Below are 288358 nucleotides of genomic sequence, written 5' to 3'. Positions count from 1 at the left end.
TGCACAATACACTTGTGAATTTCACTTTTCAAACTATTGAACTTTTTGTTGTAGATTGTGAAATGTGTGCTTGTCTTGCAGGTTACTTTAGGTCATTTTTAAAATCAAATCTAACCTGTGGCTTGACATGAAGAGTGTTTTTTATTTTTTCTTTACAGTATTTACAGTATTTGATTCCCAGTAAGATCCAATTCAAACAAGCCAGAATTCATGCTCCCACAGATTGGTTAGGTGCCCATCTCATACACTGATAAATCCGCCAATCAGTGAGAAGTTCTCTTGACCTCAACATATTTGAATACTGACAGACTAATTTTCATTCATTCCATCCTTTACTTCACTCAAGACAAAAAAGCAGTGAACTTACAACCAATTCAAAAATTCTGCTTATTTTTTAGATTGTCTTGTGCTTTTTTCCATGCTTTTGTAGAATTTGTATTATTTTGGTAATGGAAATAAGTATGAAAACAACAGCCTGACATAAGAAACACGAGGTGTGAAATTATTTAAACTATTAAAAGTATTTTGTGGATCAGAAACAGAATTAAAGGTGACCTAGTATGCTTCCTTGAACAGGTTAGGATATGTCTATGGGCTATTAAAAATATGCTCATTAATTTTTTGTCTTGAATAATGAGAATTCAGTCTGCTCAGTTCTATCTATTTAGATTTTTTTTTCAGAATGAGCTGTTTTAGGGCCTCTTGTGACTTTAAATGCAAATAAGCTGCTGCTGGCCACGCCCCCCACTTGCAAAAGAAAATGGCTGCGAACAGCATACAGTGGTAAAAAAAAGATGGAGCTGCTCGGTTGCTAGGTAACAGGTTTGGGCTCGGTTGCAAGGTAATGGTGCAGTGCTCATTGATTGTGAGTCAACAATTGGGAATTCTGGAAAAGGCTAATTTTCTAGACATGAATAAAACATTTAAGTTATTGCCAAAAACCAACTAGGTGTTTTTCTAACTGCTTGGGTTGTTTTTAGAAGCAGTTGAGACCCAAATGGAAGTATAAAAATGTGCAAATAGGTCACCTTTACAATGAAACACTTAAATTTTTTTAGTAAAAAAAAAAATCTTGATTTTTTTTTTCTTTTATTTTCACAAAAGAAGTGCACCACAAAGATGATTAGAAGTAGAGTAAATGATTATTTCCCTAATTGCTTCCCGACCCAGTTTGGAGACCCTGTGTGGGACCTGAACACCTCTGAATCCTGTCTTCATATGCATTTCATTAAAATCTTGGCATCGACGTCTGTAATGATGTTTCAACATTGCTGCTTTTTTACTGGTTTGACTCTCAGTGAGGGGAAACCATCTGTTTTCACCTGAACACAAGCACAAGCGACCCCTCATTGACTTCTCTCCTGAAAACACAAAGGATTTTTATTTTTTGTTTCTTTTTATTGTAATTTACAGTAAAAAACCAAACCACTGCCAAACTCATCAGACCAAGAGACTGTTGAGCTGTGAGGTTTAAGACTGGTGAGGATTGAAGAGGTGGCGCCTGATTTGTTTTTACCCCTTCACTACAACTACAACCAACTTCTTTAGACGATTGATTCTTATTTTTTAAAATCTACACATGTTCAACATTAAATAACTGATCCTGAAATGCTAATGCATAAGTGGCCTAACAGGAAGGAGATGTTCAGTTTAAAAAGTTTTGTTTTTCTCATTTATTTTGAATTTAGTCTGGCAACAAAACATGTGGTTAGATTGCTCTGGGAATGTGGCCAGTGTGGTTAAAGACGTAATGATTTTGTCTGTGCGCAGGGTTGGCATGTGCGGCTCGTAGGGATCAATCCATTTTACAGTTGATACGTTTCTGGCTGCAGAGCTTCAAGAGGAAATTTGTGACACAAGTTTTTAATTAGCTTGAGCTTAAATTCTTTTTTCTTTTAAGATGAAATGGTCACATCTGACCAGCGTTTTAGTGACTGAAGTTAAACTGACATAAAGCTTTAGTTGTCTTTGTTGTGAAATTCTTTTTTGCTGTTGTTGGCAGACTTGCTTAGTCACACTACTGCAGACAAAAACATGTCTGGGAAATTTATAAATGATCAGGACAAAGCCTCCAGCAGGGAGAAAGCAAGAGCGCTTATTCTGTAGTTTTGAAAGGAGAAAATAAACAAAGATCAGAAGGATAACAATAGTGTGAGTTATTTCCCCCCTGTCGGCCACTTTTAAGAATAACCTTGTTGCAGTTTGTTGATTTGTTGAACTGGCCCCTGGCTATGAAAATACATACTGCATCCCACACATAAAACAGAAATAGAGTAATTGAAAAAATAAATGAATCAAACATAACTTGCTCCAACTTTTCTTTTCTTCTTCGACTCGAGGTTGGACCAATATTTTCTTGAATAAAACCTTGTTTTATTCAAGGTTTAGTGACTAAACTTTTACTTTTCATAAACAAAAGTACACCACTTAGTGCAACATAATCAATGATTTATTTACACTTTTAACCATATTTAATACTGCAAACATTTCTGATGCTTATATTTTAATGTAACAAACTTTGTACAACAGATTTATACTAAAACATTTTACACTTCTTAAGCACTGTTTTGCATGAAATACTTTTTGAATATGAGAGTTTCTGGCTTGTGGGTTGACCTTTTATAATGAATTGACCTTTGACTATTTGAAAAGTGTCTGTGGACCTTCAAGATTTATATTTAAAGTGTATAAGGTATAACAGAAAACTTTCTTTGATAAGAATTTGAAGAAAAAAAATGATAAGCTTAAACTTCCTCTTCCTGATAAGAAATATATTATATTAGGTTTTTATTAAATCATACAATAATTTATGCACTTGAAGTTTAACATTAAAATGAGGTGAACTCAATTTAATTTGTATTAAATCTGAGCATGGACAAGACCTACATAGAAAATATTTCAGCTTTTAGCTACAGAGTAAACAAAGCCTACAGTAAGTGAGATCCCATCTCCTGGCGAGTACAGAAGCCTGAAATGACGGGAGGGATGAGATAGAAATAAAGAAATGTGATTGAAGAGAAAGAGACAGAGTGGTAGAGGTTGTGATGGTGGAGGATTTCCAGAAAAGCCACAACCTCCGGAGCAGATTTGAGCTGAGATGAAGCTGAGCAGAGGGAGTCATTTCAGCAAATGAAGGCTGATCTGCCGCCAAAATGCTGAGAGATGACTGAGGCAGGCATCTGAGCCCTCATTCAAAAAAACAAGTCTATATTACTCGTAATAATCCCCCTTTTGTTGAGCACACCATGTGAAATATGAATTATGGATGCTGCGACTCTGGTTTTACTACAAGTGATTTTTGTTGTTTGTGTTTGGCAGCTGGCCGCTTTAAAAAAAGCTCAATCTGGTAACGATGATGTCAAAACACCCCGGCGCCACATATTCATAAAAATTACGATATGTTTGCCCATATTACTGAAAGACTCGCATTGCAGTCACTCTTCCAGACAATGATTGCAGTCTTCAGAGAAAGCAAGTGATTATTCCGGTGGTCGTGGTCCTGAAAGTCTGAAATGTCAGAAGCCAGAGGCAGCCTCAGCGGTTGGTAAATTATATGAGGTACGAGCTCAACCCAAAAGCTGCGGACGCACAGCTGCGGCAGGATCTGACACCGTCTCACCCGGCCAGAGCACAGAGAAACAAGCCTGCGGGGAAGTGAAAAGCCCTTAAAGTTCTTGGAGCGGACTGAGGATCACAGTCCAGTGGGAGTCTGAATAACTCGGGGTTTCAGTTCCTACCGGTCTATATAACTGTTTATGATTCCAGTGCATCCATTTCTGTGCTGCCTGCTAGAAAAGTCTGAGTGAGAACATCTTGCGAATACCTCACAAGCCTCAGCAATGCCTAAAATGACGGCCACGCTTCTCAGAGCTTCAACTTTTTGTTGACTAACTGATGGAAAGCAGATTGAAACTCATGGATTGTTTAATGATTCTTGGCAGTTTTTTTATATCGATCTCCTGCATGCTGCTCTGTGATTACGCTCAACCAGCTCCACCCAGATTGTCTTCATGACTAATTGAGAGATTCAGCAGTTGTCACATTGACATGTTTGCGGTCAGCATCCGCCCTTGGCTAATGAGAAGAATCCTTCAGCATTTATTTTGTCCCCCTTGCACTCTTCCTCTGCTGCATGACAGGAATTTTGTGTTTCAGAGGAGGAAAACAGACTCAACTGTTTGTTTTCTTATCCATTCTGATTTATTCATTTCCACACAAGATACAAATCACTTGACCATTTTTTTTGTGCAACAAGCCCCCCATTTTATCCTAAGTTTAATTCTTAGTTTTTATTTTATCAGGCCTGCATCATTGACCCTCAGCAAATAAACAGTTTGAACCGACAATAAACATAAAAACTGAAAGAAAATAGCCATGCCAATTGACATGCAATTTTACATAATTTGTTTAAAAAGGAGCAGATATAGAAGAGAAAATGTGTTATGATTTCCTGCCCCTCTCCTATAATTATTTAAATGAAATTATTGAAATATACCTTCATTAAGTGACGCTAATTAAAAAGTCTCAATAAACTTTCACTTCAATATTTTTACCGTTTGATTTCTTGTCGGCTGTAAATGTTTTAGATTCAGTAGACAAAGATACCATCAGAAAATACAAAAAAACTGTTTTGAAATACTTATTTCATCCTTAAGGAACAAAAGCTGACCAATTTACCGTTTCTCTTTGTGAAAATGTAATCGGACCTCTTTGTTAAATCATGAACTAACTGTGATTATTTAAATTTTTTTGTAAAGATGAGTTCAGTATGGTATACCAAACTGAACAGAAACTATCTGACAACATAAAGTAGGCTGAACGGTTTTAAAATGGTAACTGATCATGCTCCAATCTAAGGAAATTCAAGAACAATTAGGAAATAAAGTAATCTATTTGTCAAGACAGTGTAGCAAAGAAATGTTTAAGGTTTTGGTACTCCAGTAAATCACAGAGAGAGCCAAAATTACTCAAAGATTCATTGCAAATGTGAGCAAAACGTTTTCTATATTCGGCTAATGTTGAAAAAACACAATTGTTCTATTATGGTATTCCCATTAAATAAGAAACTCAATTAAAATCACACATGCGATAAGTTATAAAAGAAACAAGACATTGTACTTCAAATACTTCCTGTTGTCTTCTTCTTTGTGGTTTGTGGCAACACATAATCACATGACTTGTATGATTCAAAAAAGTGTTTCCTTTGAACGACCAAAAACCGCCATGGGTTGAGGGATATGGGTTGCCAGCTGGGCTTGGCTGGGGTTGCTTTGGAAAGGTGCAGTGCGTCTCAACAACTGGGAGGTTTTTGAAACAGCTTGTTTTCCAGACACCAAAAAACATTAACTTATTGCCGAGAAATAGCTGGGTGGTTGTTGTTTTTTTTGTTTAAATGCTTGGGCTTTTTTAGAAGCAGTTGAGGCCTAAATGGAAATACCAAAACATGCTAAATGTGAATTTTTCATAATAGGCCCCCCTTTAAAATCAAATTGTAAGCTTTGGCATGTCTTTAAACAGAGTGTTCCTACTCAAAAACCCACCAATATGGCTGAATTTGAACAACTCTGCAAAGGTTGGGCCAAATTTCACCATTTATCGGGACGGCAGCTGTTGCTGCTAAGCATAGTAAAACCAGTTATTATTTTTACAGGGCAATTACTTTTTAACAAGGGATCAAGTTGGTTTGGATTCTTCTTCAAATTGCATTTTGAGTTCATTCCTGTCATCTTTGTGAAGGTGTACATACTTTTTGACAACTTAAAATAAATCCATATGCTAATCTGTTGTACCTATAGAAGGCATTTTGTTGCACTGCAGCAGACTTGTTGCACACAGCATGCAGCAGACACTTGAAAGACTTCTGTTTAAAACCAAACAATTTTATGGTGGTGGTAATAGGAAACCGAAATGAAACACTGCTTTTTACAGAAACTTGTAAAAAAAAAAAGAACAAAACAACTTTATTCAAGCAGAAAAAAACAATGTATTTATTGTAGATTACATTCACTTTTTGCCATTGGAGTACACATATTTATGTGACACAACAAAGGAATCGAAATATTTACTCTAACCTATCCAAAGACAACAACAATGCTGTGAAGAAACTGTCAGCGACATCTTGAGTATGAACCCACAACATTCCTGTTGAAATGTTAACCTTTTCCATCACAGGGTCGCGGTTTGTTCGGAGCAGATCACAAGGAATGTCACGTTGGAAAGCAGAAATGCTGAATTCTTACACAGTCAGTTTTTTAAAAAGTACAAGCAGAGCGTGCGATGGTAATGTCATCACGTCAGTGAAGTAATTTTTTCTGAAACCAAGAAAAGACACAACTTGGTAACCTGAGATTTAAATATTTTAGTTTCAGTGTTGTTGAGAAAAAATGTCCTAACTGGACTCAATCAATACAGCAGGGACTTTACAAATCGAAGCATATGCAAAGAGCTAACAAAAACAAAAGAAATCCTAAAAATGTTTTACTGTTATTCTGAATCTATTAGGTTCAGTTTGTGGCAGATTTAACTTTTGTATGATGTCTGCCAAGATATAAATTAGGGGAGTACAGAAAAGAAAATATATTTCTGCATGAAAAGTCAGTTTTTTTTATCCTAATTATGTAATATTCTCTGAAAAACTGAGTTTTGGTTTCTACAAGCCAGAATAATCAAATCAATAAGAAATAAAAGTTTGAGTTTTCAATTGTATCCTGATTTCTTCAGATTATTGCTTTGTGAGAAACTGTTTTTGTTTTTTTTTGCTTTTTCGTTTAGCAGCTCACTTGTTTAAAAAGAAAACCAGATTGTTCCAAACTTTTGGTTAAGAATAATTTGTTTTTCTCTACACATAACTTAAAAAAACTGTCGGCTCTGGTCAGCAGCCCATGTGGCTTATTGGTTCTGGTGGAACGCTGATAGGCTTCATTATAAAAAAGATGATGGTTATGAAGTCACATTGGAAAGTCCAGAAATCTCCCTATAAAGTGGCATAATTAGAGGGGTGTAGAAAAGCCGTCATATCCCATCAGTTGGTGGTAGTTTGTAAACAGCGCTGAGATCTGAAATAAATGTTTGTGCTGAGCGCTCGTACCGTGGGTGTAGGTTCTGGCTGAAAACCACGATGTGGAGAAAATCAAAAGATCTACTGTACTTCAGTGTCAGCAGTCAGACAAGTTGGGTTATTTGTAAACCACTCTGGTTGGAAAATTAAGTCTCTGTTTTCTGTCCCAACAATCAGGACTCTGAAAAGATAATTTGTTATTCAGCATTTTTATTTCTGCCAGCAAAGCTGAAAAAGTAGTTTGAAATTTCCTCTTCAAATCCCTTGGGAATCTCGTCTTCTGAACAACAAAAGACTAAAAAAAGACAACCAAAGATCTTTTCCAGCATCTTAAAGTTGGGATGGTTCAGCCTGAAGAAGCCATTAAAGAGAACTCTCATCACATTGTCTCACATGGGTTTTCTTTGGACTTTACTGGTCACAAATCCAGACATGTTAATTTAGAGTTTGGTGTGAAAACTACGAGTTGGCACATTGTCTGCTTTATTAAATGCTACTTCAGTGCTAGACTCTGTAATTAAGCCTTGGTGAAGACTTTGTGACAGACGGATGGAAGCACGAGTTGTGTATTTGTGCTTGAATGTCGTCAAAGCTTTCAGTGACTTGTCAGCATCTCCATTTTCTTTAAGCAGCTCTGGCTCTGTTCACTTGTTTATTCGTTTCAAGGCAGGGAAATTCTCTTTTCATTTCTAACTTTCCCTTTTAACTAAAGTCAGTAGAAGTTCACAGTTGTGGGCTATCAAATATTGATGACTGGATACTTTGGATTTGGAGGAGAAGAGCATACGATTAGCTTTTCTTGTTGCCTGGACTTTATTCTTATGCTTAAAAACAATAATATTTCTGTATAAGCTTGTGGTCCTAACACTAATACCAGTTGATTGTTATTACTATTAAAACAAGAAACTGCAGAATCAGTTTTCACAGTGGTCATCCTTGATGTTTGTATGCGTTTTCCAAGCAGTTTTTCCTTCCTCTCAACATTTTGTTTGTAGTATATGCATGGGGTTTAGAAGTTTGAAGATATAACCTTTAAAGATATAAAACTGATATATTGAAAGAGGCATCTGCATAATCTACTATATACTGGTAATTACTCCCATTATTTCCACTCTGCACTTGATTTACAAAGAAAATAGCTCCAGTGATATCCATAAATACATCTGCCAAGAGCTGTATGTTTTCAAGTTGTTATAACTTCACACTTTGCAAAAACATATATCAGAGACGGAATGAATTGCCTCTGCTAAGACTGTAACATTTAACCCATTGGATTAGAAGGGAATCACATTCAGGATGGCATTTCTAAGTCAAAAAGGAATGTGTATCTTTTTAATTAAATAAAAAGTAAAGCTTATTATGACATAATGATACATTCTCAGCCTGAAAAACAAACTTCTGTGCATTCCTGATCACAGCACCATGTTATTTTCAATCAATAAATGAAAAAATAATTTATTTTATCAAGAAATTAATAATTAAACCAACCAAATTACTATAAGATTTATGCCATAATAATTGTATGTAAACTTTGTAATGAAATTTTACCAAACGCCTGTTGGTATAACTTCTCTTCTGTTGGCTAAAATAGGTTGGCACAACATGACCCCAAAAGGATTAAGCAAGGACTGGAAGTTGGATGTTTATACAGCACAAAACAGCCAAAAAATAACCGTTGAATTGTTTTGAAACAATGCCATGTTTTTAAGAGCCCCCAAGCTCATGCATTCCTTATTTTACTTTCTGAAAATTGACAACCGTAAACTGATCTAACAAATTCAACATATTTTTTTTTATAAGAAATGGAAGTGACCTTAGTGAATATTAGACATCAGCAGCTATACAAACTACATGTCTTTATGTGGTTCACTGAATGTTTTTCAGTAGGTTCAGCCTGATCTTCTCCATCCCTTATTGATTTTGTTGATCTTAGGTTTCCTCTAGCTGCTTTTGAAACCCAATCAGAGCTTCCTGTTGAACTTGGAATTCAAAGATGGAGCTTATCACACCACTGATTAGCAGAAAAAAGAAAAACAAAACCCTTTGCGGTCAACGGCTGATCTGATTCATGACATTCTGAAGTAACTGCTGGCCTCTCGCTTCCTTTGTGCTTTGGCATGTTGGAGTGCTGCTTCAAACACATTAAGTGTTTGTCCTTCAATACCACGCTGATGACAGGAAGCCTTAAAAACATGGCTTGTAGTGAGTTGAAATAACAGTAAATGATTAAACAATAACATCTATAAACACATGCAGCATGCAGAGATGTTGTTGGTCTTGGATGTTTCCGCTGTAAGTTGACTTTTGAGGAATTTAGATAAGACGTCTTGCTGACTTGGCAGCATTGTTCTCTGTTTATAAAACATCTCAATGGGTCTTGGATCGGTTTGTAGTTTCATGACTTCCACACAAAGACTCTTTACACTTGCTTGACTCATTTAAGTTAATATTTTATGTTTATGTCCCCACCTCTGCATATGCAAAACACAGACCATAAACTTCACCTTAAACAAAGTATGTTTTTTCCTTATGTTGGGCCGGATTATTGTGACTCCATCAAAAGGTTCTTCAAGCCTCACAAGATTAATGTTTTTGGGAGGAAGTAAAACTGAGCCTAAGAATGATAATAAATCAGCCTGCTGAAGATTAAGTGAAGACTGCTGCCTAAAATAAAGTTCATATTTGTACAATCAGTTGTAATACTATGAACATTTACAGTGAATATTTATGAAAATTTCTTAATTTTTAGATCTCAATAGTTGATGTATATGAAGCTAATTAACATCTTATCCTCAAAGTTTGTTACAAGAAAGAAAAACAGGAAGAAACTTCTTTCAGCAGAACAACAAACGCTGTTAGAATGCAAAACTAGCTAGCTAGCCAAATGACAACAAATGTCATCTCAAAACACTAATCTGTTAATGTGCTACCAGCGTATTAGGTAGGTCCCCAAGCAGCTATAGAACAAGATATAAACATAAATACAATATTTAAGGGCATTATAGAACATGTAAATTATAAAATCGAAAATAAACTGGCGCTTGAAGGTTGTGTCTGACATAATTTGAATTGAAGTTAGGACGATCGCATTAGCTTAATATCACGTGGTAGTGCTTTAGCGTTAGCAGGACTAATCTTTATGGATGGTGTTTTAGGGTTAGCACACCTAACCTTCTAGTTAGCGGTGCCCACCACTGATTCCAACTGATTCTATTTATCAAACAGTGCTTTAAGTGTAGCTCATTATTCAAATTAGTTTAAAAAGTTGCATTGAGTCAATGACTTACAACATTCACCCCTCCTGGATGAGCATGCAGAGACAGACAATCGCTTGTAATTCATCCATGTAGCAAGGAAAAAAGTCCCACCTTCCCTCATTTCTTTTTAACCAAAAAGTTGCTCAGCATTGGGGTTTCTCCCAAGTCAATAACCATTGCAATTATTTGTCAAATGCCACCATATTCCTGTCACATGGGAAGGATTACTGCAAGTCATTAACTTGATGCAATTGAAAGGTTCTCCTTACATAAAGAAATCATACTGGACCATGTGTCGCTGAATCTAATCTGCTTATTGGCGTGAATTTGATTTCTTCTCACTTTTGCTTAATTGGAAATGAAATTGCCTTAAAAGGACATTTATGGCAAAATATGCCATAAAACAAATTTAATAAAATTAATGAACGGAATGTGTCCCTGTTGAGGTTTTCTGTGTTCTTCCAACTAGGAGGAGAGCCTAAACAAGATCCAAAACCTCCTGCAAGGACTATGAACACCTTCTAGCCAAGATGGAGCTGGAAAGCTTTGCTAGGAAGAGCGATGTCTAAGTTTTCATCCTGGAGCTGTTACTCCTGTGACTCAGTAGATGGATGGAAAACTTTATTCTACCTTTCCAACCACAATATCTTCAGTCAACCCGATAAATCCTGACAAAGTAGTTTATTCAAAGCAGGTTTTTAGCATCAGTCTGCGATCTGAAGTAGTGAATTAAGACAGGTGGCTTGCAGCTGATGGAAACTTTATCTGAATGTCTGCTGGAGAGCTGCTTTGCACCACCATCTTGTCCATGTCAAGGTGAATTCCCCATGGTGGCAGTGGGATACAGTAGCAGGGCAGTGAATGCTTGTCTCTGGTGAACCAGCAAGTTCTCTAAGGCATAAAGTTTCATATCATTGCGACAGCTGATTCGGATTATTACCATATGAGTCATTTTTGTCTCTAAACATTGGGGGAGCCATTCTCTGTTCAGCTTCTCGTCCTTGATTGTCCATAGCAAGTGTGTTTTACTTTCATGGTGTTCCTCCAATCTGGCTGCAAATGGAAAAAATATGTAAAATTTTATTTTTAATAAGGCTCATTTTTCCTGTTTCGACAAGTGTTTGGCTTTATAAAAACAGTCTTGTGCTGAGTTTGAGACGATAAAAAATGAGTTTATATCTTTTTTCAGCCTCCCTTCATTCTCTCTCGCATAACAGTAACAACCCAGATGAGAATTTGATCAGATTGGACTTTCTAACACAAGACATCCTGTTGAGTCGCTACAAATACACACAAACCAACACAACCTTCAAACTGAGTCAATGTGCTTCACATGGCGCATAAATTGAGAGTTGTTTGGACAGAAGGTCCATGTTAGAGGGAAGATTTAAGGGTACCTTGTGCAGCTGGCAGGTATGTAGCCGTTGATCTAGTTGGGCCACACACATACTCAAAGACTCTCATCATTTTTATCCTCTCTAAGAGGCAGAGAGAAGTGAAAAAATAACGCCCAGCCACATGAGAGAGGCACAGACTATAGAAATTAAGAAAGAACATTTAATGCAAACATAATTTCAACAGTGTAAACAACAAAAGATCAAACAAGTTATTTATTTTTCTCAAGCCTGACAGAGATAGACACATTCAGCAGAAGCAGATTAGCTTATTTGGAGCTCATGTTGAAGGTTTGCCATGATTGAATCCTGGATAAGAGCATGAAATAACAATCCATACATCAACAGAAACAATAGAAACTGCAGTGTGGTCTCACTCACAAAGCTACATCTACACTCTAAAATTAGCCTGTTTTTCAGCTCTTTCTGCATACCTTAATGCAAATTAAATGTTAAAACCAAAGTACTTTTACTTGAACTCTATAAATCATAATATATATCATAAGAGAAAAACTCTTTGGGGTTCATTTTTCAAAATCAGATTTTCACCATGTTATTATTCAGTTTCAAACTAAATAATTAGGAAAGTAAATATTTACTTTACAAACTTAAATATGAAGTTAGCAAGCAAATAAGGTGAATATTTAGTTTTGCAACTATTTAGCTAAATATTTAGTTTACAGAATATTTGTCTCCAAACTAAATATTTGTTAATTAAATAATTAATTTGAAGCTGGCTGTTTATAAATTGTATACTTACCTTGTTAACTAAATATTTAGTTTTGAGCTAAATATTCAGCTTCTAAAACTAAATAATTAGCTTGCTAATTAAATATTTAATTTGAAACTGTGACATTTGTAAGTATGACAGTAAAAGTATGACTTTAAAAAAATTAACTGCCATTTTTTTCTCTTAAGACAGACTAAATGAGACAAATTATTATTTTTGACTGTAATTTTACAGTCAAAATTACCATCAGTATTATTTATTTCAATTATTGACATCCTGGTGCAGAATGTTTTGGAGTTTTAAGTAACAAAGAGGGGACATTAAAGTCCCTAAATGCAGCAATTTGTTTTTGATGATGTTCAAGTTCTAAGATTTAAAGACGTTTCAAGCGATTTCACTCTTTAAGCAAGAAACATTCTAGTTTTATAATAAAAGCAGTAAATATTGTGTGGGGTTTATTTCCCTTGATAGACAGCACAGACAAAGAATGTTTCAAGCAACCAATGTTGAGGAAATTTATTAAAAATTCCTGCTGGATTCTGCTGTCTGGGTGGCTTGTGCCATAATCTCCAACATGAGGTGATGTGGAGCACGTCCAACACAAATGAACTCTCAGACAATAGCTCGCCTTGGTAGGTAATGTTCTGACTCCGTTCACCAACACATTGCTTTTCTCCCTCCACAATAATCATTGCATGAAGTATGTGAGAAAATACCACCAGTAATCTGGTAGTGAGCTGCATTATAAAGAGAAATGGAGGCTATTTTCTTTCAGGTCACAACCTTGCATGATGGGCTACACAGACTTTTACTTTGCCAAGCGAAATTGGGCTGCCACTAAATGGTAGAAATGTTAGAATAAACTTTTATTTGCACATACAAACAGTACAAAAACCAGAAGACGGATAAAAAAGCAGCTGACTCCATAGTTTTATCAGGCCGTCTCTACCAGGACATTACAAAGTTGATAGCAAGTCAGAATAAAAAAAGGTCAAATACAACACACATTTACAATCAAAATCACGTACTATTTGAAATTAATTTTTAAATGTCTTCTCAAAGCATGAATACCGCTCTTGGATGGAAGGTGTGGTAGGTTCTACCAAAGTAAGGTATAACCTACCCTCTACTTTGTTTAACTGCCTCTCTACCTAATGGACAAAAGCTGCATATCCATTACAAATGTGTACAAATCTTTGTCTATATTCTGCTAATGTCAAAACACGCAGTGTTTCTATTAAAGAAATGGAAGTAAAATCATACCTGAATTAGCTTGTTCACATGAAAAGTCATTAAAAATATTGGCAGTTACATAAGATTTATTCATAATTCAGCCATGGTGGCGCTAGAGCTCATCTATCATTCATCAGAGGAGACGTCTGCGTCTCATTCAGGTGCCTTGCGCTACAAACCCCGCCTACTTGGGAGCGGCTACATATGCGCCGTTTTGGGGAACTGTAGTCTGTAATTTTACAAAAGTGCTGTGGATTGAACAGTTTCGAATGACACACAACATTTATAAACTATTCAATGCTATAAGGGCTCTGGTAGAGCCAGCTGCACGTTATCTAAAAAAACTAAAACAAACCATCATCCTCCTACAACTTCCTTTTGTTGTCGTTGTAATTTTCGCCAGTAGCAACGTCAAGGTGTTGTTGATTCGTGTGATGTGATAAGTGTTTCCACTGCAGTTTTGCAAAATTATGTCTGAAAAGTCACGTCATCATAGCGCAAAAACGTAATTTAAAAACATGAGTTTTTTTTAAAAATGGGAATATTTCCATTAAATACATTTATTTTTTAATTTCAATTTCTGCAATTTTATGGTTAGTGGAAATGCTGCTGGTGTCTCGTTGAATAAGTGTAAATATCACACTTAGAATTTTTTTTTTAGAAAACCTATTGGTAAATCATTAGCTAAATGTACAAACTTGTACGTAAGAGATATGCAATGAAAAGTTCACATTAAACAGTCAAATTAAATGGATATTTCCCGACTATCTTGAAGAAATTACAAAGAGTCATTTTAAAAGGAGTGCAGTCTAAGCTGAAGGTGGACACTCGCTAAGTCTCCATCTACGATGTAATTGCGCAGTTTGACATTTCAAAAATGAATAAACTTAATTAATGGAAACATGCTCACTCCAAAAAAAAAAAGAAAAATCTTGTTAAGTTTTGCTATTGGATGAGGTGAATTTTTGGGCGTATTGGAATTGGTTTATCTCACAAAACTGCAATGGAAATACTTTTTTTCTTGCATCCCATGACTTACATGATCAACAGCCAGATGTTTCCACTGGCCCAATCCACAAAGAAGAATACAACAGGAAGTGGTAGGAAAATGATGGAGCATTTTTCTTTTGGTGACTTATCATGTGAGCAAACTTCTTTACATGTGATTTTCATTGTGAGTCTTATTTATTTGAAACACCACAAATTGCAAAGTTGTGTTTTTTCCAACATTAACGGAATATGGACAAAGTTTTGTGCACGTTTGTAATGGAAACGTTCCCTTGGTTTATATGTTGGTACCATCCTGCTCTCCCAGGCTGGCTAAAAGTCGTGTTTTGAGGTAAATGTGTGCGCCTGATCAGGGATGTGTTGGTGGCCTGGGCGGCCTCCCAGAGAACCTGCATGTGAGCCCAATAAAGCGTGCTTAGTCCTAATTCGGCCTGACAGCTCATGGCTGCGGCTCGGCTGCTGGCATTTATGAAGGGGGGTCTCGGCTTACCTCTGGGGTTGGCAGGGTGGCAGAGATGGAGTGTTGGGGTTCAAAGGAACCTCCAACAGTAGCAGAGATAAAGCGGGGCTACGCTATGAACTCAACCAATCCTTTCACAATGCCTTGGGACAAAGAGGAAAGCTGAGGTGTAGCATTTCACCACCTAATTAGACTGCTAATGTAGTGTGAAATGAACTAAAAAGTCAATGTTTCCATTGAAATCCAGGCATTCTTTACTATATTTTTCAACGTGCCACTGAGAAACAACATTTTCCTTCACACAAGGTATGACAATGATGTTGTGTGGTGCCTCTAAGGTTCCCTTCTTCTGCCAGTAAAAACAAGTGCTATATAATTACTCACTTTCAACTCCCAAATCATCTCTATAGTGTTTAACACACTGACTCCAAGGCTGCTTCAGAAGAAAACAACTGCACACATTCTGGATGTCATCCCCTTGTGAACTCTCATGCACTTACAATAGCTTCCAGCTGTCTCTTTGGGACTCCAAAGGGGATAGTTTTCAAACCCGAAACCTCTCTGGCAAAAGCCTTTCTGTTGATTAGCAAGGTCTGATTCCAGAGGGAATCTAAACCAAAGTATTCGGACAGGAAATAAGCATTAATAGGATGATAGCGGTTATACAACAGCTATAATCATAGCTAAACCTTTGTTTGTTGTAATTTTATTTTTGTTTTACCGTCTCCCATAGTTCCTAAGGGAAAGAATTAAGTACATTGAATTTGTAAATTCAGTTCATATATTCCATTTTTACATATTTATAGTTGGACCTTAAGGTTAGTTGAATTATTTAGAGTTATAAACAAAGGCTATGAAGGCATTCTGTTATTCATGTAAACTGAGAGGCTTTTTTCCAAGAACTTTTAAACAAGTGTGGTTTTAGATAACCAAAACTAAAGTAAAGGGGTTTGTTTTGATCTTCTGTGACCTTCAGAATGACTAAATTATAACTCTTCCTCTCACTATCAAGCAGAGAAAAATTATACTCAAGTAAGAGTAGCACTACTTCAACATATCTTTCAAAGTAAAAAGTAGCCGTCCTAGAAATTAATCAAGAGCAAAAAAACGTATTTGGTAAAAAGTCTACTCAAGTATTGAGTAACTGATCAAATTATCATTTAATATGTAAAAAATGCATTATCAAATGGATCACAATATAAGGGCAAGTGGAAGTTTTGGTATCTTAAGGATGACAATGTCATGAGGTGCGGTGTAGAGGTGGTGAGGCAGAACGCTGTAGACCCAGGATGCGATAAATGAATGATTTTAATGATGAATGTCCAGAAAAACACAGTCCAACATGGTCCAAAACAACGGGCAGCACGGCCGAGTGGAAGCCAGGTCCAAAACAACGGGCAGTACGGCCGAGCGGAAGCCAGGGCTCGACACCGGTAGCAACCGTTACACAAATGGACGAGACAACAGACTGGGTACAAAGACGACAGACTAGAAGTCAAATGAGACGAGGACCCGACACACAGGTGACACTAAATACACAGGAGGTAATCAGGGAATGAGAAACACCTGGGAGTAATCGAGGGGAGGCAGGACAACGAAGAGACTCAAGGACACAGAAACTCGAAATAAATACACAGATCATGACAGACAATGACAATGATTCATATAAGTAACAAAAATGAACAAAATCAGGCAAAAGAAAATTTTTCCAAATCAGTATCTTTCATTAAAACCTCATGAAACTTTAACACAAAACTCCAGGTGTGTCTTTTTATTGTGAATTTTGGGTTAAAACATGTTTGTTCTTCATTCAAAGGGTAGGTAATCCAGAAATGTTAAAAGTAGACATGATTAATAATAAAATTACTCAAGTAAAAGTAAAAAGTGCAGTGTAGTAAAAATACTCAAAAGTATTTTTTTTTTGAAAAAGTTACTCAAGTAAACATAGTTGAGTAAATGTAATTAGTTACTACCCAACTCTGCCCTTAAGATAGATCTGTGGACAAGTGTAAACATTAAAATATCTACTTAGTGCAAAACTATATTTTTGCACTAAGTAGAATTACTTTGGTGTTGTTTACTAAGTATGACTAAAGGTAATAAAGGCAGAGTCATGGCGTACCACAGGTCCCCATTCCTGGGCTACTTCTGTCAACATTTGCATGATTCTGTAGCTCATATTTTGGATTACTGCAACTTCTTCTCCATTGTGTATGCTGACGATAGAGTTTTATATTACTGTATAACCACTGGACAGTAGTTCACAGTTGCTGAGATATTATACATCCAAATGATCCATCAGTGGATGAGTCTGAAATTCCTCTGACCCGATCCAGAAAAGACAGAAGTTATTGTTTTTGGTCCCAAACAAATTCTATGTTAGACAGCAAATTAAACTAGACTCCATGGGGATAAAGTGGTAGCAGTTTTCATGGACTCAAAGCTGAACTTTAACAACCAAATAAAGACTTTTAGTAAATCTGCCAGAATAAAGAGTTTCTTCAAAGGCATGAACTGGCACAGGGAACTTAACGTGGAACACGGAAATGAAAACAAAGAATCTGGCAGAGAATGACAGAACATGAGAGGCTTAAATACTGGTGATTTCTGACAAGATGCAGGTGGTTGATTACAAACAGGGAGAAAAGACAAACAAGAATACTGTGGAAAGATGAATAATAAACAGGAACCTAATCCTTTCAAGAAGCTAAACTAACATACACATTTTATTGCAATGCACTCAGAAGTATATATTGCAGAAGTATGCGACTGCCATTTTCAGGAAAGAAAAATAAACATTGATGTTATTTTTAATCAAAGCAGGTACAAAATGTCTCCCTGGCAGGTACAGATTGACAGCTCCATTTTCTACTTGAACAGAATGGTACAGAATAACCAAGCTAAAAAAATAGATGAAAAAAACAAAAGACCGAAATGTGCATTAAGAGGAGGCTACATAGATCTGAAGGATGTTCTGCGGTATATTGAATATGGTGGCAGATCTGTGTAAAAAAGTTGCTGCATCCACCACTTAACCATCGCAGATTTCACCTTAGTTTAATTTTAACCACTGAGAAAACATTTGCCATGCAGAAATTTGAGCTAAGCCAAATACGACCATTACTTTAATACTGGAAATTACATGTGGACAGGAAACACTGAGTGACATTTTGAAAAATTCCCAAGCTAACGTAAAACTCTTCTCTGGTTTGAAAGTGTTGATTGGTCCATTTAAAAATATTAGCGCATGCTCTGAGCATACAGCTGGGCTTCATAAAGAAAAAAAAATACTGATATTAATAGCAAGTGAACCACAAGAAAATATCACTGGAAGGGAAGGGTATGGTCAGGCAGGTCTGTGGGCATGAGGTCTGGGTTTCTGATTGTGGCTGAAAAAATGATAGAGCTAGGCCTTTGGTTGTGTGAGATATAATAATAATAATAATAATAATAATAATAATAATAATAATAATAATAATAATAAAAGAGCAAAGTTTTATTCAGAATGAGGCCATGGTTCTCCACCTGAAGAGGTGAATTCAGTCATTTTTTAATGAGAAGTTGATGCTGCTCCATCATGCAGCTGTTAATGTGAAACTTAAGGAGCTTGTTGATTGTTTATACACATTTTGAATCCCACACTGAACTCTATTCTGACCATTTTTCTATCCAGTTCTGGTATGACTCCGCCATCTTTATTTCTGTAGCAGCTGACTTTGCTTAATGATGACCAGTAGCGCCCTCCTCTGGATGGCAGCCAAACTGCAACACGAAAAGAATGTCTAGGCCAGTGTTTCTCAAACTGTGGTCCCTGGACCACTGAAGGTCCGTGGGCGCCCCCTAGTTGTCCACAAGGTACTGCATGTAAACAACCGTTTATTTACCATGACGACGCTACAGTCAGATTACAAAGCATTGTGCTTAAAGATAATAATGGCTAAATGGCTTAAAACTGTGTCACTGAAAACAGTGGAAAGTTTGTCAGGATGAGTTGCAGAACTTTTATTTTGAACTCTATTACAATACAAAAGGTTTGTTTTTGCCAAAGCAACTCAAGTCTATATATTTTTTACTCTGCTTCTAAATTACAAACAGCTCTAAAACATTATTAGAGGACAACAAGAGTTGTAGCAGAGGTTTTTTTATTTCATGTTGTAGATTAAAATGTGTTATTGTGTGGGCAATTTCAAATTAGGTGGTCTATGAGTGTTTGTTAAATGAAGTAAGTGGTCCTCGGGCTTAAAGCAGACATTATTAATTAATTGATTGGAACTAATTTTAATCAAAGTAACCATTAATTGACAACCGAAGTTGTAAATTGCGTAAGTTGCATTGTACAAGTTAATAGTAATAGAAAATCTCCCAAATGTTATAATTCTTACAGGTGTTTTCAGAGTGGCCATTTAATGACCTGCTCTGCCACATCAAACCCTCTAAACATTCACATATTTCATGTTTTTCTTTAGCAACAAAATGCAATTTTTATTGGCATCCTGTTTATTAGCTATATGGTGTACATATGGAGTACATCATATTGTGCTGATCTGCATGTTTGTTTTACCAAAGGTTTCAAGTCCTAGTGCTACCCTCATTATGTGTCCTAGCCTTGGAGCTGCTTAAGGAGGGCAGTGGGTTGTTTCATTGCAGAACAAAATGTGCAAAAAAGAACGTCTGAGTGGCACAAACAAACTCTGAGACACAAACTCTTCAGTGTGTTGCAAAATAACGACCAATAAATGATAAATTCTAACGAGGCGTGCTCCAAACACAAATCCTAAAATCTTAATCAAAGAGGGATAATGAGTTCTCCACATTTACAGCCTGAAGCTGTTGCGTAATTTCTAAAATGAGCAATGAGTTCAACAGGGCTCGAAAATCATTTTAAGGTTTTTCTAGAAACACTTCAAACCACTTGGTATTCATCTGTGAGTGAATCACATCGCCTTCAAACTAATTGGGTCTAATTGCTTTTGGATCCAGAATCAGGGGACTGCTTTACAATTTCCCCCTGCATTATTTTAGGAGAGAGGTTGCAGCAGGATATCTGATTCCCAGCCCGGACTTCCAGAGAGGGACGCTATCCAGTGAGTTCACTTCTCTTAACCTTTCATTCAATACAGCTGAGAATTTTGGTAATTAATCAAACTGTCATTTCTCTTCCAACACACAAAAACCACAGAGCCAAAACAATAGAGCTGAGCAGTTCAAACATTTGCTGAACTCTTGAGTAATAATGCAAGTCCTGATTTTTGCCTCAGGCCTGTTTACAGTCAAAATAATGATACTTTTTGTAGTTTAATTTTAATTTACCAATGGGGGAAAACATGAAATTTGCCAAAGCCTGTTTCTCTCCACCCAATAAATGTACAGTAGCATTTTAGTTACAGAGATGCTAAAAATTCAGAAGGACAATTTAGCTGCATTTTGCCTTTACGTCAACTAATAATAATGTCAGATTAATATTCAAATCGATGTATGAAGGATGTCTGTTTGCATTTGATGTGTAACCTCACATACCTGCCATCTGATTGTGTTAAAGTGGCTTAGGTCGTCATATAGCAGCTCTCTTCAGACGTTTTTCTTTACTTTGCATTAATGCAGTTATTTTGTCCCTCGTGTTTTCATAAAAATTATTTGTCTCCCAGAATACCAGTGTTCTGTGTTCTCTATTTAGTTTTATTTTCATCAGAAAATACTTATGACTCAGTTCTTCTGTGTCTCTGTCTCTTCCCATTTATGACTCCTCAATTTATGCCTTATCTGTAGTAACTGGTGCCATTAACTTTGCTTTCTGTCTTTGTTTTATGACCGGTTCAGCAGTTTAACTGTTCAACTTTCCTGAATAAAGTAATTAACTTTGCTATTAACTTTGTGCTATGGGATTCAAGATAATTCTCCATTTATGCATCATTTGCCATTAATGGAGCATTAACATGTTTTTCTTTTGTTTTTTGTATCTTTATTGATTGGTTCTATTGTTGCTATGAACTTTGTACATTACACTCTCTCTGTTTTATTTCCAATCAAAAGCATTTTTGGGTTAGTGCTTGAGTAATTCTTCTACATCTCCTAAAACACATATAGCTTTGTTGTTCATTTCTTACAGGGGATTTATTATGCAAAATCCATATTTTGATTCTCTTCTGCTTCTAAAAACAGTCAAAGAGCTTAAAAAAGCATCCATCTGTTATTTTTTTGTCAATAAGTTAATGTTTTTTGGTGTTTGAAAAATGAGCTCTTTAAAAAACCTGATTGCATTCTTGTTGGTTGTGCATACTTCTACTTTTCAAAGATGAACGGTTGTATAATTGTGCATGTGTTTAAATCTTTTTTCATGTCTACATGTAAATGTTGGGGGTTTTGGCCAGTAGCAACTTATTTAGGCCCTAAAGCAATTTATTCTGAAAGAAGCTCAAAATATGCTGAACTGAGCAGACTGAAATGTCATTTCAAAGAATGATTATGTTCAAAAAAATTGTAATAAACATGTTTTGTATAGTCCATTCACCTATTCTAACCTCTTATAGGACGCATAATTGGTCACTTTTAAGGACTTTCTCATTTTAGACATGCATCTAGTAGAAGTTTTCAGGAAATCCAGCCCTAGCTCTACTAGATAAGAGATGAGTTTGCAGAAATGACAGCTAACATTAGCACTCATTCTGTCTGTGTTTATTAGACTTGTTGACAATTTGTCTCTGCAAAATTTACAGAAACAGTTGTTCTGCTTCATTAACTAAAAGCTTTTGAATGTTGTTATTATTAATGACTGGGGTATGAGATCCAAGCTTTGAATCTGGGACCCTGTTATTTTGGTGACAACCCATATTTCAAGTCCATAGTTGAGAATCGGATCATAATGAAGTGGTAAATCAAGACATTGGCTTTTGGCTGAGTTTTTTCTTCACGATGACAGACTGGAGCTACGTTGTATACTCCAAACATTTCCATTCATGTAACCATCTCACATTCCATCTCCTGAAAACTCATGAACCAAAACTTTAAAAGTCCTCCAGGTGCTCCGATTTGTTGTGTACCGTCGCCTCTGCCCAAAGGGTTATGAAGTTCATTACAAATTGCTGTTGGTTTAAATTTTGGAGCTGTTGCAAAATTAACCTCAGAAGTCATTTTTCATATGGAAGGTTTATAAAAGAGTGCACAGTGCAAAAGGATAATCTGTCATCCAAATCTAACTGTATATGTGCTTACTGTCTGACTTTCACTCACAGCTCTACAGCCCTGATTAATATCCATGCGTCGCCGGCATGAATCTAAAACTGCCCCGATGAACAAACACATTCATCTGGATTTACAGAGTGAGGGAAGCTCATTTGCAGGCTCACAATCTGGGAAGCATTAAGTCCTGAATGTTTGACTTGCAGTCAGAATTTAAGATGCTTTCGGCTGCTTGCTGACAGTGAGACTGACCATGGCATCTCTTTAAATTACCACTTAAAGTCTGCCCCTTCCACAGAGAATATTGGCCACAATACAAGAATTAAGAACTCCTTAGACATGAGGATTTTGACATTGTTGTCATTACCAATACTTACCAATGGAGCTAAGAAGAGCAGGATGAACCAGACACTGCATGAAGACATGAGCCAACCTCATAATGCAGGCAAGGTGATGTTCTTTTTCCAAACATTTCTTCACTGACAGCAGTTTAGGGAGTTTTTTGATAATTTGAGTTGAAAACCTCTGGAACCTATAAGCAAACAACTAAAAAGGCCTACAGAGATTGGCACCATTATAAAACCTTTTGGTATTCTGAGTCACAGTGACAGTCCAAGTGTCAGGACATCATTGTCTGTGTCAACGCTGTAGCTATGTAGGAAAAAGAGCATGCTTCTTGTTCAAATTAAATGCAAATGCGAACGATCTGTAAAAGCAATGTGCGTGATCGGCATTAAACTGTAAACTATGTTCTTGGTTTCTTGACAGCAAAACAATAATGGTGCCGTGACAGTGCCTCAAAGCTCTTGGATTGGCTTTCGACCGCGGTCCTCGTGATCGTGTGGCTGCGCTTGGCTTGCTGGGAGACCCGAGCGAACTGGCTGAACTGAGACGCTGGACGAAAACTTGTTTTTTTCCTCTCACATTGTGTCATAAGACAGATGAAGCTTAATGTACATAGATGCCGTCTCGAGAAAAAAAAAAAGGACAATTTAAAATCACTACGCAGTAAACATGGACACATTTATGCAACACAAATTTTAGAAGACAAAAGCCACAATGTAATGTATCCTAAAAGCAGAGAAAGTGGTGAAATGCTATGGTAATGTTTTTTTTTTTTGAAAACACCATTCACGTGCTTGCGTTTGTGCAACAAATGTTTAAAGCTTCAATTTCTGGACGCCACCATCTACTGACAGCTCCAAATAAATGAGGTGCTGAGTTGCGGTGGCCATTTGTTTTTTAACCGCTACTCTTCCAACATACCTCATCACTACATAGCTAAAAATAAATTAGTGTCGTTTGATTTATTTTGTCCAGTTGGATTCTTGCTTTACTGCTAATACTAAAATGTTTCCAGAAAAACTAAACATGGACTCTATTCTTTGTATAATTTTGTTCATTCTGCACCAGATTCACAAAGATTCACAAGCTACTGGATTCATGCAGGAGAAAACGGTGGTCAAGTGCAGCAGATTTAAACAACTTGTAGCTTTTTTTGGTCATTGTAGCAGCACAAAATGCAAAAATATCAGGCACACATCACTGAAAGTGAGGCCTGATTCTACACTTTGTCATGTCTATTTAATTTTCGCAGATTGCTTCTTTTTCTTCTTTGTTGAAATTACTACCAGCTTTCTGCAACATCTGCAAGCAGCTCTGGTTTTTTAGAATGCTTAGTCATTTTCTCTAGCTGTAATTTACATAAATACAAATAACTATGATCCAACTTTCACTTATATATATATATATATATATATATATATATATATATATATATACATAATACATCATTTAAATGTGATCAACCTGGTCAAACTGCTTGCATTTTTGATGTGCAAACAACTCTGTGAAAACAGCTGGTTTCTTAAGCCTGTGAAGTGTTATGCGACATAAATTAATTTTACTCATAAAATACAACTATATAAAAGCTACTTGAAAGTCCAGAAACAGGTCACAAAAATGAATGAATGGTTATTAAGGATTTTAAATTTTTACACAAAAATCAGGTAAATCAGTTTCTACATCCTAAAACTTTCATCATAGTACGTTTTTAGATGTCAGAAAAAATTACATCGCAGACATGAGTTATATAAGGGATTCATTCAGGACAAAGACGTCCCTTAATATATTTAAACTTCCAATTTCACGCCAGAATGTCATTGGGTGTTTTTAGTGAAAAAATAAGGTTAGCAAACTACAGTAATCTATGTTCAAATACAATAGAGAGTGTCAATCTGAGAGGCTTCAAACCAGTGGAAATTGGTGTGGGAGAAATTGGCAGTAATATTAGATAACATAAATACAGGTAATTAGTCTAAATATGCAAATCAATTGGTGTAATTTTGTGACGGAAACAGTGAGGCTGACCTCTGACTCGTGCTGAAAGAGCACTATGTTTTCAAGCTGTCTGGTGTTTTTTATTATCCCTGCCTGCAGCAACCACATTTACAGTAACAATCCGTGAATGTGTTCCTGAAAAGTCAACACGCCTACGAGTAAAAATCGCAAGTAATTACGCCACATTTAGCATTTAAACTCCAATTGCTGCTTAAAATACACACAGGAACCTTCAATCTCCAGTGAGTTTGGACTTTAAAGTTGATTGGATTAAGTCCTGAAAATAGTTGTTTTTCAAGCAGTTTGACTCGTAATAATCCGCTGCTGCAGGTCGAGCCGTGTTAGCTTGTCCCCCAGGATCCTCCTCATCAGCGTCAGCCTGCACTCAGGAACCAAGTCCCTGAATGTTCCCATTCACTGTGAAACACAATCCTTGGATATACGCACAGTAAGGTGGTTTCCGCCTCTTATTAACGTCCTTGTAAATCAAGCCAATTGGGTGTCCCGTCGTGCAGGAGGCCTCCTTGTCTGCAGAGTTGTTGCTGGTGAAGAAGTCTGGTAGATAATGGGGTTCGAGCCAACACCGAGGCACTGTGGGGGTGATGTTTTCTGGGAAATCTCATGGTTGAAACGTACAGGAAATTCCAGTTTGGGACAAACTTTTCAGCACGTCTTAACTCCATAACTACATGTTTTTGTACCTCTGGAAGTAATGGTAAAAATAGATCTCCAGAAAATAAAAAAAATACTTCAAAAAAATTGACACGGTTAAAGGCAATATTAGTGCAAATAATAAAATCTGCCTGTGTATTTTGTATCTTTTTTTAAAATTATTGTAGGTTCAGTACTTTTTTCATTTTCAGTACGAAGGAAATTTGATTTGATTGATTTGTACGGGTGTGTGTACTCCAGTGATTAAGTCTGTATGCGTGTGTCTATGTAGTGTGACTAAAAAGTAACTTGTAGTATATTTTCTGTTTTATCTTGTTGAATCCATTTTTGTAACTCGTTAAGGGACTTCAGATACAAATTAGCTTATGCTATAATCTGGTGCAGCTCATCACACATGACATTCATGTTTGAGCTTATCCATTTTTAAAAAGTTTTACAAGTTGACATTACATTCTCCAAGTTTTTGAAACGGGTAATTTTCCAGACACCAAAAAACATTTACTTATTGGCAAAAACCAGCCAGATGTTGTTTTTTTAAAGCTGTAGAAACACAAATGGAAGTGTAAAAATATGCAAAATGTGAATTTTGCATAATATGTCCCCTTTTACCTCTCTGAAACTTTCAACCCAGGATTGATCAAACAGCACCCGTGATGTTAATGAATCATCTCCTGCCAGTCAAGAATCTGAACTCCAGCACAGACACTTAGCATCCTGCTGCGTCCATGTGTTGTTCTCAGATTATCTCGGCCTCAAACCGACCGTAAACTAAAACCGATCCACTGATCCTCATCAGTCAAGAGCCTCGTTGTGACTGAGACACCCTATCATCTCACAGAGGGAGATAATCTAACGCTGCAAAGTGCTCTGACTTTAGCAGAGTCTGACACCTTCACGGCAGATCGGGATGAATCTTCTTCAGCAACAAGACTACTAATGATGATGTGAGCACAGAGGGCAGCGGCGGTGCATCCATCACCACAACGCGTGGAGAATTTTATTGATTATGTGCATTTGTTATAATCCGTCACACATGTTGGGCTAGTTGTTAGAGGCCAGAGGATCACAGATTCAGAAGTAGCTACTGTGACTTAATGTCTTTAGCTCTTAGAGGAACTCTGTTTCTTTCGTGGGCCAGCTCATACATCACCTTGAGGAGAAATGCAGAAAGTGAGGAAACAGCTGCCCTTTCAGACAGTGGATGCTTTATCCTCTGATGTTTAAACAAAGCGGAGAGAAGCTGGTGAAAGCTGCAGCAGTACGTTTATCCTCCCTTTACTATGACGACATGGAGATTTAGCCTCTTATGGTGTTACTTCAGGCTTGTCGCACAACACTAAGTGGAACACAAACCAGCATTTTCAGTGGAGGGGAAAACGGTTTGAGTAGCAAGGACGATGACGTCAAGACAGAAAAACACGCTTTCGCTTCCCTGGAGCTCAGCGACGTCTGTAACACTGTGTTTTGGAAAATTTCACAGATAAGTGTTTATCACCTTGATTAGGTCTCATAATAAAGATGGATAAATCACAGTTTTACAGGTTTTTATACATAAAGAAAGCCCAGAGCATAGTATATAGGACCATTTCTTTATGCTTTGGTTATTTCAAACTTTATGGTTATTTATAAAGTTTTTTCTCTCCACTGTCGCTACATGCATGCTCAGGATGAAAGACTGCTGTAAAGGCGATTGTCTACTGTCACTACATCCATAAAGAGTGAATACTGCAAGGTTTCCTTTGATAGAAACATTTTAAACTGCTTGGAATAAATAACTGAGCGTACTGTACATTTTGATGACTAGGATCAGTCAAAATGTATGTGATTGAATTGAAATGACTTCTTATATAAAGAACCTTGATATTTACTTGACATTCGTTGTGAAGTTGTGCTATATAAATAAATTTAGTTGAGTATTTACATAAATCGACTCTGTTTTGTGGTTAAAGTCAAATTACTGAGAATAAAGTGGAAATAATTTCCTAAACAAAAGGGAAAATGATAAAGCTTCTGTGTTTTTCTCGTCCAGGTTTGACATGTGTTGCATATCAAGCATGGAATACTTATATGTTAAATTATTTCTTTCTTATCATATCTCATTCTAAAGAATACAATTTTAGCTCATTTACATCAGGTGCTCCAACTCATTTCATTTTTAATCCTGATAAGCAACAAGAACTAAAATATTTAATCTTCTTTGTGCTCAAAAAAACAGAAGATCTCCAAATTTGTGTGGGGCATAATTACATCAGATTCATATATCATATATCTGATAGTCCCAACAAAAGTCACATTGTTACCATCTTTAGGATTCTTCTATTTTAAATCCTTAATGATAGATGGTTCATTAAATCAATGCAAAGATTGCAGCATCCATAATGCTGTGAGGCTGCAACACATGGATCAGCATCCAAGAGAAGTGACGCTGAAAAACAACTGAAGCAACATTGAGCAGTCATTTCCATTAAACTTATTTCTATGTCAGATTTTGCTGCTCTTGATTTTGTGTGTACTTTTATCTTGTTTGTAAAGAACTAGGGATAAACTCTGCATGTGCAGAAGCTGACAAGAAGGAAAATTTTCTTGGACTCTGAACTTATCCAGTTTTCCAAGATTTGGAGTTGGTTTGGCACTTCATCAGAAACATCAGCAACATTTGCGTTGTTGTCTTTTGCTTCTCTGCATCATTCATAGTACCAGTTTGTCAGAATATGTGCATGTATCTTCAAACCTTCAAAAAAAAGAAAGTTGATCACAGCGTGGGAAAGAAGTTGTATTCCTAGAATATTGCAGCCAGAGATTCAGTCTGAAATTCCTACGTCTTCAAGCTACATGAGGCACGCCGACCTGAGTTTCCATGGAGACATGCTACCAAACAAACAAACAGCTAGCTGCGGTAGCGCCATTAGACAGGGTAGCTATTCATGCACGCTTACTCTCTTTGAGAGAACATCTAAAACACATCGCTGCGGTGATGTGAGTGGGCACCGGCGACCCGCTTCATGGTGGTTTGTCGTCACTGACATCCTGCACCTCCCGGCACGCTGCCTCGGACAAGACTTACAGCTTTACAGCACACTGTAAAAGTCACATCATATGGACAGAGCTGCTCCCCCTGACAGCGGCTATTAGATTATAGCTTTATGAGCAGGAACACTGATGGCTTTTAAAGACTTGATGTACTGACCCTGTTGTGAAATAATTTGATGGGAAACGGAAACCTCAGGACCTTTTGGCTCCAACTCTCCCAGCAGGCTGGCAGCTCTCATGATTCAAGAGGACACCGCTTCAAATTTCCAGCACTCCCATCTCACTTTGGACATAAATTTTAATGAGCTGGGGTCACTCGATCTATCGTAGTTATTTTAATGATTTTGCATCCAGGGAAGTAAACAAAAGACAAACTTAACCCTTAAAAACCCGAATGGGAGGTGAGATTTATTAGTGCAGAGCTGCAGCTGGTGACTGATCGACAGGAATGCTCTCTGTTGGCCTGCATCATAAACGCATTTTAATGAAGTTAGCATTAGTTTGCGTCCGGATTCTGGTTTGTAAACTGAAGAGGGATGAATTAGGTCCAGATGTATTTAAAATGACTGTTTTATGCTTCATGACTGAGTGGATTTTCTTCCATTTACACTGTAAACAAAAAATGATTCAAATGAAACATTGACAAAGGAACACATGCTTAGAAACACTTTAATTGCACCTTTAAAACAGCTAAAATATTTCAATAAACAAACTTTATTTTACTATTTAATAAACTGTTTACAATTTAATTTGCCAACTTTTAAAATTTGACATAAATAATTAATCTGTAAATTATACACATATTGTTTTTATATGCACTGCTCTCCATCCGCCTGTGGGAAAACAGGCTCTGAACGCTTCAAAATCTCTCGAAGATTCAGGAAACTCCTTGGCTCTATAGTCTTTTCTTACCATAGGTTGTCTGCTGAATCTAATCTGAGCCTCTGCATGTTTTCCTACAGCAGTGGAGTCTTGTGCAGTGAGTGTGCACACAGAAACCATGGTAAATTTTTAAATTACCTAAACTAACTACTAATTCCATATCTTCCTTTCGCCCTCTATGGGCGGTCCTTGGTTTGTGGACAGTGCCACCTAATACAGTTTTACTTCTGTTAGAAATCTTACTGGGATCATGGCCGATTTGAGGTGAAATAATGTTCTTTCTACTTCATTAAGAAGTTTTTAAATGCATCTGTAACCAAATACATCAGTATGTTTGGCCTCAATAAGATTGCATAGGTGTTGATTTTTCTTGTGAGATACCTTGGAAATGAGAAAATTTTCCAGAAGCTATGATTAAACCAGCTGACATTAAAATAATGGGGGGTTTTTTATAACTGGAAAGTCCAAAGATACACTGAAGTATTTGGTAATCTGTGAAAATGTTCATGGTGTAGGAACAATACTTTAATAAAGCACTGCAATTAGCTTTGTTTTCATTATAAATGTGAACAAAACTTTGTCCCTTTTCCACCAAATATTTGATGTTTCTAATAGATGAAAAACACAATTAAAATCACAGGTGAATAAGTTTGTTGTCATGAAAAAACATGCCGCATCATCATCCTCCAACCACCTCAAGTCGTCTTCTTCTTCTCGGTTTGCGCCATGGCAACATCCGGTTGTTGATCATGTGACTCGTGTGATGTGAAAAATGTTTCCATCGCAGTTTTGCAAATAAACCAATTGGATACGGCCAGAAAAACCTCTTATCGTACCACCAAAGCTTTTTATTAAAAAATGAGTTTTTTCAAAATTGCCGTGTTTCCATTAAGCAAATTTATTTTTGAAATGTCAAATTACCCAATTATATGGTCAATAGAAATGCAGCTAGTGATAGTTAGAAGCTAGTTACCAGTTCCTATGATTAATGCCAATGGTACTGTTTATGTTCCTTTCTCTTTCAGTAAAAGACTCAAAAGCTAAAATAATGCAAAGTAAGAAACTTGTTTTCTTGTTTATGTGGTTTCAACATGCAGTCAGACAGATCAGGAAACCAGCGCTGGACAGTTTGCCTTGCTAACATCTCTGCATCCTGTGTCTGCAAATGACTCCCAGGTGGTTTTTTCTCCAATGCTGCCCGGAGTTGGATTTACAACGAGATTATGAAGCTCCCCTTTGACCCTGGAGGCTGTGTTCAGCAAGAGTAAGACCATTTCTCCCTCCTTTCTATTTATCCACCAAGTGCACCAAGAACAATGCCTTATTCTCCTGCACAAGCGCTCCATTACAGGGCCTGTGGCTTGGCAGCAGAGCAGGCCTCAGATTTCAACCACATGTAGTGCACTCAAATCAAAAGAGTCAGCTCTGGCAGTGTGGCTGCATAGCTGAGGGAGACACAGAGAAAAACTGTGAGCGAGCACACAGAGAGGGGAGAAAACAGGGAGGACGACTGCAAAAATAAGAGGAGGTGATGTAAAGAGTAAATAGTTGAGGGGACAAGGAGAATGGAGGAACAGCATAGAAGAAATATGGAGACAGTAGGAGTTAGAGGGAAACTTGACAGAGATTATAGCTTTCAAGCCCAAAGGTCAGGACACAGAGAGGTCGTCTCTCTGGGGAGTCCTTTCGGAAGGCAGAGAGGGGATGACCTCTTCTTCACCCCCACGCTGGATGTTCACATTGTAATTTCCAACTCCCATGGACAGTATCTTTTCAGCAGAGTCTAAACATGTCCACACAGCTCACACAGCCAGATTTGTGCTTGTTCGGAGAGGTTATTCGTCACACTCTGAATGTGCTTGCAGTCATCTGGGACCCTGAGAGACTCGCTGAAAGTTTGCGAAGAGGTTAAAAAGTGAACCGAAAATGAAAACAACGGGTGCTGCCAGTGTTTTCCAAACGATTGCTCACTCGTCTGGCACTGAAGCCGGCGTCTGCTTGGGCCCGAGCCGATGCATCTGCGCCTCGGAAGTTAACTGTCAAATGCAATATGAGCTTCAGAGGTAATTGTGTCAGTAATGTGACTACCAAAGTTGGATAGTTTTACCTTTCTGCCGTCAGTGGAAACAAAGAGTAGACAAACAGCTAATTATATGTTTAAACATCCACATCCATCTGTGGGGTTCCAACACATTTACCATTGTCAAAACTGTATTTTTCCAGAATCAAATTTCCAAACCTCTGTGTCCTTTATGGAATGAATGGATGGATGGACATATCTGGAAGAATTAATTTATCCAAACCTGGAAAATATTGCAACATCTAATTTCAGCGTTTTCCAAACTGGGGGAATCCTGCACCCAAAGCAAATGAAGCTGCTCATGGACCCCAGACCTTCAGGTGCCCCCCATCAGTGCTTGAATTTTAACACAGACCTCAGATCTAGAATTTTAACATTTATTTATTGAGATTTATAACTCTATTAAATTTGATTTAACAGTTTCAGCAAAGATTTATTTTATTCAACAATTAAATGTCTGTGCTTCTATGCACCACAACTCTGAAAAAAACTTAAAAAAAATTGCAAAACAGCTGAAACACTGAATTCCTTTAAATCTAGACTAAAAATAATCTTCATAGTTTGATTGTTGTGTTTCCATGGCTACAAGTTGATGCTATGAGTTCACAAGTGTATCCCAGTAAATAATAAGCAATTATCAGCTTTTAATTATCAGCAAGTTAATTGTCCATCTTTCCCAGAGTCCACCAATTCTGTATTGAAACATTTTTAGTGATAGTGATGTTCTTAAAGGGAAGTTTAAGGCTCCGTTCAACCTTGGGCTCGCCGTGTCGGCATCATATGATGTTTAAAATGAACTACTGCCTCCAGTGCATTCTAGTGTGAGGTAGCTTTCATTGTTCATATTTCATAGAGGAAACACAAAGAGGTTATCACCCCGTGAACTGCAGAGCAGCAGCAGCTTTCCTGTGGGAAAGCAGCCTGGATTATCACAGCACTTAATCTCACCAATTTGAGCTCACAAATGGCAACGGCAGAAGTCCCACTGCCATCAGTCATCCACTGTGAGACCCCTTCTGTGGGAAAAAAAGAGAAAAGTACATTCAGGGACAGTAAATGCTGCCTGTAAGGTACATGTGAAGACATTGACCTCAGTTTTGAGGATTTTTGTTAAATCACGTCAGTGCCTGGAAGAAGCACAAGTGCATTTGGAAACTGTCTTGTGAAGAGAACTGTAGCCCTAACTACAGATAAAGCCAGCTGACACCAAAACAGATGTTCCACACTATCAAAAGACCCTGTTTTCAATTTCGCCTCATTTACTCACACCCCTCTGAAATACTGTTTAATCTTAATTTCTTGTTCCAGCAAGTAGAAACCAGCACTGTTGCTTTCCTGTTGCAGGATCAGAACCAACCTGTTTCAAATAGATTTTAAATGCAACCATGAAGATGAAGGTGAGAAACGGACATAAAGATGTGTGTGGAGTCAGTATCTTTTCCTCGGTCAGTTTCCTGTAATGGTTCACATCTGCAGTATTGTAACTCCCTGAAAGTCATGATTGTTTGATGTGAAGCTGTTTGATGTCAGATTGGATTTATTTGGATAAAATGTGTCAGAAAAACAGATTGTGCTCTACATTCGTCCTCTCCAAGTTGAGGTTTTTTTTGCCCTATAAATCTAGTTGAAGCTGTCCGCAGATGAGGCAGAGTCCCATCTGCTGCGGCTGAATCCAGAACAAATGTTGACTCGCAGGCAAGATGATTTAGAGAAAAGAAGTTCTTTCAGTTGTTCCACCAAACCATTCATTTTTATTCCTCCAAGATAATATCATGGGAATGGCAAGGAACTTAAAAACATTGAAGTTTCTTATTGGCTGGTCAGTGTAGAAGACATTTTTGTAGATTTCTGATGGTCTGATCTTGTTTTTTTTCTAATAAATATTTCTAATAATATAAATAATAATATAAATTAATCAAAAAGTTATAACCCATCTCCAGGAGAGGGCTGGGCTGTTTGCTACTCTGGCGTTACAGATTTGAATTCTGTTATTGTTTCTTTCATGTCCAAAGGGAGGTTGGACTTTCATTGCATATCAGGTCTTGAGATTTTGTAAACCCATTAGTTGAGTTTGGTTTAGCTTGGTATCTTCCATTCTGTGATAGAAGCCGATTCGACCTTGAAGACCCTGGTGCTGCATGCATAACCATGGCAATCTTATCAAGAAGTTGCAGTAAATAGTCCATGTTATATAGGTCATTAAGTACTTCACCACAAATATAGAAAATATACCTAACGATGAAGAGAAAGGATCAAGAGTATGGAAATGTGCTGGTACTGGTTATAAGGGTTCATAACATTTTATAATAACCACAGCATAAAGACCATAATAACACCTCAGAGGACCGAAATTATACGAATGCCTTCTGCATTTTCATACTCTTCTTATAAGAAATGGATGAGTTCATTGGTTGGTTTCCAACACACTTTCATGTCAGGATCATTCCAGAAGCTTTATGTTGGCCTGCTTTATCCATTCCAGCTTTGATGTGTGTTTTTGATTATTGTCCTGCTAGAATAAACAGATATATGTCCATGATTCAAGCATCCTGTAGATCTCAGCCGACCATAAAACTTTTTTCCAGAGGGGATTTGGCTTGTTGTTGTGGACAGCTGTAAATTTTTGCCAGATAAACTTTCCAAAGAGTTTTCACTTCTGTCTCATCAGTCCATGGAATATCTTTGAGCTCATTAACATCTTCAGATGTTGTTTAATGTTGTTTAATGACCTATTGGCCAGTTTGCCGAAACACTCTTGGAGTAATTTAGGTAGTTTGTTTTCATCAATTATGGCTTCTTACTGATTTTGTTGAGATTTTTCAGTTGTCTTTGATGTTCTATTTAAATTATTTCATATATCTACAGGTCAAGTAACAACCAGACTAAAGAAATGCTGGGCCTGAGTATTTCTTTGTGAAGTTTGCAACTTTTCCCAATGCATATACTGTTCTCACAGGATAATAAGGTACTTTCCCACTGTCCAGAGACAGATATATTAGGTTATTTAGTTTAAAATGTGCTTCTATGTGAGTGTGTTCTTGTTTGTGTAGTTGTGTGTATCTATGTTTTGTCCCTGGGTTTCTGTCCAGCTTGGACCTCTTGCTGGTCCCTCTTGGCCTCCAGACAGACATAGGTGGAAAAGTCTTTTTTACTGTCAGATGTCTGAAAAAAGATAAAGGTTTCCATATTCTTTCAGAAAGAAACTTAGAAGCTGAGACACCGGAGTGGAGAGGGAAATTTTATCCAAATTAGGTCTTATTCTGCCACAATTTAGAAGCTAAAAGCAATTACTATCTTAGATACAAACCTACTAATACAAAATAATCTCCACGCAATAACTTGTTAAACACTTTTTATTTTGCATTTCAAAGCGTTCTAGAACCAACACTCCTACATAAAGGTGTTTTAAACAGAGACCACCCCAGCATGTCCATGTTAATGAGGAGCATCTACTTGTTTTAGCATGATACAATGAAACATTTTGACTTGAGGCTGTGAACTTCAAGATGCAACATTTTCAGTAGGGACATTATGAACATGAATTAATTCATTATATCCTGGCTGAACTGAATGTAGAACAACTTTTTAATGGTGGACTGGCATAACGTGCTCATTACTGCTGCTTGTTAAATCCACTACACCAAGGCCAACTGTTAACGGTGGAAATGGCTTCCATGTACGATAAAGATTGACATGGCATAAATAACTATCACCATATTGTGATAGTTATTTAATAATACACAGAAACCTGTGGTTGTGCATATGTAGCCCTTCTTTGTTTGTGTGACTGTGTCTGTTGACTTTCCAACAAACACAGTCAGGTTAACTGTATTTATTTTAACAAGAGAAATAATCAAATTGGTGGGTAAGGTCAATGCAGCAGTTTCTGCTACTATTCATTAAAACACATTAACAAATCACAGAGCAAAAGCTCCCAGTGGACAGTCAACACAAGTCAAACACAGCGAACATTAATTATAAGAATTTAAAATATAAAAACATGGCAAATTTACACATAGAACCCTGAATTTAATTAAATTAGTCTAAAATATATGTTAGAATACTTGTACTTGTAAAGAAAACAAAGAGCTGATCCTAACATAGTTACAGATGACAAAAGAAAAGGGGGAGGAGCTGACAGTCATGGTTGCTATGGTAACAACCAACTATCAAGAGCAGCATAACAGACCTTGCACCAATAAAAGTGAGGAGAAAATAACGTTTTTGACTAAACAAAATGAATTTAAAGAATTAATAAACTAATTTTGACAAATTCACAGCTATAGCATTGTTAAAATAAAAATGTGTTACACATGTAAGTATATTATGTTTAAAACATGTTTATTTTGCTCTGGTTCACAGTTTTTAAATGAGAGAAACCATGTATTTTTAGTCCTAGCTGTCATAGCTCTCTGTGATTTTGTGATTTCATGATCTTGTTTGCATAGTTTTGTTTACTAATATGAAATTTGGTTCTGTGCTTTTTAGCATTGTTAATTTTTGATATCTTAGGCTTAAAAACAATCAACAACTTGTGTAAGTCATAATAACTAAAGATTCATTTCTAAACATTTTAAAGAAAAATGTCCACATATTACAACAGAGTAAGGCTAAAAAGCAGCCATATGCACAAGCAACATTTTAAATATTCTCTTGAAAGTCCTATATGTAAATAATCCAACTGATTTCTGCTTATTCCAGTCAGTGAAACACAATCCACCCAACATTTCATCAGCTGAAGCAGACAGCAGTTGGTCCGCCGGGCGTGTCGGCATGCAGGCGACAGAAAAGTCTTGCTGAGCTGCTTTTCTTCAGCGGTAATATGTTATGTCTTCAGCAAGTGGCTGGGGATAGTCCACCCCGAAATTCTGTGAAAGGACTCGACTGGCAAATCTCCCTCTTAGCCCTTGACTTTGCCCCTTATTTTTTCAAGCTGGTCGCATAATTTAGGACTGTAAAAGTGGCTACAGTTTAACATTCCTGGTAAATCTCCATGTCGGACTGCTGAGTCCTGATGCTGACTATACCTGAGCTGTTAATGCTGCAGTAATTTACTGTTCTGCAGATGTTTTCAGTCGGTGTAAGAGATTCATAAAATATTAATAAAACACCTTGTGTTTCAGTGGTGTTCATGACCTCTGACAGTGCGCTAAAAAGCAAATATTTATGTCATCAGCCTACATTTTACTCTGTGCAAGCAGTTACCTGTGGGCTCAGACCAGAGGAGGGCATTCTCACTGATTCAATCAAAAAGCTATTTTAAGCTTGTGCAATATTCAGTGTTTCTCACAATCCTCCCACCCTCTCCTGACTGACTTAATAATTTGAGTTATGTCTTTTTGCACGCCAGAACCAAATGGAGTGCTAGCACAGCTTGAATTCCTGTTAGACGTCTGGCCTGACCAAAAACTAACAAGAGCAGTGTTTACATTTTAATCTCCAGAGGAGCACTTCTCCGTGTGGCACACAGGCCTGGTGGTGGGAGAAGTGACCTTGTGGTCTGAAAGTGGCCAGTTTGAATAAATGAAGCAGCTGCAGGAAAGAAATTGGAGCAAAAAACAAAGAACTGACATCCAGCATGAAGTTCTCTTGAGCAAGGCACTCAGATTACAACTGCAATCACTGGTGCGAGAAATAACGGAGCAGCTGCTTTTTTCATTTAATATAAAGCTAATTCTTATAATAAACTTGATTCGCTGATATTGAAATATTGGAACTGAATACTGAAAGAAAATCGTAAAAGAATTAATTAACGTATATAAAAAAAAGAAAACAAGGGGCCAAGACTAAATTATTTCACTGTGTTGCATTATGAAAAGTAAGGTTTAAATAAATTTTCATGCAGATTGATGTTAATGAAGAACACTGCAACAGGAGTAACGTTTAAGTACATATTAAATTAGAATTTCAACAATAAAGTTGATGTATTTCAGTGAATAAATTCAAGAAGTGAAATTCATTTAAGGATTCATTATTCACAGAAATATTTTTCAGCATTTATTTTTCTCTGATTATTATGGCTTACATGAAATGAAAAGCAAAATAAATTACTGTCTTGGAAAAATTCAATTTTTCAGAAAACCAAGAAATGTTTGTGACCTAAACAATCAGAGGGACCTTACAATTGTCCGGCAGTTATTGACATCCTCCAGACGTACAGTAAGCCACAAAGGGAAGCTGCTATAGAATGAGTGCTGTGCAGAGAGCTGTACCCATGTATGTTGATAGTTGAAAGTTGAATGGAAGGAAAAACGTTTGTTAGAAAAAGGTGCAACTGGGAGAACTGTTAATTCAAAGTGAGTTTAAGCATTTGGGGGAGATTCACAAGATGTTGACTGTGGCTTGAGTCAAAGCTTCACAAAACACAACAGATGTTATTAGACACGAGGTTGTCTAATAAACCTAATAAGCCTTCAGAGAATAGTTGTATTTATACTGACTTCAGAAAGCAATTGATTTTATTTAGGTGTATCAGTGACTAAATACAAATGAACACCATGACTTCAGTTCACAATCATGCAATTCACAGATGAATACACAAATGTGTACAGGGATATGAATATTTTTCCAGAAAAATTACATCACGGAGAAGAAAGGTCAGCATTTGAAATAAATTAGTTTCATTATTTATTTGCAAATAAAAGAGATCAGCAATGAAGCAGCAGACTGATGTGTTCTGGATTTCTGTTCTGTAGTGTTTAGCTGCACTCTGCTTACTCCTGTTGCTTTTTGTTGATTCTTCATACAGAGCTGTTTGCTTTGAGACATCTGTGCAGAAAACATCTAATTTTGAAACAGTATGGGTGACTTTACTCCAAAAACTCTGTTTCATTAGGGGAGCTTAGACAAACTCACCACACATGGCAGTGTGCCGAATGAGAAGGAACAATGTTGGAGACTCAGGTTTCAGATCCAGACCACTTGTTCTGAATCCCACAGCTAAAGTCCCTCGTGAACAAAAAGTGTGATGACAAAATGTCCATAAATACACCAGCAGGCTAATGAGAGCATTTAGGTTAAATGATCTGGAGAACACACATGCATAAACAAACACTGCGTTATGTTAACTACTCCCCTGATAACGTGTAAGAAAATAATAATAATTGACTTTATTTGTTCAGCAGGTTTAAAAAATAATTCAACACACAACAAAAACATGTACAAATTGCACATATTTGCTATAGAAAATAAATACAAACATTATTAACTTGAAATTTGGCAGGATAAAAAGCTTTTTATGTTTTGTGTGTGTGGTCATGTATTAAATTTGATTATCTTCAGAACAATCTGGATTTTACATCATTATGTTACTCATGTGTCTTTCTGCCTGATGACTAATTGCTTGGTGACATTTGATCAAAAACAGCAGAACCAACATCTTGCTGATGATTGAAGCTCAGGAGGAGTTACAGCGTCTGAATGCAGGTCCTGAATCAGTGGGCCACCAACGCTGCTCTTTAATGGTGTTATTTTCAAATTAAGCAAGCTTAGAATGAGTGCAGATTATTAAAATGCTGGAGAGCCATTTGCAGCTTTGGCAGGCATTGGGCAGTGCAGAAACAGTCCACAGGGCAATTTAGTCAGGCCTCATCATTAAAAAACGTTACAGATGTGTTTTATACTAATCACTGTGGTTGTGTTACCCTCTATTTTCTCCTCTACTCTTTTCTGTTAATGAGCAACATGAAATTACCAGGGCAGAAACTGCAACCTGGTAGCTCTCCAGGATCATTTACTGCAGTTTATTCCAGCACTTTGAGTAATCTACTAGATATTTACATCTACAGATTTATGCTTCTCTTTGTTTTGTATTTTAGCACAGACCCTCCTTTGGGACAAATGAAGCTCTGCCTTGAACTGTTAGACGCTATAAATGACCCAGCAGGGTCCTGTACAGTGAATAATGGTCAGAAAATAAAGGTAAATCAGGTTTTTACTCGTATTTGTAGTGCCTCTGAAACCTCTGATTAAGACTCCTGGTGTGATTGAGTGCAAAGCTCTAATTAATTACTACAAAAGCCTAATCCAAAGTTGAATTTCTGTATTTATTCAGTGAGTGGAAAATTTTTGCATTACGAAAAAAATATATTTTTACAAACCTTCCAGCTTCTCACAATTCCAACAAAAAAATAAATGCAAAAACTGTAAAATCAGCATTTTGAATAGATCAGATAGTTTATAAACTTTTCTTTGGTAATGTAGTACTTCCTCGGTGTTGTGTATTGCTAACTAAAACATTAGTTGCATTAATATTATTCATCAATAATGCTAAAGCACAATCCAACCATCCATCCATTTTCTAACACCCTTGTCCCTAGTGGGGTCAGGAGGTGCTGGTGCCTCTCCAGCTAACGTTCCGGGCGAGAGGCGGGGTCACCCTGGACAGGTCGGCAGTCTGTCGCAGGGCAACACAGAGACAGACAGGACAAACAACCATGCACTCACACACTCACACCTAGGGAGAATTAAGAAAGACCAATTAACCTAACAGTCATGTTTTTGGATTCTGGCTTAAATACTTTTCAAAGCACTGTTATTATAAGTAAAGCTGCCCAGTGTATTATAAGCCTGGCTGGCCACCAGGCTTTACTTTCCTCCCCACCAGGATGAGTGTTGCTTGTTCACGTTTGAGAGTTTTTTATACACCAGTGACAGTAAATACAAAGTAAGCTAGGTCTATAGTTGAACTGAACTGAGAGTGACGAGGTGCTCAACAATTGCACCATCCCTGCACCTGCCTGTTGACCTCACATGCTATTATTTGCAAATTATGATGCCTGCTTATGCACATCCAAATTTTTGTAACCTTTAATATTATTTTAAACAAAAACACACAATGGGTCGCTGGTGAACTACCCCTACCAACGGGGCTTAGCAGGTTTTCGGGGGGAACTCTGAAAAAAGGACATTTTATTATTAACTGTTACTATTTTTATTAAAATAGGAATTATATTATCCATCCGTCTATCCATTGACACCTACAATATTTTCCACCTCGGTTTCCACTGTTTCCAAGTCAGACATAATCAGGACTACTTTTCTTTTTTCTTGGGACATAGCTGTCTGAGAGAGATCCCTCCTGTGTGTTTGCCTTGGACAGCTGTGTCGTCTCTCATGAATTTGATGTGCTTGATTGATGAACTTCTAGGGATATTGAATGTCTATAATTAGAGGGTTGAGTTGAGACACAGGAAACTGGTCTGTGTTATCTTTGGTCTCTGTCCTCTGTTCTTATGATAAATCTTTTGATCATTTACACATCATTCTCTTCTCATTTGTGACTCATTTTAAAGTTTTCCATCAATCAAATAAACTAAAATCAATGTTCACTCTAAATCATAGATAAATAGTTTAGTGGGATTTAATTTCAAGCCTGCCATTATTGTCAGAGACCATCTACAATGCATATCTTTACACTTAACTTGATAGATTTAAGCTTGTAGTTTCGCTTTACTACTAAAAGATCTTGTTTGACAGCACTCAGTTTGATCATTACTCAGAGCAATGGAGAAAACCAATGAACTCCATGAAGAGACAAAAAAAACAAAACAAAAAAAACACAGACACAAAAAAAAGATTTGTTGTTGTTATAAAATTGTTAGGAATACACAAATATAAAAACTTAGTCCGATATTGATATACGAGTTTACACACACCCCCACACCCCCACACCCCCACACACACATATACAGTATATATATATATATATATATATATATATATATATATATATATATATATATATATGATTACTTGATTAATCATCAGAATAATGAAAAGAAACTCGATTACTAAAATAATTGTCTATAACAGCCCTGATGGACAGCGATGTAACAGTTAAGAAAAGTTAATGCTCAAAATCAGCATGTCTTCTGGAGAAAGGTCTTATTGTCAGATGAGATGATAATGACAATAAGTGTGTTTGGAGTCATCATGATGAAGCTTTAAAAGATGAAACCACTGCTCTTGTTGTCACACATGGCGGTGGGAGCAGCATTCTTGGGAGCTACTTTGATTTCAATGGTACTGACTGGCATGTTGGAGAAAGTGGACAGAAAAATTAAGATGGCGGACTAAATCTAAACTCACCATCTAAAATTAACAACTAGATTATCAATGATCCTAAAACACATCCATAAGTTTTGAAATGGATTAAGCAGGATAAAATGTTTTTGAAAAGGCCTACTCACCTCAAAACTAAAGTTCATTATTGTTTTTAAAACTCACATATTTATAAAATAAATTTATTGCATGCATGATATTTCACCCTATTTCAATGTTTCAAATAAATCTTTAAAAGCCTCATTCACATGAACATAATGTGAGAGATGAAAACCTCTGGCTACAACTGTAGCTACTGTGGACCATATATTGGTGGACTTTCCATTCTTTCAGAAAAAAAACCCAAAACCCAAAAGTGATATATATTTGGTTTTTATATCGAACATTAAAAACCTTAAAACATAACAAAAACATTTAATTGTTTCTTTGTTTAGTTGTTGCTGGGAAGATGATAGAAAAGTACAACATATTTTACATATTTCTCTGACATCTGTTACTCTCTGTGAGATTAGTGACGACAGACAGCTGGAACCCTGTTGGAAGTGTGTCCCCTTAACTTGATATTGTGTTTGCAAACCTTCATCCCTCGACTGAAGGATTTATGAAATGAGGCCACCTGAGAAGGGTGCTTTTAAAACTGACCTACTTATTTCAACAACAGGGTTACTCAACTCAGGATACACAGGGACAGGAGTCATAAAAAGATATGTTTTACTTACTTTTTCAGCCAGGTGCATTGCTGGTTTATTTATTTTACAGTAGTGTCGTCTTTGATTGGTTTTGTAAGTACTGAAGATTAAGATTTAAAGCTGACCTCTTATGCTTCCATGAACAGATCAGGGTAGATTTATGTTCATTACATTGTTTGCACAAAACCATTAGATAATATTTTGCCTATTTTGAGCCCATTTCAGTATGAGCCATTTTAGGGCCTCTTGTCACTTTAAATCCAAATAAGCAGCAGCTGGCCACGCCCCCCAACTCAAAGTTTACACTCTAACGCAAAAATGGCTTCAAACAAATGTGTAATTATGAAGCCGTACATCTTTGAGAAGCAGAAGTGGAGCCTCCTGCACAACCAACAAGAATGCAGCAAGTGGTTTTTGAATATTAAGTCAGTAACAGAATACTTCTCTATTAGCAGCCATTGTACAGCAATAAAACCAGCTGATCAAATGTGCTGGAGCTCTGCTTGGGTTGCCAGGTGACGATGCAATGCCCATTGAATGTGACTTAACAATTGGAAAGTTTTTAAAACGGCTAATTTTCCAGACACCAAAAACATTAACTTATTGCCAAAAAATTATTAAACGTTTTTTGTTGTAAGTGCTTGGGCTGATTTTAGAAGCACTTGAGACTCATAGAAGTACAATAATGTGCAAAATGCGAATTTTTCCACCTGAAAAATCTCTATCCGTAGTAGTGCTTTTTTCTAAAATGGCCCTTAAACTCTCCAATTGGCTCAAAGTATGAACTTTGGCCTCCTAAATGTTTTAAATGTTGAATGAATTGTTTCAAAATAGCTTTTCTGTGAAGAGAGTCCTGAAGTGCATAAAACTGCAACATGGTGTAACTGAAGCTCCAGAGATATTTTACTGATCCCTTTGCCTCCATTGGCAGAAGTAGTCCAAATATTTCAGGCATGTGTGAGTAATCAAATGGAAATAGCTATTTGATTAACTCTTGAGGAGGTGATTAGGAATCCATTAAAAAAAACAAAAAAAAACTGTGGCTCAATTATTTCCTTTCCTTATTTTCTTTCCATATTAAAATTCACAGATTTGTCATCTTCTGTTTTATATTACTCAATTTTAATGCATCAAAGACTCTGAAGCCTCTGCTTCTTCTGTGAAAACACTTCTTGCATGCAGATTTCCACCAATTAATGCATCCCACACTGAGTTTCAGCCAGTAAAGACAGACTAAGAATGGGAACCTGGAGAGATCACAGCTTAGAGCCATAACGGGAATAAAGTCAGGACCTCCTGAAGCTGAGCGTCACTCACGCTATGTGTTTGTAATCGCCTCCCCGAAGTGACGAGCACACAATTAACAGTATGGTGACTATCATGCTCATAATGTGACCGCTACTCACGCCCTCTCATCAGTTTCTCATTTCCAACTTTCTACTCACTGGTGCACCATAAAACCAAAAAAACAGAGAGAAACAATTTGTCTGGTTGACAACAGGAAGTGGTTGGACTGAGGGGGGCCTCCCTGGTCTGAGAGCTGCCAGATTGGAGTGGTTGTAAAATCCACCAGGAAAACTTCACCAGGATGGGGAAGGAATGAATTATGTCTAACTGGGTCAAACTGGGAATCAGTCATTGGGAGGATTTCTTTCACATAAGCTTTCAAAACTCTAAACTTCGAATTCTCACCAGTGTATGAAATTTGTCCCCGTCTCTAAAATCATAAACACATCGTTTCCAGTCATGAATTCAACTTCTCCAAACTTTACCAACAGTGATGTCTAATACAATAAAAACCTTGGAGATGTCTTTAGATTTTATATTGTCACCTTCCTAAATTTTTGCTGTAAGTCATTTTGAGCCAAAAAATCACCACCTCTGTTTTGTCAAAATCATATATAATGATCAAATTACACAAAAACCAAGTCAGACAACCGTAAAATACTACTAATTTAACAAATATCAAAATAGATTTTAACCCCTCCTGACCCCTCTAAGGGACAAAGGTGTACAGAAAATGGATGGATGGATGGAAAATAGATATTAAATTAAAAAGGTAGAAGTACTGCAAGATGCAAACATTGAAGTCTGGCACCAATCTGGAAAACATTTTTATATCCTTGAAGTTTGGGTGTTTACATTTTTTATCTGATGAGAAAGTTCTCACAGGCACAGACTGATTTATTGAGACCATATAGGTCCAAATTAGATACTTAATAATCCATCAACACATCTGTTAATCCATATTGTAAAGCCAGTGATTGTTTCCACTATTTCTCTGTCATTTACTGCTCATCTGCCTCTGTCATACCTTAATCAGGCTGGCATTCCCTGGAATGTTTGAGCTTCCCACCCATTACAGATATAATGCATAGCAAACTATTGGGGGATGTGGAATGGAAATACTGAATATTATTCTCTGATACATGTAAGTATCTTTGCAAATTAGGAAAGATGTATCTACTCTGCAAAGGTTTGACGACGCTAGAAAGTCAATAACCCTAATAAGTAATCACTTCGACCTTTAACCTCAGAAAACCTCCAATTATTTTCTTTGGAGTTTGACTGAGAGCCAAAATATGCAAGATTTATGATTCAGTGAAAGGAAGACAAGAGGATTAAATCTTTAGCAGTGTGTGTTATTGTCTGCTGTAGAAAGCTTGTGGAGTAATAAAAAAATAAAATCAGCAGTTCAGAGAAAAAAAAAAAACAGGAGGCTTGTTGTTGGCGGCAGCTAATGTTTTCATTATTGATAATCTGGAAGTGGGAAATAATTACTATTGACCGCAGAATTCACTGTTACACAGCCGGGGTTTGGCACAATGGATGGAGAAGTGGATGGATCAACATCTTTAGAAGTTGACAACCTAAAGAGCCTTGAGAAAGTGTGTATATTCATATTTTTCTCATTTTGTTACACAAACTGCCTGAAATTTATATAGCCATTTTGAAAATGTGTATATTTTGTAAAGCCCCTTTTCTTGCAGAAACATCTGCAAGTGTTTTGTACCCGACCAGCTTTGCAAATTTAGTGGCCAAAATTTTACCTCATTCTTCTCTGATTTCTTTTGCAAGGCATTCAAAGTAAAATAGGAATCAGAGGAAACTGACATCCCAATCGGATGTCATCCTATCTGATTCAGAGCTGAATCATGAATTAAAAACTGTCCTGATTGGCCACATGTCTGAGTTGGCTCGTTATTGGGTCAGTATAGTAACTTTCCCTGTTTTTAGCTTTAACTTAACACCTTCCAGCTAAACTACTGTATGTTGCTTGTTGTAACTGCAGGGTGAGTCAGGTCCAAAGTCCAAATCTTCCGGGATGTGTGACTGATAAGAGCGGAGGAGAGTGGAGTTACTGTAGATGTGCATGCAGTGAGCTGCGGTTGTCTTCTTTCTTTCCTCAAGAGGATAAACTAACCCCTTTATTTAGACTAGAATAAGCAGATTAACTCGTCTTTATATTCTGCATTGGACGTATCAACGGCTTAATAAAAATGAGCCAGAGAAACTCACGCCAACCCAACCACCAACCATATCATTTTGGTTCAATCAAGTACAAATTTTGGGTCGGGGTAGACCATAGATCTATACACAAACCCTACACACAGTCAGCTGCAAACCTTTCCAGTTTGTGATGAAGGTCATCAGTCAAAGACATCCTCTTCAAAAAGTTTATCTCTGAAGAGGAGATTCCCAAACGAGAGACTCTGTTTTACTAAACATTGAGATTATGTCCATAAAAATCAAAAGCAACATTATTGAAGCAAGTATTCATACAACAGCCTGTATAAATTTTCTATAATTTGCTTATTTTCTCAGACTTTTGTTAAAAATAGATCCAGCTAAAGGAATCTGACTCTCACCCAACAACCTTGTTTCTAACTTTTTAACCCGTGATGTCTAAATCTAGATTATCATACGCTGATTGGTCTGATTCAAACTCTGCTATTTATGGCATCACAAATGAGGTGTGACAGATCGTAAGCAAGATCGTAGCTTGATACCTTGTGTTATTTTGTCAAACATGCAACTTTTGTGTGAGCCTCAGATGCATTGAACAAAGTGGCACAGAAAGTTACAGACAAAATGGTTGGCTTTTAAACAGAAAAAGGGGAAAAATTGAATAATTTCCCATAATTGCAACATTTCAGCAAAAACTAATTCAAAACTCAACACAGGTTTGACTCCAGGCTGCAGTACTCCTACATAACCAGCAGGAAATGACTGACATCAAGTCTAGACTTTGCACAGTGATAACATCATTTCCATTGGGATAAACTTTTATAAACAATCACTTACTGTGATGTTTTATGCTTAGATTGTAATGATAAAATGCAATGTGATTCTGGGTTTTCCCCTTACTTGTATTATTACTTAGCTTTTTACATATGGAAAACTGTAAAATTATGAAGAAAAAGGGAGCTAGTGTCTCACCATGAAGGCCTTTCCTGGGAAAATGTTACCATTGTATTCTATTAGGAAAACACTGATGTAATGTGTTCTTAGAGCTTATTGGGTGGGTTTCTAACTTTTTATTTAAACACGTGTTTATCAAGACACAAATAAGAGTTATCTGGGAGCAGGTGGGCTAAGAAATCATCTTAAAGCCTGGGAAACGTTTTACACCATTACAGGCTTAGATATTCTTGGTGGTCTATAATTAATAAGCCTTGGACTTTAACTGCTTTTTAAACATTCTCAGTCTAATCCTATATCTGACAATGGCAGAACTGGAAAGTGTTTGCTGAAAAATGATGAGAGTGGACATTTACAGGTCAGGACAAAATGGCTCAGCACTAAAAATAACTATTTCTAGCAGATGAGCAACATCTGAAACTCATGGGGTTTTTTTTTTTTTTTAAGAAATAGGAAAGTTAGCCAACAAAGACCTCACACTGGATGCATCATCCTTCAGTTTTCAGCCAATTGTTGTTTGGGAATCACCTTGGTGTTGGTAAATGTTATTTAATCTGCAGATGTAGGATGTTAATGACTAATCAACTGACCTGTTTTAGCAGAATTGACCTTTAAGTGGAGGAGCTTGCTGGCACAGGAAACAGAAAATAAATATTATTTTTTTATTAGGGAACAGAAGATAAATATTATTTTTTAGTAGGAAACAGAAGATAAATATTATTTTTTAGTAGGAAACAGAAGATAAATATTATTTTATAGTAGTAAGAAGCGAATTAATTGATTCCACTGTTGCTATTTAGTAATGGAGAAGCCAAGATGGAAAAGCAGACAGTGAAAAAATATTTACACAAAGAAGTACAAAAGACCGGAGAACAAACTTTTAGCAGCAATAACACTCTGTAGTTGTTTTCCATCTGACTTTATCAATAATTCACGTTACTATGGATGAATTTTGACCTTCTTTTCTCTACATTCTTCATTTCATCAGACAGTGTTAGTCAAGCTTCAGCTCTTAAACAGATGGCCACGCATTTGACTCTTTCGACTCAATGTCAAGAGATACTGAGAGGAATTCACAGTTGATTCAGCACAAGGTGTCGAGGTCCAAATCATCACCCCTCCACTGCTTTGGAGAAGATTTTACATGTTTGTCCTAATTTCCTGTGTTTAGTTTGCTCCAAACTTGGTGATGTGCATCGTGGCGAAACATTTCTATTATGCTGGTGTCCTCTATTTAAGGGCATTGGTTCATTCAGATCCTGACAGAAGTATTGCAATGTGACTTTTTGACAAGTTATCCTTTTTTCTGTGCAATTTAAATTTTCTAAACATTTAATATGCTGACTGAAGTCTGTAGCGTGTCCTAAAAAGATGAAACCCACGAGCGCAACATTTCTCTGAGTATCTCACCATCTGAATTTCTTAAATCCGGTGAAGATGAGCAACTGTTTTAATTGCATCCAAAGTTGTCTATTTTTTATTTATTTATTCATTTATTTTATATATGATCTGCAAATAATTTAAAAACTGCATTATGACACTTTTGGATAGATAGACAGCAGTAGTTTCTTCTCTAAAGTCATCGCTGATGTCTTTCCGTTTCTGAATTGTATGAAAACACACCTCGGTGCTGCAGTCCATCACACTGGAGCATTTAGTTGAGTTTTCACTTCTGCTCTTCTAAACTAAAGAGGTTCAGACAATGAAAAATATTTGTTCATTTTCTGAAAAATAATTAAAATCCCAGAACTGGAAGAAAATAACTATTTTCCGAAGAGGTTGAGCTCAACTATTCCCTTAGCACTGATGTGAAGGTAGTTCTCATCCAGTGCACTTCTAAGGAAGATTAAATTCCACATTTTCTTTCTTTCATAAAGATAATTTTTAAACAGCAATATGTTTTTATATATATATTTACAGCAATCTTCTTTGGTAACTATAAAAAGACACATGGAATCGTCATTATAAATGGGAGTGTAGGAAGAAAAAGATTGAATCTATGAAACAAAAGAAAAAGAAAATACTTTTAATAATTCACCAACAACTGATTTGTTCAACAGATGCTCCCGTCATCATGTCTGTAAAACAGAACATGTACCACAGGAAGCCACAAACAGAAACCCTAACCCTGAAGAAACAACAATCTGTCCTTCTGAATTCTGGAGCTCAGCCTAAGTTTCAACAGGAAGAGTTTACACTCACAGAGTTTAGTTGCTAAGGATGTTTCAGCTCTGTGTATGTTGCAGCAACACCCTGGCACTGTGTGAACGTTCGACTTTAAGGATATATATCACCTCAGCATAAATCAGACCTCGACTGTGTTTATTTTGGCTGCAACATACTTGTGTGCATATTGCTGCCATGCAATGTGGTAACACCTATACAAAATGTCGTGTGAAGTGTTCTGGAAGCCATGTGTGAAATCTGCACAACATCACAGAGTGATTTAGTAAACGGCTTGAAAATTAATTTTCATCAAATGTGATGAATGTCTTCTTTGGCAAATATCATTTCTGATAATAAACCACTACATCTGCACATTTGATCAGACAGCTTTTGAATGTGATCCATGAGTTTGCACGCAAGTTTCTCTCCAACAGGTGCAGCAGTAATGCATGCACAAAGGCTGTTTTGTGCATGATGGTTTTGTTATTGCATTACCACAACTTGAGGTCAGATGAGAGCGTTTCTGTGATTAGGAGCTGAGACCACAAAGGGAGTCTAATGTGACTTTTTAAGATATTATCTGTGCAGTTCAGATATGTAAAAAATATCCCAGTAAAATTTATATTCTGTAATCAAAAATGCTCTGCTTTATGTGATTTGGGAGAATTGAAATTATGGTCTAATTTCAAATATACATTCCCTTTTCACAGCCTCATGTTTGATTCTTGTTGACCACTGTATGAAACCTTTGCTTAGTGTAAGTGTCTTAAATAAAATACAAGGAATACCAAGATGAAGAGTTATGAAGGATGAACCATACCCCTTCCCACATTTCATCATTTTAACACTACAGCTAAAAACTGGAAAATAAGGATAAGAGAAACAGTAAGAGGCAAATTTAAAACACAGGAAAATAATATTGTACAGTTATTAAAAACAGAATACCCTAAACAAAGCGGACGTGCAACTGAGCAGGAAAAAAATAAAATTAAATACACAATGTGCATGTGTATTTGGTATAAAAGTTCACACAAATAAGTTTTTAAATGTTAAAAACTAAATATAAACAGCCAGATTAAAGATTGTAATTATTATAAGTAATAGCAATATCATACTGTACAAGACTATAACAGAAAACTCTTTGTAGTTATTAGAAATCGGAATATTGGACTGATGATCAAAAAGATGTACAACCAAGTCAAATCTTTTTCTAAAAATCTACATGTGCATGTGCACTGAACGTTAAAAGAGAGACTATTTACAACACAGACTGAAAAACTTCAGTTAGGTGAGAGCAGTGATGGTTATAAAGTCCATCAGAGTTGGGAGGAAGGATCTGCGTTAATGCTCCTTTGTGCATTTAAGATGCAGCAGTCTGTCACCAAAGAAGCTCTCCAGTTCAGATCCAATTTCATACATGGACATTATATTTTAGCCAGATTTGTTCTGTCTCCTGCACTTGGTCAGAGGTCATCCTCAGACAGAGCTGGCCTTCCTGATGAGCTTTTCTAACCATTTCCTGTCAGCTGTAAGTGGCTCTTCCAACATAGTTCATCATAGACGATGGCTGATGCTACCTAAAGTAAAAAAAAAAAACTTGATTCCTGTTATATTATCGTTCAGGTGAACTCATGTTTATTATTTTCATGTAGGTTTAAAGTAAAATTAATACATGCTTCTTTAAAAATATTGTAAGAATTCCAGAGTTGATTTTTGAACTTAGTGTTATTAAAAAGAGTCCAACCTCTGTTTTTCCAAAGGCACTAAAGCAGAGCCATCTGTCACATACTCCTCACCCCCCCATGCTGTGCTTGGCTGCATCTACACAGTATCCCAGCTGGGCCCAGCTGCTTCTGGTTAGTGATGTGTTCAGCTACCATCACTGGAACACCAGGGGGTAACGAGGTAGTAATTATCCACGTTTAACAACAATACAGGGACACCAGTTCAAACTGTAAAGTGTAATAATATTTACATGTTTTTTTCCATCATTCCAACATTTTGGAAAATGTTACCCTGGTCTATCTTTTTAAAACTCTTGACCACCTTCGGGAGGCCTTGTTATTTCTGTAGTCTCTGCCCCTTTGATTTTAGCACTGTGCGACCCTGACCTTTGACCCTGTGCAGTAAAACCTCTGCTCGATCATGTGCCCCGGCGCCACACTCCTGTGGGACCTGAGCTGCAGCTTTAAATGCTTATCCTCGTGTCTTCGTGGGCGCTCGTGGCGTTGAGATGGGGATGTCAAATAAATTTCTGCTCAGCGGAGGTCCAAGACCAATAAATATCAGAGCCTCTCTGTTAAAGCAGCAGTATTTAACGTTTACTAAAAAACAATATGCTTTTTTTCTTTTTTTTTTACATATTTCTCAAAACTATCACTATGTTGTGACAGTATGGTATGAGACAAATAATCTGTGAAGAACATCAAGCTCCTCTGCCTGCTCCCTACGGACCTTATGTCATCTGAACAAATCTTTAGTTGTTTCCGATGCTGCTCATCAAAACAACCAATCAGAGCCAATCGTATGCGCTGCTCACAATCTTCCCCTTTTTCTCTGCTATGCTACAGCTGGTTCGCCACAACAAGCCTGCCACAAATGCTAAGTCTGGTTAGCATGGCCACCAATAACGGTGGATCAAAGGTTTTTCTGGAACCATATGTTGTTTCTCCGCCATTAGCATATTTAGCAGCACATACACAAGGATGATTGTGTATGTGCTGCCAATCACTCCTCCTGGCTGTGATTTGTTGTTTTTGAGTAGGAGCGGTGCTTTTCTTCAGATGGCAGTAGTAGCTCAGGGAGGAGATGGAGAAGCTCGATCTTTCATCAGATTATGTGTCTCATATTATACCATCACGACATTGTGACAGTTTCAACAAATATGTAAAAAATAAATAAATACATAGTTACATATTGTAGCGATCACAATATGAAGACTGTAAGCATTTTTTGCTTTTACTCTTGTAAAATCTAAGAGAAAATTATCTCATGTTGATTTTATGACATCATTTACTAGGTGAAACTAGCCAGCATTTTTACAATTTACCATAAAAACAGTGACTTCTATCCACAAATAGAAATGCCAACTCTTGATCAGAAGTTTGTTTCAGTTGCGTGTCTTCAGAGGTCCAGCTTAAAGCCCCAGACTGCCTGCTCTGATCCTGGAAGTCCTTTAAACCGAATGTTGTTCAATCCCTCCAGCAGCTCTGGAGCCAGGGCGTCATCATGGCCCTTGTTCCCTCTTCTGTTCTGCCTCTCTGCCACCAAACCTCTGGAGCCGACATCCAGTCCAGCCATCGTGTAAAAAGAAAAACTACAAGCTGAAAGCAACAGCAGTTAAACATCGATGGTGTGAGTAAACTGTTGCCTTCTTCTGGTGATTATTTTAGACATTTATGCTGTTAGGATCCTGAAACACTGGAGTTTTCAGTCTGGTTTATGAAGAATGTAAATCTGAGGATTCCGAGATGAAAGTCAGAATTGTTTTTTCAGTGGCCCTAATCCTTTTCCCTACTACAGCCACTAATTTTAATGTATTTTTCTGGGATAGATCAAAACAAAGCAGGACAAGAATCAGAATTGGAAGATGACTTATGAATTCAAACCTAAATATTTACAAATAAATAGTTAAAAAGCATAGTCACATTTGCGTTCAATCAATAGTAGAACCATTTTTAACTGTGGCTCCAGGTTTTTGTCAGGTTTGCATATCATACTTTTAGTTTGATTTGCTCAGTTGTAGTTTGAGGTACAAGAAAGGATCAGAACATGACTGGAAAATTAAACTCTAAAGAAAACCTTAAAAGAATATCATTTTAAAAGATCACAAAAAAATCTGTCTCAAGAAGACAGTGGTAAAAGTTCTACTTTTTCATTTGTTTCCTTTTTTACTTTGACAGAAGAAAATATTTCTTAATAGATTTTATTCAAATTATAATATTTTTCTTTTTCTTTCATGAGTTAATCAAAAACCCTCTAAATGTTTACTCCTAATGACACCAGTTTTCATGTTTTCTTGGTCTTTCCTGCTGCACCATGAAGTCGTCTCTTTCCACATTCGGAGACAGATTTGTTTCCCTTTTGGAAGGAGCCATGTTGCTCTGTTGGTCTCGGGCGTATTATCGTAATCTCTGCCAACATGCCACAGGCTGAGAGGGCAGCATGATGATTTACGCCAAGCTCAACAGATTTAAAAGTTCTTTAAAATGTTTTACTGAGCCAGCTTCTGTCAGGTTAGAAATCTATGCATGGAAGAAGAAGGGTGTGGATATGCATCATTTATTTATGTTTTAAAGAATACTACTTATAGTGGGCGAGGTGCTATACCCAACTGAAGGATTTAAGATGATGTATTTTAAAAAGTGCAGATATAGAAGTCGTACTTTTTAAGGTAGAAATGTAATCATTTTCTTGGCTCTACACTGAGAAAAAGTGGCAGCAGAAGCTGAATCTGGTTTTGCTGAGCTGACATTGATGAAGTCTCTAAAGAAGTTGTAACCTTGTACGGAAAATCCTGCAGGCTAAACACACACAAAAACACATACTGTGTTGGTTGAAGTTTATTTTAGGAGGTGGCTGCAAATCTCTTTTCCACACCTCTGCTCCTGATGTCCTTTAAGATGCTGAAATGAAAAATGACTCCCAAAGTCAGTCAGGTTTATAGCCTTCACTGGTGACTGAACATACTACAGTGCTGTGTTGGGCAACCTTATTGTTACAAGTACAAAACATCCAGAGAGTCAGGTATTGTAGACTTGATAAATCAGGTCTTTTTTCTCTATGGTGGACCTCAGTGTAAAATATCAACTTTCCGTTGAACTTAATCAGCATGTTGCACAGACATTACACTGCAGTTTGGCCAGAGTCCTGAGACCTTTAGAGTGTTTTCACACCTGATAGTCCGGTAGATCAAAATTATTACATTTTCAGCTGATCTGGTTCACTTTCATACTGCACTGTGTCAAGCAATCCCATCGCTCTGAAAACTCTGTGTCCTCCCCCTCATTGTGGTGGCGCTGTACCAAGAACAACTGAAGTAAAAGACACAAAAACCACTGAAGAAGACAATGTTCTTCACAAACTGTAAAAAATGGAGTGGTATTAGATTTTAGTGGTGGTAAGATTTCTTTTCTGTCTTTGTAGTTATGTAATATTAAACTTTAGAGATTTCTTTGCCATCCTCCCCATTGTTTGTGTTGATGGGTCCTCATTCAGTCCAGTGGCTAAGAGACGTAGGGATTTTTCCAAATCATTTTTATACCACAGGGAAACAGAGACACAATGACCACTGAATGGATTCCTAGAAATTCAGATCAGCTGGCATAGTGTAGATCTGTGTCATCAGTGATTTTGTTGAAAAACTTGGGACATTTTCCACTGAATAAATGTTCTCACAGTAAAACTTGGATGTTTCTATGTTTTACAGTGTTGGATTATAGTACAACAATAAATTATGAGTTTGTTTTTAAACTTTTTATACATGTTTAGCAGGGGTGCCCAGAACTGTACATGCCAACTCAGGAGATCTGCTTACACAAAATCCACAAGTGTTGGCTTGTAGAGGGTTTCAGTCTGTAACAGCCATTTTTGCTCCATATGTTAAACTTGAAGCCTCAGTAAATTTTACAACTGTAGTGGAAATGTTTGCCTCGGTTCAGATCAAACATGTCCAAAGATACAAACTCACCAGCTGTGTTGTTTGTCTGTTGGTACATCCAGAATTTAGAAACATAAACATCATAAATTAAAGAGCCACATTGATTCATAGTAATAATCTTTTTTATTTTATTTAACCTTTAGCTACTACCTACAAATAAAATGTGTAACAATGTTACGAGCTTGATTTAAGTGCCATAAAAATAAGCATTAAGCTTCAGTGTATTTGAAAGATTATTCCATGTACGAGAAGCATAAGAAGAGAACACTGTTCTAGTTCAGAAAAGATTCAGGGTACTCTAAAGTAAAGCCAACTGGAGGGAAGTAAATCAACAAGTGTTTCATAGTGTTAAGTATGCACTTAAAAAAGGGGGAGGTTACAGAGTAGAGCTTTGCACATAAAAATATAGCAGAGACACTGTTTTTCTAGGCTTAACAAGGGCTAAGAGACCACATTACAATGTACAGGATGACACATTCTCTATGAATTTGCTGTAAAATGTAAAAAGCAGTGACACACAGAGTCTAAACAGAATGTTGTGGGGAAGCAACAGGCATATCAATATTTTTATTTTACTTTACTTAGTCAAGAAGGTTAAATAAAGCAGATAAAAAGTCCCTACTTTACTTTTAACTAAGAGAGAGTAATCATCACCATAAAAGTGCACTTTACCTGTAAAGTGCTCTTTACAGGTATAAAGTGCACTTTACCTGTCCCAAACTAAGCTTTGAGAAAATCTTTTTAAAATTCCCATAACATTTTACTCTTCTCAATTTGCAAAAACACATTTATGTCTAACTTAAGGGTAATGCTAAACCGGTCTAAAGTCCATTCACTGAATCAAATCCACAGCATCATTCAAACATCTTAGAGTAAAACACAGGTCAGCACAAAGATTCTTCCCAATAGAAACATTAGTTCTCTTATATTTTCACTTAATATGTTATTGTCAACAATGTTTCAGTTGAGATTTTATTTCATATTGAAGAATATTGACAAGAGGAGAAAGTTTTGAAATTGTACCACAACTCACTATTTGCAATAAAAGAGCAATGCTATTGACATTTTATGATATTCATTTTCAGAATTTAAAATTGTAAGTCTAGTTTTACTACAAAGTTATTTAAATTCTAGTCCAAAAGAATGTTTTGAGTCAGGAAATTTTATTGATTGGTGGACTATCGCAGTAAAAGCAGGACTAATTAACCCTTGATAAATTGCAAAAACACTAAATGTTATCAATTACTTTTGTCTAGTTTTTAGAGCATATATCTTAGTACATTTGAAATAAGACAAAACTGCCTTACAAGTAACTTTTCAGTAAGACATAGGAGCTTGTTTTAAATCAATAATTGTTTAATATTGATTTTAAAAAGTACTAATTCCACTGGAAAATCATTTTGTTTATTACAAAACATTTGCTGCAAGTTATAAATCAAATACTCTGGCAGTGGAAATAGTACTTTTGGATCAATATTAAGCAAATTATAAACTGATTATAAAAGGCTCATATTTTGCTGGAAAGTTACATGTAAGTTCGCTTTGTCTTATTTCAAGAGTACTAAGACATTTGCACTAGAAATTAGACCAGAAATACTTGGTAAGATTGTGTTTTGGAGCATATCAGGTGAAAAAGTTTTTTCATATAAAAATTAAATCAGCTGATGAAGAAAAAAAATATTTTACCTCTATTTTTAAATAACCCTATTTACAGAGGAGATTACTTTAATTAGGACCTTTGCCAGGATGTTCCAAAGCTGCCACTAGATGACAGCAGCACACATGTATCCCTTTGCATTCTTCTGGCTGAAAACTGAGCAACACTATAAGGAAGGTGAAGCTTTAAAATTTGCAGCTTGAATTCATAAACAGAGTTAAAATGCTCCTAATGAGTGCTCAGCTGTGAAAACGAGGCGACCTTTACTTGTACCTGCCATGAAACTTCTGAGATGCATTCTGCAAGAACAAACAAAAGGGTGAGCTCTAGGAATCCAATGAAAGGAAGGAAAGCAGGGAGGAGGAGGAAAAGGGGTGCAGGAATGGTGTTTAGCTTCAGTCTTTTTACACACTGTTGGACTCGTGTTTGGAGTGGAAACACCCAGGAGAGATAAGGTGGGGACGTCACGTCTGGCTTTCATCATGACACTGCCTCCTGCCCGTTGTTGCCGAGAGACTGGGAGTCACTCCAGTTCAGCCAAACTCCCAGTTACACAAACACTGCAGGAATCTGAGGTCACTCCTTGGAGAATGGCAGAAAGTATTGCACATTTTACATCCAAGGCTGTTTGATTCTCCTGAGGAGAAAACGCTTACCAGCTCTTTATTTTTAATCTTACAGCATCATCCTAAGTCCCACATGTTCCTTTACTCCGATGGGAGGGTTTGATTTATAACCGAATCTTCAAACTGGGTCCCCAGATGCACAACTCATCCTGACCACTTTTTATGACTTTCCATAAAACACATTTTAAAAGTTGTCTCTTCTCTTTGTCTTCAGTTTTGATTTGATCAGCAGGACTTCTCAAACATGATCACATTCACAGTGGCATTCCCATCTCGCCACTTCCTATTTAATTTATTCTCTAAAATAACCATTCAATTTTTTAAAAATGCTATTAAAAATTACACATAACACATGAGCATCAGCTGGAGAAGCCTTGGAGTTATGTGCTGTGTCATGACTTCACTAATTTATGGCTGCATAGCCTTAACCAGCCCTCCCGCATTGTTGTTTTGTTGTTTTAATGAGGCAAACTGAGAGATGGGTGCTTTGTTTCTCCGGAGGCCTGGACGTATTTCAAGCTACAGTTGACCTCTGACCCCTGAGAGCAGGTCAGGGCCCGTAGATCAAGCAGAATATTTTGAGGAGAGCGCCACATGGGCTGCGAAGAGAAACTGCTGAAGGTTTGCTCGTTAATCTTAGCTTCAGCTTTGACAGAGAGAACCAAGACAGTCAAATTTCCAAACCAGTGATAAAAGATGGTAATCGTCACCGTACAACAAATAGCTCTGGTGATTAAGGATGTAAATGTGTATTGGTTGAGTTTTTGGATGCAGTTCAGAGAGTCACTTTTTTTGTCCATCTTAGACTCACAGTGGAGCAAAACCAATTATCTAAGCGGAGACCATTCACCCCACTTGTATAATAGAGGTTTAGAGGTTTTTGCTGGATTTATTTTCCATCATGACTCATGTATTGTTAAAAAAAACAAATTGATGACATGACAATGAAGTAAAACTGAAAACATCTCAGATGGGAGGTGTAACATCTGCAGCAGCAGAAGAAGAAGACTTGAGGAAATGATTGTGTGTGTTTCTATTCTAGTGGAACTGCTAATGTAATCTCAAAGGAGGATACATGTTGAAAAAATAAACCCAGTAGTAATATTCCATTAAAATCAGAAAAGAAATTGGAGAAAATGTGGATTTTTATGGTTATTTTAGGCATACTTAATGAATCATTCTGATTTAAGGATGATATGTTCATAAATTGAGTAATTATAAGTAAGAAAATGTCTTGCATGCAGTGGTAAAGATGTGTAAAAATCCTTCATATTAACTCATCTTCAACTGCAGTAATATAACCTGACATGTAAAAAAAAAAAATCAACCTTTTAACTTTTATTGGTCTGATGTAATATTAGAATCTTAAATGTCATGTTTTTATTTGTTTAAGCAGAAAATCATCATAATTACCAGAAGTAAAAGCTTAAAAACAAAAGTCTGTGTTGTTATTTAAAATAATGTCAAGTCAAATTTATTGAATGGAACTGAAGACTCATTTAGCATGGAGTGAGGTATTCCAATTTCAGTGATTATGACTTAAAGATAAAGTGGATAAATTCTGTCTCTGAAAATTTTTATACTGTGTAAATGTGAAATACGCAAAGTTAAGTGGAAGGAAAAAGTGTGGTAGGAGAAGAATGAATGGACTAAGGCTGAAGTCGGTCCATCAAGACAAAAAGAGACCCAACCAAGTATTAAGCACACAGAAAAAGACATACATTTCATTTCTGTTGAAAATATCATGTCTTTATTGTCAATGTAATATTCAAATCTTCTGAGATACTGAATTAGACATGTCAAAAACTGAACTGTATTGCACTGTTTGATTACTTGGATAAATTTTAGATGAAGGTTCTGTAATTGACTTGTAATCTGCATGGTTAAATTGAATATATATGATGCTTTTACTATGCTACATGTCCTGCATGTTATTGAAACTCTGAAATGCTAAACAACTTTCAGGTGGACTGCTTTTGGTGCTCATGAATAGACTTTTCTTGTGGAGCAGCTGCTTCAAAGCAGTTTGTCAGCAAGGAGTACTTGCAATTAACAAATGATTTCTGTGCAACTAAAACAAAAAGTTAGAATGCAATACAGATCCCAGTTTGTTTTTAAAACTGAGCCAAGTTTCTGAGAAGAAATGACAAGGCTCTTAGCTTCACAAAAAGCCAAAAAGATTTTTGGAAGCTAATAATCTGAAGGGACCAAAACCTTTGCCATAAACAGAAGAGAGTGGATTCAGGTAAAACAAAAACAAAACGAAGAGTAAAAATCTTTTTTGTTACTCGTTTGACATTGAAACTTAATTTGCTGATGCTGCACCAAGAAACTTCCTCTTGTAAGCTGCAGAACCACAGTGAAAAAAGCTGAGTGCACTGAAAAATAATGTTTCACATGCAAAGTTCTATTTTCACTGACTCAATAGCTCCGCCCACTTTCTCATTTGGGTAAATGTTGTTTTAAAATCACAGCATTGTAGGGTTCATTGTGTTTGGAAACATGTCGGTGATTACCACATTCATCTGCAATCAGATTTTGCAGGATGACTTGCAAAAATGTCCCAAAATTACCAATATGCATTTGTAGTTAGTTTGTGTTTCACTCCTCATCAAGTTGACTGATAGTTTTCCTTTCACCACAAATCAGTCATGCACAATTTAAAAATCCTCAGACATACAATCTTCCAAACATGTAGTCAGAGATATTATTTCATTTAAGGCGTGGCAATAAAAGCAGTAAAATGTTAGTGTTTGGATAATTGCTCAAGATATTGACAGTAAAGTAATTACTGTTCACATCCCAACATTTAGTGGTGGTTTTAAAAAAGGGGCAGATATTCACCGTCCAACAGGAAGACAACTAGAGCTACATGACAGCATATTCAGTGTCCCAGTAAAAGGCCAACATACGTAAATCCAACATAAAATCTGTGCCGAGACTTTAAATCCGGTGCACAGGTTATTCTTTTCTCCTCTTTACAATTATGCATCATCGTAAGTTAAAATTGAAAAATACTTTATTGTTTTCAAAAGGAAATTAAATACTAATTACTAATTAATTTAAATATTATTGAAATTAATTAATTAATAACTTAAGTTGGTCCATATCAGGAATACCAACACAATACATTACAGTTTATGGCTATAAAGTGACAAATTGCAAAGCACTGGATGGCATTTCACTATTCTGGACACTAACAGTGTTCCTTATAAGCAGCTGTGTTTATTTTCAAATGCTCCACTGCCTATTTTTGCAGATGTTTGATGATAAAACATTTACATTTTGTGCAGATTCAGAAAACAGGGACATTTGTAAAAGTCCATTTCTTGTTTGTCAACCTTATTTGACCAGTAGCAGTAAAACATTTAGATGCATCATCCAGTTCAGTTTTAATGAGTCCAATCTTTAAGCTGAAAAAGTTTGTGATGTGAGCAGTTTGGGACTTTTTATTGGAATCTACCAACTTGTTTTGGACTTGTTTCTGTTTTTCTATTACATATTACCAAATGATAGTCTTCCAGACGTAACCAGGTTCACATTTTTCTCATTAGATTCTGCATATTTGTTGTCTGAGCAATGAACTGGGGTCTTTAATAAGCGCTGTTGGAATTTATTAGAAAGCTGTCTGCAAGTTTTCTGTAAATGGAAAAATACATTGAAAAAGTCAACTTGGACCATAATTATAACAAGATGTTTTCAGGTAATTGGTAGTAGTGTGAATATTGTAACATACACTATGCAAGATCATTTGGGAGTAAATATATATTAAAAACAGGTTTGTAATCAAATTTTACCTGTTATTTTTAAATCCTAAAATACAATTTTATTCCACAAGTGAAAAAAACCAGATGAAGTTTCATTGATAATGACAGCATTACCTGGAAGCTGTGAATGTTTTAGTGCATCCTGATTGATTTGCTGGCTCACTCACAGAAGCTGCAGAATGAATTTATTCATGTCATCTGCACGGATGCCAAGAGTTGCTGAGTTCCACACGAAGCCCCTGTTGCTGCAACACTCATATAATGTTTTGTTTTTTAAAAAACTTGAGCAACCAAGAGACAATCCATCATGCAAGCTTTATCTGCAGACAGACGAGTGAGCTAAAGCAGCTCTCATCTCTACTGTTGGCTTTGTGCATAAATCCCAAGTAAGCCCAAGTTTGGAAAGAAGACAAAATCTTGATAATGTGGTTTGGAGACGTTGATACTGAGTATGTGCAAAAACAATCTGACTCATTAGTGGAAGATAGTCAAATCCACTCAAATGCTCCCTTCGAAATAGACACTGAAACTTTTCGCTGAACTTCTGATGCTAAGAGGCCTGGACTTGGCACATTGAATGCAGAGAGGATGCATTTGTGCTGAAATGTTAATCATATGTTTCAATAATTATATGTGGAGATTAAATGTAGTTTTTAGCCAATAAAAAAAATCAAGGTGGGGCTACAACCAAAGCAGACAACAGTTCAGGTCAGAATTTCACATACAATCATCATAAGCATAAATGGCGTGCTAATAAATGCAGCAAGAGGAGGGAAGTAGTCGTGCAACTCCAATGTAAAAAAAGGAGAAAAGTTAATGGTGTCTGGTTCTGAAGAACTACAAAAGTGGAAACAACCACTCCGAAAATATAGATTTTTAAAAAAAGATTTTAAAAAGGGTAAAAGAGGGACTTTTTTGACTGCATGTCGTCTTCAGCTTGTTACAGATCTCTAGTGAACAACGTGTCTATATACTGTAGAGATTAAAGGGCTTCTAAGCCAATCAGAGTTAAGCTGAGCAATCAGCCCCAAAAATGAGACACCTGTGATAACCAGGCATGACCAGAAAACATGAGATAGAAAGGAAATTAATGTTTTAGAAGAATTTAGAAAAAAATAACAAAGCTTTTAATTTAATAAAAACACTACAGGGAGATTATGAAAGTAAAAGTATTAAGATTTGTTGCCAGACATTTTCTGATATTTGCTCATTGACATTTCCAGGCAGGAAGTTGTGCCTGCTCTTAAAAGAAGAGGTTACAGATAAACTATTGCTACAAAGGGAAATCAATTCTTTACAGACAAGCAACCCTAAAGTGCTTGGCTTTGGACTGTTGTCTTTGACTTGTGTGATTTCATGTATTCAGAAGTGCTTACATTTTATAGAACATTGTATATTTTTGTTGTTTGTCACTGATTATGCTCCTCTATCACAGATTTCTCTTTTTTGATTGTCCAACTTGAGACTGACTTGCTTATATGACCTTTAATCTCTACATAGACACATTGTTTGTCAGAGATCTGAAAGAAGCTAATGACAATATGTAGCAGAAATGCTTTGGGTGTTTTTTTGCTCTTATCAAACAGATAAGGAGTTAAGATCATACTAATTGTCAAAAAAGATCTGATTTCTAAAAAAGAATGAACACTTTTTTCATGTAACATTTCCCATTTTGAAAAGATTTTAATTTGCCAGTAAAAATCTGAGCCTAAAAAGTTATTGAAAATGCTTACGTGCGTCAAACATCTGTTACCAGCCCAGATGATCTGAAACTGCGGTCAAAGATGCACAAAATTATTCCAAGGACCATAAAGGGTCCCCTGGTCACACTGTGGACCCCACTAATTTTGATCAAAGCATATGCCTTTATTAATATAAAAAAAAATAACCAGCACTTCAAAAATCTACAAAGGTTTTAAACAATCAAAAGCAGACAAAATTAAATGTATTCATTCAATTTGAATACAATGGACCTTACCAGAGGGGCCACTTTTCATTGGCTGATGCCCATTCTACGTGGTGTGTGTGGGAATAAATATGTTTAAATGTTTAATCATCCAACCACTGAAGCAACCAATAGACCCCAGAAGAAAGAATGTTTGTCAGTGGCTTTCTGTTCAAAAGTGAACTTTCTGATATTTAACAAGGAGTTCACTTATTCTTTGTAGATCAACATCTTTGCATGAAATATTTACAGAATGCAGAGCTCAGGAGTATTAAGTATCATACAAATTATTTAAAGCGTTATTTAACAACTGGATATACCGCTAAGAATTTGCATAATTTCAGAAATATGGTAATTAATTTCCCCCCCTCACGGTAATCTGGTCCAATATTCTATTAACTGTTTATTATATCATCAAAAGCAGCACTGAGACCAATGCACCTCTTTTAATGACTGATTCATTCCTGCTTTGCTATTTTCCCTTTCAGAGTTTTCCAGCAGATCATCAGAAATGGATGCTGCTCTTTTTTTGATCCTTTATCCAAGCTGAGGTCAGGACTAAACAAACATAATAAAATAAAAACACGTATCAGAGGATTTCAGACGTAATGTGGTTGCACTAATTAGATCTGCATTGCTTTCTCATTTCCCTCAAACTCTCACAATGCCACGTGGGCACACCCGATCTGCAGATCGGACCATGGGAAAATATGGTTCCCTGGAGCTGGTAGATCAGTGGCTCTATGTGTCATGGTGGTTTTAAAGGAAGGAATGTGTGATGTGTATTTCATGCAAATATTCTCATTCACTGACAGTTTTCCAACCTCAAGAAGCTTCTCTCTAATCAACTTACTCGTATTACATACTTTGCTCTACGTTAATATGTTGAAAATAATAGTTGTTATAAGCACATGACAGCTATGAATGAGATGCTATTAATACAACACAGTCATAGAAAATGTACTGTATATCTGTCGACACTGACTTTTATAGAACATTGAAAAAAAAAAACTTTTAGTGCACACAATATACTTTCTGGTGCGTACTAAAAAGCATCTCATGCTCATCAGACACTCTGTGGTATGCGCTAGTTAGCATCTCTTGTGCAACACTGTCTGGAATAGCATCTGGTGCACACCAAATAGCATCTCGTATGCACCACATAGCATCTCATGTGCACCATATGGCATCTTGTGCTCACCAGATAGCATCTCGTGTGCACCATATAGCATCTCGTGCGCACCATATAGCATCTCGTGTGCAACAGTTACCGTGTAATGCGCACCAGTTAGCATCTCGTGTGCAAGAGATTCTTTCTTGTGTGCACCAGGTAACACATCGGGTCTTTCATATTTCAGGCTAGCTGTGTTTACTCAGAGGAAAATATGTGACATTTACAGCTTGGCCTGATGTACACAGACATGTTGCGTTGCTTGCCTGACAGATTGTCAATGGTGACCAGACATAAATGAAAAATATCTGAGAAAGTTGCTAGTTCTACAAAAAAATTTATTTGGTGCTCACAATATAGTATGCGGTGCACATGAGATACTACCAGGTGGACATCAGAAAGTTTATTTTTCCCTTAATGTCCCTTCAGAAGCTGTGTAGTTTTGGTGTAAATTTTGTTTTATATTTCTAAACTCTGAAACATCAAATAGTCCTTAAAATACAAATTATGCTCCACAGAAGGAAAACACAGAAGAAGAAAAAAAAAAAACATCAAAAATATTTTTATAAAGTTTTTTATAAAGTTTATTTTTGCAAAGATTTTCCAGAATTTCTCAGTAGGAGAGCCCATTTAGTAGAGCCTGAGGAGAGGCAGAAGACTAGCTGCATCCCAAAAGAATCAGCTGAGGTTGTCCAGTCATTTCACTGGAATGCCGCTTGGTTTCTAAGGCATGCCTCATTGGAAAGAGACTCCATAATATGGCCAAGAACTGGGTGCATATCTCTCCTGGCCTGCTAATGGCTTTGAATTCCCTGGGAGAATATGGAGAATAACTCTAGAGAAATTGAAGATCTGACTTTTCCTGCTGGTTACGCCTCAACCACATGCTTTCTGTAGCAATCAATAAACTTTAGGCATGTCTAAGTGGATATTTGACCAATCTTCTTATCAAACTTGCTGGAGTCTATTTAAATTGTTTGATTTCCTTATGTGGATCCAGGTTTGAAGTTGAGTTTACGCCATTCCAGCATCTTAATGTCAGTATGCATTATCCATTCCAAAACCAGTTTTGACTGGAGTTTTGGATCTCTGTCCTGTTGGAAAACTCAAATGTTTCAACCTTCTGACCTAAACCATTTCCCTCAGTTGAAAGAAAATTGTCAATATTGATTAGAAACAATTCAGCAGCCAAAAAGTGAAGCTTTTGGCTCCTGAAATACTAGGACACTAGAAGAAATGTAAGTGTTCACAATTTTCACTGCTGTAACATAAGCAGGCAGACAAACCAAATAACTAAAAACCACAACAGGTTGTCAGCTAATCAAAAGTTTAGACATTAAAATCTCAAAATCTCTTCCCTTTCTGAACAGGCATTCACAAAGACATGACCCAATGAGGGAAAAAGCAAAGAATTTCAGTCTTTGAACATAGCAGGGAAATTGGGATGGACAAGCAAAGTCTATTACAATGCACCTCTGCTCCCAAAATTAATCTCTAAAAATAAATTTAAGGATTATTTGTAAAAAATGTAAAGTGGTGAACCACAAAAAATCTCATCTATGCCGACCTGCAGGATCGAATGGATTGTTAACAAAGACAAAAACTCAAATTATGGTCTTACCTGATGTGATCGATGACATTAAGATAGACAAGTGTCCTTCCGAGCCTCATACTAGCTTTTAATTGTCTTCCTCAGTTAAAGAAAACTGCTCAATTTCAAAATCTTATTTTCTTTACATTAGCAAAAATATTGACAAAGTTTTGTGTATATTTGTAATGGCCAGCTAAAGGTCCAACTCTAATTAAAAAATCCTCTCATTTTGGCATTTAGCAAACAGAACTTTGGCATTTATAAATGGCCTAAAATAGAAAAGAATAGTAAAAAAGAGTGCATACCTTTTCTATACAGTAAATCTACTAATTTTAGCTCTCCATTAATTGTTATCTTGGGCAGAGAAACACACCCATATAGTAAATAACTGTGCCTTGAATAATCAACATCACAACTAGAATTTGGACTTTCAACTACAGGTTGTCAAATAAAACATCAAAACATCTAAAAAGCTGGTTTCATTTTGTTAGAAATTTTTTGGCAACTGAAACAACCATGTTCAACATTATCTAACAAGCAAACTGATCTGAACAGCCTGCACACAGATCCAAGCCAGCAGGATATGAGGCCTCTCCTCGTTGCAACTCCTGCCAACATAAGAGCTGATTCATGCTGGCACCATCAAAGACAAGCACATCAGCAGGTGAGAGTATTAACATTCTTTGTTTTTGAACATGGGGATATGTTTACTCTCCTTTGCATGGCTAACGACAGCATCTGGAAATAAAAATCTCACTGAAGCAATCTGACCTTCCCTTTTCTGTTCTATCTGTTCTCACTTAATAAGGAAAGGAACATTTGGCAGAGCTTAAAGAGAAGCAGACACACACCTGTTGCTGACATAATGAAACCATCACTCATAGACTTTGCAGGTTTTAACGGGTGTGCAACAGGTTTATTTTTGTCACCCATGACCATTTGGGATTTCCCCATTGTTAAACTTGGTCACTTGAGCATTTGACAGCTGATGGCATACTTCACTTAAAGACAACATATGCACAGCATGAGTAATTCTTAAAGAAACAATGACAGGATGATCAATAAACGCTGCAGGAATGGCAATAACAATTTCAGCTCATGTCATCTGATAAGATCAGATGTTAATGCAGAAAACTAAGAAGATAGTTTATAAACTAAAGAACATTGTATATATTAACTAAAGTAATTACTGTATACTTTACATTTTAGTCTATATAAATCCTGAAAACTTTAATGTGCATCTCACACAAAATATATCAGGCTATTGTACCTAAGGTGTTGATGACACCACAAGTGCCTGTGAAGAACTAAAATTAGCAAATATTTGAGACCTCTTTAAAAAGGCTTATGACTGTCTATTTTAACAGTTTAAACATAAAACATACATTAATATGCATTAATACATTCTGTGGAAACTCTTAGTCTTACCACTCGTTCAAGTTCAGCCAATCAGCATCAAGGAGAATAAATGCCAGCCAAAAACGGTCAAACATTTCTGCTTCCCATCTGCATTTTTGTTCGAATATTTTAGATATGCTCTAAGAAAAAGTCAAATGGGCAAATAATTGGGTGTTACGTTCCACAGAAAAATCTACAGATAGGTGAATCCACAAAGACTGAATCGTGAATAGGTGGAGATCCACTCTAAGTTAAAAGAAAAATCAATCTGGAGATAGAGTCTAAAACAACTAACTGAACTTAATAAGAAAAAACTTGCTAGGTGTTTAGGCATTACTGGTTATATTGATGGCAAGAAGGAAGAAGAAAAAACAAAGAAAACATTTAAGTAAAAAAAAATGTTTTCCAAAAACTGGAAACAATTGTTTTTGTAACAAAGTAAAAATCATCTGTTTTATTGTTTTGTTTCACATTTATTTTCATGACTTTGTTTATTGACTGCTGTGCAAACAAGGCATCGTCATTCATCTTCATTTAAGAGTCTCATCCCACTTCCATGTTTAATTCTCTTCATAAACTGGGATTTGGAAAATTAAAAGACCAACTTTATTGCTCCCAGAGTTAACAAACATTAGTGAGATGATTTACTCTGCTGCTATGTTTGCAACATTATTAATCCTACCCTACAGAGAGAGAAGCCTGTTGAAACATCAGTCTGAAGGACAAACCATTTCATCCCTGGTGTGGTTTAAAAAGGGCTTCACAACATTCCAGAATCTGCAATTAAGCCTCCTCTCTCCAACCACAAAACAAACCATGAATAAGCTAAAACTGATTCTGCGCACAAGGTTCGCAGAACCATGCAAAAAAAGTCAAATGTTTTGTTTGTCCCTGCTAAACTTTATGCATATAATTCCTAATCATTTAATAAGTTTGACTTTGATGGAAATACATTGCCCCCTGAATCTCTTGTGTGAAATTAGTTTCTTGTTTATGACTCCACCAAAGGGAGGACTTAGAGATTACTCACCCACTCTTCCTCATCCAATTTCAGTTGTTAAGAGGAGTCATGACAAGACTATTAAGATCTCTTGTATTATAAACATTTTATTCAGCTTTCACACAAAAATGGTAAGAAAATGCAACATGGAGCCATTAAAACCAACCAGTCTCTGCTTTCTACTTGACTGAGTTTGTGTCCCAGTAGTAATAGATGTGTAGGTGAACCCCATCTTCCTCTGCAGACACTTTTGGCTCGTCATAAAACTCACATTTTGCACATTTTTATGCTTCTACTTGGATTTGTACTGCTTTTAAAAACAACCTAAGTGCTTATAACAACGCCCTGTCAGTTGTTGGCAATTTAAAGTTATTTGGTGTTTTGAAAATTACCCATTTCAAAAAAGTCCAGAATGTAATCTGGATCTGTAATCACAATCAGCAGGCACTGCACCTCATCTAGCAACCCCAGTGAAGCCCAGCCCTGTTACCCAGCAACCCAAGTGGAATTCCAGCACATTTGGCCAGCTGGTTTTACAGCTGTATGCGCTGCACAATGGCTGCTGGAAAAGATAAGTGTTTTGTTAATGATTTACCCTCCTGATTGTACAGGTGCCTCTACTTCTGTTTTTCAAAGATGTGTGATTGGATAATTGCACATCTGTTTGCATCCATTTTCACATGAGCGTGTAAATGTTGGGTTGGGGGGGCGTGGCCAGCAGCAGCTTATTTGGGATTTAAAGTGAAAAGGCTTTAAAACAGCAAGAAGTTTTTCCCAACTAGTTACTGGATTGCATCCTCAGTTTCCTGTTTTCTGCTCCTTGGTCAAAGGTGTCACTTGTTGGTATTTAGTAATTATTTAGTATACTTTAATTAAAAAAAGTGTTTTTTGGCTGCTATTGCTGTCTATGATCTTGAAACATGCTACAGATTCTTCTATGACTTCAACAAGGAATTTTCATCCACCACTCACTGTTATGATATTTTGGTGTTTGGACTTCTAGTTTCATCTAGAAAAAAAAAAAAAAAGCAAGTTTTTTAAACTTGCTTTTTAGCTTAATACTGTGTTTTATTGTTTTGTATGTTGCTTTTAATTTATTTTATTTTTTACACTTTGTGCAGCACTTTGTGACCCTGGTCTGTGAAAAGCGCTATAGAAATAAAGTTTACTTACTTACTTACTTATCTGTATCTTGATCATTTCCTTATTTCTTACCTTCTTAGTTTAAACCTGTCAGTTCAGTTAGTCTGATTGTTTCTGTTTTGGATTAGTGTTTACCTGTTAGGTTCAAGTTTATTGTTCCCATTTTCATACTCCTTGCTTTGCTTATATTTTACCTCAGCCTCCAATTTGCCTCATCTCATCCGTTTGTTAGTTTTTTCCTTTTGTCTTCATTGCATCATGTATTCCGTGATGATCCTGTACTTGTGTCTACATGTTGGACCTGCAACAGCATTGGATATCTTTGTGTTTTCTGAGCATTTGAGATAAACAGCTACATATGAAAATCATAGCAGATCAGCAACAGTTTCTAAAATACTTAAAACATCTGGCAACAACAACTTTCAAAGTCCTTTTATCACTTTTTTCCTCTTTCCTATGGTTGGTTTTATCTTCAGAAAGTTGTCTTCAACACATCTACAGTAGATCCCTTGTTTTCATGTAACTGATGTGATCAGTAATTGATTGGGTGTAAATTGGCAACTGGGTGTATATCGTTATATTTAAATTCAGTTTCAGATATTTACCATCTCCACCACTGACATTGCTCGACCCTAAATAGGGCGCTCTCATCATCATTTCTCTCATGTCTCTTGTGGTATTTTCCAGTATTTTTCAGTGTTTCCACATTTTAGAGTTACAAGGTCCTTTTATGTTTTTGTTTGCTCAGACTATGTAGATTTTTGTTGGTGAATAGTAGGAAAGTTTTAATAACTTGGGTTTAAAGACTCCTTTTGTTACAATTATTTCTGTGAATTAGGTGGCAGCCACATCTGTTCTTTTTTTACTCTTTCTGGAAAACTACTCATTAAATCCGTATAACTTTGATTAAGCCAAACCATCTGGGCCTTTTATGTTACCTCCACATGCCCTTTGTGAGATGGCATACCAACCTAAGAATGTAATGCAGAAAGGGTAGAAAAAGTGCTTTTGGTAACAGTAAGGAAGAGTTAAAGAGCTAATTATAACAAAAAACGTTGCTGATATCCATTGCATTTCGAACCCTGAGAGTAATGAAAGTCACTTTGCATGACCTACAACCTATAACTGTCTGTTGTTGGCCTGTTTAAAACTCACTTTGGAAATGTTTTTTATGGAGCAGGCAAAGAGTGGATGAATGTTGTACACTCTCACCATGAGGTAATCATTTTCCAAGAAAAAAAGGGGGAGAAAATGTAGGACTGTGTGTTGCTATTCTTGTTTTACTAAAATTTCTATAATCTGTAATGAAGGCTCAGCAGCCGTAAGCCCAGAGGAAGGGAAGTATTATGAAGGACCTGAAATTCAGATTTGTAACTGTTTATATTGACAAGTATAAATATTCCACTAGGTTTTACATGTGAGGGCTAGACAGTGTAACCCTCTAGAGGGCGCTAGAGAAGGAAAGGTACAGTTTCTTTATGCATTTAAAGGTATGAGTTCATCTCACAGGAAGGACTACAAAAGGGGTTCCCAAAATCAGTTCTAGAAGGCCGGCATCCTGCATGTTTTAGTTCTCTCCCTAGTGGTACTAACAACCTTTTCAGCAGGTCAGTGATTTTCTTAGGCCATCATTTCATCCAGGTGCATTAAACCAGGGAGAGAACTAAAACATGCAGGATGCCGGCCCTCAAGGAAAGACTTTGGGTACCACTGGACCGCAAGCTCCTTTTCCTTACAACTAATAAGTAAAATATTTTTAGACAAGGTAAAGTATTTTTTCTTCCCAAAATATATTTTATAAATATTCTATGCAAAGTTAGATTAACCTAAAACAGAGGATATTTCATTTTGGTTACCTTTCAATCACAGGTGTCAAGCTCCAGTCCTCAAGGGCCGGTGTCCTGTCGTTTTTAGATGTGCCACAGGTACAAAACACTGGAATGAAATGGCTTAATTACCTCCTCTTTTTGTAGGCAAGTTCTCTAGATCCTTGCTAATGACCTAATTATTCCATTCAGGTGTGGCGCAGCAGAGGCACATCTAAACGTTGCAGGACACCGACCCTTGAGGACTGGAGTTTGACACCATGCTTTAAATAATACATTTCTCCACCCGTTATTTTAAGTTTAATGGAGTATGAGTTAAGACTAAAAGAGGTGGAATCAATAAAAAGTTTCAGACCCAGAAAAGCAGTAGTGGGCACAGAAGAATTCAAATGGGATACATATGCAGTGGTTCAGTGAAAGTAAACTACCTCATCTAACCCTGTAACACACTCTCTTCCATTCTGTTGTTGTGGTTCAGCTGCTGGAAGCTAAAGATTGAGCCTCAAATATTACTTATTTTTCTCCTGTTATGTTGAAAGGTAATTAAAATAAGTCATACAAATCCTGTTGTTACACTCTGTGAAACCCTTATAAACTCCTGGCAATTATTGAAGTTTAGACAGATTAATATTTTGAACATTCATTCCCTATTCAAGAAATTTGCCCTTTTATCTTATCTGTAATATAATTTAACACAGCTGATATTAAATATACTGGATTGTTTTTTATTTGAATTCTCTGTTGGTATATAGAGCTTGCCTCCTTTTAGAAGGGAACATTTATGTGATCATTTAGGAAACTGAGGTTAACCACCATGATGCCCTTGGATATTTAGCATTTAAAACACTAATGTGTGTTTGAATAATTTGTTACTTTTCCTTTGTAGAACTTATAAGGTGTCTAGAAAGATTCAACAACTCATTTCATCTGACTTTATTAATGGTCAGAAGAAGGAAAATTAGTCATTCTCCTGGAGTTGCCAGAACAAAATTACATTACTCTGCTTGTTCACCCCTGATTTGGGAATTGTTGCTTCTACTCCTTTACACATCATCTGGCAGAACAACTCAAAAGTTTAAATTGGATATGATTACTAACACTGACTAATGCAGGGAGGGACCAATGAGAATAATAAGATAATACAAACTTCTGCATTGTATTATTGTGAAGTATGAAATAATGTATCAATGTTTTCACCTCCAAAACTATAAAAGCATATTTTTCTGCATCTCTAGGATGTCAGTCCATCTGTAGGTGGGTAATACCTAGATATATTTACTCAGTCACTTTTACTGGAGTAACTTTTTGAAAAAAGAATGTCTATGAGTAATTTTATTGCACTATATTTTTCACTTAATTAAAAAAGCTATTGAACCAATATGATGAGATGTGAAGTTACAAAAGTGAACTGAAAAGTTCATTAACATGTTGGTGATTTTATGAAGTACCATAAATGTTAAATGAATGCCTGCTAGTCAAACAGTGTCTGCTGCTTCTTTCTTGACTGATTCACACATTGCTAGGAAGTTACAAATATTTTAGAGGCTGTAAATATAAGACAATGAAATATCCATGTTCAGTATTCAGTTATTCTAACAAAGGCCTCATTGCCTGGAAAGGGCAGAATCTCTTAAAAATTGTGAATCATAAAGAATTAAAAACTTTAAGAGTCTGTAGAATAAAAAAAAACAAAATAGGTAATGAGGGAATTAGCATTTTTATAAAAATGCTACTTCCAGAGCATACGTGGCATGAGAGAAACACAGCAACGTTGTGTTGAGCTGGCAAGAAGTTCTCACCCCCCAGGTCTCAATGAATAATTCCCAGTCATGTGTTTTTGATCATTTGAATATTTCCATAGTACTGTAAAGAAGAATCCCACCATGACTCAGATCTGCATGCAGCTGTGTGAACAAAGACATAAAGAAGAAAAAGAGGAAATAAAGGCAATCATGGACACAAATTTATTTGTTGTAGTGACACCCTGCAGAGAAGCTCCAGCCGCAAAGTACCCGCAATCAGACCCCCATTCAACAGAAATGTTACATGTCACTGGAATGTTTGTACCCAGATAATTACCACCAATTAAGTTGAGTATGTAATTAGTTTGGAGATGTGTTCATGAGATGTGCAAGCAGTTTAGGGGTGCTTACTGGAACACAAAGCTTTAACTTAACTTGAATTACTGCAGTAAAATAAAAAGAACCCCCCCCACCCCCACCTCTTTAATACTTTCATTCTTACGGAGGAGAAGACTGATGTCACTTTTTTTGGAAGCGTTGGCCTGCTGATCTAACCAGAACAACAGGAATCCAGAAACCCATTATTATACCCAATTTAGCACCAAGCAAAAACAGGATATGATCTGTCATTGTCACATGTGCAAACAATAAAATCACTGCAGATGTGGAAACAAGTAAAAAAAAGTAGCCACAAGGCAATGTTCTGCTTTCCGCTCAGTGATTGGTGGTCTTGGGCCTCCAGTCAAAATTGGAGACTCTGATTAAAAAAAACCAAAAACAAAACAGTTCCTAGGTTGGCTTATCAAAGAAATCTGATAAAAAAAGAAAAAAAGGAAACACTTTTGGACAACTCTAACATATTACAAAATTACTATGGGGGAAATGTATTTTCTGTGTGTCTCTGGATTTAAACCGAAAAGGAAAAACATCATAGATAGCTTCAAGCTAACAGATTTCTGCCATTTTAAAACCACGCCAATGTTTGACTCCATTTAATACAACCTCCATCACTTTTCAGCACACTTACTTTACTTTGTGATCTTTGGTTATTTGTAGGAGAGTAAAGATACATTTGGTTCATGAGATCATAAGATTTTACCATTATGTTCTAAGTAAGAATATTTGTTTTCACAAATGGGGTTTCACAGGCCAATCCTGCCCAGGACTAATCCTTACTTTCTAGTTTTCATGCATGTCTAAAAATTTGGGTTTCCTTGAACTGATCAACAAAATTATCAGGTCTCTCAGCATAAAAGAAAGAAAAATGATTCCTAGGCGCAAATTCAGGCTGGGAGACTCTACCCAGCTTATCGGCATCATCCAATCACCATGCCCCCGCCATAGCCAACCAGCACCGGAGCGCCGCGCCGCTCCAGCCAATCACCGTGCAAGGATTCCTTCAAAAGGACAACCTACCTGCTCGCTGTGATCCTCAGCACACAGGTCTTCTGCCGGGTCAGAGCGCCAAAGAACTTCGAACCAAATAAAATCTTTCTAACTGATTACTTTTCTCTGCGTGAGTCTCTCCAGATTGAAATACTGGGGAATACTGGAGGTATTTTTAGTGTTTTAAAACTAGACGCTGTTAACACAACAATGACGAAACTTAAGTACAATTATTTTTAACTCTCAATAAAAGTGCCAAACATACATCTTCCCAAACTTAAAGAACTGACCACCTTCATACAGGGTTCATAATAATAATAGGTTATGCTTACTGAAACCTGATAAATATAACTACTTATTAACACTGTTAGGTCTAGTATCAAATTGTTTTACAGTACAAATTATTTACAATAAAAACCATTTTGGTAAATTGATTTTCCATTTGAAACAAATGGAACAATTTTATGAACGTTTTAACGTTGCAGCTGGCAGTAAAAAAGCAAATTGTGGGTCTAGTAATTAACAAGATGCTTCAGTGTTGGGGATCAAATTTCAGGAAGATCTCAAAAATTCAATCAGAAATGTGACTATGTCCATATGCAGATGAAAGCCATGAAGAAATATTAACATGTGGTTTACTGTAGCTCTGGTAAACAATGGGTTAAAGAGAAGTTCAGAGATTTGTCATATTTTTGAATAATGAACCAACTGTGCTGAAATCCAATAGCCTTTGGTTCAGTTTTAAGTTACTTTTCTGTCAGATATGTTCTAAAATGCCGTCCCTGTCAAGAGAAACATTCAGTCTGCACATTCAGGAATTATGCTCTGAAATCTTTAACATCTTTGACACAGTACATCCCTCCTTCTCAATTTAAAATTCATTCCCAAAGTGTTTCTAATGCGGCTCCAGCAATTGATAGCAGCTGTTCAACAATTTTTACCATATGTGAGGAGCTTAGTGTAAATATTGTACCACGGGAAGCCTGCTTTACATTTCAATTACTACATTTATGTAGTCAGCAAACATGATACACAGAAAAAAAATTAGAGAAACCTGACTCCGCCTGCCGTGAACACAATTCATCTTGAATATTTCGGCATTAGTTACAGTGTTGGAGGGGTTTCTGCGTGGCTTCGGCATGAAACAATGATCAGCTGTCTCTCTGCTCAGTGTCCTACTTTGTGGGAGTGTTAATGTCACACGATGCCTGTATATCAGATTTTGTCAGAGTGACTGTGTGTCATTAGTGTCTATCAAGAATAAGTTTATAGCAAGTAATGTCTGTTAACAGTTTATTTTAGCTTGATGAATAAGTATTTAAATTGGAAAAGTTTTGCTATTTTGCTGTGATTTATTTTATATTTGTTTAATATACATAAAAAATATATCATACATGCTGACATCTAAAGTGTTATGAGTTGCAGTACAGATGTGCACAGATCCACTAGGAGATGCTAGAGCATCTGCTTTATTTCCTCTGAACAGAAAAGTGCCCTTCTGAAATAGTTTTAAGTTAATTTTTCTAAATTTTGTCTAAACAGAGCAGGACAATCAATGGCATCCCCTTCCCTGCTAGTTTTATCCAACTTTTACACCACTGACAAGGGACATGCATCATGATTCTGTACCAGAAGAAGCCAGATGGGGTAAACCCATATGTAAACAATGGTTGAAAGATATAATTATGAAATAATGAAAGAAGTCTGTCTCAGTGAAGCGCATCTCATCACAATCCCACGACTCCTATGCATCTAGACAGACTTTTCTGCAGAAGCTGCGGTGCTTTCTTTGTTGTTAGCTTCCTTCTTTTTATGATTTTGTGACAAAACTGTCGGCTCCCATTGCTCAACAACTTTAAAATCCATTCATCCATTATTACGTCTGCAAACAGCACACAGCTGTGTGACGTCCGCTTTCTTTTTCTGCACATACGGGTCACTTTGGGGTTGTAAACAGCTCACAAGTCTGATTGAGGTTGCATTTAATTAGCAGGATGTATGACCACAGGAAAAAAAATAAAATTGACAACACAAACATTTTCAGTTACCTTCATAAACTGTTTTTTGTACATTTATAAGTAATGTCATTGCCTGGTGTTAAATTGTTTGAATATATTTAGACTGGGGTTTAATTCCGAAAGAGTTGGCTAATCCCCAGTGGCTGCTCAGTCTAAACTCTGTCTACTTTAGAGTGGTTTGTAACTTTCGCATCCAGGATCCCCTAATGGCTTATAAAGCTAGAGGCAGACGAATAGAAATGCCCTTCAGCTGTGCTAATTATTGCCACCTGGTATGATTTCACCTCTCCTCCCACTGCTGAACCTCAATCACATATTTTATTACATTCACAATCAAAAATTTCCAGTAAAGTCATATTGGCATCAAATTGTTATAAAATTTGAGATAAATTGTAATTCCTTCCAAAGTACAGCATGAATCATCACCATCGTTATTTTAAAGATATTACTAAAATCTCATTAAATATTGCTCCAAAACATTTTTTTGCACTGCCCCAACCAGAGCAGTTTAAGTTGGGTTTTCTGGAGACATTAAAATGCCTGCAGAATTTATAATTTCAAATTTAATAAAAACATTGTAGCAAAAATAGAGCTCTGTTTTTCTAAACATTTTAGATTAAACAATTTCGGTTCAGTGTTTTCATGTTAAGAATTCGAAGAGTCATAATATGAAAGACAGACTGACTTTATGTGGACATAAAGCCAGAAAATGAAATTAAATTTGTAGCCAGTATTGAGTTGTATCTTAGGAACACATCCTAAGAGAAACCTGCTGTTCTGTTGTGCTGACAATGCATTGGCAGTCTTTTGCCAAGTTCTTTATATCCCTTAAACCTTTTCACATTTTGTTACATTAAAACCAGAAACAACCATGCATTTCGTTGGGATTCTATGTTGTGTTAGATTAATACAAAGTAATGCATTATTATGAAGCTGAAGGGAAGGATATATGCTTTTCATTTTTGTTTTACAAACTAAAATCTGAAAAGCCTGTCCTGCATTTGTGTTCAGATCTGACAGAATTTAAGTTAATTCTTTGCACAACCACCTTTCTACACGTTGTAGAAGAGAGTCTCATCTTCCCATTTACAAACTGAAATGTTTGCAAAAAAGCCCAAGTTTAGTCAAGGAGGACTGAGAGTGTCTGTGAACATTAAATTTAAAGTTTTTATCACAGATTCTCAAATGAATTGAAATGATCACATAAACTGATTAGATGCCCTAATCCAGTCTTTTAGTAGTACTATCATGCAAATTTTAGATACTGTTCTCCAAAGCACATGAATCAAATGAATGGTTGGTTACCAAGTTTCTGCATAGCTGAATGACTGAATGCTGGGAAGATGAAGCGCCACCCACTTTGATCTTTTGCAGCCTTTAATGGGATATTTTTCCATAATTGCCCTGTATTTAAACTTCATTCATCTTCCTATCAACTTTGATCAGCATTTCTGTTTCTGCTGAAAAAAATATTCACACAGCAGAGTGTGACTATAATAATTTTTGACTATGGAAGTCAAAAATTTTGTTGGATGATAAATTGTCCCTGTAATTATTGCAATAAATGATACTACTCCTTTTCAGTTGACCATATAATTGCACGATTTGGCATTTCAGAAATAAATTTGTTTAATAGAATCATGCCAATCTCAAAGAAACTTGTCTTCAGATAAAGATTTGGAACCAGGTTGTGGTTTTTGGCTGTATTGAAATTGATTTATTTTGCAAACTGCAATGGAAACACATTTTTTGCATCTCACAAGTCATACAATTAACCATCAGATGTTACCAGTGGCGCAAACCATAAACAAGATGATGGGACGTAGTTGGAGGATGATTGCTTAATGTTTTTTAATGTCTTACTATGTGAATAAACTTATTCACATGTGTTTTAATTGCATTTCTTATTTAATGGAAACACTTTGCAACTGCTTTTTGGACATTAGCTTTGCAAACAGTTGTAATGGAAACTCAGTTAATGATGATTGTTCACTAAAGTTCACTAACTAGACCCATTTCACTCTGGCAGACTCTATTTACTCAATATAAGACTTCGGGAGGGTTGGTCATTATTGAAGGGTGACAAACAGGACCGAATTCAAATGCATTCCACACTTTATGAATTTCAGCAATTTTTTTTATTCCACTTTCCATCAGTTGTGCAACCTGTTGTGTTGTCTTTATAGAATACATCAAGGTTGAACCTTACAAGATCACTTGGAGCTGTAACCTTCCCCCTCCTGCAGTAAATGGTGGCTTTCCTTCTCCATGGTGCAGCTCTAACATAAACTCCACAGCTCATATCCTTTATCAGCTCATTGGTGGACGCATGTTTCTCCACAGGGGGCACCATCACTTTGAACGACGCAGACTAGGCTTCCTGTTCAGGCCACCTGCAGCTGTTAAAATGAATGAAAGCTTTATGAATGTGATTGCAATACTTCCAAGTTGGTTGTTTTTGGCTCCCATCATCCTGTGTGGTATTTCTGTTCTTTACAGGAGTGAAGCTGATGGTTTGTAGAGCTGAAGTCCCTCTGGTCCCAGAAGAGGAGAGCGGTGGTCTCCGTGGGTCAGAGTAAGCCTGCTCTTCTGCAATAAACACCAAAATATTTGTTTAAAAAAAGAAAACAAAGCTGATGTTTTCCCATTAAAGCAATAAATCCCCACAGCCAAACAGAGCAGGAATCCCTTTATTAATACATCCTCATGCTGGTTTTGGTGCCCATGTGAAATGATTTGTTGTAATGGGATAAACACACAAGGCCTGATTCAGAAACAGTCTGCTGCAGTGAACCTCTCAGCAGAGGTCAGTCTGTCTGTCTCGCTGCTTTGACTGATGCACCTGCAGCTTTATGGTCAGCAAGTGGACACTGCTTAAAATGTGAATCATTTTATCGCAATTTTAAACTGTATCTGTTTATTTAAGATTTTGACTGATGTACTGTGCGACCTGTTGAGTTTAAATTATTGGATTTCCATGCATTCTTTTTGGTGTGTTTTCCTGCTTTTCTTCTTAAATACGTTTTCATTCAAACGTAAACATTCAGGTTTACTTCTTTTTTTTGCCTCTGGTTATAAAATATTCAAGGTTATATGTTGAATAGCTTTAAGGGCTGCAAGGCCATATTTATATATTCTTAAGAGGCCAAACATTTTTTTTTTTATCATTCCTTAAATCATAAACAGCAGCAAAGCTTCATGGGTTTCTCTCGTCAACTAAAGGTTGTTTTTTTTTTATGACAGGATCTCTGTAGCATTTACAGCAGTTCAGTCATATTCACGACTGAGGTTGTGTTTAAAATCTTTATCCATCCATCCATCCATCCATCCATCCATCCATCCATCCATCCATCCATCCATCCATCCATCCATCCATCCATCCATCCATCCATCCATCCATCCATCCATCCATCCATCCATTTTCTTCCGCTTTATCCGGGGTCAGGTTGCGGGTTAGCAGCTTCAGAAGGGAGGCCCAGACTTCCCTCTCCCCAGCCACTGGTTCCAGTTCCTCCAGGGGAATCCCAAGGCGTTCCCAGGCCAGCCGAGAAACATCGTCCCTCCACAGTGTCCTGGGTCTTCCCCTGGGCCTCTTCCCGGTGGGACAAAACTCCTACTTGCTCTGACAAATAGGATTAGAACAAAATTAGCAAAGCAATTTTAAAGTCTGTTGATCAGTATGCTAAGTGTTGGAAGAAACTATAAGAGCTCCAAGATTCAAGATTTACCTATGGAAGATTTTTACCTATGCAGATTTTTATGTGGAAGCTCACCTCAACTTATTTGCAGAAAATCCACCAATAAGTGGATTTTTTCATGGCTTACCCAAAATATTTGAAAGACAAATTCATTTGGAAATCTGGAATAACTTGGCCCAATGATTCATGACACTTGGTAAAGCAGCCAACCCAGGAGCTGCATTTACTCTCTCGGCTGTTCCCTAAAGAGCACAAATAAGGAATAAGGACATCTTCATTACATCTTAGAACTAGATACTAACTTCTAGTGCCAAGACGCCTTCCACTGTGATATCAATGCATATCAAGGTATAGCTACCATTTACTATATTTGGTGTGTGAACTATTAAAAAAAGGCAGATATAAGCATTTTTAAAACAAGGTCCCAAGTATCTAGGGATCTGTGGTTGTAGTGCAAAATAAACATGGTTAATGTAAAGAGTTATCAGAGTACAGTTTTATTGTAGATTTCAGAATTTCTTTTTTTTTTCTAGCTTAGAGTTAGATTTTTTTATGTAACCTCTGGCTTTAAGGATATCATTCCTTATACAATCAATCAAGTTTATTTGTATATCAAATTTAAGCAACAAGGCAGTTCAAAGTGCTTTGCACTTTATGATGTATAAAAAAACATCATAAACACATCATATAGTCGACAGCTGTGAAAGCCAATAACAGACATGTACATTTTGTTGCATTGTAAAATAGTCAAAATGATTGAACCTTCTGAAGGAGCAGGGTGCAGCTGGATGTTTAGTAAGCAGTAGGAACAATTTAATCTGAAGTTAGAAAAGTAGCAGCAGCAGCATTGGAACCGAACTGTAAAGTCTGTGAGGAGTCCCCCGCCTCCAAAACGTTCTATTATTAAGACACTCACTTTTCTAAAACCACACTAACAATCCTTTTCCATGTTTATAAAATATTGTCCTAACTCTGCTTCCTGCTACATCTACCATTGATGTATCCTTGACCGGGACATTAAATGTAATTCTTCCCCCACTAAAAATGGTGTCAGCATGATGGGAGTAATTTACTGTGTTTAGAGGCTCAGAGTGGGTTTTGAGAGGTTTTTGGAGGTAGGTCATCTTCATTACAAAAACTTGTAAATCCCATCAGCCCTCCCTGCAACCTTGACTGTCAGAGGCAGAAACGCACCCTGCACTGACTTGTCGTAACCCAATCTCCCAAAAAGGGAGAATATTTTTCCAGCCTTGCTATCAGAGTTGATATTGGCCCGACTGGAAAACCAAATGCACCATGTTATGAGGTTCAAGCGGAGGAAGTGTCTTTATTGAAACCTGACTTAGAAAACAGGCGTGTTGCAGAGAGAGTGGGCGACCTCTTTTTTTCCAAGGTGTTTCTGGATCTTCTGACAATTCCTCCATCTTTCAGCTGAAACAGAACATGTGATGGATTAATCCAACATGTGCTGTTTTACACTGATAGTAGTGGGAACTTTAAACAAGCTAACGTTTTCCCTCATTACTGTCTCATCCTATTAAGACAGCATTTGATGACATGTTCCTGTGCTGCATGTCTTAATACACTCATATCTTATTACAAAAGTGTTTATTGAGGCTGTTTTCCAAAAGAAATGAGTGTTTTAATCCAAAGAAACAAGCCAAAAAATATAAAAACAGATGCGTTCCCCTAAGGTCCTTGGTTTTTAAATAAATAAAACTTCAAGACAATGAAATTGGTTAGATTAATTGCAGTTTTTAAGTCCTTCCACAGAAAAAAACATTCTCAGATTTTCTTCTTTACTTCCTTTCTAGTTGATGGTGCAGAAAACAAGGCTACTGGGACAGTCGCCCACATCTTGGTGAAAGTCAGACCTATTTAAACGACTTACAATCCCAGCAGACTTATTTTTTTATTTTGCTGATTTATCCACCATGTGCACATCCCAGTTCCTGAGACAGATTTGCAAAACAACGTTTGACAGTCAGATGTGATATGAGGAAAAGGAAATAGGATGAAAAAAATCTATTTCAGTCCTGGACTCTGAACTTGAAGGAGCTAATTCTTCTTTTTTCTAAATCTTTAAATTGCCAGGTGTAAATCCTTATTGGCTCAGTTCCCGACAGGAAGCAGGACTGGGTGGCAAAGTTTCTGCAGCTCAAAGCAAGCCGCTTTGAGTGGGAGTCCTGAAGTGCCTTTTGATATGATGAGTGTCAGTTATATCTTCCAGCTGCAGATGGGAGAAGACGGCTTTGATAAATGAGACTGAAGCAAATACCTGTCCGACCTTTCGTCCCGCTCTGAAGGAATTGAGCTCGGAAGATGAGCTGCGCCCACATTAAAGTCAAAAGTTTTACTTCTGGCTTAGGTTTTAATGTTCAGATGCTTCACATGTCCAGTTCAGTAAAACTTATTTCAATAAATCCGAGTCTCCTGAGAAGACTTGAAATAGCAGAAGTGAGAAGTTTCCACTTTGTGCATTTCATTACAGTCTCAAAACTGTTTACAGAATAAAATGAGATTTGCTTTTGTTTTTGAAGACAAAACTAGTCTGAAAAAACTTATTGAAATGAACTTTTATCCTGCTTTGGATGTTGATCACACTGTCATCAGGGTAGAATTGCAATACTCTGAAAACTGCAACAAATCATTTTCTTAAAATTTAAGGTTACATTGGTTTGCAACAAGATAAACAACAATGAAAATAGTTTAGTGTAGATTTAGTTAGATAATCAACTTAAATACTTAAAAGAACAAAATATAATTCCTATTTGCTGTATAGACTGATATTAAAAATTTAATTTTAAAAAAGTTTATGAAAAAACATTTTCATAGAAATATGTCAGACTTTTTATAAACATTTTTCTTTGCTTTTTGACAAAAAAACTACATACATATTTTCTTTGGTTTGATTTAAATCATATTTCAAATTCTGAAAGGACATTTTACAATAAATAACTAAGGGAAACATGAATATTTATATATTTTAGTTAGTGTGGTTTACATTTTAGTTCTTATTGTGAACAAAATAGTTTTCAAGGTCCTGTTGATGAAAACAATAGAGTACATACAAGGGACAAACTATGCAAAACAAGTTGCAAACATAGATAACTGGTAAAATGTTCTGAACTGGAGTTCACAGGTAATTTGATGTAAATGGTAAGGTTTAATACTTTCATTAATAGTTCCAGTAAGCCATGAATTGAACCAGTTAGAGTCTGAAAATAGCTCAACCAAAACAAAGCAGCTGCTGCTAATGCTGCTAGTTCCACCGCGGTTTTCATCTGAGGAAATACCAAACTGCTTGCAGAGGAGGTCTATTTCTTCATAAAGCTTCAGACTTTCATTGTTAATAATTTTGAGGCAGCATTAACAAATTATTAGGACTTTATTGCTCTTTTTTAACTCTGATATCTCTACTGAAGTCATTGTGGTTGAATAATTGTGAGCTTGCCTTCAATAAAGTAAGAAAATTATGTTAATAAAGAAATTTTTAACCAAGCATGAAGTATTTCCTTGTGCAGTGTTTCAAGATACACAACAATAGTTTGTCTCCCAGGATGCACTGCTCGTAGTAAAGTGTGATGGTATCACAGCCAAGCACTTTCAGATGCCGTTTGCTGAAATTACTTCCAAATGGGTCCGTTTCTTTTTTTTTTTTTCCAGTCTTATCCCTGTTTCCATACGTTTTTTTTTCTTCCCCTGAAGGAAAACCAAACAGTGATTGTGAAGCCAGTTGAGGTCATGCGATAACAGGAGTCCACTTCATCTTCACGCTCTGGTTTTACGGCCGTCCCTCTCTGCGTGATGTTGCAGCTGAGAGTTTGAGGCTGGACCAGAGAGCAGAACAGGAGTCTGGTAACAATATCAAACATCCATCTAGCACCAGAGGGAGCTTTTTGTTCTGAGTTGGCATGCTTTCCAATCACTAACCTACCAGAATGGGACCTTTTCACTGATAGCCAATGCCTTGTGAGCTTCACACTGGGGATCTGGCATATGGGTGACATCATCAAAGCTGTGTGTGCTTTTTTGTTCCCCTCCGAAAACAAATCTGACCGTGCAGGCCGGTTATTTCACCGCCGAACAGCCGAGCACCTCCTGGCTGTTTTGTTTTGGGTGGTTCTCAGAATTGCCTGCCAGCAGAATCCACATGCATACAGACAAAAGGCCAAAGGATTTTCAGGCCAATTCAGGCCACCGTGAGGTTCCCAGCTACATAACAAGAACCAAATGTTTATGAGACACTGCTGTCTTTCACAGGATTCCACTTGAATGTTTCTCAGTGATCAGCTCATCGGCCATTTGTCATTAGGGCAACAACTGAGGGCAAAATAAACAGCCTCTGTGGAAAGATATGCAGCCAGAGAAGAACATCTGGGAGGCATTGCTCTCTTGACAAACCTAACATCTGATTTTTTTGTTAGATATCTGCTTCAAAACAGCTTGATTAAAGCTAAAACACTTTTCAACTTCACATGTGTGATGGATGCATTGATATTTAGAAACATTTTCAAAGCATAATTTGTCTGCAGGATGAATGGATGGATGGGCTATGGGAAAATGTCTGAAAATACAAGCATTTCTCCCCTACAGTATTTATCCAATCCTTACCCAAACCAACGTTACTATAGTTAACGAAAACTAATGAAATAACAAAAACTGAAATTGAAAAAACTGTAATTAAAAGGAGAAGAAATAGTACCTAGTGTGTTTATAAAACGTAAACATACTGAAATTACTTATTTAATATCTTTTGTTTTCATGTTTATGAATCTATTTATTAGCCTTTTGAACTGATGTGAAATTGAATTTTTTCCCCACACAGCTGTTGTCAAATTATGGCACTCCATACTCCGCCTGGTGACCCTCATGTCAGTCAACAAGATGGTGACAGAAAAAGTTGGGAGGAAAAGTCAGTCAGTCAGTAGTTCAACAATACTTGGATACATTTTTTGAAAGTGGTATCTTCTTTGAGTATTCATTACCCAATTGATGTATACATAATCAAAATGCAATACTTGAGTTAATTTTTAGGTGCAGAATTCAAAAAGGTTAAAGCATGAAAAAACTAAAACTACTATAGCTAATAAAAATTAAACAGAATTTAGCTAATCATAACTAATAAAAACTAACTCAATCAAACAAAAAGTCACAATAAAATAAAATCCTGATCCAAACCTGGAAAAGACCTTCAAACAAGTCCAGACTTTTCCGGACTGGGTGTAAACTCTGACACAAGTTAAAAAAAACTGAGTTTAAAAAGAAACTTCTGACATTTTCTCTGAAACACTGGAAGTCAGACTATTAAGGGAACAGCCACAAAACATTTCTGATGATTTCATGTTCATCTGAAATGACATTTCATCACAGTTTGTTAGCTTAGAACGAAGCATGAGAAGCTTTGATGGAGTGGAGGATCACATGGGGAATGTGGATCAGACTAGCTCCATGAATACCACCCTGACAGTCCAAGGAAGAAATCCAAAACGAACAGTGCTTTTCACAAAGGCTGAAATGGATACAGACAAAGCACTACAAATACGCTTCATAAATTTCCTTGAGAAAACAGGTCAACGACCTTCCCTGTGAAGACCAAATTCCTCCGTGTTACAGCCTGGTCTGCATTGTTCCAATCTGATTTGGAACCAAGACTCGAAGCTGAGAAACGACTCCAAATCGCACAGGAACTAATGAAATATTTATGTTATAGCTAAAACACATCAAATATTAACATCTGGCATTTTAATTCTCCAAGTTGGAAAAAACCCTCTACCTCAATGATCTGATTTTCATGTTTAATGAAAACAGATTTTATGGATGTTCATATAACCAAAAAATGTTTCCTAGAGGTGAGTATGACAAAAGAACATTCAATGTAATGCCTAAGAATGTATTTCAATTAAAATGTTTGAAAATAATTTCATCATGTTCATGTTACAGCTCCTTAAATCCACAGCAGATAATCAGTTGATTGAAGACAAGTGAAGAGTCAGCAGTGGAGCAGATACGCACTGAAGCAAAGATCCTCTGATGGAGAGATCTCACACACGCACACAAAAAACACATGAACACCAAGGGATCCTGACAAAATATATAGATGTCTTTGTATTTTTTAGCTGTTTTCATACTTAACTTAGAATGTTGTTGATAGCAAAAACACATTTATTATTGTATGCAACTGCAAACAAATTGAGGCAACAGAGACTTTATTTTTAATGTTGCATAAAGACCTGAACACACATCACACACAAATATTTGCTATAAACATTACATAAACTAGTGCGTTTCCATAAATGTGCTTTATGGGAACACATCGACTTTGATGACTTTGAAGAGCCAAATTTTTTTAATCAAAAGTTTTAGCACTAGAATGAATGGTTTTTCAGCTGTATCAAAATTAGTGTATTGTGCTCAACTGCAATGAAAACATTTTTCCCATCACACAAGTCATGCGAACCACAATTGGATATTTCTACTAGCAGAAAGGACGAAGAAGATGGCAGGCAGTAGTATGAGGATGATGGTGTGGTATGTTTTTAAATAGCTTATTGCATGAACAAACTCATTCACATGTGATTTTAATTGCGTTTTTTATTCAATGAAAACATTGCAATTGCAAAATTGTGGGGGTTTTTTGACAATAGCGGAATATTGACAAAGTTTTCAGACATTTGTAATGGAAACACAGGTATTGGCACAGCCTTACAATCATAGAAAATCAATTGTGCTACAGGGAAAATACTCAGTTTCTCAAAAAGCAAATAAATATAGTGAAATAACACCATAAGGCAACCAGACCCACAAAGCAAATTTATGACTGAGTAAACCAATGGGACATCTCAGACAGTGATTTGGAGAGAATGTTTGAGAGATGGATAAGACATCTGCAGAGGAAATATAGTAGATATATGTATTGGACAAAGAGCGTTGAATATGGATTTTTAATAGAGGAAAAAACAAAAAAGATGACATAAGAAGGTCAGTGATGTGGTGAGGTAGAGTATGAAGGGAAGTTGGACGACATAAGTGTAACAAAAGGGAAAAAAATAGAAGAAATCTCTTTCATGAGAAACTGAGCTCTTCAGTGCACTCTCCCTTTCATTGTTCACAAGTGAATAAGTGAAGAAAAGATGCCAAACCTTTCCTATAATTGGAAAAATATTTCTAGAGTCATTTGTTTTGTTTTAAGTCATTACATCACAATGAGAAGTTTCTCGAAATGTGTTAGACATATTTTCTCTGCACAGAATTCAAGTGTACTTCAGCCCATCGTCCTTTAACTCTGATGTCAAGCTGAGTAATATTACCAATCAGATTTTTAATTAACCCATCAGAAGAACCTCATTGTTTCTCATTAATCCTGACAGCCATTTAATCCTGCCAGGACCCTAAAACCCTGTCATAATCCTATTTTAATCAGATGGTCTTTACCCTGCCGCAGACATCAGTGACAGGATTATCATTTTTGGAGACACATCTGTGACCAATTGGCTGTCATGAGAATGACCCTGTCAGATGATCCAGGAGATAAAACAGACTGCACAGAGGCCTCCTTCTAATGTAATCCTCCAAGATCCTAGTTTGGAACCACTAAAATGTATCGTATGTCCGCTAATCATTTTCTAAATTGTTTACTGAAAATACCCCTGAGTGCTGGATGCTGGACCCTGAAGGAGTATTTTGACACAGAGTCATGTGGTGGAAATGTTCTGTCTGGTAAAGAAGAGAAGTCAGGACTGCAGCTTCAGGAATATTCAAACTCTAGGTGGAAAATGGAAAAGTCCATGCATCTCTTTCCATCCATAACTTATTCATTCATTTTCTATATTCTACTTTTGTTTGTCCGCAGTTTCCCAAATAAATTATTTCAAATATCATGACCAATATCTGCTATAAATTCAGTGTAAATTTGTTTTCATTTGTATAACTTAAAAGTATATTATTATTCATGTATTCCTATTTTTCCATATTTTTTGTTATTCAGATTTTACTGAACTTCCAGTATACAGTATATATACAGTTCAGACCAAAAGTTTGGACACACCTTCTCATTGAATTCAATGAGAAAGTGTGTCCAAACTTTTGGTCTGTACTGTATATATATATATATATATATATAAAAAAATTCCCTTCTCACCCACCGCGGGTGGTTCTTATCCTCTGATAAGAGGATCTGAGCTCGGGTCCTCTACCAGAGGCCTGGGAGCTTGAGGGTTCTGCGCAGTATCTTGGCTGTGCCAAGGATTGCACATTTCTGGACTGAGATGTCTGATGTTGTTCCTGGGATCTGTTGTAGCCATTGGTCCAGTTTGGGGGTGACTGCCCCGAGGGCCCCGATGACCACAGGCACCACTGTGGTCTTCACCTTCCAGGCCCTCTCCAGTTCCTCCCTGAGGCCCTGGTATTTCTCTAGTTTCTCGTGCTCCTTTTTCCTGATGTTGTAGTCGCTTGGTATTGCTACATCTATCACAACGGCTTTCCTCTGTTGTTTATCCACTACGACAATGTCTGGTTGGTTCGCCATTACCATTTTGTCTGTCTGGATCTGGAAGTCCCACAGCCGACCACACTTCTCTAGTCCGAATGACATCCCAATGTCCGTGCTGTAGATCCTGGTGGTGTGGATCAGTGAGTCGATGTCTCGCTCACTCTTGGCATACAGCTTGATGTCATCCATGTAGAGAAGGTGGCTGATGTTGGCCCCATTTTTGAGTCGGTATCCGTAGCCAGTCTTGTTGATAATTGAAGCCAATTTCAGCCTCCCTTTCCCATATGCCTTTCCAGTATTGTTCAGTCTCCAGCCTTGGTGGGTCTACTCTGTTGTTATTACCCTGCCATTGAGAAGAGCCTTCTGGATTCATTCTCTGGAGATATCGCTTGGAGCCTCTAACCGTCTTTTCCATGGTGGGTATTGGGTCTCATGGCTGCTCTTATAGCCAAGTGTCTCAAGGATCACTGATGCTGAGTTGTAGATCAGCTCATTGGTTTCTGTTATGGATTGTTCTCAATGATCTCTGATGGTACTTCACTCAGCCGTTGTAATTGGCGCCGAGGAGGTCTGGGGGTCGGGTCATGATTTTCTCTCTCAGGTCAGCAGCCGTCTCGTTCAGCTCTGATTCGCTCAATGGGGGCCGTGTATCCCTGACTCTCACCCTGACTGGGTGGGGACTTGTAGTTAACTTGTAGTTAAGTCCCCACAGTTCTGACATCCAGGTTCCTCCTTTTTGCCGTAGCATTTGTGTTGTATCTCGTCAATCTCAAGTTGTGATAGCAGTTGCCGTTTGCGGATGTTGGAACACTGAGCTACTAGTTGTTTAGCGCTTAGTGTTGACTGGGGATGTCGAAGTAACCATTCCTTCACCAGTCCAGTCTTTGCATGTAACCTCTCTGATTAGGGTTACTTGAGTAGTAGCATTCCAACAGATCCACATTTTCATCTCTCGCCCATTTCCGTCTTGTTCCAGTAGCCCATTTGTCATCAAGGTGCTCTGGTCCCCCAACACCTGACGCAGACCTTGTTTGGCCGGGCGACGTCTGAGCCGGCATGTTATGCATTTTTGTGTCTCTCATGGTATGAGGTAGGCAGTAGCTTGAAGGGTCTTGCCTAAGGACCCAGACTGGATTCGAACCCTGCCCTCTCGGGTGATATACTGATGCCTTATCTATTGAGCTATCCAGCCAGCTATATATATATATATATATATATATATATATATATATATATATATATATATATATATATATATGAATATTGTGCAGAAACTGATGTTTTCTCTGAAAAAAGCAGGACTCTTTCATAGCTGAGCTTTCTAATCAATGCATCCATCCATGGTGTCTATCTCCAGCAGTCATTGGTCAATAAAGTCAATGGAAACTACTGTTATTGGATACAGTTTCATTTCCGTACTTTGCCTGCCTTGTCTTGAGCATCTCTGAAAGTACAAGACAACCTGCAGGGTCCTCGTGAGAGTTCAGGACATTTAACAAATAAACAATCAACAATGGAAAGATTCAGTCATATTAGAGGCATAGGAGTCTGAAAAAGACAGGGGTTTGTTTCCACAAGAAAATATTAAATACATCTGACTGCTCTTAAATGAGAGTTCTCTGAATTTTTAGGTATGAGCATTTGACAAGAGAAACACTGAAAACAAAATTAAATAAGTGAACATTTCAGCTCAAAACTTGGTGGTTTTAAAGTTCATTTTGGGGTCTTTTCAAACTGTGACAAACCGCAAAGCGGGGAAAAGATTGGAATTGCCTTCTGTGTTCTTATTTTGCCAATAATGATGTTTTATACTTCACACAGAGAAGCAAAACCTGCCAACAAGACCAGCTGCACAAATGTTTCAGCTGGAAATGTGTCATACCACCATTGTAATGAGGTGATTGATTTCTGGGATGCCACCAGCTTGACCTCGGTCTATTATCTCTGCATTACTGAAATCATTGCAACCAGAAAGACGCAATATATTAAAATAGTAATGAAAAAGAAAACTAAATAATCCTCCTCTGACAATTATCTCCATCTTTTGGTTTAAATTCTCTGCTGTCATGCCTCGAAGCTGTTAGAGTCACTCTTGGCAGAACAGATGTGGGACCCGCTGCAGTCATGTGCACTGTTCCTCACCTCGCCCACATCACAGCAAATCTCAAACAGAACCCGACTCCCCCCTTCACTGCTCTCAGAACATCTGGTGCTGTGCGGCCACCTCCAAGCACCGGTGGAGGTCTGCGTCGCTGCAACACATCGAGAACAGAACCAGCTGCATGATCACAACAGAATGCGCTGGCAGGTCTGCGACGTTCATCATGGTATCATCTGCTGCCTTGACAGAAGCCAGAATTTTTTATCTCTTCTATTATTTCATAGGTTGAAAATAATTTGTGATTTGTGTCGTATTCTGAAGTGTGACGCAGCACCGCAGCACAGAAAGAGTTCGGTCCTGTGGTCACATGTTGGTATGAGAGCAGCTGCTTTATGCACGTGCTTTGGCTTGACTACTAAATAATCCTCCTCCTGTAACGCTGAAAATTCATATTGTTTTAATCTGCCATATGTACGGGGAAACAATGAAGTCGACAAACATGGGTGTGAGGCGTAATTGCTGATTAACGGCAAGAATCATAACCATTTGAATATGTATTATTTATTTTCTCCAACTCAGAGGTTGCACACAATGTAATTCAGAACAAATGATCTGGTGCTGATTTTATTTAGACAGGGTTCACAAGACGGCCAGAATGCAGAGGCAACACAGGTTGCAGGTTACATGCTGATTATTTCCAAAGCAGCACAACTTAGGCATTTATTTTTTGCATGTGTCATGACCGAGGCCTCAAGTATTGTTACACAGTAATGTGTTTACACTCAGACTAAACATAGTCAAATCAGTTAAGTTCAGTAAAACCATATTAATCATACATTTAAATTAGATATTGCAGTAACTCTCTCCTCAGAGTCTATAGCTGTTAGCTGGGAAAATCTCCTCTAGCAGTTTGTGATACAGCTGTTTGAAGGAGCCGCTGACTGAAGACATCTTTTTTAGATTTTAGCATTTTGCAAACAAGTACCCAAAATACACAGATAAAATAAAATGAAGGTAAAATAAAAAAACGGTTGCTTACGTGAGTTTGCACTTGCTTCTTCCAATTGATTCATCAAAGTTTATGTCAGTGCAATCTGAGAAACCTGGAACAAATCAGGGTTTTTTTTAGGTTTTAAGGAGGTCTTTTCTCTTAAAACAAACACATGGCATGAATACTCAAGTTTATTTAGTACAACACGGCAGTTCAAAGTGTTTCACATGACAAAAACATAACACAATGAAGAAACAAAACACATCCAGACTAAAATTAATAAATGTTCTAGGTATTCTTAATCAGAGATAGCTCTATTTAAATTGGTTTTTAGCCTGGATTTAAAGGAATTTTGTGTTTCAGCATCCTTGCGGTTTTCTTGAAGTTTGTTTCAGATTAGTGGTGCATTAAAACTGACTGCTGCTTCTCCATGGGTCTGATCCTGAACCTTCTGCAGAGTAGATCAGAACCAGAAGTCCTGAGTGGACATAAGGTTGATATGACAAGAATAGATCTTTGATGTATTTTGCTGCTAAACCATTCAATGTTTTTTTAAATAAATGGAAGAAATTGTCTTCAGGTGACAGAAGACTGACTTTGTAATTGTCTTTATGTGTCTCTCATTGACATTTGCAAAGCTGGAAAGTTCTGTGCAACAGTGACTTTTAAACATCGAGACCAAAGTGGAAACATTTGGGCTTCGTGCTAATTTCATAGCATCATATTTGAAGAAAATCACAAAACACAATGGTGGAGAGTTGGTTGAGGTGACCCTGCACTTCATGAATATCTTACGGCCCCCACATACTCGGGCGTACTGTCCGCGGACGGTTGGGTCTTCATACTCGAGCGTACTGATTATTCTCTCGTGGCAAATTCCTTTATTTCACACAATCCTAATGAGAACTAGCAAGTTTGATTAACTATCTGGGCGCCCAGCTCTGTTTCTTCTCCATCTGGGAAGCCTTAACTCGCCTCTCAGTGCGGGACAGAGAATGGCAGTCACATGTCGGTTCATCCAGGAAAGACAGTGAACCGCTGCCCGGAGCCAGCGCTGCGCTGCCTTTAGCTGTAATCAGGGATCCATTCAATAAGCTTTGCTTATTATGTTCCTAAAGCACAATTGTGATCGGTGTAATAATTTTTGCAGCAATCGAAAATGAGCACATACTAATCATCCTTTCCTTGCCGTTGTTCGAGAAAAAAAAAAAAGTCAGACTCAACTTATTGGACCACCTCTCTGCTCCGCTGCTGATAAAGAAGTCTGGGATGATGTCTTGTTTTTTATTCTTATAATTCTGCATAATTCACCAGGTCAATATTTGCGTGAATATATAAAGTCTGTTGCTGTTAAGCATTTTTGCTTACATGTCTATCACATCCCAGTGACAACTTTATGTTGACTGTTATCATGTTGATGTCAACTTTGAAACAACATGAACTCATGAAACCCTTATTCTCAAACTTGTCAGCCCGGTGTCACATGAAAAGCAGTTTGATGTGAACACTGTTTCCACCGGGCAGTTTAATGTGCGACACCGTGTACGCGGTCATAAAAATGCATCCTTGCGAGGACATGTCTGAAGTGTTGGGGCCTTTACAGTCAAACCTGAGGCCATCTCTCTGATAGACTTACTTGAATTACTGTCAAAAACAAGAAGAAATTGAGCCTTAAGTGTCTTGTTCAGCTAATTTTCACACGTTTCTCTGCTAGATTTAAATCACAGGGCAAGAATATTATGTGTAAAATGTGGTGCATACATCCCAACTCATAAAGCTGCCAAGAAGCAGCAGGAAAATGTTGGAAATATATACAAATAAATGAAGGAAATGAAGGAGACGGTAGTAACTGAAATGTGCCCTGATCTTTTCTGACACTGACTTAGTAGCTCTCTGAGATTTAAATCAACGCCTCCGTCATTTCAGTTTCTGGAGCAGCAGGTCTGTGAAATTCATTGCGGTTTAATTTCAGGAGGACTGGTGTGTATCAACCCCAGGTGCTACATGTCTTCGAAAACGGTCCGATGCAAACATTTGCAAAACAGCCTATAGATCAAACTCCATTAGAAGGTAGCAGAAATATTCCAACTGACCTGCAATATTTACGAATGGGAAAAGTAACTCAGACATGTCTTTATCCATAAATGGTGAGCAGATTTAAAAACATAACCTATAGTGCCCGCATACCTGAAACTTGATTGATGAATCTTAATGGATTTTGCTCTGTCTCTTCTTTTGGCAGCAGGAGCGGTGGCATTGCTTATCCTGCAAATGGAAACTTTACCTCATGAGCAGATAAGACTGACAAAGGGAAACGAGGGGGCAACTGGCGGGGGTCTGCAGCTGGAATACATTATGAGTATCAGTCATCCTCTGGAGAGAAGAAAGAGACAAGGAAGAAAAGGAAGAAACGAAAAAATAAGAGATAATCTTCAGCTATACTCACATGTTGTTTATTAGAGAAAGGAGCCCCTCCCCTCCCTCACTATTGGATGTAGGCTATTCTGGCCTCAGGAAGCAACTGTGCTTTAATTAGTCATTTTCATCATCGGTTCCTCCTCAATAAAACATACGTTCGCTAACTATTGCTGTTTTGTTACATTAATTGCTGTTTTTTGTTTAAACATATGATCAAAAAAAGTTCGATATAATAAATGAGCTTTTAGGCAAATTAAATAATGCTTTTGTTTATTCATTTACTAACGTTTATTTATCTTTATTGTTTGCACTTAAACTTGCTATTTGTGTTATTTGTGACCCTGTATGTAATATTTACACTCAAAGCAAAAATCCAGAGGGAATAATCTTTTATTTTATCTCTATCTCTATTTTTATTTGTTTTTCTATAAAGGTATAAAGGTTTTGGGCATGTAGCTGTAAACATATCGAGCACCAAAAGGCTTGAAAAGCAAATAAACAGCAACTAAGGACATCAATATGACTTTGTATCTTGTAAAAGGAAGGAAATTAAAATGTATTATATAAAATAATTGGATAGAAATGTATCTTTTCAAGTTGGAGGCCATAAATCAGTAAAATTATCAAGTTACTCCCCAGTTTTACTGTGATGAATCCATGTCTACGGTCGCCATGCATATTCACTAACAAAAACAGTAAGTGAATATGCATGTGGTTGTGGATAGACCTTCATGCTTTAAACCATGCAATTATACACAAGACTAAACAGAAGTCGCCTTTTTATAGGAATTCAATTTCAATGTTCACAACCGACTGCATTATTTACAGAATGAACTTGTTGCCCTTTGTTATAGGAAATAAACAAAACCGAATAAAAAAAAACTCCTACAACAACATGAAGAACTGGATATGCACATTAAATTTAGAAAAAGCATGTCCTCTTCTTTTCCCTCAACTATTTTATTGATCACTGTTAGAGGTCAAAAATATTTCCAAGTCTCATAATAATTCATCCAACGTGTCCCAGAGCTGAGCTTGTCAGCATTTCTATCAAGTCCACAGTGTTCTGGTTGTACAGACGAACCCAAGAGGAGCAGTGAAAGGAAGTGCAGCAGCCTCGGCGTGATGATGAGGAAGCATGTGTGGGAGTGACGGTGGCGCGGCGCTCCGCTGTGGCAGCTCATACAGGAACGCTTCATAATATGAAAGCCTTGTTCGCAGTTCAGACGCCAGTTCCATTTCCTCCCCAGTGAGCACACACTCCAATTAAAACCCATTAGGTGTAGAGAAAGGAAACAAGCTAAACAGATTCAATACAATAAGTGTGGCATTAGTCAACTTTTTCACCCCTTTTTTCAAATGAAAGAAATGCTTTAAAATAACAAACTAAAGTCACTTTTTTTGTGCTACAATATTTTTTTGCAGTGCCTGAGGTCAATTTTTAACTGAAAAAATCAAAGACGCCACATAGTTGGCAGTGTTTTCTAGGCTGCGTGTGTTTACAAATGTCTGTCAATAGGTGGTTAAGTTTTCTATTTCTCATTTTTCAGACTCTACCACACTCCACAAGGGTCTGCAGAGCTGCAGCAGGATTTCTGAAAGTCTGATTTGGTTGTTATAAAGGATTCCTAACAGAATATCACGAGAAGCAAAATTTGTTTGTAAACAGAACGCTACTGAGATACAGCTTCTTGCAACCAATGCATGAACATTTGATTAATAACTAAATCCAGTTACTAAATCCAGGGCTTAGTATTTAGTTATTTTTAAGAAAAAAACCCATTCCACTGTGGCATTGATTTTGCAAGCAGGTGATGGCAGTCTGGAGAAACAACTACTTTTGAACATGAAGAAGCCTTTAACAGAACCAGGCCCAAACAAATGACCATGCCAGCTTCATTTTTATATTGACAGTTTCATAATCAGAGGTATCAAAAAGAGACCTAACTGAATTCTGGACATTCTCTCAGCTTCACTGAATAATTTAGCTTATTCTAACTTTTGTTTAGCTACCAGAAGGTCTCATTTTTGTTTAATTTTGTTTTGTTTTATAACACTCATGAGTCAGATGACCAGGGGCAACAAACAGCAATAAAACAAAATGTAACATTTGATCACATAACATCTAAACAATGACCAATCCCCTGCATTGAGACTGAGTAAGTCACTGAATAATATATTTTCAGGCGATTATGAGTGCACACATATTGTAATATATGCTGCTGATTAACTGAAAGACTCGCTCAAACAATCGACTTTTATGAATGAGTAGACCACAGCACATGGCGTAGAGAAACACATGCTGCCTGATCCGCTCTCAAGCTTTGAACATCAACAACTTGACAACAATCTGCTCTGTTACAGAAAAAAAAAACACAACAAACTTTTGATCTGGATTTCATATATTTTGTGGTGTGCTGTGGGTGGGCCGGTGGCTTCATGCGATATTATATGCATTTTGCACAGCTGCCACAGACTGTGAATCTATAACACCCCCTTTTATTGGTCGGTCGGTTTGCTGAACATCCTGTCGGGACTAAACCACTTCCTGTTTAATGCAGGCAAACACAGCAGACGGGTTCCCTCTAAAATGATCCTCTTCCATGTTGTCTTTTTATATAAAATATTGGCTACAGTCTCTACCAACAGTATAGAAAAATATCTTAATCTGTTTTTTGTGTTTCAGAGCCAGATAAACCTCAAACCCCTAAAGTCTGATCTTTCGGAAGGAAATCCAAATATGTTTTCCACTCTATTTTCCTATTTCATACTTATTCAAAAGCTAAATTCAAATTCCAGACTCTGGTTGTGCTCCACCTCTTCAGTGAGAATATTTTTCTTATGGAAAGATTCATTGCAAATGGAATAAACTGCATCTTTTGGCTTTTTAAGTACTGTAATCTACAGCATACCAAGTTTTCAGATTGTGTAGAAAATTTCAAGCAAGGCTGATGTTATGGAAGCATTAAATGTTAATCAGTCACCGTGTCCATAAACCATGGTGTTTCTGTTTGACACAGTGCTATGAACGTCAGTTTCCCATTTCTTTAAATTAGATTGCCAAACCGGATTATTTCATCATAAATTTATTTCCACCTAATCCCAGAGATTTCTGTTTTGGCATGATGCTTCTTTCAAATAAACATACAGAAAAGGGCGGACTTGAGGCTCAAGCTCTTAATCATCTTCTCTGCTGCTGATTCATCCCATGAAAACGAGACTTGTTCTGTGTATTCTCATCACTGCCTAGCTGTTTTTATTCTCAAAGGAAAGTTTTGGAAGAAGAGTCTGTAATTAGGGAATTGTCTTTGAGGTTTTGCAGGGGGGAAGGAATGTGTCACAGCATTCTCATGCATCTATCCAAGACTGTTGGTGTCAGCAAAGACATAAAAATAATAAGCCTTGACATTAAGGCATCCATTTCAAAGGATATATTGTAGAAAGGATGCCTCTTTTGATGCAACAAAAAAAACAAGAATGTTATGATCCAATAAATGTTTTTATACAACAGTCTCAAAAACATTCTACATTACAAGGCAATAAAATGCAAGCCCTGCTCCTGACACTAAGGAAACTCATCAACTCTACTGAACTCATCTTTCCTGAGACAATCATGTTCACTGTCAGTCCCCCAATAAAGGTTACACATTTCACTGGGTGGTTTTTAGATGTGACAAATATGAAGCTACATGCAATTTCTAGTATTTTAAAGACTATGTACATAATAGGGTGCAGTACCTCCAATGATAAGATATACCGTATTTTTCGGACTATAAGCCGCTACTTTTCCCCACGCTTTGAAGCATGCGGCTTATAGCCCGGTGCAGCTTTTCCATGGATCTTTCTTCAACCACCAGGGGGCTCTTTACCAGGAGGTGAATCATCGGAAGTCAAAATTGGAAATCAAATAAGAAAGCGCAAATTTTCATTTAGAACAAGCACATGCTAGCAGCAGGCATGATGGAGAAATTTCTTCAAACTCATATCCCCTCATCATGGAAACCACACAAAGAAAAAGATGCGGCTTTTAAGTTGAGGGCTATCGATCTGGCAGTACATGAGAGAAATAGAGCCGCTGCACGTAAGCTCAGCGTGAACAAGTCCATGGTTCGGCGTTGGAGACACAAGGCTGCGTCCTTAATAGCAGATTTGTCCTTGTGGGAAACCGGGAGCGGCGGCTGCTTATGTATGTATTCTTCCAGTTTAAAAAAAAAAGTAGGTGCGTGTAACCCGGGTATAAATTTTAACTTCCATTCCCCCATTATCCGGTTTCTCCACTCCCTGTCCCTTTTATCTCAAATCTCGCGATATCTTTAATGTAATGTCATCGCGAGATTTCTACACAGCCAATCGCTGTTGGGAATTAGTGTCACATGTACCATCGCAGCCTATCTGCTAGGTATATTAGCAGGAGCCGGGAAGTATGAAACATTAGGACGCGTTTGGAGGAGCAGAGCTGCTGGTTAGTGTTGTGTCATTCATCATTCACCTTAAATCTGTATGATTCTTATACATAATGTGCTGAACTGTAGGAGCCAACTACTGAGAGCCATAACGGAGGTGAAAAAAATCTGTTTGTGTGATAAAACTTTGGAATTGGTGAGTGTTTACTTGTATAATTTAGCATTAGCTCATTGTCACTGTTTGTTGGTGTAGCTGCTAAATGACTGACCGTTAACCCACTTGATGGACAATAAGGTGCCTTAAATATTTATTGAGCACTTGTTTAGATTTGTTATTTTACATTTCATGTTGACTAATTTATATGGTGCATATTTATTGGATTTTTCATGGATGTAATTTATATTGAATTTTATAATTATTGAAAATGCATATTAACTGAAATTGACTGTTTTAGAATTATTTATAGTGCAAAGAGTGCCATTTAATGAATTTGTGTGCACACTAGAATGTTTTGATTATTTATATGTACATACTGAGGAAATGGTCCTGTTCATTATTCAGGCCAGGTTCGATGACGAGCTAGAGCCCAAGAAAAGTTTGCACTTTTGGTGCTGGAAGACTTCTGCTTCTCCTGCCAGGCTGGTGATGACCTGCACTGCACCAAGCACTTTAATTGTTATCTGCTTGGGACCTCTAATCAACCCCAGCTTGGGTGTAGATGAACTGAAGGGTGTGGGTCCATTTATGTTGGAACTGTGGGGATTGATAAATTTTGGTTTTTGTTTATTGTTTTGTTTTTCTTTCTTTTTTGCGCATTTTTATATGGCCATTTGGATGTTTCCACTGTTGTAAATATGTATATAATTTTTTTCACACTATAAATACAAGGCACTCGCAACTGCAACCTTCTAGTCTGTCTGCTTCTTCACGAGTCGCACTTACCTTCTGTGAAAACTAGCCCATTGATCTTATTGGTCACAATTCATTTACATTTATTGAAAATATAGTAAATTGTCTTTACAAATATGCTACATGCGGCTTATAGTGAGGTGCGCTCTATAGTCCGGAAAATACGGTACTGTTTACTGTGCCTTCTTGGCTCGACTGTTATAAGATAACAAAGCTTGCGTCCAAAACAGGAGGTCTCACTTTCACATAAAATGTAAGTTTTTGTCTGCTAGGCTCATTTTTGGTTAAAATATGTATGTTCTTCATTTAGTGAATTCACTCAGTGGATAGAGTATCTGGAAATTTTACCCACGTAAGAATAGGAATACTTCATAATATTACTCAAGTAAAAGTTACTTAAGTTACTGAATAAATATAGTTACTACCTCAATCTGCAAAATGATAAGCTAATATTTCTTTTAGATGTTAGGTATTTTTGTGAAACAATGCTTCTGGCTGTTGTGTCAGAATAGATGAGAAACAAATTATATAAAACAGATTTTTAAAAACCAACCCTGACGTTTTCATTGCAGTAAAGGTATTTAGAGAGTTTCTGATGTCTTTTCACTGTTATAAAGCAAACAAAGCATTATGAATTTAAGGATTCTTTAGTTTTTAGTACAAACCCAACAAAGCCTAAACTGTAACAGCTATACAGCTTCTATTTAAGCTCAGGAGGTTGATCCATCTGGTCGATAGCCTTATTGTGAATTATAATTGATGGAGCCCGGACAGAGAGGAAAACGTCGGGATGCAGTAAAAAGCTCGAGTATGATGTGTTGGCCAACCTTGATTAAGTGTCTTGCTCATAACTTGGAGCTGAACGGCTCTCAGGAGTCAAGTCAGCAAAGCCCAGAAAACTGTTTGGTTAAAAAAGATTTTATAGAAGTTGGAGACTGAAACAATAATTTCTGTTAAATAGCTCATTCATTCACATTGTTGCTTTATAATATGTAGTATTATTATTCAATTAATACTGGTGATTTTGTTGGTGCTATTTTCATTTTTTAGTGAAAAAAAATAGTTCATCCACTTTAATAAGGAGCAGGAATATTGATAAGTTGATTCTTCCACCCACTACCTTGAATTATGTAAAACAAGTTTTGACTTTGTGCTTCATGCTGTGAGTATTTTGTTGTACATATTCAAAAAGCAAACAAAATGATCATTCCATCCTGAAAACAGTTCACAACAAATGATTGACATTCCTGTCTGCAATGAGTGAATCAAAAATATTAGAATAAATTTACCTCACTGTCTCTTATCTGTGAGCAACTTTTAAATCTTTTGTTCTCACGTTTAAAAAAAAAAAAGCCACACAAAACAACCAGTTTTTCCTAATATAGAAGAAGATCTTCAGGAGACAAAGTTTCTCCTGACAGGCTTTCATCCCACATGTCACCCAGCATCCTCCGAGTTTACACAGTAGTTCTTGTCTCTTGCTTTATAGAGTCTCTCTTTACCCTGTTAGCAAACTGATGAATTTTACAGCTCAGTGCACAAAGTTCACAGCTCAGATTTAGGGTCTGTGAGTCATTAGTTATCAATCCTTTTGGTGAATAACAAACCTCGTCTTTTAATGTGGTTTGTGCGATCACGCCAAGCTGCACAAAGCAGGCATTCAAGCCACAGCAAAGTCTGGTTTCAGAAGAATCCCTTTACCCCCTGCTCTGAAGCCTCAGAACCCCCTCCGTCCTCGGTTCATGTCTGCACCCCCATTCTTCTGCGCGCTGCAGATGTGGAGTTCGTAGCTGGCACAATCTGCAGCGTATGAGTTGGTGGGCTGCGAAGCCTCACTGTGGTAATCAGGGGTGCACTGTGCTGGACTGCAGACACCAAGTGTGCTGCTGCCAGTGCTTTGAACTCTGAAAATAAATACTAAGAGCGCTAGTAGAGCTAGCCAGGCTGAGTCCTAGAGTCATCTGTCTTGGTATACACACCGGTGGAAGTGTTTGCCTTGGATTGAGGCCATTGCATGTGGTAGCGGTGAGATTTTTTTTCCTGTTGGATCACACTTTAATAAAACTGGATGTTGCATATTGTGGGGGAGGGTGAGAACTCGGATCCTGATAATTTCTCCTGGTCTCTGCTCCCTGGCCTCGTCAGATCCGGGATCAAACAATGGAGAAAGTTCTTGGTATCTGTTAGAGCTGTTTGTTTCGGAACTGACAGAGATCAGTAGAGCGAGGGGAAGTGAATCCCTCAGATAAAGCAGCCGAATGCAGCACGTGGGACAGGTTGATGTGGATATTTGGGAACTTGTCTGGCGGCCATAGTTCTTTCTTTACACACACAAGGTGGACTGACAGGTGTGTGTTGTTCCCTTCATGATAGTTACAAACAGAGTGGGAAGAGATACCAAAAGAAAACATTTTAGTCTACGCATTCCTTTGCATTTATTGCTTTTATCAGCAGGAAACATTTAAAACTGCACCCTTTTGTTGTGTCTAAGGATTTAAAACCACATTTATTGGAACCCTGGATAGTTCTGTCTAAAAAGGATTTTAAAAAATAACCTTTATTGCAGTAGTTCCTAAACTAGCTATTTGAAATATTTGTAAATGCCGCCATCTATGAACCCCAACCAAGTTTGTTAGGTTCACGAACCAATCAGTTTTATTCAAACAAGTAGAAGCCATAGCTAAACTGGCAAAAACAACTTGGGAAAACAGTTTAAGTCGCTCTGTTTAATACTCCTGTCCTTCACTTCCAATGTCCATCATGGCGCCTTCAATGATTAAGCGACTTAGTTGCAAAGGGTCAATATAAAAATCTGGTGGTCACTTCCAGACAATGGAAAAATGGGACTTCATTGGTGGTTCAACAAAACAATGATCCAAAGCATATGGCAGTCAGCAGTTTCATTTTGTGCTTGGTTTAAAATAAATCAATTTGGAAACATGAGCAAATAAAGAGAGAAAAGATTTGGCATCTCACAAGCCATGCAACGTTTTGATTTAATGAGTTACAGAGATTATAAGGTATGCCAAACAAACTTTGCACCAAACTTTGGTACAAAGTTTTGATTGGAATATCATTTTGGGTGTAAATGTTAGTATTTTCAGTCTGATTGCTCTGCTGAGGACTCAGATATCCTCTAACATGTCAGACTTTATTAAATGAACACCCTGAGCCGGTGTGAAGGTTTTGATTTATGACGCTGTACCTTTGGCCACATTTCGGCTGTTGAAAAATGGATTTTTCTGAGCAAGCGTGCAACTTTTTGCTTCCATGTTATTACACATAAATATATTCAGAGTTGTGATTCAGCTGGCCACAAAAGAACTTTGCCAGTACAATTAGAATAATCCTCAACTTATGTCTTCAGAACTGGCTTTTGCTTTGAATTTAGTGCAGCTGCTTTTGTTGGCAGGCTTTATGTTAAAGTCTTATACTACTGTTTGGTATTTATCATCTTTGCGAATCAGCTTTTTTTTCTTTCAACCTAGCTTAAATAAAAGTAATTTTCTGCCTTTTGATTTTTGGAACCATAAAATAGTTAAACTGTCTTGTGGAGGATTTTGTTTATGTGTGGAATAAGTCATTTGGAAATGCCAAAATATTCAGAGTCTCACTAAGATAAGTATTTGTTGTGGCCAAACTCCAAAGAAAGGTGAAATATGTACACAAAGCGCAACAGCTAACGTCACGCTACGCATTCTCAAATGCATTAACACCCTCAGCAATGTGAGCACAGTCCTCTACCCATTTTAGCTGGAGACATGGTCTTAATATAACATACCAAAAAAAAAATATGCTTTGCTCCTGTTTCTCTTTGACATTTTGTTTTCACTGTCATGCCAGGAAAAACCCTCAACTTCAATCAAACATGAATAGGAAGCAGATTGGATCTCAATTAGAGGAACGCACCATCAAGGTCCTGGTGACATTTTTTGGTCCAAAGATGTGGCAGGCTGCTTTCAGAAACATTTGGTCTGGTACAAAGCCAGCATCGGATTACTTTTGAATTTTCCACAGCTTCTCTTTCCACACGTTTAGAACCAGCGTTATGTTGTTTAAAGCTGTATGCCATCTTAAGCTACAGATAAAAATTTTAAATGTCCTGGGTAAATATGGCAACATGAGAACACGAAGTCCCTCTGTCTTTGGGAGAAACAGGTGCTGCAGCAATTTATTTAAAGGCTTATTTGTTCAAGAATGTTTGTCTGGAGGATAATCGTAAGAGCTTCTTGTAACTTGAAGGAATTCATGGCAAACTTTCAAAAAAAGAGACTAAATGTTCATCTCTGACATAAAGGTATTATGAAAGAGATAAAAGAACCAGATGTTAGCAGTAAATCTAGATAATGTCAGCTGTGTTTCATCAGTGGGATTTTAAAAGAAGGATTTCGTACGGTTCACAGACGTTTAGGGAGCGACATCGTGTGCAACCCCAACGTCTTTTATAAGGGCAACCAACCAAATGTTTATCCAACGGGACGTAAGAGGCAGCTGCTGCATCTTTGAGAAGAAATCAGTCAAAGAGGTTGATTTTTATAGCCACCCTGACAACTGATATATATAATTTGGACCTGGAAGGACTTACTAAAAGTCAGTTTAAACTTTTAACACTTCTCAGCTACTGTACTGCATGAAACTCAGCTGGTCATGTAAAATAAATTATCCTCTACAAATTCTAGGGCAGAAAAAAAAGGTTTTTTTAAATCAGATTTTAAAATATTTAAATCTAAGTGCATTCAATTGAAGCAGTTATTTATATGTGACTTTATTAATCTTTCACATAATTTTATCCAACATTGTTTCTGTCATGAAGTGCAGTGTGAAATGGTGAGGCAGAACGCGGTGGAACCAGGATGAGAAGACAAAAGATGGTTTTAATGAGGTATAAACAAATCCAAAACAGTCCACAAAACCAGGCAGCACGACTGAGCGGAAGCCAGGGCTCAACGTCGGTAGCAACAGGCTAAACGAAGGAACAGCAAACAGACTGGTGCATAAGACAAGAACCCGACAAAGAAACAGACACAGGTGACACTAAATACGCAGGAGGTAATCAGGGAATGAGACACACCTGGGAATAATCAAGGGGAGACAGGACAACAGGGAGACTCAGAAACACAGAAAACTCGAAATAAAATACACAGAAAAACACAGATCCTGACAGTTTCATTATTTTCATGTCCTACTTTGGGCTACAATATGTTTGCTTAAAGAGGAAATCATGGCTGACTCAATACAAGATGTCCTGGTTCTGTGACTGCAAATTAAGCCCAAGTCATCATCCCTCCACCACCGTGCTTGATAGTTGGTATGTGATGTTAGAGCTGAATTTTCGTTCTTTTTTTTTTTGACGTTGTACATAATGTCTGATTTTTCTCATATTTCCAGAGGACAGATCAAGTCTTCTGGTTCATTCAGATGGAAGTTTGCAAACATGATTCTTCCTGGCATATCCTTTTTAAAGGCAGCATGTCCTTTTATTTCACGCATGAATATCCCAATCATATGAATATTTTTCTAATTCTCATGTTATGGATGTTTGACAAATGAAACCTGCTTAATATGGACTTTTAGATGTTTTCCTTCACTCCTGTCTTCTTGGCCCAAATTTGCATGTCCTAAAAAAATCTCTAGTCATTCAGATATAAAAACAAGAGCAACTGAGCATTTGCAGTGGATGCTTTGAATCTGTCCAGTCCATATATGCACACTTCAGACTTCAGGTGACTCATTAAAACATGCCTGGTTCTCCAGGTGCAAAATGTCAAAATGCAAATAGATTTTGAGAAAATATTTTCCCACAGTTTGAATCTGAAAGAGCATGGGTCTAACTGAGGAGAGGCTGTTTGCTTTACATTGTTTGATAATCTTTTGAGAGAAAATATGAACATCTTGGTTTATTTGTAGAACCATTCATCCAATCATTGTTTTGAGCTTATCCGAGATCGGGCCTCGCAAAAAGTCTGGTGAAGTAATTTTAGGAAAACTGTGAGAATTTGTGGAATTCTGTGATTTTTCTTTCCTTAGGAATGATTTTGATACATAAGATTCATAAAAGAATCATATGTAATGCACAAAATCGATTCCTTCATGACATAATAAATCACCTACAAATCCAGACATTTTATTATTGAATGAGTTATTAAAAGTTTTGTTGCTTTGCATTGAGGCAATCTCCAGAAACGTTTCACTTGCTTTCTGGCTTCAAACTGCATTTCTCTCTTTTCTGCTGTTTCAACAATGTCATTTTAATGCAGGTGAAACTTGTTATTCAAGCTGAAAAGATGTCCGCCTGGGGCATATTTTGCATTTCTATTTAGGACCTCAGAGCAGTGCATTAAAGAAGGTTCCATCTTCAGGGAGAAGGTCCCAATGTGGTTTTGATCCTCGCCGACTTCACGCAGTGATCGGAGACAAACATATTACAAACAGCGATGGCCGGCGGACGGGAAGAGCTGGTAAACCTGACTCTGCTTCAACAGTAGTTTACTAAATCCTTCTGTCTGTTTAGAATTGAATCAGCAAGCAGCTGCTCCTCACCGAGCGGCTTCTCTCCAGCAGACCGTGGTTGTTCTGCGTGCCTGCTGCAAAGTGCCAGGCGGTGTTTGGCTGAAATCAGCGCCGTTAACCCTTTGCCACACACATGTCTTTCATTCATACGTGAGCCTCGAACAGCAACATCTTCTTGACACAGCAGATGTTGGTCGTTAATATCATATGTTTGTCATCTTATTTTTATCCCGTATCCTAATATCAGTCAAACTACTTTCTTTCTTTTTTTTATCACTTACGCTTCCTGAGTTTCTTGGAGCCACTTCTGAGAGACCCTGATAATTTACTACCTTGTCTGAATGAAGCTCACGCAAAGACTTGGTTATAATGTTGTCCTTGTGTGAAAGTCGTCCCTCTTTCGATAATGACTGATCACCACATTACAAACGGCTGATTCTGAAGTTTTGCTTGAACAATTAATTGAAACAAGTAGGAATTAAAACAGATTTTGGGAAGGATGTGAAAAGACCTGAATCACATCGGCTCACTCCTTGTTTCCCAACAGCCTCTGATGAGAGATTACTTTATAAAAGCTAGGTCTCTTGTTTGGATTTTCTGCCTTTTGTAATGAAGGATTTTGTCATTTTAAAGTGATTATGGTCAAGCAACCGTAAAATGTAATAGTTTTTTCTATTCTAGACACAGAGTATAGTTGGATCGATCAATGAGTTATAGTAATGAGTGAGAAGTGAATTCACTTCCATACTTCAAATCTAAAATTAAACTCCTATGGTTGAACTACAGAGAGGCGTTGCTTGTGCACTACCACATATTTTCCTTCCACTCAACTTTCTGACATTCTTCAATGCACTAATCTGTGAACAGACAACTTCTTTAGAAATAACTTTTCATCAATTAATATCTGATGGACAACTGTCAAAACAGTATTTACATAGACAGTTAAAATTTTTGAACTAAAAATCTTTCTTGGTGTATTTCAATATTTTTTTCCGCACTCTCAAAATTGCTTCTGCAGAATCCAGAATTATGGTAATTTAACCACTTTGTGAGACAGGGATCTCACAAAGTACAATAACAATTTTTTAAGAAACATTAGTTTTTAAAAGAAAATAAACTTTTGCTCAAATATTAGTTTTAAGAATGTTTTATTTACATTTTCTTAATCAATGGCATGTTGAACGTTATTTATAATGAGGAAAATGCAAATTGTGGACAGTTTCCCAATGACTGAACAGTCAAAAGACAGCCACTTATACAAAATCCTGACAAAATGCAACAAATTTTAATAAATCTGTTCTCGTGAGTGGACATTTATATCAGTGGACAAAGCTTATAAACATAAGCAAAACTTTAAAAAACATCTGTCTTGTTTCAAAAACTAATTGGTAGTAATGAGGGAATGAATCCAGAGAATTTAAACAGAAACTATGTTGGTGGCAAATAAGTTTTCTTTGTTTGTCGTGATTGTAATGTAACACAGACATGCCCTTTTCTTCACCCTCAGGAAGCTGCTCTCCCACAATGCAGGACTGTTTTTCCCCCCAAAAGTAGTTAGTCACATGTGCAACATTCCTGGTTACCTGACATTTAAGATTTAAAATCCAGACATTTACTATCCTCTTACACGCAAACACAAATCTTTAACTGCTGCAAATGCTCATTTTTGCTTACTTCCTGTTGCTGAAAGTAGCTGCATTATTTGATCATTTTTATCTTTTATCGCCGTGAAAATTACATTTGCTGAAAGGAAGCATCTGATAAATCCAGTTAGAAGGAGTTGGCATTGTGACGAGGACACTAGCTTCCTGTCGTCATTGTTTCCTCTACCAACGGCTGCTGTGCTGCTGGTAATAGAGACTGGCTGAGGGTGAGGGAAGGTCACTCACACTCACAGGAAATGAGGCTCTCGAGAAACAAATGGAAAATATGTGCTTTAAAACAACCTTTCAGGCATCAAACTCCAAACTAGAGCCAAGGTATTGTTCCACATGGTCTTTTGTCTGCCTTCTGTTTTTGGAAACCATCTCTTATGTGGCTGATTTCTCCCTCAGTAGCAGCTGCTTAGCACACTGTTGCTCTCCCAGACATCTTGCAACAACATTCATGGGCTTAAATCTGCCGCCACGCGTGAGCCCCGTGCTGTAGGTCGCCAAAGCCCCTGTGAATCAAGGGCTTCATCACGTAGTTATGTGGAATCAGCTAAATTAAAAGCCAAATATACTTTCTAAAGAGAGTAAATAGCTTTATCTGAAGCCAAACCAGTCAGGGTAGAATGACTTCATTAATCTCCAAAACCCATGCCCGTGTGCAATGCAGCAAGGAAACACGCACTGTCCTCAGCTGTGTGTGTGGCACCCCCTCAAACAAAAATAAAGTCTCCAGTCGCTGCGCTGAATAGAAGTTGTGTGTTCATGCTCACTGGGGATTTCCTGTTGCAGAGTCTGACGTTATTGCATCCCAGGGTAAACCTTGATCGGAACGTCTCTGCAATGAAAATTGTGCGGTCTTTGGCTCACCGGATTAGTCAGCGAGGATTGTGTCAAAAAGGCATTGTTCTGCTCTGGCAGTAAAAACTGAGCCTTACAATAGCCATACAGTGGAGATGCATGGTGGGTGATGGAAAACATGTGGCGTGTACAGACTCCCTGGAGGCTAAATAAGGTAGAGATCAGTACCAAGGTCAACAGGTGGATGTGAATGACTCCAGAAACAGCCAATGACGGCAGAGAGACTAGCACCTTTTGTCTGAGTGGCTCTCATGCTGAAGAAGTCACCTTCTGGTTCTCATTCCTGCAAAGTAGTTAACCTTTCCACGTGTGAGTTGAGCAAAGGGCCACACGCAGATTTTCCTACAGGCTCTTTGAGGCGTTGCTGTGAAATTAGAGCTTATTTAATTTCAAAGAACTCTAATCAATCAAACAGAGAAGAAAAAGCCAACCAACCCTTTGCAGAAATTTGAGCAAAATTGCCTTTCCGTAACTACAACAAAGGCTACGTTCACACTACAAGTCTTGATGCTCACTTCTAATTTTTTGTGAAATCTGATTTTCTTTGGGGATGGTCATTCACATTTCCAAATGTATGTGACTTGTAAGTGATCTGAACAATGTAAACATGTCCTTCATGCCCAGTAGAGGATCCAAAAACCTCACAGGCAGCAAGAGCTCAGTGTTTTCAGAAGTAAACATGGATGGTAATGGTGGAGCAGTTGTGACAAAAAGTATCAATTTCTTTTTATTTTACTGGCAATTGTAAAAATTGATTACAAGAGCACAACAATAGTATTGAAGTCTGCTCAGAGGAGTTGTGATGTCCTTTATTTTAGGAGATCTGAAGAACACTGGACACTGGATTTGAAGCAACATGGGCAGGTCTGTTCTATAAATGCTGATTCTAGGTCTACATTTGTTGACTGTATTCAGTTACTTTAGATTTATATTAAGTTTTAAAAATGTCTTGCAGCTTTTTCAGTCCAGACACTCCTGTAAGTATAGAGAAAAGTATAGAAATCTATTTTATTGTTAGTGTGTTCTTATACTCACCTAACTCAGGAGCGTGGTGATGGGGAGTATCCTACCATAGAGTTCATCTACTCAACCGTGTCATAATCATTGTAAAGCCGTCTCCCAGAAATAAACAAGCTAACCACAAGCAAACACAATGTGTGATTTAAAGTAAAATAGGAGCGTTCAAACAGTGTACCACACATGTGGGATTTTCCACTCAAAGCGATTCAAAACAAACCTGCTGAAATCTTAAATGGTACATGACCTTTTGTACACAGAGACGTTTGGCTTCTGTGCTGCACAGCTGTGGCACACAGAGAGACGTTCACTTCAGGGAGTTTTACTCCTTTTTATCGCTGCTGGTCTTGTCAAATTTGAGCCTTACAGCTCATCTTTGCTTCTTAATGGAGAAATGCTACACCATCCTGCAGTCCTTTCTTGTCTGTGACTCACAGAGTCATATATATTTTATCAAAGTTACATACTGTAGCTTTAAGGTACTGTAGCTGTCACCACAACCTTGTACAGTAGACCCAATGTGTGATGTTTGCATCACTTCATCTGACTCTCTTCCTAGTCTGGAAGATAGTAATTCTCGTCATACTACATGACTGTCTTCCCTTGGTCCAGACTTTAAACATTATTCTCCCTTGCAGATTGAAGCCTTTTTCTCTGGATATCATCAATGATCATTTGTTTCCAACCACAATTCTTTCTCAAAAGCAGTGGTTCTCTACTTTCCTACAGTCTTTAATAATGCGCTGGATGGTTCTTAACCCAGTTTTATTAGTTCCTCTAATATCCTTAGATCAGAGGTTTCCAACTCCAGCCCTCGAGAGCTACTTCCACACAAAGTTTAGATACATCCCAGCTGTATAAATTAATTTAGTTACAACTTTGGCATGCTATCAGGTTTGGCAAAGACCCTGTAAAGAGCTATTCATTTGATTGAGCTGTTTTGGGGTAGGGATGTATCTAGAATTACAAGGACTGGAGTTTAAGACATTCTTCATTAGATGCTTTCCTTCACCTGCAGTAATGAAGATGTTACTTCTTCCTGCCTCTGGAGACAACAGAAAAAATCATTTGTTTTTTTCACCAGTTGCTTGATCTATATTATACAACATTGATCAACAAGGGGACTACCTTCTATGGTTTTACTGGTGAGCATGAAATCTGTTCATCTTTGAAGATCTTACACGTAACCCATGGTTAAGACATAATTCATGATGGAAATGTAGGAAAAAATGAAAACACAAAGCCTTTGTCCTGTAATGAAAGGCTCATCTTAACATATGTATAATTTGCTACTACAACAAATAATTTAGTTTTGTAAATTTATATCTAACTTATATCTGCATGCATCAATGCTGTTGCAGTTTACATTATAAAGTTGCCTTTTTAGGCTTGCAACACTCCCTGAGGAGTGGGTTTGAATTAAAGACCAACAAGTGGTAAATCTGCCACCTCTATCATCCCTGTGTGTATGCCATGCAGGATTAATAAAACCTGGCAGGTGTAGCAATGCTAACAAAGTCTGGAGGGATTGTTGTGTCACTGGATTCCAGAGCTTGATAAATGTTCTCACCAACCTTCCTGAAGAGTTCAAGGCTTTTGCAGCTGCATTCGAGCTACAGTTGAGCAGGGCCATAAAACTTTGTTTTACTCCTGCAACGTAATCGCCTAGGCAGCGACGAGCGCCATAATGCAGCTTTAAGGGATTCTGGTATCAACCAAAGTGATGATACACAGTACATCTTTCCAAATACTCTGCCATAAAATGATGATAACCATTTCGCATTGTTGGATTTCCATGGTTCATTTTGCTTAACACAACAACCACACTGCTTTCATGAACTAATCATATATCACTGTTGCTTTCTACTTTCACCAAGAGAGAAATATTCCCATCCTGTACAAATTTCATTCACAATAAGCAGATTTCAGTTTTATATGATTGAAAAACAAAATAAATTAAACAAAGGAACTGCAATAGTCCCATCCTGTTGCAGCATTTTAAGCTGTTATTGAGCTGAATTAAATCACCAAGGTTGAGGAACTTAATCACTTGGTGAAGGTAAGCTGTATTATATACTGTATATATACAGTATATATATACTGTATATATATATATATTGACCCATTATAGCACACATTCACACACTGATAAAGCAGACTGACTGGCAGAAGTGACTAAAATAAAATGCCAAATAACATGCAGTGCAGAAAAATATCACATTTATACTTTTAAATGACATCACAAAAAAATAAGAGGTAGTTATAAATAAACGTGGGTAGAAATGGAGTAATTCCTCCTGCCCACAATTTTTGGTTTTTAATTACTCAAAATCTGTGTTCTTTTAAAGTACTTTTCCAGGCTTTCACACAGGAGTGTTTTTATTCAGATTTTTGGCACTCTTTTCACCCATTTTCAGCCGAGAACATCCAGACTATTTTATTTTATTAAGTTTTTGTTCTAAAGAGATTTAACTCTGATCAATGATTAACTCGGGCAATGTTTTATGTATTTCTTTGGCAGAAGATGCCTTCTCTTGCCTTTTATTTTTCTCTCATTTTGTAAGGCACAGAAGCTGGAGAAGCAGCAAAAGTCACATTTTTGAACTTTGAAAAACCTTTGAAAATCAAGTCATTTATTTGATTCACTTGTGTAGGAAAATCTATTGATCTAAACCGCTTCAAAGAATCATAACACAGTCCTTCTGTGTGAAAGTAAGGTATTACAAACCAACAAGAGTGACAGTCTGCTACTGTCCTGCAACCTTTAGATGCATCCTTGGTCCAAACACCTGAAACCAATACATTACTCATTTGTTGGTTTTTTGGTATGATCATATGCTAAAGATCTAATTTAGTTTATTTAATTTAGGTGTATGTGGGTGGGGATGCATTGTAATTTGCAGGAAAATGACTCAAGCACTGGAGTTGGAGACCTCTGAACAAGAGGTATGTTAAAGTCCAACTGAATTACTATGTTAGATGACATAGATATTTGTTATTGCTACAAGTATTAAAAACGTTCTGCTTTAGGGTCCTGTTATTAAAGAATAGAAAAGTAGGTCTTAAAAGGAATGTGCAACACGTCTGAGTAAATGCATTAAATGAAAGATGTTTTTTAAATAGTTAAGAAAAGCATTGAGGTGTTATGTGAACAGTTGATGTCCAGATGAGCATGATGTGCTGTAACATAAGTAATGTGAGATCTGGTGCCTTTGCAGTGGGAACAAATGGCATAAATCAAGCCTAGGATGATGTCAGATTCCTGTAAGTGAAAAATTACACATCATTGCAAGTTGTCCGGAGAGTATATTCTCAGGGTGACATACTAATTTCATGTTTCTAACATGAAAAGATGCAGAAAACCAACCTCTAAGCCTCTGGTCCTGCAGAGCTGAGTGTTCCAAGAACACGTTATTGAAAATCTGTTTCAGATGCTCAGCTTGGACTTTGGAAAAAACTGGAAATTTTAACAAAGCATGAACATTTTTAAGAAAAAGCGTAACGGAAACCTTAGATTACTTACAAAACAATAGTAACCATGAGCAGTCCACATATACTCGTGTTTGTTACTTGTGATAAGCTCAATAAACATTCAGGAATTCATTTTGGTGAAACTGAAAACTGCTTTGTTCCAAGCTATTTAACATTAGATAACGTAATATTTTAACTATAGCAACCTGTCCAAATAATAAAATGTGGAAACTACCCTGACTCTATCCCACAGTTTTATGTGATAATTCTGGTTTACAACAAAGCAGTTGACTTGTATCTATGCAGCAAACTTGATGTTTAGTTTATTTCCAGTAGGATTGTCAGTATTTTTGTTTTGCAGCTCTCATGTTACAGAGAAACAGCTTTAAATGAGATACTTCCAGGAGCTTTAACTGTACAGTGGACCCCCAGTATTTGCAGGGGTTAGGGATCATATATCTGAAATAAATGAAATCAGATACCTGCTCTAAAAATGCTTGTCACTGCTTTCTAAGTTTCCTAAATAACTGACAGCCCATGGCCTGTTAATTAGTCATTTATTTGATTCACTTGTGTAGGTAAAGTTGAAGGATTATAGCTGTCAAGAAGTCATATAGGCCCTAAGTCTCCGACAGCAGCAGTGTGGGATTCCAGAATATTTATTAGCTCTATTCAATACTTGCATGATAAAAAGGAAAACCGTGGTCAAGATTATTGGGATGATGTTTAGCTTTCTTCCACTGTAGGCTGGAGTCCTTTGCCCCTTTGCTAAGGATTTGACTGGTAGTGTTCATTGACAGAATCTTAGAGGTGTCATATTAAGCTTCCTTAAACTGGTTAGGTTAGGATAGGTCTATGGGCTATACAAAACATGTTATTTACATTTTTTGCACAATATCATTTTTAGAAAGTGAGAGTTTAGTCTAGTCAGTTCTGCCTATTTTGAGCTCTTTTCAGAATGAACCATCATAGAGCATCTTGTCACTTTAAATCCAAATAAGCTGCTGCTGGCCACGCCCCCCAACTCAACATTTACACTCGCATGTGACAGTGACCGCGAGCGCAATTATACAATCGTACATCTTTGAAAAACAGAAGTAGAGCCTCCTGCACAACCAATAAGAATACAGCAAATGGTTTCTGGATTGTAAATCAACAGCAAAATTCTCGTCTAGCAGCTGTTGTGCAGCGCATACAGCGATAAAACCAGCTGAATAAATGTGTTAGAGCTTGGCTTGGGTTGCTTGGTAATGGTACAGTGCCCGTTGATGGTGACTCAAGAATTGGGAGGCCGTTGATACTGCTCATTTTTTATGGAGAGACGCAAGAAGTACATCATTACCCTTTACCCATGAGTTGAGTTATCTCATCTTTATCTTTGTCCATTTGTCTGTTGCTCTTTTAAATGCAATAAGAAAATGGTTAAAACCAGGTGATGTGATCTTTCACAGCATCCTCTTCCATTGTTCACATGCGTTAGTGTCACAAAGTAACCAGCATGGAAAACATTCAAACTTGACTCATCCCCAGCAACATCCCACACAAATTAGAAATGGAAAGAGTCCCAAAATGTGTCGTTTATAAGTTCCTGTGGTGCATAATTAAACTCTTTGCCCACGTTAACTTGTCTGCTTGAGTTAGACGTCACAGTACAGTTCAGAGAACGATCCCAGCAGGAAGACTCCCGCTACAATAGAGCCCAGCCTTTGAGAGGATTTGAAACAGTTCAGATGACACAGATGGGGGGTGAAAATGAAGGATTGATGGCAGTGATCTTTAACACTCTAATCCCTGTCTATTTCAGAGATTAAAGTTGTTTAATCAGAGTCATAACTGTTGAAAGTCCGTATGAGAGGCTGTGAAGAGGTTTTTGTGTGTGGACATGATGGCAGTTAATTGTTGAACCCCAGAAAGTTACAGGTCAATGTCTCTGAGCCTTGACTCATCCTGTTGCTGTGCAGGACCAATTTTTATGTTGCGCCAACAAGAGCAAATTGGAAGGCAACCAAAAATAGACCCAAACTGGTCTCCATGATGAACAATCGAAAAGGCATATGACTTTTTTGTATTTTATTTATTCCAGAGTTTGAATGTTTATTCACAATAATTTAAAGGAAAATAATAAGCCCAGTATTATTTAATGTCTGTTAGATCTCTGCACCATGTCTGTCATGATCTGTTGGACGGCACATTTAGTTTTGTGGCTGCTCTGGTTCTCGTGCCTTGAGTTACTGCTGTGTTTTGATACGTAGCTCTCTGTGTTTCTTTATAGCTCCATTTGTTCCTGAGTCCTATTTGCTCACTTATTTTCTCTGTGCTCCTCTGTATTGTTTATTTGAGTTCTGTGTCAACTCCTCTCTCTTTCTACTGCTGCACCTTCAAATAATTTGTCAACTGTTCGCTGTTCAACCACTTGCTCCTTCCAGTATTCATGCTCTTCTCTGCATTAATTCCTTGCTGTACTTACCAGTTGTTACTCGGATGGTCTCGTGTTTTTTTTACCTCCTGTCCATGTCTTTGGTTCAGTACCACTTAAACCAATGATAGTTTTATAGCCAAGGCTAAGCTTCAGCTGTCAAACAGATGGCTCCCCATTCTAGAAATTAGAATAAACATTCTTTTATTGCCCCACAGTGGGGAAATTTGAGTGTGATAGCAGCAAGTTAACCCCAGTTCATGATTGGTTCAATAAGTACAAGATTCCCCAGATCCTGTGGCTGCAAAACAAGCCCACACGTCACCTTCCACTAGCATGCTTTAAACTTAGCATCAGTTGTGTGGGTCTTGTGTTCACTCCCGACTGCCATTTAAAACAAAACATAAAATAATTGATTGCATAGTTATTCACACTGTAAAAACAACCATGTGTATACTGAAAAAAACAAAACCTTACCAAGAATGTTTGCATAAACTGTAATCTAAATATCTTACAATACTTTCCAAAAGACAAATCTAGCACACAGGTAACTTTTAAGCAATATATAGGAGCTTGTGTTAATTCTTTAATATTGGTGAAAAAAATGTTAGTTCCATGGCAGATTATTTCACTTAACATGAGAAAAATGTCTTGCTGTAAGTGAAATAATCCATCAGTAGAACTAATACTTTTTCATCAACGTTAAAAAATTATTGACTTAAAATAAGCTCCTCTACCAGAGCCAGATTTATAGTTTTGGATTTAGTTTGGGTTTTGTATAAATTAGTTTTTATGTGAACTTTTTGAGACATCCTGGGAAGAGTGACGGCTGTCTTATGTGTTTTCCATTTGCTCGTTAACGTTCACTTTGCAGAATTATGGCTTTTCAAATGCATCAAATAGTCTTATAAGTCTTTCCAGGTTAATAATTAACAACAGTTTGTTCCTTCAGTTCATTGCTAAAGTCTTTGCATCTTTATGTCGAGCTAAATACAAAGCCATACCACCAAACCACCAAAATATTTTCTTCTCAGGAGCTTCTAGTACTCATGATCCATTACTCAACTGGTTTTAATTAATCACCAGCTTTCTACTTTCTCTCAAATTCTTTTTTTTATTTTGGCTTTTGTTCTGAATTGCATAAAATATCAAAAGTACACAAACTGAAACAAACAAAAAAAAACAAAAACATAAACAATGTTGTAGTCTCTGCAGGAAAAAACAAGTAATACTGATAGTCCTCATGTCTGCACTTTGTGCTTTCGAAGTGGTTGGTCCCATAAAACTAGTCCTCCTTGAACATTGTTTCTGTGTCGCTGTAAATTTGTCACATTGTGTAGTTTCTTCAATGGGGTTTTGATTTGTAGTCATGCTAACTCAGCAGCTCAAGATGTTTGTTATATATCTGTCTATCTGCTGTATCTCACTTTTACTTTCCTAAATTATTCAGCCACAGTTTAACAAACTATGTCAGCGGGCCTGCAGCTGTGGATTAATGTTCACACTTTCAATTGGGCGACATAAAACAAAGCGTTCACTTACAGTGGAGCAAAGGTGCGGCGGGGAAAAGGAAGATGGCTGCCATTTTATAGGATGAGTTGAAACAGGTGGAAAAAATCTCGTTAATTTAATTTTGATAAGACTGGAAAACATTAGGAGAAGAAGAGGAGTTCCCCCACTTCACAGGCTTTGTGTTACTGCTCTAATAATCAATCTTTTTGGAGCTGCATAGTTAAACTGGCTTGATATGTAGTGATTTGACAGGTCTGGGAAGCGAACAGGCTGTCTGCAATAGTCAGCTTGGCATGATGAAGCTCGCATAGATGAAAGAGAAAGGAACTGCTTTTGTCGTCAGAGGAACAGGTGGAAACATTAACAGCAGTTGGCAGGTTGGGATAACAAGCTGGAAGGCGTTTTGGAGACTTTCAGGGATGTGTGTGTCTGCACCACGGCTAATTAATCACAGACTACTGACATAGTTAAAATGAAGCAAATGGCTTTACTTCTCCTGAAACAAAGGAATAAATCGGTTCATCCGCCATAATCAATTTATCATTTTCATACTTCAAAAGCAGCTAATATTTTCATCAGATAACACTCATGGATGCCTCCAAAAACATCATCTAAATTAAACAACGATAAATTTAATTCAAGGGGATAATGGCCTTCTAGCAGCGCAAGTAAGAAGGAGACAGATAAAATATTCCCTGCAGGCTTTTGTTCCTTCATGTCTTTGGGTTTGTTTAACATTTACACAGCTTTCAGAAACTGGGAAATATAAGAAGTTGTAGATGTTAACTTAAAAGATTCAGCCCTATTAAAGATCTGCAAAAAGGAGCAGTCTGCAAATTTTAGGCTCTGTAATTAAAAAAAAATATTGCATGAGATACTAAAAAATGAAGCTATTTGTCACAGTTTCTGTGTGTACATAACCTTTATTATCCCACCAGTTTGTTTATAGTGATTGGGGTCCAATTACCTCACTGAGTTTTCACAAAGGAGCCTCTCTGCTGATGCTGGACTACAAGCAGCGTCTCCATGTACCGTCTTTGTTTTTTGGAAATCCCACAGGGGGTCTGGCCCAGATTAATCCACATTATCATTCATACTATAAATAACCTTTTTGCATTTCAGCTGAGAAACTTTCCAGCTTCAAGGGCATGATTAATGATTAAGAACCAAAACTTTTCATCTTGAAGACTTCAAAGTTGTTCATCTTACTGTTAAGCTTGGTTTATATCCTGAAGCACTGCTAAAAGCACTTTCAATGAAAGTCTGGCAAAAAGGAAAATTGGCAAGTGAACAGAAAGCCATCACAAACGTATTTCATTCAAGCATGTTTATGCTATGAATGTATATTCAGTTCAGTTTGAAAGGAGTGTAAAATGCATGTGAACATATAAATATTAGGGTAACATGCACTCTTTTCCATAAGGTTTTCCATATAGCTAATGGTCCCTAACTTAAAAAGCAGGTGAGGACATATGCATAAATCATCTGTGTGTCAAGTATAAGATATACTGTGAGTGGAAACTAGGACATAAAAAGGAAAACAAGAATCGTAGGAATATTGCACTTTATTACTTCCATGCTATTAAAATGTAATTATTCTGTATTTCTATATATGAAATTGGGTACAGGAGTAGTTCAGACTACTTTCAACGCTAAAGTACTTCATCCATCCATCCATCCATTTACTGCATTTTTTTCTGAGATCAGAAGGGATACATAGTTCCTCCGTTGAGTTCTGGTTTGGCACCAGGGTCTCATTCTAATGGGGCATGCATGAATCGCCTCCAAATGAAGATTTCCGGCAGGCAACATGACCAGATACCCGGATCATCTCAACCGATTTCTCCCAGTGTGGGGGAGAAGCGGAAGATCTACTTTGAGCTCCTGCTGAATCATGGAGTAAGGATATTTTGGACTTTTGCTGTCAATGTATGCAATTAATTTACATAGTTTAATGCATTAATATTGCACAATGCAAGTTAATTATATTGTTTTTTCTATTTTGACATAAAGGTCTCTCTCTGGTGGAGGGTTATTTAGTTCAACCAGCCCATTACACTGTCTTCTGCTGTGTTCAACAATCCAGAGTTGCAAGCACAAGTGAAACATAAAACACTTGCTTAAGCATTTTTCGAAAATGTGCATTTTTACATCTACGTCTTACAAAATCGTAGTCTTTAATTGTGATTATTCACAACAGTAGTGTGATTAATCTGTAATTTTAATCAATTGATGGTGAATACACAAACAAAATCAATTATGTTGCCAGTAAGAATAAGCTAATTAATTGATTATAGGTTGATTATGGTGAACAGTGGAAAAAGTGAGAAAACACTGGAGATATATGATGATGTATATTTAAAAAAACAAACAAAAAAAGGTACTTTTAGACCCATATGAAGAGGCACCCCAGGAATCCATATATTGAGGGTTTGGCACATGTGAGAAGGAAGTCCAATTGACATGGATTGTCCCCCAAATGTAACATTTAAAGCTCTGTTTCTGCAGGAGTGTTATAAATAATTCTGGATTTTAATCATTTACATAAGAAGATGAATATTTATATTCAAAACATGCCAAAAACTGTGTTAAACTATGAAATAAATGTAAAATATGCATATATAAATGAACACACCTTTAGTGTAACACACTGATTGGTTTTGGATTTGCAGACGTATTGTAGGTCTTTGCAGTGGGTCTATAATATTCATTGTTTAGTCTCAAACACAGGAATTTGTTTCTTTACCAAAACCACAATAACTAACAACAGATTCCTTTACTGGAGTGTTTTCATATATCAACATTGTGCCCACTAGCAGCCACATGCTCACTCTGGAGAATGTTTTAAATTCAAAATAAAGAGTCAAATAAAGGTCTGTGTCTGATGAAATTTGCATTTCTGTTGAATATTTGGTGGTGTAAAAAGCTACAGATGTGAAAGTCTCCTGGAAGAGATAAGAGCTTTAAATTGTCACAGATTTTGGGCTCTGGAGTTCAACAAGATACATCTGACCCTGTAAGACATTCAAATAACTTAGGGTCTATAAATTATGTATAAAGGATTAAATAATTGAATGTAGCCCTTTGTTTTTGTCTTAATGTCCTTATATGTAGAACATCTGAACACCCACCAAGCCTGCAGAGGTTTGAATGCCGTTCTTGTGCCGAGTCTTATCACCAACATAAAAGGAGTTGAGATGTGAATGTGTGGAAATCCAAGAGGAGCAAAGAGTGATGATAAAATTCATATTAACTGCAAGATAATCCATGTTTTTTTCTATCCAGGCAATTTACTGCAACATCTATCAGCTGTCTTGGTGAAAAAAAAAAACTGGAGAATTTAATTCAAAAATTATCTCATTGGACTGCTCAGTGATCTCACCGATCATTAACAAAAATGCAACAGCAGTGTTTTCTTTAAAAGTAAACTGATCTGTACTTAGTGCCAGTAAAGCTAATAAATATATGAAGCTTTGTTTTTTTAATCTTTAGCTATGTTTAGTGAGAAAAAAGTTTGGTTTGTTTGAGACTTTTAGAAACTGACCAGTCATCACACAGTGTTAAAATTGTTTATTGTAATTATATTAATAGTAGGCTTGTTTGTTTGTTTTGTTGGAAATGTGCCAAAAGTTAAAAGTTTTATGGAAATAAAGTATACAAGAGGCCTGTTTTGACAAAATTAAAGAATACTGTTATTATCAGTATTTGACAAACCTTCATATGTTGAAGCAGAACCCCTACGTATTACATCGAGGAGTCTGATTTTTGCTCCGAGGTGTCCCACAAGTCAAAAAATTAAGCCAGCAAACATATGGCTAGCACACTTGTCGATGTAAACAGTCTGACCTTTCGTTTTTGTAATGAAAGATCAAAGGGACAAGTGACACAGAGCTACATTAGCAGCAAAAATCAGGGTTGTTCTGTATGGTAGCCGACTAATGGGCTGTAAACAGGACATTTGTAAACAGTATTATCATAAACATTGAAGGACAAAAATCATTCTTAGCCGATTCCTGTTATTTTTGTGGTAATAAAGCACAGTTTAGGAGATTGCTGTAAACATCAGTAGACACCCTTCTGTACATTTACATTATCTATGTCCATAAAAAATATCATTTAAAATAACAATGAAGTCCCTAAACATGAAGATACCACATAAATTATTTTAAAAAATTGTATTTGAAATTTTTTTGTAATCGTATTTTTGATTATATTTTTGTGTCATACACCATAGACAATATAGATCATATATGTCTAAAAGTTAGTCAAAGCCACCAATCAAGCTTCTCAAACATTATAAAACTTTTACAAAAGATTCAATTCTATAACAAAATGACATGCTATTGAGCTTACAATACAGTCTTCATTGCCAAGCTTGTTCAATAAATATTAACAAAATTATTTTCATTAAATACCTAACTAAACATAATGTGCTTCGGACAGTGAAAAAAAAAAATCAGGGTTTTTCTGTTTCATCCTGATGAACAGATTATTTCTAAAATCATAATGCAAAGAACATTGAAATGTAAAATGAAACTCATCTTCTACAAATGAAATCTGGGCCAGTTTTCGTCCCCATAGGCTGCTCAGTCACATCCAAATGTTTGTAGATGCAGAAAACTGGTAGAGACAGACCCCAAAGACTTGCAGCTGTAACTATGGCCAAACATGACACTATAAATTATTTACTCTTAATTCCTCAATACATGTATACACCACAGTTTTTCAAATTTTATTTGTAAACTTTTGGAAACCATATATAATCGTTTTTCCACTTCACAATTATGCACTACTTTGTGTTGGTCTATCCCCACTGAGGTTTTTGGTTGCTACATGAGAAAATGTGGAAAAGTTTAATAGTTTTACAAGGCGCCATGTGCTGTCACACCAATATTAGATCCTTCCAAGCGATAACTACCTTGATGTAAAAGACATCACCTCAGTTTTGATCTAAAAATGTTTCAGCATCATAGTTAACAAAATGTGGCTTCGGGCTCATCGTGATCATATCGTGCTCGTTTTCCACCGTTTTGACCATCATGAACCAATCTAAACCAAGCTGGGGAATGTGCCCTGGAATGACAATTAAACTGAACAAAGAGCAACCTGTGCACTGAACCAAAGCAAATGGGAAAAGCAAGCTGCTGCCAAAATCTATAATTTTATGCTCAGTAAAAGATTTAAATGTTTGAGAGTATGAAGTGATCCAGATGAATAAAATACACCTGCATCCTTCGTTGTGTTATCAAGTGTAGCACTAACTCCTGTTTTAGTGGTTTGTGCCCAATATTCCTGTAATATTTTCTTGTTAATCCAAATGGGATTAGTGTGGTGGGTCTTTGAAGTTGTATGTTCTTTCCCTGTGGTGAAATATTAAGATGTGGTGCTTCTTTTGATCAGTGCAACCAGAATCAACTCTGAACTGGTCCCTGCTGCGCCGAATCCCATCCAGGAAGAGAAGTTTCCGCATGGCTTCACCTCCACTGTGAAAGCGACGGGATTCCCATGTTTGAAATTAAAACATGTAGAGACCTCTTGATTTACTGTTTAGATTAAACTACATCAAAAAGCAGGTAATATATCTTAATTTATTTTATGGTATTTCAAACTAAATGGAGGAAAATTTATCTAAGCAACTAATTACCTCACATTCAGGAGAACATCGGTATGAATATTTGCCTGGACATCGGAGCTAATTAACGCTTTTATTCAGGGATGGAGGGGGTGATGGCGGGGAGGTTTGCATTCTCAATCTACAGCTTGATTCACAAATTTCACCTCTGGGGGTGTTCGTTCGTGAGAACCAGCATCTAGGAGTTGTTTAGAGGAAAGTTCAAAGTCATTGAGTGGAGGAAGGCTCTTTGTTTCTCCTTTAATCACTCTGAAAGGAGTGAAAAGCTTCACCATGACGAGCTCATTCATCTGTGAAAATAAAAGCTGCTGTATTTTCTCTATCGTTAACAACGAAGCACGTTATGATGCAGTAGAGTAGTTGTGTAGAGCAGAATCAAGGAATAAGATTTCGATCCATTTGTGATTATTTTTGAATGTGTGTATTAAAAAATAATCATGCTACTTGATATAAAAACATATTTTTAGCAGATGGTAAATCTAGTGGGTGAAATTAAAAAACAGCCTTTCAAAGAATTTATTTTTGTAGGAAAAAAATCTTATGATTTCCAGTTGATTTCCACCATCAAGTGTGACCACCTCTATAAAACCATGAGCTTTGGCAGAAAGAGAGAACAGGTTGTTTGTTATGGTATAAAGAAAGATGAAGTGAATATTTGGCTTGCAAAGTTCCACAAGACTTTTGAAATATTGTCCTTTGGACAAATGAAACCAAAGTGGAGTTATTTGAAAGTTGTTTGTCGCCATAATCCATGAAAGCTGTGAGATGCATTTACTTCCACACAAGCACAAGTTCAAGATAAACAATAAAAGATGCTTCAGAATGGAGCGAGACTCTTCCCATGTGGTGTAGTAACTGTCGTAATTTTTAAAGTCCCGAGAAGGTTATGCTGATTAAACTAGGGATTTATACAGAGAGTGAAACACTGAATATTTGTCTTCACAAACCAAGCAGCATGTGGCAGTGCAGTAATTAAGTCCGTAGTTAAACGTCCATCCTTGGTACAAGCTGTTGTGAGTGAAATTTATGGCTCAAATTACATCCACGGTTTATTACATCCTGAGTGATGAAGAGCTAATTTACAACAGTGAGCGTGAAATCCACCCAAATCTTCTCTACAACCATATTTGTCCATATGGACTCATTTAGGGTGGACATGTGTTCCCTACGCAGCGCTCAAAGAGTTATGAATTAGCTTGTGACATGCAAACAGGTGCAGGCGGCCTGAAGTATCCACGAGCTAAGCTAATGTTTATGCTGAGTGAGTCACGGCGGGCATAATGATTATCATTCCACAACCTGTCCAACATTCCTCGTGCTGTATTAGCAACATTAACAATCACAATCCCAGGATTTGTGTTGATATCCAATCAGCGTGTTTGAATAGCAGCAGGACATGTTGATTCCAGATGCTGCGGACTGAGAAAATCTGTGCACGCAACTTCTTCTCATCCTACAATTTAACCCTGCTTTAAGTGCGTAATGCCTGCAATTACTTGCACACATTTTTCTATTAATTGTCTTTTACATCATTTAGAAAAGTTGTAGTTACTATAATATTATGTTTAGGTTAAAATAAACCAAGTGCACATGGCTTTGTACTATAATTTCTCATTGCAATATAACTTTTATGAATCTAAAGACCCTGTCTGATGTACTGTGTCATAAGTTGGAAAAGGAAAGAGTCATCAGAAAAAAGTTCGGGTTGAGTCAGATCTGAAGCCATGAAAACCAGAAAAGTTTTTAGACTTTCTGCTCTAATAGTTATTTGGTCATCTATTGCTTTTCTAAGAATTTACATCTTCTCAAAGCAGCTTGACTATCGCAGCCGAGCTCTTGGCAGACTGACCCACAAAAACAGCATCCGCCCTTGGCTCACATCTCAGCTGCTGATGAGATTTATTTCATCCAGAAACTGGACCGAGAGCTCAGCTTAAGGAGAGGGCAACAATTTATGGGTGAGAAGATATGTGAGCGGGTTACTCCTAAAAGATGAGTATCTTTAAGTTATTGTGTTCTGTTGTACAGAAAGGAACCAAAAACCTGTTGAGGTTTTGCAGATTTGCAGAAAAACTGAAAAAAATGTAAATGGTAAAAGCACAGATTCCAGTAGTAATGTAAGAAAATTAAAACCACTCTCATCCATTCTCTTTACTTTTGACTTTTTCTATCATGCCAATGTCTTTCAGAACAGCTGTAAAATCTGTTTCTACCACTTGAAGCACAAATTCCCTGAAGACTTGGACTGGTATCACTTTTTCCTGTGAAAAAACCGAGTTGAGGATGCAGTTTTAATGCACTATTACTCGGCTGTCAGGCAGCAGTTTGATAAAATATATCTCTGAAACGGAGCACTGTAAAATGAGCTCTTTGGAAGATTTACTCATTTTATCTTGCAAGTGTGCCATTTAACTCCACAGGAGGGAGAATAAACAGTAAAATGCATGAAATTAAGGTGGTTATAATGATTTATTGTAGGTTTAAAGACTGAAGTGAGGAAAGAGTGTGTCTGCAGCAAGAGACTACATCATATCTGTCTGGTTCGGAGGGCAAAAGGTCAATACACAGAATTTTGTTCAAAAGTTTTAACCCTAAAATAAAACTCAGGAGTATTTCTTAACATTTTCATTTATTGTCTCTCTCAGTCTGCTTCTAAAAATAATAATCTCATGATATGTTGTATGTTTTAGCAATGAGCTGACACTAACTTCAAATTGCTAACAATATTTATGCTGTTACACTCTGCTGCAGTCTGGTGAAGGTACATTTTTCACGCTGACGTCTACACTTTTCTGTACGGATGGAAGATGTTTCAGCAGCTTCTGTTCTTCTTACTAACGTTGGCCTTGATGTTTGAACATTCACGGGGGAGTTTTCCATGGAGCCTTGGGGAAAACACAAGCCAGTGAGGGATGTAATGCATTCTCCAGAGCTGATTTCTTTAACACAAAAAAAGACTTTGACAAGCCTTAAAGGAAAAAAATATCTGTTTTTGAAAATGACAACGCTGCTGCTTGTTTTTTAAGATGAGTAATTTGCCAAAAAGAAACAGTTAAGAAGTTTTTATTTTGACCAGATTCATAAAGATTTTGACTCAACATAACTTGCATATGAGATTGTGTAAAATGCAAATTGACATGAGTAATGTTTTTAGGAATTAAAACACATTAAAGTCGATGGGGCCTTGCAGACTGCTATCCATTCCCTGCAGCTGCTTTTGATTAGAGCCACACAGAAATTTGTCAGGAAATGTCATGAGTTTGACAGGAAGTGACACAGTGGCAAAGTAAAACACATCCACTTTGGGGGAAAATAAGAATCAGGTGGCCTGAAAATATGTGTATAGGTGTGTCTCCAGTTTAAATACGACATCATCATCTGGACTTTCATTGTTTAAAGAGATAGTAATCATTCTGTATGTGAACTTCTGTATTCTAAGACATTATGAAATAAATCTCTGACATATTGTCACATTTAGCAAACATAAATCATTTTTGTAATTCTAACTCATCACAAAGAAGAAAATTTGGTCTGATTTAAGTTGAAACAGTGAGGAAAAAAATATGAATCTTTTCATTTTACATATGTAAATATCAGGTTTTTATGGAAGAGGTTTAGGGCCACTGACTTTACTCTCAGAGTTCTGACTTTTTCTAATTCAGTGACTTTCTGATTCTGTGTCAATCTATGTAAAAATTCAAATAAATAACCAATAATTCTTAGGTCTATGTCAGCTATGGTGTTAGCATATGAAAATAATAACTGTTCTTTACTTGTTATACGATTTGTAAACCTTCACTTTATCCACACTGAAAGTTTGTCCCATTTTTTTTTTTTTTCGCAGATTTTAGATTCAGGCCTAGATTTGTCTATTGGTCCATAAACAATTTAAACAATTCTAATTTACATCAGTAATATTAATTACTCCATTAGTGACCACTAAAATCATGGGACTGATTGTGTTCCTGTGCTATTGGAAACTGAGACAGACAAACAATATTAAACCAAATGGAACTTTTTTTGGATTTATAAAGTGCAAGCTGCAAAACTCCCAGCACAAAAAAGATCTAAATTTCTGTGGATTTTGGAAATCTTTTCTTTTTTATATATCTTTCCTGTGGTGCTGGCTGTTGTGTTAACTTTTTTAACCTGGCCCTGGCTACAGTTGTTCTCTTGATGAAGGATTGACTGCAGGTGTGTTCTGTTTGACTCACTGAGAAAGGGCTATGTTGAAATGATTTAAAATTTTAAGAGACCTATTATGGAAAATTCATTTTTTGAATGATTTTATACTTCCATTTGAGTTTCAACTCCTTCTAAAAAAAGAAAAAAGCCACTCAGCTTTTTTTAAACAATGAGTTGATGTATTTTAGTGCCTGGAAAACAATCACTGAAAGCAGTGGGGGGCAATTATTTTCAAACAAGCACACAATTTCAAAAACCTCCCGATTGTTGAGCCCATTACCTAGCAACCCTAGCTGAGCTCCAGAATGTTTGGTCATCTGGTTTTACCACCGTATGTGCTGTACAATGGCTGCTGGAAAAGACAAATGTTTTGTCGACTTACCGTTTAAAAACTACTTGCTGCATTCTTGTTGGTTGTGCAGGAGGCTTATGCAAATTACTCATTTGTTTGCAGCCATTTTTACATGTGATTGTAATTGTTGAGTTAGGGGGCGTGGTTAGCAGCAGCTTTCTTGGATTTAAAGTAACAAGAGGAGTTAAAACATCTCATTCTGAAAGGAACTCAAAATAGGCAGAACTGAGCAGAATAATGTCTCATTATCTAATAATGATTTTGTGCAAAAATGTAATGAATGTGTTTTTATTGCCCATAGACCTATTCTAACGTGTTCAAGGAAGCATAATAGATCATCGATTTTAGACCATGCCATGTCAATAAAGGCACTGAGGACGTTCTTTAGGTGTAGAGCCTTGAAATTTTGTGCTATTCAGGATTAGGATGATTTATTTTATTCATTTATAGTTTAAAAAGGATAAATTTTGACAAACAAAGGCTGTGAATGAAATGGAGTAGTTTAAATAAATAAATCCGGTACAGCCTTCCCCTTCTCTCAAAAGTCAATTTTCTATACCATAAGCAATTTACCATCAGTCAATCACACCATATAGCCAGTTCATGTTTTTTTTCTGGTTGTTGATATGAACAGCATTTTTCTGGACTTTGTTTAAAAAAATAGATTCAAAAATGGACTAAATTACTTTGGCTTAATTCATTTTCCTTTTATCCAGCTGTTAAATAGTTATAACTTTTATGAGACCACAAAAATGGATCAGAAATGCTAATTAAAAAATGGGGGACAAATACAATTCATGTACAAATTTATTTACTTCCATTCTCACAGTTTGGAGGTGGAAAAAAGAATGAAGACATAAATCTTGCAGGTTAGTAACAGAAAAGCAACTCTTTCAGCTTCCATTTATAGCGTGGCAATACTTCCTGCCATTGTGTGCCAGGAAAACCCAGACCTTCCCGACTGCTCTCTGATGTCCTGCCTCTTATCCAGCCCGAAAAAATACCACACATTGATACACCCACACATAACCTCTCCTGGGACTGAGTCCCAACCCACTAACCAGATTAGTGAATGTGGCTTTTGCTTGAACACCCCTAACAAAGTGCTTTTCAAGTCGACATTATTTGAAATCAAACCAGCTGCCCTGGTGCCCCATCAGGAAGACTGGATTCCTAAAAGTCACTAAGGACTATAATTATTAGGAATATTTTTCATTTGGAAAAAAACTTGTGGATATCACAGACGGTTCTGTCAGAGAAACTACAAAGGAAGCATATCATTGCTGCACCTCATCAATGAGCAACAGGCTGCACAGATTAGAGATTCAGACTCCAGACTTTGCTCGCTTTCAGGATCATTCGCCTCTCCTTCATCTGAGCCTCTGGCTGGGCAGGCTGGCTTTGTTTCCAGCGCCCGGGTCTGGGAGTTGGGAAACCCATCAGGACACCGTAAATCATTTCTGGGCCTGAATGTCAGCCAAAGCCTCTTCAATTACTGGACCACATCCCTGCAGAACACAGTTGTGGTCGACCTCTAACTTTACATGTCTTTTAACATCTTTGTTGTCAAAGTGTAAGTCTGAGTCTCTCTGCTTGCTGTGAGATTATGCTGACGATCTAATTGTTTTCACACACAGCTGATCACATCTCCTGAGTGAAACCATCTAAAAATCAAATAGCTCATACAGTTTTGCATAAAAATGCATCAACATAAATAATTTGTAAATATTTTCCTATTTCAGACATTTTGATTATCGTGAAGGAAAAGATATGAGATTCAAGGTTTTTAAATTTGACTAAGAAGTGTAATATTTATTTATTCTGTATCTTGTTCTCTGTATATTTTTTATATTCTATCTGTGTGAGTTTTTGCTATTATTGCCTGTCACTTTGTTGCTGTTGCACAGAAATGTCACCATTGTGGGACAATAAGTGATTTTCTATTCTATTCTAATGTAGAGAATTAAGTCAACTTTACAATACATTTATTTTAAACTTACAAAATAAAATTACTACTGTAAGAAGTAACACGGGGAAAAAAAATTGTTAGTCCATAGTTGATTAAACAACTGCAAGGCCTACTTTGGCTCCAACACACGCCCACATCATCATACCTCCACCACTGTGCTTTAGACTTGGTGTGAAGGTGCTTGTTTATCAGTCCTTTATTGCCAGACTTCTCTAGTCAGGTTTCATCTGTCTGAAGCACCAGACGTCTTGTGATCTGTTCAAATGCAACTTGGCACAGGTGCTGCCATATTCTTTTCACAGAGAAATTATTTTGTACTCCAACTCTTGTTGGAGATCTCGTTTTCCTTTTTTTTTCTGTCTTGCACAGTCTGACCTCAGGGTGAATTTCCTGAAATGTCCACTCCTGAGAAGATCGGAAGCAGTCTTAAATGCTTTTTCACACGTGAATAATCTTTCTCTTGTCCCAAGGAAAAAAAATAAAGCTTTCAGAAAGCCAGAAGAAATATTTATGGAGGAGGTTTAGGTGTCTGATGTCCCGAAATAAAATTCAGAAGTAAAAAAATAAACAATGAATGAAAGCAAGCAGGTTATGAAAATCAAAGTTTCTGATTTGGCTCCTGAATGAATCTCATAGCCATAGTTATTGGTATATTTTGAAGTCTGGTTGAATGAGTGGAAAGTAATAAAACCAGGTTTTGTTTCAAAGTGGATGGAGTCAGACAGTCGCTGTGAGTAAAGGCCATGCACACTAACCAAAATCCTGTTTTGGATCAGTTCAGATTATGGCTCCTTTTAGAACATTCTGCAAAACCTACAGACACTCTGTTTCCAGCTTTGATTGCTTAAATGCCTTCATGTCTCTGATGAATACTCTTGTTTTTGCCAGCAGATGTAGATTTCCAGACTCATAGCCAGAAAGGACTTTGCAGCACCAGTAAAGCTATCACAATTTTACATTTGCCCTTACTAAAGATAATAGCATGAAACAAAGGAATTTACTGCTATCTGTTAACCTTGGAAGCACCTCCGTTTGCTAAACAGTAAAAACCTAAATGTAGGTCATCCTGACTTTTGGACAGATGGAAATTCATACCGCTATCTAAACTTTGTGATCACGAATCATGTATGCCGACACTGTTCAGAAGAGAATCCATTTGAAGAAAAATTGGTGCCATAAATCCTTTGAACTCCCTCATGAAAATACCTGACAGACTTTAAGACTGATTTTTTTCAAACCACTGGTACAATAAAAGGCATTAATAAGGTCTCGTAATTGTTACTGTATAGACTGTTTAGCTTTTTGTCTCCTCGCCTGACTGCCAAACCTCAATAAATCCCTTTTCCTCAGAAGACCTGTCTCTGCACCTCACCCTGCTGTTCCCCGTAGACTGTTTTGAAGTATTAGCGTGCACTGCTTCATATCTCAAAAAGCCAAAGTCAAATAAGAGGAAGATGCTGTGTCCAAGGAAAGCAGATTGGAAGGATTGAATTCAGCCCAGGTGCAGTTTGAAGGGTCTTCACAAGCCGCTCGCTACTGAACCTAATCACATGGAAATATTTATGCAAAGCCTCTTTTTGTTGACTTCATGAACTCCAAGATCTCTCTTTCTTTGGTCACGTTTTAAAGTTATTAAACATTTTGGATAGCTAGTTCAGTAATATACACTAGTTTAAAAAAGCATCTACTTCCATACGTTCTTTTAAATTTTTCAGACTTGTTGTTTTAGACCATGAAACTGATCTTAACATTAAAGATAACCTGAATAAAACCAGCAAGAGATTTCAAATGATTTGTTACCAAAGAGGAAAAAAACTTTCCAAAGGAACCTGACCCCATATTAACATAAATCTCTCTATTACACTATAAATTAACTGTGATCAGCCATGTTTATTTGCTTCAATTCAGAAGCAACACCAGACCTGATGACTGTCTGACTCTCAAACATAAAATCACCTTAGAACCTGTCTGACATCAGAAAGTAGGATAAAATATCTCAAACAGCAACACATCATGCTCTGATTTAAATAAATTCACAAACACAAAAAACCCCAAAGTCAATAGCTCAGTTTAAACATAATTGCGCAAATTGGAATTACAAAAATTAATATGCTTGATGGAAACACACCAATTTTGAAAAAAAATAAATAAATTTTCATGGTAGAATTATATGGTTTTCAAAATTTGTGTATTTCCCAAAACTGCAATGGAAACAATTTTTTTCGCATTGTACGAGTCATGTGATCAACAACTGAATGTTAATATTGCCAAAATAGACAAAGAAGCCGACAGGAAGTGGCAGGAGGCTGATGTTTTCAATGACTTATCCTGTGAATTAACTTATTCACAGGATTTTAGTTGCACTTCTTATTTAATGTAACCTTAAACAAGTCATTCATGGATAAAACCTTGGCTGAATTGAAACAATTTTGTAAGAAGGCTGCACCATTTTCATCAATAACTATAAAAGGACTCACTTTCTGTCACCACAAATGCATGAAAAGGTCATTTCTTTCACATGGAATTAAGTTGGTTTGAACAGCTTTTTAATATTATAAATAAAGTAAACATTTGAAAATGGCTTTTGGTATTTACTTTTTCTTTGTTTTGCTTGGTCTAAAATGTAATTGCAACAGGGTAAAAGCTAAATCTATTAAGTTTTTTAGCATGTAAAAAAGAAACTGCGTGTTCTTCTATGTGGTCTTCTGCTCCAGCTGGCAGAAGGTTTCACAGCAGGATATTGGTGTACATGTGTAAATAAGTGATGTTTTAAACTAGATCAATTTTGATTCCAACATTGGTCCAACTTTGAATTCATGTTTTTATCATGAATCCGGAATCAAGATGGTTTTATTCACACGGTGAAAACTTCTGTTACTTTTATTTTCAGCATCATTTTTGATTTCTCCTAACTTTTCCTTATGTTTGTGTCTGCAGCTGGTGAGGCACACTCATCTAAGCTCCAAATGGATTTCATACAGAAAGACCAAAAGTAATTGAGCTAATGTAGCAAACTGTGTGGCCTCCAAGGTGAGGGTCTGCAGGACTGAGCATATCAGGGGAAAACCTGGGTGGTACGCTGGAAGGAAAAAGGAGTGCTGGTTCCATCGGCAGCGGACTCTTCCTTCTCCTGAAGTATCACATGCAGGATAGTACTATCGTTGCATGCATAAATAAGAGGCTGAAAGCAAACTCCAAAGAGGCATCTGCTTACATTGGCTGAGACGACGAGATTGAGCCGGGGAGTTCAGAAGCAGGTCAGCCGCAGTAGGAGTGAACTTCAGCATTTGTGGACGAGGAGGTCGTCTCCCGTTTGATTTCATGGTGTCTGATGGGAACCAAAGGGAGTGTTTGGTTTTCTTAAACTGATCAACACAGAAGCGGTCTGGGGTCATCATTTGGAACATCACACACTGGGAAGGGAGGCAGACAAAAACAAAGTCATAAAGACAATTGAATTGGTTTGGTGATCTAAATGGTTAAAGCAGGGGTGTCAAACTCCAGTCCTCAAGGGCCGGTGTCCTGCAACCTTTAGATGTGCCTCTGCTGCACCACACCTGAGTAGAATAAATAGGTCATTAGCAGGACTCTGGAGAACTGATCTACACAAGGAGGAGGTAATTAAGCCATTTCATTCCAGTGTTTTGTACCTGTGATACATCTAAAAACGGCAGGACAGCGGCCCTTGAGGACTGGAGTTTGACACCTGTGATTGAAAGGTAACCAAAATGAAATATCCTAATTTTATATTCTCCACTGAAAAAATTTAAACACAAACAATAAAAAATAGTGCTTGATTTTCTGATAAACTTCTATCTGCATTCAAACGTACAGCAACATTTTGGCATTTCAACCTTTTACATTAATTTCTCAGGACTTCTATGAGTTTTACTCAGAGCAAATGACATGATGCTGCAGAGGATCTGCAAGAATTAACCAGATTGATCTGAATTCTGGCATGATTGCGTTCTACATAACCAGATATTGAACCTGTTGAAACTTAATGATACATATAATGGAACAGAACTAAATTCCTAAAATGTTTTGTCATCAAACTTGCATTAAGATCAAATCTTGTAAATAGGTAGTAACCAGACAGAAAACATGGAAATAAGCTTCTTGGCAAAGTAAACAAACAACCTGTGCTTTATGATGGTTTTTTTGTTGTTTTTTTTAACATAATTTGTCTCTCAGCTCTGACCATCCACCAGTGATGAGTGAAACAAAAATTATCTCTTAAAACATAAGTTTTTGCTCATCTTGTTTTGCAACTAAAACCCTCTGTAATTTTTCAATGAAACCAAACCAGTAATTCAAAAGATCCAAACTTTTTTCAAGCCTTGAACCCATAAGTGCTTCTCTGTTCCCTAATCAGTCAGGACACTTTTTAAAATCAGTTTGTTTTCCTTCCGCCGCTCGGATAAAATTGTCATTTTTTGGCTTTAATTAGGCGCTAAGGCCGAATGACATCAGCAGTGACCAAGTGAAGCGTTTAAACCTGAGAGACTTGTTTTGGTAACCTTCCACCTCTCTTGACTGGAAATCATATATAGGATTTACATGAATTAGAGTGTAATAAAAGCTCAACTCAAGGCCACAGGAGAACAAAAGATGTCTTAAAGTCAAACTGCAAACAGAGCCTCTGAGCAGATGTGTTGAAAGTGTGTGGGAGAGTATAGAGGTTTAAACCCTGAGCCTGCTAGCATCATTTTCAGCGTGGGAATGCATCTTCAAACCTTGTTATGATTACTGAGTGCTGGTGTATGCAGGTTTGATTCCCAGGAAGCAGCAGGCTCCATCTTGGGTTTTGCAGACAGCTCAGTCACAACTAGACTGTTAAAGGTTTAAATGTGGGAAGTAGTTCTGCCTTTTCTGAACAGGAACAGTGTTTTGGAAGAGGCTGCAACCAACCTGATTCTGAGCACCTTGTTTTTGCATTGAGGAGTGACTTCATAACCCATACCAGACGGTGCAGACAGGCTGTTCCTTATGAGAACTGGCGGCTGGAAGCAAAAGCTTCTCAAGTCCAACGTGTGAATCTGGCTGCTATGTTGAGTAGCTTTTCTTCTTTCTGCTACCAATTTTAGAAAACATAACAATTGGATTTTTTTAAACTGGCACGGCAACTGCTGACGGTGTGACACCAGAGGTGAAGGAGGACCATTCGTCTGAAAAGTGATAGATGCTGCATTGACAGTTTTGCGATACGGATTGAAATGATGCCGTGCTTTTTTGTGTTTCCAAATAAAAACACATGCAGAAGCTGCGCCAAGAGCAAATATTTATGCTCAAGTTTTAATTAGCACAGCAATTTTGCAATGAAATTAAGCATCTCAATCATAACTCATGCCCTGTAATGCAGAAGCTTGTGCACACAAAATCCAGGGAAGAAAAAGGGCAGAAAATGAGAAGAAATGAAGTAAAAATAGCAACAATGTGGAAGCAATTTATGCTAATTAGGCCTTTATTTATGGTCCAATAATTGGATGCATTTGAATTGTTGATGATGTTTTTTCTCCTTATTCCCCCCTCTTTCTTGCGTTCCCCCTTTGCTCTCCTTCTGAGAGAAGATCAAAGCCTGTGCACTTGAATAGATGTTAATGGTGCAAGGCTGTCGTCTTAGTCCTGAGCAGTTGAGATCCCTCCAGTGGGAGAAAAACAAAGAAAAAAAAAGGGCGTATTTGGGTCTTCGTGGACACAATTAGAAGTAAATCTGCCTTCCTTTCACAACAGCACTTTCGTTTAACCCACAAGAAGTGCTCTGCATTCATGTCGTTGCTGATTTTCTTAACCTTCACCTTCCTTTGCCTTTTCACTGCTTCTGAGAACTATGCATCAAACTGTCAGCAGATGCAGAATCTAATTCAGGAATACAGTCACATTTTGTCACGTTGGAACCAAAACCAAAATGGGTTTCATTCATATTCTGTGATAGACCAGGGGTCTGTAACCTGTGGCTCCAAACGCAAAAGTGGCTCTTTGGACCTTCTTCAATGGCTTTTATGAAGATATGTTAACATAAGAACATCATTGAATCAATGAATAAGTACATTTTATTTCCACAACAGAATGACACCAACAGTACCAAATAAGTAAAATAAGTAATTTTTTTAGATATTTTTCCTCTCAGGTTGGAAACTATGTGCAAATTTCAACATCCCATAGAAGAAAATGTATCCATCCTTTTTGCAATAAAGAATGTCTTGCCTTTATTTTAAAAACTAACTAACAGAAATAAAATGTTGGCTCTTTAAAAATAACCCAATTCCTGTAGTGGATATTTTCAAAACTTATAAGGCATCTTAAAGGAAAGGTCACATAACATTATTGACTCCAAAAGAATTTAATTTTGCTGGACTTAGAGTAAAAATAGCTCTTTTGCTAGCTCTAAAGGGTGGAAATCACTGTGACAAGCAGACCTTAAGCCTTTTTTTAAAAACTTTTTTACAAGTCAAAATCTTCAAAGTATCAATTGTCTTCATAATCATAAAACCTTATAGACCAATCTTTTGTTGCAACTACTGTTGTAGTTGTGATATGACTAAAGCTTTACACGTTAGAAAGAGTTGGTAGTATCAGTCTTCAAGCTCTGCCACAGATTCTAAAATTTAGAATCTAAACTGTATTTAGGTGTGGACTTTGACTGAGCCATTTTAACACATTAGCTGCTGTGGGTCTGGTTGTAGGTTCATAGTTGATGCCCTGCTAGAAGGTGGACTTCAGTGTTTTCAGCTTCTAACAGTTTTCCTTCCAGGATTGTCTCGTAATCCTCTCCTCCTAAAAGAAAGCATCCACACAGAATGATACTTCCACTACCAAGTTTCATAATGCACATGATGTGTTCAAGATGACGTGAAGTGTTGGCTTTCTCTTCACAAAGCATTTCACAGGCTGGTGAAATTATTAAATCTTGATCTGATTTGACCAGTTAACTGACTAATGACCCATGATGCCTTCACAGAATTATGTAAAATTAAGTTACACACTGGTTGACTAATTTACTAAGGTAACATTTGACAATTTATTTTGGAGTATTAGTTTAAATATATTCAAACTTTTATTAGTGAAAAACTCAAATAAAGTATCATTATTTTTTCACATCAAACTTATGCACAATTGTGTTTCTCTATGGCATAAAATCACAGTAAAACATGCAGATGTTTATGGTCGTAGTGTGATTAAATCTGCAAAAGGTCATGGGTTGTTAAAACCTTTGCAAGTCCTTGGATTCAGTAGTGCTGCAATAAATGTTGAAGAGAAATTAAAGATCTCACATTCAAGTCATCTTTCAAAACGCCCCGCCCACAATCCCACCCAGAACTTTTAATAGAAAAGAAAGGGAAGTAAATATTTCTTTGAGTGCGGTTGTTCTGCTTTGCCTCACCGTAGCCCAAGGCACAACGTTTTACAGTCCGCCTCCCTCCAGAATTTAAATGTGCGAGAAAAACAGCGCAGCCCAGACTGAGTGGAGGAAACAAGGTGCATTATGTAGGTGGGAGGTGACCGTGCCATTGAGAGACAATTAGCATGAAGCCCAGACCTTTGGAAAAGGCGCGGAGGCTGCCGAGGGCAGGCCTGACAGAATGAAAAGATTAAGACTTGAGAAAAGATAGTAGGGGCATGGGAAAATCCAAAGGGAAACTAGTGGCTGAAGTAGCCAATAAGCATCATTGGGACAATGAGGCAATAAGCATTTTTTTCCCCCATCTTTTGCTGAAAAATGTTGCACTTCCTTCAGCTGCCAAGTGTGTACATTCCTCCATATTTAAAAGGTGCCATTTATTTGTACGTGACATTTGTTTCCTAAATGCATTTAAAGCACGCCTGTCAGGAGGGTGAAAGACGAGTGAAGTGGAGTCTTTCTGCAGACTATTCAGCTTCAAAATTCCACCAGGTGTTAGCAGAGCGGTGGATCTGTGGTTAAATGCCTGTCATTTGCCAGTGAGAAGCCCATAATGGCCTAATGGTTTTAATGAGTGTGCCTGCCTTTCACATGTTGCTGCATTTTGTTTCTGGAATTCCAGTTTGGACGAATGCAGTCTGTGTAGTTCTGCTGTAAAACTTCAGGCACAGCTCCATCGAAATGCTGCCAACTCCCAGGCCGGCCGTTTTTGTATTTTTTTTTAATGCAGGAAACAGATTCTCCACGCTGGTGCTGTGGATTGTGACATTTAGCCCTTTGCCATTTCCTACAGACATCATAACTAATAACTTGCTGTGTCTTCAGCAGCGAAAGAGAAGAAGCACGGAGGTCAAAGGGAGGGATTACAACTGCTTTTGTATACAGATTGTAAATTGTTTGCTACTTCCACACCTGTGTATGTGATAGAGAAAGATTGGCTGTCCATAATTTATAAAGCTTCACATCCTTCCACCACAGTGTTTATGGAGAAACACTTGGTATTCATACAAATCACAACAGCAAACAGCAGAGAAAATGTGGTAAGTGCATTCACTTTAGAGCAGCTAGTTCTTTAATTTCTTCTCATTCTAAGGCTTTTAACACTTTCTTATCAGGATATGAATGGAGAAATGGATGAATAAACTGTTTTTTTCATTCTTGTATATTTAAAATAAAATACATAAATGCGCATATTTGTTTTTTAAAATATGGTAATTTGTTAATAAATGGTCAGTCAGTGCTTTAAAAAGTGTCAAGATATCTATTGAGAAGCAGAGAAAACTATCAAATTTAAAATAATAATAATAAAATACTTACATGTTTTATCAGGTAAATAAATTAATTCAGTTCCTTTATTTTTTTCACCTGAAGCATCCAAACTGTGTTTTTAAAGTTGTGTCTTCATAATGAAAACACCTCTGGGCATCTTTCACCGGGAGCCAAAGCAAACATCCCTGTTGTTCTTTTCTAAACTCAAATGCATTTAAATAATTTATCACTCAATATGCCACAAAATAAAAAACAGATCAAAAAGCAATTGCACTTCTGTATAGTTCTAGAAATATACTAAACCATAAGGCTTTCTATAATAATGCAAAAAAAAGAGCAAAATTAAGTTTACTGCCAGCTGTAGTCCAGCATTTGTTTTATATTATATGGGTCCAAATATGATTTGCGATATGTTTGTAAATTTACAAAAAAAAAACAAGCTAAAAAGACACAAAAAGGAGGCACTTTGCTGTCGTTGGAATTAAATTATGGAAAAATGAAAGCATGGACAGAAAAGAGTGCCATTACACATTTTCAAAAAAATTGATAAAAATAGAAAATATTTGATGGGTAAAAGAGAACGTAACTTCAAGTAGTAAGTATTGTGTCTGTTTTGGTCTTGGACTGTTTTCTTTCCTTTAATGTTTCTGATTAGTGATTTATATATACATAGTGATATGCTTTGGGTTTTTTTTAATAGAATTTATTGATTTATGAAGGTAATTTAGCTTAATTTGACAAGTAGGACAAGCATAAATATAAGTCTTGTGCTTCTGCCTGTACCTTTTCAGTAAAGTTGTTTAAATTGTTTTGAAGTATGGATAATAAGTAATTTGATGACTGACTGAATAAGTAAAAAATCAGTCATCACAAGGTAACATGACTGCATCACCTGCAAACCTGCATTCAGATTCTGGACACCAACTCAGACTCTGAGCATAATCTATGAATGTATGTGTTTTAGTGACATGTCAGCTGACTTGTTTTTATATAATCTAAACTTGAGGTGAGGTATTACTTTACTGCTATGAAGAAATGAATGTCCCCTTTTGGCCTGCTTGGTGATGGTTTTTTGTGTTTGTGGTTTGGACTCAGAAACAACAACCTCCCTCGGCCCATTAAGGCTGTTTGTTTTGTTCTGCTCAGACCTTGGCAGTGGAGCAGCCATTGTTTCCTGCTTAAATCTTCTCGCTTAAGCACAATGAGAGAAATTGCCCTGACCTAACCTGCAGCACACAAGGAGAAACGTTTGGTTTCTAAAAGTAAAAAAAAAAAATTAAACATTCCGAACACATTTTACATTACTGTTATTCCAGCAATGAGATATTCAGGTTTCAGATTTCACCTTATTTGATGTCATCAGACAGTTTAAAATTTATTTACTAAAGAGTGTCCATCAGTAAAACTTGTCCCCTCGAGCTCTCAGTGGGTGGGGCTTAACTGATAGTCTCTGCTATAGTTTTGTTGAGAGGCAGATCTGAATTAATCATGGGAATTTTCACAATCACATTCATACTTTTTTTGGGACAATAATTTAATGTTAAACTATGAGTTTATTAGGACTATAGAAAAAAAAATACATGTTTGAAATCCTAACCTACAAGGTTAGAAGTCACCTAGATTTTATGGATTTGGTAAGAAAATGATTATGAGCCTTGATTCTGAATCGGAGGGGGAAGCTACAAATTTGACTTGGAAAAATGACTTGTGGACATTTCTGACCCAGTTCTTTGACTTAGGTTTGCTGCACAGTTAAAAGTTGGAGGGTCCTTACCCCCAAGGACTGGCATTTGAGACATCTCAGGAGATTATTCGAATATGTGTGCAAAAACTTGAATAATGTTGATTCTCATGTCAATTTTTACCACTGAAGTGCTTTCATAAATGAGTTTTGGTGAATGTGCGGCCTTCCAGTAGACAATTTATTTGGCATAAGAAGAAACAGAATAATGAGCACCTACATTTCAACAAGCCTTCACATCATCTTTGGCATTAAGGTCTAATAAATTTTTATCTTAACCAGAAATGTCAGTGATAATGTTGCCTCTGATGAACTACTATTATTATGCTGGTCGAGTTCTGAAGGCCTAACATATTGTAGCAGGAGATCGTTTAAAACTTACCTAACAAGCAGTAAACTTTTAGGTGATACATATTTTAGCAGATTTGGCCAGATGGGGACATGTGTGTGTGTGTGGGTGTGTGTGTGTGGGTGTGTGGGGGTGTGTGTGTGTGTGTTGGGGTGTTCTCAGGTGTTGGCCCTACCTGTTTGATTCACTCATAGCATCTTTGTGAGGGATGTTATTCTAACCCCAACTCTTCCCATTGGAGTGAAATTAAAGATCTGAAGCAGAAAGACTTTAAATAATTGGTGATCAGTTAAATTATCAATTTCCACAAAATTGAACCATTTTTACACTGAAATACCAAATCTGCACTTTTGCACCGGACAGGATATGAAAGCATAAAATGTTTTCATGGATACGTAAGAATGACCTGTTTTTCCCCGAAAGAAAAGCACTCTGGTTCGTTAGATATGAAAGATATGATACAATTACATCAGAAAGTTGAATTATTCTAATGTTAAGTATTACAGATGTATGATGCACATCTAAATCTTGTCACAACAAAACAAAGATTTACATCTCGAGTTTCTTGAGGTTCATCTGCAGGACCTGAAACCTCTGGAAGAGGTTTTTAACCTGATTGTGATTTATATTAGTGGATGCAGTCTTTGAGATTGTAACTGATTCTTCTTGAGGTAGAAAGATTTCATGAAAATCAAGTCAGGTAAGAGACAACTACCAGCCTCTAGAGGTCCTTTATAGATGTCAAAACATTTTTCTTATTTTGATTTCAAGAAACCAGACTGTATTATTATTTGGACTTTCACTGCTTTTCCACTTCATTTTTGAAGTGTGCATTTTCACAGGAATGTTACAACTCTGACTTGTGTAATATTTAGTTGTAAACTGACTGGCAAAAGTGGACCAAATCCAACTTGTTTGACCTTTTGTGTGCCTGGGTTTGATTTGAGCAATACAAATCAGATCCAGTCCACTTCCATCTGGGATCCTAAATCTGAAACTTCTGAGGTTTTTCAAAACAACCTGAGTCTGAACTGCTGTATTTTATGCCACTGAATTGTGACTGTACAGCAAAGGATGTGACAAGCAGGCACCAAACACAATATTGGTGGAGCTAATTATAATTTTCTCTGCTCTTTGTGTACATCAGGAACACAAAGTTCACACTGGAGACTGACTGTGGTTACATAAAAATGATCATATAAAGTTATAAAATAAAAATGTATTTATTCTCAGCAAAAAAAGTCACTCAATATACCTGTGGGTTAAACACATAATGTTTTTTTAAAGTTTGAAAAAATAAAATACACTTTAAGAGGATGTACACAAAGGTTTTAACAAAAAATGGCAATATTTTCTTTCCTATTTTTCAAACCTGTAAGTTTTGCCCAACTGAATGTGCCTGTCACTGTTATCTTTTGCTTTGGCTTTTTTCGTATATATGGGTTTACAGTATATATCTGATAAGTTTTTTTGTGTTGACTTCAGTGAGCTGCGATGTGATGTGTGGTTGATTTTGTTTTAAGTCATTTTTTTTATTTTTGTAAAAAAACAACAACGTTAAACTAGAGCCTTGTATTGCTTATCTTGATGCACTATTTTGTCAGTTTTATATTGTGTGCCAATAGGTGCATTTGTTCAATAAAGGTTATATATTTATTATAAGGTTGGCTCTAATAAAAATATTTTTAAGAAAAAAGGAGAAATGAAATCCTACTTGAGCATTAAGTCCTGCAGCATTAACATAGTCTTACAAGTGAATGTGCATTTTAACAGGTGAATCTTCACAAGAACACTGAAAACTGGGTTTGAAATGGATAAAGCACGCCAATCTTATTGAAAATTTTTGGGTGAAGTTTAGCAACTGGGTCTGTACCAAACAACTAGTTTAAATGAATTCTACTGTTTATGTCAAACGGGGATCAAATTTAAAGATCAGAAATATGCCAGAAGTTTGATGATGCATGTAATGAAGGTGCAACGTTCTCAAATAAATTAACAGAAAAACAGCTGAAGTGTCCTTTTTCTTAAATGTTTATAGTGATTGAAAATTATGTGTGATTAAGCCAGCACTTAAGTCAGCATTATCCGATATGTTGTTAAGCAAAACAAAGAAAAGGAAAGTTGCTGAGCGAGCAGAGCGTCACGAAGTGGATCTAAAGCAGATGTGTTGCCTCTGCAGAACATCCCAGAGCAGTTCTTCATGGCGACACTTGAGCCAAAGATCTCAGGATGACAATACTGTCTGTTTAGCATCAATCATACGCCTCCGTAAATGTTCTCAAGCTTGTGGCAACCAAAGCCTGGGTCAGTCCAAACCTATCTGAGCTGTAGTCAAACCGCAGTTTTACAGAGTTAGATTGCAACTTTTCCAGAGTCAGGACAGACATCATCTTCCTCACACAACCACGGACTCGCATGTATCTATGTTTCCCTTTCAGTTTCAAACAGCTTCAGCTCCTCATGGAGGCTTTAATGTTGTTTATAGGAACCTCTGGCTGCAGAACACTCAGAATTAAAACCCTTATCAAAGGAGAAATTTATAGCTTTGATGCAGTTGTGACCTGAAGAAGACTCTCAGGACTTAAGGCTAATTTTGTAGTGGGTTAATTATGTGCCACATGAGCCTTCTGAGGACGAAGCTGTGTTTTGTTTATCTCACAGCAAAGCTGTATGCATATTCTGCTAATGAGGGGGCAGAAACTGCAACAAACGTTAAAGTTGCATTTTCTGTTTAGCTTAACATGAAAACATGAACTGGTATAAGACTACATCAGGAGTTAGTTCTTAGTAAAGTGTCCTGCTTGTTTGGATGTTGCCATCATGTGTTGGCGATTGTTGCAGAGCATCCAAAGTGCAACAACAGCAGGTATGGTGGAGTGATGATGAAAATGGTTTAATTAAATTTCAAAAAACACTTACAGCCAACTCAGAAAAACGTCTAGATTGATGCAAAGATCCAGCAAGGATCCTTCTCACTCAGGTGAGAACATATCTCACTAATCAAGGGGACGAGGAATAACTGGAACTAATTGCAGAGAAAGTAGGAGACACATGAGGATGGCTGAAATAATTATTCAAAATATAAACTCTGATACAATTCAAACAAATACCTAAGCCTGGTCCATGCAGAGATGAAAGTGAATGTGTATCCATCCGACTGGTTGCAGCACCAAAAACGCTGTAACACTACCACAGAATAACACAGGCCAGCGCCATTTTTGTTATTTGTTAGAGTGAAGTGTAATGCAGGATAGAGAGAGAGATGAAGATACAACATCATTGTTTCAAAACAGATGTGATCTGCATGTACACACTGAAATTGATGTACTCTGGGAAATGTTTCCAGAAATAATAATTTCTGGTCTCCCAAAAATCTTAATCCATGTGGACGCACAGCCTAAACAATATGAAACCATTGTGGATAAACCTACTCTAACACAGCTGAACTACCTCCTAAGTACGTCATCAAGTTGTGCACAGACATGAATGCAACTGAATATTTAATAAACTCACAGGGAAACCAAGTTTTCCGTGCCAGAACATACATGAGTTAAGCATGTTCAAAAGACCAAGTCAAAACCTATCAACAACCCGAGTCACCATGGCAACCACTAAAACAAGCTGCAGGGAGAGAAGTTGCCTGAATAAATATGAAACTTTGAATGCACTACGGAGTTTATTCCTATATGAATATGTGGCAGACTGCCTAGATTCAAGAGTGATGGACAATATGAAACGTTTTTCGTATATTATACAAAAAAGCAGGTTTGGCCCAGTTTAAAACTCAGAAAGTTGAAAACATGATTTTATATTTTACAAGCGATTTCAGTAAATATTAATTTTCTTTTAGAGGTAATTCAAAGTTTAACAGAATGATGTTTTCTCAAACATGTTTTGAAAGCTGCAGTCAGAAAGTATTTTAATTAGTAAAATACTTTCTGCAAATAATTAAATGATGTTTCATGCTGAAAATCTGCAGGGTTTTGTTGTCCTCTGACAGATTTTAGTTTCAGATTTTAGAGAACAAGTCACGCACTTGTTCTCTAAGTGTCACAAAAATGTCTTGTACCAACCATGAGCTTCCATACGGAGTCAAATTTTCATCTGAAAATGGTGGCAGTAACCAAGGCTCCAGTCCTGCACACATTAAAACGTTTTTGAGATGCCATCTTATGGTCAGGACAAAGCAGCACCAAAGAGAGACACAATATGGCGACATCGAAGCACGAAATGAGGAATAGTTCAAAGATTTAAGTCCTCACTATGTTCTCATTAATTATAATGTGCTCTGCATCATGCTGGGTATTGACGATGCAGAGAATAATATGTGAGTTAAAACATGCTTTGATGCATATTATAATGCATGAGGTTGTCACAACATGAACCATGAACAGGGAAGAGAACGTTTTTTAATCTAGAAAATGCTTTGGATGAAGCTACAGGGCCATGCTAGAAATCAGGAAAATAAATCTTTCTCATCTTGCAAGACAAAGATTGCTCCCTCCTTCCACGAGTACAGAGAAAACGTTTGAGTCAGTTTGGAAATCAACACAAGGCAAGTTTTGATGACTTAGACAACATCAGCAGAGAAAAAAAACTACTAGACAACACTCCATCATGGGAAACTCAATCTCATTTCTTTCACACCTTCAATTCAGGATGAATAAGTTGCTTCTCACCACTGTGAAACACATCACAGCTGACATTTCAAAATGAGAACTCAGCAGTCATTTTTAACACAGAGAGCTCACAGCTCTGTGAAATAAAACCACATTTACGCTGACAGGAATAACACATGTTCAGAGTTCTTCAGGGCCATGTCCCATTATGTACCATGCAATGTTTGCTCTTAAAGATATATGTTGCAATTAATTCTTAACACATCATAACCTCCTCTACAAGCTGGTGAAGTCAAGCAGACGTCTGGAAAAAATCTAAAAGCGGCATTTGTGGGAAAGAAAGCAAGAACACCCCTGAAAGGATCACCAGCATGCTGGCCTCAAGGACAATCAGGAAGACAGATTCCCTTCTGTGATCATTGATGTTTTACATGCTACCACACTATGCCAAACAATGTGCTCTTTGTTGCTGGAGGCCCCTCTGTGACACCTATAGAGAGGATGATGAGGGAGCGCTTGACCCTGGTCCTCTGTGCCCGCTGTCCTGCAGGTTTTAGGGTTTTTCCTTCTGCCACATACCTGATATAAATTTCAAACCCTATTGGGGCAGAGTTATGCCGAATTATTCTGCTTTGCACCCCATCCTGATATTCCTGCCAAAAAATGGGCACTATACCTGCAGCAGGGCGTTCTGGGTCAGCTGCAACTGGCTGATTAATTAATTTTTTTTTTAGGTAAACCTGTGCAGACACTGTTGCAATAATAAATTCAACCAAAGATGAATGCATTGATTAATTTTATAGATCTTGCTGGGACATGTCTCTTGAGCCTGGAAATGTTTTTCAGGCGGTAGAAAGCTGACTTTGTAATTGTCTTTATGTGTCTATGAAAGTTTAAGTGCCCCTCCTTTGGTGGAGCCCCAAGAAGGAGCCATGGAGAACCCCTTATTTCATCTCTTTTACTGTTAACTCTCATATAAACTTACCTGTTGACACAAAGATAGGCCTGTTCTTTAAGTAAGACTCAGATTGGTGAAGTGAGGTTCAATAACGTCAGCACTGTGCTGACGTTCACGTTATTGCAGTGAACGTCAGCAATAACGTTCACTGAGTATTTGTATTTCTGTGGATCTCATTCAACATTTTGATAGGGTCAGTCTCTGCATGGTGGTGAGCATGGAAGCTGGCCTGAAAGACAGCAGAGTGGTTGGTCATTGTTTATTTATATGGGGAGAAGTGTTAAAAACAAATACTGACACTATAATATTTATAGCCTAAACTACTTTTCTTTGTTAGGAAGAGGAGAGGGTGCAAATTGAAATTGGATGCAGCTGCGGGGGAGGCAATTTTCCACTTGTGCAGCAAGTTTTGGGATCGGACTCAGTTTCAGCTTAAAGAGAAATGTTTAACATCCCAATGGTATGGTCGCCCTAAGATCAAACTTATTACAAAGCACTGCCATGAGACAAACTCGCCTGACCTTCTCGCACTGCGTATGGAGTGAGACGATCCGGCATTGCTACTTCCCAACACTAAGGGTAAGTTTGTGGATGGTTCTGTCATTGAACAAATTACAGAAACATTTGAAAACAGAACTTACAATGTTTTTTTTTTATTATCATTATTTTGAAGTTTAATGATGTGAAAAATTTAATTTGGACAAAAAAAGCAAAAACTCTGCCTTTTTGCCCCCTCCATTGACCCAGACTTTCATTAATGCTAAGTGTTGCCACTTTCACAGCTTCAGAGCATTTCATTTGTCCAGATCCAAGCTGTCAATCTTCTCTATCCTCTCAGGACCCCTCTTTATATTATAAAACAGATAAGCATGCAACATCACTGAGCTATGATAAAAAAATAAGGGTTCTGTTTAATAAACCACATGTAAATAATTGCTCAAAGCAATAGGGAGGCCTGTGTCATGGGGTCCGCTCCATGTTTGGTTTGGCTGTGAGCGGCGTAGCTCGGTTTCATTTGGGTCCTGAAATGCTTTCTTAAATGTTTTGTTAAGACTCTGTATCATTTAAAATTCTGCACAGATGGAGAATAACTCGGCTCCCAAATGATTTTTATCTATTTTTAAAAACTGCAGATGCTCAAATGCACCCTAATGAGCTGCTGAGAAAGAAGGAACGAGAAACCTTTTAAATAAATACCTTTTTTTATTCTGTTATTGGCTTTTTACAGGTACAAAGCATACAGCATGTTATAGTTTTATCAAAAGTGGAAAATACTGATGTTACATATGTAACAAATGTAAAAAATAAGTAATCGATCTTACTTTCCCTGAAAGTAAGAACATAACATTTCAGCGTATGAAAATTTGCATAAAACACTGCTAAAGTAATTTAAGTTAATAAACAGTACAAAAAAATGTAGAAACCATACATGTCAACATAATGAACAAGAACACCACCAACAAGACAAATGACTGTGATTTTTCATAAAATAAGAAAAAATGTACATAAGTTCATTAAGTTTTAGTTCAGGTCATGTTTACAGGATCAACATTTTTATTTTCATAAGTGCCAGGGAGAATATTGGCTGGTCAGAGAGTGTTAATGCAATTTTTTCTTAACAAACACTTTTTCCCCAGAAAGACTATCTCCTCAGGCCAATAAAACAGAATCCTCAAATGTCTGTAAGGCAGCAGACGTGATTAACTTTCACTCTTGGGACATTTAGCCAGTCTTAGAGGAGGAACCGGAGTAAGGCAAAAAAAGATCGGATCATTGGTGGGGTCTGAAAAATATTGAAAGTGATTGTTTTCACACAGAAGGGCTGCGTCAGGTGCTTTTTGATTAAACACACATGCTTCTTTTTAAAAAATTAATGATGCATCCCTAAAAATAGACTCCTTTCATAAGTCATGAACTTCTGAGTTCCTATTCAGCCACTTTCTTATCTCTTGACAGAATATTTTGGGAGGGGAAATATTATTGGTAATAAAGAACAAAAATGCTTGATCGAGATAATGTAAGCTCCTAAATTGAACTCAGGTGAGGGTTTTCTTCCAAAAGCCATCCAGTATTCATAGATACACTTAATGAGGTCTCAGCGAGATGAGTGCACAGTTTGTACAGTTTCAACCTTGAAAAGACTGGTAAACTATTCCAAGGTGGCAACGATGAAATCATTCCTCGGTTTCTGCCTTACCGCATTAAAATTCGTCTTTTTCTGTTGAGTATCAATAAAAACATACACTTCAATTTACTCACAAAATATACAGCCTTTCTTTTTTTAGAACGAAGATTGACAAAATTCTACAACACTGTAATAAATAGTCTCATACATATTGCTCAGCTTCTCCTTCATTAAGAATGGTTACTGAGCCATCCCCGCTGTTCATTTCAATGTCTTTTGCTGCAGCATTCTCAGGAAGCGAAGCTAAGTCCTTAAAAACGTCAACATAATGTCCAAAGCCAGGGCCCCAGTTCAAAAGATTGTCCCAGTTGAAGCCCCCAGCTTGCTGGCCTAGTTTGTGGGGCAGTGTGTAGTGTTGCTCAGCGGAAGGTGTCTGGGCGATGCCGGGCCCTCCTTCTGCCCGCCGGCTAGAATATCGCCTCTGCTTGAGCCTCCCGCCGTAGTCCTCATCATCAGCATCTGACTCGTTGACTTGCGAGAGCTTGGGAACTCTGGAACTGTAGGAGACGGGTTTTTCCCTGTCGTACTCCATCTCCGAACAGGTGAAGGAGTCATGTGAGTCACTTTCAGACGAGGACTCTGGAGCAGGAATACCATCAGCTGGGTTGCGGACCCTTGACAGCGGCCTGCGGCAGTCCTCCTCTGAACTGGAGCGCCCGTGGTCAGCGCTGCAGATGCTGGGGTTGCGTGGACGTGGCGTGTTAAGTCTCTCCACCTCTTCGATGGACAGCCCCACTGGAGGCCCTGTCTCTAGAGGGATCTGTTCGATTGGCTGCTTCAGCCGGCTACCCGGCCTGGAGGTGTGACCGTGGCCGGCCATCGTCTGTGGACTTTTGCTGCGCCTCCCCAGCCGGGTGGCGTAGTTAAACATGGGCGGGGGTTGGCACATGTCATTGTGCATGTCCAGTGGGCTGCCTTCACGGCGAGCCAGGTTGAGGTCTCTGGTGGGAGTGTTGCGGTAGAAGGAAGAAGGTTTGGTGAATGGAGCTGGGGAATGTCTGGAAAGTGGATTGGGTGTAGGACAGGCAGAGTGGGAGTGGCTGAGTGGAGTGGACCTCAGGGCTTGCGTGTACTGAGGCTGATAAGTGTAGCTTGTTGCACCTAGTGGTAATGGCGACTGTCTGGCAAACCCAAGCGGGCTGTGTCTCTGGATAGAAAACTTGGGAGTGTGGCTGCGGAACTGCTTGTAGTGTTGGATGATGTCTGCATCTGACGGCGCAATACTGCTGGCATTGTCAATGTCATAATGTTCAATATCTGCCTCTGGCCCATTACAAGGCGCACATGGAGCACTGGGAACAGTTTCATTGTTGTGGGGAATGTCTGTTTCATCATATATCAAGTATGGGTTCTCCCTCTCAATAATGTCTGGCTTAGGGTTCCCTTCTGGTTGCTTTCGTACTGTCATGTCATCTCCATATGGTGGGATGTTGTCTGGATCATCGAAAGCGACATTCTCACTACCCTTCTTCTTTTTCTTCTTCTTTTTCTTCTCACTAGGTTTCTTCTCCTTAGGTTCCTTTGGCACTTTGGTCTTGTTGCGGTCTTTGCAGTGGTTGCACAGGATCAGGCTGAGCACCACCAAGGCAAGGACGGTAGCACAGCTGCCGACAATAGCCGGCACAGCCCAGATGGGTAGAACCATGGCTTCTACTGTAGGACTGGGACTGCAAACAAAGCCACCATTGTCAGCTGTGGTGCAGACGGTACCTTGAGGGCACTGGACGCCCAGACAGGCCACCAGAGTTTCGCAAGTCTTTCCAGTGTAGAATTCAGAGCAGATACAGGTGAATCCGGAGTGGGGGTCTGGGATGCAGCTGCCGTGGTTCTGGCAGGGATTAGAGGCACAGTCGCCGGGCGGGACACATTGATATGTGTACCACTGGTTGACGCACATCAGGCCGTCTAAACATGGGTTGCTCTCGCACAAGTTGGGCCCTCTGCAGCCGATCTTTACAGATGAACTGGTCTTTGTTAACGCCACAAGGCTGTGCTCTCCAGTAAATGGCAGGTTCTCCCCGTTGTACTTCACGTATGCCAGGCAGCCGTCAAAACCTGCAGAAAAATATGGGAAAAACAAACTGGACTACTTAACAAGAACAGCCAGCAGCAGGTACACAACAGAGGTATAAGGAAGAATCATTGGGCCTGGATCAGTTCCTTATAAACAGCAGGAACTTCGAGCTATAATCAGAGGTTAAGGAATTTTGTTTGGATGGGTAATAAGTTCAAGCTTAGGACAAAAACAATGAAACTGGTAATTTCTCATGGAAAGCTTCTACTGTAACAAAAAAACAAAAAAACATATTTTAAAAATCGGGCTGCATCCATCACTGGCCAATTTGAAGGAAGACATGAAATGTTTTCTAACAGAGAATCCATCGTCGGGGCCATTATGGCTTCAAGACATGCATCTGGGTTGGATGAATGTCTCTGTGTCTAATTCAGCCTGTTGCCTAACAGCGCTGCCTCACAGATGTAAACAGGTTTTTATTGAATTTATCCCAGTGCAGATTAAATCCATTTGTGTCTTTTCATTAGCTTAGGAGCAGCGAGCGCACAATAGAACCCAAATGTTCAGACACACAGTGAGGTAAAGGCTGGTTAACAGGCAGCCTGCCACAGGTCTGCGTGCTGAGAGTGTGTTTGTTTTGAAACGGTCCCTTTGTAAAAGACCTCAACAAATCATTCAAATGGCTAATTTTTACCATATTAGTACATAGTGTAAGCCTTGTTTTTCCCTCCCCTTAAAATCCTAAAATTTACTGTGTTGCATTACCTCCTCCTGGAAACCCTCTGCTTCACCTTTTCCAAACTTATACTCAAGGACATCTGATCTGGGATTTAAAAACCCAGCAAAGAAAAGCTGAACTGGGAAGAAGTTTAGCATGAAAAGTCAACATTTTCCAAAATGAAGTCAAGTTAAACTAATGTTGGTTCTGGTCTGTGTAATTGGTAAAAACGTCACTTTGTCAAAGTTTTGCGGGATAGTAGCTCAGTTTTAGATACAACTGCCACAGGCTCGTTTGCCTTGTATTTTTATACCTTTGCCCTTATGTGACTGTAGTTTAGTCTTGAAGAATAACAGGCATGAATGGAAATGCTTTTATAAACCTACAGTTTTCCATAACATAAAGACCGTATTTTAAAAATAAATCAAGATTTTCAGATAGATGGCCACTATCTTTGTGTACAAATGTAACAAGCATGAGCATTTTTTTGTATGGCTCTCGATTCTGATGAGATGATCTGTACATCTGTAGATCAAAAAAACATGATCTACAGATGTTTTGGGAGTGTCTTCAGCAATGCCATGTTTCAGTTAATTTATCTTTTCCTAGATCAATGTATCCATCCAATTAAAAAATTCCTTTTAGTTTAACAAACAATGCTAATTAGAAGGGGTATTCAAATGTGTTATATATGTATTTATCTTCCCTGAAACATCATCTAAGGGTCATTTTTGAAAAACTGGGGAAGAGCCTAGAAATTATTCCAATTTAATAACCAAAACACATTTTCTTTCTTCTTTTTTTATTAAAAAGTCTGACCTCCTTCACTTTGGCTGCTTGTTTCAAAAACCCAGATGTATAGAAACTGACTTGATGTAGTTACTGCTGTTCAGAATAAATTATTTTTGAAGGCAGCTTCATGTTTGAAATTTGGACAATTTAGTTATGAGACTCCCTTTTTGGTTCATCTCCTTCACAAGAGGACAAAGCAACACCTACATTGCTGCAGAAGAAGCTTTTATGCATCATTAACTAACTCCCTATGCTCTTGTTTTGAGTTTGAAAGTATTTTTAATTTTGCTAGAGAGTGGTTGACCTCAGCATTTTGATGATCGGGTGAAAATAGGGGTGGTCATATGAGCCTGGTGGGAAAACTATTATTTACTATATGGATAGTTTGACAGTTTGCTTCACAAAACATGACTTGGGGCCTTCAGTGACTAAACCTGAAGTAACACAAAACTATAAATGATCAGGGGAAAAACTAACAGAAGAAAGTTTTTACCTGCTCCAGTTTTCTGCTGAGCGGGTCCAGGTGGGATCCCACCTAATGAGAAGGTCAGAACACTGAGACCTCCGAAGTCTTGGGTGGCGTGTTGGATGGGTCTGGGGAGCCCACCATCCACCTGGAGGACAGTGGACGAGCCGTTCTTAAACATCCGGAGGATGTGCCACTGGCCGTCCGACAATACAGCGTCTCCCAGAGTCCTCTCCACCTTCCCACCAACACCGGCATCCGAGATGTAGTTGATGTTGCCATTCCTCAACTGAGCAAGAGAACAGAAATAAAGTTTGGTTATGTGGTCCTTGATTGCAAATGTTCCCCTAGTAAAATGAATTTTTTAAAAATTTTAATTCTACTTTTATTGTGACAGCCCACTCAGTGAGCTAGTGCAGAATGTTACACGTTTGAATGGATTGTTAGTCAGCTTTAATGTTTTGTTGTTTTTTTGTTTAGGAAAGCAATAACCCACAAAAGAGCTGCCCAGTCAGACCAACAACCTTCCTAGTCACTTCCTAGTTTCAGGTTCCTTTCTGCTCATTAATATTGTATAACTTGTATAACAAAAACACAATAACACAAATAACACAACAAAACATAATTGAAGATGTTTTAATACATTAATTTATTGAATTTGTTTTACATTTTTAATCTGTTTCTTCCTGATCCATGCAGATATAAATGAGTAATTTTCCTAACAACTGTTCAAAATGAGAAAAATAAGAGAGTATAAAAGGCAGATTTGCAGTGTTTTTAAAAGGTCAGAAAATTGCTCCAAGAATTATTTAAAAAGGCCCTCATGTATATTGTCAAGCTTGAGGGGAGGAGATTTTCGTAAATATCTGTTGTAGAATCAGAGAAAAATATAGAGATGATGTACAAACAGGAATTCCAAAGTTTTTTCCCTCTGTTTGCTCAAATGTGAGGAGAAGTATTGTTTTTCTCCTGGCATATGAGGATTTTTGTTGCCCAAGCCCTAAAATCAAAGGTTGTATTTCTTAAACTTTTTTAACGTATGACTATGCCACTGCAATTTATTTTAAGGCTATATTTGCTCTTGTTACTGTAAAGGAAATAAGCTAAATGACAGTTTTATCAACATGTGAATATAAACATTTACGGTAAAAATACCAAAGATGACACAGAACAAGATAGTCAACAAAATGCTTACTCCCACATTTTTTTCACTGTCAGATAACATTTAGAGAGAGGCAGCTACATAAACAACAGCAACAAAACTGCAGCTTCTCAGATTAATGCAATGCGTTGTCATGCCAACATTCATCAGGACTGATGGGAGGAAGCCTTTCCTGAGTCTATACCAAACTGCTCTCAGAATGGGATGCTGAGGTCAGAGATCAGAAACAAAAATGCAGCTTGACAGTCATAAATCTTTCTCTTGCCAGGACACGCTACACTCTGTCATGTTCTCACTACTTGCATGCTTTTTACTCATGCCGTTCACCTACAGGATGATCAAAAGCCTGCAAACAAATGGATTCACAGGGAGTGCAATGCTTCATTCTCTGACTTAAGGGAAAAAAGCACACAATGTGTCTTAAAGCAAAATTAATAAGCCTCCTTTTGGCATCGGCTATGAGTTTGTGGCTTTCTCTGCGAATGGTAATCTCGTGTTCTCCTCACTTCGATGGAAAAGTAATCTTGTTCTCCTCCCTTTACAAAGAACCTAAAAGTCAGCCATGATAAGTAGCTTCCGGAAGAATTGATTTAAAATGGGAAAAGCACACCAAGCCAAAGAATACAGAGTTCTCTGAAGCTGGAAAACCGATCATGAGACTTATTTATTAAACATCTTGTTTTTTTCACATCACTGTTTATGTAGTTCTCTTAAAATATATACCTGAACAGTATGCATTCCCACACCAAGTTTTTTTTTGTTTCGTAGTTGTTTTAATATTTTAGAAAGCTGAGATTTGATGAGCACCAGAAGCCATTCTGAGCCGGAAGACCAAATCAGAGCTGAGAAAGCTTCATGTTGCAGTGGGAAGTGGTCGATTGGGCTGAGATGTCTGAAGGGAAAATTGAAGGCGTCGAATGAACGTTCGGGCCTCTTTGGGCAGCTGCCCAGGATCAGTCAGAGAGGGACGGAGGAGAAGAGGAGAGGGATGAAGGGGAGGTGTCTGAGAAAGACTGGTGGACTTTTCCTACGCTCAGTCTGTGCTGATGTCTGCTGGTGTTTTAATACATTTCTGGTTAGAAACAATCAGCCTCAACACAGTGGCAAAACATTTCCCTAGTAAGTCTAGACAGCCACATTCTTTTAGAATCAGGAAGTCCTTTGCACGTTCTGCAGGACCTTGATGGTAAACAATATCAACAAGATTTTTGTTTGAAATAAAATGCTTACAGTGATCTTTCTTTAATACTTTCTTAGTTTTAATGTTTTGTTCTTTTTTTTTAGGAAAGCAATAACCCACAAAAGAGCTGCCCAGTCAGACCAACAACCTTCCTAGTCACTGCACACTTTATTTTCATTTTTAGCTTTTTTGTTGTAGATTTGTTGCTGTGGTTGGAACTATTGTCCTGTTGATGACCCAGTTGGGGCGAAGCTTTATCTTTAAAACTGATATTTTGGTGTACAGAGGAGTTCATGATCGACTCCATGAGGGTGAGGTACCCTGGTACCAGGACCGGGCTTATTAGTTAAAGTGAGGCGTACTGTTCTATTTTTCCTCAAATAGACCATCTCTAACTTGGTTTCATCCATCTAATGAACATTGTTCCAGAAGTCTTGAAGTTCACTGAGATGCAACTTTGCAAATGTAAACCTCTCTGCCATATCCTCTTGGTAAAACTTCCAAACAAGTGATGCTTATTCAGTTTTTGTCCATCCATCTAGCTATCCATTGTCTACACAGGTAGGGTCATGAGGAGTGATCATCTTTAAGGCTACTGTTGATGTCTTTTCAGCGAGGCCTTGTACTAACACAGATCTGAGTGCTCCAAACTGCTAAACCTGCTGCCTTAGAAAAGGTGATGACAGTGATGATCATTTATTCAAGTGCATTTGATTTGAACAATGTAGTTTTTAGCCAATGCTATGGAAGCAGAAGGGTATGGTTCATTTTTACTTTGGTTTATTAAAAAAATGACAGCGTGGAATCTGTTGTGTACTTACTTTGTAATACACTCTGATGATAGAGCAACTTTAGTGCAACTTTAATTTTGTGCCTTGGAGGTCTTATACCCCCCCCCCCCCCCCCACACACACACACACCCCAGTGCCATGTTTTTTCTCAAATTTAGTGAACAAAGTCAGCATGTTTATGCTCTTAGCAGAAACATGCTGCACCCAGCAACTTTCACAGTTTTCTGTGTGGCCACTGGGCACATTTTAAGTAAAAATAATTTCCAGAAAGGTGTAACTGTGCAGCTTTTGCTGTACATTTATCCCACAGATAAATAACCAACAGACCCAGCATCAGACCCAAGTATCAAAGGTGTTATGCTTTTTGTCTTGGTTCTTGGCTGATGAACTGTCTTCCCTGGCTGAATTGATGAGGATACATGTGAGCTTTAGGGCTTGCTGTGCTTGGTTTGGCATAGTATCACCAAGACTTTACCTTTCAGTACTTTCCCAGCTCAATAAACCCAGTATTTTTCTACAGTCTGTGATCGCTTTCCGTTTTATGCTGCATCCCACAAGCCCGGTCGTAACAAAAAATGACTGCCGGTTCAGGATTTAAAACTTTTAGCTCATCGTTGGAACACACAGGCTGAAACGTCAATTCGTAAGAGCCAGAACTGAGATTTTACTGGTAAAAATGTGCTTTTATCTCTGCCTTGTACTGCAAGGTTATTGAGTGTGAGATCACTTTTTTGATGAGGTGCAGGGATGAGCAGACTAGTGAATCACGCAAACTTTTATCTGGAGATATGCTCCTAGATTTTCACCATTCATTGCCTCAACTGGGTGAAAACCTGAACTTAGAGGTGTAACAACAGAGTTGAGAAGTACAAGAGGACATATAGGCTCATGAAAAACAAACCTTTTTGTTGCTTCTTTCCTTACCTTAACAGTGGTGTAGTTGCTGCTTTCCTGAATGTGCAACAGAGTGCCAGTCTTGCTCCGTGTCCTAAACTTCACTTCCAGGCTGCTCGGGCTGATCCCGTTGGACGCCACGCCCTGGAGCGACTGCCTGAGCAGGACGTCACGTTTGGGTCCCTGCTTCAGGGTGTAGTCGAGGCGGCCGGTGCCATCCAGAGACAGTGCAGTGTCTGGTGTCATGTCTGCAGGAAAAAGACATAAATTACTCAGAGTCCCTGCTGACGTTACAAACGTTTCATATGCCAAGTGAAAATTTCCTCTTTGCTCTCGGCGGGCTCAGGGTATCGAATTATTTTCCCAATTCCTCAGCCACAGCTACATATTTGTCCCCATACTCTCACCAGCCATTACAAATATCCTTCTAGTATGCGAGGGAATCCCCAGAACAGCCGATTTGTCTTTGAGTAACACATTAAATCCTCACATGCACGCTCTCAGGAACCGGGGCTTACAGAAAGAACCGTACCAAAATGCCTGAAATGTGAATGGAATCCCCAAAACCTAATGCAATATAAATGTATGTGTTTACTAACTTTTTAAACCGTTAAGTGCATGATATGATTTCATGTTCCAAAGCACTCTAATACCTGTACTTCAGCCAAATATGAGTTTAACAAACACAACATAAGCCTTGAAGCGATCATACGGCCAGTATGTGCAGCTGAAAATCTGTGAAATCAAAACTCAAAATTACATGTCTCTATATGACAAGGATTGAAATGTAAAGTGCAATCAGTTGTCATCCAAAAAGTTTTCTTTTGACCTGATGACCTTTTTTTTTTTGTCATTTAAAACAACAAAACTGTGGTTCAGTTCTCACTGTGATATGTTAGGAGGAGACTGACAACAACCATAAACATACAGCCAGGGCCACAATGTTCAAGTCAAACTCTAGAACTAAAAAGGAAAATGTCTAGATGTGTGTCTTGTAAATTTATATCAATCTTAGAGTATTTCTCCCATTTTTTTTGTTGCAAATGTTTGATTTTATAACCTTACTAAACTTCAGTGTTTTTCATTAAAATTTCTGACTTACAATGTCAGTGAATATCCTGATTCTGAGGGTTTTCTCAAGTTCTTGATGGGGGTAGAGAGGGCTGAAATTCTTTCTTCCCTAAATGGGGCTACGGCATAAAAGGTGCTTCATGTTTTACACTAATAAAAACCTCCATGAGGCCAAAAAAGGCCTCAGTGAGTCGCTTCTCATTCTACGATGACCCGAGGAGGAACTGTTCTGGTTCTGATTAGTGGTATAATTTTTCTCCTAATCTGTCATTGCAGACTCTAGATCTCCTCTACAGCATTTTTTTTGCACACGACTGCGCCTGGATTAAAAAAACATGGTTCTGTTTTTGCACGCTGTAAAGTGAACCAGCAGATTTCCCACCAAATTGAACCTGATGGCAAACACACAACAGTTTCCAGTTTTCTCAGTAATGCTACTATTTGTTTCCAGTAAGAATATGTAATCCACAGAATTGATGTGTACTGGTACTTCACCAATTTTGACTTTACGGATTTATGCAGGAAAACAAAGGCAGTTTTATTGGTGGCCATTTTCATGAGTCATGGAGGACCGATCATATAGAATTGAGAAAATTACAATTCAAAGGACAGATACTTACACTTTTCGCAGAATTTTCCCGTAAAACCGTCCACACACCGACACTGCTGCCAAGACCAGTGGTCCAAACAGGTGCCCCCATGTCTGCAGGGGCTGGCGGTGCAGGCTCCTTCCAGTCTTGGGCATCTATAGACGACACACAGCCATACAAAATCCCCACAGTCAGACGGGCACTTTGACAACTCAGCCTCACAGTAAGAAGCCTGGGGGTCTGCTGGAAAAGAAACTCCAAAAACAGGAGCAGATGAGCTTTGATTTGTCTCCCAAAGTGGCAGTAGAAAAACCATTAAAGAACCCTAGAGGATTAGCATATTAAAAGATCTGCTTTTGCCTCACCATTCACTGCTGAGATAGAAGAGAAAATATTCAGCAACTACTTTTCCTTCCTCAAAGGTCTGCCATTTGTGGTTTAAAAAAACATCTTTTTAAAAACTCTCGGGAGGATTTGAGAGTGTGAACAGATGTCCCACAGCAGGAGCCGAGAAGGTTAAAGAAGATGGTTGGACGAGAAAAGAGGGGAAGAGATAGAAAAATGGAGACAGTGAAGGCATGTCGGGGCCCGAGGGTTAGTGCTGCGGACCTGTCAAGGATGCCACGCGATGCCAGGGCCTGACTGGGCTCCAGAGGGCGGCCATTGACGGCGAGCTCCATGATGCAGCCGACAAAGTCGTGGGTGGCGATCTGACCACGGCGATGAAGGACGGGTTCTATCGACCTGACGCCGCCGACAGAGAGCCGGTTGGGCTGCACGTCCAAAATCCTGCAAATACAGGCACACAAACATGCTCACAGTCAGATGCATTCGAGCAAAAGTTTTCACATGCACACACACAAAACTCATATGTGCAAATTGATAGTAATAACATATCTCATACAGAGAATCTTCTGGAAACGGGCAGATATGCACTTTCAAAAATTAATTCTCTAGTCAAACATCAATTTAAACACAAAAATCAACAACTGAAACATTGCATTTTTCCAAGTGCTGTCACTGCACATTAAAACTTTGATAGTATTTAATTTATTACGGTACTAAAGCAATTCTAACCAGGTGGGTTTTTAGTCTAGGTTTAAAGGAACACAGTGTTTTGGCTGTTTTTCAGTTTTCCGAAAGTTTGTTCCAGACTTGTGGTACATAGAAGCTAAATGCTGCTTCTCCATGTTTGGTTCTAGTTCTGGGGATGCAGAGCAGACCAGAACCAGACCCCAATTCAAGACCCCACTAAGCAAATATAATAAGAAGGAAGATCAATCTACTTTTATTTAGTTCTGCATTAATTGATATATCAGTTTTTCTGTTTTGAAAGATGTTGTCATAGTGTTGTCTTTGTTTAACTGAGGAAAATCACACATTTATTTTAAGTCATACAATGGTTCTACAAAGCTAAAGACAACAAATAAAATCTTAAGATTGTTTGTCTCCTGGAGCACAGAAAATAACCAACAATCACCACAACAGCTTTAAAAAACACAACATATTTTTGCCACAGCACATAAATTATGAGCAATATTTTCTTATTTACATTTGGATCAGTTAAAGAATCAGCTGCTGTATGCGTGGGTGTGTGTGTGTGTGTGTGATTCTCATACCAGTCAGTGTGAACAGCCACGTTGCTAACGGCGCAGTATCCTGGTTCCTGATCCTCACCGCACAGATCCACAGTAAGCGATGCTGCCTGTAGAATGACAAGAAACAAAAAGAAGGTAAAACATTGAAAGAATTATGACCAGGGATCAACCTAAATATTCCTACCAAACTATTCCTGACGCACAGCTCTATCTTTCCCAGCTTCACTAAGTGTTCCCTTGGAGAGCCAATCCACCCAATAAAAGTCTTGTAAAAGTATTTATTCCTCTGTTTCTCACATTTTGTCCCCAAAAACACAAACTTCAGCATGATTTTTATTGTTTTTCTGTAAAAAGGGGAAAACATAGCCAAACTTGTAAAGTGTGAATCTTAAAAAATACGGCATACATTTGTAATCATCCTCCCTGTATCAGCCCATAATTTGCAGCCATTACAGTTGTAAGTGCTAAGGGTATCTGTCAGTTTTGAAACTGTTGTCCATTATTTATTATAAAAGAGCTCAAGCACAGTCAGACCAGATATAAAGCATCTGTGAACATCAGTTTTTAAGTCCTACAAGAGATCCTGAATTGGATTTAGCTTTTCACTTCAACATGAAGATACTTTTTGTATTGAGCTCCTTTCAATTTTCTATCAGTTCTGACCAGCTTCGCTGCTATTGCTGAAGAAAGATTTTTTTTCTGTGATCCTTCTGGCAGATCAAGTAGATATAAATATGATCTTTAGATACAAATACAGGCTTTTGTGAAGAAAAAAATGGGACCATGACAAACAATTTAAAATCTTTCCCTCTTTTGATATGTATTTATCCAAACAATTCAGCTGAAAACAAGCAAATCTGTTCAGGGGAAAATATATAAATGCAATATTGCAATAAATTAGTGGGAAATAATAATAAAACACACTTCTTTAGAATAGTTCAATAACATGAAACTTTGGTTTGTATGTTGTCATGCAGTTAGATTTCTTCCTCCAGGTCAACAGCATGCATGTTAAGATTAATTGGACCTTTTAAATTGGCCGTAGAAGTTAGCCTGAGCATGCCTGGTCATCCGTCTTTTTTTTTTTGTCCTCTGATGGACAAATTGGCTGTTCAGGGAGTAACTCTCCTCTCACCCAGAGGCATCTGGGTTGGGGGTCCAGGACCCCCTGCTAACCTCCACAGGATTGATAAGGTGCCGCTAACAGGATAGATGCAGAACATACTCCAATGTTAACTGATTAGATGTAACAGGTCCTCTGTGCCCAATTACCTTCCTTATTTCTACAGGCCAATCAAAATATTCAGTACAAGAATAAGCAGATTTATTCCACTCTTTATTGTGATTAACTTTTAAAAATGATTCACTGAACAAACAAAATACGTGTTACTTAAACAGCTGTTAACATTTTTTGACAAAGTGATTATTTTACGTCTTGTAAAGAGTTAGGTGAGAAGATCCAAAATTACTTCTGAGCTCTATGTTATAAAAATACACCATCTGATTGCAGACAGAAGTGGTTTATTTTAGTTTGGTAGGCAGATGAGAAACAGAACTGCTGTAGGGAGAAAAATCTAAGAGCAATATCAACTCTTCTTAAAAAAATGTAAATGCTCCTTCAAATTTGCCTGAAAACAACCACAGATTAGGCATGAATTTGGCTTAACCTGAAATACATTAAGAATAAATTGCGGCATACAGATGCACAACTAATAAGGGAACCCAGAACCACTCAAAAGGGATCCCTTACTACCTTTCAAACCTGGTTTGACTTGATCTCAAAGATGGATGGCTGGATGATAAAACAACCCACCCCTAAGTCAGAGGCAGGTTCTCCATCAATCCATCTTCCTCCACTCGTCTATTGCCAGATTGTTGGAGCAAAGGTGATATCAAACATTTTCCACAAATGTAATCCATTTGGTTTACTCTGATGTGTTATTATCTCTCACTGGAATATTAGTGTACAACATCACACTAATATGGACACATAGGGGTTGTGTACAACATCACGCAACCCCTATTCACCTGTGAATGTGGAGGTGATTGGAACATCCTTACATTAATTTGGAGGGATTCTCAATAGTCACAATAAAATCCAAGGACAAAATTATTCCATAATGCTTAGATGTCAGTTTTTCCGACTACTTATTTGAATAGATTAACTTCAGGTTTTATTAACTAATTATTTGTTCTACTGCTATAAATGTCTTTAATTCTGCATGTTCAGGACTGAGTATGACCTCAGTCCTTCACAATGCATATAGACCGACAAAAACATTTTATTATTTGATTCATATATGTGATAAGAGTGGCACAGAAATGCCAAACATTTTTCTGTTTCCTATACAGTTTCCTGTTTTTCTGTCAATGCCAGTAAAGCATTCGCCCAGATGTGTGTTGTTGTTTCTGCATTCTGATGTAGGGAACGAGCCCAGGAGGAAGAAACGAAATGTGCCGGTGAGGAAACTGTCCGGAAAAGTGTGTGAAAGTGTTGAAAAACCGGAGCAATCACGCTCCACCTCTCCTGGAGTTTAAGTAAACACAGACCGCACCGGCCCGGATCTCTGACACAAATCATCCCCACAGAGCAAACATACACACACACGCACCCACCCACACACACACCCAATCTCTGTTCAGTCAAACACACACATGGACACAAAGTCTGCAGAGAGGTAAAAGAGCATTCACGGATGCTTTTTCTTCAAAATAATAAAAATAAACAACATTTGAAATTAGGAGCAAATGCAGATAAAAATACGAAGCCTGCTTTTTGTGTTCTGCTGACACTGATTTAAAACTGCTGACAAAGTTTTATTGTTTTCCTCTGCCAAATTTAACAGAGCGACCACAGTTTAGAACTGTGCCTTTGCTGTCCTACATCTGCTTTCCCCCTTTTATTAGGACAAATAATTCACTTAATCAAAAGCTTGTTCTTCATGCTTTTTGACAGTTTCCAAAACTAAACGGTCACACTTCGTTTTCAATCTGCCTTGAAAAAAAAACATTTGAAGTTTTCTTGAATTGAAAACAAACTGTTCTTGCTTATATCAACTTGTTTCTGTTCCCTCTACTGTCAAGTAATCAGTAAGTGTTTTTACATTTGTAATTTCATCCATACTTTGCCTGTTGTCTTTCTATCTTTCTACTTTTTCCAGAGGCTTTCATTAGATAGTTAAACTGGCATTCATTGTAAAGACACTTTGGGTTTTTAGAATAATGACTTAGATTATAACTAACAGACAAATCTGATCATTTTGAGGAAACATCTAGCTAAGAGTTAACATTTTTTGTATCTACAGCAAAGAAGTTGAGATGCGTTGATGGACAACCAGAAATGTTAATATTTTTTAAAAATTGAGAACCACATTCTAAAATTATTGTAAGGAATTTCTCCATGGTGGATGAATCACCCAGCTTCGCCTTGACTTTAAGTTTTTTTCAAAGCAAGAAATAAAATTGCTGATGCATCATTTAAAATTAAATTTAAACATATCTATTATTATTTTATATGATTTTATGCATTTGAGGAGAATTTGAAAACAGTTCTGCATGCACACATGATGCTTATAGCCTTGATTTCAACACCGTATATGACCTCTGAGCTCTGTCTGATCACTCTGAAACTTCAAAGGGAAGTCTGTGGTTTCTGCCTGTTTTTGACATCATAACTCTGGAACAGGAACTGGAAACTGACCTGATGCCCGACCACAGAAATGACCCGCATCAACTTCTGCAAACATGGCCATCAGCATCACTTTACAGTGCCTGAGGGACCCGGCGTTACAATCCTGACATTTCTCACTCACTCTTCAAGAGCACAAACACCTCAATTTTCACAGACTCACAGTCCTCAATATGAGCTGTATTCCTTTCCAGGCCATCACTCTGCAACATTTCAAAACTGACAATTTAACGATTTTACCGGCTTCCTATGAAACCCCAGTGCACTGCTGGAAACGACAGATCTAAAGTCCAGCAGCAGCGGAACATTTGGAGAAACCTGACAAAACCCACTTTGACTTTTTTCCCCTCTTTTTGCCACTGTGCTGTTGGCATTGAGGAGACACTCATTCAGAGCCCAGGAGACAAATTTTCATATTTCAGGGCCATTCTAAAGCCTGGTATCATAAATCTCAGCAACCAGTAACATGTAATTACACGCTATAAAAACTATAAGCCGAGCTATCAGTGGTTTGGGGTTTTAATTATCATCTGAAGAGACTAAAGCCAAATATGAGTGCAGAATTAAGCCGTAAAAGCTCAGGACATTAACATTGTTGAATGCAGTTCTTTTAGTTTTATCACTCTTTTGGTGACTTGAAGCTAATAGTAATCATGAAGCTGTAGTAACAAATGCCTCTTACCATCCCAGCTCTCCTGGCGATGACTGTGTGGAACTGGCCATCTGAAACTTTAATCATGGTCATCAGTTTGTAGGTCCCGCTGCCCAGGTTAAAGGAAAAACGCAATCTGCCCTCGAAGATCTCCAATGCCAGGAACTCGGCCTTGTCACCAGTCTGATTGTCGTGGTTGTACATCAGCAGCGCGTTGCTCATCAGAGTGGCAAACTTGATGTAGATGTAGTTATTGTTGGGATCCAGAGAGGGAAACTCCATGTAGGAGAGCTCCTCAAAACCATAGCTGTTCAGTTCACAGTGTTTGCCAAAAACACCTGAGGAAAACATAGATAACAGATGGCTGGTTCAAATTCAAAATCTACAGAAATTTACAGACCTAAAATTTATGCTTACACTACTTTAAGCAAATTATCTTGTTAGATCTTTTGGCATTTAATGAAAACAAAACATACAGAGCATGAAAAATGAAGATGGTGGCAGCATTTGCTTAGGAAACTAGGGTTTTAGAACAACATTTATCTTGTTTTCTTTTGTTTTTCTTGTAACTTTCCTTTCATTACTTACCAAACGGACAGTGACAGTAATATCCATCCAACCGATTCTGACAGGAGCCGCCATTAAAACAAGGGTTACACTCACAGTGATTGATGATGGAGTCACACGTTTTGCCTGAGTTCACAGAACAACACAAATTAAAATGGATGGGGTGGTGAACAACACAGTAAAAATGCAGAAGACAGAGTTATGGAGGCCTTTCATGACACCCAAAATGTTTCTGGCACAGCTTCACCGACTTCCAAGATGCATGGAGAAGGTCAAAGATCTGATGAAGTGAAGACTCCAGTAAGACTTGAAGTGCTGAGAAACAACTTTAGTAGAGCAATATGGCCTTCAATGACCCTGACGAAGGCCACAAGCTGAAATGTGCAGGTCTAATAATAAAGTTGTTTCTAAGCACTTCAAGTGTTGCTGTGATCTTCATCTTATTGTGCCCTTCATCACATCACAGCTGAGTACTGCTCTGCAAAACAAATAGGTTTTACCATTTAGTGAACCTTATGTTGCTATCTACTGTAATGGGAAAGTAAAAGAAAGTACGTCCACCTTAATTTCTAGGAAAATTACAAGGGCAATAACCATACAATTAGAAAACAAAGTTGAAGACAAAATGGAAATGCTCTTCCTTACAGAAAAAGTGATGTGTCATTGCTGATATCTTCCTGTCTTGGCATTGTGCTAACATATACCTCTGTGCTGCAAATCAGTAAATGTACAACTCTATTGCTTGTTTTTAGAAGTGTTCACACTGATAAATCAAGCTGACTGACTTTGTACAACACAAGTTAAGGTTTAAAGATCAGCGCATTTTAAAATGCCCTGCTTAATAAAACCCTTGTTCTAACGTTTCTATGGCTGAATTTCATCTCTTTGGTTGAATTTCAATTGTTTATGAAATTGTTAATGTAATTTCATAAACAACAAACTTAATTAGGGAAAGCCTAATGATCTCATTGAGTGGGGAACAATCAGGCTTAACAACCTACTGCAGGCTGTTTTTTTGGCTATTTATTGCAGTGCAGACAAACAGCTGAAATGTACATGGATGGCTGCCACAGACGCAAGCAAAGGTTTAACATCTTGATAAGGAATGTGACAGTGGTAATAAAAACAACAGACAGAAATGATGCGTGGCACATGGTACAAAAGAAACAAACTGACTGTGAACTCTGGGAGTAAATTTAATGCTGTAAATCCTGAGACATGTTGCTTAATGGAGATGGATTTAGCTGCCAAAATCCAGTTGTGGAGTACAGGAAGTTAAGAGTTCAAAGGGAGGGCACAAAAACTACTGTTGGTCACTAGGTTCATTTCTGCATGAGAGTAGTTCATCTTGATAAAACTTCTAGATTTGTGGCCATTTTTTACCTCCATAATAAAAAGGGACAGTAATGACTTCACTTTGGGCAAAGCGCCTGTGCAGCATGCTTTCAAAATGTCTTTCAGATGCTGCAGCCAGAGGTTAAACATCACACAGGATCCAAATGGCTGTTCAAACTATTTCCACTTAAAATCCACTCCCCTTTAATTCAGGTCAATAATGCACTGTGTTCATTACATTTCCAAATTAAGAGGCCTCATTGGATCTTTTATAAAGCTGCCCATTTGTCAAATAACTCAAAATGAAGCCAAATAAAAAATCCATGATGAGGAAATCTCTCTTTGTGTAATACAGTCAGGGAAGGATTCCTTGTGTCTGTGTGTGGTCAGAACTGCCAGTGCATGAAGGCACAAATGGAAATGAAACCCCAGCGAACTGTATGTGTGGTGAAGACTGGATCTCTGACGAAGGTCAGATTTGTATCATCCTTTTTTATTAAAGCAAACACTGCAGGCTGATATGAATCACAGCTGATACTCCCCAACTAGAAACTAAAAACCAAAAGAAGTGGCTACGACATCTACTGGAAACAATAAGAAGCAAATACTTTGAATGTGGGCGAACTTACTCAAAGATATACAGTGCTTTGCAAAAGTATCCATACCCTTGTATGTTTTTCGCACTGTCATCACCATTTCTATATCACAGACCACAATAAAGTTGTGTATTATTTTAAAGGGCAAAGGACATTATAACTATTCACTTTGTGTTGTTTGAATAATTCATAGTTACATTTTATTTTATGTTATATAACTAAGAAATTATTCCTTTTTACAGCTATGGTTTCTTTATAGCATTACTGCTCTAGCAATGTATTACGAATTCATTAGTTGTCTCACTGTGTTTATTAAAATTGGCTTACATATTTGAAATAAAGATCAATATCTTTCAAACATTAAGCCTTATTTTTGACAAATCAGAATCTGAAAAGTGTGGCATGGATTTGCATTTATAAATATTTTATTTATTTTTTTATTTCACCATTATGCTGTATTTTCTGTGGGATTACGACACAAAATTTGAATAACATATAAAGAGGCATATTGTTTTTGACATATAAATGTGAAAACATTCAAAGGGTATGAATACTTCTGTAAACAGCTGGAAAAGACACAAAAAGTGACCTCTGTGTGATTAATACCTGCAAACCCAGACTTGCAGAGGCAGTTGAAGCCACCGGGGAAGTTCTGGCACAGCGCCCCATTCTTGCAGGGATTGGAAAGGCATTCGTTGACATCCCTCTCACAGGCCATACCGGTGAATCCCTCAGGACAGGTGCAGGTAAACCCCCCAACCAGATTGTGGCAGGTGCCACCATTGTGGCAAGGCGATGGCTGGCACTCGTCGATGTCCATCTCACACAGGGCTCCTGCGTATCCCGGCCTGCAGCTGCAGGCATACGGCTGAAGGGGGTGGTTGGAAACGAGGATCACAGGGACGCTTTCTTCTGTCTTCATATCAGGCCCGACACTGAGACGCCGCTTGCAGCTGCCTCCGTTCTGGCATGGATTGTGCGTGCATGGATCATGGTCTACTGCATCTATTTGCACCCCACTCTGTCTGTATAAAATGTCTTTGATACTCTGGAAGAATGTGGCCACGCCGCTGGGGTTCACATATTGTCCGTGGCCCCGTTTCACAGCTGCCATCAGGAAAGTCTGATTGTTGAGCTCAAATGCTCCATAAAGCAGCACCCCTGTGCCTAGTCCTGCTAGCTGAGAGTTGGCAATGCGTAAGAAGCTGAGGTAGTGATTGGTGAGAAAGCTTGTGACTCCATCAGAGTGCAGTCTGATGAGGATGCTATTGTCTACAGTGGCATTGTTGAAACCCATAAAGAAAACTTTGGCTGTGCTACTAACCGATCCATGGACACCATCACTGCTGCGAATGGTTAGTTCAAATGTTCCGTCTGTTGAGCGGGCTTTAGCGTTGAGGTTACATGTTCCTGTGGGGATAGCAAACAGGCCAGATGATGGAGGAATAAGGGAGCAGTGGAACCGATCATGAATGTCAGGATCTTGTGGTCTAACATCTCCCAAAGAACCTCCAGAAAATGTGTTTCCGAAGTAGTGGACATAGATTTCCATAGATCGTGACTCTGATGGGTTATCATTCTGATCATTTATCTTAACATGAACCGTTCCAGTGGAGGACATCTGAGGCACACCAGAGTCCTTGATCACCACATAAAGGTAGAAGTCACTAATCTGTTCTCTGTCAATTTCCCGGCTGGTGGTCAGGATGCCAGCTGAACTGAGACTGAAGTAGCTGTTGGCAGAGCCAGAACTCAGAAGACTGTACAGGAAAGGGCCCTGGTTGGGAGGTAGATCCAGATCTGAGGATGTCAGGGTAGTGACTGCAGAGCCAGCTCTCTGGTTCTCCATCACCTCAGTATAGGTGGTCAGCAATGTTGGACCGTTGTCATTGATGTCTTCCAAATTCACAATGATGGTGGCGCTTCCAGTGGCAGGAGGCGTGCCCGTGTCAACTGCAAGAACTGTCAGATTATAGACAGGAGTTGTTTCTCTGTCCAGCTGTGCAGCCACAGACACCTGACCTGTTTTTGGATTTATTGTAAACACATTTTTGTTAAGTTCAGGATCAATGGAGTAAGAAAACCTGCTCCAACTGGGGACAGAGTCTGAATCCTCAGCACTTACAAAGGTGACAAGCCCACCAGGGGATAGACCTTCACTGACCTGCACGTCGTACAGGTCTTGGGTAAAAACAGGGGGATCATTGGCATCAAGAATAGTGATATTAACAAACACTTCATCAATATCTGCCCCATGGATGCTTCCTGCATTCTTCGCCAACACCTTCAGGGAAACCTTTTCTTCTTTCTCACGGTCCAGAGTGCCTGTGACATAAATCTGACCAGTCTTCTTGTTGATGCCAAAGCCTTTCTTTCTGCTTCTTCCAAATATGAGATAATAAACCACTCCATCCTCTCCCTGGTCCCGATCACTGGCGAACACTTCCCCAACAACAGTGCCTCTTGGAGCAGCTTCTGAGATCTCAAAGTAGTACTGTTTGGAAACAAAGCGAGGGACGTATTCGTTGGCTCCCTTCAGCTGGATGTTGATGTTGGCAAAGCTGCAGCGCTCCTCATCAGGGACATTGAAAGCCTTCACTGTTAAATGGTAAACCTGCTTTGCCTCATAGTCTAAGAAGCCCTGGGTGGTGATGGTACCTGTGTTTGGGTCGATAACAAACAGATCACTGTCTGATGACTGAATCACATACGCCATGACAGCGTTTAATCCTGAATCCCGATCTGTAGCATTCATTTTGAGCACAGTGGTGCCACTGGGGACGTTCTCCTGCACAGAGGGGAAATACTCATCGGGATCAAAAACAGGAGGGTTGTCGTTTACATCAGTGACTTGTACTGTGACTGAGACATAACTTGATTTTGCAATCCATCCACCATCAGTAGCTGAAACTCTTAGTTCATGTTGGTGCTGCTCTTCATAATCTAAAGAATTAGCTAAGGATAACACACCAGTTTTACTATTCAATGTAAACAAACCCTTATCATTGCCTGAGGTTATACTGTAAGTGATAAGGCCATTCATTTCTTTGTCTTTGTCTCTGGCAGAAAGAGTTCTGATTGCTGTTCCCACAGCGAGGCTTTCAGGTACTGTGGCTGAAATTTGGCTTTGCGAGAACTCTGGTGTGTGATGGTTTTCTTCTGTCACTACAATTTTCGCCGTTGTTTGTGCAGACAAGGGAGGATTTCCTTTGTCCCTCGCAGTGATGTCAATGAGGAAAATCTTATTTATATCAGACGTCAGGGAAGCAGCAACTGTAATCCACCCACTTATTTTGTCTAGTTTGAATTTACTGGAGCTGTTCCCTCCTGTTATCAGGTACTCAATCTCAGAGTTAAGGCCAAAATCTTTCTTATCATAAGCTGTGATTTTTATTAGTCTGGTGCCGACTTTGACACTTTTAGTGACAGGAGTGAAGTAAGTGGTGGAATCAAACTCAGGAGGGTTATCATTACTGTCCACTATATTTACAATCACTGTTGTTTCACTCATTAAAGGCTTCACTGCTCGGTCTGAGGCTGTCACAATGAAGCTGTGCCGGTTTATATTTACACTGGCAGCACCAGTCGAGTTCTGATACTTTAACTGCTGCTTAATGAACACCTCTCCAGAGCTGGCATTGATTCTGAAGTACTCTGACTGGGATCGGATGAAGTAGAAAATTTTGCCGTTGACTCCCTCGTCTGGATCTGTGGCCAAGACTTGTGTGACCAGAGAACCAACCTCTGTGAGCTCCGGGTAGTCCAAGTAATAAGATGGACGGCTGAACCTGGGAGCATTGTCGTTAATGTCTGTTATAAATATTGTTACGTCTGTGCTTACTGTCCAGCCAGAGTCATGAGCAGACACTTTAATGATGTAGTGATCTGTGTCTTCTCTATTAAGAGGCCTGCTGATAGTTATGTCCCCTGTGCTTGGATTAATACTGAATGGAAGGCTGTTATCTGTAACAGAGTAGCGGCTAACGGCGTTTGAACCAGCATCCTCGTCTGTGGTTGTGACTCTGGTAACGGTGTAGCCAACAGGTGCATTTTCAGCCACTGTTGCACTGAATATCTTGGAAAACCTGGGAGCATTATCGTTCACATCCAGCACATTAATTAGTACCTTAACTGCTGTGTTTTTTGGTGGTGAACCTCGATCAGTGGCTTTCACTTTTAGTGCATAAAGCGCCACTTTCTCTCGGTCCAGTGGCCTAGTGGTTCGTATTTCACCAGTGGCTCGGTTGATGCTGAAACTGTTCTCCTTGTTGCCCTCGGTTATAGCGTATTCCAGCTGTCCATTGTTGCCACTGTCCAAGTCAACAGCGGTGACCATCAGGACTCGCTGTGGTGGTAGGTTCTCCAGTATCTCAGCATGAAACGGGTCCTTATCAAACACTGGGTGGTTGTCATTCACATCCAGAACATTTATTTCTACTTTCTCATAGGAAGAGTAAGGGGGGAAACCCTGATCTCTGGCTTCAATCCATAGAACATATTTGGAAATGTGCTCGTAATCCAGCGGATGTCTGATGGATAACTCGCCTGACAGCTGATCTATGTGAAAGGCATAATCAAGGTTGCCACTTGCTATGTAGTATGACAATGGTCCACCCCTCATAGAAGACCCTGTCACTGTTGTGACAATGTGGTTGGTGGGTTGATTCTCCAGAAAAGTAAACGCCCGCTCCTTCAGCTTGATAATGGGGAAGTTTCCTCCCGTAACAAATCGCACCGTCACTGTGGTCGTATCCATTTTTGGGTTAGCTCCACCGTCCTTTACACGGACTGTCAGCGTAACCTCTGAACTTCCAGACAGCCTCTCATTGGCAGTGATGGCGCCTCTTACTGGATCGATCTTGAACTTCTCTGAGTTCCGACCCATCAGGGAGTAGTGCAGCTGGGCATTAGAGCCGGAGTCCTCATCAGTGACGGTAACAGCAAAAACCAGCGAACCTGAAGACACAAAAAAGAAAAAAATGATATATTTAACCCTAACAAACAAACGAAACACCAAAGGAAGAGAATGAAAGCTTAATTTCTTGTACATATGTGTACCAATGCATAAACAATACAGTCACTTGATCACTTAACAGAATTTTCATGTCTTATCCTCTCCAACAGTTTAATAAAAAATAATACAAAATAGTTATAATTAATCTAATAAAAAAATACAATAAACATTGGACTGTATCTTGCTGAATAAGCATTTAAAATCTATTATGTTTTTAACATAATACAGTACTTTGTAATAAGTATTTGAACATTTCTGATTTTCCCACAGAATGTTTAGCTTGAAATACATTCCAAAATATTCTGAAACTTCTTAATTGAAAATGTTCAAATGTTCACAGGTTCTTCTCACATGTTAATGTGTATCCATGTTATGAACATGTTGCATAACAAACACCTTTTACTCTCCATGTGAAGGTCATCCATGACTACTGGACAACTGGAAAAACAGCAATCTTCCTCGTGATTGTGTATATAAGATTTATGTAATAAATATCTTTTTTTTGTTTTAATGTTCTGAGAAACTGAATTTCACATTTTGATTTTCAGCTACAGTCTTTTGACTTTTTCACTACAATTTCTGAAATATATTATCTTTTCAGTGATACATTATTTTATAACCATGTCAACCAGATTTGAGGAGTAAACAGATATACCAGGTGAATAGTGTAACATTTTAGAGCCCCTAACTAACCTGTTGCAGTGGAGGCAGGGATGTGGGTCACGTAGGGGTGATGATGGAAGCGTGGAGGATTGTCATTGATGTCGGCCACCGTCACGGACACGGTGGCGGAGCTCGACAAGCCCTGGGGCTGCCCTCCATCTGTCGCAACAACTAGCAGCTGGTAATTGTCCCTCTCCTCTCGGTCCAGAAGGGAGCTGGTAATAATCTGCCCTGTTGCAGGGTTGATGGAGAACTGGCCATGTCCCCCACTCAGACTGTAGCTGTAAGAAATAAAAATATCAGATATCAGCTGTGGTAGTATCATGTTTATTAGCAAAACACCTATTTGCTTCTGGATTGTGGGGCTGCTTTGGGTTTTAATAAGGTATCAGAAATGAGTTATTACAGGTCAAATATTCCAATTAAAAGAGGTTTTATGTGTAACAGTTTGTCTGAATCAAGTCAAATACTATACGTAGGCATCCAGTCACATCAGATACAGATACAGTTTTCTGATTTATTGTTCAAAGAGTCACAGTAAGTTCAGTGTGTTCTTTTGACAAGAGCTGCAAAAACCTTCTGTGAAAAGCACTTGCCCCATGACAAATTTCTCATATTTTTATGTCATACCTAAATCTTCCAGAATCTCAAAATGAATTTTAGTAGAAACATAACCTGAGTAAATAGAAAATAGTTTTCATAAAATGATTCCACATATTATGGGAAAAAGCTATCCAAACCAGGCCCTATGATGTCCTTGTTAAATCATGAATTAACAGTTATTAATCACATTTTGGGAGTACTTCACTAGCCATACCAAGGCCCAGTTACTGTCCTGTAGAAGTTAGCACATCTGTCAACATGAAGTAGCCTCAAAGGCTCAAAAAGTAACATCTTATGCTTTGTAATGAAGAAATTCAAAAACAAATGAGAAACAAAATTATGGATATCTGTCAGTATTACTACTGTGTTGTTACTGAGTACCAAAACCTACTAAGGAATTGGTACTCATGCAAACCACAGTGGAAACATTGATGAATCAGGTTGCCAGGCAACTAAAATTACTCAAATAGCACAATAACAACTCACCAAGAAGGTCATGGGAGAAACTAGAACAACAGTTTAAAATACAACAAACCTCATTTGCCTTAGGCAAGAGTCCATGGTAAATAGCATCCATGGGAAAGTTTCCAAGTGCAAACCACATTTGCCAACCCCACCCGAACTAAGATGATCCACAAGATTTTGGCAAAATAGAGACAAAATAGGAACTCATTGGAAGGTGTACATTGAGATAAGTCTGATGTAAAACCGTTGCAAAAACAAAACAGCAAGTCCACCCCTGACTGGCTAAAATAAAATAAAGGTTTGGAGTGGCCTAGTCAAAGGCAGGACTTGCATCTAATTGAGACATATTGGTGTGAGTTTAATTTGGCCATTTATGCTTGAAAACCATCTCGTTGCTCATTTGTAGTTATTTCACTTTATGACAGCTGCCTCAACAAATTATTAGGTTTAGAAAGCAAATACTTCCAGCTCAGTTTGGATATATAAAATCATTTTGCATTTATTCTGGTTAGCTCTATCTAATTTTAGAATTTGATTTCTCTGAAGTAGAAAATAAATCTGTAACAGAACAAATACCTGTCTCAGTACCAAATTAATATTTTTGTATGAAAGAGTGAGACATGGTTTAAAAATGTACAAAAAAAACCCCTTGAGAATTGCACTACATACAATGCAACCAAAATATGGCTCCTTTAACGACATGAAGGGTGAAGCTCATCTGGACTGGGAACCAAGCAGGGGGCCACTCACTTCTATTTTCAAATAAATATTGTGTTTCATCCTTTAGCTCATGAGTCTCCATCAGGATACCAGCCTTAAATGTAAACTGACACATACATGTTCACACCAGAACATATTTTGAAAAGCTTTCCCCCTACAGAGCTAGTACTACAAATGGCAGGACAATGTGTGAACTTCATGCAAAGCTTATTTAGATATTCTCACCAATATAAACTGTCCACAGATGCTTGTGGTTCAGTTCAAGTTTTATGTGTAGATGAGTTGTGAGAATGGAAACTAACAAGTGAAGGTAACCGGTTCTGGACTCTATAAAAGGCCTCGAACCCCTGATGGGCACCATCTCCTACTGTCATCAACAATTAGCATCCTCATTACTGTGTTTTGGGAAACTGGAACACGCTGTGGTACCCCCAATGTGCACTCAGTGGGGTTGCTGAGGAAAGAGGAGGGGCTGGACCTGAGTCAGCATCCATCTTTAGAGAGATCAGGCCAGAGGTTCTTAGAAGCCCCGCCCCCCACACACACATGGCAGAAGCTATGATTATGAACACAGTTTTCATCCAAGCTTGGAAATAACAGCCTAAACAAAAACTTTGTTTTTTCACTAGAACTCTGCAAACTGAACCACTGTCATGTACTGCAGTCACCCCAGAGTGTCATAAAAGCCAACCAAAAAAAGGTAAAACTGAGTCATGATCTGAACTAAGATGACATTATAAAAGCAGTTTGGAAACAACATAAATTCCAGAGGCAATCTGTTTGCAATAAAATCAAACTGAAAACTATTCCTTGTAAACTATGTCCACATAATACAGTTGTCTTTCAGAATGATTCTAACCTTACTGCATCAAGCACATCATTGCCAAATCTAAACAGTGTGTTGGCTGATCCATTGAATAACAGAAAGTAAGAAAAAGTTTTCCATTCATGGAACAAACAAGGTACATCCCAAGATCTAGTCTTTGACTGGAGCATTTCAACACCTTGATTCTTAGCATTTTCTGTCATTCTGTTATTGACCCTATGTTGTTTTAGGAATTCTTATCCTTTAGACTAAACTTCAGCTTGCACAGATTATGTCACATTTGAATATATAATATTTTTATATGTAGAAAAGTTCATGGTCAACTCCTCTGTTTGTGAAACAAGCCCAAACCATGAGTCCATTCACCACTGTGCTTTACAAAACTAGGTTTTCTCAAATATGGGGCAAAATAATGGTTCATCATCTTTTCTTCGCTCTTATGTGTCCAAAGGACATTTTTCCATAAGTACTGTGGTTCATTCAGATAAAACTATGCAAACCAAAGACATGCAGCTGTACTTATTTTAGAGAGAAGAAGCTTTCGTCCTAATTTATTCCAAACAAGTCATGCTGTTTCTCAGAGCATTGAACTGACTGACCTCAAATTGAATTTAATGACAATAATATATGATGGTTTCTTAAATATTTTCCACTTCTGAATAATCTTCAATAACTTCTACTACTCTGGACCTGACCTCAAAACCATTAGTATTTTGATGTGTAGACACAATGGCTTTTTTAAAGTCATTTCTGATGTCGTTCCAGCCCTGCATTGTGTGAGCACACACTTGTATGGTGTAGACAAGAAAATGGCCACAACTCCTGTGTTTACAGAGTTGGTAACATTTGCAGATGATCAGTTAATCAGGTGTGTACTTACTATTTCCCATAGCTGGTCTGTATAGTCACAATATAAGTGCATTTTTTTTATCAGTCTACCTTATAATGCCGTTGTTGCCCACGTCTGCATCAGAGCTGTTGACCAGAAGCACGTCCGTTCCTGTTGGGGCGTCCTCCATGATGGTGGTGTGGAAGGTGGAGGCGGTAAAGACGGGGATGTTATCGTTGACGTCATCCACTAGAATGGTTACCGTCCCCGTCCCACTGAGGGATGGAGAGCCTGGAAAGGGAGGAAGTAAAAGATAAAGTTATTTCATTACAATTGCTTTAAAGTACGCTTTGTGCCACTGCAAGTTGGGAATAGAAACATCTGAACGGCATTATGGGTCCAGTTTTCTGATGCAATCCAGTGATTTACTGTGTCGGACTCATCATGTAGTGGAACATATACACTGAGCCAATTGGTATCGTGAGAGTTTGTCCACACTTCTCCTGCTTCATTTAATTCAAGCCAGTGTGTTTAAAAAACGTTTTGCATTTCCTTTGGTTCTGTCATATCAACCCACTTCACAGGAGAACACATAAAATTTCTCTGAAACCCAATCTGTTAGTCGTCCTTCCTGGGGATTTGGACACCTATAGATTTAATCTCCACACTGAGGGATCTATTTTAAGGTGCACAGCAGTCAGGCAGTCAGTCAGTGGAATTTGAGCGAGGAGAAGTGCTATTTTCAGCAGAAATCCAAACATCTTTTCCTCCCAGAACTGGTGATGAAACGGGCCAAGCTAGGCCCTGTGGGGTTGGATTTTAATCAATAGCAGATGAAAATGAACTGCAATGCAGGAAAAAAAAATAAAATCATACATCTGCCTTCCTTGAGCTGGTCTTTTATAATCCTTCCTCAAATGGCACACTAAACTGCCTAATCTATATTCCAAACATAAACACAAGTTCAGCCTCGTTACGGAGAGTCACTCTGTGGGATTTGGGGACATCTCTGAAAGCCTGGAGGTATTTTCACTTCTTAATGATGCGCATATGGCTTGTAGAGTAAATACTGAGCACCTGAGGAGGGAGAGCAGGCTGAGATCTGAAAGCCTTGAGAGGCATTTTCATCTCCTGTAAACATAAAGTTCATCCCTTCCAACTCTCCTCAGGAATCTGTGTGAATGCATCAATTATGAAGAGCCAAGATAAAACCATAAACAACCGGTGTGTACACAGCTGTGGAAAACATCAGCTGCTTGAAAAACTGTACTGCTGGGGGTCTGTATTAATAGGAGACAAAAAAAAAACAAAAAACATTGATACGGTGGCCACAGAAAGTCTCTTTTAAGTCTCTTCTTCTTGTGGTGGAATTTCCAAACAAAAAGAATCAGAGAAGAAGAGAGAGGAAAGAGTGGGGGGGGGGGGGGTCAGTGTGAAAGTGAAGAAATTCTGCCTTTATTATTTGGTCTGCATAGATGAATAAATATCAGAAAATAAGGGCAACATTCTTGTACTGGTTTGTAAAACTTTAGTTTAGAAGATAGAACTCAGTCTCTTTATCAGAATTGTGCCACTAGAAGATCATAAAGGGAAAACATGCTTAAAAGAAGATATCATCTTTGTTTTGAGTTAAAACTCACATGAGAGTTATGAATTTAATGCTTTGGTGCACAACTGTGAATAATTTTGCAATCTTTTCATTTTCTTTTGGATCCAAAACAATTTTGATCACTGTTTGTCCTTTGTAGTCAACGTTTGTTACATTTCACTGTTGAATTAAGACAACATGAACACAGATGAAGTTGTTTTTGTTTGTGTTATAGTCCTTACAAAGAAAATCCAAATAAGCCGGTCGGACCTCAAAGAAAACAAGAAATCAGCATCAGCTGGTAAAAGCCAGATTGAAGTATCTGTTGTATTGGTCTGGTGAATATCAATGTTGAAAAAGAAAATTGAAAAAAAACAGAAGACTTGTCAGTTAGTCAGTCAGTCCGTCCGTCCGTCCGTCCGTCTGTCTATCGCACCAGAAAATTGACTTTCTTAACAACAAACAAAAAAATTTAAAATGAAAACATGATGTGGATACATGGCAAGATATTTTGGTATTGAATGATGGCCATTGAAGTGTAATATGCTAATTATTTCCAATGAGCTTGAGACAATGTTGTTAAAAATTAAATAAGAGGAAACTGATGTCATATCTTGAATCATTTTCAGGTCCATTAGTGGTGATTATATGTTGCATTGATTTCAAGAATAGGATTTTTCCCCTGAAAAAATATGTTTGTGACAAAGGGAGGGCTGCTTTAGTGAGAGCAATCATTGGGTTTTGTCCTGTGGCCTATCAACCTCTGTTTGAAAAATTTCTGTTCAAACAAAATTTCAACACAACCTTATTGTAATAAAAGTACAGCAAAAAAATAATGTAGAATAAAGCAATAGGGATTGATATACAAAACTCAGTAATAGCTGTTAAAAAAAGCTCCCGGGCAAAATCAAAGAAAATCTACTGCAAGTGCTATGGCTGCTGTTAAGTTGTATACACTAACTCTGACTTCCCGGTGGGCAGAAAGCAAAAGGAAACTTTCCCAACGAATGTCAACAAAACTTAAGATTATCATTGGGTTTGGAGACCCCCGGAGTCTCTTTCAGGAAGGGAAAGGGGATTCCTCAGAAAATGGGATTTGAGGTAGTTTACTGGAACCTCGCATAACAGCCTGGCTTTATGATAATAAACAGAAATTTGACCTGAAGCTTGTAATGCATCCAGGGTTTTCTGGTCAGAACAGAAGTGGCTAACATGCGCATTGAGAATAAACACAGCTGAATTCCAGAAGCAAAACAAATGACACAAACAGAGCGATCAGTAAACAGTCTTCATCCCAAAAAGAGAACCAGAAACCATACCACACTAATCTTAAGTGACTCATCACCACAGCGAGTCATCTATCTAAGACTTTTCTGACTTTTTAAGATTGCCATGTTTATAACCATCCAAACTCAATGTTGAAATCGAAGTGATTATGCAATTCCTACAAGGGTTCACGGGTTCTAGAATTTAGCTTGCAAAGCAAATATTATGAAATCATTGCCAATTTATACAGTGAAACCTGGCTGCTAAATTAGTGAAAGTAATTATCTGCACAAGTATAATATTGTGTAGTTCAAAATAAATAATAGCAGAACACCTGCTGACACAAAAGTACTTGAATAAATGTGGTCAGCAGGGTTAGTTGATTAATATAACATGTTAATGTTTGCACATTTCTATGCAGGTTTTTCTAACAACAAATCTATTCCAGCCCTAAACTGAAGCCAGTGCATGCTTAGGATCAAAACTTTCTGTTTTTACTGGTGAAAAACACTCAAACATGTTAAAAAGAAATTAAATATTTCAGCTGAGACCAGAGCTAGCGATGGCTTTACAGGGATCAAAAACCAGATCAAATGAGCTCCATGTCGGAAGTTAGTTTCATTCCTGAATTCCTTATACACAAAAAGTAAGATTAGCAAAGGAAAAACAATGATTTTATTATTACTTCTCTTGTTGAGAATATTGAACTGGATGTTGGAACTGAATTTGTAAACTGAGTTGCCAGTTCTATATATAAATAAGATATTTCTTTTACCATCACCAGCCAGTGTTTGTAAATCACACCTAATCGAGTTTGCAGCGTTGTTATAAATTCAGTGAGGTCATTTAATATAACTATCCGTTTGTTTCTAAATGCTGCTTAAATCAGTACGTGCTGCTTATGAATTCAGGTAAAAGACCAAACATGTTGGTCTGTTATGTTCATTCACAACACACCAGTTCTTGATTGAAACACCACTTGCATAATGAATATTTAATACATGATATATGTGATACTAAGGCACTGGTCAAACTAAAGCATAATATTTGGCAACACAAATGTTTTCCTCATGATCTGAGGTCTGTATAACATAAAAAGCATCTTTGGAAACTCTAAAAATGGACTTTTTTAAATGTTTGAGATTTTGGTAAACGGAAGTTGGGAATTTGAGTATGAATGCTATTGTTGATTAACAATAGCATTGCTTGACATAAACAATTATCCACTTTAATGTTTTGTCCCTACATCAATTTTATTTTGAAAGCAGATTTGAAAAAAAAAAAGCTGAAAAGAAAATTGAAAATAACGTCATAATAGGCGTCAGTTCCAGGACAGCTTCTTCAGCAACATGAGTCATCATTAGGCTGGTCGCCATGGCAACAGATTAGAGCACCTCCTCCTCAGTTGATCCTCCTTACCGAGGAGCAATCCAAGTCAGCAAAGTGTCTGTATCACTTTAAATTAAATTAATCCAGGCAAAGTGTGTGTGACAGTCAACAAGCGGCTAATACGGCTGTTGATCAGAGGCGGTGTGTGCAGGCTGCTGGAACGGCCGGGCCGATAAGTGGCTCGGGGTGCTATAAGTGGCTTTGTCTACAAAAGCCATTAGCTCCAGCAGAGGGACTGAGAGCATGGAGAAAATATTTGGTTTTGATATGAAGCCAGCTGCTGTATTTTTCTGAACTGTAGCTGCCTTCTGCCACACAGAGAGCGCTGTGGCTGCATTTCAATACTATTGTTTCCATACTGAGGACGGAAGCCGGCTACAAGGCTAGGCCTCTGCTTGTGGGTGTGTGTGTGTGTGGGCGTGTGCGTGCGTGTGTGTGTGTGTGCACCCTCCTTCCCGGCGTTTCACTTTTGTGCAGGATGTGATGTCACAACCTGTTTACTTCCTCGGGAAAATCAACAACCTCCGTCGTTCAGAACTTTTGACCTTTACCTCAGTCCCCTGAACTCATCACAGAGACTCCAGTTAATCTTTAGAAAGCACAAAACAGACACCTCACTCTCATAGCAAAAAGCTAAACTATGCTCAAATTATCCCTTTGACACTCTTCTGACCCCAGTGCTTTGGTTAGAAACCAGCCATGAAGGAGAGTTTTTCCAATCTTGGTGCATCAACTCGCCAAGCGTCATGCGTCTCCATGTGGCTTTATGACGCGTCTTCTTAGCCTCCTGACGCTTCCACATATCACATTTCACCTGGCAGCTGTTGCTTTAGCCTCTCCAATCCTCCTTGTCCAAGTGCAAATAGTTCAGATATATCTGCTTACATTGCGTGGGACGACAGATTTAGTCGAGGAATACTATATCTTGGCAGGTACGCGAAAGGCATGTAAATGTCAGTTGTTTCAAGCAGTTAAAGTTAAGGTGGTACATTTTTGTGATTTATGGGACAGCGGCTGCTAAATAACAGGGACAACATTGCAACTAAGAATGTTGTTGAAAGTTTCCGTTTCTTAATTTTATTTTACTTTTTACAAAGATCTGAATCGGCTAAAAAAAAAAAAAAAGAAAAGCAATCCTGGAGCATTTTCTTCATGAACAAACTTTACCCCCGTCCCCTTCTTCTTTTTATGGAGGCAGTGACTCAACGGGAGAGGAATGCGCTCCAAGAGTGCAAAGAAACGTCAGCATCTCCTCCAGATTTACTGGAATTGAGCAAAGCTTGAGGAATACTGTCAGGATAAATGAGAGATAACTGCAGCTGAGGAGGGTGTCACACCTCAAGCACGGTAGGGATAGGGCACCAAAATATGTCCATATCTGGCAGTGTATAAACTGGACGGTGGTTGCAGAATAAATGACATCATTTAGCCTGGAAAAAGAGCTATTGGAAATTTGCAGACGGAAGTCAGCTGCCTACCGGTGACAGCCATTCACTGTGGTTAGGCAAGTATGTTTCCATTGGCAAATCCAGTCCCCAGACTCTTTATTCCTTCCCCTTTAACTTGTTTTAATTATTGTACCTGAGGATATTTAATAAAATATCTTCCATATAAATAATCTCCATGAATAAAATCAATTTAGCAAAATGTCAATCAACGCTTTTATAATCCTAACTTGTGGTTACAGATCGAGCAGTCAACCTCTGAAGTTTGTACTGAGATGATAATCTTATTTCAGAGGTTAATCCCAGGTCAGTAAATTGCCACAATCTTAGTGTGATGGTGATTACACCCCATCATCACTGCTTTTACCTTGAGCCAAGAACTTAAAAACACCCTGATTAAGACAAAAGTATCCAGTCTATCTGAATTTCTACATGACAGATTAAGATGTGGATAGGAAGGGGCCCTTGTGGGACAAATGCTCCAAATCCATCTGATGTAATACAACTTGGACATGCTGAAGGTCTAGAGGGGCAGGCGTCTAACAGAACCAAAATAATAGACTTTCATTTACAGCTAGGGCTGAATGACAGTCAATCTGGTAAATACATAAGAGAAACCATCTACACCCTTGAGCGATAGTCTTATAGCAAGATGGTGATATGCAAATTTTCTTAATTAATTGACGCTCTTCAAGAGGGACCAACTATATAAAAAAAGGTGTGACAGCAGTTTTATGGTTAGGAGCATAATTGTGTGTGTTAGAAAAATGTCAAGACAGATTGGGAAAGACCTTACAGAAGCAAGTGTTGCTGTTAATCATCCTGGGGAGGTTTTTTAAGGTAATTGTCATCATTTCCAGCAGAAAGAGAGAAATTACTCAAAACTGGAGCACATTTAGGATGTTGGCTTGTCCCAGAAAAATGACAGAAGTTAGACAATGCTCAGAGAAACTGCAAAAACCCAAAACCAACTTTCCTATTTGTTGGTTCATTCATATAGCAAATCTAAAATATTCGACAGAAAATTCAGCTTGGGAAGCTGAATTACCTATGAGCAATGCTACTTGATATGGTATTAGCTGTTGTTTGCAAAAAAGTCCGTCGTGAATTTAGATTTTCCTTGGTGCTAATCCCCAAGAATGGAGAGAAGGAAGTCTGTAGATATTAGCCTCTGCTTTGGTGCTAAGACAGTTTCCACTGAGTCTATTAACGCATACTAAGGTATATTTGGTTGGCTGAACAATTAAAATAGCTCATTATACATGTTTTAAGACAGAGTCTCAAATAATCATGGATTTCAGCCACACCTAAGCCCCATGAATACCAGGTGTCCACTCTATAAGGAAACTGCTACTTCAAGCAACTGTTGTTTCTTAAAGTGATTCAACCAGCCATTGAACCAGGATGTGTTGTTAAATTTTCTTAGCATCACAGATCTGATGTGGTATGAATGCTAAATTGCTGTGATAACTCTGTCTCTGTGACTTTTCTCCTGAGAAAGATATCTGACTGATCGTACTCAGATAAACGTTTGATCCTATGAGCCAAAATTACAGAGAGGGATAAGGTAAATAGATGCTGGCGTCAGAGAATCTCCAATCATGCGAGGAGACCTGATCTATAAGGGACCTCAAAGCAACGTAAGAGTCCCTCCCTGCTTTAATTCAATTTAGAGAAACAATTACAAGCAGGACATTTCTTACACTGTCCATGAAGCAACAACTTAATTCAATCTGGGAAAACTTGTTTGCTAATACTTCACTGCAGCAGCATATATCTAAGATCTCTTCTCCAGTGAAGAAAATGGCAGAACCAAGAATAACCTCAACTTCCAGAATAACAAACCGAGACCAAAGGAGAGCAGCTGACCATCTGTTACCTCCTCTTCCACTGAAATGATCCACAGACAGTTTCCTCTGTAAGCCTCTCAACCCAGAAACCATTGTCTAGCATAAACATATGGCAGGGTCTAAGCACCTTATCAGTGTACATTACCACTGGGCAAATCACATTAACCTCCAACAAGGTGATGTGTCCGTACTTCCAGAGCCAGAGGGGGTACAGAGACATGTGTTAATAACAACTAATCTCTGTGTTTTCTGACTGCTGCAGCTGCCATGATTGTGGATGGCGCTGTGAGAGCTCCGCAGGGGGTCGATCTGCAGCAAACAGCAGCAGCACCCACCTCCTGGGAAAGACCTCTAGTTACCCTGAGTCTCTTAGTTTAAGCTGTGTTGAGAAGCAAGTTTGAGTGTCTGTGCTGGCACAAGAGATAATCTCCTCCTTTAATAAATGAGTGACTGATGCTTGATCAAAAATAGAAATACGCTAAGCTTCACACAGGAAGGGTAAAGCTGTGGTGTCCAAACAAGCTGAATTCATTAAACCTGGAAGTGCAGGACAGGTTGACTGAGGGAAGACGGATGAATGTGGGAATTTATGAGACAGCCCATCTGTAGCCTGAAGCTTAAGGCTAAACGGTTAATTACGCTTTATGGACTACGGCTAGATTGTGCTCTGAAGGGACGACGTAAATAAAACACATCATTACTTGGAGAAAGGGAGAGAATCGGGTGCCAACGAGGGAAAATTGACATTTTTTGCCTCTGAGAACCTGTTGCTTTGCGACAAAGCTCTTTTTAATGCAGCCCTCATGAAGAGCCATGAAAGGCCTCGTGGAGCTGAGTGCAGGGTGCGAGCTGTCCCACTGCACAGTTTGCCAAACAGAGTAAACAGAGGTTTTCTCACAGTTAACAAGCAAAACAGTGAAAGGGATATCTCAGAAGAGTTTCCAAAGCTTCGCACTAGCACAAAAGAGCTGAATATTTACATTAATACTGCGTACTGAACTTTTTCACAATTTGTCACGTTGCATACAAAAAGTTCATTTTATTTTATTACGATTTAATATGACAGATCACAACACAAAGCAATACAAAATTTTAAAAATCTTGAAAGTTTGAATTTATATTTAGCCCACTAAGGATGCATTCACACCAGTCCTGTTCAATCCGCTTTAGTCAAACTCTAGTTTGTTTGGGGAGGTGTGAAAGCACAATCAAACTTTGATGCAGACCAAAAAGCAAACGGGTCTGTCTACAAACCCAGGTCTCAGTTTGGTTGAAGTGAACTCTGGTTTGATTTGAATGCAGATGTGAATGCCAAGCAGACCGGAGGCCGCTCCAAAAACAGGAAGTGGTCTAAAGCACAGGGCATTCTGGGTAAATACAATCAAAACAAACTCGCATTTCTCTTGCAAGTGATAGACTTGCAAGAGAAATAACTTGTGGTCTTTTGATAAAAGAAAAATCCTACAACTACTAAACTCTCACACTACATTTTATGAAGAAGAAAGATGCGTTTAGTGTCTTTTTCAGAGATTTTTGTGCCTTTTCCTCCAGTGGTTCTTATGCAGCGTCAACACAGGTGATGAGTAAACAGCTGAAAATGTAACAGATGTTGTAATTTTGGTCCCTAATTGCACCAGGTCTGCTGGATTACCAGGTGTGAAAATACCCTTACTTTCTACTTGACAATTATATACAGCTCTCTGTGAGTCTATCACATAAAATCCCAATTAAATGCTTTGAAATCTGTGGTTGAAGGGGTATGAACACTTTTGTAAGGCACTGCTTGACAATTTTAGAAGCATCAATCAAATAAACTGTGAAGCCAGAATAAAGCTTTACTGTACAGCCTAGTGGTTATTTATAGTGTTGTGTCTGAATGCTTTCGCATAATTTCTTCCACATATGCAACTAAAAGGGTTTCCGTGGTTTGCACACATGCAGAAAAACAGGTCATTTTTTTTCATATTTTAGGGCCTGGTGGGAACTTTTGTCATTTTATTGCTTTGCAGCTTTTATTTGCTGTGTTGTTGAATATTTGACAATCCCAAAAAATGCAGCATTGTTCCCTGTGGACCCAAACCAGCAGGTCATAACCAGCATAAGACGTGGAAAACTCATGCTGGCAGTGTAGGTCACTCATAACACGACTCTATAATGTTCATACATGGACCGCATAAAGATGGATTGAGACCATGGAACACTGTTTAAAGTCATACATGTTTAAACTCATGCACTCAAAAAGAAAGCAAGTTATTTTCTGACAAACTTGCCTCTAGAAACTAGAACTAATAAACATCATTACTGCATAAATTTTGCCAGGCTGAAGCACTAATCATCCAAGCTACACCACTATTTTAATACCCCACCACCAACACCACTAGTGCTTGCAAAGCTATTTTCAAAAACATTCCAATCCAGCAATTGTTAAAGGCTGGAAAAGAGAAAACAGACGATAGGAAAAAGCCCTCCGAGGCCACATTGTTACTGCAAAGCTTTTTAAGAGCTGATCCAGAATGTTACTGCTCTGTTAAAGTTCATTTCAGGAACCTGATATTTTCTTTGGCTTACTCTTCATGTTGCCACTAGGCTGCAACTGCCTGAAACCTGCAGAAATGGACTCCATTAATGATTTATTATCGTGAATGTTGGATGATTTTACGCTATCAGTGTTTGTTCTTCGTTTGTTTTATTTGCTACGTGTGTGTTCAAACTTGATTTCAGCCTGGAGAATGACAGATTTCTGGTCATTTAATCAAGATTGGAAAGTTTGTAGGTTGCAGATTCATGGCAGCCCATAAAGAAAACAAAAGATCTTGTTTTTAAACAGAAAAGGTAATTAAAATTCTTTATCTCCTAAGCAGTCTCTTAGGCTTCTAAAACATCTCTTCACCCGGCATCAATAGGCCATGGACGAACATGGAGTTACTGGTGTAGAATTACATTTGAAATCATTTTTTAAAATTCAGTAAAAACCTATTTATGGGACACTATACTATGAAAAAAAATTATTTAAGAAGGACAATGTACAATATATATTTAAATGGGAATGGTCATCTTTATTTATTCTATCACACAGGTAGGATAGGTTATTATTGCCAATAGTACTAGTTTTTACTTGGGATTTTTGTATATTATTGTAAATTAAATGCACTGACATTTTTTTAATCTCTTGTAAAGCATCTTTAAGTGCCCTAAAATATGTTTATATAAGTTTGATGTATTATAATTGTTTTATTAACAAGCTTGCTCCAGCGTATGCAGGTGACTGTTAGTACAACACCAAGATGGAAAGTTATTATCAATGACCTTAGAGATGTAACCGTTGCTTCCAATCAGTCTTGAAAGGTTTTTTCCAAACCTTTGGACTAGAAGAATTTTAAAAGTGGAAAACATTAGGACACCTCGGCTTTGTAGATTTTGCAGCTAAACGGAACTGGGAACCTTGCATTGACTGAGTCAACTATAAACATTTCCTGCAGACCAAAGTATTTTGAAGTCAAATGTGAGGCGACCTGAGCAACAACCGAAGGTTTTTTCATCATTTTCATCAAGAGGGTGTACTTTTCACCATGATTGCACTAAACTGCATTGTTGTACAAGTTTAAAAAGTACACAAACACTCAGAGATATTTCTGACTGATTCAAACCCAAGCAAAAACATGTACAACTATACAGACAATCATTCATCATGCTCCTGAGACCTTTGAATCTGTTTTAAGAATTTACAAAACAAACTGAAAATGACGGGAACGAATCGATGGAACACCAAACTTCCATCATGATTTGAGATGTCAGGATCTAAGATAGATGACCCAAAGTGCTTCAGTTCGGATAAACCTTTACACTAAAGAGACAATTACATGTAAGGAATGCCTGCATGACCCAAAACATCATCTAAACATCATTGACGTTGCCTGGATTTTAAGCACTTTTTAACAATGTCCATATGAAATCAATTCATAGTCAAAAATATGACCATTTGCAGTAACTCTTACACTGTTAACTTGATACCCTATTTTCTTTAGCAATAGGGTCTAATTCAGGTTATAAAGCATACACTTAACATTTAAACAAAAAACAGTGGGCAATATGTATTGGTTTAAAAAACATAGCAGAGTAACAGCATAATTGTGTTAGCTGAGAAACCTCCATTTGTGTAACAATATGTTTTCTATAACAGGAGATGTTTAGTTAAAGCCATTACAACAAGACTGCTTGAGAAAAGCAATTCACTCTGTTGGAGAGCTCATTGCTTCACATTCCTCCAAAGTTGTGCATTACTCAGCAGTGGCTTAAAAAATCTGATTTGCCTGCAGCTGATCCCAGATGTTGGCTGAGCTGCAAGATCAGTCAGGGACAATGCAAGCTCTCTGTGTGTCTGCAGATGCACTAAACTCATAAATGCAGCGAAACAAATTTCCCTAAATGAGGACAATGGAGCAATAAAAGTAACTTAATGAGACGGAAAACACCTTTGAGGGGAACGGACCAGTTTTAATAGTTATGGTGCTTTTGCAAAACAGTTGCCACTATATTACTCAGTTCTTCATATGCAGTGGTTAATGTCTCTACAGATTCTTCAAAATTTCTTGGTCAATATTTCCCTATATTCTTTGTATAAATAATTTACTGCAGTAAATGTCTTAAAAACAGTAAATTTTTACAGTCAGTAAAAACTAACTGTAAAGATGTATGGATGTATGGATGGATGTATGGATGGATGGATGGATGGATGGATGGATGGATGGATGGATGGATGGATGGATGGACGACATTCTGGACAGAAGGGCAGATGACATTGATGGACGTAGACGGACAAATGTACAAAAAGATGCAAAATGACAGACAGAAATGGACACATTGAAGGACACTTTTCTTGACACCTTTAATCAAAAACTAGCGGAAAAAGTCTCACCGACTGGAGTGACTTGTACGGAAAAAATTCAGTCACTTATCATATTGGCATTGGGACTGGGAATAAGTCCTGGAACATTTTTTCCACATTTTATTTTAACATTTTTCCCTCACTGATTTACACCTGGAAAATAAATAAATTTTCATACTTTACTAATTTTTCTGACTGTTGAAGAACTTTATTCACTAATTTCATGACAACTGAGCTGCTGCTGAAGATAGATGGAGCTAAAACTCTGTTCATGCTGCATTAATGAGATTACCTTCAAAGGAGGTTGCCTCAGAGGAGAATTCACTGAAGCCCAAAAGTGAAGGGACAAAGTCGTTAAAAAAGATGAAGATTTATTTAAAATTCAAACACAGTTGTAAGTTGGAGTCGTTTATCTCTTTGTCAAGTTGAAGTGTTTGTTGTGCGCTGTGGTTCCAGCTCAGCCTCTGCTTTCAGACAGCACCAAAGACGACAGCACTTCATCTTCCTGACAGACAGCAAGAGCCTTTTTTTCTTACAAAATACATTTTGTAGAAACCAAAGCCACTCTGACAAAGGCTGAAAGTCTTCTGAAACACGCGGGGACAACCAGGGACTTCAACACGAATGTCTGCGGTTCAGAGTGGGTCACGGAAGACAGAGCACTTGGAGACATGTCTGCTTTGTCCACCTTGGAAATTTCCTGCCAGATAGCGCCTGGGAGAACCATTTCCCCTGGTCGTCTGCGCCCAGGCCTCAAATATGTGAGAAAATGCTGCTGGGTGATTCAGCCTGCACTGTGATTATGGGCTTTTTGATATTTTGATATTCTACCCCCAAATCCCTCTTTTTGCCTCAACATTGTGCTTCAGTATCCTGTCAAAATATTTTGGAAATGTTGTCAGGGCTCTAAATATGGCGTCCCCGCGAAGAGTACAAAACGGGATCGAATCATAATTAGTATGTTGGCTTGTTGGGCAACTCCTCTAAACACCATATGAAGCAATACCAATAATATGTCTTCATTATGGTATAAAATGGTCCTTTTGCTGCGTTTAATATGAAAAAATGCTCACATTTAAATCATATTTAAATTACCTAAACTATTAGAAATGCATGAAATATTACATCTTTCTCCACATGCAGCAGCATCATTGCATGCAACATAGTCCCACATCTCACCAAAGTCTGTGAACAGTCAAAAATATACAGCTTTATGCACGGTCACATGGCCGGACCAGGAATGAAACAGAACCACCCTCAGACCATGACAACTCTGCCAGAGAGGCTCGGGGAAACGTATACTTAAGTGGAATACCATGTGATTTGGCTACAACGGGGATATGCATGTAGTTCTTTAACTGCACATTAACTGGCCTCCGTGCAATAACAAGTTAACCTTTTATCTGGCTATAACAAGCTCCACCACCATATCCAAATAAACACAGGATGCTATTCAATTGAAGCTGCTGAAAGGACTTCTGTGGAACAAGACAAAATAAAAGACACCCACTATTTTGCAAGCTAAAAACTCCAAAAAATGTTTATGTTATCATGTCACACAAAAAGATCAGTGTGCACACTCTGAACATAAAAATTATGTTTGTTGACACTGGTGTTCATGGAAATCTCCTGCTTCAGCATCATTTTGCAAACTGATGGCCAAAAATCATTTAATGTTGAAATAAGGCAGAAAGTGTTGCAGAACTCAGACCTCTCGAGCAGAACAGATTATGCAAGATACTGTGGCTGATTTAAAACATGTAAGGATATGTCTGATGAGCTATGTTCAGCCGCAGTCGTACCTGAGTCAGTGGCAGTAATAAGCAGGGTGTATTTCCCTCGAGTTTCCCGATCCAGAGTCTGGGTAACACTGAGCTGTCCACTGGATGACAGGGTGAACGCTCCCTCATCGTTCCCGCCGCTGAGCATGTAGCTCAACTGTCCATTGGCTCCTTGATCATCATCTCTGGCAACAACCTGAAAATAAGATTATTGTACTACAAATTTAATAAAAATCAGAAATTTCTGTCATCATTAAATTGAAGTTCTAATAATTATTGGTCACATTCAAAATCCAGACAATGAATTTTAATATTTTTTTCTGTAAAATCTCAATTTTTAAGGTAATGTAGAAATTAAATGCACACTTTCAACAATAGATGAATAAATATGAACAAATTACTTGTCTTCCTCACATTCTGAAAGACGCTAAATGAAAAAAAGTTAAATCAACCTGATTTATTTGAAGTGAATGTTTGGTTTTCTGGTGTGGGGTTGTTTGTAGTAGCTGTGAGCAGTCAATGCCTAACCTGCAGTAGACAGAGTAACATGAGGAGTGTTTCCACTAATTAAAGTTTGGAGATAATACTTTAAACTGAAATCACTGCCTGGAATTTATTGTAGGTAAAAAACTTATTGCTGATAACTACTCATTGATTCCAACTGGAAAAAGATGCCTTGACCTTGAAAGGCACGAATAACCATAATATCTATATATTATATATGGTATAATTACTAGTATCCCTAGTAAAGAGGTGTTAAATGCCTGAGAATAAACTCTTTCTCCTTTTTAGCTCACTACATGTTTTCTAGAGGATTTTAAACTCGGCACTAAGATGGTCATAAAAGGAGGGGGATTTAATGTCTGGTGACCCATTTCTGTGTTGATTTGCCTGTTTATTTTTCATCACTGTTCTTGTAAAAGACCCTATGTCGACCCATTTTTCTTGTATTTTTACGCAAAATTTCTGGTATTAAAAATAAATCCATGATGATATGCAAACTAACAAGGTTCCAAGAGGCTTTGGGAGAGAAACTCGCCTAGTGCATCGTTAATGAGGGTGTGTTTTACAATTTTATCTATTAGTTCAAACCAAATCCATCTCAAGGGTTTGGTGCTTGAAAAGCCAAACAAACATTTTTAGCATCAAAAGTAAGCTCCCTTCTATTTTCTACTGGCAACATCTGGATTTTTATCCCATAGAATTGAAGGATGCATTTTAGAAAAGCTTACATTGCATAATAAATGTAATCCAGCTGATGTTACTGCAAGAACATTCAAATTTATTTTAAGGCTTTTTACACAACTTTACCAAGGGTGGCAATAATTATGGTGTATGTTGTAAAACCAACCTTCCAACTGGGGATAGTCCAGTTTAACCACTGTCCTCTCTAAATCATTCTAGTAAAACAGATGGGGGTAATTACCAGCAGTGGCACCATGGAGGTAATTGTTGAGGCAAGGAAGATCATTACTTATTCATTTTGTCTAATCAGACTTTCTCAGAGAATCCACAAAAAGGAAAACCAGAGAGTTGGTAAGTAGGGTTTCCCTACGTTAGGCTGCAAATATATTTTTCATTTCATTTTTCTTTGAATAAAAATAATTTACAAGTCCAATTTTTAGCTGCATCGCTTCTCATACCTTCCTGATATGGCCATTATAGCCAGGTTAGCACAGATGTGAGCTCCTGCTTGCAGCCACCATGTCTGGACCCTTTCCCACCACATAACTGTAGTCTCATTTCCTGTTAATGTATACACGTGAAGGAGAGCACAGCTGCCGTGCTACTGGAAAAAGACTTTCCCTGCTCCATATTTTATACATGCCTCATTTAGTCATCAGGGTGGTTACGATGTTAATTGGCTCGTCATGCAGTTTAAAGCAGTTTCATATTTTGTTGAAATCCTATAAAGGCTTAATTGAGCAGAGCAAATTGCTGCCATATATCATTTCTTTATCATTTCAGTCAGGTATTTGTCATTTAGCAAAGTAAGACCACTGGGCTCAGTGCTTCAGTGAACTTATACTACTTACATACCGGCACTTATTAGGTTAGTATTACAATAAATTTAGTTAAGGCATTAGCTTGTTGAAGGGCTTTGTACTGGCATTTGAACTGGCATTCGTTTTGGAGCGCTTTCTGTGAAGGTAAAAACTCAACAAGTGTGAAGTTGAGAAATAGAAGATGACTGACCTGCAGAATATTTTTTGGTAAGTTCTCAAGGTTCTCCTTGACATTGATGGTGTAAGGAGAGAGCTCAAACACTGGTGAACAGTCATTAACATCCAATAAAACAATGTTGACAGTTGTGCGATCCATTCTGGAGCTGCTTCCACGGTCTGAAGCCTGGACCACCAACGAATAGGATGAATGTGTCTCACGGTCAAGCTGTCTGGCAACTGAAATCACCCCTGTGACTGAATCGATTCGGAAATCATTGTTGGTGTTACCTCCGGCGATGGAGAACCGGATCTGCCCATTGGTGCCATCATCAGCATCAGTGGCAAACACCTGGATGACATCAGTGCCAGTCAAGATGTTCTCCTCGATCTCAATGTCATAGATGTTTTGTGAGAAGCTTGGCGTATTGTCGTTGACATCCAGAACCATCATAGTCACGTCCATGGTGGAGGAGAGAGAGGGCTCACCTTTGTCTGTAGCCACAATGGTAAGGGTGTAGTTGGAAAGTTCCTCTCTGTCTAGTTCTCCAACCAACCTGACATCCCCAGCGATCACACCAATGCTAAACTTATTACTAAAAGTTCCTCTGAGGGAGTACTCCACATAGCTGTTGGGTCCGCTGTCGGCATCTGTGGCCTGGGCGGTGAACACCACTGTGTCCACCGGTGTGTTCTCCTGAATGTAAGTCATCTTCTGGGAAGTGAAGGTGGGAGGGCAGTCGTTGACGTCTAGGAGGATGATTGAAACCTGGGCGGTGCTGGTGAAACGGGTGGCAGGAAGCGGTGCCAGGTCATTGACAGTGATCGCCAGGTTGTAGAAGGACTGGGTTTCTCGGTCGAGTGCCCTCTTGATTTTGAGAACACCTTCCTTGGTGATAGAATAGTGGCCATGAGGATCACCAGATGAAATTTTGTAGAGAAGCTGAGCATTTGGACCTGAAAAACATAAGATTTTGGTGATTAGAGAAAGTTTTAGTTCATTTTATGTTAAACGTGAGTCAAACAGTGGGTCAAGTTCTTACCAAACTCTATTTATTCTGTTATATTTTATTGGGGTCCCTGGAATATACTGTATAATCTTGTGATAACATAGGAAATTTTAAGACCTTTTATTACACCACCAGGTAACTTTAAATCTAAGATGTCCATAGATTGATAAATGATTTAACACCCAAACCATCCTAACCGCTTGTCAAAAAGTAATTGCCCCATAAACCTAATATGTCGCCACTGGCATTAAACATTTGTGATTTCTGCGATGAGTCTATTACATCACAATGGAGTGACTTTGGTCCAATTTTCTTTGTGGAATTGTTTTAATTCAGCCACATTGGAGAATATCTGAACATGAAGGGCCTTTTTCAGGTCCTGGTGCGGCATCTAAATCCAGAATTTGGATTTGCAAAGCCATTCAAATGTGGAATTGCCATATGCTTTGGGTTCTATTTAGATGTTCTGGGATTTTGGTGACTTCTAAGAAAAGTCATCTATATTCTGTTATAGTAATTTTGGTAATTAGTGGTTTGCTGTGGTCTCAGTCATAAAACTCTTACTCTTTCCAGACTGATAGGTGTCAATGAGTTCATTCTTGAGTTTAGTCAGGGGCGTGATTTATTGCTTTTTGAGACTTTTCAGCCTACTTTATGTTTTAAGACTTGTTCTGTTAAACTGATTTCTTGTTCTCAGAATTTCACGCATTTTACAAAATAAGTAAGTCACTGTTCAACTCAAATTAAATTTTTTTAGCTCTAGCTTGTATTTCAAAATGCTTTACACCTGGGTTCCCTGACTTTAACACTTTGTACAGCATTCACTTGGAGCTGCTTCATAATGGTTATGGTTTTGTTTTTAGCAAACTTATTTTCTTGCCAAGCCTCTTTAAATTCACTGTTGCTCATAAAGTTGAAATAACCTCTTCTCATGAAATAATGGTGACAATGTGATTTATTTTTGACAGATTAAGTTTATATCCACTTGAAATTTTATTGATCAATCTCTTCCAAGCATATCACTGTGAAAATTAAACCACAATAAAAAAGAGGAATGTGACTGAAAACAAAATTATTTCAACTTTATGGGCAACGGTGTAATGTATGCACTTTTCCATGACGATGGAGCTGCTGGTGGATAACTTAACAAGAATATTTTAATTTTATTTGGCTGAATGAGCCATTTTCAGTCGGATAAAAAAGCTGAATATCTAGGAGAATAAGAAAAAATGTATGCAAAGAGACTTTTCATGACTCTAAGAACTTTCACAAACCCTGTTTGGAGGCACATAAAAGTTACAAATGATTAGACCTGCAGTAAAGTAAAGGCATGAATGTGAAAACAAACTTAATGAAAATATAATTTGAAACAGTCTCTTCTCCAATAAATCTATATGTCACAATTCAACCTTGAGTTGAGTAAAGAAAACAAAGAGAACCTGATAACCAAAAGAAAGCATGGCGTAACGAAGGTCAAATTCTGATATTTCTATTGTTCATGATATAAAAAACAAAATACTTTGCATTGGGCACTCATGTGGATAATCAACATCCATTTCCACAAATTGTACATGTGCATCGACTGGCTTCTCCTCTTGACCTCCAAGATTTCAATCCATTCATGCTGCATGACAGATTGCTATCAAAATGGAAACCAAACTGTAAGCCACTTCCACAACTGATAATGCCTTTCTGCATAACTGGTTCACATCTGAGTGGATTTGTAGAGCAAATCGCCTAACTTTGAAATCTGGCCTAATCCATAGCGCTCCCCAGGAACTGGTGGTTAAAATGAGCTTAAATTGAGTGTGGGTTATTCAATTCAACGGGTATTGAAGTGGAAAGCTTTCACGCCTTTCGAACTTTATGCGCATTTACAGTACACAAGTAATTTATTATCAGGAGACCTGCTTCCATCTGAGTTTAGACTATTCTGCAGGGAGACAAAGTCTTCGGGTCAGGGTCAGAGCTTGGGAAGTGCTAACAATGGCAGTGTTTTATTGTGACAGTGAAATACAGCAGCTCTGTATCTGAAAGGACAACGTGGTCAGATTATGTGGAGAAAAAAGCCAGGCTCTGGGTTAAGAGAGCAAGGCAGCGTATTTCCCAGGAATGTAGGTCACGATAACCACATTAGGCTTGGATAAAGCTGTAATTACAGCAAGAGAGAGAATAGCGCCAACCGTTCAAATAGCGCACTCACTTTTGAATCTCAGAAGTCCCTCACCTTAGAGGCAGAAACAACTCACGCCAATAAATCACATTGTTTGTTTAATCAGAATAACTAAATCTATTGTAGAGTCAGGAAGTTCTGTGTAATCAACCATCAAAATAATGTGACAATCTGACATTAAATTAATCTCCTGGGGCAATGAGTGCGGGGTTACAAGGTGGAGCACTTAGTGGCTTTGAATGCTGGTCTGGTCTCTTTCTGCAAGTCCTCCAAGTGCATGAATGCCTTCTCTCTGGGTACTCTGGTTTGCTCCCACTATCCAAAAACATGACTCTCAGGTTAACTGGTCTCTCTAAATTTACCTATTCATGGAAGGCATGAGTGTGTGCATGACTTTTGTCCTATGATGGACTAACAACACATCCAACGTGGCTTAGAGAATAGACTTCAAAATAAATGTGTTAGTTCATAAATCCCTGAACACATTATGGATTTGTTGTGTCAATCTTCCAGACCACTCAGCTCATCTGGTTCAAGTCTACTTAGCTCCCTCAAAATCATAACCAAGCATGGAGAAGCAGCATTCAGATGGAATCCTCATCATAAATTGTAGTCTGTCAACTTTTCATCTCTTTCCCTTATTTAACCACCATTATGTAATATTTTGCTTCTTTGTTTATTTTAATCACGTAAAGTGCTTTGAATGGCCCTGTTGTGAAAATGTGATATACAAAAATATTGCCTAATGAGATTCTAGACACAGTACTGTTTTTTTCTAGTCAAAGCATACAGTAAAGCTCCCCCCCTCCCAAACTGTTGCTGAAAGATGTTATTCAGCTGTTGCCACATCCAGGAATTAAATTATCCAAACTGAGCAATATTATTTGTCTAAATAACGTTTTGTAATGAAAGTTTGTAACCAGCAACCACCCAGACACGCCGAGTGTGTTAAAACACAGGCTATTCTCGGGTCACTACCAGGCCAGATGACCTAGTTAATTAACTAGCTAACATACACATCAGACTCCCAACATTACCTTACAAACAGGAGAAAAGATACAGTCTTCAATAATAAGCCTTAATTTAGAAAAACTGTGACTTTAGTTCAGTGAATTTGTTTTGCTGTTCCATTACTAATTAAAACCTGGTGACCTGGAGGTGTTTGGCGCTTCATTACTTTAGTATGACATTTCTGACATACCATCATCAGCGTCACTGGCCAGAACCGTGATGATACTGGATCCAGACGGCAGGCTCTCGGAGACTGAAGCGCTATACACAGTGGTGTTGAAGATGGGGGAGTTGTCGTTCACATCCAGCACGTTGAAATAAACCCGGACCGTACTGGCCTGTCCACCACCGTCCTCGGCTTTCGCAGTTAGGATGTAGTACTGCTGGGTCTCATAGTCCAATGGACGTGTAACATTGAAAACGCCCGTCACTGGGTTGAGGAGGAAGGTCCCGTCTTCATCGTCTTCCTCCAGCGAGTAGGTGACCTCTCCATTCACCCCTGAGTCGGAGTCACTCGCCAGGATCGCTGCCACGATGGAGCCTGAAGGATGACAAAGGCGCGATGTTTACTGCTTTCTTTTAAAATATTATTGCTAGAGGATTATTTTTAATACAAGTGAATGACTGATTGTTGAGCCAGCTGCTAATTCTGTCTTGGACTGCTATGACTGAACAAACAGATCATTATTAAAGGGTTTCTGAATGTTTAACAGGATTATAATTCAATTTCATCTTCACCAGACATTTTTCTTTGATTACCAACTCTTATTCAGTGCTAAGAGGGGTGAATGAGGTCTGCCAGGCAGTTGTCAGAGGCTGTAAATCAAATTGGAGTTATTCCCCATTTGACCAACTAAACTTTTGATTTCCCTCTTGAGAAAAATGCTGAATATTTCAGAGCTACAACACATAAAATGCTTGGAAAAAATGCACAAGAAAAAAAGTTCCCCTTGAGCTGTGTTAGTTTGCTCTGAGAGGTTTTCCAGAAGACAAAACATCGCCTGCTCCGTCCATTTCAGCGTGTTTAGTTTGTAACCGTATGCTCCATTAAGCGACCTCACCTGGCGCCATGTCCTCGGGGATGTCAAATGAGTATGTCGCACGGGAGAACTTGGGCGTGTGGTCATTGACGTCTTGGACAGTGATGTTCAACCTCATGTCAGACGACTGCTTTCCATCGTCCGCTCGCACCAGGAGAGAATATTTTGAGCGCCTTTCCCTGTCCAGCTTCTTAGTGGCGATCAGGTCACCAGATTCAGGATCAATGCGAAAGCTGTCGTCGGCCCCACTGATGATGGTGTAAGTCACTAAAGCATTGGGACCCTAAGAGGAGAAATAGAAGCACATTAGGTCAAGTTTATTTTCTTTTAATTTGCAGTGTCTACTTTCAACTATTTTTCATTACATTTTCAACACCGAATTTTGTTTTTTAGGTTTCAAACTCGCTAAGCCAGAACGTTAGCCCCACTTTTATACACTTTCCTTTAACATGTCATCCTCAAAGAACAGAAAAGCAGAGTGATCTGACCAGTGAGGATCAAAGAAACTGTCTGCCAGCAAAACCAGACTCTTCACTTTCCTTGTCTCCAGATCAAACTCCAGACTTGCCAAGGATGAATGAAACCTTTCTCTGCGTCGTTTTTCCCAGAGACAGTCAGTAAGGAGAGAGCTTGTGATTTAGATTTTTCGAAACGTATCACAAATGCGGATAATGAAACCAAAACCAGGACAAAGGTTAAAGGACTTTAATCAAAATGACCATCAGAAAGAAGATCCAAACAAGATTTGGGATTAAAAACATGAGGTATTGAGGTTCATCTTATGTAATAAAAAAAAAAAGTAATTTGTGTTATCCTTAAAAAGTTGGCAGGATTGAAGGTTAGACAAATTCCCAATATTAAGGTAAAACTGTTTATTTTTAAGTTACACTTTTAAAAATTGCTAATAATTTTTTATCATACAGTTCTCAAGCAGATAGACAGACACAAACCTTGAGTTCTAGGTACTCCAGGTTCTCCATACTGTCCAAAAGTATGTAGGTCACTGTAAGTCGCTCTTAACAGTTACACAACATGAAAAATAACATTATTAAAATGTTCCTAATGTGTATGGTGACCACTAACTTAAATGTTAGCTGTGCTAACCCTAAAACATTAGGTCTGCTAACACTAAAACACTACACCAACACACTATTTAACAGAAGCTAAAGCTAAAGAGCTAACTTCAATTCAAGTCATGTTCTCCTTTGAAAGACTACAATCCTTGAGCACCAATTTAATTTTGATAGCACAATTTACATGTTTCATAATGTCATTAGATATCGCATTTATATTTTGTTTTGTTCTTTACTGTGCATGTTTCATGTATATTTCTTCTTTGAAATAAAGTTTTTTGGGGAAAAAAGAGAATGTGAAGAGAGGAAACATATCTGCTGTGTAAACAGTTTTCAACCAATTCAAAATAAGAGCATGAATATTAACATCTAACTACTTGAAGAAAACAGTTGCTAACCAAAACTTCAACCCTGATGTCAAACTTTATCCAACTGAAAGCTTACAAAACAGCCATGTAGATTTTATCTGGAAAAATATATTTCTGGGAAGATAAGCGTACTGAATATTTTCCAAACTAAACAAAAACTGGTAGTTTAGGTTTTGTCTAAACTAGCAAAAGTGCAGAATAAAAAATTTACGTTGCTATTTCCACATTAGCAGATTAGAGGAAGTCTACCCACAATCAGAGTGTATATTTATTATAAAACACAGTTTCACAAAAAAATATTTATGATAAGACAAACAAAAACATATAAAATTAGATTTTGTTCCATAAGCCTTGTTCATGTTGTATGAATTCGTAGTTTTCCTTTACAAAATCAATTACCTGGTCCCATATTGCTTCAGAAAGATACAGGCTCCATGATATTCAAGATGGCCGTGGTAAGCGGCTTTGGAACAGGAGAAGAGGACCAAATGTGATATGACATGTGAATGGGCCTGGCGACAGAGCTTGACGTTTATATTTGTGTTGGGACAATGAAAGATCAGACAACTGTCTCTCTTTTGTATCTTCTGCCAAAAAAGCTAATGCGACTTCAAAAAGCTTACTGCTATTCATTGAGAAGAACCAAAGGTTCCAGTTACAGTTAAACTAAAAGAGACTCTTTCAGCTCTGCCTGATGTCCATGTAACGCTGTCTGATCCTATCTGAACAATGGGGTGGCTAATAAAGAGAAGTGTTGCATTAGGTTGTTTTATATTGACATATTTATTGGCTTGCTGGACAATGCTCACATAATCTCGATTTTAAATAGCCATTTTAATAGTATTGCCAGGGTTCCTAGGTGCCTTTTCAAAATTTCCAACTCATATCTTCTATTAATTCTGTATATTTTTTTTACATTTCATGTATTTTCATATTTAATCTACCCCATTACTTACAAAGCTGGATGAGCAAGTGTGCATCTGTTTGTTCTTATCCTGAAAATAAAGTGGTCCAATCAGAGTTTTTTATGTTGCATTATTTAAAAATATTCACATATTCACTCAGCATTAAATTTTGACATTTTCTATCATCTGTCCATATTTCACCCATTAAATGTTTGACAGATATATAGAAACAAGACATATTGTTTACATTTATTTTTTAAACACAATGTTTATTTTAGACATTAAATTTAGGAAAATCAAAGTTTCTCTATTCCAAGATGGAACTGTGAATAAAGTGTGGGAAAAAATGTTTTTTTCATAATTTAGTTTTATTCTTTCCAACACAACCTGGAAACTGCTAAAAGTTCAGCTGTTCTTGGTGAGTTCCCAGCCTTAACCCTCTGCACAGTTTATTTTAATTTTATGTAAAGGGCCAAAGCAAAGTAGCAAATTATTATGAAATGGAAGGAAAGTTATACTGTGATACTCCTAAATAAAACCCAGAACAACCTATTTCCTTCAGGAGGGCTTAACAGTTTGTTAGAGGGAAATAATCAACTTCATGACAAAGACGGGTCAGGGATAAAATTAAGGAGAATTTTAAAGCTCCGTAAGGTTATAAAAAATATGCAAAGCTTTTGATCATACCAATCAATCATCTAAAAATTGAATATGACAAAATGCAAACCTACTGCCACACAGTTGTCCATTTAAACTGACAGGCCAAGAAAGGACCTGGCCTTAATCAGGGAAGCAACCAAAAAGCCCATGTAACTTTGGAGGAGCTGCAGAGATCTACAACTCCGGTGGAAGCATTTCTCAACAGAATAACTGTTTCTTGGAAACGGTACATGTCAGGACTTTATGGATGAATCAGAAGAAAAAAAATGTTGCAAGAAAGCCATAAAAAGTCCTGACTGCAGTTTGCCACAGGACATGTAGGCAGACATGTCAGAAGGTCAGATGAGAAAATTAAAAGCTATGTTTTGCCCTAAATGCAATGCGCTATGTTTTGTGGAAAAATTTTAGCAAGGACAGGAAAGCTGGTCAGAGACAATTAGAAGATAGATTGAGTTAAATACAGGGTGACCAAGGGTGCAAAAGGACTTCGGACAGGCACAGAGGTTCATATTCATGCAGCCAGAACTGCAAGTATGTTTGAATGGCCCAGCCAAAGTCCATTTGTTAAATTTAATGGATCATTTTTAACGTAATAGAGTTTTACAGCTTGAAAATATTTACCTATGGACATTTTATATCCAGTCACTATGAGCTTGGGTTACTTTGCAAAGGAGGAAGGTCAAAATTCTGTCTCCCTGGGAATTCCCCCAAATAATTTAAATAAAGAAGAACAGTACTTCTTTGGAATCCTTGTTCTCGTAGCCAAAAAAATGATAACAGTATGTTGGTATAAACTTTTACCCCCTACTGTAAATCAATGGAAAGAGAAACTAGTGAACGTTTATACGATGGAGAAAATAACAGCAAAATTAAACTTGTCCACTGACTTATTTAAGAAAAGATGGAACCCTTTGAAGACATATTTCCAATTAATATTGTAGTAAGTAAGATAAATGTAAACACACAGGCACATATTTTATATGTAGATTTAACACATATCTCCGTTATAATAAAGACAAAAGTCACTCGAGAAAGATTTTTCCTTTATTTCATCCCCCATGTAAAAAATCCTTGATCTTCAGCTCGCCGACTTGTTTGGTTGTTGTTGAACTGTTTGTCTGGTTGTATTGGAAATTGTTGTTTCTGACTTATTGTATTAATCATTGATTTTGAATATTGATCTGATAAAATAAAGTCTTTGTTCAAAAAATAAAATTCTGTCTCCTTACTTACAAATCTAGTGAAGACACAACCCAACATAGCTGCACCTTTAGTTGCAGCTATGTTTGCAACTAAAGGTGCATAGTATTGATCCAGGGAGGCTGATTTCTTTTATTTGTTTGTGTAAGAATCTTTTTTTTTCCATTTTACAACTGTAATTGTATAAAATGGAAAAAAAAACCATTGTAGTTTGCAATTAGAATCTGAAAAAGTTGAAATAAAAAATATTTACCAAAGCTACATACTAACTGCTGAACACTTGTAAAATTTGACAGAGCATTAATAAAGTCTTATCGATATTACAGGTCAAACGTTGCACAGCCTAAGCAACTTCATAGCAGCAGTCTGTAAAAGTCCTGCTGGCGTCCCGCTGCTGGAGCCCTGCGCATTGAGACAATAAAAAGTTACGTGCAAGTGGAACAGATTTTTAGCATTTACTTAATGTTATAACAGTTTGGCTGGATTGGATAAAAGATAAAGCTTGTCTCTCACAAAATCAAATAAAACATTTTTCCTTTTCGACTCTTTTAAGACCTTTTAGCCAAAAACTTTAGACAGACTCGGCATTGTTAGGATAAGTTCATGACTTACTCTTATCTTTTTTTTGTGCTGTGAGTGAGTGCTTCTTTAGAAACTGTGTCTTCTTGACCTTGTCTCTCATTGCATTACCAGAACTTTGTCTAGGTTCCAGGTCCAATGGAAAAAAAGGAAGGAGAGCAAAATTCTGCTCATCTAAGGACCCTGCTGTCATCAATCATTTGCTCCGGATCTGGCAATCCCATTAGCCACCTGCGCCGTGGTCCGGAACCCAACACCCATGGTTTGCCAATTAATTTTCTGATATGGTTCAGAGGCAGAGCAAGAAAAGGTGGGAGATGCTGAGCTGGGGGCTCATCTGAGCACAAAGATCTATAAAAAGATCTCTGCTGTCATTTTAATTCATTTACCTTCCCCAAATAGTTTGGTTTCTTTCAGTTCACAACCATAAGAGCCTCCATGCACACAAATACACCACTGCTCAGCCCTCTGACCTTGACTCTGGCTGTCTGCTTTATAGTTCCCCTTTGAGAGAGAAGGCTGTTATAAAGGAGGACACTGCCGACCAGTTAAACTGTGGTGTTTTGAGAAGATGTTGCACCAGACTGGGGCATAGGGAATTCATTTAGCAGATGATGGCTCTTAGCTACTAAGAGAAGTGAAAGGTGTGAAGCAAGGACTGCCAGCAGGGACACATACCCAATCACAACACAAACTCCTAGAAAACAAGTGATGACAGCTCAAGGATAGAGAAGTTGTTAGAAAAAAACTGGACCAAGCTGCTGCAGTGTATGTGTTTAATTCAATGTTTTTTCATGTCTTCGAAATACACTCACTGGTCGTTTCATTAGCTGCATCTTGCTAGTATGCTGGGCTGGACTATATGGATAAAAAGTCATTACACTATAATGGTTTTATATCCATCAATATTGATAATTATTGATTTGTTTTTTTGTTTTAAATATCTGAAATACTTATATTTCAGATATATAAGTATCTGAAATATATATCAGAGGTTTGATATATATATCAAACCTTTCAAAACAGGAAAGGTTTGACCTTTCCTGTTTTATCCACAGTTTTTTCTCACAGTTTTTTAAATGTATTTTTAAGCTACTATGAGACACGGTGCTGAAACCAGAAACTGCTGCCGTGACAGTTACTCAACAAGTTGTTGCTAGGTAACCACAAGTTACTCGGCAGGTTGTTGCTAGGTAACCAAAGATTGAGTGAAATAGTTGATGCCAGCAACCTTTCTTAGCCAGTCTTGAGAGTTTGAGTAGCTAAAACCTTCTTCTCTCTACATCCCCCAGAATGCTGTGTGGTTCTTCATCATAGCTCATTGAAATGATTGAATATTCTACCATACATAAATACTCACCAACAGCATCACAACAACTTAAAACATCAATAAAAGGCAGGATGGATCTATGTTCTCATTATTTAATTTATTTTTTTTTCTTTCAAATTCTGGCTTTATCTGAATATCACTGCTGAACTAAAGACTCATTGGACCAGGCAAGTTTTTCTAATCTGATGTCACCCAGTTTTGGTTTGCTTGTGCGAATTGTAGTCTTGGTTTGCTGTTTTCAGCTGGCAGAAGTGGTGCCTTCTGCTGCTCTAATCCATCTGCTTAAGGTTTTAAAGAGTTGTGTGTTCAGGGATGGTATTCTACCTGGCGTGGTTGTAACTGCGGCTTTTTATTTTCTCCAACCAATTTGCCAATTCTCTGACATCAACAAGGCGTTTTCACCCACGCAATTGCCAGTAACTGGAAATGTATTATTTTACTGATCATTATTTGCTAACCAGAGAGAAATAGTGATAACTACTTTCTGAAATACTCAGACCAGGTATATTGCACCAACAACCATGCCATATTCAAGTTATTACTTCCAGTCAGACCTCTAATAAAAGATTTAAATTTGAAAGGGCAGGAAAGCCAATAAGAAACATTTTCAAGCAGACATAGTTGTTTTTATTGATTTTATGTAAACACAACTAGAAATGTGAGTGCGGAAAAACGGATGCGTTGAACCAATATTGAAATCCCCTCACACATGAATCCCACATGTAGCGCTGTTAAATGGGATGGGATCATTATGGTGTCTGAACTCAGCCCTTTAACTGGCCAACGTTTTGCACTCTTGGCTACTCCATGCTGGCTTCGCGAATGTGGCTTTCCCACCGATGTGCTCTGAACGCTGAGTGTCAGCGCAACTTTAGTTTCCTGCATAAGGATGTGGGCAAAGACTTGGCTGGATTCATATCTGGCTCTGAAGAGAGCCTGGATAAAATACAGGCTTCTATTTAGCAATCTATTCATGGGAGCGCTGCAGTTTGGAGTAAACATCACTATAATCTGTAAATCCTAAATAGGCTCCTTGAAGTTGTACTCTTGTTTATTTCAATTTCTGCATCAAAACAAGGTTTGACTTCTCTCCGCTAAGTTATTTTACATAAGTCTCCAATCATTTGTTATATGCAGACCTCTAAGGGAATGTATTTAATTCGAAACAGAGATCATAAGTTGCACAGCTCAGGCTTTTCATAACTTCACACAAGGAAAAGTGACCATGGATTTAATACCTTATATTAAAACATCTACGATTAAAACTTTGAATTCTTTGGCTCTCATAATTGATTTAAAATCAAATAACCTACCTAAATCCTGTTGGTAAAAAAAAGACTGTAGGTCTTTGTGTGACTTTTCTCACATTTAGAGCAAGGAGAAGGGAGTGAGGCAACAGCTGTGCCATAAAAATCTGTGGCCTCATAAGTTGAATCCGAGTCCAAAGGACTTCTTTCTAATCTCTCTCCTCTCTATGACTTGACTTTTTTCATCAACTTAAAATGTGTCCTTTGGTTTGAAGAAGGGACTGCAGACATTTTGAGGTGCTACAAGGCCTGCATTTTACCTCCTGCAGAATTTAACGTCCACATCTGCGTGAAGCAGCTGAAGAAGAAAGCTTCAGATTACTGAGAGGGATGCTGTTGAAGTAAAGAAAACGACTGACTTCACAAAGACACAGTCATAATAGGGGGCTGGAACTCTCCTTAACAGGGTTTTTACCAGTATTACAGTTATTTAAGTGAATTGGACCAACCTGGCCCTAGGTGAAAAAGTACTTGTAGTCTAAACCTCATCGGTTTGGCGGGATTAACTGCCAAAATGTGGTTGCTTTAACTGCCAATGAGTTTTTTACATTGTTAAAAAATAATTTTGACTCTGTATTCCTTGCAAAGTTGCTTTAGTTTGACCATGAATGGTCAGGCATCAGAATCTAAATCTGAATTAAAACCAGACTTTGACTAGGCCACTCCAAAACCTTCATTGTGCGGTCTTAAGCAATTCTTTGTTGATATGGTTTCATATCATTGTTGTCATGGACTGATTGTTGGAGATTCTCCTTAAAGCAGCAGTATGGAACTTTCATAAAAAATGTGTTTAAGATCATCTAAGATCTAAGATCTAAGATCGAAGATGATCTAAGATCATCTTCCTGGATCTGACTGGTTGTTTTTGAATGGGAGTGGTGCATTTCTGCAGATTGCAATATTAGTACTGGGAAAAATTGGAGGAAATCGATCTTTTCACAGATTAACTGTCTCATACTGTCACAATATAGTGACAGTTTTAACAAATATATGAAAAGCATATATTTGTTAATAAAAAACAAAACAAAAAAAGCATATACAACATATAAACATATTTCTGGATTACAGAAATTCCAGTATTTGGAATTTCTGTAATCCAGATGCTGTGTTAGTTTAACACTGGATAAAATGTAAAACACACATTCACAAAAATGTCATTTTTTGAAAATTATCTTGGAAGTCATCAAGTTGCTATTTGGTAAATGTAAGGGTAGTCCATGTGTTAGTTTTCAATATCAGTGCATCCCGTGCATGCTGTTTTTAGCCAGTCTGTTGAATCATGAAGCCTGGTCCTAACTAAAGCTCAGTTGAGCTTGAAATGTTCTTTTATAATCTCCAGGATGAGTCATCAGTGTGCTCTTGGAGTCATTTTGGTAGGCCTTATTGGAAGATTCATCCCTGTTTCATGTTCCCTTCAATTGTGAATAGTCACTCTCAATGTACTTCACTCAAGTCCCAATGATTTAGAAATGGCTTTGAAATTATTTTAGCCTGATAGGTATTTTAGATTGGTACTACTTTGGTACTGCATGTTGTCAGACAGGTTCTAGTGAATTATTTGCTCTACAGGTTCATTCCAATAAAACTCAACCAAAAATGTGGTTAATCACAATGATGCTCTAAAGCCATGATTTCACACAGTGCAGGCCTGGTTTGGATAGATAATAATGAAATCAATCACTCAAGCTGATCTTTATGGCTAAATATTCACAACTGAGCCACAGCTTTCTGGAAATTAACATTTTATTTCAATGACTTTTCTGGTTTACAATTTCCAATTGTTGCTAATAAAATGTGACCTAATTGAATTTAGTGTTGCTTGAAGAACTATTTGGATCACATTTTTATTTCAAATTGCTTACATCCATTCTGGAAGCAGCTAAATGGAAAATGGGCACAGTGAAGCACAAAAGCAGTCAGACAGAAAAGAAAGTTTGGGAGTCATTACCTCATCTGCATCTGTGGCTGTTAGCTGCATTATCTTGAAGCCATCTCCAACATTCTCCTCAATGGTCACATCCAGAATATCATTAGGAAAAACAGGTGGGTTGTCATTGATGTCCTGCAGAGTGATCTCCACCTGCAGAGGAGGAAGAAGAGGAAACGCCAGAGTGTTTTATTAAAACTTTGCCAAATGGCTGCATTCTACCTGCTGCAGCTGCAGAGATCACAGCAAAGCAGTAACCTTTTGTGCCTTCTTGGATTTCATAAGATGAAGGAGCTACACTTGCAGAACAAATGTGCTGCTATTTAATTCCAGCAATAATAAAATGAGAGAAAAACTGAAATTATGAGGTGTTGTGGAAAGGTGAAAAAGAAGTTAGCAAGGTCTACAGGGATGAGAAAAAGAAAATCTACATTTTTTCAGCTTTAGCCTCGGCACACAGTGAAACATTTTCAGTTTCTATTATTCAATACCCATTGCGATCATTTACAAAACAAAAACAAAGCCAAGAAGTTTGTATAACACCAAATACACTTCAGGGTCAGGTGAAACAAATTGTCAAAATGACTTGTTTGTTTGTAAGGTTTGAAAGGAGAACGCATTTACTTTGTAAGAAAAGTGTGGCTGCACATCTTAGGTTTGCAAAGTGGCTTTTGAATGAAGGGATATCTGACCTTGATGCAAAATAAAATACAGTTTAACAGTACAAACACTCAATACCAACAGAAAAACACGGAGGGTTAGTTTATTAAATATATTCTTCAATCTTGTGTTTTTTGTACAGTTATGGTTATAATGCTATTTCTTTTGGCTTCGTAAAGACAAAACAAAGCTATAAAACATTTAATAAATACTTAATTAATTCTGTTTTGATTTGTTATACTGTAAGAAATATAAATGTTACCATTCAAACCGGAACATGTGGCTTAAATAAGGATTGCACTGTGTCTATGAACTGTCTTAGCTGTTGGTAAAGTAACATATGTGATAACTTTAGCTTTGGCTGCACTCTGTCACATGTGTCTTTCTCTTTTTTTACCCAACTATGACAGCAAAAGAACTTATTAAACCACACAGATAAGGCTGTGGTACAGTGAAATGGACTAAAGAGTCTGACTTTATATTTAGTTTTGGCTTAGCTCAAAATTAATTTTTTATTAAGTTTTATCCAAAGTTCCATCTAGCCTGTGTTTTCATATTTGCCCCATTCAAGCCAACAAAGAAAGCAGGAGTTTATTAAGCTGCATCAATAAAAGTGTGGTTCAGTATCTAATGGAGAAAAAAAAAGTGGAGTAACTCAATATGAAGCTTTCAGGAAAATGAAAATAAGTATCATAGATTTTGTGACTTATAAAAAGAAAAATATTTACAAAATAATTTTTGCTTAACTAAGCCTAAACTTTTGCAACAAAATCAACTTCATTAGAGATTGTTTCAATGACTATAATTAAACAGTAATAAAACAACACTGATTGAAAAATAGAGAATAATTGAATAATTATGTAATTGCAAAGAAATAAAACATAAAACATGCAGTAGAAGTAAAACCCATTAAAAATAAGGGCAAAATGTTTTTGTCTTTCTATTGCAGTATATCTACTGATTTCAAATAAAAATAAACAATAACAAACTATTGGATCATAACCTCCTATTACTGATATATAAACACTCCATTAATACTGGAGCTTATGCTAATCAAACTCTTTAAAAATTAATTTCAGGCATATTTCCGCAGGGATAAGCAGTGAGTGTAGCAGCAGAGCAAGCTAACTGCAGCTCAGGGAGTTTCACTTTCAAGTCCTCCAAAACAAAATAAACACATATTACAGTAGACCACAGACCCCCCATGTGGATAAACTTTGCCCTGCATACAAAGAGATTCACTCTGAAAAGTTAGATTCAATACAGATGGAGAAGTGGTGTGAGCGAAACCTGCAATTAGGTCAGCTATTTATATAAATTACGAGATTTCATGTTAATCAAAGTATGGTGTTTTTTTCCTTATTTCACTCAGAACCACATGGGGACCGCATGAGGATCCTTAAAGATTCACATTTAGAGAAGGTCTGCCACCAATAGAGCTGGTGGTGAAGCATTCTTTGGTTTGGTTTGGATAAATTGACCTGAACAAGATTTAAGGGTTGAAATAATGAAGATGGTATTGTTGACAAGCTGATGTGTTACATAAATATGGCTTAACCTAAAAAAAACAAACCTTTTTCAAATTACTGGGATTAACTATTCAGTTATGAGTTTTCCTGTTTACTGGCATCAGACTCCAACTCTATGAACGTTTTTCCCCAAATCTACTATAAAGCCAATAAAGCAAATTATGGAGGAAAACTCTTTACATCAAAGAAGCTTTTTATAGTTCCAACCTGCTTATAGCTCAGCAGCAAAAAGGCAATTATACAAGGTTTAGTGTCCAGTAGTCTGGGTGAAAGTGGAAACTCTTGAGACAGTGAGAGTGAGACATTTATGGTTTCAGTTCCAAGTCTAGAGTAGCAATATTAAATTTCCAGTCATATACCACAACTTAGACTCCTGTCCCCACCATTTCATCCTCTAAAACAAATATAGATTTCAAAGCCAGTAAACATGGCAAGCTCTGGAATCATAACAGACATTTTGGTGCATTTTATGTGTTTATTGCTTCTATAAACACAAAAAAGCCTTGCTTAAAGTTTCCAATGATCGGCTCTTCATTAATGTTGACAGTGATTATGGTAATTTCTTTAGCATTCTTGAACCTTTGTTGCCCAACTTCCTATAACAGATGCTCAGAAAAAAATATGCATTTTTAAGAAGAAAGAACAACAATAATTGAGCTGGAAAATGTACAATACAGAGTTGTGAAAACATTTTCCTCCTACAATTTTGCTTTTTTGTAACACTTAAATGTGTTTAATCGCCTAACAAATTTTAAAATCGGACAGCAGTCTGAGCAGAAAAACTGATTTATTTTGTTAAATCAGAAATGAAATGTGATTTATTTTCATGAACCAGACCCAGGCCAGAAAACTGCCTGGGTCTGGTTATCAGAAAACTGCCAAACTATTGGAGAACCAATAAATCCATTAAGAAGAACCTCTCTGACAAGATGAAGTACAATATAGTAAATATTTGCCTGGAGAGGATCTAAAAGCCATTGTGAAACAACAGTGAGAACCATCATCTACAGAAGGAGAAAACATGATGAACCTTCCCAAGAAAACCTGGCCCACCAAAATTACTCAAAGAGAACATTGATGGCTCATCTAGGCAGTCAGAAAGGAAATGAAAACGTCTCAGGTGAAAACTGAGACGTTTAAAATAGCTTTTTTAAGAGAGATTAAAGTTGAAACTACAGACTAAAATGAACACAATTTAAAACTGGAAGGAACCAGAAGTTCTGCCCGCTAGCAGAAAATTCTCAAATAGAACATCACTGCGTGACCTTAAACTCGAGCCCTTTTGGGCACAACCAGTAATTAGGTTTATGGGGTAATTACCATTTTAACAGGACCAGGTTGGTCTGGGAAGCAATTTTTCCCTTCAACAAATGAATCATTGTTTTACAACTGCAGTTTGTATTTACACAGGTTGTCCTCATCTGATATGAAAAGTTGTAAAAACAGACATCTGTAAGGCACCAACAGTCTAGGTGTAGGTTTCTAAAACAACAGTCCCTATTAGGAACTGAAAAGGCAAACAATGGCCCTCAAGGCCAAGTAGAAGGTCAGACAGAGGAACCACTTCATGTTGTGCTTTTAACAGGAAAAGCTGTCTTTAAATGTCCTACAAATCTGCCTTCCAGCCAACAGATGCAGGAAACTCGGAACAACAGCTGCCACTGACTCGCTCTGGAGTCAGTTCAGCCTGTCTCATTAAAGGCGGCCCAGAATCGAACAGTTGGAGGGGAAGATTGCTGAAACGGTGCCACAGCCTAACGTGATGAAGGCGCCTCTGCTGTTTGGTGTCGTGGCACATTCAGGTCACAGGTCACAATTACGACAAATCACCTCATTCAGAAGCCATTCAACTGATCGGGCCACGCGGGAAGAGGATGTTGTCCACTTATTAAGCCCACTATGAGTCGGTGTCAATCTGTCAGCTTGAGTGGGGATAATTACAGGAGAACAAGGCGGATTATGTTCTGGGGCACCAGCGATGCAGAAGTCGCATAAACAAGTCACAATGACAGCGGCTCTTGACTCAACTTGCGCCAGAGCCGAGGGAGCGGGGGCAAAGTCAACAATGAATATTTATCTCCATGCATGTCCCCCTTGATGTGTAAATAATGCAAGGCCAACTTCTGAGGAGTGAACTAATTAGTGCAGAAATGCAGTTTTTAGAAATAATTACACTTCATGCTTCCAGTTTGCACTAGCCAGGCCCCTGTGGGACAGCGATGTATCAAAGAGAATTTGGTGAAGAATTTATCTGAGGAAGAGGAAGCAAGGTCAGGACAGGGAGTGAAGTGTGGGGGGGGGGACAGGCGGGAAGAGAGAGTTTGTTCCCTCAAACCCAGACGCCATGGCCCAGGCAGGTGAAACACATTAGTTTACAAGCAATAAGATTGTGTTTCACGAACTACTGTTTCAAGTTGCAGGTGCTGCTAACTGGCTGCCAGGGTTTTATTATTTATGGGGAGGTATGAATGATTCACACGCCGAGACTGTAAGTGATGGAGGATATTTGTCCAAGAAGTTGAGGCCGGAGCTTCAACTCAGCTGTGATGAATTCATCTTCGTGAAAAATTCCCAACGCTTGTGTGATATATGTTGGAATGACAGGCGAGATGATTTAGATGTCTGAGCTCAAATTCTATATGTTGCTCTGTGTTCTCGCTCATAAAATTTAAATTTACAGGTTCATTTTACTCAAATTACAGAAAGACATTTATTTTCCCAACCCTTTGGAACCACATGGCTTTGCAGATGTTTTTTGTTTTTTTTATATTTGCAAATCTTGGTGGAAAATCTGTCTCTACGTATTGTTTTCATTCTATTTCACAGTTGTGCACTACTTTGTTGGTCTACCAACTTAAAGATGACCTATTATGCTTTCTTTTAAACCTGAGTTAGAATAGGTCAGTAGATAATAAAAAAGTTCATTACATTTTTTTGCACAAAATATTTCTAATGAGATTTTAATCTGCTCAGTTCTGCCTATTTTGAGCTTCTTTCGGAATGAGCTGTTTTAGGATTTAGTCACTTTAAATGCAAGTAAACTGCTGCTGACCAACTTAGTGTTTACAGTGACCGTAACATACACCCACACATTATATACATGAAAATGGCTGCAAAAGAGATGTGCAATATACAATCATACATCTTTGTAAAGCAGAAGTAGAGCTACCTGCACAATCACCAAGGATGCAGTCAGGATTAAAACACTTATCTTTTCCAGCAGTCAATGCACTGCACATACAATGGTAAATTCAGCTGACAAGCTCTGGATGGGTTGCTAGGTAACCGCACAGTGCCCATAAATTGTGACTTAACAATCGTGAGGTTTTGACATGGCTTGTTTTCCAGACACCAATAAACATTAACTTAATGCCAGAAAATGACTGGATGGGGCTTTTTTTAGCACTTGCTCTGTTTCAAAGCATTAGAGGCCCGAACGAAAGTAGAAAAATGTGCAAAAAGTGAATTTTGCACATCGGGTCAGCTTTAAAGTCTCAATGGAGTGCTTTGATGTTTATGTTTGTAATGTGACCAAATGTGAGAAAGTTGAAGGGTTATCTATACTTTTGCTTGGATGAGAATCGGGAGAATCTAACCCTTTAGGTTCTCATCACTTTACTTGCAGAAGTTTATTAGAAAAAATCAAAGAACAGACAGGGTTCAAGAGGAACAAAATGAGCTCAAATGCGGTTGTTCCAGAAAAGGAGAAGAGAACAGACTTCATGGTTACAGGAAAGTGTCACCTTCATCAAGGAAAGCAAGCAAGTAACTTTCTCTATGACTTTAAAAATAAAGCAGCACCAGTTTATAAATTTTTCCTTCTCAACAAATGTATCACACTCACTTGCAGTTCTACCAAGTCCAAAGCAGAATGACAGACAGACGGCTGCAGCAAGATATCCTTTTCTTAAGCAGGATTTCATGCAGGCTGCAGTGCACATATTTTAGAAGTTACCAGCTCTGTTGCTTTTAATAACTGGTGGAAAGCCTGATTAATTAGGTGAGTAATGGTTTGCATTATAAATGAATAACACAGTGCATGCCTGCACTACTGCTCACTAACAGCCTCTGAGTAAAATCCACATCATTATTAGCAGTAAAAATATCCTCCAAGCCTGATGGAAAATATTGAGAGCTCTTAATGCAGCCGATGCAACAGTTGGCCTGTAAATGTTGACATCATCAGATCATAAAAATGCAGAACAGAGCTGCGTGCGCCTCCTGCAGGAACTCGCCATCTCAAAATGATTAAGACTCATTAGCTGGAGCTGACTAGTTGGATTCAAAGTCTGACTCTGATTTCCACTGGTTATTATGCTCTGTCTCCAGGAGTCAACAGATTCACATTGCCTCATTGTTTTGCATGTGTTCAAAAAGAAGGATGATAGAGCAATATAAGCCATGCACAAAAACACTCTATAATAAGTGCAATTTATGGAGAAGTAATAACGTACACATGCATATTTTTGGCCTGTGAGAGGAAGCTGGAGTACCTGGGAATAACCCATGAATCCACAAGAAGGTAGGAATGGGTATTTAACGTATAATTTATTATTTTCCATGGAAGATTTCTTGTCATGATAAGAATTTTGATTTATCGTTGCTACAATAAATTAAACTGATTTTTATATTTCTGCCCTGTTTTTTCCACGAGAGCATCATAAAATATCAATACATTCAAAAATATGATTAAATAAAATCTTTATGTGCACTTTAGTAATATAAATCACATTTCTTTAAGTATGTGGCATCTTGAATGTTGTAGGAGGTAGTTACCTAAAAGAGAAGTAAATGTTTTTTTATCATCTTTTTTGTCATTATCACCGAAGTGCTACAAACTATTTGATTGTGAAACATCCAAAACTGAAAGTATTCAAGGTTCTGAACATGGCTGGTTTACAGTGACTTGATTGTTAACGAGGGTTATGGCACGTTGCTGCTGAGATGCACTGATTTATGATTTAAAACAATGCCAAAAACATCATTAATGACCATAGAGGGATCTGTTGCTACAAATTAATAAGTTCTTATAAGTCCATTTGAAATTTGAAATCCATTGTTCTACCCAGAGAAAGACTATTCATGAAGGAAATTGTTTGAGGATAGGATATCTCAGCAATTTCACCACAAAGTCAAATCATATAAAGCTCAAAAAATCTACATATTCCCACAATTTGCATGGAAAATAAGATATTTTATAATAGTTTGATTATAGAATAAACAAGTGTTGCTCAATCAAAGAAGTTGCCAGGAGAAAAGGAAATGCTAACACAACTTTTAGTCAGCAGAAATAGATCTGAATGAAGACTTTTGGAACAGCATATTTAGTATAAATGAGACCGAAGTACAGATACCGTATTTGGTAATACAGTATATCACCAAATATGTACGGAGAAAATCAAATGAAAAGACTTCATATGTGGAGTATGGTGGTGGAGGAGTTATGATTTGAGCTTGCTTTACATCCAACAATCATCCAGTTAACATTGAGCCCATCTGCTCACAAACAGACCTCAATATTGAAATGCTTTTTTTTTTTAGAATCTTTGGAGAGAAACACTGAAAGGAAGGGTGGGAGGTTATCTTTATCCTACCCCTGTGCATACGAACTACTAAATTTGAACACTTCAAGAAACTGTAGACATGGAGATCATTTCAAAACATCCCAAATAATTCACAGAACTTCTTCAACAAATGAACTTCCAGAACTTTCCAACAACCCTCTTACATCTTGTAAAAACATGCATTCCTAATTCTTACACCGGGATCATTGGACTTGGCGAAAAAATCTCCACATTGGAAACTGATTATAAACTGTCTAGAAAATCTCTACAGACATTTCTGGTTGTTTTACTCTCAAAAACATAAATAAGGACTGCTGCACATGTGATACATTTCATGCTATGTAAAATAAGTAATAAGATGGTAATAAGCTTAAGAAAGTCCACATTTGGGGTGGGGTAACTGACCAGCTGGAGCTCTGGAGACGAAGATGATCATTATTTCACTTCATCTCCACCTCCACCACCATGTCTCCTTAAAGTTGTTTTAAATGTTTAGACTAAACGTCACAGGCTCTTGGGTCCAGATTTATGAAGCTTAAAACCTCAAGGGTTCTGCAGGTCAAGGGCATTGGTAAAAGCGCAATCCTGATTTGGTGTTTTAACAACACCAGGAAGCACATCTAAACAGTTACGACAAGGTCAAACCAATCTCTTCTCCACAGCTTCTTCAGCACGTGTACAGTCGCAACTGGCTCGATCTGTCAAACAAATGCCTGCAGAGTAATCCATCTTCCAACCGCAGTCATCAGGCTGAGCAAAGTGCATGCGAGCTCAGGAGAGAGGAATCCAATGGGAAAGTGCCAGGGCAATAAGCAGACAAAGCTGGTCGTCTGCCAAACCGAATCGCAAAGTGCAGGAGAGAAACCAGGATAGGATCATATCCCCCTGAAAATCTTCTGTAGCCAAAAAAACTGACCAAGTTAGAAACAGACAAAACAAAAGTAGAGTCTGTATATTATCACAGAGCACCTTCACTTTGTGCAACCAACAAGGAGACAAGTGCTTTCAATAAAGGGGATCAGTCTCCTCTCAGTGGGCCACTTCACCAACTGCTAAAAGATTGTTTGTCTACAGGAGGCCCCCCTCAAGCTCTGTGTGAGCTCCTGCCAAATGAGGTTCCCTACAAGCATTCCTACAGGATACATAATCCTAACGGTATCAACAACCTAGCAGGTCACAGGGGCCAAACCGTTGCTTCATGCACACACAGCAGAGTGGAAACAAATCATGACGTGGTGACAATATTTAGAGTCCTGTATCTGCGAGAAGTTCTTCTTTTCTTTATAAACTGACTCTCAGTCTTACCTGTGAGAGCGGGATGGGAAATCTAATCAGGCCAAGATCAGAGTAGAGCTAATGGAGTCAAGGCGAGATTTAGGTCCCCTTCAAGGTGAAGCATAATTCAAAACCATCATCCAAATTACCATAGCCTATTAGATGAAGCACGCTGCGAATCCACGCACTGAGAGGTTAGAAGAACATCAAAACAAGCATTCTCTCCTTGGTGTGAGATGAAAGCTCAAAAACAAAATAATTAGCCTATTTGTGAAAAGCTATGCTTTGAAGATATAAGGAACGAATTGTATTTTCGCTTTATCGGTTGTCTGTCCTTTTTAAAAGGCTTCTTAAAAATGGAAGGAGACCGTAACTGCAGTCTGCCGCCTCCCTCGGTGTTGGTGCCACTGATTCTGCGTGAGTCTGTGGCCTTATCGCTCCGCACTCGCCGCAATTACCTGAAATTACGGCATTCAAACCACGCAGACCATGAAAAAGAGAGAAACTGGGGGAACAAAGCTCTCACTAATTGCTTATCAAATCCCCCAAAGCAGATTAAAAGTTAAGATTTCTGTTGTTTCTTTAGATATATACTTTAATGTCTGAAAATATGCATACTGTATATTTTAGGACTCCACATCCAAAATGCAGAAAATGTGCCTGAGATAAAATGTTGGACTTAAAATAAAACGATGTTTCATTACAGTAGCATAATCTCCCTTTGAAAACTATAGGAAAATGTATATTGAGGGGAAACTCTAGGCAAAGACATTGTTGTTTTTAGCTAAATCAGCTGTGATACCAGACCAATTTCTACAAAATACATGCATTTTTATTTTTATTTTTTTACACTCTGCATTTTAATGTTGATCAGATTTTCAAGGAACTTCTAATTAGTCATTCCTGACTTTCTATTTCCTTATTTATGACATTCCCACTGATAAGTACAGTGGATAACCTGTGATGCTGAGGGCCTGGGAAGTCTGGTAGTGTCAGGAAGTGGTGCGGGTGAGGTGGTGAGGCAGACGCTGTAGACCCAGATGAGATGAATAAGGGATGTTTAATGATAAATAAGTCCGGGAACAAGCAGCAGGCACAAGGAAACACAGAACGACGAAGAAGCTAACATTGACGAGGACCCGACGAGGAACAAGGAACACAGGTGGAGTTAAATACACAGGAGGGTAATCACAGAGACGAGACACACCTGGGAACAATCAAGGGGAGGACAGGACAACGAAGAGACTTAAGGACACAAAAAACTCTAAATGAACACAGAAAACACAGATCCTGACAGGTAGAGTATAATGAACTGTTTGAAATGCCATTCCACTTTAAATGGAAATCTAGTGAGCTCTAAAGGACATTGATCCAAAATAAATGTGGCCATGGAAAAAAATAATATTCTGTATTTCTGTGTTGATTTACACAGAAATACTTTTTTTTTTTTCCATGTTCATCTCAGTCCGCATAATCCTGTAATAAACCTGAGGGCTGAGATGAAGGTAAGGGAGCATAAAGGGAACCCAGGACGCCAGAAGATCTACAGAGATTGTTCAAAGAGGCAAAGATGTCTCTCTCTATGCTCCAAGGCATCCGAACTTCCTGATCAGAGCTACCAAATAATTTGCTTTAAATCACTAAAGCCTCTGCTTTAAGATATCATACACATAATTCTTCTATTGATTGATTTTTCTCATTTATCATTTGAATAAAACTTTTATATATATTTAACTTGAGATAAAGTAAAAAGTATTAAAGTAATAATTTATGTTCTTATGCATGTAAGAGGATAAAAATACTTTGCAATCTTCTGATAAGAATAGAATTCATTACCTAAAACGTAAGGATAAAAGAAATCTACACAGTGAGAGGAAGAATATTCAGTTTTCTTGCATAAATCTGAACATTTTTACAGTGTTAGGTTAAAGCCCAATGGAGCAATCATGAGATGAAACATCCACCTGTAGGTGAAAACAGATATAATTTATTACATTGAGAGAGTATGTGTCATACTATTTGCCTTACTTACAATAACAGAGCACTATGCAAATTTTGCTTAAATTTGGATATCGATATCATTATTATTCCAGAAATGAATTTTGCTTTGATCTGCTGCCACCATCCTCACAGATGAAGTCAGATTTTCCTTCCATAGGATTCTCACTGATGAATCTTTAATCTAAGTGAGACACAGCAGATATCACACATCCTTTTCCTGAAGCCAACTATGGCTTCCACGACTTCTGAGATGCTTTAGAGACTATTATGGTTTCAATTTCAGAGTTGCTGGGAAAAATGATGAATGCATGAGCTTTGCAGAAGCTCGGGGGACAAGAAGCACATCAGCAGGAGGATGTCTGTTAGAATTTGATCTAAACTCCTGCAGAAAGTTAACACTGTAACCTGAAATCCCAGATTAAACAATCCGTCTGTGCAGAACTTTGTGTTAATGTTACGGGCGTTTCCAGAATTTGAATCTACCCATTGGGAGGGGTGTAGTTCTCCATGCATTAAAGTATACTGTAATTCAAACTATGTTTATTTAGAAAGCTTTAGCTTTGTAGCTTTTTATTTAAAGATTATGAGCATGTAGAGAAGTTTAGAATAACAACAGAATGTGTATTTTCAACATGTGTGCATGTGTGTGTGATAACATGTGTATGTGTAAGATAGGAGCATGTGGTAGTTAAACTTGTTGACTGACTGACCTATGACCCAGGGTCAACATTAACTGCAACCCAAGACACCACATAATGATAACTCACAAGTACTTAAACATATCAATGCCCATATTTAAATTTCCAGCGCCGAAAAAAAGTGATTAACTTTTTCACATTTTTAAATTTTGAGTAATATACTGAAGTTTATGAGACTCAATAGTAAAGTGTGCAAAGGTTAAGTGGAAGGAAATTATTACAGTTTTAGACACTTTTTTTTCAAATAAAAATCTATAAAGCACAGCATGCAAATGTATTCAGCCCTCTTCACTCAAATACAATAAAAAAAAATTCAGCTCCTGTAATTTTATATTTGCATATATGCTGCTGCTGCTTGAAGAAAACATGACAGAAATTTAAAAATACAAACACCCTCCACAAAGAGTGACAGATGCTTTAAAATGGTTTAGACTGACCATACTGGTGGGTTAAAATGGTTCAGTCAAAGTCCAGATCTAAACACAACCGATAATCTGACAAGAATTAAACATTGATGTTCACAAACCTTCTACATTCAGTCTGAGATTGAGCTACTTTGTGGAAAACCACAGGCAAAAAATTCTGTATTTAGATTCTTGATCTAAGTCATGTATCACTTTATTTGTGCTTAAAATATTGAACTATTTTGTCTTGGTGCTGCACATAAAATCTCAACAAAATACATTAAAGTTTGAAATTACGAGTGGTGTGCTCTGTGATGGACTGGCGACCTGTCCAGGGTGCTGGAGGTAGGCACCAGAACCCCTGATAACCCCACTGAGGAGAAGTGTGTATGATAATGGATGGATTATGAGGTGTGAAAAATGCATAAAAGTTTAAGGAGAACAACTATGGTTCACACACAAAAAAAAACTGTAAAAAACCATTTAAAATATGTCCACAAGAATCCCTGTTTATTTTTACCATCAGGTTGTGGTTTGTACAATGAAGGCCACAAGATTGTAAGCAAAGTTTAAAACATCAGCATGTGGACTTGAAAAATAACCTGTAAGGTCAAGGCTGAAGTAAGATTGTATAAAGAGAGCAATCCACATACTCCATCAACCATTTCATGACCAATTCTTTTTTCACTTAAAATTTCAAGCTTTTTTTTTTTTTACCTTTAGCTTCATACAGCTTGTTCATGGTAGATATGAACAAACATCCCAACCTCTTTGTTTCCATATGAGAAATGATAAGTAAGCTGAAATTTTGACCAAACATGGTTTTGTATATGAACACATACCACTGACTGAGGCTAAGAGCTTATAAAGATCTTCAGTTTACTTTAGGGCAGAGCATGCAGTGATGGATGAGAAAACCAGTGCTCATAATAAATCTTAGTGCCCATCATTTACACTCTTCAGCATTAAAACACCATGAACATTTATAAGCAGTATGCATACCAGCAAAGTAAAAAAGGATTGATTATCCTAGTTTAAAATTGAAATAAGCAGATAAACAGCAATTATTTTATATTTCTATATAAAATTCTGAACATTTAAAAAGTTGCTGCCAATTAAGTACCGTAAGCTAATATATCCCATTGACATTTTCTGACTCTAAATCTAGTTGTTGAAGTGTTAAAAAGTATCTTTAAGAGTGCCAAAGGTGAGAGCTGCTTTTGTTTGCTCTCAAAGCATGTCAAACTTTTAAACAGCTTTAGCCATGGAAAAAAAAAACTACAGTGTCATTAATGTAGAAAAGCTAGGTTGGAAAGGCTTATTCCTGTCTCATTTATATAAGAAGAAAACTATAATGGGCCAAGAACTGAACCTTGTGAAACACTATTATGAACCATGTACCTGGGTTTCTGAAAAGAAAAAGAAAAAACATGTTTATTGTACATGTGGAATGTGGACAATGCTTACTGATTTATTAGTTAAAATTATTCATGGTAATAATCAAATGTTTTGTAATGACATCGGACACATAAAAAGTAAAAGCCATGGTAAAAGAAATACTGTTCTCATCTGATAAACTTTACACTCACAGACAACAGGAATGGATACCTTGATAATACCTTCCAGATTGGGTTATACACCCTAATTATTCCTTGGCTTTTTTTAATGTCAGAAAAGTGCATTAAGTTCATCTATTCCTTTGCAAACCAGCTTCAAGACTGACTGAAGATTTTTTTTTTAGTTTTATAATTTCACAATTCTAATGTTTTATGTCTCACCGACCTAAAATCTCTTTGTTCCATATATGGGGTGGTTTAGTCTTGCTATTTTAATAATCCCCAAGAAGCTTGGATAAGCAAAGTACTTTATAGAGCATCATGCACCATGTGGTCGGGGTCCAATTTCTTCTATCCTTCATTGTCCTTTAAACCTGTTATTTCATAGCCCAACAAATACCTTCCTCCACTTTCATTGATGGTCATAAAATATCGTGCTCTCTCGGTGTGCCGTACATCTGCCGTGGTCATTTAGGCTTTAGCTGGATAAAGTATGGCATGAAAACCAGATCTAGAAAGTTCTCTGGAGCAAAAGAAGAAAAAATGAAGGGGAAATGTTGATGAATTGAACATGAGGTGGTGTAAAACAAGAAAGAGAGATTTCTGCCAGATAAGTCGACAATAAGGGACAGTTTCCCCCCCACTGAGGCCTTTCCTGGAAACTGACTGGAGGGCCTGGACAGAGCGCTGCCTCTTTTCACACATGGATCCACACAGATGAAAAACTATGCACCAATCACATGGTGGGCGACGACATACTCATTCAGACATGTGCGATGGTTAAGCCACCCTTCCCCCACTTCTCCTTTTTTTTCCATCCCACACATACTTCCACAACTACTTCCACTCTACAAGGAGGTCTTACAAGCTTCACATGTTTAACTTTCTCTTATTATCATGAAGATGAGCCTTTTACAAGTACTATCCATCTTAATTAACAAGCCATTTGTATGCACTTCAGACCCCAAGACAAAAAACATAGCATGGGAAGAAATTTGGTGGCCAAAGTTGAATTCTAGGCCCGTAAGACATCATTAGTGGACTTAAAAACAGGAATGCTTCAACTATTCTCTCATATTGCCTGTACATCTCATTATCTCCCTCTGTTCGTGGTTATTTCTAGTTTCATCCTCATGTTTTTACAGATGTCAGCTAAAACTTTCTCCATAGAAAGGCATGAGCCCTCCCTTCCCACTCCTTTTAAAGTTCAACATAATTTGAGGCACCCTCTTCTTGATTTACTGGTCGGCTTTAACATGAATGCCTCGCTGTCTGTAAGGCGAAAGCCGCTGATGTATAGCATGCCGATGTGCGGCTACTGCGACGGACGAAAATAATGTCTGCCTTCAGATGTCAAGCCCGAATAAACAAACGTCAGCCTCAATATGATCTGTTTTCTCTCACCGAATGTTCTCGCAATAAGAAGAGCTGCTGAAAGATCTCTGTTTTAAAGTGTTTTCAGTTTGCAGAATAGTAACTTTCTGGGTGTTTGTGTGTATGCATGAGGAAGGCTTGCCTATAGAGCCTATGTGTGCAAAACAAAAAGGAAATGTTTCAAAAAAGCAGCTTTAAGGGTAATTCGCCATCGCAACCATTCTTTTTACTTCTTTTTTTTTCTTCCTTTTGTTGGTCGGCACGCTTGAACGAAACTGAAAAGCTAAGACACAATTTGGCTCAATTCAGCTTTCAAGAGACCTACAGAGACTATTAATTGTCAAACTCATAAAAGCTCCATGAGAGAAAAGAAACGGCTCCTACTCCAGGACTTTTTTTCTCCTCACTCCCCTCCTCCTCCTTTATCTCCATTTCTGCTATCATCCATAACACCTTTAGGTTTTCTCCGGGGTTTACAGGGTCAGTGCGCGAGGTCAGAAGGTGATGATTTATTCCTCAGAGCAGTTGCATTGTGGGAGCATTTTTGCTACAATGGGGTCGAAAGCGCAGTTTAGTACAAGGCTGTCATTTGTAAGTTGACCTTTCCTGCAGATCTGACATGTATATTGTGAATCAGGAGACACAGATGAAAAGAAAAGGCTGTTGATGCTCGTTTCAATCGCTTTCTGGTTTTAAAAGATTACTCTGCAAAACGATTCAAACAACCATCTTTATTGTATTCAGCTGGGATCTTATGTGACAAACCAACACAAATCACTGCATAAGACTGAACTGAAATTTATTTTCAAATTTTGCACTTCACGTAGCTTCATTGAAGTTTAATTTATGGTGAAATTGAACTATTTAAAACAACTGAAATAAATTCATACCACTAAATAGAAAAAAACATTAAAAACTGGAAGAAGGTCTGATGAAACTAGAATTTTAACTTTTTGATTTACATGCAACCATGTGTGCAAGAAAACTAGCCTTGCCACAAACACACAATCAGTGGTACGAGGCATGGTGGTGGGAGCATTATGCTGTGGGGATACTCACTTCTCAGCTTGCTTGAGAAGAGTGAAGCAAGCTGCTCATAGGTGTTGAGAAGAGAGCTTGAGCTAAATACAAGAAAATCCTGCAGAACAAGATCCCTCAACTTATAATAAAATGGTTGAATCAAAACATATTCATATCTTAGAATGGCCTAGTCAAAGTCTAAAACTAAATCCAAATGAGAAATGTAGCCAAACTTCAAAATTGCTGTTCACATCCAGTCCAATGGAGGTTGTGCTATTTTGCAAAGATTATAGATGAAGTCTGACAGCTGATTAATACATTAATACATGTGGCAGAAAACATGGACACACATGTGAGATGAACAGCATGTCCGGAGCTCAGTCCACGCCCAAGCAAAGACACAAACAGCCATAAGAAATGGTAAACTAATTTACCATTTAAACAACAGTTTAAACAAATGAGCCTTGGGGAAAAGCCGATTGTGTTTGCATCTAAAACCTCTGTGTGATGTGTTTAGACAAAGCAGCTTTGGATAACATGAGCAGGACACCGTCCTGGGCAATCAGATGGGCTTTTCTTCGTTGATTGGGACAGTTCTATAAGAATGTCAATGAGAAATCATTGCAACAAAGAAATCATTTACCCACAAAGCATCTAACCTACTCTCATGACTTTCTGTAGAGAGAAATTGCCAGAAGGTCAATGCTGGTTTGTTGGTTTTTGCGTCATCCAGGGCAGGAGGTGAAACAAAGAAGCTGCTGCTGTCTAAGCCGAAGGACGTCTGGCTGCTGTCAGTCAGTGCAGAGGAGAGGATTTAAGACGAACCGCGGCGGGGTAAAAAGGGATTACGGTGTCACATATGATCTAGTCAGCGACAGAAACAGTCACCACCTCCACCTCCATCCGGCCAACCCCCACCAAATGCTGCAGGCCGGCATGCACGGATGAAATCAACCACTTGACTTAAAGTCACAGAGAGTAAACTGAAGCTTAGAGGATGGAAAAAAGAATGAGGGCAACAATTCAGAGACTAAGAGGACAAGGAAGGTACTAGAGTCAATCAGGGTTCTTAACCTTCCACTTTTCTCTCCTCTTAGCTTCTCATGAATCCTCCTCTAAACAATTTCCTATGTGTAATTCAAACATCTTGATGTTTCTCTTCGAATTTACACAAAATAATTTAAAAGTTTGAGAGATATCTAAAAAATGAATTGTGAGTTAATTTATTGTTCCTACAACTTTACTTGGTGCTGAAGGTTTGTGCTGAATCTGAAGTCATAATTTCATAGTTCGCTACCAGCATTAGTGTTTTTTTGGGGGTTTTTTTTGCTTAAAATGGATATTTTTTTGTTTGGATCTGTTAACGAGAGAAAGATGAAAACCAGAAGCACTTATTCTCATGCAAATCAACTCAACACTGCTTCTGTCTTTATCGTTAGCGGTGGGTAAAAGGTTAGATCAGCTCCTCTCTAAATGGCTTTAGCAAAAACAGGACGGTAAAAAAAAAATTATCATTTTTATTCATGCATACTTTATAATTCAGAAACTAAGTATATGAAGCACAGTTATATGATGCTCAATGTCTTCTGCTTAAGAAGTACTAAATTCAAAAAGACCTACTGGCAATAACTACGCAGAGGTTCTCTCCATCCACTCTCATTTGCACATCACTCCATCGTCTCCATCTGTTAGACCTAATTCTTGTTTCTATTTTTCCACCACAAACCAGAGCTCCTCTTTCATTTGAGATTCCTCTGACATGTATCTCAGGTTTCAAGCAAATCCAGCTCTTGGCCGCAACTGTTTATCAAAACCTGTTTAAACAATGGCGCAAAAGTTAAGAAAAATAACAGACTATTTCTAACAAAATAAATGCGACCGGACTCCGTGGCTCCATTCTGCAAAAAAAAAAAATAGCACACCAGACTGTGACACAGCGAGGGGTTTATTTTCTATTAGGGTGATATAATTTCCATCTGACACAAAGTTCTGTTCATCAGTGGACCATTGAATTCTCATCTTTCCGCCCAGGGAGAGGTTTTGTTGACCCAACATTCAAGTTGTGTACTTCAAGTTCTAATGGCTATGCACATTCACACCTAAGAGATGTCCTCTTAAAGCACCGGCAGGTTCTGCTGGCAACAACTTTCATCTGAGCAGTTTGCAGCCCAAATGAGCAGTCAAGTGCCTTCCTGAAGAGCACCTAAACGTCATCAATTGAAGAGGTACTTCTTACTCAAGCCCTCCTCTTCAGGGCATCCCAGCAGCCCAAACGTTCTTGTCGTTCAAGTATTTGTTTATTTTTTCTTTTTGCATAGGCTTTGGCACAACTGACATCTTCTTCTCGACTGGCAGATTTGTTAAAATGTAAGAAGCGATGGCAAAACAGTAGATTCTTGTCCTAATATAATGTTATTTTCACACATAAAAACAAAAACAAATATAAGAAAGGGCAAAATGAGAACCAAAATATAAATGTAAGACAATTGAAGTTCAGTACAGATTTCTATGTAGATTTTCAAGTTTAAAAGACAGATGCTTTGGAAGTTTCTTGACTTATTAACCACTTTTTAAAAAACTTATCTTTATGGTGTAATGTTCCTTTTTTTTGTTCATATTTTTTCCAGACTTTATGGATGTTTCCAAGATGGCATTCTGCAGTTGTTTGGTGATGTGTTATTATTAGATATGCACCGATCCACTTCTTCACGTTTGATATGATACAGATCTGCCAATAGAGATCCAATACAGAAAAACAATGCTGAGCTGACTTAAAGCATTTCTTTTAATATATATATATATATATATATATATATATATATATATATATATATATATATATATACTAAACTACAAATTTAGTTGATAACTCTGCACCTGAGAGTGCAGAGTTACTTAAATACACCAATAGCTTCACAACTTATTGGTCAAAGATGTAAAAGCATTTTATTCATTTATGCAATTATGAGTATAGCAGAAAATGTAAAATAAAAAAAAGAAACTGAAACTGACAAAAATGACAAGTTGATTACTTTGGTCAAGCATGTAAAATTACAAGAAACCTAATTTTAAATGGATTAGAAAGTACAATTAGGAATTCAAAATACAAACTGAAATGAATAAACAGAGCATAGAATTAGACTGAGTAGATCTGCCCATATTGACCATGCACATTGTCACCAATGTAGATGTTTAGATTTTTTTGTTTGTTTGGTTTTTTTTATATTGGGACAAATAATATTGGATTGGTGCAATGTGTTATCTAGAAACACATTGCATGGGTTTGATGGCAAATTTAAAAAAGGATGCATAATATTTAGTTCTGCAGAAAAACATGCCTAAAACCTTTAAGTAAATCAAGACATATCCGTCTGCATTTAGTTTTCAAAGTTAGAAATTGAGCTCAAGAAACATCCCTAACCGATATCAAGATTGCGTTAAAACATTCTAATTAATTTTCTAAATGTTTGAGTAAATACAGAGAAAATAACTCGGCAAAGCTGTATGCAGAAAAGAAAATAAAGGAAAAGAAAAGAAGAGGAAAGAAAATAAAAGGAAGGAGAAGGAAAGAAAAGAAAAATCTGTCTGAGCCAGATGGTTTGGCCGGACAGTGGAGAATTGGATTCCCACGGAGAAAACATTGAGGCTGGATCTTTCTCAGCTACGCTTCTACTTCCCTCCAGCACTCAGTAATGCCACGATTCAAACTCATTGGGCTGCGTGATGTTTAATTGAACCACAAGATGTTAATCCAGGGAAAGAAAATCAACTAATCCAGATTAGGGTCAGCCAGACGGAGAATGGAATTGTCAAAAGCACTCCCCGGCCTGCTGGGCACCTTTACAGATCGGGCTCATTACTTGAAAGCCCAAACATGCTCACGTGAAACAAACACCAAAGAGACTGAAAGGTTTTTGTCGCTCTGTGAGAAGATTCTGCCATAATCTCACTCAGCTCATTGTTGGTCTGTTTATTTTCTGCCAAATCAAGGATCCGAATCAGGAAAGGATCAGTGTGAGAAATGTGTGACCAGTCTGATCCATGAAAGGAATTTTAACAGGAGAGTTTTTAGGTGTGAGAGGCGAGCAGACGGACGGTTATTTGATAGCATTAACAGATGCCATTTTCACGCCTATCGATTTCATTGCTAAAACACTGTGTCTAATTTGTTCTATCCTCTTTTTTTTGTCTGGAGACTAAAGCATTTTCTCAATGACGTTTCTATGCAAACATATTTCAACTCACTTCTGTACTTAAACAAAATGTTCTCAATACACTGGATGATACATTCTCTGAATGCTTTCATGATATTTTGGCTCAAATGTAATGAAAAATAATGTAGGATTAAGGAATCACTGAGATTGGTGAGGGAATAAGAACTTTTCGTCTTGGACTTAAGTGGAACAAAAAAATAAAACACTAAAAAAAGCATTAAAAAAGCCCAGACAAAAAAAATTGTCTAGGCTTTTCTTTTAATTTTTTTTTTTTACTTTTTTTAAAACCTTTGACAGTACTGAGTTAAATCACATGGGTTGCACAAATTAATTTGAACTGCCTGCAAGTTCACCTCCACCCTCTTCCAGTTTCTGAATCCCATCTGCTACAATCAGTTCTCAAAATAAACTCAACTGGTGTTTAACTCCTCACCATTGTGCAAAATTTAAATCAGGATCAATGCCAATATTGATAAATAAGCATTGATTCTGGTGATTCTGCATCCCTCTTTAACTGTGGCCCATTGTAGGACAGTGTTTAGAGCATATAATACATTCTCCGGGGTTTTTAAAGGTCTTATGGCACCATGAGGTGCTGTGAATTAATCTCTTAGCAATGACAAACCCTATTGAAGTGTTGTACTTTATATTCTGCAGCTATTACCACATTCCACAGGGAGCCAAGCAGGAGAGTAAATTAAACATGTGGAGGTAAATCCCCATTAGCACCGTGACACAGAATCAACATTCAGCAAACCTGCAGGCTTTAAATGAGAATTTAGTGTTCCCTCCAGTCTCAGAATGTGGTTAATTTCTACTGCCTTGAGTAATGCTGGTCAGAAAATAACGCCACATCAGCACATTCCAAAACATTAAGACTTAACAAACAAGCTCAATTATTTTTAAAACCCCTCGCTTACATATCTTTTTTACAAAAACATTTTAAAGCCTCGAGGCACGTCAAAAACAGGAACTACTGCTTGGTAAGTTACAGTTAAGAAAGGTCAAACAGTTAGATACCAAAAGGTATTTCCAATTGTATCCCAAAGGCATGTCTGAGTGGTTTCAGGTGGACACTAACATTTATCCACAAAGTCTTTCGTTTTGTTATTTTTCTCCTTTTCTGAGCAAGATAGAGGGATAAAACCAGACCGTTGCAGCTGTGTTTGAGAAAGGAAGCTATTTCTCAAAAACAGGGGGTGATATATGCTAACCATAACTCTGCGTGTGTCGTCTCAATCTGCAATCGGACTCGAAGATCCATCACGGCTAAAGGAGACAGATACGCTGCACTCTGAGGGCGGTGCAATTAGTGCATCAACAGCTGGGGAAGTCATTAGACACTCCTGGGTGTTTGCTTCATCCACTTTGTTTAGAGAACGCAGAGCAGCATGGACAAATACGCAGCTCTAATGAATGGTGTCTCTCTGAGTGAGAGGGAAAGGCTGGATGGAAAGTGGCAAGTCTTTATAAGAGAACGAAATGACAAGAAAGGAAAAGAGAAGTGACGTCAAATAATCTGTGGAGAGCTGTTTGGAAAATCTTATTAAGATGTGTAATTTTTGCAGATGTTCATTATACTTTGGCCATGGTTAGGAAAATAAGCGGTTTTCCAGTTTTACCATTTGTCCTTGGAGAAGAACTTATTGGCTAAAGTGTCGACAAGGAGACATTTGAAGCCACTGTAGAGCACAGTGCCTTGTAAAAGCATTCATACTTCTTGAACTTTTTCACAATTCGTCACGTTACAGAAGAAGCCTTTTGGTATTTCATTCGGACTTAATGCGAGAGACCAACATAAATCACTACACAGTCTACATTTAAAAATCTGGAAAGAGTTCATTTGAATTTAGCCCTTCTGACATAATACTTTGTAGAACTTTGCAGTCTTTCGGGTTATGTCTCTGTATTTTTGTCAATTCTTCTGTCATGTCCACGAAGCGGTGCTGTGAATGTGTGTTGTCTCCTACCCTCTCTCCTGCAGGGCGTGTCGGACAGGAGCGGCCAGCTGGAGCTCATCTATTCATCAGGAGGAGCGTTTTTATAGAAGCCGGATCCTGATAGCGCTGCCAGATGGTTCTACGCTTCCAGTGAGTTCCTGTTCCTGGTCAAAAAGTCCTCGTTCCGAAGTAATCCTCGTTTCTGGTCTATAAGAGGGTCTGGTTTGGCCTCTCGTCCGGCTCCTGCTCACAGCCGTCCCCCGTCTCCTGCCTGGCTCCGTTTCCTGTCCGTCCGCCTTCGTTGCTGGATTCCCCCCCCCCCTCGCTCAACGCGCTCGCCTGCCTGTCCACCCATCGACCCCAGTGGATGCTCCGTCCACCTGTCTGCCCCCCCCGCTGCTGGTCACAAATAAATTCGAACTTACCTTTTGCTGGTGTGGCGTTTGTAGTTGTTTCTGCACTAGAGTCTGTGAACAAACATGTCAGAACCATCTGGCCATGTTGACTCTGCAGCGCAACTACGAACTGCAGTAACAGAGCAAGGAGTTCTGTTAGGCCGCCATAACAACGCGCTTCAGGCTATGCAGCAGCAGCAGTCTGAGCTAACGCAGAGCCTTTCCGAACTGTCGCAGCAGCTGAAGGAGATAAGTGCTAAGATCAAGCTGTCTGCCGCAGGAACCGGTACTCCTGCCGCCTCGCCTGCTCCCGTCACTACCTCCCCTTCACCCAGCTTCCGTGAGGTTATTTCCCCTCCGCCGGAGCCGTTTTCCGGGGAGCAGGGTAAGTGCAGGGGTTTCCTGCTCCAGTGTGCTCTGGTTTTTGGCCGATCGCCTCAATCCTTCCGCGATGACGCCAGTAAGATTTCATATGTCGTTGGTCTTTTAAGAGGCAAGGCCCTGAAATGGGCTGAGGCGATAATTAACGAGTCAAGCGTGCATCGTTACTCATATGATGACTTTATTGAGTCCTTCAAGCAGGTTTTTGATATGGCAGCCAGTAGGGAGGACGCTAGCAAGAGACTTTGGGAGCTACGACAGGGTAACCGGCCTGTCTCTGAACTCGTAGTGGAGTTCCACATTCTGGCTGCTGAGACGGGGTGGAACAGTGCGGCTCTTAAAGGGGCTTTCCGCAACGCTCTCTCCGAGAGGATGAAAGATGAACTTTCTTACCGTGACGAATCTAAGACTCTCGAGGAGCTAATCAATCTAGCAGTCCGGATTGATAACCGGATACGGGAGAGGTCCAGACAACGATCCGGGACCTCCGCAGTCCCGTCTAGGACCGAGGTTCCCAGAGTCACATCTCCGACCCCGAGTTCCCCTTCGTCCCCATTACCACCGCCTGAACCTATGGAGATTGGTCGGGCCCGGCTCACTCCCGAGGAGCGTCAACGGCGGAGAGACGCCGGATGCTGCTTGTACTGCGGGGTTCCCGCCCACTTCATCGCCAACTGCCCTGTTCGCCCAAAAGCCGGGGCCCGTCAGTAAGCGTGGGGGTACTGGCGGGCAAACTCACCACCAAACCTCATGTGAGTATCCCTTCCCTTCTTTGTATCCGTCGAGAGACGCATCCCATACTAGCATTTATTGATTCAGGGGCCGAGCAAAACTTAATCAGTCCAGAGGTTGTTAAGGAGTATGACATCCCGGTCCACACTCTCTCTGCCCCCATTCCAGTGTCGGCATTGGACGGAGGTCCATTAACTACCATAACCTGCCGCACTGACCCACTCTCGTTAGTGGTTTCAGGAAATCACCATGAACAGATTTCTTTTTTTGTGTTTCCGACCGAGTCCGCCCCCCTGGTTCTTGGTTACCCTTGGTTACAGACTCACAACCCGCACATTAACTGGTCTAATGGTCTCATTGAGTCGTGGAGCGAACACTGTCATAGTTGCTGTTTACAATCTGCCGTCCCTAGGGGGCCCCCCAGCCCTACTGCAGAACCTGAACCCCCAGACTTATCATCGGTTCCCACCGAGTATCATGATCTTAAGAGAGTTTTCAATAAGGCACTAGCTCTATCTCTCCCTGCACACCGCCCTTATGATTGTGCAATTGAATTGCTCCCTGGAGCCCCCCTGCCTTCAGGCAGACTTTACAATCTGTCAAGACCTGAACATGAAGCCATGGAGAGATACATTTCTGAGTCTGTTTCCGCAGGCATAATCCGTCCCTCCTCTTCTCCCATGGGGGCGGGGTTTTTCTTTGTCCAAAAGAAAGACAAGTCACTCCGTCCCTGCATTGATTATCGGGGGCTTAATCAAATTACCGTCAAGAACAAATACTCTCTCCCTCTCATCTCTTCATCCTTTGAGTCGGTCCAAAGGGCCACCATTTTCTCCAAATTAGATCTGCGCAATGCTTACCACTTAGTGCGAATAAGAGAGGGAGACGAATGGAAGACTGCTTTCAAGACCCACATTGGACATTTTGAATACTTGGTTATGCCTTTTGGACTTTGCAACGCTCCAGCAGTTTTCCAGGCCCTAGTAAATGATGTCCTTCGGGATTACTTGAATGTTTTTGTGTTTGTCTATTTGGATGACATTCTAATCTTCTCCAACAGTCTCACCGAACACCGGACCCACGTAAGGAAGGTTCTTCAACGTTTACTGGAGAATAACCTGTTTGTGAAAGCAGAGAAATGTGAGTTTCATAAACCATCCTTGACCTTCCTGGGTTTTGTGTTTGAGGGAGGACAGGTGAGGCCCAGCCCTGAGAAGACCCAGGCTGTCCAGGAGTGGCCAGTTCCAACTTCCAGGAAGCAGCTGCAGCGCTTCCTAGGTTTCTCGAACTTCTACAGGCGGTTCATCAGAGGCTTCAGTTTGGTGGCCGCCCCCCTCACGGCTCTTACCTCTATCAAGAGACCTTTTTCCTGGACCCAAGAAGCTGACCGGGCCTTCTCAGAGCTCAAGAAGAGGTTTGTTAACGCACCCATTCTGATTCACCCAGACCCATCTACTCAGTTCATATTAGAGGTGGATGCATCCGACACCGGGGTAGGGGCCGTTCTGTCCCAACGGTCTCACCTCGATAATAAGCTTCACCCATGCGCCTTTTTCTCTAAACGTTTCACTCCTCCCGAACGCAATTATAACATTGGCGACAAGGAGCTCCTAGCCATCAAATTGGCTTTGGAGGAATGGCGACACTGGCTTGAAGGCACAGAGCAGCCCATCCTGGTCTGGACAGACCATAAAAACTTAGCCTACCTGCAGTCTGCTAAGCGCCTGAACCCTAGACAGGCCCGCTGGACGCTGTTCTTTTCCCGTTTTAACCTGACAATCACATACCGCCCTGGGTCCAAAAATTCTAAACCAGACGCCCTCTCCAGACAGCATTCCCCTGACAGCTTGGATGACTCCTCCAAGAGTGTCCTCCCGCCCACCTGTACGGTCGGTTCCATCACATGGGAGCTGGAGAGTTCCCTCAAAGCAGCCCTAGCAGGTGAACCGGACCCTGGAGGAGGTCCCCCCAATCGAACCTTTGTCCCCACCTCCATGCGGTGTCAAGTGATCCATTGGGGTCACGCATCGAGGTTCTCCTGTCACTCTGGGGTTAGCCGCACTATTGGACTCCTCCGACGCTATTTTTGGTGGCCATCCCTTAACCAGGATGTGCAGGAATATGTCAGGGCCTGCAGCGCCTGTGCTAGGGGTAAATCGTCCTACCGCCCTCCTGCCGGCCTGCTCCAGCCTCTCGAAGTCCCTTCACGTCCCTGGTCTCACATTGCCCTGGACTTCATCACTGGTCTTCCCTCCTCCCATAATAAATCAGTCATTCTCACCATCATTGACAGGTTCTCCAAGGCATGCCACCTAGTGGCATTGGCCAAGCTCCCGTCGGCCCCCGAGACAGCCAGACTCCTTTTACAGCATGTCTTCCGCCTGCACGGCATCCCATCTGAGATTGTCTCCGACAGAGGGCCTCAGTTTGTCTCACATGTGTGGAAGGATTTTTGCTCCACGCTAGGGGCCAAGCCCTGTCTATCTTCTGGCTTCCACCCCCAGACCAACGGACAATGTGAGAGACTTAATCAGGAGCTGGAGAATACCCTGCGTTGTGTTTGTGCATCTAATCCTGGTTCTTGGAGCACCCACCTACCTTGGGTGGAGTATGCGCACAACACGCATGTCTCGGCCGCTACAGGCTTTTCCCCGTTTGAAGCCTCTATTGGCTACCAGCCACCTCTCCTACCGTCCTCTTTTCCAGAATCAGCCACCCCTTCTGTTAAAACCCACCTCAGAAGGTGTCAGAGAGTGTGGGGGCAAACTAAGGCTGCCCTGCAACGCACCTCCTTTCAGAATAAAAGGATAGCTGACAGACGACGTATGCCGGCTCCCCAGTACACCCCTGGCCAAGAGGTTTGGCTCTCTTCGAAGGATTTTCCCCTTAAGTCCACCTCTAAGAAACTCTCTCCTAGGTTCCTTGGCCCTTTTACCATCATTTCGGTCATGAGCCCCTCTACAGTGCGCCTCAAACTCCCTTCTCACCTCCGGGTTCACCCGGTTTTTCATGTTTCTCAGATCAAGCCTGTTCATTACAGTCCCTTGTGCCCTCCACCGGACCCCCCTCCACCCTCCCGGCTAGTGGATGGCCATCCTGCCTTTTCTGTCCGACGCATCCTGGCGGTCCGCCCTCGTGGGCGGGGCCGTCAATATCTGGTGGACTGGGAGGGGTATGGACCGGAACATCGGTCCTGGATTCCCCGTTCCTTTATTTTGGACCCTGATCTCATCTCTTCCTTCGAGAGGTCGTCTGCTCCTACCTCTAGTTGTCCGCCAAGAGGCGTCCATTAAGGGGGAGGGTACTGTCATGTCCACGAAGCGGTGCTGTGAATGTGTGTTGTCTCCTACCCTCTCTCCTGCAGGGCGTGTCGGACAGGAGCGGCCAGCTGGAGCTCATCTATTCATCAGGAGGAGCGTTTTTATAGAAGCCGGATCCTGATAGCGCTGCCAGATGGTTCTACGCTTCCAGTGAGTTCCTGTTCCTGGTCAAAAAGTCCTCGTTCCGAAGTAATCCTCGTTTCTGGTCTATAAGAGGGTCTGGTTTGGCCTCTCGTCCGGCTCCTGCTCACAGCCGTCCCCCGTCTCCTGCCTGGCTCCGTTTCCTGTCCGTCCGCCTTCGTTGCTGGATTCCCCCCCCCCCTCGCTCAACGCGCTCGCCTGCCTGTCCACCCATCGACCCCAGTGGATGCTCCGTCCACCTGTCTGCCCCCCCCGCTGCTGGTCACAAATAAATTCGAACTTACCTTTTGCTGGTGTGGCGTTTGTAGTTGTTTCTGCACTAGAGTCTGTGAACAAACATGTCATCTTCTTTGTAAAAAAAAGCTCAATCTTAGATTATCTTGAGAGTGTCTGTGAACATCAATTTTTGACTATTGTCACTGAATCTCACCCTTCTAGGTCATGAATATGCTTTCATCTAAACTGTCCGCATTCGCTAAATAGGTTTTCTGTTTTTTCCAGGATTGCCCTGGTTTTATCCACCTTCCTTCCCATCAACTCTGAACAGTTTCCCTTAAGTTACATTTTCTTTCAAATGTCTGTAAACGCCAAACAGAGCATCTATGGTGTCTTTTTCTGTCTGTCTTTTTCTGCAGCTCCTCCAGAGTTACCATAGCTACCACATGACTGATTCTTTGATTTAGACTCTTCTTGCCAGGTTAGGAAGTTAAATATCTTGCTAGGTTTGCAGTTGTGCCATAATTTTGGTATTAGGATGTAATATCAGAGCTCTGGAAGATGTTCAAAGCTTGGAATGATGTTTTATGACTTAACCCTGCCTTATAGGTCTTTCTGTGTTCTTTGGTCTTCATGATGCTGTTTGTTCACTAATTATTTCTAAGAAACCTTTGCATCTTTCACCTACACACACACACACACACACACAAGGGGACTCCAGTTAATTCTGAAGAAAACCGAGGAAAACTTTTTCACTCAAGTCTACAATTAAATGCTACTAATTTGTTGATCTTTCACATGAAATCCCAATAAAATACTTAAAAATTTGTGATAGCAGTTTAAGAAAATGTAAAAAAGTTAAAATGGTGTGAATTATTTTACAAGGCACTGTAAACGCCAGCCTGCAGTGTACATTTAATACCTCCAGGCTCAATCTGATTTTATGACGGTTAAAAACCTCCATAAAACCGTAATGTTGAAGGTTCGCTGTTTCTATTCCAACTTCTCATTACTGAAATAAATCTGCAACCATCCAGACTGCAGGTAAAACTCAAGACGGTGAAGATGGAGTAACAGTGAGAGAGTGGGAGTCTGAGAACTGTCCACCTTATCTTAAAGAATAAAGATAATCCTGAAGTGAATCATTCAACATGGCCGGAGCGTAATCTAAGCCCAGGCTGACGTATTCTGCATTATCTCACCTACATTCACACACTGGCTAAGAGCACACACACACACACACACACACCCACACACGTATGAAAACAAACACAGATTGCAGATGGAGTTTATCTTCGATAAGTCAAACTGAGGGAGCGCACAGAGGATAAAGACTTTACTCCAAATATCCTAAACATGGTAAATCTGCTCTTAGGAGATACTGGAAGTGATGAGATAAGGTGGAGTGTTTGCATCGTGCTGCCATGGCTTCCAATAGAGTGACGGTGCTTATTTTACTCTCCAACTTTTGGGCAGAGTTCAGGTTGTAAATGTAATCCATCCTGAAAGTAGTGCACTCCTCTTTGCAACACACTCCCCTCAATGCTGCTGCTGGCAAATGATGCAGAGCTGGCAATCCAGGAGAGTATGGCTATTTTCTGTTAAACACGCCTTTCTTTTCTCTTGGTCCCTCTCTTCTCATCTATTCTTGAAATGTTATACAGCGAATATGTTGATTCTTTGGTCAAGTGTGGGTTAGAAATCGAAGCCCTGTAATCAGTTTTCCGAGCCTCTCCGCCTTCGCTCGGTCAGGCTGTTTATTTCGAACTTGATGACATTGTCCAAAGTTGATTCATGTTCATCAAGCATAAAACATCAGGAGTCTTGAGCCCACACTCATGTTTGGTTTATAACGTTGACAGGATTGCTGATTTCTTTTTGTTTTTTTGTTAGGAATCCCACAGAAAGGAACATGAGAATAAGTGATGGGGCTGGTTCTGCTGGGTTTAGGCATTACAAATTCAGAATCCATCTTTGTCAGTTTACAAACTTACCCACTGTTGACACAGAGGGTTTTCCACAATTCTGACTTAGAAGATAAATAGAGTCATAGCACATTTAGCTTAAAATTCTATTTTATTCATTTGTTTGAATTGAAAGTTCTAGTTTTCCTTTTCTAAAAGAAACAAGTCAAAGATCTGTTTGGATTTTCCATCTATCCACTCATAGTCTTCTGGTTATTTAAAGTTGGGTTGGGATAGGTAACAAGTTCAAGTTCTCTCTTTCCCACTCCATCTACATTCCAATGGAAATGCCTTGGGATTCTTTATAATTAGCTGGAGATGGACGCTGGGGCGAGGGATTCTTAAGTTTCCCTCTGCCACCTAAACTCAAATCATGCAACATAGTCTTCTGTAAAATCAACCTTTTTGACCTTTGCATCATGTAGTGACGTTATTTCTACATCAAAAACAAACCTGGGTGTTGTTTTGATTCTTTACCGAGAAATTCTTTAATCTCCATGGCAACCATTCAGGTGTGCAAAATGCCCGAAGGAACAAAGCCCTACCTTCAAGGTGCTGCTCCTCCACAGAGGTGCAGTTTCCAAGCTTCCACCTCGCAGAGCTCCACTACACCACGACTTCCCCAATTAGCTCCTTCAGATTAGCCATCAACAATTAGCACACACCTGGTGGAACTGCTCATTTGAAGAGCTCATTATACAAACTACTTATCAGTTCAACACTGCAAGTTGTTAAAATAGAGGAGCAATGTTGTGATGACTTTAGAAAGAGCAGGAGCTTTTAAAGGAACAGAGGCCCTATATAAAGGCGTTAAATTACAAAATCAAATGTATTTGTTTGACTTACAGGAACTCATATATATATATATATATATGTGGGGGGTGTTTGTGATATACACAATCAATGCACAATCAAGTGTATTTTATAGCACTTGATTGTGCTATAAAATGCCACTATCTGGCTGGAAAATGCATAATACAGCCCATTGTAATCAGTCTGTGATTTTTTGAAACCTTTATTTATAAAAACAGAAACTTGTACTTTGCCTAAATGTATTGCTAACAGCTTGTGTTGTTTATAAGTTGGGAATAGCCAACCTCTTTGTATGATTCATATAAATTAATTGATGTAATATTTACATGCTACACAGTATTAGTCACTATATGCTCACATGAGAAGCACTTATCTCTGTGAGGCTTAGCAGAAAAAAACTGTTTGATGGTGCTCTTAATTCCAAACAAGCCTCGACTGAAAGTTTGGGGGAAACAGCTGGGACAATTATCAATCACAGAACTGTTTAAGGTAAACAAAATGATTTACTACCTCCTCTGTCTGCGAGGGGAGGAGGTGTGACACATCTCAAGTGGCGTCTTTCTACACTTTGGAACAAAAGCTTCAAAGGAAGGGGAGCTTTTAGAAAACCACTTTTGCAAATTGTTCCAAAGAACACTATGTGGAGAAAATAATAAGCCTCTCACTGAACTTTAGAAGAGCTGACAAAAAGCTCAAGAGGAGCAGCTTAGGATGAAATATTTTGCACCAAGCCACAGCAGACATGCTTCTTCTTTATTTTGCTATCAAGAACTTGTCAAATTTATAAAAGCTAACCAACACTACATCCCCATTATTTGATCTTTGCATCTACTTTAGGAAGGAAGTGGAGAAACAACCAGATCCTGAGTCACAATGTGCCTGGAACAATACCCAGCGGCGCTGTTCGGTGTCACAGAACCCCGGGCCATGTCTGTTTGTGGCGACACTAGCCTGAAGGAGGTCGTTAAGTTAAGTCAGCACAAGAAGGTACCCAATGAGACACAAGGGTGGGGATTGTTGGAGTTCTTGCTGCACCGCCAGCAGAGCTTCCTGTTATTTGTTTGGTAGTAAACGGTGACTCTCTGGGGGATATGACTGACCGTGTTGCTGCGGGACACAAGTCGCCATTTGTCCTCTGACCGGCTCCATTGCCTGTTTGTTCATGTCTCAGAGCATGTTTCTTGTGTTTGTGTCAATTGCCTTCAAATCAGAACTCAAGTTAATCTACACTGCCCTGCAAGTTGCCCTTTATACTCTAAATCTAAATCTTGCATCTTTGTCTATCATGGTTAGCTTTGTTTCTCCAAGCTTTGGGTAACACAAGAGAATGTGAACTCTCTGAACTCTGCATATGAAAATATTTTAAAAGCTAAAATGCTGAGAACCTCCTTCATGTAGCAGGAAGGCTGGTTTCCATTTCATCAAGCTAGATGACATAACTTGGATCAAACCAGAGAAGATGGAACAACTTCTGAAATGTAAATATTTCACATCAAGTTTTTCTCAAATTATATTCTGTTTGGTTACATTTTAGGCCAGTCAGCTGAAGAAATCCCACCTTCCTATACACTTAGTTACAGGAAAACACTACCATTTTTCAATGCAATGTATTTATCTCAAATGTAGAAAAGAGGAAATAAGTGATTTATTCCCTGATGATTTTGTAGTGTGATCTCTGGTAGTAAAATTGACAATATCTAAATGTCTAGTAGATAATCAAGTCAGTATTTTCATATTTCAAAAAATTCACCTTTGGTTTCAGTAAAGCCCCAGACCATGAAAAGTCTAGTTGATCATTTTTACTTAAAAAAATCTCTCCACAGATTTTTCTTTGTAGAACTCAGATCTAAATGAGATGAAACCACCTTCAACTCGACCAGAAGATCAGTCCTAAAGCATAGTGCTTCCACCTCCGTGCTTCATGGTGGGAATGGTGTTCTTCAGGTCCACAGTATTGTGACTCTTTTCTAAAGACCATTTATAGAAATAATGCATCAGATTTATCCATGGGCTCATTTTACTGCTGCAAGATAAAACAAAATATGGTTAAAATAGCACCGAAAATGTAAATAAAAAAATCAATGCATGGTGACAACACTAAAGCCACACTTTCAGTTTTTATGTTTCTCCTTCATTTCGCCTTGATTGTTGTATTATTATTTTACTCTCCACATAAAAGGATCAAATACTTATTTGCCCCACTGTTTATTTCGCACATCAAGATATGGCGAGGAGAAAACAGCTTGTAACGTTCTGACTAAACTCAGCAAGCGTAAATATTTGTAGTGTGGAATCTCTGCAGTGTTCAGCAGCGTGAGTCAGCACGTCGCTGTGTTTACTCGCGTGTGATTTGACTCAACCGACTCGACGCCGCAAGAACAAGAGGGCCGTTAAAATCTCCTGCTCTCTCCTCCATCGGTAACTAATGGGCCGGGACCTTTCTTCGCCTCATTATCTGGTTCTGCTTCTTCTCACCAGAACACAGGAGAAAGTGGAAAAACAATTAAACAAGTGAAGGGAGTTAGCAAAGAAAAAAAAAAAAAAGACAACGGCCGTGTAACAAAAACAAAAGTACTAAAATGGAAAGAGGGGTGAAGATGTAAAGAATTGGCAGGGTCAAGAATACTTTTTGGGAAATAGTAAAAGTAATTCAGAGTAAGCTATGGAAGCCTGGGCAGACTCTGTGGCGTGAGTTTTATTGTCTAACAGCTTTAATTGTAAAAAAAGCAGGCCTCAAAGATGTGAGCAGCCATTCATTCGCTCAGACAGAGTGATTAATCCATGCTGGGATCTGGGAGTGCTGGCTGTTTGTGTGTCTGAAAGAAAGGAGGAGAGAATAAAAGAAGGCTCTTTCTTCTCTATTCTTCTTCCTGTCTCTCTACACTGCAGCTCCTAATTGGATAATTTCATAAAGTACTCAAAGGGGTGCTCACCAAGTCTCTCCCTTCATTTTACTACAAAAACATCACTACCTGGCTGTGAGGGATGAGAGTCGCCGTCCCTTAACAGGAAAATACACCAGGGAGTTAATGAGAACGCTGCTCAGCCAAGCCATCGAGTTTCCTTTGAGTCCAGTTCTGAACTGGTCACTTCCCAGTGTTTTGTCAAAGGGAGGAGTCCGTGACCTGCTCGTTATTTTACTTGAGGAATACCGCTGTGATATCATCGCTAACAAGCTGCTCGGGGAACTGAGCGAAACTGATGCGATGCCTGAAAAAGTTTATTTGAACAGAACGCAGCCTGTAGTTTGCTTGTGTAAACAGTGGGAAGCCTGATTTATCGGCTCTTAGTGCGATTCCAGCTTACAACACTTCACAAAAGTGAAAATTAAGTTCTGCAGTAACAATGAGCTGCAACACACAGGCAAGCTTCCTGCTGAGTCCTGTTGGTACTGTACCTCAGCGACTAAACATGGTCAATAAGGACAGCAGACACAAATGCTGATTGAACACTAACATCTAGAGCAAAGTTTTCAGGAATAAAGAGTGTAAACAGATTTTTCTTCCATTTGGAAGCTGCCCACATTATTTTGACAACTGATGTTCGAATAATTTATATTTTTTAGGAATTCCCTTAGCTACAGTAGACAGAAGTCACATTTAAATGAGTTTGTAGAGAAAGAAAGGCAAACAGATGCTGCTGTTTTGTCAGCTGAACTGCATTCATGTCACCACACCAAATTAACAAATACACTGGGGCTGCCAGCTGGAACAATCTGGCTGATTAGATGAAACTTTTAAATCTTAGTCTGCCTGCTGTGGGATAAACTTTGGGAGTTTGCATCAAGCTGTCACTTGTGCAACGGCATCAATGGCTGCTGTTCCAGTTCTTGAATTGGTTTGGAAATTGTCACTGCATAATGGCTTCACCAGTGGTAATAGCATGTTATTACCTGCAATAATGTGATAATACAGACGATGTTCGACTTAGAAAAAGGTGACATATATAGTTCAGAGGTCTGCAACTTGTGGCTCTAGAGCTGTGAGTGGCTCTCTGAAGATCCTGCAGTGACTCATATGACTTTTACTGGAAACAATAAAAGAACCCACTAATGGTTTAAGAATAGATTTAAAAAGAAAGGTAGCTTTTAGCAGTTTTGTCAAATTTTTCATTGAATTATATAGAAATTTCTCAACAGAAATGTATCAATCCACTTTTTGAAAAAGTTTTAAGTTTAAGTTGTTTTTTGAAACCTAAAAATAGAAATAAAACAGTGGATCTTTAAAATGTACAACAATTTCCTGATAGAAGATGTTTTTTTTTTTTCAAAAGGTCATGTGACACTTGTATCTCTGAATGAGTTTTATTTAGATGGACCTGGGAAAAAAATGGATCTTGCTGCTAATGGTTGCAGACTGCTGCTCTGGTCTGAGATTTTAAAGTAGCTGTTAGCCTTTTATCGCTTTGTTGATTTCGTCACTTGTCTGCAAAACCACATCAATAGTACATCCATCCAGGAATTTGTTTTTGCTGTAAAAAACAAAACAAAGTAAATTCAACCTATAGTTTTATTTATTTATTTTTTAAACACAATCCATATCACTCAAAATGACTGCATCCTCCAGGGAATAGCACAAAGAACTCATATCTGTCCTCAAAACTACTACTTTTAGCAAGTGATGATATTAAACTCCCATTTCCGCTTTACATTTGCATTTTTTAAAATCCACTTATCTTTGTAAGTAAATCTCCGTACGGACCGTGGGTTATGTATTTGTATCTACCATCTTCATTTTGTGAAATAATCGTCTGGCCTGTCGATTTATTTTTTTCCTGGAAATCTTTTCTGACTCATCTTTGTTTATTTGCCAACAATGGAAGCAGCTGGTTCTCCACCAAGTTGAAAATAGATACAATATGCTTAAAGTAACATTTAGTGAATGATTTGTAATTATCCACAGCACAGCCAACAACAATCTCATCAAATAGTAAAAAATGTCTGCACCCAGACATTGAATCGTCTGCATCAGTTACTCTGACCGCTGCAGTCGCCAAGCGCTTCTCTCTTGGAACAAAGGTGCGATGGAGAGCTGCTTATCAAAGGTTGGGATCGGAGTCTTGAAAGAGTTTTACTCCCACAGTGAGTAAATGAGCCAAAACTTTGGGCTTGTGTTCCTTCTCTCCCCCCAGGACAAACTGGACTATGCATGCATGTCTGCTCCACAGAGAAGATACCATCGCAGTCAAATCTGAACGTATGTGACAGGCGTCCTGCTCACTTTCCACCCACCTTGACTGATTATCCCTTTCATTTCTTCTATTTACATGATTTGCAGCTTTTACAAGAGAAATTCCAGCCTCCGCATGAGGCGGAGGACCCTTCACAGCCGATAAAAACTCAAAGCATAAACACGCTCCCATTAGGGAACTCGCAGACAAGCAGCCCTTACCTCGGAGTGGTTTGTGTTATCTGCATGCTGGCCTCGGTCTGACTCTGTGTGATTCACTGCAGGGACCTACTGTGGAGAACTTTGAGATGAGCCAGGTCCAGCTGCAGCCACGGTCTAAAGGCCAATCTGTCTCCATAAAATTGACTAGTTTGCTCAAAACGAGCGAGCAATCAGCATCATCGGCGTGTTTGGATCCATGCACGCCAGCTGCCGAGGCCTCACTACCTCTGCAGAGTGTAAGCTCTGTTTGTGTGCATTAAATCAACAAGTATGAGTCTCACGGACCATTAGGAGTCTCCCACTGAGCCAGACGCAAACCTGAAAAGAAGATTTTTTTACCCACTTAAGAGTTGATAAATGTTGTCCCCGGTTTGCGGTTGGCGGGGATTTTAAATCGACCACTCCCAGTGATTGCGAGCAGCGCAGAGCCACTGTGCTGCTGTTATCCATCAGCATCACCGCTGCGGTTTACAGTGCTGTAAAAATGTTGCTGCGTCTTTGGCTATCAGTAAATCAGGTGTGCAGACATCATATGTAGCATAACACTTGTAAACCGGCAACTAAATCCTAATAAATAACATATATTAAGAAGGTGGAATGGCAATAAAAATGGAGACTGTTGCGCCGCGGGAAACCCCATCCTGAGGCCGATTCCCTCTAAAATCTACTGGATATTTAAAACTTGTTTGAGCTGGATGTGCAAAACAAACATTCACATCTGCATCTCTCTTTCATCTCTACTTTCCATGCCGTTAGCCATGACCGCTGCTCACATTTGCATATACATACATTTATGCTGAAGCTACTTCATTTTTTTGCTCATTGAAGCTGCTTATCAGCTGCTGTTTTCAGCCCAGCATAAATCCTGAGGATTAAAGGACTTACAAAAAAAGAAAAGTTTGTGATGGTGTGGAAGGAGGGAGGAAAGGGGGAAGAACCGACAGGATGAAAAGAAGTTGGAGGCCCATACAAATGCTAAGGAAGTGCTCTTTTTTTTTTTTTTTTTACCCCAAGTCGCTCAGGGGTAGGAAGTTCCCAGCTCTGCCACTTCATTAATTCATGCTATTTAACAAGTGGGATTGTGGTGGGCCTTCTTCGGCCCCCTTCACACTGGATCCAACAACAGCCCCATCAGTAACTGACAACCCCCTGGGCAGAGGGGCTGTGGCCTCCGGGGTCCGTGCTGCAAACAGAGCCACGGGAAGCAGAACCTTGCCATTCAAGAGTTCAGCTTTTATTTGTCATCCCTGGTTTCTCCCCACCATACATCCCCGAACGCGGGCCTCCGAGCGAGGGGGGGTGCAGATTGCAGGATGAATCTCCCCTGTTTCCTATTATGAGGGGGGCGATCCTCATCAGAGGAATCAGTATGCTCATCCATAACTTCTTAACGCTCGCTGACCACAGAGACGCTGTGAAAGGAGGAGACAAGTGCCAACAACCAAAAAAAGTCCGACGGAAACAACAACAAAAATGCTAGCTGATGTGCCTAATGTCAAACTCATTCACCTTCTGGGCTGGATTTTAAATGAATTGCACAGTGAATCATGTTTTCTCCCTCTGGAGCAGTTGCACGAGATTTACAGTCTGTGAAAAAAAGTTCATTAAAACAATTCTTCACAGATAGCGTGGGTTATAACCCGCATGCAGGCGTCACAAAAAGCTATAAATCACCAATCCAGGATTTTGTTTTTCAAGCATTGGGGTCAGAAACATTTCCTTGAGGCCACAAAATAAATTGAAGCCACTGAAAAATAATTTACATACACAGAAAACTGTGACATGAAAGGCAGAATACTTTGGAGTTTTGGCCTCCATAAAGTGATGTATATATGTGTCATGAGGTTTAACTCAAAGTCTAGACTGAAGCACAAAGAAAAGACTCAGAAAAAAAGAAATGAATTAAAATGAAATCTGATTTCTTAAAACTTCAAATAAACACGTCAAAATATGATCTCACTATATGATCTTCCCATAAGTTCAAATGAGCTTAGTAACAGTCAAAATATCGATGCCACAGACTCTAAATAGGTTGTGACAAGTGAAATCTCGGGAGCTGGACTGCAGACATAAATATTATGGTAAGTGGTCTGCACTGAAATGGCGCCTTTAACCCAAACATGTTTCACAAAGAGCTCTACAACTTTCACATACACAAAAAAATCACATATTTTACAATGATATGTTTTAAGAATAATTTGTTTAACAATTGCAGCAAGGATAAAAATCAAACCATTAATTAAACAACAACTCTCTGAGTTACTGAAACTCTGATATATTGGATCTGAAGACATTTTTTTTGTATTTTACAGTGTGGTAAGTCCTGAGAAGATTGGCATCTGTCCTAAATGTTTTCCACTTCCTTTATGTAGAATGAAGAACTTTGACTGATAGAAATGATGCTTCATAGATTGTTGCACATAAACAATTGACAAGTTCAATGCTCCTGTGTTTCCATTCTGGCATTGTGGTCAGAAACTTCTGTGCTCCAGTTAATCAGCTGGATTGGATTCGAACTGACTGATACTTTTCCTCTCGATTCCTATAGAAGTAAGTGTAACTGGTTGCTCAAGTCACATTTTAATAAAATTAGCATATAACAACCAGCATCACTGCCTTCTAAGGTCCAAAATCAAAATTATTACAAAAAAGGCAGCAGGTTTAAACAGTTGGTTTGTTTCTTGAACACAATTCAGATTTGATTGTTTGACAAAATATAAGCAGTTTATTTCTACAAAAATACTAGCAAACAAAACTATAACAAAAAATTATCATACAACTTGTATGAAAATTAAAGTTATCTTAATTTGAACTTGATTTATAAAAACTTCTGCCGTCATACCAGACATTTGACAAACAAAAAAGATCTCCATCACATTTCTCAATCTTATAAATTATTTGGAGGGTCTAAAAGTTAATCACAACAATTAGAAATACAAAAATTAATTTCATATTTTGGTCCAAACTTACTCAATGACATTTTACCTAAAGAAAAAAGTTAAATTGATAGATCTTATGATTTATAAAAATTCAACATGCATTTTCACAACAACCAGGTTTTTTATCTTTAGAGCAATAACGTGGTTTTAAGTTAATAGAACACAGGGGTGTTTTCTGATTATGAAATAAAAATTGGCTTTTCTTGTTAGCGAATCAGTGCACACTTTTAACACAACCCAGTGTCCTTCACCCACAAAGGCCCTCCATCATTCACCATATCTGAAGGTGTTGAAATCTGGGCTGAAATTCCCGTATCTGGAAGCTGCAAGTCTTAATTTCAGCTCATTTATTATCCTGCACAATTGTCAAGAGACGACTAGGAAGAATAAACATTGCACATGGCGTTATAGCACAAGCAACGTTATCGCTTGCCTGTTATCTATTATGGTGAGACCATAATGAATGAGGGTTAAAGAATACATGGATGATGTCTTCTCACAGCTCATTAAGCCTGGCCACAGTCAGTCGAGATAGGGAAAGAGGGGACAATGAGCCGGGCCAGCTATACGTTCCAGCCATGGCTTGGCCTTGGCTCCTTAATTGCTAATATAGTTATTAAGGGATGCCAGTGGGAAGACCACCGGCGAAGATCGTGTCTGAATTATCACAGTTGCTTTCAGGGCCGTGGAAATCCTCTAAAGGCCAGTGATTCAGTGTCTCACAGAGCTTTTTTCGCTTTCCCACTGGGGCCCAGGCGGATCCCCACTAAGACCCACAAAGCAGAACACCGACCTCATGCCCGCCCACATTCAGGAACTCACAATATTAATTTTTAAGAGAACCATTTTCTTCTAAAGTTTTGATGCTTTTGTGTACCTTAGATTAAAATAGCCCAGATATTTTTCTATTTCTTTCATTGTTACTCATGAAAAAGTGGAGGGAAAATGTGTCACAAATTAATCAATAAATTAATTTTAATAAAGTCAAATGGTAAAGGGATTAAGCACTGAACAAATAGAGAAAATAATGCCAAGACATTTCAGAAACCAAACCTAATTCCATCAGTGCAAGTTAGTATCAGTCCTACAAAAAGGCTTCTTATTGCCAAGTTATTGCACTACAAGCTCTTGATCGGTTAAGGCAGGGGTGTCAAACTCCAGTCCTCAAGGGCCGGTGTCCTGCAACTTTTAGATGTGCCTCTGCTGCACCTCACCTGAATAGAATAATTAGGTCATTAGCAAGGTTCTGGAAAACTTATCTACACAAGGAGGAGGTAATTAAGCCATTTCATTCCAGTGTTTTGTACCTGTGGCACATCTAAAAACTGCAGGACACCGGCCCTTGAGGACTGGAGTTTGATACCTGTGGGTTAATGCAAATTACTGTCTGTGACCTGACACTGATGGCATTGATTACAGAAGTATTTATAAAATTCAACCTGCTCCAGGAATCACCATTGAGACAGTAATTTTGTTATTGTGGGAAGACCATTGTTACACCAGAAACCAGTCACAACTAGAAGTCTCTTGTAAGATTTCTGACAGATGAGTCAAAAGAATAATCAGAAGAACGGTCTAAAGAGTGCCGTTTTTCCCTTGAAAACAATAAGCAATACGCTCGACTTTAATGCACATTCACCACACAAGACTCCACTGCTGAAGAAAAGACACATTGAAGCTTATTTAAAGTTTGCTTCAGAATAGCAGACTAGCTAATCAATGCTGTGAGAATATTTTCTCGTCAGATGAGCCCAAAATTTTGCTCTTTAGAAGTCATTTCACAACCTTTATGGAGGAAAATTGACACTGCACATTAAAACTCACAACAGAATCTCCAAAGATGTTTAAGAATTTGAAACACCTGGTGTGGAAGAAATGTATATAGTTAGCTTTCAGAAGTTGTCTTTGTTAAAAAAGCTTTCCTTGTATTAAATACATTTCAGCAAGCATATTCATAGCTTCCTCCCTGTGCCATTTCACTTTATTACAGCAAATTTATGCAGTGTTTAGTTTTTTTAATTTCTATCTGCAGATCACTTGGATAGTTACCAATATCTGGAGTGAGGTTGATGTCAATACTCTTGGAAATATGTTTACTTGGAAAAATGTTGATGTGCTATATGCTTATCTTCCCTGATGTACATAATAAAAAACTGCAATAGAAATCTTGTATAGGAATATGGAGATAAGATGTATGAAAACTACATTTTTAGACTTTCAGAACATCAAAGGTTTGTGTAAAATAAGCAATCATAAGTCTCACTAGGAAATATTTAAGATTAATGACACATATTCATTTAGGACAGACGTAACCTTTAAGTAGATATTTGTCTTGTAGCATCATAAAAGTAGTTTTTCTTACACGTACATTTAAAAGGAAAGACAGACCACTAATATATACAAATCTGCTCAAAAGTAAACTTCATCCCCATCGCTAAAACCTGATGTAAAAGAAAGTACGACCTCATGCCGGAGTTTCAAACACTATTACGGATGAGACAAATGCAAGGTAATGTTCAACATTAACATTAAGTAAGATAAAAGTAAGATTAAAAATAGTTCTACATAAAGCACCAACATTTTTTCCCATTTCTTCTTCCAAAGGGCTGATGACTTTAGCACACATGGATGGACACAATATGGTTACTTTTTCCTCTCGTCTAACAAGAGGAAATGCCTGGGAATTACCTGTTGGGCCCAAGAGATCTTGGCAAGCCCAATGCCAGGCCAAAGAGGGGTGCAGTGAAAACCTCCACTTTCACAAACAAAGACTGAGGCGGATCCAGGTCTCCAGGGCAAAATATGCTGATTAATTCCACTTTGCTTGATTTTTCACGGTTTTCACCACACACTGACTGACTGACAGGCTCTGCTACAAAGACAGCATTGAGACATCTTCACTAATGTGGCTGAATTGTTAAGGTTTGATATTGTTAATGACGTGCAACTGAAGCTGAGAAACTGACACTTTGACCACGAGTTTGGAAGCTGAAAAAGTTTCCCATCCGCCTCCCGTTAGCTTGGAGAAAAGACTCCCCAACACACTTTTTCCAAATTAGACACAATATGCTCTTACATCTGATTGCTGGAGCGGGATCATGCTCGGCTGTGTTAAGTTAACCATCAAAAGGGTTCAGTGATTTCTAAAGTTGTTTCACTGCCAGGAAGGACAGCGGCTCACAGTAACTGTCAGGGAAAAGCGGATATCATGCAGTAACATTTTTTCTAGGTCACTTCATAGAGTGCGAAATAAAAAGGAAGGGGAAAAAATATTGGCTGATCAGATGTGTTACAGTTCATGACTTGGGTTTCTTTATCCACCCTTTATTATTCCATGATACTTAGAGCCATATTCACTGGTGGAAAACACTGATCAGGCATCTCCTTGGACTCTTGAAATGGTAACATCAGTGTTCCCAGTCGGACCATCTCCGAGCTTGCTCAAAAGTCAGCCAAATGTCTGATTCTCATCAAATTTGGTAAAAAAAAAAGCAAAGACTCATCACAATTTGTCTAGGAGTGAAACGTGTCAGCGTACTCGGAGGAGACAAGCCAGCTATGAAAACAGTCTGCCTCAAGTCTTGACAGTGAAGTGAAGTTAATAGAGAATGATAAGGCAAAGGGTCTTTCCCCAAAGAGGGTAGGTAGGTAGTAAAAGGTTTTAAAGCAATTATCTCAATCTCTTTTACAGAGGAGGCCTTAGAAGTGGCATTGAATGAGTTAGGTTTTGGCAAAGTTTAGTTTCTCCCTACTGGGACAGTACCTGCCAACTAACTTCTGACCTATTTCACCACCTCTATCCATCCTATCCATCCAATCCATCCGCAGTGCCCGTTCAAACTTCTTTTGTGTTTTTCTAGCCCCTCCTTCCATTCCAGGAGGTTTAACCTTGGGTCACCACCAACTTCTTAATCAGGTCTGCACATGACCATTCCTTTCAATCCCCACATACCAGGAGAGGAGCACACCCTGATACAGTAAATTATGATAAAGAGCTCACGACTCAAAATCGAGCGACCATATCCCAGTATGAAAGCTAAGGGGCCTGGGATACATCAATAAAAAGATTTGGGTGGTGGGTCGGCAGGATGGGGAGGGGCTGAGAAGCCACTCCAGAAAATCCGCACTTCAAAAGAAGCCAGTTTTAGGTTGAGGGGGGAGGAGTGTGTGTGTTGGATGTGCGAAGGATAAAGTCGCTCTATAAAGTCTGCTAGGCCAATCCAATGTGGTCACCAAAGCAAAGAGAAAAGGGAAAATGAAAATACAAGACATTTACGTGTGTGTGTGTTCTTGAAATTCTTTGAAGACCTGAGCTTCAAGAAAAAAAAAAGACATAATGATTACCAGTCGGCTTATCGTCGTTTTGACGTCTCTGGTCTAAAATTCATGAGCTGTGATCTCACTCTGTCAACACAGCATGATTTCAAAGTGTTTGGCTCTCCATTGTGTTCCTATTGTGGTTCTTTCACCAAACGTCGGAAGAACGGTATGGACTCGCTGTCAGACGGGGCAACGGCAATTTCCTGGGTTAACCAAAAAGGTTACCAAGGTCAAAAAGTGCCCAAAAGGTCATGATAGGGTGAGGTTAGAAAATTACCATTCAGCCAATTTTTTCAGTGTTTGATGAGAAAAACTGCCAGATCCACAATTCAGTTCATGCAGTTTTCTTGAGGTTCTTTGGTTTTAAACCACTGTGAATATTACAGATTAAATTAAATTGGAAACGATATAAGTAAGCCTGACTGGCAGTGATTATGTGATGCTAAAAAAAAGAATACTTTTAAGATGAAAGTTTAACTTTTTCAAATATACTGAGAAAATGAAGCAATGTCCTGAGGGAGTAGAGTAATAATTAATTCATTTCCAGCCCAAAACATATTAGGTCAGCTTTTAATGGATGACTTTGGTGATGTTTTATTTGGTATTTTGGAACACACTGAAATACGCAAATCAAGAAACTCTTCCATCTTTCAAGCACATCCTGGAAGTCTGCCCAGACTGAACCCACATACAGTATTTATCAGCAGGAAAACAGAGCCAGAATGCACTTCAAAGAGACGCCTCGATAAGAGCGCCCCGATAACCTTAAACTTAGACCAGCCTGCTGCACTGCTGAACAGTGCCCAGAGCTCTTTAGCTGACATGAACTTGTTAAACTAAAAGTGCTTAAGAGTACGTCTTGGATAGCAGCAGTATCAAGTATCAGCAGGCATTATTTAAAGCAGAAGACCTAATGCCTATATTTCAGTCTTACACATACATCTATGACCAATGTTTCTCAACCATGGTTCTCAGGGCCCACAGTGATTCATGTTTTGAATCAGGTGCTCCAGAACACCTGATTCAAATGACTGCATTACCTTCTTAGCATATGTAGTATTAAGTGTAAAGGCTTATCACCCATTTATTAAGTCAAATGTGTGGCATATAGAACACTTAAAGCATGCAGGACATTGGCCATGAGGAACAGGGTGAAGAAATATTGACTATGTCTGTATCCACTTGTCCTAACCAGCTAATCCAGGAGAATTGTACATTTTGCTTTGAATATTTGCAATTTTACATTATCAAGTATTCAGTCTCAAAAAAACAGATGATGGGTATACAGTAAAGGAGAGGTGAATGAAAGTCCTCATTCAAGAACTAGAATCCCATCATCAGACAGGATTCAGTCTCAGTCAGGAGTCAGTCTCCTGATTTCCAGCAACCAAAACACAACAATCTTCCCACATGGAGGAAATATGCAGTAATATTTTGTCTTAGCAGATGTCTGCAGTCAAAATAAAGTTCTGTATTTGATTTAAATATTTAATTTGGTTTACATTTTTACTAGGGATGTCAATGTTAATGCGTTAATGCTTGCGTTTAATCAGAAAATTTTAATGTGCAAATATTATATAATCCATATAATTTAAATGACTTATTTTAACCTGAAAGCTTCTCTCTCACAGAGGGTTATGTAATTCACAACAGTGTGTTGTCAGACTGGACAATTATGGCATTATTACTCAAAATTAATATATAGTGAGAATCACCAATTCACCCATGCTTCAAGGAATGAAATGAAAACTGGCTTCAATCAGGTGAAAGAACTTATTGGTGAGAGGATCTATACAAACTCATTTGGTTTTAGTGTGGAAACATCTAAGAACTAAGTCTACTCAAGAACAGAAATGAGGCCTTTCTCTCAACTGATGAGTGCTCTTCTGCAAATGAAGATGACAAACAACCTCTGCACTGAGAGGCAACGGGACTCAGAGAGACAGTGTCAGGGGTCAGTGAATGAAACGGCAACACCTCTGCCGCCACTTGACAGCTTGAAAAACCGGGTGGCAGAAGAAAGTGCAGGGCTGTTTGAGAGAGGGTGGGAGCAGCACTTGAGGCCAGAATGGAAGACACAAGCCTCCCAGCAGCAGCAGTCAGAGGCAAAGGGACACAGGGGCTACTGTTCCCATTGAGCCCTTTGTCTCCCCGGCGCTCTCTTGTTTTTCCTCAGCAAACCGTGGGCACAATGAAGGCGGCATGCTCCCCTCCCCTAGCGCAAAGGGGCTGTCAATACCGGACCTATCAGACCCTGAATGGCCGAATCAGGCTTCCCATGAAAATCAAGTCAATGACCTGCTTCCCCTGGCTCTCCTTGTCGTGAAGTGGGTGACAGCTATAATTTCAATAAGTGAAACAGACAAGGATAGAGAGAGAGGGGAGAAGTTTTCTCACATGTTGCTGAGGATACTTTGCCTTGGACTCGGCATCCTCATATAAAATGCATTAATTCCTTCGCTGTGAGCTCACCATAAATGATTTGATTGTAGCCAATTCGACATAGTTTTCTGAACTTCCCTGAGCGCCATAAAACAAAAAAAAAAAAGGAGAAAAGGGGGAAACAAGATGCTGGGAATGCAGAGACAATTTTGAACCAAACATTTAATTTCAGCCTTCTGACCCAATCAAGTGGAAAAGAAGACAGGCTTTGTCCACCTTGGCCCATCCAAGAAAAAGTATAAGATAGAAGAGGAAAAGAAACGTAAAGATTTTGCCAAGATTTAGTCACGCCTTAAGGACTTGCTTAGTCAATTGCTGTCAGATCAAGAAGAAAAAGAGAGAAAAACATCCATGGTTGCCTTATATAAAAAAAGAAAAACACTTTCTCTTTCAGCCAAGTCGGGAGAGTCTCCACAGCCCGAATTACACAGTTACTTTTAAAGGATTTGCATTTAAAAGATTGCGTACAGGGCCTGAATGCAGGTCGTTTTTCTGTGACCATAGAAACACTAGAAAAGGTGGAAAATTCAGTCTGCTGAACTTTAAACGACTTTATTAAAGTGTCACTAATCAGACGTGAAAGACACAAGGTTTTAGTGTTTGTGCTAACTTACAGAAAACTGAGGGGGGGAAAAGGGCTTAATGACCTGTTAAGAGCATTACTTTGAAAAGCCTTGTTGATGTCTCGCTTTGTAATAAAGAGCGAAGAATTGCTCAAGACAGGAAAAAATTAATTCCCAAAAACATCCAAAGAATTTTGAAAGAAAGAATCTAATTTCAGGCCAGCAGGCATGTGAAAACAACTAATAATACCCGCTGTCATCTTAGTTCACATTATCGCCAATCAATAAAAAGATATATTACGCTTAATTCAGCAAACAACTGACAACCTAAAAGACCACCAGTTGTGAAAATTGAATACAATTATTAAAAACTGCAAATAATAAATGCTTGATTTAAGAACATTCTAGCGTGTATTTCCCTTTAGAAAAAGCCAAATTCCTAAGCAGAAAATTGCTACCATTACAGCATAATGGGATAACAACCCAAAGAATAATCCCTTGCTAACAATAGCGAGGTTTGAAAAGACTTCTTTGAGCCTTTTTTGGTGTCTGCCAGCAGAGCGCTGCATTTTACGGCCACCAACCAGCGATGTAATCTCCGCTCAATGGAGACCTGGAGAGACGGGCTCCACACAAGGTTTTCTTCCACCGCACATCCATCTATACATCCATCCAGTGATTTATCCATTTCATCCCAAAGGAAATGGAAAGACCTCATTTACATCTGACACAAACCGGGCAAAGGAGTACGAGGCCTTATGATTGGAAGAAATAAAAACCTCAAAACAACAGGACACGATTGTGAGCATGGGAGCTGAGAGGGGGTGATGGTAAACAAATTAACATCAGAGCAACAGAATAAAGAGAAGCTCTGATCTCCTAGGCTGCTCCTAATCATATACACCCTAAATGAACCATCTTGGGACTTCTACCAAGTTAATTTCAGTGCAAGAATTAATTAAAGCCAGAGCGAACTGCAGAAGAGTAAAAAAAAAACATCAACAGCAACAAAAGGCAGTGTAATCATTGCACGAAGTTAATTTGTCTCATAATGGTATAAATTTGATTTTCTGAGACAAGCTGAGCTAATGAAGAAAATACAATTAAAAGTGAGAGGTTTTGATATGGAAAGTTTAACTTTTTTATCTTCTGAGGAGGAATAATGAATTGAAGGATGCGCTGGAGGTTGGGAAAACCCCGTTTTTATTTTAAGATTGAAGTCAAAAACACGCTGGAAGAACTGCTGCAGGTCATCTGAACAGTGCTGGTTACAATACTGAATTTATTCAAGGTGTGCTTTGAAGCTTAATGCTTGCTTCTACTTTTAAAATGAAGAACATACTGGGATAAGAATTTGCTATGTGATAAACTCTAATTTAAAATTTTTCCAAAAACTCATACGGGGACAGAATTATTCAGATTGTTCCTTTTGGTTATAGAAGATTATCAGTAAATGCCACGTTTACATTTCTAAATATGACTGCACAATTATTTGCATACTGTTTGGCAATACAGTAGCATAACTATTTCTCTGCAGTAGTTTTATTTGTTGTTGTTGTTGTTTTTAGTTTTATTTTCAGAGCAGTATGTGTCGGTATTGTAAGACTGCATGTGGTTAGATTTAGTACCAAAACCCCTGTGATGACATTTTCACATTTATTTTTATGGATGGTAATTTTTTCTTCCACTCTTTTTGGTATGCTTAGTTGGTTACTAAAAGACTCCACATTAATGGTTTCAAAGTGGTGGGAACTTCTTCAATCATTTTGGATCAGTGTGTATGACGTGTAGTACTTGTTAGTTGACTCACTGGACAACATATCAAAAACTAATTCTTGTTTTACCTTAAATTAAGAGTCCAAAACATAATTTGGGGTTCATGATGATATTAAACTGAAACAACTACAGCTTCACAAAACAAGCTTGATTTTCATGAGAAATACTGTGCAAAGCTAGACGTTGTGCCTCGTCCTTAATTTTCCCAAATTTGCCTCAACAGTTTGTTTTAAATTTAGCAAACTGTAGGAAGCCTACTTTGACTCAGATGTTCTATTAAACCACCTCTGTCTCATTTGCATAAACAGTACGCTGTCACTGTTGCTATGACAAAATCTATTGTTTTCTATGTTTTTCATAAAATTTGAAGCACACTTCAAAACGAAATATAAAGTTAATGTCAAGAAGAAAAGGCAAAAGGAAAATCTAATCTGACTAAATGTGCTGGTAAGATTTAAATCATTAGCATTTGATCATATTTTAAGTTCAAAATATGATTATGTGTTTCATAATGAATATGTCATCATATTTAAATTATTATACTGCTGAAAAGTTAATTTGTTTCATTAAAACAACAGTGAGAAAACATTTTATAGATTAATTAAATGCCAAAAGATGTTTTCAATCCTTTATTTCTGTTAATTATGATGACGTTTAAGATCAAAACAATGAAAAACAATTTGGTAATATAGAAATTTGGGTTTATTGAAGAGTATTTTTAAACTAGAAGCTTTTATCTGACAAATAAGCCTAAGAAGAACACATATTCTCACTTATTGAGTATGATTATAATTTATTATTAAGGTAGCAGATATACCATATTTTTTTAATTATTGGCTTCTGACTTGCTCTTCTTTTTTAAAATAAACAACAACTGAAGAGCACATAAAATATAAAACATTCAGTCAACTCTATCTAATAACTGTACATTCAAGGTCTTGCTTTGACAATCAAATCTCTACATGTTTTGAGAAGAAGAAGGAAAATACAGGCGTTAATACTGAGCAGCACCATGTCCACCCAGCCTTTCACATGTGGGGTGTTTGCTGGGGGCAGACGGGACGTTTGACAGCGAGGGAATCAAACTGGTTCCATATGAGAGCAGCTGGCAGTACTCCAGCCTCGGGGGCAGCGACGGCTTCCTCTGAGTCAAAGAAGGGGACTCATGTAAACTCAGCAGCAGGGGTCATGCATAAAGCCAACAAATGAATCTTGAGTTTCAAAGACAGTTTGAAATTTGATGCGCTTGCTCTGTTTCTGATTGATTTTCTTGCTCAGAGTTGAATTCCCATAGTGGATATGTAAAATTAAAGAGCCAAACGATTAAAAAAAGGGGCAAAATCTGCTAAACCTCCACCAGATCTAAAGCATCTGTTGTTATCCAAGGTTTGCAGCTAAAGTAATAATGGGTATTCAGTTTACTGTGTCTTTTGTACTGCCAAACTTGAGAGTTTTTAAGACAGCAGTGTGTCCAGTGTATTTGCGGCTAACCAAAAATTTTACGAGGATATGAAACAATTAGCCTTTTTTGCTTAAATGTGGATATAATTATAGTAAAACTTTCAAATTACTCATACTGTAACATTTAAAGATTTTGCATGAGTTTTTGTTTGAGCCATCATGACAAATGCCAAAAATGTATGGTATAGGTGGCTTGATTTATAACAGAAAATGGAACAATTATTCCTACTAAACTGAAAATAGTAATTATTTGCAGAAACAAATTACAGAATAAAATCTGCTGATTTCATTCAGAGAGCAAATCTACAGTAGAAAATGCAGCCTGGAAAGCTGACATACCTAAGCCCAGTGCTACTTGCCACATCATTTACTGGTGTTTGCAAAGCAGCCAGTTTTTTGCATCCTGAGCAAAAAACTCAGGATGCAAAGGAAATTGATGCGCCCATCAATTTCCTTGGAGCTGACTCACTGTACCCCCAGAAAACAGAGATATGAAATAATGTGAGATGTTTTTGTGTCGTTTCCTTCAGTGGTTCTTGGTGCAGCGACCCCACAGGTGAGGGGGTGAACAGTCTTTTCAAAGGGTTTGGTTCATTTGGCACAGTGCAGCGTGAAACCGAACCACGCATTTGAAAATGTAACAGATGCAATCAATCAAACAAAGTCTACACACCTTAAGGAAGGATCGACTGCCTGGTAATGCTTCAGGTGCTACATATCACTACAACCATTCCCATAATGTTTCACAGGGCTAAATAAATACATCAGTCAGCTTTAACAGTTGACCTTTGACAGGTAAAAAAACATCTTGTACTGACTCATTCACATGGATGGTACTTTTGCCAACAAACTGAGTAATTTTGCTGACCAATCATGCCCCCTACCTGGCAATAACGCTCCCCTGCAGAGGCAGCACCCTTCATCGGCTCAGGAAAGGTGAAAAAAAGAAAGCATTTAAGGTGTTCATATGGTCCCACTACACAGCAGGTAGAAAACTGATAGGCTCTAATATCAGAGGTGGGAGGAAAGAGACCTGAAAGATCTGATGTTGCTGATTTTCTTATATCTGGAGCCTCAGTCACTCCAGAACAAAATCCTCTAAGTATAAGGTCAAGGCTTTTTCAACAGCAAAAGTGGAACCTACTCAGTACGCTCTTGTATCCAAACATATATCCTTGCATAAAACTGCTCAAATGTGACAGCTTTGAAAGAAAAACATCTTAAAGTGCTGCCTTGTAACTGAGGTCCAACATCTGTGTCAGAATGAAAAAAAGGCTTCAAAAGAGCCAAGTCCAGCACTCTGCAGGCAGCTGCTGAAGGACACAGAGAATACAGCGTGAAGTTTTACGGTCCGGCCTGCAGCGAGGCATGATGGGAAGTAATAACCACATCATTACCAACAGGGCCTCGGCCTTGTCAGGCGTCAGAAGAATAAAGAGAGCATGCAGAGTTCACACTCGAGCTGCCAGTCCATGGCGCTGTGGGACTCGGTCCCACGATGACATGCTGCGACACATACACAAATATTTATCAGCCTGGTGAAACTCAACCGTGCCTTCTGTCTTCTGAAAGAGTGCATCTGCCTGGACACACATAGCTGCTCGTCTGGCTGCCACAGCTCTGCTTCCGCTAGTGTTCTGCCAAGTCAGGTCAGAGTTCACAGGTCTGCCTTGGACGGCTCCTGAGAGCCTTGCTACTCATCGGATCGCTCACTCATTATCAAATAGCTGCATCAAGTGGCATGAAACACTCCGCGGGATCATGTGTAAATCTGCAAGAGGAGGGATTAGCACTGAGGCAGCTGGCATGCCTGAAGTCTGCAGGCTTTCAGCGGGAAGACGGAAACATACATAAAGAATGCAAAGACATATACCAACTGTGTACCGCACTTACATAAGGAGTCCTTTTGAAGGATTATGATAAAAACCACTACATATTCCAGGAAAACGCTTGTCAGTCTGCTGACATTATAAAAATAAAATAGCTGTTAACAATGAAATTTATGATTCAGATACTGGTAAACCTCAATGACTAAGACATGACCATGAAACCTCTCCAAAGCCACAGGAGATACTAAACCTTATTGGACAAGCAATGCTCTGCAAAGCCAGGAGTTCCCAACAAATGTATTGTTTGTTCATTTTATTTCTTGTTAACAAGTTCACACAAAAATTTCTTGACTCATTCTTAAGACAAGATTGGAACATAGACAAAGAAGAAACTGTAAAAGTTGTAAGTAGAGCTTTGGTTTTGCAGAATGTGTTAAGCAGCTTGCAAATTAAGAGGTCTAGCATAACTTTAATTTATGTCTGGACTCTTAAAAATGTTGTGAATGTGATTTTTTGTGGTTGCTTTTCAGTAATGTTATTTTCCATCAAATAAAAATACATTACAGAATATTATTTTATCTAATATAAAATTAACTTTCAGAACTACAGGACTACAGTTCAGCACACATAGCAGCTTAATAGTAGAAGAAACAATGATATTTGCTGGAAAGTCAACCTGCAGCAACTTACAGCAAATATCCAGCACTGTGCAAAAACTCCCGAGTCACCACTTACACTTTATAATTTGCTTCACTCGGGTATAAATGCCTTTTCATATGTTAAAGAGTTCTTTGTAAATATTTCTGCAAGCATTTGTGTACGCAAGACAACAAACTCTGACCTGTGAAACAATTGAGCATAAAAAAGCTCAAGGAATAAAAGAGTGGTGTTGTTTAACAGACAACCTAGCAAAGAACCAATCTATTATTAAATGCTTAATCACTTTGAAGCCACCATCCTGTCTCAGATACATCCATTGTTACAATTTTTTTATGTCAGTATAGATGATCAATAAAGGATGATGCATTTCTTGAGTCAACAACATTTTTTGGTGTTAGACGTTTGAGAAAAATAGACTTGATAAGATTTAAGAGTTCTTGCAGAGAAAAACTGAAAGTAATGCAGACCTAGGAGGTAAAAGCCCTGTGGAAAAAGACAGACTGCAGAGCAAGATTTGATGCAAATAAAAACCACAAGTGACAAGAGAAAAAGCTGTTTGTTTAAGTTTGATGCAGGTCTTATTATCTGAAACAAACTTCCACCCACTTGTTTGGTAATCACATTTTTTTTCATGTTTCAAAAACGTCTTGGACATGTAAAACCAATGATATGTATTTTAGTCTTGTGCTAGAGGTGGGCCAAGCGGAGACATCCCAAACACATGTATGTCAAATGTGCCAAGTATAGGCACTTGTAATGAAGCGTGATGTAACAGCATTCACTGTGAGTTGATCAAATGCAGATCAAACTTCTTACATCTGTTAAAGACAAGACTTTCAGCTACTACTCATCTGCATCTTCATGTGTACTTATGTCATTTAAGGACTTGTTTTCACAGCCAGGAACAAGAAAAGTGCAAAAAGGAGACTTGGAAAACTTTTAGATAACCTGCAAAATGATATTTGAAGTGGCATATTTATGCTGTAATCCTCTTTTTCATTTAGCCACTTTAGCTTTCACATTCAGGCTGTGGAACTGTCAGTGAAGGCTCAGCAGGAGCCCCCTGGAGGAGATACAGATACACACTTCTGTTATATCTGATCACCCCCTCTTTGTAATATCATAAGAACGCAATGTCCTGGGAGGGAGAATTCATTACGATCTGCCTCTCAACAGCAGGCCAGCCAAGTTTAGACGTTTTTGCATGATTCATTTGAAGTGGATGGTTTTATTTTATTTTTTTTTGTTTTTTTTGTTTTTTTTTTCCATCTCTGTGAGCTACGTGTCAGTGCCAGAGAAGCCAAGCAGGATAACAGTAGAGAAATGAGAAAAGGGTGCCAAGATTCAGTGGGTTGTTGAGAAAGTATACAGTAACGATGGTGTTTATGGTTGAAGGCATGTAACAGGGGTATACAGACACAAACACGAGCAATTCAATTTAAAATGGTTCATTGTTTGAAAGGGAAGAACGTAGAGTCTGCTCTAAGAACAGCACTTTGTTAAATTACACCTTGACATCCCAACACAATAGACCCTGGTGAAAATTGTGGCGAATAGAAAAATCAAAGAAACAATAGAGCCAAAATAGCCAAAATGTCAATAAACAAAATTGAAACTGCAGCTTTCCCTTTTGTCTTTTAACTTCCCCAAAAAGTCAGCAGCTCAGGATGCAAAAAACTTTAATAAAAATGTCAGTTTACTCAGACAAAGCCTGTAGCGCTGCAGCTCAGGTACCTCAGTCATGAGCAGCAGCCTGAGTCACGTTGACTAGACCCCGCACAGCACTGCCCAGAGCCCTCACCAGCTGCTTTCAATTAAACTGACCCAAATGGAGAGGGGAAAGGAGGCCTGCATTCACCCAAAAATGTTTAGCTGCTTCAAGCCAGGAGCTCTTACCGCTCTCTGTGTCTGACAGCAGATAAGTTGTTCAGAAATTGCGTAAACAAAAAAGTTTTGTTGGTTATCCAAGAACCAAACTCCTCTAGTTGCCATGCAGAAGCAAGAGAAAATGTTTACAGGCAATCTTTGCATCCAGTCTGCGCTGTGATACTTGACTGCAGAATTATAACGTTCAAATACAGAGTAAGCAGCGCCAAACACAACACTGATCCAAGAATCTGCCTGAATGAGATAATAACCATGCTAGCTGAAGATCATACTTTGCAGTTATTGTCTCTGAAACCACAAGCTTTTTTTTCTGAGACGTTCGACTCTCAGCAAACAACCGCAGACTTTCAGTGAAATGACCCCTGGCAGAAAAACGTGGAAGGCCAGTTTAGCCAGTGAAGAACAGCCTTCTTTGTGTTTAACGTGTTGCTGCACGGAAACACCTGAAGAGAAGCACCTGCTAATCGTGTAAAAGCAAAAGACAACCTGTCACAGTATGACAGCTGAGGGAAATTAAACGGTCATCTTGAGTGAATCTAATGTTCCAAGTCAAAATGTTGACTCCTGTCATTGAGGTGGAGGTGATTTTGACATGCAACATTCTTGCAGACCAGCCCAACATTCCTGTCTCCTCCCGTTTTACAAAGGCTCCTCAAAAATGGCTTGAGGATCCAAAATTCTCCAGTCGCTAGGCCAAATTGATGTCCTCCAGTAAATCCATTGTTCATTGAAAGTCTCTTCTACAGTTTATTTATTTAACACCAAGAAAAGGAATCTTGTATCTGATTTAGCCACTAGTTTCGTCTGTTGTCCTTAAGTCAAATAAAACAAAAGATGCATAACACTGGAATTTAAATCAATAAAAGCAACACACCGTCAGAAAATCTGAGTTCATCAAATTCATTTCCTTATCCAATGTAGTTTTCTGACTATTACAACTACTGCATCATCACACAAAAACAGGAGGTAGTTGGTGCCAATATCAGAACTTAAGGCAATCCCATAGGATAGAAAACAAATGACAAGTTGCATTTAAACAACACAAAGAGTTCTTAACATTTTCTTTATTTCAATTGGTCAGTTTTCAAAATACTTAATGGGGTAGAAGTACTGAATAAATAATTAAATCTTTCCCACCGAACAGTTCAATAAGAACAGGAAGGAAAGAATTTGAAAAGCAATAAAACACATACAAAAAACTTCTACAATGGGAAAAAAATCCCCCAGAAGAATTTAGCAGACAATCGTGGATACTCAAGGTTTTCGAGGAGGCCAAGCAGCTGTCAAACGAAGAGCATGAACAGAGTTACGACTACCACTCTGTTGCACGATTTTAAAAAAAAAGTACAACTTGCACAGAAATTGACTGCCGGAAAAAAAGTCATGCAGGGACAATCTGTGAGGTGAAATATTTCAGTTTCAATATTGAAAGCAGCTGCAGATCAGCTGTGGTTTGGCCTTACTCTGAGCTAAGACTCGCACAACACACTGAGTAAGAAAATGATTTTGCAAAGTTAAAGAGTAAATCAGGTAGCAAATAGAAAAAGCAGTACGGTTTAAAATATATGCTTAATTTTCTTAATAAAGTTGTATTATTCTGCTTGCAGATCAAGAGAAACAGCAGATCTCCTGTTAGGAAACTCATGACATAATAGTGGGGATAGATTTTTAAATTTTGTTGTGCTTTCTTTCTTACAAAATGACAATAAAAGGAATTCTGATTCTGATAACAATACAGTTAAGCTAGACAATAAATCAATAACAATATACATTCTGATAGAGACGTGGTCAATACTAATAGATAATCTGAGAGAAATCTTCAATATTTACAATATTCACTAAACTCTGATTCAGAACCACACAACATTATGGGGGTTGTAGACAGCTATCGTGGCCAACTAAGCCAGGTTGACATCAAATAACTCAGTCATTGGTTACCTGGTAACTCACTGATTATTTGGTTATCTAGCAGCAACTTGTTGGATAACTTGCACAACAGCAGTTTAAGGTTTGCCATTGTGCCGCATAACTGCTTAAAAATAAACGACATGGAGATGAAACTGTGGATAAAAGACAAAATACTGCCACCAGTTTGGCAGTATTTCAGATATTTAAAACAAAAAACAAATCAATGATTATCAGTATCGACTGATATGAAACATCATGACATGTTTTCCAGCCATATCATCCAGCCCTGCCACAGCAAGGTTCTCGCTGTCTGGTGCCACTCTATCTTTGCTCATTCCTTTTCTTCACCCTGCTGCTCTTCGCTCTTTGTCCTCCATCCATCCCCCACATCACTCCTAAATTATCTGTCCAGGCTGCAGGAGATTCCCCTTCCTGCCTGTGGGTCGCTTGTCTTACTACAATGAGGTGTTTGCATGTGCACCCCTGACTGCATGCATGAGAACGCAGCCGCTCTGTCTCATCGGATGTCCCCAGAGGCGGGATGCTCTGGAAAAGGGCCGGTTGTACTCAAAGTCACTCAGGGGTGGTGCTGATTGATGGCTGGCTGGAAGTGAGATGTGCAAGAGAGCAGCGATCCCTTTAACTTCTTTTTTTTTTTTTTTAAAGACATGAAGCAGAGTCAGGTCAGCTCTGAAAACAATGGAAATTGGCTTTGTGTATTTCTGCATGTGGATAAGTTGGAGTATTTGTTGATGCTAGGGAGCTCTGTGAGTCACGTGGAAGAATAAATCACCCCATAGCTGGGATCCATTATTACCGCAGAGAACTCGTGCCAAAATCAACCCAGTGCTCTGCTTCTTTCTCTCTAACTCCATTCGTTTTACAAGTGAAAGTAGTGGAAATTTTTTTTTTTGGAGCTGGAGAGACTTGGGCATTTTTTATGGTCTCCTCACAGTCAGAGCAGAACAGAAAGAAGGGATGAAGACTTCTCTGAGATGGAGTCCTAACAGGGAAAGACTTATTTTCTCAGTGAAAATCTGCAGCTCAACTGCACTCAATCAAACTTACTTCGGTTCAGTTGATGTAAAGCTTGGAAATTTTACTTCACAGCTTCTGACGCACCTTTCTGATTGCACTTAACGAAATCCTAAATGGCTCCCTTTTGATCTCGCCTAATTCTGCAGACCAAAGCAGAAATGCTTGCCCCGAGGAGGTTCTGACTATTTTGGTCTCACATTTGGTCGGCGACTGTGCGCTTAAGACTAAGGAATGACCCCCACCCAAATGAGGCATGACAATCAAAGTTGCACTACAACAGAAATGTATCTCTGATGTGAAAATAAACCAGATGATGCAAAACTCTGACCAGCGAGCATGTGCACAGCTCAGGCCACAGTCATTTATTATTGTAACTTGAAGTCCTGCGTCAACTTTGCATGAGTGAAGAGAGAAAAGCTGCGGACAGTCGACCACAGAGCAGACAGACCTTTTCTTTTAATACACATTCGCGTTCCCTTCACCAGCATATTTTGTGTTTATAAATAGATGATGTGAATAATGTGTGTTTTAACCTGTTTACAGAAGTGGAGGGCAGGGCTACCACACAGAGACAATTCAGTTTGCCACAGATGACAATTCAAGAAATGTCAAAAAGTTTAATTTCGAGCTCCATTGTAATGTTGTGTATTTGAATCTTACACTGAACATGTTTTATTTAACTGTTTAGCGAAACTGCAAATATGATCCCTCCTTTAAATGTTCGACTCTTTCATTGTCTCCTCACACGATAAACCTCACGTCATAAAAGGGATTGACTAAAGAGTATTCAGGTTTAATGTAAGGCTGTTGGTTCTGCTCTACCCTACTCTTCCCTACTGCAAACATTTTCACAAACTCTGCCCTAAAATGGCCTCTCTTGGAAACTCACAGACTCCAGGTAAACCCTACAGGACAACTCAGTTTTGTGGACCAGAAGCGGCCTAAAATCCCCATTCTGAAAGAATATTTGGATAATTATGCATGATTATCTGACGAAGGCTAAGAAATTCTTTAACTCCTCTAATTGTTTATTTTATACAAGAAAGTTAAGCTAAATTGACAGTAACAGAACATGAATAAACTTCCTCACATCCTGATCATCCAAACCTTTTTGGATACAAACTCACAGAACCAACAAAGAGCTAAAACTGTGAGTCTGCAGAAGAAACAACAGTGGCAGAAAAATCCATTTTCCTCATTGCAGATTTGTCCTGTTGCTTTAGGCACATTTAAGTGTAAACCTGAGTAAACAAAAAATGCAGCTTTAAAAAGATGATTTGATTTATTAAAGGAAAATAATGTATCTTCCCCAACCTGGCTCAATGTGAAAAAGTAATTTTTCCTGTTAACCTAATATCTGGTTGTAGCTACTCTTGCCAAATAGGTTTTATTCAGGAGATTTCTTGATTTTACAGCTCATACAGTATGTTATTCAGGTCTGGGTCTGGCTGGTGAAATTGAACAGAGGAGGCCAAGTTGATTTTGATTGTGATTTTTTTTTTCCTTTAATAAATGAAATTATGGTTTTAAAACTTACTTTTACATTTATTCAAGTTGGATATTAAAATTAAACTTATGATATAAATGACAAAAAAGAAAAGATGGAAAAAATATGTCAGGGTGAAAGTGCTTTTTCACCTAATGCTTCGAGCAGAATAACATTTTTCTGACCTTTTAAAATCCTCTTGACAGACATGAGATGCTGCTGTTCAACCACAATAACAGATCCAAAGACTTTAATGAGCTGAAGTCCTGATAAAGAACTGAAGAAATGTTAAAGCTCGTCACCGAGGATCAAACAAGGTGGAGAGCAGCCAAAGATATTCAACACTTCTGAATGGAGAGACATAAAACGAATGAAGCAAGACAAACCCAAGCAAACAAGAAAAGACTCGCAACAAATAACGGTCTTTGATAGCCACATATTCATAATAAACTACATTAAACAGACTTATTTTGCTTGCCACAACCATTCAAGTGTTCCTGCAGCTGATTGAGAGTTTGAACTTGTGGCCAGCGTGTCTGTGTGGCTTTATGTGTTCTTGGCAGCATCTGCCTGCATGCATCTATGCACGACTGAATGTTTATCCGACTTTTATTGCGATGGTGTCTCGTAAAAAAACGTTGTGAGACAAGCCGGCCCTCATCAGCACCGGCCGACCCGATGTCTGCTGGGACCACCTACGAGAAGACCAGCAAGCAGATGCCTCACCTTGTCGATGACCATTTAAAAAGCGCTTGTCCGTCCAGATTATCCTGTGAATTACAACTTCGGTCATGGCCAGTGCATCACAGCCTCTGCTAAAGTACATGCGGACAATTAGATACACAAAATAGTGCAATCAGACCGTGAATTACAATGCACAAGGATGTAGTTTGTTCTGCATCATTCCTCTTCCCTCCTCTGGGAACCCTGAAGTCTGCGTATTAAGTTCTGTTCATGAATCCCAGGTTTGGTTTGAGACAAACAAAGACGAGCGGAGCTCTGATGTGTAACAATGGTCGACCTTTCCCTAGAAACTGCTGTCATCAACACTTCAAAAAATATTAATACTCTCACGCAGAGACAGAAATACACAAAACCCAGCATCCGTATCAAATCATCCAGCTGTACATGACCTTCTTCTGCCGGCTCGCTGACCTGGCTGACTGTGTCGGTTTTGTGTTTCAGTGAGTCTCTTTTTCTGGCTTCTCTAAAACCTTAACACGGTCTCTGATGACTGAATCACTTTTTCACTGGTGTTCGTATTCAGGATAATTTAGTATCACAAGAATATCAAAGCAGCACAAAATGGAATCAGAAAGACAATTTATCGATTTTTAGATCTTGATGCTAAACTGTCTAGATTAAATACATAAATGAATTGTGTAGGGACATTTTTATCTCATAATATATTCAATATCAGATTAATACAGTTATAGCACATTATCTGGTAAATAATTTGCACCACAAAACTCATTCCCATTTAAATCAGAATTTAATTGGGAAATAAATGTAATAATAATTGAATAGTAAGTAAGAAAGAGAAAAAAAGTAACATTTTATGTTTCTTCGAATATTTTGTAGGATTGTCTGTCTCATTAAAACTGTAAATCTTAACATTTTGGAAAATTGTATGTGACACACCAACACAAAGCAGAAGATGAATATGACATGAAAAGAAATTAAGACATAATTTTGTTTGTTTTAATAATAAAATCCATCCTTCAAATTTCTAACAATTCGTAAATAGCATTCATCTGTGTGTAATTTAATATGAATTTATACTGCGAAGCAACCAAAAATGCCCAGGGCAAATTTGGAGGAACAACACAGATCAACAACTCAACTAAAAGTTATGCACTTTACAAATCTGGAGTGATAAGGAAGAAAACATTGTTTAAAGACAAAATTGAGAATTATTGATGAGGCCAAAACTAAGCATTTAGAAATGAAGGAGGAAAACACAGAACACAATCCTGGAGGAAAAATGAAGAGGATGCGAAAGACTTGAACCTGAGGTGGAGGTTCACCTTCCAGCAGAAAATGTCCATAAACATCAGCAGACTGACGCATTAAAATTCTCCAGATTTGAATCTAACTGAAAATATGTGGCGAGATTTGATAATGTATGTTGACAGATGTGCAGTGGCCTGTTTTAAAAAAAATGAACTTTCCAGATGTGCAAAGCGACTACAGACGTATCCCAAAAGTTTTCCAGCTGGAATTGAAGCAAAATGTGGATTACAGAGGATTTTAATCAGGAAGAACAAATATAAACGCACACCACACTTTTCAGATTTTACATGTAAAAATGTTCAATGTTATATTTCCCTTATATTTCACAGTTACACACTACTTTATGTCAGTCTGTCACACAAAATAAAATGCATTGAAGTTTTAAGTGGTAATGTTACAAAACGTAAAGCATATTAAAGTGTCTAATGAATTTAAAGGGAATTTCAACTATTGAATAGAGTTTAGAGTAAAATGTTTTGGGCTTTGTGTTATCTCCAAAATTACCCGGTTCCTTCTGAAGACCCTGAACTGTTCCCTCCCTGCTTTCTTCCCATGACTTCTTGCAATAAGCACCCTTTAAGAAACATTGTCGCCACAACACTTCCTCCATTCCTACAACTCCTAACTTCACCACTTGACATCTCCAGAAGAAACCTTGAACACACTCTTTTCTTAAATCCAAGTACAACTCTTACAGGTGATGAGAGGGGAGGACAGCTGGCTGTCAGGAGAATCCATGCACACTCCTAAATCTGCCAGGGTGAGACGTTGGCCCAGAGAAAAGAATAATAATAGTCCAGCAAAGTCCCTGACGGGGCAGCACAACACTTTATCTGAACAGGCAGAACAAAGGAGGGCCTGTGAAACGCTTCCACTGTGTTTACTTTACAGGGGAACAATGCCTTTAAGAGGAGGGGGCAAGAAGTGATGTGGCACTTTGGGCCTCTGAGAGAATAACAGCACTTCAATTTGATTAGAAGGGAGTTCAGAAAGCTTTTGTTGCTTGCCAGTTTATGGCTACAGAGACGCTGGGATAAAACATAGGTAATAAACAGAAAAAAGGGAGATCTGCATTATTCTGAAGAGGTTTTCTTTTGTTTCTGTCAGAAAATAAAGAAATGTCTGATGGAATACTAAACATGTAGCTTGATAAACAGGTATGGAGTTTAAAAAGTTTTTATAAGCATAGTGATGGAAAAAAACTTAATACACCCAGCTGTTTATAAAAAAGTGTGGTCACCTGTCTAAAAGCATGGGTGTTTGGTGGTTTGCTGATTATGGTTTTTACATAATTTCATTCAACCAAGACATTTTATTCAGTTAACAAGGCTGACATCTCTCAAAGGATTATAAAGAAATGCAGGACCATTAATTTATTTTAAAAAATAGCATTTCTTAACATTTTTTTTTGAAAAATAACTTGTTTGTAATCACAAAAATACTTCTCCAAAATCAATTTAAAACAATTTATCTTTCGTTCCCATCACCCTAATCCCTATCTCCGATTTCAGGCTGAAGTTGGTATTCTCCCTGGACAACTTCAAAAAGTTAATCTTTCCTTCAGTCAGAAGAAACACCTAAATGTGCACCAAAGTATGAATAATTTTGTCTTAGCTGAACAGGTATTGACCTTAAAGAAGCTAATCAAATTGTCCAGTTGCACAGTTTAAATTGTGAAATTGCCAAAAACAGAAGATGATTCTGCAGGCCTCAGTTAGGATGTAAAATGTGGAACCCTGGACAGTCAGTGTGTGGCTCAGTTGGCATTTGAATGAACCAAAACACTTCTGGAACATTTACATAAAACCATTGAAAATATTTGGCCATGTTGCGCAGCATCATGTTTGGAGAAAACCAAACAATACAAACACTTCGTACCAACTTTCAAACACGTTGATGGAGGAGTCAGAGTTTGGGCTTTCTTTTGCAGCAGCAGGACTCTGGGACCACAAGCATAATCCAGTATTCTCAACTAAACTTGGTCATCAACAGGACAATGATCCCAAACACAACAGCTAATCTGTCACAAAAGGGCTGAACAAGAGAAGAAACAAGGTGTTGCAACCATTTAGTTGAAGTAAATCCATCTGTCCATCCATTCATTATCTTCCGCTTAATTTGGAGCAGCTTATCTGCAATCAAGGATGTTTTATTTTATTTATCAATAATCAAGATACTGCTGGTGGAACAGTCATTTGTAGGATCCTTTCAAATATTTCAGAAAGTATCATGGCCCAAGTGTTTATTTATGGGCTCCTTCTGAGAAATACAACAGCCAGAGTTTGGTCCAGCCAACCACATCCATGTAAACAAACAAAACTTGTTAAAATAAGAACTGGGTGCAATAAAATAAATTGCACATTTTATTCTGAATTTCCAACATTTGGAGAGCAGGCCAGTCTCCTCTTTGATCAGCTCATCTAATTGTCACGAGTCAAACCATTTTTGAACAAATACCAGTGGTTAAATAGCCCCTTTGTGAAAACTAATCACTTCTCCTGTCATTTGTTTGTAAATGTAACAAACTGAAGGCGATTCATATGAGGAAGGTGGCACACAAACCCCATTCCAGTGATCTGAGGCTGCTTAACGGCTGATGAGAAACACGTGCTGTGACACCAGTCGTGGCCCAGAGTGGAACGGAGAGCGCTGGATGGGATTCAGATGTGAGTGAATCCACTGGGAGTTCAGGGGGTGGAGGTTCTCCCCAGCTCCAAACAAGAGCAATACAGGATGTGATGAGGCAAAACCTTTGAACAAAATAAAAAACATCCTCCTTAACTCTGCAAATTCCTCAACAACAATAGATAAAATGGCTGCCAAGATTTTTTTTCTCATCATATTTACCAAACGTTGCAAATAAATAAAAGATTTATGGGTAATGAGGTCATCCAAGAAGAAATTAAGTATTGCCACTTTGAAGCTACTAAATGGAAACATCCCATTATGGCTGTCTAACAGTGTGTACCACTGTTGGTCTACATGCAGACTGAAATGAGGTTTGCAGCATATGACCCAAATGCGATCCAGAAGGAAGAAACAGTTCTGCAGGGCTGATGCAAAGAACAAAAACTGACAAAGTTTGTGAGGTGTTTTAAGATCGCTGCTCCCGATAAAGAATCTCCAGCCGAATTCCTTTTGTCCGAATTGTTTTTAAAACGTCACACATGCCGCATAGCAGAGCGTGACATGCCAGCTTTCCCTCATGCATCCAATCAATGGGGGGAAAATGAGAAACTGAGAATGTGAAAGGGTCACAACCCCAGGGATGGAAGTGATCCCCCAGTTGCTACTGGGTATCCTGTGTATAAACACAGCAGTGGAAAAACATTAGTCTAAGTCTGTAGGTTTATGCTGTAGTGCTATTAGGTCTCACAGACAGAGAGGACACCAAACACTTTCGATATGACCTGCTCATTCATCCTGGATGTTGAGCTCACTGCAGTGCAAAACTAAACCATGTTCATATGAACTCATCCCCTTTTATTACTCTATAACAAACATCTAACTTCATGCAATAAATCAAGAAAGTAATCCATAATTTGAAAGTAGGAGGACAATGACACATGGATTTTAAAATTTTCACAAATAACAATTTGAAAAGTGTGGAGTATATTTGTTTTCTGTCACGTTTTACGCTGATAGACCGAAATAAAAAAAAACTGATGTAACCTAATAAGGAAATGGATTCCTCTGGTGTGCAAACTGATAGGCATGCAAAGAGAGCATACATCATACAAGCAGCCAAGAGGTAAATGGCAACTCTGGTGGTGCTGCACATATGCACAGCTCAGGTGAGAAAATCTGTCGACAGAACAGCTATGAGTTGTGCAACTTAAATATTTGGCTTATTTGATAGAGGGACAAGAAATGTGGTCAGAGTTAATAGGAAGATAGATGAAGCTAACTAAAGGGGAAACTTGAAATAAAACTTCTTAGAGGCAGCATCTGACTTACGACGAGAGAAGATAATGACCCTAAACATGCAGCAACAGTTACAAATGAGTTATTTACATCAAAGCAGATTTATATGCTACAAAGGCTCAGTCAAAGTCCAGACCTAAATCCAACAGAGGACTTAGGTCATGACTTAATAATGAATGTTCACAGATGCACTCCTAACCTGACTAAGCTTGACTTATGTCACAAACACACAAATGACTTGCAGGTGTTATTCATAGTATTAACTCAAAGGCTAACGAGGCTAAATACAAATGCATGCCACACTTTTCAGATTTAATTTTTTTTAAATATTAAATATCCACTTACAGTTATGTTCCACTTTTTTGTTACGCGGCTTATCACATGAAATCCCAATAAAACACACTAAAGTTTGTTTGTATAGTACTTTATAGGGCACTAATAATGCTTTCCAGCAAATGGATTGTTAAAATGACACAATTTAAGCCTAGACTGAAACCAAACCAAAGTGTAAGATTTGATCATGGAAAAGTGAAGCTCTTTATTCTCTATTTAACTCAACAACCTTGTAAGCAGAGAAGCAGATTGCTATCTCAATTGGAAGAAAAATGAGAGAACATCTGATATTTCAATATGACATTCACAAACTGTTACAGTTACATCTGCTAACATAATATCACAGTTTGTCTCTGATATTTAAAACTAACACAAACCCATCTCCAAGAAAAGAAGCAGCTTGCGTCTTTTTGTTGTTTTTTGATTGAAGCTTGTCATAGCAAGGTGTATGAGGTCTGGTTAATGGTTTATAAAGTAATTTAAAAAAATCACATTTGGTTTTGATTTTACTGGCAGCAAGCCATCAGCCAACCGAATCAGGCCTAAAGTTCTTACATTACATATCAAAAAATGAAAACAATGCATCACATTGTGAAAACTCACAGGGCAACTTAAATTTCTCTTAGACCTCAACATCTTTTTATAAAGTCTGTAGAGATCAGCCAATTTTAATGGTCACTTATTGACAGTGGAGCAGTTCCTGGTGGAATAAAGGTACCCCAGGACCACCCCAGTGCCAAAACACCCTCAGGCAGCTCAAACACAGAGAAATTCAGGCTCTGATATTGCATACCTGCACGGCAAAACCACATGAATAACTCTTTTTCATTTCTACAACATATATTATATGAAAGCACATCATATAACCACTGATAAGAATATGTTGGTGACGTAAAAGTAACAAAGGAGCTTGTAAAGCAGACATGCAAGACTGCCTTTTTATCAGGGCTATGATAGCAAAATAAAAGCCTGCTTTACTGATCTCCATTAGAATGCCAGTTTATTATACTAGTACTTTGGAATTTATTAATCATATTGTGTTGATGTCAAATAATTGCCAGTAGTTGAGTTCATGTCCTTCTCCTGCCAAGTAGATCAAACAAGCCATCTTTTGCTAAATTTAAGCTCCCTGTTAGGTGCTTTCAAAGAGTAAAACAGTCAGCAATGTTCTTACCTCAGCACGCTGTGTTCTGGGCTGGCTGGCATCTGTCTCAATGGCGTACACGTCCACCAGGTAAAGGTCGGACCCTTGTTCCCTGTCCAGCTCCGCAGCAGTCTGTATCACTCCAGTGTGGCGTCCAATGGTGAAAAGGCGTCCAACGGCTTTTCCTCCACTCCGCACTGCCACAATGAAATACTCCACTTTTGATGAAGAGCCCCTTGGACTTGAGGCATCCAGGGAGATGACATTTGTTCCTGGCGGCTGGCCTTCTTTAAGGATGGTTATGTATTTGGGCTGAGAGAAAACGGGTCCATCTATCCCTTGAAGGATGATTGTCAACTCAGTTCTGGAGGTCTTACGGTCGGTGCCGTGATCTGTTGCTGACACTGCCAGGGTGTACATGAGTCGAGATGGGACCAGCTGGGAAGCCAGGCGAATATCCCCGCTGTACCTGTCCATAATAAAGGTGTCTGCATCCCCTTCCAGAAGCTCATACTCCACTTCCCCATTTTCCCCATCGTCAGGGTCAAGGGCCATCACTGTTGTCAGTATGGAGCCAATAACAATGTTGGGCTCAGCCACGAGAGCATTCTGGGATACAAAAGTAGGAACATTGTCATTCAGGTCTGTGACCCATATTGTGACATTTTTTAATGCGAATCGTCGGAATTCAGCTGGAACTGCCTGATCTGTGGCTTTGATGGTCAGCTCAAACAGGTTGGAAAACTCCCTGTCAATTTCCTTATTGGTGTAAATGAGCCCAGAGCTTGGGTCGATGTTGAAGTGGCTCCCTCGAGGAATCTGCTGAACAATGGAGTACTGTAGCTGCCCGTTTATGTCTGCATCCGTGTCGTGAGCTATAATGGTCATGACCGAGGCTGAGAGAGGAAGATTTTCAGGGATAGATTTGAAAATGTCTCCAGGGGCAAATATAGGAGGATTGTCATTAAAATCCCGGACATGAATGACCACAGGTATGGATGAGGAGCGAGGAGGTCTACCGTTGTCCTTTGCAGTTATGTTGAGTTTGTAAAGTGATTGTGTTTCAAAGTCCAACTTTTTAATTAGAAAGATGCTGCCAGTGTTGGGGCTAATACTGAAAGTGCCGTGGTTGTTTGTGGCTGTGATGCTGTATGTTATGTCTGCATTCTGACCCGAATCTGCATCCGTGGCAGTCACAGACGCCACAAGCTCTCCTATCCTCATGTTTTCTAGCACATCCACAGACAGGGAGGATTTAGGGAAGGATGGGGAGTTATCATTTTCATCCAGAATGCTAATGCTCAGCAGACAAGAGGAAGACAATGGCACCGTTCCAGCATCAGCAGCTATAATTTTAAGTGAGTAAGAAGAAGTGGTTTCATAGTCCAGCTTTCCAACTAAAGTCACCTGTCCAGAGCTGCCATCTATCATGAACTGATGTTCCTCATTGCCCTCAATAATGTGATAATGAACAAGTCCATTTTTGTTCTCATCCACATCTGAGGCAGAAACCCGCAGCAGCTGAGTCATGTTTTGAGCTGACTCAGAGATGGAGGCCTGATAAACATCTTTGGTGAATTTTGGAGGGTTGTCATTGATATCTTGAATGTAAACCTGTACCTTGGCCTGATCTCTGAGAGGTTTGGGGAGACCCTGATCTGATGAGACGACAATAAAGCTAAACACAGCAGCACCCCTTTGCCTCATCAGTGATTCACGGTCCAGCTGCAGCGTGCTGGTAAGCTCCCCAGTGATAGTGTTCAGCTCAAAATTGGGTTGCGGGATTTCAAATGTGTATCTGACCTCACTGTTAGGGCCAAAGTCCTTATCCTCAGCAAAAACATACCCAACAGCTGATCCTCTCGTCTGCTCCTCCTCAAAATGAAACACATAATTAGTACTATTAAAGAGAGGACGGTTATCGTTCACGTCATCCAGGATCACAGTGACGTTTACTGAGGCGCTCAGTGGTTCCACAGCCCTGTCTTTGGCTTCAAGCACCAAGTTATATCTGTCCTGAATCTCTCTGTCCAACTCTGTTTTGATGTATAACTGTCCATCTGGAAAAATCCCAAACACATCACCCATGTTGCCACTGGTGATGTCATACATAATCTCCCCGTTGAGACCAGAGTCTTTGTCAGTGGCCTGCACTTTAAAGAACCGGCTGTTGACAGGTTCGGACTCTAGAATGATGACTTCGTATGAGAGCTGATCAAATACAGGTGAGTTGTCGTTGACATCATAAACGCTGACGATCAGGATTAGGCTGGAGGTTAGCCGGGGAACCCCCATGTCTGCAGCCATGACTTCGATCTCGTAAGAGCTTGTTGTGACCTCCAGCGGTCCAGTCAGTGTGATCAGACCATGCCGCTCATGGATGTGAAACAGGCCTTTTGGGTTCTCTTTCAGGCTGTAGATCACCATGCCGTTGGGACCTTCATCAGGATCCGATGCTTTTGCCTGGAATATTGCATGTCCTGTACTCCAGTTTTCCACAGCGCTCACATGCTCCATATTGTGAATAAAATGAGGAGCGTTATCATTTAAGTCCTTCACAGTTATGTTTACAAATGCCTCTCCTGTGATCTCGCCGGCTCTGGCTACAATTTTAAGCTGATAAAATTCTTGCTCCTCTCTGTCTATCTGACTGGATGCTGTGATCTGGCCTGCAATGTTCACAGAAAAAAGCCCCCTTTGATCACCTGAGGTGATCAGATAGGAAATGTTTGTGTTTAGGTCCAGCGTGGTGGCCGACACAGTGCCTATGACTGTCCCAAGTGCTACATTTTCAAACATGACAAAGCTGTACACCCTCTGATTGAAGACAGGTGGATTATCCTGTGTGTCTATAACAGTTACAGTCACAATGGCCTGGGTGTGTGAGCGCACGCCTCCCCCATCTGCTGCTGTCACCTGCAGCTGGTAAGCAGTTTTTTCCTCTCTATCCAGGGGTACTAGTGTTGTGATTTTCCCTGTATTGCTGTTAATACGGAATTTGGAAGTGTCTCCTGCTGTAATTATGTATTTGACAGTTCCATTTCTTCCCAAATCACGGTCTGTGGCTGAAACAGTGGTCACATAAGAACCTGAGGGTTCATTTTCTTTCACATTGGCAAAATACTGAACAGGGTAGAACACTGGTCTGTTGTCATTGATATCCCAAATGGTGATGTTGACATTTCCTACAGAGTGCAGTGGGGGGCTGCCTCCGTCTTCTGCACGGATATGGAGCAAATATGAGGCCTGATGCTCCCTGTCCAGCTCCACGCCTGTGCTTAATCGGCCCGACACGGAATCCAGACGAAACAGCTCCTGGATGCTGGCAGGGGTCTCTGCATCAAATGAGAACCGGATAGTTCCATTGGCCCCGAGGTCGTCGTCTGAGGCAGACAGCAGCACCAGCTCAGTGCCAGCAGGAGCATGCTCCACCAGAGAAACATGATATGTGCTCTGAGTAAAGGTAGGCACTTGGTCATTCACATCCGTGATGTTAACTATCAGTTTAGTGTAGGAAATCTTGGGCTGCAGCCCCTGGTCTTTGGCACTAATGTTGAGCACAATTTCAGATGCGATTTCTCTATCCAGCAAAGTGGCACTGGTAACCAGGCCACTGTTTTCACTGATGGAGAACCAGCCCAAAGTGTTTCCAGACACCAGAGAGTATCTCAGGTTGGCGTTCTGCCCAGAATCACCATCTGTTGCAGAAACCCCTTTAATGTAGCTGCCTTTTGGGGTTCCTTCACTGATATCTACTCTGTACAGTGTTTCCTGAAATATTGGGGGGTGATCATTAATATCATTCACAAAAATAACCAGACTGGCAAAGGAGGACCTGGCCATAGGTTTGCCATTATCTGAAACAGAAACAGTCAGATTATATGAGGAAATCCTCTCTCTGTCTAACACACTCGCAACTTTAATCAAACTTAGATTGGGCACAGAAGATGTGTGCACTTCAAAGTGTCTCTGCTCGTTGCCTCCTAAGATTGAAACAGATATGTTGCCATTAGCTGTGGATGAGTCTGAGTCTGAAACTGTGAGCAGAGCTACAACGGTGCCTATCTGTGCATTTTCATCAACAGAGGCAAATTTAGAAGTGGTGGGAAAATATCTGAACTTCACAACGGGGTCATTATCATTCACATCTAAAAGTTTTATTGTGGCTTCTGTCCGGCCTGACAGAGAGGGAACACCATTGTCTACAGCATGAATGGTCAGTGAGTACTCTTTCTTAATCTCATAATCCAATCCCTCCTTTATAACAATAGTACCTAATTTAGGATCAATTTGAAAAGGCGTCCCCTCATCTAAAAAGTACCTGATTTCAGCATTGGCTGCCTCATCCTGATCTGATGCTGTGATCTGCAGGATGTTCGAACCTACAGCTGCATCCTCGAACACACTGGCTTGGTACTGATCTAGCTCAAAAACAGGGGGATTGTCATTTATATCCTGAATAGTGACGTTTACTTGCAGGTAGCCAAACTTTTTCGGCTCTCCTTTGTCCTCCACTTCGATCAGGAGCTGGTAGAAGGAGGTAACCTCTCTGTCCAGACCAGCGGTTAAAACGAGATGCAGGAATGCCCCCTCCCCGCTGGGATTGACTGTAACATCCAGACTGAATCTCCTCTGCTCGTTCCCCTTCACTATCCTGTAAGTGGTGTGATCCACTCCGTTGCTTCCAATGTCAGAATCCGTGGCAGTGTCCAGGATCACTTGTCTCCCGCTGCTGGCGTCCTCCTTAAAGGACACCACTATGGACGCGTCTGGAAACACCGGAGAGTTGTCATTAATATCCAAAACCACGATCCGGACCTCAGTGGGGTAGGTCGGCTGGCTGGACAGCACCACTACGTTAATTACATCACTTTGCAAAACTTCTCTGTCAATCACCGATGATGTGGAAATGACTCCCGTGGTGCCGTTAATCGCGAAAAGTTTGTGGTTTTCGCTGAAACGGTACATAAAGCTGGGCTTGGTCTCTATCGTGCCCACATAGGTTCCGACAGGCTGCTCCTCCAGGACACGGAACTCTTGGCGGACTTGGCTGGACGCGCAGCTCCGCGGCAGAGTCCACAGCATCAGCAGAACAAAATGAAACCGGCCAAAGCCTCTAACTGTGAGCGCCATGGTCAGTCAACCTGTCCACCTTTCTCAGACAGAGTCCATGCCGATGATACATCAACTTTACAGAAGTTAGAGCCTCCACAGCATTGTATTCCACAAAGTGTCTGCAGCCAAAATTCAATGAGAAAAGCAGCAGCAACTCTTCCCCTCTATCCGCACTGAAGTGTCCCAGAAGTACTCCACAAGTGTTATTTCATCCAGCTGCAACAAAATCCTCTGGATGGAGGAAAATTATTCCTGCAGATCAGGAAAGTTTCATTTCAGTTTCTCTGATAGCCTTTTGTTTTTTGAGGTTTTTGGGGTTTTTTGCGCTGCTAGAAAAAGCCAGAAAAAAAGTTGCCAGATCCTTGGAGATGCATAAAGAAGTTTATAAAAAGTTAGGGCGCGCTGAGCATACGCGCACCGTCCCGGGGAATAACGGTGCTCCAGTCATATTGCGCTCAGGAGTCCCAGTAAGTTAGAACAAAGCTGGAGTGGAACAAATTCCCTCCCATCACTGATCCCATTGGATGTCCTGTCTTCTGTCTGCCCGCCCTCTGCCGGCCCTCCTTATGGCAGCTCAGCTGGTGGTGGAAGGTGTCAATCAAACATACAGGTAGCAATATCCCCCGGAGACATTAATTATAAATAATTGCTTATTTTAAAGCTGGATTAATTTCCAGAAGAAAGACAATATTTTATACACATTCAGATTGAAGAGGGGTGTTCAAAATGAAGATATTTAAAAAAAAAAGATACAAAAGTTATTTGGATACATTACATGCCTTACATTGTAAAAAATACAATGTCAATCTCACGCTTTATGTTGTTTAGTTTCAACATTTAAAGTCTTATAATAAGTATCTAGAATGTTACTTAATATTACAAGAAGTTAAGTAAAAGGTAAGGAAAAATACCCTTTAAGTGTCAAAAGTTGTAGCAGATTACAAATGCAAGTGTCAGGTTGTGGTCATTAATTTGCAGTCTACATACATTGACTGGTAAATAAATATAGCAGTTTAAATTGTCTACTCTAACATAAAAACAGGAGTGTAGTTTTATGTCTTAATATTGGTGATCTGATATTTATTTTACAACTTTATGTCAAACGTTGTTAGTAGGCTTACAAATATGAGTATGCACCACCATCTAGTGGTCATATTGTGGTACTACCAAAACAAAGTAGGTAAGAGAGGCTGATGACGATTATTCGTTTCAGCATCATAAAATGAGGACCTGCATAATGTTAAAACATGTATCACTACTTATTATTATTATTCATGTCTCTTCTACTACCAGCCTCGTATAAACAGTACAAGTCTTTAAAAGTACAGCAATAACAACTGAATAGAACTGTAAGTGAAAACTGTAACATAAAAGCATGAAAGAGAGGGCATGCATAATAATAATAATAATAATAATAATAATAATAATAATAATAATAATAATAATAGTAATAATAATAATAATAATAATAATAATAATTTCAGAGGCAAAAACAGTTTTAAGGTGGCTTCCTTTCTTTAGAATAGTTAATAAATTTTTGGTTAGTTTTTTTGAGTACTGAAATAAATTTCAAAATTCAAAATTATTTTTCATGTATTTGATTTCTTTTATGTAGATTTACAATTTCCTATATTAAAGACAAAAGCAACAATTTACATTGTGTAAAAGCACTGTGTATGCTTTAACACAGTGATTACTACATTTAGGTTTCTGTGTTTCAGATGAAAAAAAAATGGACAAAGAAGCGGTTCACATATTAGTCAAAGCATCACTGGGATTATTCAGGCAGCTCTTTGGAGATGGAAAAAGCACACCCCTTTACATGAAATGTTGTTCATAAGGAGATGAGATCTCCTTATGAATAAGACTAACATCCAACAGCGACTTTGTCAAAAACAGAACATAGTAGCAAAATAAGAACTGAATGTCACTGCAATCTAAAGTTAAGCAGAAATTTAAGGTAATTTCCCACAAAGTAAAGCAGAAATCTAAATCCTACTCATTTGTGCTCAGAGATCATTCTTTGGATCTTTGTCCACTACTTTTTGTAAAATCTCTGTAAATCTTCCAGAGGTCTTCAAACTGAGAAGGCAAAGGAAAAAGGCCTGGCACACAGTTCCAGTTAAAGTTCAAGTAGAGCAGTAGTCTCTGAACGTTTTGTCATGGCAGTCAAAAATGTCAAGTTGAAAGTATTCTATGGCCAAACAATTTTTCTTGTTTTCTATTTTGTAAAATTGCAAGAACTACTATTGTTTAATTTTTTATGCACAACAATAAACTAAACACAAGGAAAGTAGTCTGGTTTCTGTGGCAAATGGATCTGTAAATCATTGTAGATCCAAAACATAAACAGGGTCTTTCAGGTTTGGCTGGTGAAAAAATAAAATAAACACAGCTTACAATCTCTCTAATTTTTCGACTTGTCTATCTTTGTCTAGATTTGTTTAATGTGGGTAATTTCAGCAACAAGAACAACATTTAGTTCACTTTTGCTTTATTTAGCCAAGTTTTATAAATAGGTGTGCCCACGCGCATTATACACTGCATGTAAGACAAGGAGGTGGAGGGGGCACCAAAAAAGTCAGACTGAATCATGATAATTACTCGTAACAACAACAACAGTTAAATGAAAATGTGTGAAGCATGTTAACAGACATAAGTAATACAAAAGTAACAAATTGTTCCAGTTGTTTAATCTTTTCTGCTTCAAAGATAATTTACTATGCACCGCAGTATGTGAATCCAAAATAATTTAACTTGCTTTTTTTGAATTCAGACCATTTTGGTATTTTTAGGTCTTACATCAAAAAAGTACAGCATGCGAAGGTGTGGAGCACCACAAATCATTTATGCGTAGGGCACCTAAATAGATAGCAGAGGCAAAAGCAAAAACATGGTTGGCAAAAGATGAAAACTTCTCCATGTTGGGAATTTTCAATTTCTCTCTCTCTCTCACTGCATATATATATATTTCAAAGGCCTCTCATTTGTAAAAAACTAATTCTAACAATTTTGTTTAAATTTGTGTATTCATCCACGACCTGAGCTGGCAAAACAAATATACAAAATTTTAGAACTGTGGTTTACGTTCACACAAAATTGTCCTGAGCACCACAAATGACCCCCAGAACTCTCTTTGGGCAGCCCTGCAAAATAATTGTAATAAGACACCATTTTGTCATTTTTTGCTCTAGATCTTACAAAGAGAATCAAGGTAGCAGAATAACATTAATTCAGGATGAGGATGTTCAAAGTTTTTTGCACATTGAACCAAACATCTTGATCATTTCTAGAAGCAGCTGCGTAATGTCTGTTTACACGTAAGAGAGGTCGAGTTCAGGTCAGACAAGTTCAAGGAAAACTCTAACTGGAGAAGGAGGGAACTGTTTAAATTTCAATGAAATTACGCCTGCTGCTGAACTTCTGCACTCCTGTGAAATAACATCACAGAGGGATAATTACAACCCCTCCTGGCTTTGAGCGACATAAATGTTTATTCAGGTTTGTTATTTGACATTTTGTGGCTTCTGTAATCAGAGCACTTATTGCCTGGATGTTAAGTAGGACATGAGTCAAGCAGTGCATGTGTGTTCATAGATTGGGCAGCACAGGCGCTGGCTGCTTTGACACAGATTCAGTGTTCTGGTCGCGGGCCGAGGATCAAAGTAGATTACCTCCGCACAGGAGATGCTGAGCTAACCGGATTACAAGAGAAGACCAGCGGCTCTCAGGAGGTTTTGGATGCAAACATCAACATGAAGTTATGTTTGAGTTAATTTACTTAGGATGAGGCATGGAGAGAAGATGTGTTTAAATGCAGCAAGAGAAAGTTTGTAAAGATGGATAATGTTTAACTGCTTCGATAAATATTTCTTAACATCCATTTGTTGTTTTGTGCTGCTGTTTCCAATTTTTGGAATAATGCATCTTTCTTCATTTCTAAATATGTCATTTATACAAAACAGGTTCTCAGACTTCATGTTTGAAGGTTCAAATTTGCTGTCCAGATGAGGACAACGGTCCAGAACCACTACTGATAAGCACATCATTTTTTATTACATTTTCATAAAATCTAGAGAAACAAATCACACTTTCTGTCATATGTGTCAAACTCAAGGCCCAGGCACCAAATTCGGACCATCAAAAGTATTTATATGGCCCTCTTGCCTCAAGAAAGCCACATAAATAGAACTTTCAAAATAAAAGTTGAGTACTCAAATATTAAATGTATCAAACAAATAAAAAACGTTTTTATATGTATTCTTCCAAATTACATCAATGTGAAAAGATGTTTACTACTGTTTAATTTCAAGAATAAACAATAGTATACAGAACTATTTACTAATAAATAGTTCATACAGTGCATACAGAACTATTTATTAATATTTTAACAGTTTATTAATGAGTACTTTTGTAAACACATTCTGACACAACCAGTCTTCGGAGGCCATTTTTAATCTTGAAACATTCTCAGCTGTTTGTAGAGAACCAAAGCTGCTCTATTTTCTGACAACACAGCAAAGTCAATTCTTCATTAGTATAAAAAATTTCAATTTAAACAGTTTTCCACAAAAACCAGCTCCATTGAAAGAGTCAAAAGTTAATCTTTCCTGTAATCTAAATAAGACAGGACTCATTGGATTGAGGCTTTCTGCCCTTTCCAATGATTGCCAGTCATTTAACTTTATGGTTTGTTTTATAAGAGTGCTATTTTCCCAGAGATCATCAAGGCAATGGAGTTCCTCACTTTTAACTCCAATACTAAACCAAAGGAAGCTCCTTCAGCCAATTATGCTCAGGATTTTGTTTTGTTCCAGTTGTGTTATTTGGTACTCTTTGATTCACTTTATAGTGTGTTATTTTGTGAAAACCTGCTCTTTTGTTCCTTTCAGTGCACCTGGTTCGAATTGGTAATCAACACACCTGCAAAGCAGTTAGTCCTTTGCTCCTTATTTATATAACCTTTAACAATGTTCTGTTTCTCTCTGTCCACATAAAAAGTTTGGGTTCAGTCACACAGAAAATGATAACCTATACAAGGTTGACAAGTTAAAAGTTTAGAGGAAGATAGCATTTTAATAACTAAAACAACTCAAAAATCAAAACAGTACAAACACAGATCAAAATCTAGTTACCTCCAATGCTGTAATGAAGCAATTATATTCGGAGGGAATGGATAAAGGATATTTTATACAGCAGACTATTTCCAGGTCAAGTAGGTTTCCTCTTGATGTGGAGAACAACATTTTCTCTCCAGCATGGTGTTTTAATGAACCCAGATCTGAATTAAATCAGAGAGCTAGTCTCCTATAAATAACTACCTTCTTTTTTAGGGGAGGTAGACTGCCTAATGCAACATGCAATGAGAAAGTAATGCTACGAACAAGAACATCAATTTGTGAAGGGCTAGAGATTAAATTGCTACCCTCTGCTGTGTTTCTCTGAGACACTGAGGAAATTAAAAATGAGTCAGATGCTTTAAAAGTTGTTGCTGGATTTTCTGATAAAGATCTACACTAATGAAATTTTCTCTGGGGTTTGGAGTACTCAGTTAAATTAAACGCAAAGGTCTTTTATTAAACTTTTTTAAAGTTCCTACTTTGCTTAATTAATGTCTATTTCCTACTTCAAGCAACGGTCTTGTGCTAAATAAGCTGATTACTGATGTTAACAGTTTAGTGATTTTAGTTTTTACTGAGTGGAGTGGTGAATTTAGTAACATTTATTATGTACATTATTAACAGATAAATAATTCTCTGATGTTTGCTGGTTTGCTTTATCCTTGTATAAAGGGTTGTACATGGGGCAAGGTTGCTGCTGACCAACACATTACTAAAGTAAATACACATAAGGCAAAGTGTGTAGTGTTAGCCATCAATAACTAATACTAATTTCAATACAGCCGAAAAACCATCTTTTCGTAGTGCAAAAACCTTATCAATAAACGTGAGTTTTTTTCAGAATCGCCATGCTTCCATCAAGCAAATTTATTTTTGCAATTCCAGTTTGGGCAGTTATATAATCAATGGAAACACAGCTACTGATGTCTTTCGTACCCAGTCTCCATCTTACGGTCGACTCATGAACATTAGCTAACTAAATACTCTTTAAGCTAGCTAAGCTTTGGGCCACATTGAAATTGGTTTATTTTGCAAAACTACAATAGACAATAGAAACCCTTTCTTGTGTCACACGAGTCACATGATCCAACAGCTGGATGCTACTACGGCACAAACTACAAAGAAAATGACAGGAAGTAGTTGTAGGATGACATATTGCATAAACAAATTTGTTCACGTATGATTTTAATTGCATTTCTTATTCAATGGGAACACTGCAACTGCAAAACTGTTTTTTCAACATTAATGGGGTACAAAGTTTTGCCCACATTTGGAATTGAAATGCAGCTTATCGATCTTACCTGAGGCAAGAGAGGCCTGTTGTGCTTTAGATATTGTGACCTTTGATTTGTGATCAGGTTGTTGAGTACTTTTAATGGGCTTTGCTTTGTTAGTAGGCTTTGTTCCTTAATCTCCTAAATTCAGGTCATCATTTGTTTTGATTTTTTAAGATCTTTTAGCCTGCTTCATGTTGCCAGCTCATTGAAATTACAATATTAAAATACATTTCTATATTTATAGGAATACAAGAAATCTTTAGGTGGCAAACATTTTTTTATATTGCTACAAGTGAAGCATATGACCCAAATGATTTGGAAAGGTTAGATAAAAATATCGATGCATTTTCTTAAGATTATTTGGTTGTGAAAGTTTATGCCCATTTTACATTAGACAAGGAAGCTGCTAGTGTTTAGAGAAAGGACCCTAACTTAGAAAAAACTATCGGATCTCAGAAAATGCAAGTGTGACACTGTTCTGCTGAAACTGAATGAACTAGCACTGACAGACTAAATCGTTTTGATGATAGATCAAAGAGAAATATGTCTTTGTAGATGTGTCAGGAAGAATCATAGAATAAAAGTCAGATGAAATAATCTTTAGTCTACAGAGTGGAACTTTAAGAGCAGGCAGATACATCAGGGAAGTAAACCAGCCTCAATGAGATTACTTCAAACCATCAAAGGCTGTAGGAAATATCTGTTGGTCGGAAAAAACCTGAGTGCAACTAAAGTGACTATTCTCATTAAATCTATTGGAAAGTCATGGCTCAGTCATAAAGATCAAATGCAAACTTTGATGAGAAGATGAAGGGCTGCTGTAAACCACCATAGCCATTCCAGTATCACTCTGGGTGAAGAAACGAGTGAACCAATGGACAAAATACAATAACATTAAAGTTGGGGACAATTTGAAAATAAGGACAGATGAGATTTCAATCACCATAGTTTGATTTTGTGGTCTTTTTTTTAATTCATAAGAAGCTGCAGAGAATCCCTGTTGAAAAGGAGAGTAAATTCTGACTTCGTCCTGGTTTTAGTCTCAGGGAACCGAACCAGAACTCGACTCAAACAGGCATTTAAAAACCAAGCCACAAAAAGGTTATTGTTCGCCTCTGGGAGGTGAGATCCAGCAGAACATTGCCCTCTTTTCTAATAACCAGTGTGTGAACAGCCAAACATTATTGCTGACAGTGGATCTATGGCATGTCTGTATTTATTTAACATGCTTATGAGTTTTAAATTGTCGGCCTGGTTTTTCCTGCTGCAGTGACCTGACATTTCTGAGTCTAATGTGAGAGCCTGCTGTTTCCTGGTGTGCATGCATGTTCGCTCTTTCCATCACTGTGGTCTGCCCTCACTGAGGAAATATCAGGGCAGGGAAATAAATATCAATCAGTGAAGCCTACTGTTCAGTATATTAAATGGGCGTTGTGCAAGATATCATTTCCACCAATATTTGCCGAACAAATGAAACAGTTATTCAGAACAGGGTGGAGGTTCATATAGTACAGGAATGTGACTTTTTGTTCACAAATCTTGTGATTAAAAGTGCAGAAAGGCGTTAAATAAGTTCTCATTAAAAGTCCCAGAAGAAAATAGAATTTTATTGCATTCTGGAGTTTCTGAATTATCATGAGGCAGCAAGACGTTATATAATGTCTTTATGAAGTTAGAAATTCTGAAGAACCTGTGAGGCCCACAAACCTTTTAACATGGACAATATTGTCAACAACTGCACTGCTGCACAAATAAAAACTAAGAACTTTTTAACATAATATGCATTTAATTGTTCTGTTATTTAACTGCTCTGTCTTTTTCTAAGACTCAAGCCAGCACATGTGATAAAATAAAGTCCAGTGCGCCAGGTGTGGGAGAAGCGGTAGAGTGGGAATTCCCTGATAGGAAGACTTCTACCTCAGTTGGGTACATTTTAAGGACGCCAGATAAGACCACCTTCTGGGATACACACTCTGCTCAGGAAGCACTGTAAATGACGACCAACATAGACTTGATTGGAGGAACTTTGGAGGTCTTCCTGGTTACTGAAATTGCCTTCCTGGAACAACAATGTTGTGCTCTCCAAAGAATTATAGCTGCTAAGTGCTTTCTTGCCTTGTTGAACCTCAAGTTTCAAAAACACAAACCTGCTGTAGTTTGCAGCTTGTACACTAGATGTCCCCAAATCTTGTAAAGCACACACACAGCCGTCGTGAAGTTATGCATAACAAATGCATGATCTCTGACTGATAAAGGCCTCACAGACCCTGTAATGGCAGCAAGTAAATGTTAAACTCACATTTTACTAAAGACAGAAGCTTCTAGAGAAATAACTGATACTTTAACTGCAAAACACGACAATCAGAACACCTAGAAATTTCATACGAATGCAGACGTAGTTGCACCAGAAAGTGAAATTGCTTTTCCAACAACATGCAGATGTTTCCCTCTGGTATTTATGAGTTACTGTTGAATATTTTAACCTATTATTCATACAATTTGTAAATTACACAAAGAAGACTGTAGTTTCTGGGGCTATATCTGACCAACAGAACACACTGGTCACAGATTATTATGGCCATCAAAATCTGTGACAATGTCAATTTGGCTATTTGAGGGTTAAATATTGTTATAAATACACTCAGATGGTGGGAAGAGGTGGTAGAACTCTGAAAAATAGTTGTTTTACACTTGACATGATTTACAGGCCTGTTCAGTAAGGTCACAGATTATTATGGCCATCAAAATCTGTTACCGGTGTGATCCTGTCTATTTGAGGGTTAATTATTGTTATAATTTGATATGAATGTAATGAAGAGGTGGCAGAAACATGAAAAATTGTGTTAAAAACTACCAAAGCACTTAGAATCATTTCTTAATTGTTTAACAATTTATTAAACGGCCACAGTTTTACATATTTTAATGAAAGCACATAGGCATTCCGTGCAATGGTCAAACAGTTTACAGAGTCAAATACGAAGTAATACATTATATTTTCTCCATTAGTGAGATGGTAATTAAGGTGCTGTGAAGTTTACAATCCCAGCTGTATCAGTAGTTACGCAGTTTACGTAAATACTCTTCTTCTCGTTGATCTTCAAAACGTACCTGCTCTCTATTGCCCTCTGCGGTCACATATTTTGATGCAACACCTTTTTGAATCCAAGTTAGAGAATGAAAACCGATGACCAAAGGAACGAAGAGCCCGTTAGTCATTAAACATGTCATATTCTAACTCACCTGCAGGTGTCACTGCTGCACCACTAAAAACCTTGCTTTTATCATCTCCGCTGTCACAAGACAAAATTCAATTTTTGAAATGCGTCTCCCCCACCTCCCAGACTTGTTTATTCCTCAAGAGATGAGTCTGTTTATAGCAGAGCTGTGCTGATAGGAATCTGGGAAAAAACAAAACGCCTGTTTTAAACTCCACTGAGAGTCAATGGTCAGTTCCCTGCTTGTTCATCTGATGATGTCTCTTTGAAGTCACAAAGCTTCGATGCTGGCATAAACATAAATAATCTTCTTATCTTTTAAGAAATAAGTGAACAGTGAGCTACCAGCCAAGCTGTTATAGACAGTCAGAATGAGCAAAAATAAAATATCAATTAAAACCATTTCTAAAGGAAAACAGACAAGTAAAACTATATCAGTTTTTGGTGCAATTTTAGGTTTGACTGAGCAACCACTATTGAAATTCATCCTGGGAGACTTTTGTGTAAGTAAATATCTTAAATAACAGTTTCTTCTTTGATAGATCTAGATGGAGATCAGACAGCTGAACAGCTTTTATTCTTGCTCTGCTAATTGCTTTGCTCACCTGTTCGCTGATCCTGAATAAAGATAAGAAAATAAAAGACACTCTGCTCTTTGATTCCTTTGAAACTGATATGAAACTGTTCACTGACGCAGCAAAAAAGACAGAGACAAATCGAGGCAAACTGAGTGTGGTACATTTCATTGGACCTCATATTCTTTGGACGCCCTTTCAAAGTCACAATGCACAAGTCTAGACTCACACAAATCATGCATGAAGTTTATAACCACCTGCCTAGGAATTTGATGGTTCCTATTTGATTTAGAAATGAATGGACTCTGAACTAGATCCCTGAAATGTGATGTGGTAAATAATCCTTTAAGTCTTAAAAGTTGCAAGAAGGGGCACCAATGATTGGACTTGGTTGTAGAGTACATCCCAGAGGATGGAGTGGATTGAGATCAGTTTGCCTTTTGGCTCTTGTATTTGTTCAACAGGACAAAGAGCAGCACGTTCATTGCTGTAGACAATAGATTCATCCACCTCTGTTCCATCCTACTATCTAGTACAGGTCACCAAAATACCTGAAGTTCTCTTTCTCTCTTCTGAGACAGAGACTTATCTCTAAACTGAACTGAATATCCACTTTTTCCCATTGCTTAAGACTCAAAGGACATCACTCTCAACCATGCTGCTTCTCTCTCGCTTCTGTCTTGACTGTGTTTCACTTCAGTGCAGTCATGACCTGCACGTTGAAGGTCATAACTTGCAGATGCCAACAAATGCCAATACTTAGTATTTAAAAATAAAGTTCAGACTCAAAAGTTCTCAATCCAGAAACTCTCCTCTCCAACCTTGGGCCCTGAAGTCCTCAGTGTCAATAGACAGCTCTGCTAGACTCCAACACACACTGGGAAAAAGTCAGACTTTGAGTTAAAAAGAGACTTAAGTCTTGCTTTGGTTATACAAGGACCAGATACAGACTTTAAGTGCATTACTGCCTCGGGAACATGGTTGTAAACCTTCTCTGGAGCCACAAAACACATTGACCAGAAAACCAAACTTCTATGACCCCAACAGTACCTCAGTAAGTCCTCTGGTTCAAGGTCAAAATGGAATCAAGTGGTATGCCAGTCTGCAGGTGTTCCTCCAGTGATAGAACAGCAAATGTCAACCACAATAGCCCCACAATTTCCAAAGCCTTTTGCAATTTATTTTACTTCTGGGGTCCTGCCATTGGAATACTTTGTATCCACTGCTGTCATGGTCATAGTCTGTCATATTACTGCCTCAAATTGTAAATCAGAGCCATAACAATGTAAAATACACTCATAGCGCCTACTTTATCGAGTGCATTTCACTTTTGCTGGGTTGGACTACTTTTTGTCTTCAAAGCTTCCTTAATTCTTTATAGCATAGATTATTTTTTTTCTAAACTATGCCACAAAAATATTCTGAAATTAATTTTGCTGTACTTCAGTAAAGTAACATCAAAGCATTCTGATTCTGAAGTAATGTCATTGCACCACCACAAACTTGAATCATTGATATAAGGAAAGATGGATAATGCTTTTATGCTGTTGTACAAAAAAATTCTGACTATCTGAATGCCGTAGCTAATATTGCCGCCCATCGAACCAAGTCTTTTTTTTATTTTTTTATTTTAGTGGGTTTGTGAGAGTTGTAACCTCAAGTTTCTGTTCTTTGTTGACAGATGTGGTTTTCCATGTATTCTGACATGGTATTCTTCATACCTTGGTCATACTGTTTCTGTTTAGACATACTCATGCTTCTCTATCATCTTAAACCAGTATTCCCATTCCTAAATCATTCAGTCAAGAGATAAGGGCCAGGAACTTCATCATCCTAAGGGAAGTTAAAGTTGTACTGCTGTGTGCCTCTTTGTATGGAGTTTTCTGTACAAATCTCACTTGGAAGAGACCACAGCAAAGACTTGGAACATTCTGGAAAATATCATTTTTGTCCTGGGAATACTTCAGGATCCTCTCTGGAGAATGTTCTGGGGTTATGCTTTTCTGGATTGACTGAAATCTGAAAGAAAAATAGAAATGTTTTCCACTTTTGATCTGCAGTGAATGCTTATTGCATTCATTTTTAAAAAGGAATTAAAAATTCCTTTTTAATTCCTATTAAAAAGGCATTTTTGTAGGAAGGCTGGATCAGTGAGATTATGTCCCCAAATTTAAACTTCTCATTGAATAGGATCATTTTGGAACCATACAGATATTCTAAGTTTATCATATTCCCAGTAAGTCAGGCACCAGAACAAGTCAATTTTGTCGTAATATATTGTCTTTATTTATCACAGCCACATAGTCAATCTTCTTTGTTAAAAATGCATAACCAGATAAAATATATCAGCCTTTCAGTTTGTAGCTGTGAATGTGTTCAAGACATATTTCATATTATAAACCAGACACCTCTCAACAAATAAAGGGAATGACTTGGCAATAATTAAATTGAAAGCATTGTGTTACAACAGCAGGGGGACCAATTTCTAAAACTAAATAATTCTTGTGGCAGGAAACTGTACTGATGAGAGCTTTTAAAATTGATTTAATAACACGGTCTGATAAGAGATCTGAGATGACAGATTGTGTTAAGTAGTAGTAGTAATCACTCTAATATTGATCTAATTTATTTTAACTTGGTCTAAACCTGAAGCAGTGCAAAACCAACCAAGTTTATTTCCACTGTCAAGCATGACGTTTTTCCACTGTGGGATATATAAAAAGAAGAAAGAGGTCATTGTATAATTATCTTTATAAAAAAAAGAAAAAAAAAATAGAACAAAAGCCGCTCCTGCAATTAAATTCTAACAGTACACCCAAACATAATGTTGCATCACATTGGAGGCCTGTGGGAGGATTTATGGCGAG

General features: G+C 38.3%; 1 protein-coding gene across 2 annotated transcripts; it reads right to left on the bottom strand.

The window, feature by feature from the left end:
• Positions 1-145694: 145694 nt before the first annotated feature.
• Positions 145695-275866, bottom strand: fat4 (FAT atypical cadherin 4). 2 transcript variants are annotated; one of them, XM_032554566.1, is made up of 17 exons: positions 270220-275322; positions 204901-205032; positions 195552-195813; positions 194681-195031; positions 190331-191253; positions 188156-188330; positions 174041-174221; positions 170518-170768; positions 165417-169766; positions 162901-163005; positions 162343-162650; positions 157994-158079; positions 156984-157163; positions 156405-156529; positions 154744-154961; positions 150714-150975; positions 145695-148751 (listed from the first exon to the last, which is right to left on the bottom strand). In XM_032554566.1, exons 1-17 carry the CDS (start codon positions 275320-275322, stop codon positions 146839-146841), a joined length of 14925 nt encoding a protein of 4974 aa, XP_032410457.1. In that variant the 3' UTR covers positions 145695-146838. The 2 variants fall into 2 exon arrangements, with proteins under 2 accessions (XP_032410457.1, XP_032410458.1); XM_032554567.1 differs by lacking the exon at positions 162901-163005 and having other exon boundaries at positions 270220-275866.
• Between the last annotated feature and the right edge of the window lie 12492 nt (positions 275867-288358).

Source organism: Xiphophorus hellerii, chromosome 23 (genome assembly GCF_003331165.1).
Source record: "Xiphophorus hellerii strain 12219 chromosome 23, Xiphophorus_hellerii-4.1, whole genome shotgun sequence".
In the NCBI taxonomy this organism is placed as follows: domain Eukaryota; kingdom Metazoa; phylum Chordata; class Actinopteri; order Cyprinodontiformes; family Poeciliidae; genus Xiphophorus; species Xiphophorus hellerii.
This window is presented reverse-complemented; position numbering and strand designations above follow the sequence as displayed.

Bases quoted from the DNA above. Each gene is read 5' to 3' on its own strand.
- fat4 (XM_032554566.1), bottom strand. From the start codon at position 275,322: ATGGCGCTCACAGTTAGAGGCTTTGGCCGGTTTCATTTTGTTCTGCTG. The intron at 162,651-162,900 runs GTAAGTAATGAA...TGTTTTCCTCAG, and splicing joins TTACTGTCACTGTCCGTTTG to GTGTTTTTGGCAAACACTGT. The intron at 158,080-162,342 runs GTAAGAGGCATT...GTCATTCTACAG, and splicing joins TCGCCAGGAGAGCTGGGATG to GCAGCATCGCTTACTGTGGA.